The sequence below is a fragment of the Astatotilapia calliptera genome, chromosome 1, assembly GCF_964374335.1.
Source record: "Astatotilapia calliptera chromosome 1, fAstCal68.1, whole genome shotgun sequence".
Lineage (NCBI taxonomy): Eukaryota > Metazoa > Chordata > Actinopteri > Cichliformes > Cichlidae > Astatotilapia > Astatotilapia calliptera.
In genome coordinates, this window is record NC_137422.1 from 10572884 (window position 1) to 10829007 (window position 256124).

Consider the following 256124-nt stretch of genomic DNA (forward strand, 5'->3'; position numbering starts at 1 on the left):
GTTGTCTATTCACTATTAGGGCAAAGCTGAGGTACATATCAATCATAGAAAGGCAGCATATTGATTGAGTGTTGGTGTCACTCAGGTAATGATGAGTGAAAGGACTGAGTGAGCTGAAAGATATGTATATATCTGGATTTATTTTCTTTAAAAAAGCATGTGTGTTAACAGAACCAGTGTAGAAATAAGCAATATTGTTAGATTTTCTTGTACAGTTGCATTCAATACATACAGAATGGAGTTAATAGCTACCTATTGTCCAGCCACAGTGGAGCAGTTAAATAAGAGATGCTTTTTTCTGAAGCAAAATTATAGAAGAATAAAAATAATAATAATAATGACGCTAGCCTTTTTTCTAAATTTGCTGTGGTTATGCTGCAGGTAAACAGTATGTACCGATGTGCACACAGTCACTACGAGAAAGTCAAATCTGTGTTTGGACACCTGGAGGTCAGAAGATTTAAACGGTATATTATGTTGATATAGTTGTTGCTTCTGAGTAGTGCGTAGACCAAATACACAGCTCCCTTCCAGAATACCAAAATCTCAGCCTATGAATAACAACGCAGCACCCAGCCTCCCTCCCTCTCAGTCACTAGTGTGTAGAAAACAAACTGAAGTCTTTGGCTTTGACGCTTCAATTCTCTGACTCTGACTGCCAGTTGTGGAATATCTGAAAAGCACAGTTTGAATTTAACTGCTTATTGCCTACCTTATGCTGTAACAGCATGTGATTGGTGATATGGATAATGTTATTGTTCACCACGGCTTCTGAATTTTGTTGCAAAGGCCTCGATAGGCCAGCTGTGTCGTCTGCTATTTAGACGGCAGGACATCAGTGCTATTTTTTTTTCAAACATTTTGCATCAGCTGGAACCTCGTTGTGCTTTGATGTGCTTTTATGCTAATGTTTCTGTTTTGCTGGTCATTAACTGAATTCTGTTGGTGCCATTCACACAAATATGTTTAAAAGTAGGGCAAAAACTTTTGATTTTGACATTGTTCACTGACTGCAAAGCAAATTCTTCATTAGGAAAGACTGTCTTTGATTCCCTTTGGCAACACACATAAATGGCTAACAGCTCATTTTGGCTTTCTCGGTGTACTCAGATGGATTGCCTTCAGTGATTCCTAGTTAAATACAGCAAATCTGATTAACGTAATACATAATCTGACATAAGTATCATCTGTGGCTGACAAGAGACCTACATAATTCACTTTGTAATTCCCATCCACAAATGCCACTCTCAGACCATCTTATTTACAAAAATCCACACATTAGACAGTAAGCTGTCTACTGAATGCCAATAATCATAGCTGGCAAACATTTTTTGAAAGGGAGTTCATGACTTTGTAGTTTCAACGGCGTCCTGGAAGGTTGGACATTTGGATGGTGTCCCCTTGTACTCCTGGGTTGTAGTAGGCACCAAACTTCAAGTCCATAGGCTCACTGCTGTCTAATCTGAGAACTGGAAAGTAGACAATATTAAATATTTATAGCATACACCTTGTCTTTTGCAAAAAGAAAAGTACTCTAATTAACTTGTTGAGGTGGAAGATTAAAGAGTAGACCGCTGTCAGTGGTCCAATCCTATGTCTTTGACTCCTAGGTTTTCTGTTGTAATGCTTTTATTTCCAGCATAAGGTAACCAAGTACACAAAAAGGAGCAGTCTACTGATTTATTAACACACTACCATTACACAGTGGCTTTGACAGCAATAACATACCCTAAAAGTAAAGAGCAAGAGCTCTCTTCTTGAGGCTCCATTTTGAAATAACCTTAACAAAAATCAATAACACAAAGCTCTTTTCCTGAATGTGCTGCTATTGTCCCTGCTGAATAATTGTTTTCCTCTGCACCTACAAGTACCATGGAGCATTATATAGGAAATCACTACACCTAACTCCGATTAATAAATAAGATAGATCGAAGGTAAGTGGACACACCTAAGACATAAATTACACTTAACCTGAAAATAACTGCATCACAGAGATAATGTCGCAAGCCCTTAAGGATCTGCTGTGAAAATATACTCAGTGTAGCAAGAAGGACAGGTAATAAATACTAAACAATCTTATGTTGGGTTTATATTACTTGTGTTGTTTTCTGGAGTTGCTTTGCTTGTGCAAACGAAGAGTCTAAGAAGAGAAGGAGCGATTGTAAAGGCCAGGGCTAAAGTGACACTTGGGGCTATACCGCTTACTCAACTTGTGTTGTGTAAGCGATTCTAAAAGTCACCAGTTCCATTTTTTTTTAATCTCATGTACCCCCACAGACCTGTCAGACTGACTTGAAAACCCTTTCATCAATAACACATATAATGGTCAACTTTTGTTTTTTGGTGGACGGGTTGTTGCAATTTTGCTTTTGCTGGGGATTAAATGGTCTGACCTTGAGATGAGTTTGCTGGTCTGTCCACTCCTGGGTAGATTGTGGCAATGTGTTAACACATAAATTATCCACGTTTTTGTAGGTAAGACTACTTCGGTATTAAAAATGTCCCCTAGCTTTTGTTCAGTTATAGTTAGCTCTTTTAACCATTAGCTTGCTATTTTAAATCTGCTGTGTCATAAAACAGACGCTTGTTGTTATTAAAAACATTCCGATATTTGATACCTGTATGAGGCAATGTCACTGACATCAATGACAACACTGAGATCAGTTGAGCACTTGATGTTTCTATCACTGAAATAAATCCCGGGGAAGAAAAACACTGTGTTTGCAAGGTCAAAAACGCTTCTTCAGCCTGAGACTCTCTGGCTCACATGTACAATTGATGACAGTTTACCACACACAGATACAAACACTACATGCAGAAAACAACTCTTGCCCCTCGCTTCCAGCGAGGGGTAGCAGTACTAGCAAGGTTATTGGATGATAACAGCCATAGAGGAACAACCACACAGACCCACAGTGTCTGGCTACCTCTTGCCTCTCGCGAGCTCTTTTAATCATTCATTTCTGCACATGAAGCTTGTGGGCTTGTTTGCATTAAGCGCATAATTTACATACATGGGCTGCAAGTAGGCAGTCATATCACGTCACTTTACTGGTGAACTGCCAAGCAGTTTATCAAGTGCTCTACACTCTTCGAGTTATACTGCGCAATACTGAGCGACTGCATTACCAAAGAGGTTTTCTTCCTTTCCATTTTGTAACTCTGCCTTTGTTACCAGAGGAGTTTCTTTTAACAATGTTGGGTGTTGTCAAGAGTATATGTTTTTCAGTTGCCACCCTGTTTCTCTTACATTGTCGTGGGTGTATGGCTTAAGATGGAATGTGACTCATCTGGAAAGTGCAGGTACATTTTCAAGCCGGCCTTCACTAGATGCACTTTGCCAGCTAATCGCCCGTGTAGTCATGAGTCCCACGTGCATATCTGTGTGCACTTTAATGAATTTAACTGGAGATGAAGGAAGGTTATGTACGAGGGCGTGTAGGGGAACTGTGACAACAAAGTGCTGTTTCCCTCTAAGTTCATGGCAGGAAAGCAACAGATTAGAAACTATCATAGTACATGATCCTATTTTGCATGGTGAGGTTACCTTATTATGGGAGGGTTGCCTTATTAAAACAGGATTAGTTATGCACTTGTGTGTGTGTGTGTGTGTGTGTGTGTGTGTGTGTGTGTGTGTGTGTGTGTGTGTGTGTGTGTGTGTGTGTGTGTGTGTGTGTGTGTATGTGAAAGGGAGAGAGAGTAAGAGAGAGCAGCACCTCTCTCTTTTGTCACTATGTTAAACAGCCAACTTTTTTTTCTTTTTGTAAAGGGGACTGCGGCACTATCCAGCAGCCAGTTACCTTAAATACGAGGGGATAAGTGAGTTATAGTGGCTCATTATGAAGCACTGACAAAGGCATATTTAGCACAGTTTTATCTCAGCACTACATTTCTCGGCATAATTTAATAGTCTGCTGCCAGACGTTTTATTAAATATGAGAGTCTTTCGATAGCTATCAAGTCGGCAACCCTGATTAAAGCGAACGATCTGTTACTTTATAGCGCGAAGGAACACACATACCTGGCTCGGAAGGATACTCCTCAACCAGCTTCCTGTGAGAGAAGGCCTTCTGTTGTTTCTTCTTCAGGATTACGAAGGCCACCAGTCCCACAAATGTCACAGCCACAGCTGTTCCCAGCACTGCTCCCCAGGCGTTGTGTCGTTTACTGATCTGGGGATCTGTTGCGAAACCTTCGTCTGAGGAGTGAAGGGTTGTGGGGGTGGGAGAGAGTCACAGATAATTTGTCAACGAGAAATTATTTACATCGTTTGGCATCTTTGAGGGATAATTGTCGACTAATTATGGCTAAAATGTGTTTTTCAAATTGCGTTCAGAGCCGTAACGCATTGCATGGTGATACATCACAATTATTCAGAATTGTATAATTTACGCTGTGATAATTAATGCAATTAACATGCCAAATTCATGATAATTTCTGGAATACATTTGAATATTTTAAGGCAGCAGGTTGTGATCGTAATCTAAATGTGGTGAAATTTGGCTGAATACTTCATGAATAGCATTCAAGTTGTCATTAAATTATATATAACAACTGTTTAAATGGAAACTGTGAAACAATAACTAGCCTATTGACTTTTTGTTGTTGTTGTTTTTTCAAAAAAAATTGGGTTTTATTTGTATATGACATAAATGTTTGCTGCTCTTCTATTTTAATGTATGTGTCCAAGGCAACAGCAGTGGAAAATAATTGTTTTTGAAAGTGATAGAGTCGTCTTCAACATCCTTTGACAGAGAAATACTCGAGTGGTATTTTGTCAGGGCTCACACATAAATAATTCAGTGACTTTGTTCATCTAGAAACGGCTCAATTGACAGACTTGCTAGGATCAATTTACCCGTAATCCAAGGCAGGCTGAACCACAAGACTTGTTTCATTAAGTGTTTTTCTATTCTTGTCATCTTTAGCAGCAAGTTTTTTTGTTTTTTTTTACTTTAAAGTAAACATAATGAAACGTAGGTGGAAATAAAGATTTTAGCAATTGTTGCTCCTGCTGGGAAATTATTTTTAAGTTAGCTCGCAACCTTTTAAGGTTGGCAAACAAATTGAACTGCAAGTTATCAGTTTTTTCTTAAATTTTCATCTCATGATGACAAAAATGTACAAACACAGGCAAATAAAGTTAGTCTAAAATTGTGTAGAGAGTTGTTCACAGTTTTACTGAATGGACGGTATCGTAGATCAACGACTACGAACTGGACTGCTCTGAAATTTGGCACAGATACACGTCGTGTTCTCTTTAGGATGAATCTGGAAACCTTGAAAAAGCTCAGTATTTTTCTAGGATATCCTTAAAAGCTACCCATGTCATCCACCCCATTATTAGGTAATTCCCACAGGCATTTCCCACACAGAGTTACTAACAGGTCTGTATGGATTGTAGCTGAGTAAGTGAGGTGATTAGCTAATTGTCAGTTAGTGTCAGAGAAAGCTAAGGTGCCTTGTGGGATCTTACATATAGACTGTTTATCTGTACTCTGTGCTTTTCTACAGTTTCTGTGCACATGCTGTTCCTGTCATGATAACTATGGAGCTTTTTTTATCATTTTGTGCTGCCCACAATTTCACATCTGTTTTCCTGCTGCCTATTGCCATCATCTGTTAGTGTTATGTCCTACTGTCCCATCTGTCCACGAGCTGTGTCATTTTAATCCCCACTGCACCAGCTCTGCAAAGGTTTTGTTTTTTGTACTGTGGTCTTCTATTAGCTTACGCACTGATTAAGAAATATAAATTTCCTTTCCAGTCTTATCTTCCTGATCTGGTGGTCAACACCAAAGTCCAGTCTCACGCCCTTGCACAAGTATCTCTGACCTCAGTCCCTTGCTTTCTCTTTCAAGTTTTTTCCCCCCTAAAACAGGGTTTCATTGTTCGGCTGGGAAGGTGGTTGTAATAGACTCCTTTGCTCATAGCAGCCACCTCGATAGGACTTGAAACCCAATCCAACCTTTGCTTTTAAAAAAAAGGTGTATTTGTCCTCTTCCAGTGGGAAAATAGATGCTGGCAAATATGGCCCAGGAAAGGGATGTAAAAAAGCAATTTGTTAAACATATGACATGATAATATTTTCCTCATGAGCACCGAGCATAGAGGTCATCGCTAAGTAGTTTTAAATCCTCCTTTGCCGCCTCATGGATCTTATTCTGATGCCTCAACCCGCATTAATTAAGTCAAGTCAAAATCTTCTAAAACTTTCACACAGACAGCATATTCTCCGACTGTCCATCTGCCTTTTGCTTTCAGGATCAGACACACAAATGTGGACCAGATTCTGTTACGCAGACTGCACCAGTACCTGTATCGGAGCTGCCCGCTAAGCCCGCGCTTTTGTCAGTCTTGTTGACCTTCTCAGGCGTGTTTGGAGCAGCAGCAGTTGTAGTCTCCGGGACATCGGGAAGAAACACCGTTGTAGGTGAAGATGTGGTGGTTGTCGCGTTCATCCCTGGCACCGCTTTTGTGGTCAGAGTTGTTGTGCTGGTTGTTGTGTGCTCTTCTGTAGTGTTGGTCTCTGGAACTGAGGTTTGTGACTCTAAATCTGTGCGATTAGAGTAATCTGGGAAGCTGGTGGAGTTTCGCGGGGTCAGCGTTTTATTAAATTCCCCTTCAGTTTCCGTCATGTTGATCTGGCTTGTGTTTGTGGGATCTGTGGTTGTGGTCGGCGGCAGCTCGATTAGCTCGATCGTACCGTTTTGAACTTCAGGACTCAGGGTCGTGGTGGTAACATTCTGATCCTCCCATTTCTCATTTCCACTGTTTTCCTCTTCTCCTGAATATGGTACCATTGAGCCAGATGCTGTCCCACTGTAGTCATTATTTGACTCTGTAACATCAGCTCCCTCATCGTTTCCTTTAGTAACCGTAGCATTCTCACTTCCTTGTGGAATTTTGCCTCGTGCACGCAACCAACTCTTATCAATCGTTCTCCCTGGAGAGTCTGTTGTATATTGGAGTGATGCCAGGTGGAATGCTTGGACAAGCAGGAGAAGGAGCAGAAGTCTCATTTTCCCTTTTGTTGTTACTCTGAAACACATGAAAAAACATACGCATTATTTGACTTCTTTAAATACAAATTGTTAATTTAAAAACATAAATGATAAAATAATAATAATAATCGTCTGTAACGATCGTAGCATATGTATGTATATATGTCTGTACAAGAAAGCTAATCAGAGATTATTCTTAACAGGATGTTAAGGGCCTTTGGAGTTAGCCACAACTAACTATGTCAGCTTAATTGAAAGTATCCTTAGTAAGTACTCAGTAACTCAAATACCATATGATATGACAACCTGCCCGTGGCAATAAGGAGGAGGCTGAACAGAATTTGTTAGTGTCTGGAAAAAGTATTAGTCAATAAGAAATGTCATTGGATGAGCTGTATTGACAGGCTGTCTTAAGGAAAGCCCAGTCTGCTGTTGTTGTCCAAAAACAATGAAGACAACTTCAATATTTCTACATTTGGTTGAGAGTATACCTTAATACTGACACTAACTTCAGCTCACTCCATCATGTGATGTCACTGCCAAGCTCAGTGGTTTGTTTGTTTGGTTGGTTGGTTGGTTGGTTGGTTGGTTGTTTGTTTGGTTGGTTGGTTGGTTGTTTGTTTGGTTGTTTGTTTGGTTGGTTGGTTGGTTGTTTGGTTGGTTGTTTGTTTGGTTGGTTGGTTGGTTGGTTGGTTGGTTGGTTGGTTGGTTGGTTGGTTGGTTGGTTGGTTGGTTGGTTGGTTGGTTGTTTGGTTGGTTGTTTGGTTGGTTGTTTGGTTGGTTGGTTGGTTGGTTGGTTGGTTGGTTGGTTGTTTGTTTGGTTGGTTGTTTTTTGAGGGCTGCATAACTTCTTTTAGAAGACTCATTTTGTTCATCTATTTTTGGAATTTTTATTTTCATTTTGTCGCAGATTTATTCATCGAGGTCACCTTCGTGCGAGTTGCTTCTTTAAGGTCATCTTCCTCACTTCTTTGAAAGCTGCTGATTGCACCATGTGCCCGTGACCACCTCCAGCAGATAAATATCCATCGTCAAGAAACATTGAAACCCGACTTTTAAAGTTAAAGTTACTTTGCAATCTGCTTTTTACACGATCAAAACTCAGCTGCAACATTTATCCATTTTGCATTGTAAAATTTCCCAAAAGGGCATCAAAGCTAACGATAGCCGAGCAAACCTGCCCCTCTAAAAAGAGTGTGGATGTGATATTATCATTAATATACCATGGGCTATTTTTATAATTAGAAAAAGATGCATGACATTTACATTGCATTGTTCCTAACCTAACCAGTGATAATTTTAATTAATATTGTGGATTATAACAATTACAAGTCCTCGTTTTCCCAGTTCTACACTTGTACGTTACCAGAGTTTTGTTAAATTGCACATTGACAGACATGTTCCCGACGGGCTGTTTATTTTTGTTGCTTTAATGTGGTTTTTTTTTTTTCTTCAAAACATAGGGAGATTGGAGGTTGGGCACAAAATGAATTTTTGATTCAAATAAAAGCTAAAGGATGAAAAACAGCTTTTCTGTTATTTCCTTCCCCCCCTGTTTTCTTTGAGCGTCTGAAAAGTCTGTTTACCACCTGCTGAGTATAAGCACCATCAGGAAGGACCCACAGGTGCTAAATGTGTGTTCATCACAGCCTTCAAAGTCCGCCTAGCCACACTGGAAGACTCAAAAACAACAAAACATCTCCAGCCTGATTTTTTTTCTTCCCCGCATTTTCCAAAATGCAACCAAAACACTTGCTTGAGGGGTGAAGGTCAGCTTCACTGACATGAGTCATAATAAAAATCCTTGAATTCCACGCCACCACCTGACTTTCAGAGAGCTGCTCAACGGACACATTCGGGAGCTTGTTGGCAAATTTCTAAGCAGTCATCCCCTACGATGTCTGCATAGCCCCGACACAATCTCTGGTGAGATCTGTGGCTTTTTGACAGTGTGAATTGTGCGAGTGCCCTGTGAGCTATGTGTTCTCCCCTCGGCTTCACTCCAGTACACAAATGACTGCAAATCCCTACAGGGCACTCTTGCTGTGAGTCACTTTGTTGATCAGTTGCTTTGTTCTAAATTCATGCTTGTTATAATCAGCACGAGAGGCTCAGTGTACAGTGTGTAACATTGGCGCCTGGAGCAACAGAGGCTTCACTTGCAAATCTGGGAATTTCACATTTCCGGTTTTACCTGTTTTGACATGTTCAACAAAGGTGCTAAAAACATCAAGGAAGTACTTTGTTTTTAGCTCATCGGGATTGATAATCTGGCAAAAAGGAAAACCCAAGCGTGTATATTCGTTATGTTTTGAATACAGTTTGTATTTCCTTGAAACTGCTGATGTTAGCTTTAAAATAGCACTGCTCAGTTGTTTTGACTGACAACTCACAATCAGCCAGGGATTGTTCAATCGCTGGTTAGCTTTTCGACAAGCTTGTTATCATCCGACGACTTTGTTTTCGTGCTGGTCTTTTTTTGTTTTCCGAGAAACAAATGGGCGGGGGGGGACGGGGACGTGTGTGTTTTGCTTTTTCAGCCTGCCGCAGGATCAATCGGGCTCGTTCGTGTTCGCCGATCGTGCAACACACACAAAAAAATGTTTCAGTCCAGCAGCAGAATGGCGGGAACAAGTTAGAGCTCATAACACTGCAGCGGTGGAAAATAACAAAGTGGCGCTTTTAAGTCACACACTAATGCACCTCCTGCCTCTCCCGTCGCTTGATGGATTTTGGAATACTGTGTGAACTTTTCATCCTTCCTCTTTCTCCCCACATTTCCCGTCTCGCGTCTTCACAGTACACCATCAATTTTAAGACAACAGCTCTCAACTGAGCACTCTGTGGAGGATAAAAGTCTAATTACGCTGCAGGCATCTTGAGAAGCTCGTGTAAAGGAAACCAGTTAATGTGGAACCAGTTTTACAAGCAGCTCAGCAGCGTCACTGTTGTGTTTTGTTGTTTGATTGTTCAATGTTCAAATGAGCACACAATCAGCATGGAAGTAGTTTCTCTATAATGCAAAGACCAGAGTATTATTGGTAATTGTCAACTCGCTTTAAAAACACATAGAAAAACATTGTGCAGCTGACCTGTTCAGACACAGACTCTACCACCATCTTTGGATGGCACATGTGGGCCGTGCAATTTCAAACCAGCTATGCCCACTTTGATCCTGTGACACAGTGCATAGCTATGAACAACAACTACTCTGAACCATTAAGAAAAAAAGAAATTACAGCAGCGAGCTGCGCCCAGAGAATATTTTGACCCGCCAACTAGTCTTCGCGCAGCAGCAAGTTCACGGCAACGGGGAGAGAATTTTGCTTCTGACCCTTCGCACTCAGAGAAGCCATCTGTTGAAAAGAGCTCCCACTATGCCAGTCTGTCAGAGCGCAAGCTATCATCTCAACAGCTCAGTCAGCCGTGCCTTCATCAACATCACACAGACACACTCACGCAGGCTGAAAGGGACACTAATGTGATTCCTGTAAACACCTGGCGACAGCGTATCCTTCTTAATTATCTGACATTTTAGCTGTCTGAAGTTATTATCACCCCTCAATATACTGTAATTTATTTTACATTCATGTGGAACGCAACCTCTGCGTTCAGCAGAAGTTTCAAGCTGTGTTTCTACTCCTGGTTAAGAGCAGTTGAACTCTTAACCAACTCTCAGCCCTACCCAACAGTGTATGAAGAAAAGAAAATTCTCTTTGTTGACTCTGCTTATCAATGCATTTGTGTGGTTAGGCCATATTTTGATTGATTTTTTTTATCTTAAAGTGTGCGTACTCTGGATTAAAAGATCTCAATAGTTCATCCATCCCAGTTTTTAAATGTACAAAACATCGCTCTAAGGCTCTTAACTGTAAAAACTGGCAACCACTTATTCCCCTGCCTAGGTTATATAAAGTCTTAAAGTATGTATGTCACTCGTTGTGACGTTGTGGCACCTAGCAACCAACTTGTTTTCTTACTTTCATGTTGAAAACAAAAGCTCTTCAGTTTTTGAATCTTCTATTTTTACACTTTCAAAATAAGAAGCAGTGACAAAACCTGCGGGGTACGGCCAATTGTTAAGTGTAACTGTAAATGTTACAGCTACCAAATCAAATATCATCAAACACAATGCCACTGTGAAAACAAAAAGTGGAATGAAGATAGGGGGTTTGTGAATATTCATAAAAAAATAACAGTAAATATGGTCCTGAAAAGCATATTCCCGACAGCTTTTAGCCTCACACGTTTGCTGTGAATTGGAAAGACAAAAATATAAATAAATAAATAAATAAATAAAACCCTCCCTCAGTAAATCCTTACCTTATTCTTAGGCTATATCAGATGAGAACAGGTGCACAGGCAACAAAATCTCTTCACTCAGCTGCCAACATGTGAGAGTGAATCAGCAGTCGGCTTGGAGAGAGAAGGAAGAGAAGGAGGGAGGGAGGAGGGCCCGACAGAGTGGCATTCAGGGAAGAACCTGTTCAACCTGCTTCTTCACCTGCCAGCAGCAGAAACACGCCCTGAACCGCATCCAGTTGCATGCCGTGAAAAGGCCACGAAGGACGGGGATGAAAATGAATTGGTGTACGAGTAAAGAGGGTTGGGGGAATGTCAATTTGCTACCACCTCATTATTTCATGTTGCCATCTAAATAAGTTGATTATATTAATTTTTGGTTGCCAGGTTTCCAGGTTGCCAGGTTAGATCTGTGAATTCCCCCCCAGTGGGCGGAGCATTTTGCCAAAGGTCCTCGGAGCCTTTTTTTTTTCCTCCTGCTGCGGTCGTCATGGTAACAGAAAAGAGGCTGGTAAGCTCGGGTTTCATCCATGCTTTTGTCTCTGGTCTATATCAGGCTACCAGGTGACGTGTGACTTTGTGAACTCGCAGGTACCGTGCGTCAAATGAGCCAGGATTGCTTTTTTGTCTCGTTCCTCGATTAAGTGAGTCATGCAGAGGCTGAATTCATTTAGTGCGAACGAGCGAGGCTGGTGAAGTGGCACTCAAAGCTGGCGTGTTTTGGTGAGTTAAGAAGAGGGAGTGGCTGTGCTTGCTTTGCTAAAGAAATTGAAAACTACAGGTTTCCATCAAATAGTCTGAAAGCCCATCCAGTTCTCCAAAAGAGTACGCCCAATCAGCATGAGCATTATACAGAATACCTGGCAGCCATTAATAGTCCAAAATCAAGTGCTTTAAGGTGGTTATTTTTACAGCTTCAGCCACTGCAGACTCGCCTCAGTCAAGCAGCTACACAACACAACTAACCTTCAACAGGTCATGTCAAAAATCTCTTTGAAATATGAATAAAACGAGATGAAAAAAGCAGCAGAGCTGTCTGTTCAGGTCTCGGTTATTACTTCCTACCTGTTTTACATGTTATAAGCCAGTAATCAAACACATTAACTTTCGTAAAAAGTACTCATGTGTTTTGCTATCATAACCACGTGGGTTTATTTATCATCTTGCACTGAAGATGCCATTGTTTAGCTGCTGATATACTGCCATAGATGAGGTTTAACAGTGGCCCACTGTTCCGAGCACACAGAGTTCCTCACAGACAGCTTGTCGCTGCCACCTCATGTGGCCTGCCAGTGTTTGAAGCTAATGGGATCATGTAGCCTCATCAGGGATGTGAATAATAGAAATGCCTAAATCTTGAACGGAGGATAAACAGCCTTCAAACTTGAGTGCAAAACAAAAGTGTGCAAAAGTCATGAAAGGTTAAAGGAAAAGCAAGTTAGGGTGCTATGAAACCTGGAGAATGCATTATGAAGAAGGGTGCATTTGTGACTACTGACGTTTAATGCCAAGTTTCACCCACTGCCCAAAAGATCTGTAGCTTTATGGATAGATAAAAGCACTGTAGCAAAGTCTCTGTTTCTTTGATCTTAGGCAGTAGAATTTAGACAATAAGAACAGCAAACAGTCATACCAGTTTTCAGAATTACAATAAGGGAGGAATGCAAATAATCATACATGCAATTCTTCCTGTGAAAGCTCATAACTGGAGCTGCTTGGAGAGAAATGCCCTCAGTATCTAGCTCTCAGACATTTGCATCGCAAATAGATAAGCCTGTATGTGCAGGATTGGGCCATTTGACTCACGTGACTGTGCTATCGCATAGACAAACCTTGGCACAGAGAGGCAACACATAGAAAACAAAAATAATATCTAATGTGTTTTAACATCGAGTTAAAAACACAATCTGAAGAAAAAAAGAGGCATTGGCATTAACTAGATTCAAATGTAGCATAGATTCACACATTTTTTCACTCATTTCTGTGATATGTGACATACAGTCAGCCGACACTTTGTCAGTACCGGGTTGGACCCTCCTGTGCCCTCAGACCTGCCTTAATTCTTCATGGCACAGGTTCAACAGGGTGCTGGAAACATTCCTCTGAGATTTCGCTCCATGTTGGCATGATAGCATCACACAGTTGCTCCAGATTTGTCAACTGCACATCCATGATGGAAATATCCTGTTCCATCGCATCCCAAAGATGCTCTATTGGATTGAGATCAGGTGACTGTACACTGAATACACTGAACTCACTGGCACATTCAAGAAACCATGACTCGAGCTTTGTGACATGGCATGTAGCCTGCTAGAAGCAGCCATCAGAAGAAGGGTACACTGTGGGATGATAAAGGGATGGACAGAGTCCACAGCAATACTCGGGTAGGCTGTAGCATTTAAATGATGCTCAAGTGAGCCAAAGTGGGCCTCCACACCATTATGGCACATCCACAAGCCTGAAGCACTGATAGAGGGCTTAGATTTGACCCTACCATTTTAATATTCCAGCAAAAATTCGGCAGACCAAACAGCATTCATCCAATCTGCTACAGCAGTGATGTTCTGGTGCTGTAACCCATCTGTGCATTTTTCTCCTATTTTGAATATTAACAAGTGGTCATTTGGGTTACTGTTGCTTTACTATTTGCCCAAAGCAATCTGACCATTCTCCATTGACCTCTTAATTAAACCACGAAGGCATTTTCTGTAACCCTAGAAAGTCCTGGTAGATCATCAGTTTTAGAAATAGAAATGTGCATTTGGCATAAAAAAAAGTACCAATGCCACATTCAACGTCACTTAAATCACCTTTCTTCCCTATTTTGATGCTCAGTTTGAACATCAGCAGGTTGTTTTGACCATGTCTGCATGTACCTAATGAAGTGGTGAGTCTGTATCTGATGGATAATATAATTTGGAGTCACTTGCAAGTTCCAAAAATAGCATGTTAAAGTTCAAGCTGATTCTTGAAATTGAGTCTCAACTGGATGAAGAAGTAACTGTATTACTCTGGCTCGCACATGGACAAACACTAACACAATCCTGCTCGGTGTGATAATAGCAGAAGCATAAAAAACTACTCCCAGGGCTGTGCAGGAGAGCTGATCTAATTAGCATTGCTTTGTAAATATTGCTTCATGTCTGTTGGTGCTCCACACTGTCTATCAAATTATAATTGATCAGATATGTGCAAAAAACGGAGGGAAGGGCGATCGCAAGCAGCAGATGTCAGTGTGACACATTCTTTCCTCAGGTGTCAAGGGAAGTTCTTCGCTTTGGCATAAAAAAAAAATACTATCAAATGTTGTGACACCACATAAAATAGTCTTAAATGTTGAATCAATGTGATTTAGCTTGTTATTTGTTCTTTTTATTAAAATCTGATAAACTTCAACACTGCATCACAACACTCACCTCAAGGCTCTTTATATTATAAAGTAAAGAATCTACAATAATACAGAGAAAACCCCAACAATCCTTTTAGTAAGTACTTGGCGACAGCGGGAAGGAAAAACTCCCATTTAACAGGAAGAAGCCTCCAGTAGCACCAGGCTCAGGGATGGGGCAGCCATCTCCCATGACTGGTTGGGAGTGAGTAGACAGATGTCAAAGAGAGGTAGAGATGAATAATAACTAAAGATTAAATGAAGAGTGGTGTACAAGCACATATAAATACATTTATACATTGGACTGTACCATGTCTCTTATCCCAAAGGATGGAGTGCCTGCCTGGATAAGTGAAACAGAGTATAGGGGCTCCTATTTCTGGATGATTCAGCCAGCTCTTATCTCGCTGTAGATACATCTAGTTATATAAATTAAGCTAGAATTCTTCTTCATTAAAAGTCTTGTCAAATACCTCCATAGCAGAATGAGTAATGAGGGCGGCGAAAGGATTTTCAACTTTAATTCGAATAAATCTGGCACTTTCATGTATTCATTCATATGTATGGCTCATTCATGTACCAGATTCTCCTAACATAGACCACTGAATATATTCATTCAACCAGGCTTCAGTGCAGGCCCCACATGTTTCTGCATACGTTCCGGTCCGTATTGAATAGGGAAATGTGTTGCCATTTGTCATCGTAATATATGCTGCAGAGCACACATCGTTTGATGGCAAAAAAATCAAAGACTGAATGTAAATTTACAGTTATGTACAGCACACTGACAGCCCAAGTACCCAGAAATTCATAAATGTGGAAATTTAGATGATGCTCCCTGAAATATATCTCCCAGACTCAAGATAGACAAAAGCGCTGCAGACATAAAAACAGTGAAATCGCCCAACAACAGCAACATGCTCACTTTGAGAATCCAGAGATATAATTTCCCAGTGTCGGATTAATAATTTAGTTACATAAAGATGTGCTCGCAGCGGTATCGTGTGAATTATCTATCAGCAGTATTAGGACGTAGGAAAATAAGCCTTAATATGTGAACACGGACGAGCTTGTTCAGAGATCTGAGGCTGCTTTTGCTGTACTGGAGAGACTCATTCAGGGAAATGGCTGCAAGAGGGGTATAACAGCCAAACTACCATAATGGGTCTGCACTTATCTGAGTCTTTGAAGCATCCTTCGAGCTATTATTGCATTTGAGGTTAATTCGCTCTGATTAGGCAGGCAGAAAAACAGATCAAACCCTGGATGTTTGTCAGTGTCTAGTTTCAGATTAGCTTTGCTGAAAAGATGTGTTCATTTTTTTCACTTTTACGATTCATTGCTGTTTATTTTCACACGTGTGCTTCTGAGTTAAAGTTCACGCGTGTAGTTTAAACGATAGTCTTGTTTCCAGTAAGTTCTCCGAAATGGCGCTCTCAGATCCGCCTGTTAAGCATTAGATTTGATGAGTGTTTTCCCTGTGTGCTAAAGATTCTGTGGCTCAGTCTGAACAAAAACACTTTGCAACTCTTTGGAGAGGCATAATGAAAAAGCCAAACTGTGCACGCTCTCACTTATTTCCTCAGTTGATTATAAAAAGCGCATAATTTCCACCAAGTCGAATTCTGCGCGGCTTCCTCATGAGGATTTTATGGTTTTCGACTCTGTCTTCATGAAAATGAAATTTTTACAGTAAATTGCCTTCTATGTGAGCTAAACAAAGGACATGTAATCACAATATATGTTTGTGGTGTTGCAGTAACTGCTGCCTGGCACCTTCCTGCTACATCGATGAGTCCTCACATTGCTTCTGGTTTTGGTTAGCCTTTAAAACAAATGCCGGAAAGCTGTTTTTTCCAGACGGATCCGGAGTCTATGCCCAACTATTATATTGCAGTGAACTCACAAAAGGCATTAATGATACCCTCTTAAAACCCACAACCAGCAAGTGATTTGTGTTGTGCGAGTGTGAGTGCAGGGCTGCATTTGTGCAGCACTGGGGATACCTCGCTGTCAGACTTGAATTATCTCCTTCAGGTTTGTGTCTGGCAGAAAACAGTAAGACCCAGAAGGCAAGGAGGGAAAGCTGAATGGCTCTGCCTTGACATCTTTTAGGTTTACACCTAGATATACACCATGCACAGTCTAACGTTTCCTATTTTTATACCACCTCAGGAATAGCTGTATTCCACTATATTGTGAATTCAACACATGTGAGCCTCGCGGCCTTCATTAGGGAGTCGGGCCCAAAATACACTGGCTGAATAATGAACAGCCAATAAAGGCTTTATGGGCCTATTTTGGAGTTTTCTGGATCTCTTTTCTTCCTCGCAACTATCTTTAACAACAGAAAAGCAGCTCACAAGCTTTCTGTGATTGTCAGGATGTCAATAAAAAGTGCATTTTAATAGTGCCAGTGAAATGCGGTGAGGAGGCAGAAGAGTACAGCATGTGCTGTAATCCTTCATGCAAAAATCTGGTAATATAAAACAAGGTCACTGCGACATACAGACATTCTCGACTCCTCAAATATAATTTCCTTAATGTGTGCAAAATGTCTCCTAAGATAAATTACCATGTTGGATAATATAATTTTTTCTTCAAATTGCAGAGCTGGCTGCGTGTTCTTCTCCCTTGTTTTCTGTTGAAGTGCTGTGTTTGTGGGCAAGTGCACACCTCAGGTGGCACAAGAATAATCTGGTTTATTAATGGACGTTGAGAGACTCAGTTACAGGGTGTCGAAGGTACATGTAAACAGCCAAGCTGGAATGCAGCCAATTGCAAGGTTATTCTCTGCGTGGAGCCAAAGGACAGCTTTGTATAAGCATCAATTATTCAAGCTAAAAAATACAAATGAAACGATTGCTTAAACACCTCAGCCCAATCTTATTTTCAAACCGGAACTGAATCTACAGCTTCATTTACGTTTTTTTGTTACTAAACATGCTTCATACATATTATATAATGGCAATTTAAAGGTTCTGTTGTATATCAATAAGTCTTGCAAACACACGTCTTGGTTTACAGCTCAGTTGTTGATTCTGTTCTGCGTTTCTCTCTTGTCGTTTTAGATCAGTCGCTCCCACCTCCCCTTCTGCACCAGACACATCTTCTGATCTTCTCCGCCTCTCCACTCACCTGCTTCCACTTCACTAATTAGTCACCTCAATAAATAAAGCTGGCTCACAATACTTCCTCTGTCAGTTCGGATTTTTTTGCACTGTAACTTCGCAGCACTCCATCGCCTGTTTTATCGCTGCCTAGCTTTTGCTTTCTACCTGTAAACCTGAAACCCTGCCCTGACCGGCTGTCTTGTAAGTGAACCCAGTAAACTACTGGTCCAGTCTTACTTTTCTCTGTGTGTCAGGCAGTTAGGTTATTTTGTCCATAGCCAGTAGGTGTCGTCCTAAATGGCAGTTTTTAACCAAGAGTTTATTTATAATATGATAATAGTAAGAAGCTAGATATTCCTAACACTAAAAACAAATCGTGGCAAGGAAGATTCCCTTGTAAGAAAAGGAACCCTTGCGATTGCTTTGTGTATTGCTTTGAAGTCTTGATTTTATATTTATTTAGTTGTTTAGCATTTTAGCATTACCATCTTTACTTTTTGATCCCAGAAGTAACCTTGTTTGCGTGAGCACTTGGAGTGTTAAGTTATGAGCTAATGTTAGCAAAACTGGTTAGCATGCACAAACTGTATAAGTGTGATGCACAGACACAGATCTTATCTTATCGACTGATAAGTGCTGTGTAACGAACTACAACAGAGACTTCTTCAACAGGTTGTACCACACAGCAAGTTGTATTACTTGTAGCCTAACTTGATTAAAAATGTTCCCCAAAAAAGTACTGACTTGAAGTAGCTTAGCCTAGCAAACAGCTAGTGCAAGGGTAGCCATTTAATTTCCCCAAGGCGCCATATGAGAAACTGGGACTGTTATGGAGGGCTAAACCAATGAACTCTATAGTGTTCAATATTAATTCTATCTCTTTGTTGCAGCCGTCCGCAATAGTCCCAGTTTTTCATGTGGTTCCCTGGGAAAATTAAGTGCCCACCCCCAGGGGGAGGCTCAGCCTCAAATCATAATGTCATGCATACAGTGCCTTGCAATTAACATTAATGGAATATGCTTTTAAATGTAGTCAACGCTTCTCACATTTTCATACCTCATTTCTATGGGCTCAAAATGTGGTCATAAATATTTTGTACTTGTAAATCAGGATTTGTATGTGTAAAAAAGATTTGTATGTGTAAAAAAAAATTGTGTGTGCGTAAAAAAGATTTGTACTTGTTCTCTGATTGGATTGTTACATTTGTGATTGACATGACATTGACCGATCAGATGAAAGGAAGAAAAATAGGGTCAAAATTCGTACTTGTAACTTGCAGGGGGGTTTTTTTTGGCTAAGTCCACACACAAAGCTTTTTTACTCACGCACAAATCTTTTTTACACATACAAATCTTTTTTACGCACACACAAAAAAATTTTACCTTCAAAATCAAACTAATTAGTTGGATGACCTATTGTAGTGAATAATTTATACTGAATAGCCAATGATTCCAATATAAAAGACCAGTTTTAGGTGTATTAAGTTTGAGTTTAAGTTTTAGTTATCTAATCCGAAGCAAAGGCTTGGTCAAGATGACCAGAATTTAGCAAAAATAAATTAACGAACAATTTTCAGCCAAGCAGACAAAAGGACAAACATGCCCGACATTGTTTCCATTTCTTAACCACACAAAGGCAGTCCACCAACTCATCAAGCACTATTCAGTACAGATATGGAAAATCACCCTGTCACTCCACTTTACAAGACCTAAGCTGGTAAGAGTTTTTTTGGCCACCTGGTTTTTCCTGCTCTTGTATCGCTCTCCATGTTCCTCACTTCTTCTTTGCCCCAACAATCACACACAAATATAAAAATGTAATTTTATTAAAAAATATTATAACAGCAGGTTAAGGATCTACATTTAATAACAGTAGAAAACAATGCTTAGTTATGTGACGTTATCATCAGTGAATGTAGGCAAAACAAAAGCAGTCTTGACTTCATAGCTTTTTTTTGACTACGCGTCCACTCTGAGCTTTTTCTTTTTGCTCCCTCTCGATTTGCTGTCTAACAAACGAAAATAATAAAGTACATCAGCTCATTGCCAAAACACATGGTGTTTTTTTTTTATTTTATTTCAATGAAGTAACCTGCTTTGACAGGTTAACTCATTGATTTTTCAATGAGTCAGTTCAATATTTAGTTTAAAATGCAATCAGTGTCTTACCAGTTTGTCAGACATAAGTTTTTAAGTAAATCAATTTCAATTTTCCTAAATTAGTGTAGTGAAGAATTTTAAACCTTTTTATGGAACGTGTAATTTGCAAAAAATACCACCCTCACTTCCTAAGAGGTAAATTACTTGTTGTACAAGGCTACTTGCTGTAAACATATTATTTTATTTTAATATCCTTAGCCGAAAGCAGTGAGTTTTGGCTATGGAACTATAGTCTTTGGCACTTCTGCAGTTGCAACCTTTTATTTTATTTATTTATTTATTTATTTTTTGTATGTTTGTTTTTCATCAGCCTTGAAGATTTCTGCTTGAGGCAAACCCAGCTCATGGGTGCGGCACCTGTTTTTGAAACTGGCCGCTGCAGATAGAACAAAAAAAAGAGGGGTTGGGCAGAAAAAAAAGGAAAGAGGAAAGCTGACATATATATGAAGGTATATATACCTTTCAGTACTAATTATAAAACAGATTTCTCAGTATACGTTGTGCTGATCTGGTTAGTACTGCAAAGGCAACGCTAAGTGAGCACTGAGGGCTCAATAATAATTTTTGTTTAAATTACGAGTGAGCGGCAGGCGTCGTGTTTAACCCTCTCCAGGCAGACGTTGCATATTTGCAACAGTTAAGAACAAACAACCTGATTACCCCACATACATATTTTGTGAGTTTCTTTACTCAGAAGTACCACTGCAGGACTTGGTTGTGCATTAGCAACAAAAAACTTAATTTGGGCCTGAGAGGGTTAAATATATGACATCATATAAGCAGAGTAGATTAGCGTGAGGGCAATCAGTGCAGGGCAGCAACCACAAAGAAGAGCACAAACCACAGGCGAGAGTTAATAACCTACAAAGGGAATGCAATAAGCAACAGCCACATATAGTAAAAATATATGACATAATCAGTAAAAAAAAAAGCAGGTTTTAAAATAGATTTTAAGATAAAGATGTGCATTTCTCTGATCTCCAACAGGTTATTCCACACCTAATGGGCTTGCTTATAGCAAAGGCAATTTAGTTTTAAGGTTTATGACCAAGATCTGAGACCTGTTGAGAGCAACTGTTTTCTATACATTTAGAGAAAGGAAGTACTGCTATGGATGACAGCATTTATAATGAAAGAACTTACTCATTGATTGGTTATCAGGTGACTGCACCAGGTCACTGATTTGTCATTAATACACCTACACCTGCCATTTTGTGATGGACACTAATAAACCTTTTTTTTCTTGCTGTTTGATACAATTGTGTTTCATGGCAACAGTAAAATGTCACAATCTGCTCACAGTCCAGTTTTTTTTCCTCTGCTTCTTCCACCCACCAGAGTCCTTCAGCCTTTTCATCTCATTCTCATCCCAGGATGTCAAACACTGTCGGTTTGTCAGATTCCGTTGGCATCGCCTGATACGTACAAGATGTCATTTGGCGTCAGTGCCTTGACGCAGCGGACACAGCGGTGTTGGGTGCCTAGAGATAATAGTCCTGTTTAAAAGGGTAACAATGAGGCAGTATGGGTGGTGGTTGCGTTCCCCGTTTGTCTGCAGTATGCGTCACCATTTTGGAGCGCTGGATTTAGCATCTACTTCACCGACACATTCTCATCCCCGGCCATAAAATGATTCTATTTTGTCATATACCGTCTGCATCTCGTGTAGCTCACAGCGTGTTAGTTGGCACTGGTCTCTTAATGCATTCACTTTGCTCCCACTCCAAGTGACACTATATAGGGCATATTTCTGAGGAGCCAGTGGCTTGGACAAAATGACAATATTTGATGGCTCAAGAATGAAAACAGACTCATTCTGCACCCACTCAACTTTCTGCCACTCCTTATCCGGGCCATCCTGTCTGTTTGAGTCACTCTTGCGCAAGTCCTTTATATGTTATTGTCTGACAACCAGCAGGGTAAGCTAATTTGCAATAACAACAATAATAATAAGACTTCGGCACTCCTTATATTTCCCTGATCTTGTCTGCATTTGCGTCCTTTATGCTTTACTGTCACCGATTTAGAGTCCACTGATCCAAGTGTTTAGTGAGACTTTTAAAAGCAATTCTCACATGGCACTAAGGAATAGATGAATGCCTTTTAATAATTCAGGAAAGATATTATGAAAAAGGTCAAGTAAGCAACTCTAATTCTCATGTGTGTTGCCTTAAATACTGTTTTACGTACTACATGAAACGTGCACTGTTCATGTTTATTTATAGGCATGTCCTGTGACAGGTGCCGGTATTGGTTCCTTCCAGCTGATGACTTAATACAAAATGAGCTACAATGGTAAAGCTTACATCTCTTTCTTCCAGTAAAACACGTTGTTGTTGAGTCTGTAGGGATTGTTGGCTGCAGGTCTTATTCAGTGTGATTTGTTTTGTTTTGTTTGGGTTTTTTGGCATGGAAGGAAAGGTCGTGAATAGATTTAATTTAGCGCCATAACTGCATTAACCCGCCAAATCTCCGTTAGCGAGTTAGCGCCGTTAGCACGTTAACGTGTTAGCACTGTCCAGCCCCACACGCACGCGATCCACGCTAACTCACTAACGTTAATGCGGTTATGCTGTTAACATCATTTTAACGAGATTAACGCTGACAGCACTAATTTAATTATATACGCAGCTTGGATTTTGGGGTTGTTTTAAACTGGAAACATAGCAAAATTGTCTTAGTTTGTATACTGAAAGCAGACAAGTACTTGTGGAAAATGTAGTTCGGGGGGCAGTCAGACTTAACTGCAATTTTAATGGGCTGTAAAAATGCAACAATGAGGTAAGAGAGTCTAAATAGCTAGAAAAGCATGATAATTCTCAGTGGGCACGTTACAAGTAATATAATAATAATAATAATAATAATAATAATAATAATAATAATAATAATGGATACTTTATTGATCCCCATGGGGAAATTACTTGTTTTTCTCTGCATTTGACCCATTCACTCAGTGAAGCAGTGGGCAGCCCACTAAGCAGGCGCCCGGGGAGCAGTGTGTAGGGACGGTACCTTGCTCAGGGGTACCTCAGGGTAGCCGTTAAGTGGATTCAAACCGCCGACCTTCCGATCATGGGGCCACTTTACCTACTGAGCTATCCCTGCCCTACCATATCTCTATAGTAATCCAGTGCTGATGTGATGTTTGTGTTTCTTTTTGCACTTTTAGTCCACTTAAAGAACGAAATTCCAACTTAACATATGTGGCTGAGTGTGAGAGGAAGCAGGACTAATGGGAAACAAATAGCACACGATGACATGCTTTCCTTCATGCTCTTTGGGTCAGATCAGTGCATTGTAGATGAGCAGAGATACTGGATACCAAAACAATGACTAAGTAATTCCATATTTTGATATGCTAAAAAATAAAGCAACCCTCTCAGCCAAACATGACACACCTTTATGAAGTCATGATATTTATACTGAAATTCATCATAAAAGCACCCGTATTATAATCAGATGTGTTTGTTTATCATTTCTTTTTTAGGACACTGATAAATTTGAATAAGCAAACTATTGTTGAATTGTTTTTCTTAGCACTATTTTTAAAGGACACTCTTCTCAAGCATCCTTTATTGAACCATCATTCACAAGATAAGGTATCAGGAAGACATCCAAGGCAGTTAAAAGATACTTTTTTTTAAAAATCCATCCTGAAAACAATCTGATGTTCAAAAGCAAAGAACTGAAATGATTTCTGTCATGTTTATGGGCTTGATGTGACATAAGAGAGCCTGAAATATCAGATTAAAGCAGCATAACACAGAATCCAGCAGCTTCCAGATTATTTACACATGAAAAAGAGAGTGTTGAGCCAAGAATGGAAAGTCTTTAGGTACTATGATAATATTATCCAGTTATTACTTCTGTATATCCTCTACTACCTCGTGTTTTTGTTTGATCCAATGTACCTGGGCTGTTGTGCTCACAGTACAAACTTGAATCCATCTTCAAGGTTACCACTTTATTCTGGTTTGTTTTGGCATGCCACTTAATTAAATCATTAGTGCACTACACTGAAGTGCTACATTTAACCCCTGTTTGTAAGACTGTAATGAAATGACCCTAAAACTGCAAACTTAACCAAGGTTACTGAACACCCATCATAAGAGATGAGCCTCCATGAAACCTTTAGTCCTTCTATTCTTGGTTTGCAGATAATAAATAACTGCTGTAAAAAGAATGGGGGAAACAAAGAGCAGCCCAAACTTTTGTTATATCTGGTGTTTTTATGCATGTAATTAATTCCTGCTACCGTCTTCCTGCAGCAGTGATAAGATATTGATGATGTGTTGTCGACCACTAGATGTCAGCATCAACCAGCAACTTCACCTGTGATCACATGCAGTAGATCCCCGACAGTGACAGACTGACCTCTCCTCTTGCCCAGTGCTTTGCTCGGGCTGTCGTCTTGACAGTAACCTAGAACAGTTTGAAACACTGCTTGAAGCAGCACCTTGAAATATTACTAGCCTTTAGATGAGTCCAGAAAGGGATTCAATTTCCCAAGATAGGCAGGTGTAGAAAGCAGCCAAGAGAAGTAGTAAAGCCAAATACACAAAGAACACATTGCCAAAGTATCGTGAACCATTGACGAGTGTTTGTATAATGTCAGAAAGTGTTTTGCTCCCATAATGTGTGTTGGTGCAGCTGAGCTAAACAAACTTTCATCAAATGTTGAATCCTTTGACTTTTTTACTGGAGGCATTTATGAAACTGCAACAATCACATCAAACAATGGTAGCAACATTTTTCACGCAACATCAGCATGGAAAAAAATGGCGTTAATAAAAATGTTCCTTGAAAAGATAAGATTAAAATTCTTGATTTTAATCTTATCGAGTCAGACTGTCAGTGAACCCATGCAGCCGGAGTTTACGCAACCAGAGGAGCGGCTCTCCTGGAGCTTTCAGTTCACGGCCTGGTGTGAGGAGTGGCTGTGTTCACAAACCTGCAACTAGAGCACTGACCGCAAAACAAAGGGTCAGACTAACCTTTATATGCTGTTCTAGAAGGAAGGCAAGAAATGCTAACGTGTTGCATAAGTTTACTTTTATACCGATATTTTTTTGTATTGTTTTTCTGGCATTTCATTTTCTTATTTATTTTACTGTCTACTTACCATTTGTATACAGCACTTTGTGACCGCTCGTCTGTGAAAGGCGCTTCATAAATAACCATTACTTACTAACTGTCAATCAGTTCAAAGTTTAGAAATTAAGTAAACACTTCTGAAATAACATGTGTTGAACAAGTCAGATCACTTTTATACAGATTTGTTGTATTTTTTATTTGTGACCACTTCTCTGTTAAAGGTGCTTATAAATAGACGTACGTACTTACATTCGGTTTAAAGTGAAAGTTCAAAGTTTAAAATTAAGTGAACTCTCATGCCACTTATATCCACTCTTGATGAATGAATTATTCAATTTGAAAACCTTTTGAGGGCCTAATGCAGAGAGAGGCACAAAGAGAGAAATGCATTATAGCACGAAACCGAAATATCACTAGGGCTGCAATTCATGTTTAAACCTTAAATAGGCTTAAATACAACAACTGTAGCATTGTTAAAATGTTTGCTTCAAACACATTGAAATACATTTATAATCAAATATTTCTGCAGCCGCTTCATAAGTATATCAAATAACGTCTACGGTCAACAATCCCACTGCTGTGTGATAAGAAAGGCTCTGTTTGTTGGGGTTGGAGACAACAGAGCTCAGTGTAGAAATTCCATGAATGACTCCAAGAAAATTACAATGTGTTCATTTTACCCCAATGACCTGCAAAGTCCCACTTCCCCATTTAATAAAACACATTTGACATACTGTAAGGTGGGACGGGATGCCTGCAGCGTGAGGTTTTGAAATATCACTGCTTTGTGTGTTTCTGCAGCTAAAACTGATCTAAATCGGTTTTGAAGGTTCTTAAACTCTTATAATCTATTTTCAAGCTGACTGTTCTCCGGTTATTTATACCTCAAAATAGCTCTTATGGTATATCTTGTCATTTTTTTTCAAATGTTAATCATTTTAATGCTACATCTTGCATCCATCAGATCCATTTCATATGCTTTTACAATGTTTCACTGACAAATTAGGAATAAAGCATCACTGTGTTGCTTAAATGGAAGATTAACTACAACTTAAAATACATCTGGCATCTTCAGTGTTGCTGCTCAGTCCTCCTCGGACCAAAACAGAAGAATTAAGTTCTTCACCAGCAATGACATCACCATCCAGTCATGAGCTAAAACATCTGCCGCCCTAAAATCCAGACTCGCAGAGACAGTGAGACAGATAGGGGAAGCAGGCACAGAAAATGGGATAATACATCACAGGCGAGCTCCTTTTGACCTATGAGAAAATATCTTGAAAGACGCACTAAGAAAAATTCATTCGGCTGAATTCCATTGTTCCTTTGACATTTTGTGGACGTTCAGTGTGTCCAATCTGTGCTGGAAATGGTTTACTTGGATGACGTCCTTGATGTAATCCGTGAGATTTTTCACTCTTTTCACACACGTCACTGTCTGTTCTTCTCTGTGCAATAAAGCATTTAAAGTCAAGCAGAATAAACCATTTTTCTTCCCTGTAGGTGTCAAATAAGTATAAACAACCTGCAATCCATTATTGTGACTTTTTTCTTTTGCTTTTATCGTCTTAAGAACTCCTGCTTTTTCTTCTTCTTTTTTGTGGTCAGTATGTGTGCACTGTTTTCTATGAGATGAGACTGTTTGTCTTGGCTACACAACTCCTTGGAAAGCCTGACTTCTTTATTCTCACATTTGTTTGGCTCACAAAAAGGGAAAACTCTGATGCAACGTTATATTGCAACACATCAGGTATGTGATAATTGCTGTTTGTTTGTTCGCCTTCTTGTCTCTCAACAGGATTATAGGCCAAAACTCGCGCTCTGAATTTCACTACACTTGGCTTAGATGTGCGGCATACATGGGCAACACACAGGAAGCCATTAAATGTTGAGATGGTGCTGCTGGATCGCATTCGTTTAAACTACCTTGGCGCTGGCCCATGGCAGAGGAAGCGCTCTCCAAGTGCCCTTTGATTTCAGCACATGCGACGCAGAGAAAAGTGCCAAATGCGATCTCTATTAGAGTGTCTGTGTGGACCAAAGCACGTTTCCTACTAATAAGAAGAAACGAGCTTGTCACCAGTTGAAAAACACTGCACCAACTTAAAACGTAAGAGGTATAAAAGCACTTACGCAGGTGGAAACAACGAATCACAGTTGAATTCATTTGTGGTGAAACAAAGTTACATATGAAACCTAACATTATGAAAATGCTACGAGCAGTGAAATCAGTAATATCTAGCAACGTCAGGATTCGGCCAAATGCAGATGAAGCTGGCACGACCTGTTTTTAATGAAAATTTTAATCCAAAAAATATACATGCAACCCAAAGTAGACCTTGAAGGAAAATGGATAAAATACATATAGTGTGTGACAGCTAAAAAGAATCTAGTTTTAGCTCTTTTTTTAAATGTAATAATCAGTTTAATGTGTTTTTAAAATAAAATAAAAACACTTTAATATTTAACCAGACTGTTAAAGCATTCTGTGGTTCAGGATGTTTGCCCACATTAAAATTGACTTCTCTGGGTAATGGGAAAATCTTCTACTTGCCTCCCAGCAGCATTAGAGATGTTCATGATTTTTTTTTTTTAAACCTACATCAGCATGTTAATAAGTGTTATAAGCCAGAGAGGATTAACTCTTTTGCCAGTTTTTTGGAGATTTACAGTGATGTGGAACAAAAAAGGCCACTGGCTAACCTCCTTGCAGTCTTTGATCTTCTTCTACAAAACCTCAGTGTTCATGTCAAGGGATATTTGCACACTGATTAGCTCATTCTCCATAAATGTTCTTTTGACTGGCCAGGTTATAACCTAATGTGCCTAGGAAATGTCTCAGCGGCTCAGTTTCATTTGAGAATCTGGAGTCACTCTGACTTACGGTGACAAATGGAAAGAGTTGCATATGCGGCACCTCTTCATTGTGGTAGAACAGAACTGGAAAAGCTTTGTTTCATGACACCAAAACCACACGCATACTTACCTCATACGCTCCTTTTTATTCTTGCATTGGAAACTATGGTCTCTGCTGTGTGTCACCAAAATATATCAAGGTTAAAAAGGTGTTTTTCTTTTATATATTTATTTTTTCAATATCATAGAAATAACCACCTCTGGCAAAACAGACATAGGAAAAAGAACTAAATCCATGACCAAAGTCAGAAACCACAATATCAATAAAGTAAAACATACTATATAAAATGGTAACTTCCAAAGTATATAAAAGAACCGATAAAATAAAAAAAATAAGATTGCTCGAATGACCGTTCCATATAACTTGCTTCATTAAGCTGTGGGCACAGTGTGAACGTTCTGACAAAACTCTGGGGAGCTGCAACACAGATGTTAAAGTCAGAGTTTAACACTAAATGGCCAAAAGCCCAGGTGGAACTAAAATATAGGAAATAATATTAATGTATGAGGTAGGTTTTTTTTCATCCCATACCAATCTTATGTAACTAGATTAAACAATAGTCAGCACTTAGGATGTAATAACTCATGTATAAGCTGTAGCTTAGTGCTGAGAGTAATAGCCATTACCTACGATGGAACCTGATCATTTGGCTTGTTTTTTTTGTTCTAATAGACTTTCAGCTCACAGAAAAGCTTCAGTTCCAATATGTTGGTGCATTTCCTTACACGACATTTCTACTGAATTAAGCTCAGAATTTTGACTTTGCCATTAAGATCCTTATTTCTCCCACCATTCTTTTGTTGATGGACTTTTCTCTGATTGTTTTTTTTCCTCCAGAATTTGCTGGTTTAATTGAAAATTCATTGATATTTTTAGTAATAGCAAACATTCTAACCCGGATGCAGAAAAACTGCCCCAAGCCATGACATAACCACCACCGTGTTTTGCAAATAGGATCAGATTCATATGCTTAAATGCAGCTTCCTCTTTTCTCTCCACATCATGCTTCTCTTTTAACAAAGATAACATTGTTTATTTTTTTTTCATCAATCGTTTGTTCAGAAGCTTGTCCACATGATCTTTGGCAAACTGCAGCACAGTTGTTTTTGGAGAGCAGAGCAATGGGTTGCAACGATGAAAATTACATTTGCCAATGTGAACGAGCCTTTAGTTGTCCAGAGGTTTCACAGCGCCTTTGTGACCTCACAGATTATTACATTTGTTGATCTTGAAGCAATATTTATTGGGTGATCTGTCCTTGGGGAGAGAAACAATTTTCTTGAGTTTCTTCCATTTGTACACAGTTTTCCTGACTGTGGATTGGCAAAGTCCAAAGAAAAGATTGTTGTCTAAACTCTGTCAGCCTGATGAGGATCAGCAACTCTTTTGTTTTTGTCAAAGTCCTAACAGATAAAGAGAGTACATATTGTGATACACTTTCTAAATCATGGGTTGTGAAGATCATACTTGTTTTTAAATAAAAAACACATCTCATTGTTGGTGGGATAAAAACCCAAATCTGTTTTTACCTTCATACTTTTTGCTAACCCTAGAGACTTATATTTTCCCTCACTGGATCATTAACTGAGTTCTCTTTATCTACTTTTAGTCATCTTAAGGGTTTTTTTAGGGCATATTCAGGCTGGAATATGGCAGGAGAAAAAGGTTCACAAACCTTTTTCCTGCAACTGTTTTTATTGGACAAACTAGCCCTATACAATAAATAACGTCTTTATCATCAGCTAACTAATTCAGCAAAGTAATGGCTTAATTAGTTGCTCAATAGCTGATGAAATCTCCTAATGACTAGTACAGGCAGTCAGACTGGAGGCAAGGAATGCAGTTCCTGTTTTTGCCATCTGCTGAGATTAAATATGCATACTGTTGAAAAATGGATGGAAAAGAATTTTGAAGGTAAATAGATAAGTTGGTTTAACATGCATGTAAAGTAATTAAGGAGTGCGGGCTAAAGTAACTGGCCTAATATTAATAACGTCTCAAATGGCAATGGAATATCAGAAAACACCTCCTGTACTCATTTTAGGGCTGTCATTTGAAGCACGTCTTCCAAAGCTTAATTTATATTCTAAAGGGAAAAAGTACACTGTGAGCATTAATAGTGTCATTCACAGGCAGACAGTGGCGCAAATGGATTCATTCCTGTGGCCTGGCGCTCAGGCAGACAGTCAGGATACTCACAGAGCCCCAGCCACCATTCATGTAGCAGCACGATCCAAAGATTACCGCACTGGCTCAGCTGTCTTGCCAACTACCACACAAACTGCTTACAGCATGTGGAAAGCATGCACCCACACTAAAGTAGGGGTCCATGGGGCATGAGTTTCAAGGGGGACTCAACAACTCCTTTGTGCGGTGAAAGTTTTAAAAGTCTGCTCACAGCACAAGCAGCTCTAATCAGCAGCAGCGTTTTATCAGCAGCTCAGCAATGATCCCCACTCACACCTGCTGAAGTGCATCTTAAAAAGATCCGGGCCCTTTCTAAATGTCCTCTGACCTTTACAGAAGCACTTTTTTGTTAACCACAAAAGAAATCTAGAGGGGAATATGCGGAGGTAATTTATAAAGGTATCTTCTCTTAATCTTTCCAATCACGCCTAATGATTCTTTGACTGTAATTTTCAGGATTTATAACAATTAGCACCACAAACTGCAAACGCACTCCTTCGAGTTAAATAGTCAGAGGTACAAAAGCTAAGTTTAAGCTCTTCACGCAGACTCCCACCATCTGTGACCTTTTCCTGAGGCTAATAAGTCTTCTTGTGTAATTACATGCCGTGAAACCTTGCACCGTGGCAGTAAAGGCATAAGCTTCATTAAGGCGCACTCATGGTTTCTATTAGATTTTTCAACGCTAACTTCACTTTTACCTCCTTTTTTCTAAAACTGACCAAACAATAATTCCTTTGAATATATCCAGGGGTGTGCTTTTTGACACCTGTGTGGGAGACTACCCGTCATTTTTGCCATGGCTCTCTGCAAAGAAATTCTGTTTAATACATAAATGTATTATTTACTTAATTATTTTATTTTTTAAGGGGTTTATGTCATTTCTCACCAGCATGTGTATTTGTTATCATTTAGTCAGTGTGCAATCAATCTATAAGGCAGGCTTTATTTATGCAGCACCTTTCATACAGGTTGGTGCAGTTCAAAGTGCTCCAAAGATGACAGACAAGCTGATAATAAGACAGAACACAGAATAACGAAGTAATAAAAACAGCTTAAAGACAGATCCAATAAGATAAGGAGAAAAATATCATAAAATGAAATGGAACAATTTTACATCATAACTAAACTAAAGGTAAATGTATGTATTACAATAAAAGAATTTTTCAAAAAACTGAAACCATAAACTCAGGCAGAATGAATCTTTAAAAAACATCCTTTTTCCTAACATTAGTGTTATAGTTGGCGGTGGACTGGATTGTAACTAAAACCGAGTGCTGTTAAAGCTCTGGAGAGGTAATAAATAAGAAGACTGCTTTTAAATCTGTCATTGTTACCATGGTGAAGAATAACAATTCATGTCTCTGTAAGAACAATAGCAAAGTCCAGAGGCCAGGCTTACAGTTCAGCACCTGTTGGCACCTTGACCCTGCAGCATGGCTGTACAAAGCTCATAAAATCTAAACTACAGCGCTGCTTCGTGAGGTCACTGCCTGAAATCGGAAGGACACAGTCTGGTACAATCCCTGTCAGAGCAGAGCAGGATCAAGTATCAAGCAAACATGGAAAATAACCTCCCCGAGGTGAGAGGAACATGCACGGTTCAGGAGGTTGAAAAATACCAACCAGACGTTGTTCAGCTGTCCTGCAAACCCTGTCCACTCACGATGTGAACAGCTATGTTGAGACACTCCAATGCAGGTATTGATGGGAAACCCCAGCCGGCTGGGTGGAGTTTACATGTTCCCTCTGTGCCTGAGTGGTGTTCTCTCCTGACACTTCCTCCCACAGTCCAACAACATGCATATTAGGTTAAGTTGTGGTTCTAAATTAGCTGTGAGTTTGAGCATGAATAGCTGTCTGTCTTAACGTGTAAGCCGTGCAACAGACTGATGAGCTGTCGAGGGTGTAACCCGCCTCTCGCCCTCTTTGACAGCTGGGATAAACTCCAGCCACACTGATGCCAAGCAGAAGAACAGTATTAATAACCAGGTGCATTTTTATTGGACGCTTTGTCACTTTAGGATCCAAATATTCTCTTATGCCCATTCAGGAACACTTTGTCTCCGTGCCTAAAGTCATCAGCTCCATAGCTAATGCAAAGACAATAAAGTTCAACTGCACATATGGAGAAGAAATTGAAAAAAAAACTATCAAGAGGGAATTTCCCATTACCTCAAACAGTAAATGTTTATGTTGTATGTCTTATGAAACTGGATTTCTCATGGAAGGGGCCCCGTTTCCATTCCCTTTCAATGCTTGTCTCAGTAAATAAATAATAGCATGAGATAAAGCACAAACATGTTGAAGCTTTTATTTAATTTTGTATGCACATGGCAGGTCTTAAATAATGATAATTATAGCATAAAAAAGAAAAAGAAAAACTCTTTTTCTGAAAAATGAAGAATGAATGAAGAAATCTTCAGTTGGCCCACCTTTGATCTGTGTTACTAGTTAATGGGTCTTATAGCAGTAGGTCAAATGGCAAGTGAATTTCATTTTACAGAGATCAAATCTAACCTTCACAACTTCCAGTTATTTCCAAGTGACCGAGTCCATTTTGTTGGTTCAGGCATCATTAACCTATATCTACAGCAGCTGCTGTGCTAACAGCTTGAGTGTGTGCATTTTTACAGTATGTGCTTAAATAAAAAAAAAACTGTAAAAGAGCTGCAGGCTAGATGTGGAATGCAGATGCTTCCTTCTGCACTACAGAAAGCTGCTCTGTAGCAGTTTCTTATGCTACAGTTGCAGCTAGCTTCTTAATCTCAAGCCAAAGAGTGACACACCTCTTTATTGATCTAAAAAGTGGACTTTTTACTCATCTACAAACATGGTTTGTATTCAAAACCCAAGAAAATTGTCACCGGTGTATGTAATTTTTTTATATATATATATATTTTTTTTTTTTTTTGATAGCCGTACTGTAGATGTGGAGCTCTTAATGCCTTTCCCCATCACAGCCTCAGATTTACAGCCAGTCTGCTATGCAATATTGCGTGAGTCATTTCCGTTAGTGTCCGAGCAATTATATGGTTCGTATCAACTCTCCTAACACACAGCCAGGCTGATTCACTGCGGCTGAATGAATCACGTCTCATTTAAACCAATTCTTATTCGAATCTGCAAAAATTTCAAACTGTGCTTTTGTTTAGATTCTGACTCATCTCTTCATTTTCGCCTAATGCATCATGAAAAATGTCCATCTGCCCAGCAAGCTGGATTAATCCTATTGTTTGCAAAGATGGGTGACTGGTGTTCAAAATCAGTCACTTCCAATCAGTGCTTTATACTAATCTGCATGAGTGTACGGATCAAATTCAGTGTGACAATGGGACTGATTTCATTCTGAAGCATCGCTCAGTTTCTCTTTCATTTCTCGTCTTTCCTCTTACTGTAAGCACATACAGTAGAGTTTCATTTGGGTTTGGGGTTTTTTTTACAGCAAAATGGGTTTGTTTGTCATCACCGCTGTGTATTCCATAACTCATGCAAACATACATGCATGCTTGGCCATTGTTTAAAAGATGACTTTTGGTTTTTCTGCATTTCTACCCAGATTTCTCCCAAATTGGAACAGCCAGTTCCCCGAGCACTGCGGTCTTCCCTACTGCTACCTCCTACAGTGAGCCCGGTGGAAAAGTTGGTATCCCAACAGTTATATTCAGTTGGCTTACTGCAACTGTAACAGTTTGTCTTTCTTTTTAATTTTTTTTTGTTTTTTTATCAGTTGCTTGGAAATTTGGGGAGCAATACAGAGAAGAAATCGTATGAATCACTTGGCTTTTTTAAGACTGCTATGATTTAATATCAACGAGAAGGTCATTTGGTCAATGGAGTTTTGACACAAGGTCACTCTAGAAAAGATGGCCAACATTCGAGGGACTTCAACCCCCTTATAATTTTAGTGATAATCAAATTTGCAATTCATCACAAACCAGCTGACCTACCTAGCACCTTTGAGATCCCCCGGCGTCTGAATCCTGGGGGCAGTTAACCAAGTAATGTGACCTTGGCTGAGCCTGGAAAAAACACATGACTAAAAGAAATGATTTTACTTTCATTTCCTAACCTCTCAGGGCAGGTTGAAGAAATTACTCTAAGTCCTGTTACAAAGTTTGCTGCTCTGGCATGTTTACTCACTTTCTGTACAGTGAGCATAGGGTATCAGAGAAGGCAAGTCAACCCAAATAATTTCAAAGCAACTGCATTTTATACCACAAATGACTAAAAGGGAGGCAGAGTGTAGCTGCTAAGGTCTGATAGATGGTTTATAATACAATGACGCGATAAGATCAAAGAGTCTAAACTCTAAGGGATTGGAGACGGTCCTGACACTGTTTGATCACTGAATTCTAAAGTGTATTTAACAGGGTGTGTATTTCCATTCTTTAAAAAAAAGAGGTTCAAAGAACAAAGAATAGAGTGTCTATCTTGATGTTCTCCATCAGGCAGAGGCCATCACATTTTGAGTGGGAGGAAGCACTGCAGATGTTAACTGAAATGTTCTCAGGTTAAACACAGAAGACTTCTTTGGGAAATGATGATGACACACTATGCTATAAACCTAGTGCTGTTCTGCCAGCAGCTAGTGGAGAGTGCTGAAATTATAGTTTTTAAAGCACATTCACTCACGCAAAGATTCAGGCCTCAAGGATTTGTCTTTTCACTCCAGCTGACATTTTAAACTCAAGGCAGTTTGGGGACATGCTGCTGAATATGCTGCTGTCCTTCATATGTTCTTACACTCTCACAAGGAAATAAAGAACAAAGGCAGCATAAGGTTGTGTATTGTATTTGTCAGTGGAGTGTTTTTTGTTAATTGATTTGTAAGTCATTGAGTGAAATAAGTATTTGATCCCCTGTAACCATGTAACAGGCAGAATTCTGGCTCACACAGACTGTGCCCAAGTGCCACACAGATAACAAATAATCAGTCAAATACAAATATTCCTGATCTCAACTCTTTATGTTTGTAAAGCACACCTGTCCACAGATCCAACCTCCCCACCACTATAGGCAAGACCAAAGAGCTGTCAAAGGACGTCAGGGACAAGACTTAGACATGCACGAAGCTGGAATGGGTTACAAGACCATCAGCAAGAATTCTGGTGAGAAGGTAACAACTGCTGGTGCAATCGATTGGAAATGGGAAAAAATATAAAATGACCATCAGTCAGCATTTGGTCTGGAGCTCTGTGCAAGCTCTTATCTCACAGGGTGAGGATTATCATGAGAAAGGTGGAGGGTCTGCGCAAAACTACATAGAAGGAGTTGTTAATCATCTGAAGACAGCTGGGACCAGTCACCAGGAACAACACTGGTAACACAACACAACAGATTAAAGTTTTGCAGTGTTCTTAAGGTCCTACATCTCAAAAAGGCACATGCACAAGACCATCGTAAGTGTGCTAATTAACATCTAAGCAGACACCATCCCCACACTTAGGCATGGAGGTGAAAACATTACGGTTTAGGGCTGTTTTTATGCCAACAGTACAGAACAAGTTCACTGCGTTGGAAAGGTCCATGTATAGTACTATAACATCTTGGATGAGAACGTCCTTACATGAGTCAGAACACTTTAGATGAGTCAGATGGGTCTTCTGACATGTCAGTGACCTCAAATATACTGCCAAGGAAACAAAGGGAGTGGTTAAAGAAGAAGCACATTAAGGTCATGGAGTAGCCTAGCCAGTCTTTAGACCTCGATCTTATAGAAAATCTGTGGGCAGAGCCGACATTTAAGTTGCCAGGCAACAGCCAAGAAACCTAAAGGGTTTAATTTAGAATCACCAGTTAACCTAACTCTAATACCTGCATGATTTTTGATTGTGGGAGGAAACCAGAATACCCAGAACCCACTGCAAACTAGCCAGATTGTGGATTTGAACCAAGGAACAGCACTAACCACCACACCACGAGCTATCAATCCAGGCTGAACAAAAGTAGGAAAGTTATGATTACAAGGCTTGATGTAGAATTTTCTGTACGTTTTTGTCCTTGATGGGTTAAACCACAATAAATAGCTATAGCATACACGTGGTGTGTATGCAGTTGTCTGCCTCTTCTGACTCCAGTGATTTTCCTGCGGTTTGAAATCTCGTGTGATCTTGTGAATTTTGTGAGTCCAGCAACTAACCACTCTTACTAGATTGTATCAGCTCATCTCAACAAGAACAAATTAAGTTGTTGAATTTAATACAGATTCTACACGATTTAATTACGTTCACCATAGAAACATGAAATTATTTTATTTTGTTACTTAGACTTTTGTAAATGTTTCCTTTTTTTGATTGTGGCCCAAATACATATTTCCCCACTTTATATATTTAAGATGGGAAACAGTTTCAGACTTTGCTGAAAAAGTTTGCAATTCTCTTTTAAATGTGTGTTCCAGTACCTTGAAAAGATTGCCAATAATTTATAATAAAAAAAAAATAAAAAACTACAAATATGTTGTGCTCAGCTGTACAAAAAGATAAGCCAGTGTGAGCTTTTATTGTGCAGCCTCTTTCACCTGGCAGAAGGCTACACACACAAACAAATAAATAATATATAGAGCCAGTACTTTTACAACAAAAGCAGCAGTCCAGTCATCATCAATGCTGCCTAATACTTGATAAAAGCACCTGCCTGTCCACCTTTAGCGCAGAATAGTGAGTGCCATTTGTTTGCTACCATCACTGGCATAATGAATATAATGCAAGATTAATGCTATTGAATTTTCAGGGGATGTATTTCACAGCTTCTAGATATATTTGTTGTGCCTGAAAAACTGCGGTATATCCCCGTCTTCAATTCAATGAGGAGCCGCACACTGACAGTAAAATCTCTGCTGACTCCACAGATGCTAACCCGCAGTGTGGAATAAAGGCTCTATATCTGCAGAAGTCTGACACGATTATTAATAAACAATAACTTTTAACCCTCAGTGACAGGCAGAGTCATCACACACCACAAAACGACTGCAAACACTTATACAACTGACGTCAGTTTCGAGCACACACGCTTCAAAAGCGAATGAGAAACTGCCCTAGAAACTTTTGCAACATTAAACCTTTGCCAGTCCTGCCGGTGAGCATAAAACCGCTACCAGGAACTTCGGCTCTTAACACTAACTGTTTTCATCAGCGCTTCATCATAAAAATGAGCAGAAGTTACTGGCTTCCTTCTATGTTTATGTTTCCAAATTTCCTGTGCTGTGAACCAAGCAGTGCATTATTTATGCTTCCCAAGTTCATATACCACAGAGTCCCTGAAGTCATTATCCATCGAATGAGACGTGCACCAAATGACGCCACCCCTGACTGCGTATGCAAGGTATTATCGTTTTATGATCATAGTTCTCCTCGCGTTACAGCCTGCGGGCATGAAACAGAAAGACGTCACATCTCAGGTCTCACGGATATTTTGATAAAAGGTTGTCTTTATGATTATTCAACTATTTTTACTACCTTTGCATATATTCATATTGGACACACGTTTGTGTTTCGTTTGTTGATAGAGCAAATTTGTCTATATGTGAGAGATTTGTTCAAAGAAATGTGGAGAAATGTTACCTTTAGAATAATAAGAATTAATAGCTAAAGCGAGGATGATGATTATGACACTATCTCAAAGGGAATTTACCTAGAAAGGGTTTTTTTCTAATGCAAAGTCTCTGCAAAGGTCTATTCAGTCACTTTTGGATCTTTTATAGCAGTAACTGTGTGGTGAAATAGCTCAAGTCACCGCTGGAAAGAGTACAAGGAGCATTAAGCTGTGTTCACTCAGAGGAAGGCATGACGCAGGATTCCTCTGACAGCGGCCAAGATTCAAAATCTCTTAATCAAAGGGGGTTGTGGAGTTTGTGCTCTGAAATGCTCCGATATTTATTTCATGGCTCTGTTAATTCAGCAGATTTATCTTGAAATTATGGTGAAATTTACTTGTCTGATTAAATTTAGAGTACAATTTAGAGTTTGTTATGCACGGTGGAAAAAAAAATCAAAAGCATTCATTTTCCATTCATTTGGCTGCTTGGTTTCATTTTCTTTTTTTTTAGCAGGGTTTCTCTGGTATATACATCATAAGAAAAACCACCCAGCATCACCCGGCAGATAAAGCAGGCTGCTCTGCTGAAGTGTGGATTGGGATGTAATGAAAATGCAAATGAAATTAATTATTTTTGTAATAACTGTTCGTCATGTAACCGAAGATAAGGTACAAATTATGTGTTATGTCTTGTAATTGACTTTAAATTGGTTTTGTTTCTGGACTTGGAAAATTAGTAAGTGGTGCAAAACAAAACGAATAGCACAAAAAAATAAAACATGTCATCTGAAAACTGATATCTAAAAAAAAAATGTCATGGAACAATGTCTTTTATTGGAGGCTTGGGGGATGCTGACTGCCAAACCGATGTTAATACCTCAATATTTACAGATTGTTCAATTTGACATTGAAACTGACACAAGAAGAAGAATGCTGTTTCACAGCATACACTCAAAAAAGATAACTCTTTGAATGAACATAAAAAACACATGGAAAGAATTTCCACATAATTAAATTGCTTTATTTTAGCATGATGCAATTCTGTTATTACTACTTAATGTACTTGATTTGGACTAACGTGATTAATTAATGATGAATCAACTGTTTTACTACAGTAGAGTCCAACTTAATTTAATTGCGACAAAAATGCGTAATCGCAATAGAAAGCCATTTAATAATGTGGAAATCCTTTCCATGATTATTTTAAGTTCATTTAAAAAGTGTTGTTTTTTAAGAGTGTTCAACAACGTCTAGAGTCTGGTTAACATAAAATGTTAATGGATTTATATTAACTTCCACTCCATCCATCCTCTTATCTTTACCAGGGTAGCAGGGAGGCTGGGCCCTATCCCAGATGTGATAGGGTGGGAGTCAGAGTACTGGACAGGTCGGCAGTCTGTCACAGAGAGACCATATGCACTCATGTTCACAGGTATTGTAGAAGCACCAATTGACCTAACCCTAATTACTGCATGACCTTTAACTGTGGCAGGAAACCAGGGCACAGGGACCATGACATTATATATATAGATTATATGGATAGATAGATGAAATGTACTTGATTGGCATACATTTAGTTTATTCCAAAGATGTCGTCTTTAATGATTAATTATTTGGATATATATTTATATATGTTCCAGCTGCATTTTACTCAAAATCAAAGAAAATCAAATCCATCACTACAACCTTTTTGGTTGACGATCTTTCACCTTCAGAAGTGCCTTACTTACTTTTTCGTGATATAGTTTGAAACATTCCTTTGAAAATTTGTTCCATATTGGCATTATATGCTGTGGTTGTCTTGCTGCAAATCCATGATGTGAATCTCCCGTTCAAGGCCTTACAGGTCGTTTCAGTCTGATTGGTTCGTGGTCATAATAGTTTTTTGTCTTGCTGAATACACCGTGATAGGAATTTTTAAAGTTATGGTCCAAATTAGCAACAGAAAGGATAATGAAACAGTTTGTGCTTTAGACCACATGTCACAGTGACTTCTATTTTACATGTACAGTACATTGTGGAAACTCACCAAAACTCATTGGCTGACATAGAGCCTGGTTGTGTCAGCCTTCTTGGCTGGTATCTAGCAACTTCTCTGATTGCCTAGCGAGCAATCAAGAGACAGGGAATAGTAAATAATTGAATTGGTATTTTTACATTTTTATTTATCTGGATATACTATAGCAGATTTTGGTGCAATTCGAGAGAGCCATGTAAGCTGGTCCCCCTGCTTTCAAACTACATGCTAAGCTAACCAGCTGCTCAGTGGAGCTTCATCATTGTTACAAGCATGAGAACGGGATTCATTTTCTTATCTACGTCACTGCCAGAAAGCAATTTTACCCAGACTTCCAAAATGTTTTGATTTAATACTAAGCTACCTACTGCGAGTGAAAAGAAACATCTTTATTTACTTGTGTTAAAAAACAAACTGTGCTACTTTGTGCTCAGACTGAGGTCAATGATCCCAAGGAGCATGAAGTCCAGTGACTGTTTGACTGCCCGTTTTATTTGGAGTGAATCATTTTTGGCATCAAATAGTTTGCCAGTGACTGTTATATGGCACTTGGAAAAGAAATCACCACAAACAGAAACCTTCATGTTTATCTGGAAATACTGAAATCTGAAGGCATTTAATTTCTTATTAGTCTCCACAGAAATAATGACGAAACACCCAGCGTCCTAAATCCAGCTGTTTTCTGGCGTGAAAGACCAGTTCACACGAGGTTCAGTGTGGTTAAGTACTCCCTGTTTCTAAAAGATCAATCAAGCCACACATGTGCATGAACATAGTGCCAGTACAAGTCTGTGCTTTGCTGCCTATTAGTCACAACTGTCTTTGTTTTACATAGTGAGTCAAAGGATATGAGCCAGCCTGAAAAGCAACAGCTGCAGCCTGCCAATGGCTGCAGGGAAGAAGACCGTGATTTGAAACAGACAAGAGCTTGGAAACTTTTTAGGCAAAAGCACTCGTGGGCTATCATTTTTTTAAGACTTCAAATAAACATCCAAATATCTGACATCAAGAAAAATGACCGTGAAAAGCAGGAAGAAACACTTTTCATCCTGTGAATCTTAAAATGCTTCAGAAGTTCCACATTGATTTTAGGTTGGTAAGAATTTCAGTGAGTCCAGGTATCAGAATGCTAAAGACAACGTTACATTACAGAAATCAAAATACATTCAACAAATGGAAATGGCACCACATCATGCAAGAGGAACCTTCACAGATGTCAGATACATCCAATTACCAATCACAAATCGTGTTAGGACTAATTATGTTGTGCTCAAAATTAATGAACACCAAAACAAAATGACATACCGAGAAGCATCTTATTTTAATCCTGCACATACCTCAGAGACACTAATTAATGTAATCTTCCTCTGTCCGTCTGTCTGTCTGCCTGTCTGCCTGTACATTTTTTGCCCGTGGGTAGGGTTCAGCCTCATCTCTTTGCTCGTGTGGACAGAGCTTAAAAACATCACTGAGGATGGCATCAAAAGCAAATCCATGTTAGCCTTTCTCTCGCACACAAACAGCGCAATTCACAGCAAAAAGAATGCATTACATATATTATGGAATTTAGCAAAGAAAAACTGAATTACCAGCCATTTTGAGACGTCTTTTGTAATGACACAGACACTGAGTGTGCAGAGAAACAAATTTGTTCTCGGGCCATTATCTCAGACTGAGAAGAAATAACTTCATTAGGGTTGGAGACGGAAGGTGCAACGAGGCTGCTGGAGCAGGAAGTGACAAGGGGAAAAGGGAGAGGAAAGGAAAGAAAAAAGGAAGAACAAATAAATTGGAGTGAAATAAATTAGGCGAGAATAAACTTAATGCAAACAGCAGTTACAAAAACAGCAAAAGTTACCCAACAAATGAGAATTGCTGATGTATTCTCTGTCCAACTCAATAAGAGCAAAGACAGTATGCATATATATCTTTGGCTTACTACTAATTACAGAAAACCCCAAGTGTGAATGGTTGTCTCTATGTTTTAGTCCTTAGATAGACTGCTGATCTGTTCTGTCCTTTTACCCTGTGACAGCTGAGAAAGGCCCATCTTCCACACTTCTACTCCTAATATACCAAGTGGTTATGAAGATGGATGGATGGGCAAAAAGAAAACATGGGACTGATGGGCAAGTTATATACTCAACAAGTATTTAGTCGTAAACCAAAGTTGACTTAGAGATGAGGGAACGTGTTTTTGGAACCAATGAATAAAACAAATCCATAACAACCATTCAGCTTACGTCCTGCACCGATTCTAAATCTAAGATCAGTTTACAGATCTTAGACCTCAGAAAAAAGTGGTCTGTAACCAGGGATGGGCAACGTGTTACTGTAATCTGATTACTTTTTTCAAGTAACAAGTAAAGTAAGGGATTAATGTTGCAAAAAAGTAATGTTGCTTTCGCGTAAGCACGCTGTGTTACAAAACCTTTATTTTGTTTGTGAGAGTGTCTCATGACAGTGACGTATGAGCGTGCAAAGTCTGTCGCAGCAACAGACGTATGGAAAACATCAATGGATAGTATGGAGTGCGGGAGAGAGTACGACCATGCAGCGTTTAAAGCTTGGAAGTACTTGCATTACTTGTTTGATTCCGTAAAATGTGACAAAAACATTAGCGTCCGCTGTACACTCTGTGTGGGAAGAAAACTTCTTTCTACAGCAAAAAATTAAACTTCAAATCTGAGCAAGCGCCCGGCATGGGAATGTGAAATTCACAGAGAAACAACTGGATCCCCCCACTGACACGACCGCTGCGACACTGGGCAAACCTCCACCGGTCCCACTCCTGCTAAACAGCTGAAAATAGTTTTGGTTTTTTTTGCTGTGTTTTACTTGCAGTTATTTGAAAGAGTGAGTGTAAACACAAAAGATCTTTTTATTTTATATGCAATTTGTAAAAAGAGACTTGATGAAATATGCAGAAAAAAATAGAATCGGGCTGGAAGGTCTATTATTGCTTTATTACGTATACAGGTTGTATCTCTATGTTTAAAAAGTAATAAAGTTACTTTTGAAAGTTAATTTTGAAAATAAGTCATCAGTAAGGTAACTGGATAACTTTCTTGGAGAAGTAATCAGTAATTAGTAATTAATTACTATTTTCAAGTAACTTGACCAACGCTGCCTGCAACAGGTGAGTGTTCCCAGTCTTTTCAGGCCATGTCATGATACAGCAACTTGTCAGGCCAAACCTACATTATATTCTGTGTTATTGGTTTTCTGGCCTTTAATGGGGGCTTGAATGTACAAAATAAACACCATGTTGTATTTAATAAGACTTCAAACTAGTGATTCAAGCCATAATCACATCAGACAAATCAGAGGACCCCAAATAGTCATTTTCCTATATGCACCCCATATATAACTGTACTGCTTTTTTTTTTTATTACCAAAGGAATCACTCCTGCCAGCCACTAGGCACAAAGCAGTTTTACTGCAGTGGATTCACTTTTCCAATCCAGAAGATAGATCCATCAGTTACATATATAGTCTCTTGGAGACAGGAGAGCTGCAGGTTGTGTGTCTATTTTCAAATTCTGGCTTGTTAAATTTTTTACTCAATTTCTGCCAGTTGCAACTTTACCAAAAACAAAATAGTCAGGGCTTCAATCTATTAGTGAAGTTTGGGAACCTTGAATCTTTCCCCCACATTAGTGGCATTACGACCTGTTGCTGTTAAAAATTTCATAGAGATCCCAGACCAATGTGCTGGACAGAAAGATAATCCACCGAACTGTGGAGGGTTCATAAAAACAGCAGTTTGGTTGCATTTTACAGTCTCTGCATTTACAGTTGTTGCCTTTCTGAAATGTCTAACTGCTTCTGTCTGAATCTCTCTGCCAACACATCTGTTCATATGGAAATAAAGATCATGACATGTTCTGCATATTGTAAAAACATGTGTCTGGTGTGCATGTTGGACAGAGTCCAAAGAATCCATTAAACCCATATAAAAGACTGGGCTGGCAAACGTTTTACAGCTGTACGGTGACGTAACATCACACTTACCGTGTGCATTAGCTCCGTCTCACCAGAACAGAGGGAGCCCAAAAAGCGCAAAGTGATAGGACTGTCGACTTTACAGATACTCGGGACTTTTTGCTTTACAGATACTGAGTTTGAGGCTTCTTAGACAAGGCCATGCATCTTCAAGCTCAGCTGTCTCCCTGCTGTACTATCTAAATCCTCCATGGCCCACTATCTGTCAGAAAACACAATAGATTTGCTGACTAGCAGAAACAGCTGATAATGAAAAAGGATAAGAATGAATATTGGAATTACCCTTTGTGGAACGTTTTACAGAGACTGAGTTGCTGCACAAACAGACCTTTTAAAGGCCCCATAATGTATGATATGAGTGCCACCATCCTGTAGTCACTGGATATGTTGGGTCATTATTTCTCTGGCTCGTGGATATACAAGCCAAAGACAGAAGAATGCCACGGGGTTCCGTTTCTGGATATAATTTGAAACAAACTATGGCATAAGGGCTCAAAGTAAGCAAGGTTGTAACAAGTGCAGCCAAGAACAATTTCATGGGAGACTTTCAGTTGTGTCTAATTGGAGGAGACTAAGTATGGCAGAATTTCGTTGCAGCATTATACACAATTTTTAAACAAGTGAGCTACTGTGTGAAAAGGTTTAGGTCAGGAGCTGCATGAATGGTCCAAATGTGTGTTGTGCTCAGATCAAATGCTGGAAAAATGTGCCACAGTTTAAGACAAGACCTTTTGCCAGATGTTTAAATTGTTCAGATGTCTGATATCAGAATTACCACAAATTCGCCAGGCTGCATTTCCTGCATTTTACCTGCAATTTTATGTACATGTATTTTATTTGTCTTTTTACAAGATTCAAATACCTACCTAAAGATATCATAGCATCCATTTGTGGTCAAAGGAAGATCAGTCAGATGACCCACATTTGAAAGGATTTATTTTAGCATGAGAATAGAGTTAGATTTGGCTTCTAGGCTCCACATTCACCACAAACAGGTTATAAAGAGAAACTAAGAGTCTGGAGGGGCTAAAAAGCAGATAACCTCCTTAACCGTCATGTGGATCCTGGGTTAAAACGTCAGGCAAAGATGCAGGACAGAAGCAGCACTGACAGGTCAGAGAGAAAGAAGAGAAATTTTGTAGATTAAATAAACCACAAATTGCGGAGGATGCGTTTGATATATGATGTGAGGCATTTTAAGTTTATTTCTGCCTCAATTATCACATTGACTTGTCTTCATGATATAAAGCATAAGATCCATCCATCCATCCATCCATTCGCTTCCGCTTATCCTTTTCAGGGTCGCGGGGGGCGCTGGAGCCTATCCCAGCTGTCATAGGGCGAGAGGCGGGGTACACCCTGGACAGGTCGCCAGTCTGTCGCAGGGCCAACACACAGGGACAGACAACCATTTGCGCTCACATTCATACCTAGTGACAATTTGGATTATCCAGTTAATTAATTAATTAACCTGTCCCCATTAATGGTGGCACGGTGGTTAGCACTGTTGCCGCACAGCAAGATGGTCCTGAGTTCAATTCCAACATCAGGCCGGGGTCTTTCTGTGTGGAGTTTGCATGTTCTCCCCGTGTTTGCGTGGGTTCCCTCCGGGTACTCCGGCTTCCTCCCACCGTCCAAAAACATGCAGTTAGTGGGGATAGGTTAATTAAAGCATAAGATATGAAATAAAAAATGTTGAGCAAAAGTCTTGAGCCACCCTTTGTTTCAGGTTTTCTGAAGATTGTTCAAAGTCTTTCTTTGGACACTGGCTGGTTTTTCACTCATTCCTAGTCCAGACCTTGTACCTGACCTATGAATCATTCAAGCAAGTTAGCAAAGAAAAAAAGTTAATCTTTAGGCACTTTGTTACTAGAAGCCTGTAGCAAAAACACATACGTTCTTCCAATTTGTAGTTTGTTATCGTTGGCATTTTTAATAGATTTAACTCAGTTTGACAGACCTAAAATAGTACTTTTTCCAAAAAGCTGATTCCTAAATAGCCAATTTTTGACACATTGCATGCATGCTATGCAATGTGTCCCCCGAAAAATCTGAGAAGAAGCTGGCCTGAAAAAAAATATCCATAGCAGATGAACATTAACTCAAAGTCATGTCCTTAAGAGACAGGGAAAAAACTCCAAAGAAAACCTGACACAGGACCTGAGAGATGCTTCTGGCCCTTCAGTGGATCCATCTGCTTTTTACTGAAGTGTCATCAGAAGTGGTCTCAGTGGAACGGTGGCTGTCCAGAAGCCATTCTTAAGAAAGTAAAACAGGGAGAGAAAGCTAAGGTGCCATCTGGAAAGCATCTGATTGTCACTGCTTTGTTTTCAGCATGGCAAAAATCCCAAACACACTGCCAATGCACTAAAAGTATACCTGGATAGAAAAATACAGAATGGATTTCAACATTATTGAAGCATTGTGGAATCGTCTTGACAAAAAACAGAACAAAAGGCAGAAACATCCAAAGAAGAGCTTTGAATGACCTTCAAGAATCCCGGAGAACTATTCCTGAAGACTACATAAAGAAACTATTTGCCTAAGAGAGTTCTGGCTGTGTTAAAGAATAAAGTTGGTACCAAATAAAGCACCTGGAGGCAACTTTGGTTGTGAGTTGTTGCTATCTAAATAATGATTTTATAAATTGAACCAAATACTGATTTCAAAGATTTTTAGAATTCTACAAACTCTGTTTTTGCCTCATAAAATTTCCATTTATGTTTGCAAAGTTTCAACAAATTTCTAATATGATACCTCAGTGCTTTTTTCACAATATTGTAACTTAGTAAATATATACTTTTATAATAAAAAAAGGAGTGGACAAAAGATTGCCAACCAACCTGATTAGTTAGATTAGTTTAATCAATGGAGATTTGTATAGACTTTAACTGTGCAGCAAGCAAGCAAGCTGTTCCTTTTTAGCAGAGAGCTTGCAAAAAGGGAAGTTAAAACAATTCAGTCATTGTCTAACTCGTCTACCTATTTTCCCTTATCAGACATATACTTTATATTACACATACCTACCCACAAACCCGAGGTCTTTGCCAAATTGCTCAGTGTCGCTTTTGTCTTTGAGCCATCTGCTCCTGTTCTGCCTGCTGTGTCACATCTGCCATCCAGCTCCTTTTTGCACTTTTTCCTTTCTTCTGAACCATGATCAAACGCCCATAATTTAATTTGCTCTGCTCTTGATGATATTCATTTTTACCTACAGGAACTTAGGTAAGAAAGAAGTCAATCCAATAACCACCCATAACATGGTCTCCAATAACCCGGTGCCATTTTCTTTAAAATAAGCCTTATTTGCAATCATAGGAAACACTCCGAGCCTGATTGCTGAATCACCCCGAGTCAAGCTCAGTTTGGGAAGCAGCTTGCCAAGCTGGGATCTAATCCCAGTTCGGTCAATTTAACTTAAAGTTGGAGGCACTTTATCACAAACAAGGTTGTTAAATGCTGTTATGTATTGTTAAATTCAATTTTCATTCAATATCCACAATAAAGTGGAGAAAAACAGACTGCAGCAGCTCATGCTGCAGAGAACTGGGAGGACAGAAATATCTGGCTTGTGTTTTGTGTCGCAGCTGTGGTGCTGAAAGAGGGAGGTCACTAAAACCTCCTCACTGTTTTTTTCCCCACTTTTTTTTATTAGATTGTCCTATGTGAGTAGGTGGCTTTTTCACCTCTTGAAAATGATTTAATGTAGATGCATGCCACAAAAGGCTTTGAACCAAAACAGCATCACACCCTGAGCCCATAATGTGACTTCATTTTCCATTTCTTTTCTTCCTGACACCATAGAGAAAGCCCTTCTGCAGAATGATGTCACAGGATGGGCGCTGTTAAGCGTCTCAAGGCCTGTCTGGTCTTTGACAGCACATTGAGTTGACACTGCAGGTTTTCTCATAAAAGTGAAGGTTGCACTTACTGCTGTCACGACCCAGATGCAATGAGCAGCAGAGAGGATGGAAATAGCTTTGCACTAACACATTCAAACCTAAAACAAAAGCAGTAGAGGCAAATCTGTAAGTAAGCGGGCACTGTATTGTTAAAATAGGGTATTCTGAGTAGGGTGGAGGCTAAATGATGATTGCTGGAGAGTAACACAGAATGCCCAAACACCCATAAACAGCTGAGCCCACTGTTAGCTAAAAAAAAATAAAAATACAGGACGTTAGTGGGAGCATTGACAGTCAGAAGCTGTCACAGTGTCTTATTCATGCTGGTGTGGGGGGATACAATTTATAATGGAAAACCTGGAAGCAAGAACTGGGTGGGAGAAAACATCAAATTCTCTCTTTTCTCAGTTCCTCGTGTCAGCGAGGGTAGATCCAGACAGGATGAGGAGTGAGGTATTTGTCCACATCATAAATCTGACTGATTCACATTGCAGACCTTGGTTTATGTAAGGCTTATGTAACAAAGCCATTGACTTTCCTTTTTTATAAATATATTTCTCACAATGTTTTTATTCAACCAACCGAAAAAGAAATAAACATTTTAACATTGTGTTTACCGAACAAAACGTGTCATTCTCGAGCTAAATTCATGCAGGTCCCAACCCCGAATAATCACTCATGTGGCGAAGAACAAAATTCCTCTGAGGTTGGTGACGGTGTAACGTTCACTGTTTCAACAGGAAAGATATCCACATGCTGAGCGGAATTGTGGGTTTGACAAATTAGATCACTCTTGAGATGTTGCTCTTTGAGATATAGAATTACATATAAAAACAAAATTATCCTTCCCTTGGTGCGTTGCTTTTGTGACTAAAGCCGCTTACAAATCACTACATTTTCAATTTAATAGCAACTCTTGGATTTCCAGCCCTGGCAGAGTGTTTTAATACGGGAACATATTTCACAGCTGTGGTTTAATTCACAATCAGTAGTTACGAGCATGAGAATTGTAAAAATCAAAACAAATTACATGTCAAAGCTAAACAAAGTTTTCTTTCCTCATTCACTATCTCGTGCATTTTCACTCCCTTAGCTTGAACTAGACTCGGCCTGTCATTTGACACCAGTAAGTGACCCAAAGACAGGTGGCTACTGTGTTAAAGCCTGCTTAGCAAACATGTTTTTACACTCCTTGGATTCGACTTCTCTATGTCCCGCCAGCGCTACAGATCTGAGTTTTTTACATTAATGTGGACTGCATTAGCCAAATACAGTACATTTCTAGTCTTATCATCCTCTTAGAGGGCTTTAAACTACAAGCCACATTTAACCCGGTCACACAAGTCTCTTTTTATAGAGCAGCAATCCTATCACACACACTGGCTGATGGATCAGCGGCATATTGTGGGGGTTCAGTATCTTACCCGAGGCCACATTTTGGTTCAAAGAGTCAAGGATCAAACCACCCTACTATATTAAACAAATAATGCAATATTTGGCAGAAGCAAAGTGAAGGTTAAAATGGTTTTCTTTTAAAATGAAGATTCTACATTATCAGGTTGGTGGAAGAAGCACAACCCAAGTCCAAAAAAGTTCACGCCGTGCAAAATGTAAATACAAACTGATTGCAAATCTTATAAAACTGTGTTTTATTCATTGTAGAACACAGAAAACACATCAAATGTTTGAACTGAGAAAATGTGCCATTTTAAGAAAATAATGAACTAATATTTGAATTTGATGGCAGGAGCACATCTCAAAAAGGTTGGGACAGGGCAGTGCTTACCACTCGGTAGCATCCCATCTACTTTTAACAACAGTTTGGGAGGAAGTCAAAGGCCTTCATTATTGTATTTTGTGTTTTATGATGTGGCATTGTTTGTTTGTTTTTTTCAATCGGTGAAAGGTGTGGACAATAGGCAACCCATTTCAGCACCTGGACACTCCTCAGACAAAGTCATGGTGTTGTAGTAGATGTATCACTGTCTTGCTGAAATGTGCTTTCTCTGAAAAAGACATCTGGATGGGAGCATATGTAAAATTCTAAATCTAAAACTGGTCTTTCACTGATGGTGCATTTCCAGATGTGCAAGAAGAAGATATGAACACATGCAGGTTTTTGAACTGAGTGCTGATAGCAAGCTAGTTGGTCCCTCTCCTCTTTAGTTCAGGAGCTACAGTATCTGTTTTCCCAAAAACACTTTCAAATTTGTCTGACACCAGGACAATGTCAGTCCTTTTTAAATGAGCTTTGGCCCAGAGAAGACAGCAACATATTTACATTTAGCTTAATTTGCTTTAGTGGATAGTAGGACGAACAAAGACAAAGACTTATGGAAGTGTTTGACTTACATTTTACATACCATCCCAGATTTTCTGAAATGCTGTTGTTTGGGAAATGGAAATAGCATACTATAAAAAGAAAAAAAACTTAAGTCATCTATCAATTTTCTTAACTTCTAACTTTAAAATGGCATTTCCACTATTGTTTGCAAACTGCAGAACTTGAGTAAAAGTCCACAGCAGCAGACCATTATCTCACCATTAACCCTAGCAAATCAATAATGATGCCTAAACCCTTAAGGACCGTTTTAATGTAGCGTATTTATGGGGAACAAATTGCAGGAACCTTGGATAGCATTGGGTCTATAACAGTTTATGACATAATTTATGAGAATATTTAATGTTTTGCATATAAAAAAGTAACTAGTAACCATGGCTTAAAGGCAAATGTATCGATTACTGTATGTACAGTAACTTTAAAAATTAAGCTACACGAATTACTATGACTGTTCATAGGCAGCATATCAGTCTCTATTTATTCCAGTCTCACAGTCCAGAGAAATAAAACATCAGACAACACAAAAAACGAGATTAAAAACTGAAAAAAGCTATACCAGCGTCTCCACATAGACTTGAGCCAATGCACTATTCTGCCATGAAATGCAGTGACTTGGATGTAAGGTGTAAGAAAACAATCCTGCAAACTGTAATGAAATCAGATACGTTTTTCCTGTTCTACATACATACGTAATGCTGTTTGTGTCCACGTCATCTTTATATTATGCAATACTACCACAGAAATTATATGTCTGCCACACTTCACGTCAGGTATTAAAAAACAGATTTTATAAAACCAGGCCACTACCTGGTTATATTCACTATAATTATAGGGCCGATTGCATTTCATGTTTACATGTGGTCTTGTGTAGCCTATATTTCTCGGTAGGGTAATAACTTGTTGAACCTTTTCTGCCAGCTGGTCACGGTTATGTGAATTCACACAAACTTGGTCTTTCTTGGTTTCGATGGGGCTTTAACAGCTTTGGCCTTGCTGGTAGCAGCCTGGTGCAGACTGAATGCAGCCTTTTAAGTGACGGAGGGGCTGTAATTTGAGAGTAGCACAGAGGTATTATTAGCCAAAAACCGAAGCGCGGCACTTGAGACTTCCAGATGTTGCGTTTGAGGCACCAGACTAAAGCCGGGAGTACAACTGCTGAAACAAACTTTCATACATCGCCTTCGTGCTCGCCGACAGTGATGGGAGTTGGCAGGCTCCGTTAAAGGACGAGAGGTTGAAAACAACTTACGCCACTTCATCTGCTCGGACCCAGAAGAATATCAGAGAGGGTTGCGAGAAAGTTTCAACCAACTGCGCACTTTGGACTTTAAAACTAACTGAAATGTTTGTGGTTTTCTGCCGGTTTGGGATTTAATAGACAACCGGGCTCATATTTTTTCGAATACATCATTTTTAAACTTATTTATTTCCTATTTGTGAGTATATTTGGGACAAGTGGGCATCATGGCTGTTTTTCACTTGCTCCTCTTTGCCGGGTTATCACTGTCGGTGTATGGAGGCTTTTACCAGGGACCTTTACATCCGGAGATGTCTAATGGTACTTTCCATCATTATTTCGTGCCGGACGGCGACTACGAGGACAACGACGACCCGGAGAAGTGCCAGATGCTTTTTAAAATGAAAGACGAGCGAAAGTGCAGCCTCGGCGAGGACCAGGACGCCGTCATACGGGACGATTTCACTATCATCAAGAGGCAGATCGAGGACTCTGCCAGGGTGCTGGAGGGGATCGGGAAAAGCATCTCGTACGACCTGGACGGAGAGGACAGCTACGGGAAGTATTTGCGGAGGGAGACAACCCAGATAAACGAGGCGTTTACAAACTCGGAGAAATCTCTGCTGGAGCTCGAGGTGAAATTCAAACAGAGCCAGGAGAGTGAGCTGAAGGAGGAGCACCGGCTCAATGACGACTTTCTTAACATGATAGTGCACACGCGGGACGTCCTGAAGGAGACGTTGGACATTTCTCTGGGCCTGAAGGACAAGCACGAGCTCCTGTCTTTGATCATCCGCAGCCACGGCACGAGACTGAGCAGACTGAAGAACGAGTACCTCAAGTTCTGAGTGAAAATAGTCCCTAATCATCTCATGAATGCAGCACCACATTTTTCTTTTATTATTATTATTGTTGTTATTATTATTATAATAGTTGCGCTTGACCAAGAGACAGAGGCAGAGAGAAAATTACATACCAGGGGCATAAAGCCAGAGCATAAAGGATCAGTTCTCCTGAACTAACAAATATTTTCCTCACTAAAATGTTCTGTAGATGAAGATAATTTTGGGTGCGTGTGCCCCGTTTATTTGTATTTGTATTTTTAACATATCTCTAAAGATTTCAAGCCAAAAAATTAATAAATAAAAAAAATTTAAAAAGTGCAATATCATAATTGGCATTGCAAAATCTCAGGGAGGAAACAAATGTGTTTTAGGGGGGAACTTTGACTCTTTTTTTTTTTCTTTTTCTGTTTTTTTTAAAATGTTGGCTTCATATTCCAATTAAGTCGGTTCGAAACTAAAAACGCAGTATGGGGGACATTAACTTGGCACTGCATACACTGCAGTAATGGTAGAATTTCTTTTTGAAGGAATATAAAAAAAAGAACCTACCCTAACCTAAAATGTAGCTATCTCCATTTGTAAGGTACAGATAGAGTTAATCTGTTCTTCTTATTATTATTATTTTAGAAAAAGTCTTTTGGACTGTCTCTGGCATAGTAAAGCTTTTGTTAAAATAAACAAGAAATATGAGTAGGAAACAATCTTTAAATATTCTTATGAAAAAAGGAACAATCTTTTTCATCTTATGCAACATAATCCAACAATACTGTGATACCATTTCTGGGGGCGGGGGGACAGTTAAGACATTCCTAAATTTGGTCTATTTCTCTCAGAATCATCCAAATACCAAACAAATCAAAGTGTTTCATCCAACTGATGTAAAAACATGATGTAAAAAAATTCCAGTAACACAATCCAGGTTTAGTTAAAGCATCCAGATATTAATAGGATAAACAGCATGGTGACAATTCTGTGTGCACTGTTGTACTTTGATAACTTTGTATACTCTATCCTTACAATACAAAATGTTAGTAGAATATCTAAAATGATTCAATATGAAGTAATGTTTTACAGTAGATAATACATCACCTTAATGTTACTCCAATACTGTCTCTCTGCAAGTGAGTGTACCAGAAATGTCTCTTTTTGTCTTTTTATTGGTTAGTGATCTGCGTTTACCTGTCACGGCTTTCTGCATGTGTGTATGTGTGGGGTTATGCGTGTGAAACAATGGCTTTGTATAGGAGTCAGCCAATCACAAGAGTGACAAAAGGAAAAATCCTTTTTCAAAACACAGGTCTTAGTTTGAGTTTTCCAACACTCGTTCGGTTCTCTCTCAGAGTGAGTTTTGGAGCAGAATCCTTACCCTGCGCTCAATGCCATCTATTTGGTTTGACTTTGACACCAAAATTTAAATAGATTAGCAGCAACATTACAAGGTTATGTGTTTATGTCGCTCTTAGTTTGTGCTTCAGACGAGTGTTTCTGGCAAAACCAAAAATAATGTTTACATATGTATCTGATGTATGTTTTTGTTTATAGGCTAGCAGACTTTGCACAATTCTTTGCTGTCGCGATGCTAAAGGTTGTGACATGGTTAAAAATGCAAAGCCTCCTGTAGTCTTTGAAAATGTACAGTGTTTTTAGAGGTAAGTAAATACTGTGAGTGCCAATATCTTTATTACTGAACATCTATTATGTATTCATTGTTTATATAAATAGAGCAGCAAAAAAAAATCTATTCTTGTATATCTTTAAGATATGTGGCCAGATGTAATACTTTGATGGATAAGACTGCAGGCAGCACTAGTAGACTTCTGTGTCAAATACTAATCTGTAAAACAACATACTTAATGGATTGCGTCGAGTCTTCTTAAATAAAGAAGTTGTGTTTGAAGTACAGTGTTGCTGCAACAGCTGGTCCTTTGAGCACTGGGTCCCTCCCATTGTTGTTGTTTTCTTCTAGTAGTTACTGACATGAAAGTGAGCTTACACCATTCATTATGTCGCAGGGGATCCCCATGGATCCCCATCCAGGAGGTCCTGAGAGTTTGTGGTGTTTAGCACACCCCACAATGTTGCTGTAGCAGTATAACAATGGGGGAATGCACAATATATTGCCACGTGCTTCAAAACAAAGTCGCCTTCCATGTTTGCTTTACAAGGTTTTGAAGTCTGCTGTGAATTATACACACAGGCAATGCCCCCTAATTATGGATGCTTTGAAGGAAGAAGCTGCTTGCTGGCATTTACAAGAAACAGACATGTAAGGATGTTGTGTAGCTGGTGTTTTAAGCAGTGTGGTGGACCTTACAGACAACTTTGTTTGTTCCTGAGTTCTATTTCAGTAAGCTGAAAATCTTTTTTTCCCTTTGGCCCTTTAAGACCACACATAAGGTTGAATAAAGAGGGTGAGGCTTTGAGTTGGAGAAACTGAGAAATCATGAGTCAATAATATTGATTCAAAACCATATTTAAAAGTGCCAGCTTGTGCGCATTATGTAACACTGGAAAGTACAGCTTTACTTGCAGATACTTTGAGTCGACCGATTAGGATGAAGCCAACATTAAAAAGAAGACACAGTATAGGCCCAGCAGCAAACATAAAAGCTGGGAACACTATAGCTTACACTGTGTTTCCACAAGAGGGTAAAAACTTTGGGTTTTTTTAGCTAAAGTAAAATGATTATTAGCAGCATGCAGAGCAAAAAAAGACACTGACACTGAATCCTTGTTCTCTAAAGCCACTGACCCCAACCATTGACAGGCTACGTCAGGGTTTCCAGCAGGTTTTCCTGCTTTCCCCAATGTGTACATGCAAAATAGATTGAAAAAGCCAAACTTTTAAATTCCAATTATAAAAGTAAATATCTGCAGTGATTCATGAAACCTGGGAAGCAAGCTACCAGAAGTATTTGTTAGCTTAAAATTAGGTAGCTAAAAAGATAGCTCAGCTGAATGTTGTGAATTAAATCACTATCTAAAAGTACCAAATCGATAGCTAAAATTAATGGATAAATGATGGAAAATATGCTGCTGAATATCAGATAAATTGTTAGTTAGGAAAATAATAAAACATTTCTAGCCAAATTTATTTTAACCAAATAGTTAACTTTAAATATCAATGAATTAAGAATCCACATTGTTGATGCAAAATTAATAAGGACATTAAGTTATGTCTAACCAGTGTTCTGTTTCCAAATGTTATATATGAATACCAGGTTTACTCAAATGAGCCAAACACAGGCTGCTCAAATGTATGGAAAGGATTTTCTTCTTTCAGTTGCACTTTTAGGGGTTGCCACAGTGAATCATCTGCCTCCATCTCACCTTGTCGCTAGCATCTTCTTCTGTCACAGCAACCATCTGCAAGTCCTCCTGCACTACATCCATGAATCTTCTCTATTGTAGTAGTTCAATCAAATTAACACACTAAACCACGAAGAGTTTTATCAATAAACAGGGAAGTGAAGCTCATCTGACAGGCATGTGTGAGTATGCACACCAAAAAGGCTAGGAATCACTCAGTGGCCAAGTTAGTAGGTACACTTTGTTAGTACCAGATTGGACCCCTTTTGCCTTCAGAACTGTTTAAATTCTTCGTGTAACAGATTCACAAATGTGCTGTAATCGTTCCTCTGAGATTCTGGTTCTTATTCAAATGACACCCTCACACAGTTACAGCTTACATCAACAATACAAATGTCCTGTTGCACCACATCCAAAAGGTGCTTTATTAGACCAAGATCTTGTGACTGTAGAGGCCATTTGAGCACACTGAACTCACTGTCATGTTCAAGAAACCAGTTTGATCTGGGCTTTGTGACATGGTGCATTATCCTGCTGGAAGCAGCCATCAGAAGATCGATACACCGAGCCCATAAAGGAATGAACATGGTCAGCAAATGCTGTGTGCCAAGAAATATCCCCTACGCCATTACAGCAGCAGCAGCATCCTGAACCATAATACAAGTTAGAATAGATCCAGGCTTTCATGGTGTTTTACAGCAAATCCTGACCCCTCATCCAAATCACAACAGAAATCAAGCCTCATCAGACCAAGTAATGCTTTTCCAGTCGTCTAAAGGAGTGGCACGCAGTGTGGTCTTCTGGTGCTGTAACCCATTTGCTTCAGGGTTTTGTATTAAAGATGCTCTTCTGCTTCTGTTCTGTTTTTAACAAGTGGTTATTTGAGTTACTGCTCCCTCCCTATTAGCTCAAAGCAAGCTGGTCATTCTCCTCTGATCTCTGGTACTAACAAGGCATTTCTTCACCAGCAATTGGTGCATTCTGGATATTTTTTCTGTTCCAGGCCATTTTCTGTAAACCATAGAAATGGTTGCACAGCAAAATCCCAGCAGATCAGCAGTTTCTGAAATATTTAGACTAGCCAGTCTGGCACTATCAACCACATCACATTCAAAGTAATTTAAATCACCTTTCTTTCGCATGCTGAGGCTCGGTTTGAACTTTAGCATGTAGTGTTGATGCCACGTAATTGGCTGACTACATGTTCCTTTAATGAGTAAATGAACAGGTGTACCTAACAAAGTGGCTAGTGAGTGATAGCAGAGCTGCTTTAACTACCATTCTTACTGGTAAGTCATCATTTCACCTTTGGTTTTATATGAATTGCAGTGTTACATAATGAACAGTGTTCAGCTGTGGCTGGGCACTTTGTCCATTTGGTTCAATCATTTCAGAAACATTGTGAGACAGATTTAACAGCATATGTAACACAGAGAGTATACTTGAACCAGTTGCACAAAGTCCAGTGCCTTTGGGTGACTGAGTAGAAATTATCTCTTACCCTTTGAAACGCACATCTATTAAACTGTAAACTAGGTGACCATGTGTCTGACAATGTGTCTCTTCCTGGGTTAATCATTTCAAAATGATGCTTTTCAAAATAAAACTCTGGCATTAGCAGGTGCCACTTGGATTAAAACTTACACTCCTCCTCTGCTGTGTGCTGGTCATCCTCATCTGAAACCTACAAAGAAGGCATCAAAACTGAGGGGAAAAGGTATGAATGGACACAAAAGTTCTGTGCGTTATCCACTCATGTCTTTATCACTTTTACAGTTTTCAATATGCGTTTTTGTTTGTTTGTTTTTTTGATTACTTCCCCACCATTGGTCTAAAAGAAAAAAGTAGCAAGTGGACACACTTTCAAAGCTGAAAGAAACAGTTTATATTCGGACCTTCATTCCAGATAAATGTAAAAGATTTATTGATATCAGAATGATAAATATTTGATCTAGTGCCTCCACTGGCATCCTCAAAAGCACAGAGACATATAAACTTAGAATTTATGTAATTTCTATGGACATTTATAGGCTCTGGGGATTGGCTGTCATCCATTCACTTTTCTCTAGACTGAAGTATAAATACATAACAGATATTGGATGGCTTCCCATCAACTTTTGTACTCATTTTTTTACTCCTCAGGAGACTTTGGGGATTACAGGACTTTTTTCTTATGTGCTGCCATCAAGCTAACATGGTTCAGACTGAAATTTGTTGACAAGCAGTAGAAGCAGATGAGATTTCTGAAAGGAAATGTGTTGTAATTTTTCAGCAGAATTTGATTTACAGCAGTCATTTTTAGGGTCCTTCATACTGTAAAGTGCAGGCCTGGTATCTGCCTAATAGTAGCGCAATATAATCAACACTTTGTTTATAACCGTTAAGGTTCTGTATGAAGCCCACTGAATTGTGTTATTTATTTTATTTAATTTTTTTGGGAAATGAAAAAATATACCTCAGTGAGGCACCATGAAAAATGTCTGAACCTTATTGTGTTGACTGTCACGTCTATTTCAATTATAACCAATACCACATTTAAATAGCAGAAGCTGACCCACAGTGCTTTAAAGACAGGCACATTCTCATTCCAGGTCTCCAAAAAAAACCCGTTTTAAAATACATGAAAAGCTGAAAGTGAAAGGTCTAAATGCTGGTGCAGATCTGCCTCATTTACTTTAAAATGGGGGATTGTGGCACTGGCCATTTTTCTTCAAGTGCTCCTTTAAGTTTCGTTCCCAAGTTAAACAAACAACGCTGTTCCCAGCATTTGTCTCAAACCAATGAGCTTTAGGCAGAGAGGGCATATTTCGCACATATTGGCTTCCTATTAAATCCAGAATCAAATTTGAACTCTTATCACATACAAGGCCCCGTTTTATCATATCACCTCAATAGAGCACTTCGCTTCCAGAGTTCTGGTTTACTTGTGGGTACCTAGGATACATAATAGCAGAATGGGAGGCAGAGCTTGAAGTGCACTGAGTGTTTCTTCTTTACTCACCTTTTTCATTGACTGTGTGTTTATACACCACTCTACATTTAATCATCAGTTGTTATTATACCCAGGCATCTCTTCCACGGCATGTCTTTTGTCCTGTCTTTCTTCCCTCACCCTCAGTCGGTCATACCAGATGTCTTCCCCTCCCTGAGCCTGGTTCTGTGGAGGTTTCTTCCTATTAAAAGGGAGTTTTTCCTTCCCAATGTTGCCAAAGTGTTCGTTCATACGGAGTTGCCTGACTGTTGGAGTTTTTTCTGTGTTATTATAGGGTCTTTATCTTTTAATATTTGACTGCAGGGTAAACACAGATATAATTAATAACTTTTATTACGGCTCTTTGTATGTTAGCTAACTGGATTGAATGCGGTACACAAAACAAATAGGACTGTAATTCATTTTCGTAATTACACCTGCGGATAACGTGCAACGATAACCTAGTGGACCTCCAAAACGCGCACATGTTTGCCCCTAACCACCCAAAGGCGCTTATCACACTGAAACTGTGACCCACCTACTATTAGAATTAAAATAACGGTGTTAGATTAACTGGTAGCTGTGTAGCGTGTGTCTGCTGTACTTTCCCACTACTGTTTCTAAAAACACATCCACCCTGTCCTTATCAGATTGTATCGTGGCTGTATTATGGCTGGGATAAGAAAGTAGAGCAAAGTTGACGCGCGTGTAGTGATTGTGTCTTCCTGTTCAATACTGCCGCCGATCAACCTTTCACCTACTTTCTCTGGCACGCTGACACCCGGCGGTTGTGTTGTGACGTCCGCAGTGCTCGTGGGAACAACACACCGACCGTCATCTAATTGATCCAGGTAAATTCTGTTGATGGCGAAAAGGCGGACTTTTTTTTCTTCTTCCTGCCACTTTAATACACAAACTTGACACAGGAGTCCTGCTGGGTAAGCGGCTCCACTGTTTAGTCTCGCTATTAGCTTTGAAGCTGAATTCAGGATGTCGTTGTACCGGATGAACGAGTGCGTTGACAGAAACTAGCCTGCTAACAGTCGAGGGTTAGCTCGTTCTTCAAACACAGCGGCTACCGGCTAAATGCTGTCATTTTAGACCTTACGGAGTTAGACCGAGGATAAGTCACTCTGTCAGTAGCTGTTCACCAACTCATTTCTGATTCAGTCAATGTATGTTGTATGCTTGTCAAAACCAGCTGTCAGTGCCACAGCCCTGATCAACAACAGTAGAATCGGGAAGCTTGAAGTCAGCAGTATTAAAGAAATAGAAGCTAATCTCGCACTGAGTTATATATAAATAAACTGTAACAAAACAAGCACCCACAGCTGTCAAATGAGGGGGGTACGAATCAAAGGGCTAAACCTAACCCTGTTCAGCACAGACAATTACACCCCCGAAATGTTTTACAGCTATTGTTTGAATCTGTGAAAGTGGAATGATGCATTAGTTAGTTGGGTGGCAAAATTACCCAGCTGTCTTTTATTTTTTAAAGCGCATTCCGAACATTTCACACTTATAAGTTCCTAACTGTGAGTTTGCTGTCTCCAGTCGGTTTTTTGTGGTTGGTGGTCAGACATTAGAGGTGGGCGGATCAGGCCAAATATCGATTGTATCGATACCAAAGCTGGTATTGGTATCAGATTGATACTAACACAATAGGATTGATACTTTGTTTCCATCCAAGTTCAGCATGTAACCCACTGAATTGTCATTGTCTAAATCATTTTTTAAATGAAAAATGTCTAAACCATGTTGTCTGTTTTGTTTATAGCCTATAACACGTTTAAACAACAGAAGCTGACCCAGAGTGCTTTAAAGACAGTCTAAACCCAAATTTAAAATACATGAAAAGCTGAAAGCTGTGTTTTGTTGTATTAACTCATTACTGTGGAAAATACAAATAACAGTTATTTACTGGTCAATGAAATCTTAAAAGAATTTCAAAATTAATGATTGTTTATCTCATAAATCATAACGAGCTGCTCTCCCCTACATAAACTGGCTTTATAGCTTAACGGTATCTGTATTGTATCGGCACACCACCGATGAAACGGTGAAGGTTAATATGTGAATATCATCATCATATTCAATTTCAGATTGCTAATGTGTCTTGTGCATGCAAACTGTTCAGCATTTCGGTCAAAAGAAAAATTGTGTGGTTTCTAAACTGCAGCTTTGTCTTATCAACACAGTCAGCAGAGTGTAGCATAGCAACAAACCACATTTCCAAAAGCTGCATGGAAACGAGAAAAAAAAATCTTGCTTTTTAATATTGTCTAAAGTCACTAACTTTTTCTCTGCAGAGTGTTAGCCCTTTCCAATCTGGCGATAAAGCTGCCGGGGGCAAAACCCTTCAGAAATGTGGATGAGCACTGTTGCACGTTCGGCCCTGCCTGCTCTGCAGAGGAGCACCTCTCTGACCCGCCAGGCTCTGAGGGCTTGTCGTAGGCTGGGGCCAACCGCTGCTCCTCTACCTCCTTGCCTGATTTCATTACATCTTCGTGGGCGGCACACACTGGAGTCAGCCTCCCTTCCTTCCTCTCGCCACCTAGTGAGGCATGTCCGAGCTCTGGACGATGACAGGCAGATGGAGGTGGAGTGGGAGGATGGAGGCCACAGTCTGTACCCATTCACCTGGCTGAGAGACAACTGCCAGTGTCCACTGTGTACCCTGCAATCTGCTCAAGCCCGAACGCTCTTGCTGGCCGATCTCGATATTCACACAGGAGTAGATGTTGTGGAGGTCACCAATGACAACAAGGTGGGCTGCTGCCAAACTTGGCTTGTGGTTTTCAGAGTTCCACACAGACACACAAGATGGATGTTTTATGTTTAGAGAAAAGGATGAAAGTTAAAATTATGACTCAAGTTGGCTGCGAGTGGATTTCCAGAGCTACTCTCTGGTTCAACAGTAATTTCTCTCCAGTCATGTAGTTGTACTTGCACATTATTTTGAAATACCACTTCTTTTGCGCTCCTTATAACTTTCACCTGTAAGATCAACAGCAGATGAGTTGGTCCTCTTTTAAGTTAATCAGTATCCAAAATAATATCCAAAAGCTCACTTAAACTCAAGGATGAACTGATTAGATTTTGGTGGTCAAAGGTCACTGGTGTTATCTCACAATTTCTTTCTTTCTTTATTTTTTGGCCATAGCGTAAGATCTTTTCACCAAATATCAAACAGGATAAAAGGTCAACTTAACTGATATTATAATGTTCTGCACGTTCTTGCCCATTATTCAGAACATTAACTCGGAAACAGAAGGAGGAGATGTGATTAGATTTCAGGTTGGTGTGATACTTAAAATGTTAAGTTCCTTTAGCCTTTACTGCATACATCATGAGTCAGCACAGATGTGCATGAAAGCTGCACCTTGGCTAGTTTGCTGGGCGTACAGGCACTAGGCAGGGATTCTAATTTTGACTGTTCTTTAGGGGAAAAAGTGGTGTCACCTTAGGCCCTGGAAAATATATAGTGATTACTTGCTTTTATCTGATGTTTTCAGGCCAAACAAATAAGTAAACATGAATTCAGCAGAAGAACTGATATTTCAAATGTTTTACAAAGATTCAAACATGACATCTCCACAACTCTATTCTCGTTGCTCTGCTTTAAGCAGTTTGTTTGGGTGCGCTTGTGTCGTTGTCGTGTTTAAAATTTTAAATGCATCTCATTATACTTGGTTGTCATGAAACTTGTTCCAGTTCGGGAATGACATTTACACTTTGCTTATTGTTACTGAGAAACTGCCTGGTGATGAACTGAGGAGGTCGATGAGGTCAGACAGTCTAATTTTGGCGCATTCAGCCTGACCTTTAAGTCCTCCAAAGAAATCTCCCCAGTGAACTGTGTCCTTCAGAGGATCCAGGCCCTGAAGTAGGACACGGCTATAAACAGATTCCTTTGACGTGACAGCACTGCCAAGCTACCGTGTGCATCCTGTTTCCTGTGCCAAGATATACTGGATAGCCATTATGCATTATAGCAAACACGCGTCTTTAAAAATACCAAAAGGTTTGAGGACGTGGTTGGATTGGCTAAAAGCCTCCACAGGTATTTGGAAAGAAGGGAGTAAGTTTTGTTTTTTTGTTTTTTTAACCTTATGAAGCAAAAAAAAAAAAACCAACGCCTTCAAAGATCAGTGTTCAAACCCATCTTTTTTTTTATCCTAGTCATGTGTTACTAACAAGACAATACCCTCTAAATAAACATGGATTGTTCATTTGACACAAACTTTACTTCAGTTGATTAGCAATCACTACAAAATATTAGGTGAACACTTAAAAAGAAAAAGAGCACTTTGACAAACCAGTTCAATAAGCTTTCATCTCTCCACAGGTCTCCATCGTATGGCCCGACCAGCACATCAGTGTCTTTGATGCAGAGTGGCTGAAGAAACGCTGCTTCTCTCCTGCTGCCCGACAGGCAATGCAGGAAGAGCTTTTCCTCAATAGTGAGTCCAGCTTTCATAATTTTCACTCAATTTAAAGTCTGTACTTTTAGGATGTCATGTACTTGATAGGAGCAGCGGCCTCGCCCTCTATCCAGGATTTCCTGTGCCGAGCTGTGCTGTGATCTTTTGAATTGCATGCGTTTCATCATGGGCTAAGCTTTGTCACCTGAAAGAAGGTAGAAGGTATTATCAGATTGCAACAGTGTGTGCCAAAAATCTTTCCACCAAGAGAATGTTTTATGTACATTTGGGGAGTTTCATTTAATATCTCTGCTTTAGTTTGTGATGTTCTTGTAAAGTAGAATTTACTCTTATTTTTGATCTTCTACTGTATTGTATTTACTTATGTGGAGTTTAACTGAGAAGGCCACAAAATGAAACCATTAAATTGGTGACAAAAAGGGCTGCCGTTATTGGGGCTGCTGTAGTCTTAAACCAGTGATTACTTTCTAATTATTGTTGATGTAATGGTAAAATAGATTATCTTTAAAGGGGGCCATAAATCACGCCGCAGCTGTCTCAAAATTAACAGGATGAACAAACACTGTCATGAATAACTGCATTTTCAAAGCAGTATCTGAAAACGGCAATTTATCAGCTTGCCGAGCAGCAGGTGTTACCAGCTTGCACGTAAACGGTAAAGCAGCAAGTCCAACGAAGCTCGTCACGGATCACATTTTCCATACCGTGACCACAGAACCTCATATTTCACATTAGATGCGACTCACAGTCCGAACGGGAAGAATAGAAGTTAAGTGCAGCCGGTTTTATTTCAGCACACGGTGATTCATTTGACTTCTTTTTTTTCTTTTTTTTGTCCAACACAGAAAAGTTCAGTCAGCGATGAGTTCGTATCAAACTCTGAGTAATGCATTCACAGTAATTTACTGCAAAATACAAGATGATTTAATTTTCGTCTTTCAACGCAGGCACGTTGGAAGTGGGTAATTATGTATCCTCCTGTGTGGACGGTGTAAATGAAACATTTTCTGCTTTAGCGCTGTTGGACATAAACGGAGTAATTTCTGTAGGCCTATTCCACTGTGTCACAATTATATTCGGAAGCTGTTTGTGCGTATCCCTGTAGTCTGTTAATGAGACTGTCAAGGTTGCTCAGTTGAAATAAATTTCTTGCTGGGATTACTGTAGAGTTAGAACAATTGCAGACTGGTATTTCATACTTCATGTAGTTGTTGTTTTTGTTCCATCGTCGCTTTTTAGTTTAAAGTGTTTTCCAATCAGTTGTATCTGACAATAGTGTGTCTGAACTAGACGGGTTTATCTGCAGGGAAATATATGAATGAATGTGTAGTAGAAAATGTAATAGCACTTGGCATGCGACGTGAATACAGTCACTGTGAGCGCCGCTTGACTGTGTAGCTGCTAAAATGAAAATTCGTGTAAATTCCGAGCTTTTCCCAGGGAACAAAAAGATGCCCCCGATTTAAACTCGTCTTTGCAAACATTGGTTTTTTTTTTTTTCGCTTTGTAACATTACAATACTTTTTTTTTAAAGACTAGAAGAAAACTCATTTTACAGTACATTTACAATGGCCCAGGACGCTTTACAGTCTGCCAGACAAGCAGAGGAGAAAGTTCAGCTGTGGAACAAGGTAGCAGCACTTCAGTGGAGCGGGGGATGGACTGTAGTTGGTTTGTGTACACACACGTGGTCCTGAAGGATCCACAGGGCTGAGCGGCTCCTGCTCTGTTCCAGACTGATTAAGGGTCTGTACGTGTGTGTCTTGTGTTGCAGAACTCCTCTATTCATGTGGAGGTGTAAGTAGATCGCCCTCATAGCAATTTACAGACAGTCATTTTGTTGTTTAGGGTTTTGTTTTTTTTCAGAAGCGCTCAGCTCAGAGCCAGGAGCGCTCCTGGAAGGCGCTGCTAAGATCATGCATCAAAACACAATAAAAGATGACGTACACACACACACACACACACACACGCACTCACTGGGTTTAATTATTTCCTCCTGAGCGCCAGCATGAAATTCCTCGAACTGAAAAATACCGGAAAGGTCTACATTCTCAAAAGATGGATGATGCACAGCGTTCACCTCTGAGGTTTTTTCTCGTATTCTCACTCACTTACTTGTTTGTGGCTAAAGTGAAGCCCACCGTTTGAATTTCTGTGTGCTTTTTCATGCAGCGCTCCTCGATTTTACAGGCCCAAGTGGGCTTGTGAAAGCGAAAGTGTAGCACACTTGAGACGCAGTGAGGTCAATGTGATAATTTGAGCTTTGGGGTTTTTATTCATCATGTTTTAAAACTTCACTTTTTGTCTAAAGTAGGGCTTTTTTCTTGCTTTCTTTTACTATTTGTGCCTTTCAAATCACAAGTGTGTAGCTCACCAGAAAGCTATTGGTGAAATGCTATTAGACATCAATCGGGGACAGTTATTCAGTGATACAGATGAGTATCACTGATAAATGCCTTTTTTGCCTTTTGTTTTGTCTACAGCAGGGACAAAGTGCTTAACCATGTGTCGCACTGCATCCGCCATATTTCACAGGGAATGTTGTATGCATCGGATCGTGAGCCTTTCCAAGCCTCCTCCGTACTTTTCCCTTCTCCTTGTTCTGGTACAGACTGATCTGTCTCATCTGTCCAAAGAATGCTGTTCCAGAGCTGGGCTGACTTTTGGTTTTAAACAGAATTCCTTGGCTGATTTCGATAAAATTTTATCTTTACGATGGAAATGACTCTGTGATCATCTACCAGTGCTGTTTTTGTTGTGGAAGTCCAGGTGAGTCTGCACGTTAAGCCCGTATTCTTCATAACTTTACCTGGAAAAAATAAAATAACAAAGATTGTGTCAGTTCCAAAAATGTGTGGTGTTTAAGAGGAAAAAAAAAAGCTGACGTCAGTGTAACCGAGTCTCACGCAGACCCCTGTCTGTCTGTACCATATGGAAAATGAATTCAGACTGAGGGTCAAGAACACAGCAGCATGTTCTTAGCAAATACAAGCTCACCGTTGTATTTCCTTCCTTTCAGAACAAACGAATCCCTGAGCCTGCAGATAACGTGCGACCACAGATTTAAACTCACGCTGCTCGGTTTCTGCGAGTGGGGATTTCTTATAAACTCCACTGTACCTTTTTATTTTAAACTGTTGTGGTTCTTACTGCCTTATATGCTTTCATGTTTTACTGCATTTGTGCAGAAATTGTTTGATTACTTGATATTTAAAAAGAACTTATCTAAAATTGAGATCTGATATAATGACCAAGGGTCCACCGCGAGTTAAAAAAGCTTTGATGTGTGACGTGGATCTATGAACGTCAGTGCTTTCTTGTTGTTCGATCCACTGCTTTCCCAATCAGGATTATTCCTCGAGCAAAGCCTGGACAGGAAGTACCAACTGGATTTGAGATTTTATGCTTTATTGCAGCATTACAAGTTTAAATGAGTGTTGTTAGTTCAAGTCTGTTGCGTTAGAAATGCTGCTGTAAATAAACATAGCTGTGAAATCATTCCTGCTCATACATATTAGAAAATATTACAGCAGATGTGTTGGCATGCGCAGACACTGAGCTCAACGCACAGTCGGCACGGAATGACGCATTTAATAGACTTAGCTATTCTGTGTGGATCGAGTATTTACATCTCCTTTGTAGATATGTTCGGGACCTTTGGAATACACTCATGCCATTATCTTGCTGGCACTATGAACCCTTTACATCGTTTAAAGGAGAGTGACGATGTCGCAGTGCTCTCGGGAACACTAAAAGCATATGTCACTCACATCCTTATCTGCAATGAGTCTTCCTTTCATAATAAATCTGTCAGTGATTTACTTAAAGCCTGCCAGATGCTTTCAGTATTTGAGCCATGTAATCATCTCGGGCCTCCCACTTGGAGCTTGTCATGTTTATTTAGCCGGGGTTGATTTCATGACTAATTTTATGTCACTGGTATTTAAAAGGCAGAAATGAAACAGGTTAAGTGGGGTTTTTAAAAAAGTAAAAATAAGCCTGAATACGTGGCTTTGAGCTTTTTTCCTCACACTTATCCACCACTTCACATATGTAGTCTCTTCTTTTTCTAAATTGCAGTTATGAGTATTCTCTAATTTAGCCAACTGTTCATCCTCAACTGGGGCATAATGGCATGTCATTACTCTTGTAACAAGTTGAGTCTTTAAATGCGATTTCACAGAATATCAGGATCAGGTTTTATTAGTAAAAGCGCACTTTCTTCTTTGAAGCACATCCATTCACATTCAGAGTGATTTTGAATATCAAAACAGTGCTTCACTGATAGATGGCAAAGTCACAACAAAAGATTTATGCCTGTGTTTACAGTAATCGTTGGTCCCCTGGTTTATTGTTAATCATATTTCATAAAAGAGCAGGGTTTATTTTACAATCATTTTGCAATTTTTCTTCAGTTGCACAGCGTTTTCTTTCCATAGTCATAGCTCCTTCAACACATGCATCACTCAATACTCCTGCTGTTGATCAGTTTAGATAAAAATGAAACACAAAGTGTGTTTAAAATCTGAAGCAATACATGAAGTAGTATACTGGACTTTTTTTTAATTTTGAAAAAGGTTTCTTTTCGCTTTTACAGCTGTCCTTTCTCTGGCCTGCCAAAAAAACGTCCTAGTAACTTATCACAGCCAAAAAAGTATTTCTGCTGTCAAAAGTCTGACAAAAGCTGACCTAAACAGAAAAAGGGGGAAATATTTCCCTACAGTACGTACTGCACCAGACTGACTCTTTCATAGTACTTGCTAATACATTTTAAAAACATCCACAGAGATACTCCCTAACAGACTTGAAAACCTGTAATGTCGTCTTGTCAAATTGAAATCCGTTGCTGCTCGATTTTGTACCGATTCCACTAACTAGAGAATTCCAGGCTAAAATGAAACTGTCCAAAGGTATCAGGGAAATGATCATTTTCGCATCAGTGCAGCCATAAAGTCCAGAAGTTCAGGTTCAGTTTCTCTTTCTGGGAGATACATTGATAAAAATGTCTAAATATATGCAGTTTGCACACATGTGTTGGCACCCATGTCCTGTACACAGATACATGTTTTGTTTTGTTTTTTCGATCAACCTGGTTGCCTTTTTCAGTTATCCTTTTCCCTTCTAAAGAGAAAATGTGTCAGTTTTCTTTGCTCTCCGTAGCATTAAAAATGTATTTTTTGCCCTAATTTCCTGCTTTTAATACTTACATTATAAATCAATTAGCATTCCATTTGAATTGGACATATATCGTAAACGTACTGACTGACTGGTGGATTTTTCTTCATTAAGTCTGCTGATGGATTTCATAGCAGCTGATTTGTCAGTTCCCAGTTTCAATGATGTTTTTCCCCTTTGCCATCTGGTCTGAGTTTAGCCTTCTGTGTCACCAATCATCAGTCGACCGAGCGGCTTCCCTGGAAACAGCCGTGGAAGTCCAACAGCGGAAAAACACGTACGTTCTTCCAAACTGGATCATCACTTCACGCGCCGTTTACAGTTTCAGCACAACCAACTTTCCAAACACATGCGCTCTCACAGGCTGTATTACCAACCTCACATGAGAAACTGGTGTATACTTTAATTTGTCATAAATGGCTTTTATTTATTTACTGTGTACTCTGCAATAATGGAGTCTTGAGGGGTTTAGCACTTCAGACTTGTCAGAAATACGATTGGTTCACCAAGCCTTTCATATATCAGGTGTCTCTTTCAAGCGACCTCAAAATTGGCCCCCTTTCAACAGATTTCACCATTTTTCACCCACAACACAGTTTATTTCTCACGGTGTATTCCTATAATTCCTCACGGATCAGTTATATTTGGGTTAAATCCCTTTTCTTTGTCATCTCATTTGAAATTTCAACACCTTTGCATCAGACTCCACGGGAAGCTTAATGACTATAATGATTGGATTTTTCATTTCTTTGGCAAGGCGGACGTCCCGCTTGGCACTTGAAATAATGCTGAAAGAGTTGCGTATAAGTTTCCAAAAAAAGACATGATTTTGACAAACTAGCACAGTGTTCAGTTGAGTTTCGGGAAACTAAATTTGCAGATGGAGAAAGTTTGGATTAGCGTGCGGAGGGGACTGCTGCTCCTCGGTGAGAAAACACTGCTCACACTGTGTCTTCCAAAGTGGTAATGCACAAGTTGGCTGCTCCGTAATCCGCGTCTGTTTCATTAATAAAGGTGTGTTTGTTGCACTAGTGGAAAGGTGGCGTGATGGTCTTGCAGTGCCATTGATAAACGCACACTCCGGTACATATGCTAGGAAAATGCAAATGTGCTTGGTAATTGTTGAGTAGAATATGACTGCACATTTCTTTCCAGGTGTCTTCTTAGAAAAGGATTATATTGGAACATTAAATAGTTTAAAACATTGATAAAAGCCAGTAGTGACCGTTTCTGCTCTTTCTTCTTTACATGAAAAGCTTCTTTTAGTCCTTCGTAGAGAGACAAAGCAAAATCTATTGGGACAAAAAAACTAAAACAAAACTGATTTGACTGATTGTAGATCTTTAACCAATAAGAGTACAAAGGATCCCACCATAGTTTATATTGATGCACCACTAAAATCAAATAAAAAGTACAGATAGCGGGGTCATTTTTCCACTTTAAAAAAAAACAAAAACAAAGGAGATTGCATATATTCAGTAAAACTTCTAAAATCTGCTTTCAGTATAAACAGCAGTTTGAATTGAATTTCCTAAAGACTGCTCTTCCTTAAAAAAATAGATTGTGTATGCCCATCTGGCCGTGCACCCTCCACTGTGCATTCCACAGACGGACCATTGAAGTGAGCTGATCTGAGCTCTGTGATAAAACTTAACCAAGTCAAAACAAAAGCTCTGGATAACTGCAGTGATTCAAGTAGAGCTTTGAAGGCGCTCCCAGTTGCAGAGGAGAGCGACCCTGGGCCTGCGAGCTTAAATCACACAGCCCAGTGAGAGCAGAGCCAAACTGCCATGAGCTGCCTGACAACCACGGGAACCACGGCTTCAGGTTTCCTCATCTGGAAAAGCCACTGTAGCAGACCAGGACTGGGGGGGTGGGGGCACAGTGGAGGGGATTATGCACATATCTTGTCAGGCTGTCGGAGGGTGTCCCTTCAAGCACATGGCAGCACAGTCCTGTGTGTGAAACCCACAGTGATTTTACACAAATGAACACAGTGCAGACTCGAGGCTGCCTCAGTTTGACACTGCTCTGCTCTGTTTTATTATTTTTTTCTTTTGCATACTGATATTTAAAAAAACACACACATGCTAATTCTGACACCGGACCACCGGTAACCACAGCTGGAAACTATGCAAAAGAGAGTGATGGTTCTTATTGCCTGTGTGGATGCTTTTCCAAAAGAATACTCCAAAAAAAATTGGTGATTAAGAGCTTTGAGTGGTTTGTACTTACAGGACAAGAATATTGTGTACTGGACTTGATCTGCCCAGGTTTACTGCTGCAGGACACTGAGCTTGTGTTCACTTCATTAATAGAACTACAGCATTGACTTCACTAAGATTTGATTTTGGTCACCCCCACCTCCTACAAATCTGTCTCTTTAGCTACCAGCACTCCTCAGTGTTCACCAGCATCTTGGCAGCTGTGTTTTTTAACTGTTAAGTGCAGAGCAGGTAGAAAAAAACTTGGTGCTTTATTGCCAAAAACCCACTTCCAGCTGCTTGGGAAAACAAGCTACGAGAGCAGTGAAAAGGAGAGGCTCCAATAAGCTGAGGCAAGCTGACGACTGAAAATTGTCTGACATCGTTCATATTCACATGCTGCTTTTAATCCATTGTTGATGCAGAGAAGCAGCTTTAAATCAAAGAATATCTTTTGAATAGAACTCCACTGTGAGTGTAACAGCAGCTGCAGAGAAACAGGTTAGCAAAAGCTGTTCGGGTGAAAAAAAAACTTATTTTGTTTCATAATGTGTGATCAGTGTGACGGGGGAAGATCCTCCTTTATGATTCCTCCCATGCAAGATTTGTGATTAGCCTTGCCGGTTAAAAACAAGCTAATGTTAGGTGCTGATTACTTGATTAGAAAGCAGATACTCTGCAAAGTTCTCGTCTTTTGTTCAACCCAGCAGCCACGCTGTGAATTCCCCTGATAGCGGCGAACGTGATGCGTTTCCACAATGAGATCGGAGCTGAACTAGAGCCAGGACTGCTCAGCTGATGTATACGCACACTGCAGCTAACGCTGTAGCCCCTTTGTCACGAGTGACACCCTAAACTGCAGAGCTGAAACGCCGCAATGCCTGTACAAGACAGTTCCAGTTTCACAAGAGTAATTGTAACCTTTGCCCCAGTTTCTCGTTCCCCATCTCTGTTGCCCACCGCCCTCTTGACAAGTTTTAACAAGCAGCAGGTTCCTGACCCTTTGAATTGTGCAGCCAGAAACTGATTGTTTGTGACAACAGCCTGGAGGGAGGTCTGCAAGTCACGATCGCTGTGTTTCTGACTGATGCTGCATCTCTGCCTCAGCGGCTCTGAAACTCCGCATCACCAGTTAAAGTCTTTTTGTCATACCTCTAAATCTTTGTGGCCTTCAGAGCAAACAGTCGCATTTTGTTTTGCGGTTTGAAACACTTTAGATGATGATAAATTATGCATTAGGTTCAGCGCGCTCGCCCTGTGTGTCCATCTCCTGCAAGCCTTAGCCTTGTAATCTGCTTATGATGCAGCCATTTGGAAAGTTGTTTGGAAGTCGGTGGACAAAGGAAAAAAAGACACGAAAAGGAGCCACAAACATCAGACAGGTACAAAATCTCCTCAGTTTAAACCTTCCTCTTCCTCCTCCCCCCACAAATGCACTTAGCAGCTGTTTCGTTGGAAGTCACTGGAGGGAGGCTCCACGGAAAAAGAAGTCGAGCCAGTTGGGTGGAGAGCAGTGGGAGGATTTTGGGGGGGTTTTCTCCACACTTCTGTCTGTCTGATGGAGACGTGCTGATTTTTCTCAGCAAGCTATTCTTCTTCAAGCGCACACACGATGGCATGCAGTGGAGATCTGCAGCGTTTCTAGATTTAATTGGAACTAATAAGCAGGGGGCAGTAATGGACTTTAAATGAATTGTTTCCTTTTTTGCAATAAAACAAACATCACATCAGTCATACTGTTAGCTGCTACTTAATATTGTTGTTGTTTTTTAAACAAAGGAAATCCAACTACTCATTGTGTTTCATTTGATAATAAAAAGTGTTTGTGGTCATATTTCCATGTTGACTTGATTTCATTCACCTGCAGCATACCAGGATGAGAAGAGGATGGGGGGGGGGGGGGGTTGGAAGGTCAAATGTGTGCTGATGGAAAGTCTGAGAGAGCAGACGTGCCCTATATCTGATTGCAGCTGAAGTCAACAGGCTCAGATTAATTCTTTGAATTTTTACGCCTTTTATTGGAGGAGGGCGGCGGCGGAGGAGAAGAGCTCGGAGGAAAGAAGTGAGATGACTTGCAGGGACTGGTTCAACCACCTGAGGATCCACCTTGGGGGGCACGCAGCTCGGAACGTTTTGTGGTGTGGGCCCTTGCCACCCAGTTTATTGGCTTGACCTCCTTCAGAGAGTGCAAAGATCTCCAAATATCTACAGGTTATATAAAACTGTCTGTGCAACCTGCAGTCTCTCAGTCAGCTAGAAGCCAACTCGGGTTTATACCAGCACGCTGACAAAGAAGGACAAAACAAGAGTGTAACATCTGATAAAATGCTTTGCTGCAGAGCACTCCTGCCCTCGCTGTACAGCATTTGTTTGTGTAACGGAGCCGTTATGGCACAGAGGCTGTTGCTTTAGAATGCTTTGTGTTCCTGTGTCGCACAACCAGCTTTAATTCTTGACAGACAGAAACCAGAAATAAACACGTACATAAGAAGTGAACTTTCTGCCGTGTCCGCTTCCTCGTTTCAGGGCGTTATTATTGGGACTCGACACTGCGCATTCCCTCAGCAGACTTTGACGAAGTCCTCCGTGACGATAAGGCCGCGCTCACTTGGCTCCTGGCCCTGCGTCGTGTTGGCATGGTCTACCTGAAGGGGGCTCCTGCAGAGCAGGGCCAAGTGGCCAGACTGGCTGAGAGGATTGGCTATCTCAGGCTGACATTTTACGGGTAAGACTCTGTGATCTTCCTCCATTTTTGCTCCAGTGATCCTCAGCCAAGCCATTGTTTAATAATCTGACTCCCCTCTAAATCCCGAGCTGTTGAATTTTCCACCGATCATATATTAGCTGGAGCAGAGCCCCGGAGTGTTATTAGTAAGAATTTAAATACAAAAGACCCTTAAAAAAATGCATGTCTTTTTCCAGTGAATCAGAAAGAGCTCGATATTGTGCTGAAAGAAGGGCTCAGATTCTGACTTTGGTACATTAACGAAATATGTCTGGGGCCTGGATCTCCTCCATGCCTGCTTCATGCCCTGGGGGACGGGGTTATGGCTCTCTACATCCTCTTGCAGACCATTACATGTGGAAACCATTTGAATACAAGCGTGCTGATCCACACAGGTGTGCACACACGGGTGTGTTCACTGTTCGTAGACTTAAATTACACCTTTCTTTGCTGCTACTTCAAAGCACATTGTGCGCTGTCTGTCCTGCGTGCTGCACAACAACATTGAATATTTAGTATTTACTGCTGTTTACACTTAGCTAGATTAATGCGATGGTGTTGTGTTTAGTATGTTGCTTTGGTTTTTTTTTTGCTTGTTTTCTATCTTTCTCTCTCAACAGGTGATCCAGGAGATTTTTTTCCCTTTCTCACTGTCCCTCTCCCCTTCTGTTTTTCTTTTCCTTCCTCTTTCTTTCTCCCTTTCCTATCCCTCACTCATGTCTGTCCCGTCTGTAGCAACTGAAAATAAAATAAAATAAATAATAAAAACAAAGGTCGATCAAATGGACCAATACAGCAATGCCACGATGATCCATTTGGCAAAGTAAATCCATTGGGTATCCTTGTTGGTCTTCAGACAACAATTCTGACGGCTAAAGAACCAAATGGGACAGGCAAAAAAACGAAATATGTCCAATAGTGAATAATCCATAGCTTTGATTCATTTCGGTTTCATGGAGGAGCTTAGCGAACGGCCGTCGGGGCCCCTTTCACCACACCAGAGTTCATCATTTTGACTTATTGCTGTGCTGATTACTTGAGGACAGAGACGGGGAAAACAACCTAAAAGCATTCCAGCTTTTTTTTTTTTTTTTTTAAAGCCAGAGGAATTACCTGGTGCACTCAGTCAGAACAGAGGTTTGGAGCGTAAAGCTTTGCCTCTGCCAGCGGATGAGCTCATGCCACTGGAAGTAAAAGAGTCTGCAGACTAAAGCTGAAGGCCTGCCATCACAGAAACGAGACAGTTTTACGACCCCCGCATCATCCGAACGAGACATGCAAACAGAACATGGAAGATAACTTTACCTCATTAGTGCTCGACTCTTGCTGCATCTCAATGAAGTGCCTGCTTAAGAGGCCACAGGCTGAGCATTCCTGTGAAGCTGCCTGCTTTCCCCCCTCAGGGAACCCTCCGAACTTCATCTGATCTCGTCCTTTTTCCTCCACGCGGCCTAATTGTCGCCGCTGATCTTCTAAAGCTAAAGTTAAATAATTAAAGTGGAGTATATTAATGAATGTTATCTTTGTCCTCAGGCACACATGGCAGGTCCAGGACAAACCCATGGCAAACAATGTAGCCTACACTTCAGGAAAGCTCAGTCTGCATACAGACTACCCGGCGTTACACTTTGCACCTGGAGTGAGTAAAATCTTACTTGTACGCTCTGTTTGGAAGATGAAATAACAGCAGACAGATATGGTATCGCTCCTGAGTTATGGCTGCGTTCGGCTTTTACGTTGTCAGAGTTGTAAAACGAGCATTTGTGGAGCATGTGTGTGTGTCTGTGTCGGGCTGGCGTAGGTGCAGTTTCTACATTGCATCAACCAGGCTAAGGAAGGAGGGGAGAGCGAAGTGGTGGACGGCTTCCACATGGCTGAGCAGCTGCAGAGAGAAGACCCAGAGGCCTTCCAGACGCTCACCTCGCTGCGCGTGGACTTCACCGACACCGGGACAGATTACTGCGACTTCATGCTGCAGTCCAAGAACTGCATCATTGAGTAAGTGGAGATGATCAGGCAGATCATCAGTTTGTGCTTTCTTTGAGGTTTTTTCCCCGGCACACACACACATTTACTCATTTTATATAAAGCAGAGATTCAGACTTTTAAAGAAACTACACAGTGACATTTCTGTACACTTATATACGCTTAGGTGTGTATTTTTGTCATTTGAAATGGGACACTGCCATCTGCTGTTCACAGTGATTATGTTCACACATGAGCTGTGCAGATCATAAGAGCGTAGCTTCGTATTAATTGTATGCTAATTAGATGTTCAGTCACATGTGTCTGTTCAAGTGTAACTGAAAAAAGCTGGATTTATGTCAAATTAGTCAATGTGCGGTAACTACTGTCACAATGATAAGGTGGGAGTAGAGAGCAAAGATGAATGAGTAGAAAAATGATCTGCAGTGAATTTCATAATCAGTTGCTGGAGTTACATCTAAGATATTAAACTGACTAATTCAATTTAGTTGTGCTGTTAGACTCAGTGAATTGGTAGTGAGTTGCATGCTTCCTTAATACATGACTAAAATGCCTAATCATGAAATGCTTTCTAATTCATTCTTGTGGAGCATCTAATGGACTGGTTGTCTCATCTCTAAAAGTCCCGATTCACTTTAGTTTGACTTTGAGCTTTGTCCTCTCGGTGCAGCGTCGACGCAGACGGGCAAGTCGTGAAGATCAACTACAATAACGCCACCCGAGACTCGGTGCTGGACCTGCCCGTACATCAGGTCCAACCCTTCTACAGAGCACTGAAGGCCTACGTGGACATCATGAACCGACCGGAGAACGTGGTCACCTATAGGATGGAGCCAGGTCAGCGTGCACCTCTTTCCATTAAAAATGAGAAGAATAGGAAAATGTGTGTGTAAAAGGCCCCCATCCATGCTCCTGTATACCAAACAGTGTGTGTTAGTGGAAGAACGAAATGAAAATAAGTGAGAGGTGCGAGGAAAGAGAGTGCAAATAAAATGGATGCAGAGAGGGAGGTGGGCGCAGTCTGCAGGATAATGCTTGTGTTAAACAGAAAACGAACTGTGACGGCGATGGGCAACAACAGCTTTGTCCTCGTCAGGGTCGCGATGACATGTGACGTGTCAGTGCCGCTGCTGCAGAGAAAAGCAAACGACCAGAGTGTAATGCAACACCCTCTGAAAAAACAGTGTGCTAAGAGTCTGCAGCATCAGGTAGCGGAGATGAACTTATTTAAAGGACTTCAGAGTGGGGCTCGAAGGCACAGTGGTGTTAGCAGAGAGGCAGTTTTTTGACAGCATTCCTCAGGCTTCCATCCTGATGACCTGACTTTAAAGCTGCTTTTGTCTTGTGCTGAATTTTGCCCACAGCACAATGAGACTTTGGCTCATGCTGTTTGATGTGGTAGTGCCAGCTTTGGGAAGTTAGGACTGTCGTCCAGCGGTTTCCGAGACTGCGATGTCAGAGGTTTCAGATTTTATTTGAAGCATAATGACGCCTGTGAGCTATTATAAGCTGTTCTGCAGCCAACTCTGACCTCTCTGAACGAGGTGGGGCAAATAAGAAAATGAAAGTCTGTGCTGAAGTAAATCTAGGATCAATGACGTGCCCCACAGCTTCACATCTGATCTCTGGTGGTGGTTCTATTTCAGGTGACATCGTAACCTTTGATAACTGGCGTCTGCTTCACGGCCGAAAGAGCTACATCAGCAGGCTGGAGAGGCTCCGGCACCTCGAGGGTTGTTACCTGGACTGGGACGAAGTCATGTCCCGTCTCCGGATTCTCCGCAAGGCGGTCCACGAGGACTTGTGAGCTCCAGACGTACGGCCATGTTGAAATAAGTAGCTTTAGATCCTTTGGAGAAGAAGTCAAGCTGAACGTATGTTTTAAAAATGCTGAGAGGGCAGAGTGCAAACGTGTTGACCTACCAGGCAACAGGTCAAGAGCTGAATTGCTGCCTCTGTAATCAAACTGTTAAACTATAAATGTTTATGTTATACATACATATGTATGTATATATATATATATATACATATATATACATATATATATATATATATATATGTATGTATATATATATATATATATATGTATTAGTGATTTACAAAAATCTGCAAAGGTTACAGGATGACTGGAGCTGCAGATGTGTCGCACTGTGCAACGCAACAATGCAAGAATTAAGAGAAACACCTTACTCCTAAATTTAAAGGTGCTTTAAAGCTGACAAAGGTTTTTATAAATGAGTTTTTACATGCTTAACTATGAGATTTTATTTTCTGTCCTGGTACTTCTTAATTTATACATTTTCTACACTAATTTACCATTGCCCATTCTCTGGTGGAAATATTTGGCTCAGCAAGCCCCGTTTCTGAAATCTCTCACTTATTCTGTCTGAAGACGACGATTCACGAGTCTGAAATCAAACTTATTGTTCATTATATTATTGTGTACAAGGAACAGGGAGTAGTTTCAGGTGGAACCTGTTTGAATCCAAGTTTCTTTTCTTCCCCTTTTCAGTTTTTCACTACCTGCAACAGTATCTTTCTACCTCTACTGTTTGATCCTGTGCCGGTGTGAAGGATGTGCTGTCCTTCACTTTGCTTTCATTTCTGTAGAGTTGCAGTTTCTGAATTGCCTTATGCTACAGCACAGCGGCTGTGCTAGCTGTGGCCTTATGAAATACCAGCAGCAGCTCAGTTATACTTCTGCCGCTGTCCAGGGTTATTTCTACATCTGGTGACTTGAAAATTAATTTTTCTGCTTCTGATGGTAAATAAACTTTAAAACTCATCGAAAATCATGTTGCTTTTTTTTTTCTGTTGACTGTGTGAAATTTCAGCGAGACATCATTGAGATGCCCAGCATCAGTAAATGGAATGTCACTTACATTAACCAGACTTCATCAGGTACACCTATTCAGCTACTTGTTAGTGCAAATAGCTAATCAGCCAGTCACATACTCAGTGCATGTAGGTGTGCAGACATGGTCAAGATGACCTGTTGCAGTTCAAACTGAGCATGAGAATGATAGGAAAAAGGTGATTTAAGTGACTTTGAATGTGGCATGGTTGTTGTTGGTCAGAGCAGCCATTTCTAGGGTTTACAGAGGATGGTTGTAAAAACAGAAAATATCCAGTAAGCAGCAGTTCTCTGGATGAAAATGTCTTGTTGATGACAGAAGAAAAGTGTGCTTGAACAAGCACACTTTATAACCAAAGAATGCATAAAACAGCACTGAAGACCACACCAGGTACCAATTCTGTCAGCTGACAGGAAACTGGCACCACTTGAAGACTGGGAAAGAGTTGCAATATTCAACATTGATGAGAAGCTGACAAATCTGCAGCAACTGAGTGATGCCATCAGGTCAACATGAACCAGAATCTCTAATGAGCGTTTCCAGCACCTTGTTGATTCTGTGAAGAATGAAAGCAGCTCTGAAGACATAAGGGGGGGTTCAGCCCTGTAGTAGTAAGCTGTACCTAGCAAATTGTCCAGTGAGTATACTCTTGCTTTTCTCCTTTATTCACAAACACAGAGCTTTGGTTCCTGTCTTTGAGCACCTTCTATCCCACACGCTCCAGTGGATGTATCAGGAGCACTATGGGGTTCAGTGTCTTGACTAAGCACCTTTTGATACAGCCTTTAGGAGCTGAAGGTCAAACCACTAACCCTCCAAATTGGTGGACCCACTTTACCTCCTGAGCCACAGCTGTCATGGCAACCACCACTCTGATTAGGTTACTTTGAGCAGCAGCTCTTTAGTTCTTTTTGTGATGGCTATAAACCGATCGAGTCCCCATAGGCAGTTTGAGCTTTATTCAGTAGCTGCCCCGCTCACCCACTGCTGTTAGTGGAAACAGATCTGTACTGTGATGAGACATGCGTACAGGTGATGGCTCGTTCTCTGGCAGCAAAGATGGGTGCTTAAAATGTTTTGCATTCTCCTGCAGACTTCATGCTGGCATTTATGTGGCGTTTGCATCTTTGTTACTCAGCCACTGTTTGCAGCTATGGTGGACCCATCACACGCACAACGTAGAAGAAAAATCAATCATGATCAAGATATGGATGGAAACACTTCTTTTGATGAAAGCCTAAGGTCTTCATTTGCTTCCGTAAAACAGTGTGAACTTATTTTTTTAAGAAAACTTTTCAGCAACTAGCACCACCTGTTGCCACTTCCCTTGTTTGCAGGATGACGAGCACACAGAGCTTCGTTTGGGACATCTTTATTATATTGCCAAAGCTGTACATATTTTATAAATACTTTTTGAATACTGGAATACTTACACCATCCATCTCATGTCATTTTTCCTTCTCTTTACAGCTATCAGATTTCACAGCAACAGAGATGAGTTGTAATAATCCAGTTAAAAAAAAAAAAGTTAACTCAAGCAGAAAATTCTCAGATCAGTTTTGCAGATGCTTCAGATCAAGTTCTGTCATTTATTAACAGCATCTTCTCCACATTCAGATTTCCTTTTGCACAGTTAAATTCCTTAAAAATACAAGCATGTCAGGATCAAAATAACATCTTCCAGCCTTACAGCTGTACTGATATATTGCTGATCTAGAGAAAAGTGTTCACCACATTCACACACGCGAACCACAAAAAACCCCAAAAAAACCCCACGCACTCTCACTGTGAAAGTAAACGAGCCAGCGATGGGACCAGACACGACAAAGACTCAATCGTCTCCTTGGAGATCAGGTGACCACAGATGGCATCTTCAGCGCGTCTGAAGGGTCAGTCACAGGAGGAAGAACTGCTGCTGTGGGTTTGGTGGCTTATTTCTCATTTCTCCACACCCCATCAGTCGATTATGCAGCTCCTACACTGGTTTCGGCTTCTCTAGTGAATATTTGTGTTTTCAGTTGCGCAGGAATAATTCCAGCACGGATGTTACACTGTTACTAAAAATGCCTTCTTTTCCCCACTACTTTTTATTGGGGTTTCATTAAGTACCAGCGTGTAACTCCAGTGTTTGTACCACAGATATGGAAATATCTACAATTATGTCTCTAGATTATCACCCACCACTGAATGTTTTAATGACTTACATACTTGTATTTATGGTCAAGTGAAAGAAAAAAGTTTTGAAACATCCGTTGTTCAAAGTGGGCACACAAACAGCTCACATGTGTACCATCAAAGACATTTTGCACTGCCTTTAGTAGCTCATTATCCATGCAGCCTTTGCCTACAATTAAAAGCTGTAAGAAGACGGTGACATTTACCCCGGCATCCCCGCCGCCTGCTGTGACATCGCTGATTGGGGTGGGGTTTGTTAGCACCCACAGAGAGCGACACAGCAGCAGTCCTTTGCACCAATTGACCTGTGATCACCTTTTAAAACTAAATGCTCGTGTCACACTGAAGTCGTAATATTCAATCGATCGATGTGTACTATAGAAAACAAACTCGTTCTTACATTCGTCACCCTGTGAAAGCCAGTTCACTCGAGAAAACCTGGCTCTGGCAATGGCTAACTACTTTTTAAGTATTGCACATCTAGCAAATTAACAGTTGTAACATTTTGTTTTCCAGAAATGTACAGTCAATATATGTATATATTAAATAAATACTATATATAGAAATATATATATAATATTTATTTGTCATCCTTATAGTAACATGCAATTGATAACAGCAGACCACAGACGAGAAATTTTACAGTAGAACTAGAACAGTAATTGAGCCGGGTGGGCCGGGCTAGAGTACACATCTGAGAACACTCACAGTATTTTAGGGTTCAAACACCATAACGAAGCATTTACATGCGGTGCTCTGGTGCAGTATACAGTAGCATTTTCAGCATGGAACATCCCGCACTACACGACAGTCTCTGGTTGTTGGACCAACTGGGACAGACTGGACCTTTACAGTAACCACATATCACAGAATACGTCATACAGTCATATGGAGACGGGCAGGAGAGGGCAGGAAGCTACGCTGTACGTCGAGGCTGTGCGCGGGACCTGCAAGCACTCAGTGCCTCGGGGTTTGGGGGGTGATGGGGTAGTGGAGCCCTCACATCACATACGAGTAAAAACTGTTGGGTCCTGCTAGCAGGAACAAGGAGCAAAACATTCACCGGGAGCAGAGGAGCTCTGGGGGGAGCAACTTTTCCAGAGTAATGAAGCGGGCAAACATTTAGCTAGTTTGGGAAGAACATCTGGGCAACAGCGGTGAAGAGCTGGAAGTATTTACATGACATCACAGACCAAACATGTCTACACAATTGGATCTAAAAAGGGTCTCGGGTTTGTATATACACAGGAGGGGAGCGCGGGAGTTGTGTGCTTAGAGTGAAGTTGGGGATTGTCGAGTCTGGTTTTAGGAGCCGAGATGCCATTTTCAAGTAGAGAGAGGCACGCCAGGGATGAGGGAGAGAGGGAAGGGGAGGAGAGTGTGGGGTGTAGACTAGCTAGGAAGGGGTCTCGGTGACAGCATCTTGGGTTTTCCTTCCGCCTCCTTCCCCTTGACTGCCGCCACGTACGAGAAAAGGCAGAGGACCGAGTAACAGATCTGATGTGCCTGCAGAGGAGGAACAAACACGAGGAAGTGAGAGGGAACCACCTGCGTGCAGTTATTAATAATACAATGAACAAAGCTGGATAAGAGGCTCCTCTCGGTCTATATACTGTGGGGTATTTCAAGGCACTCTGTCAATCATTTGCCACTAATGATGGTATGATGCGCTTTTTACAAATGCTTCAGTTTTATTTGCGCTACGGGAGCTGGCATCATGACACACGTTCCTGCCACTGGCTGGAAACCACTAATCAGCGTAGCAACTTAATGAGCAGTTTAAAAAAAGAGAAGTACAAAATCACAAATCTTTAAATGTCCCTGCACTTCTTTAATAGGAAGCACTATTTGACCTTTAACCTGAAGGCTCATCATCCTATGGTCTTACTTGAGTTGGGAAATGTGTCACTTTTTGACACATTATTGAGAAATGTCATCGTGGGGTTTTACAACTGCTAAAATGTCCTCATTTTCTGAGCAAAAAAGAAGCTACAGCACTGCAGTGTGGTGGTTTGGCAAGAAGCAGCGTTGAGCCACAGATACATGGAAGCGGGCATCTTTAAACGTTATATAACCTCAGGTGATGTCACTCTGCTGTTTACCTCTTGAACAGTGGTTAAAATGCAATTTTCTTGTGTTAAAAGAACCTGTCTAATACTATAAAATTAAGAAAAAATCCAATCAACACAGAGGTCAGGTCAGGTCTTTCACTTGTGTCAGCATACTGTCGAAATGAAATGAAAACCAAAGGCATTTTCAGACCAGAGCTCTACAGACGCCCAGTGCCCACTGGGGAGCTCGCCCCGAGAACTACGTTTACCTTCGGGGCTTTTTCCTGTTTGCATTTGCACCACCAGAGCGCACACGGATATTCTCCAGCCCACAAAAAATCTTCTATAAACTTTGAGAGTTCCTGCTTCATGTGGTGCAGACGCACAGAAAAAAGTCAGTTCTTTGACTCCAAGAGTTCAAAGAACTATGAAATGAACTCTGGTCTGAAAGCACCTTAAGTTAAGCGCTTTTATTTAAGGAACATTTCTGCTGTGTCCATCTTGTCACTGGCATTCAGCAGTCACATAGCTGTATGTATTCATGATTTCAGACAAAGGAAGAGAGGACTCACCATCGGGGTCTTGTACTTGTGGATCACCACTTCTTTAGTTTCAGGAACTACGCCGGTGCAAGAGACAAAACAGAGAATTCAAAGGCAGCAGAAACCTCAATGAGTTCATATTTGAGAGCTTTTGGGAGGGGGCGGGGGTGTGGTTATAGGGTTGGACTTTCAACAAGGTGTAAAATGAGATGTGGGCCAAGAAAAGTTCACCATAAAGGTCAATTAAAGATCAGATTGAGGGGCAGAAGGGGCTGTCTACTTTTAGCTTAGATAAAATTCAATTGTGAAATCCTGCTCATGTTGCGTTTCCTTATTGTGACTAATGAACTGATCAAATGTTCTCTTTGTCTTCAAATAAGAAAGCAAAATGTTAAATTTCAGCTTGGATTGGTTGGTGAGACGTTCATGGCCCACATGATGAACAAATACGAGCACAAATGTCATAACAAGAGAGTTTGCGACCAAGAAGGCCGCAAAGTTAATATATGAAAAAACAAACAATAAAAAGGACGACCTCCCCAAGCCATTCCAGCCAGTGAACTCAAAGTTAAACATCACAGAAGAGTCGATACAAGAGGCCAAAATCCTTCGACCCGGGACCACGTCGCTGTCCACGGGTCAGGCTGACTTTTCATTAGTAACTGAACCCATAGCAGAGATGGAAAGGCTGAGATCTGGACAGGTGAAAGGGCTGAGAAATCCTCAACCCCCACAAACTAACTGTCCCACCTAAGATCTCCGCTTGCTGAGATACAGATGGTCAGAGAGTGATGACCACGTGAGTGATGGAGTCTGGGGTGATCTCCGAAATGAATCCGAAGCAAGTGATGGAAGAAGCAGAGGAAAAATTAGCAGTACAGAAAAGGGGAAAGAGGAAGGGGGGAAGAAAAAAAAAAAAAATCTATGAAAAGGACGGAGTGAGGAAATATTCTGCACAGGTTTAGTTTCAATAAGAAAGGAGAAAGGTGACGACACTTTACCTGCTGGAGAATGAAGGTTTTCATAGTGGCAAAGATGAGGGCAACATTACAAAAGCAGCACAGAGACACAACAGTAACCCAGCCAGGCGCTCGACGTCTGAGCAAGTTTAAGAGTTACAGCTACTGCTCACCATTCAGTCAGACATTTGCATTTTCCATGAAACTTAACAGGAACCCACTAACTGTGTGACGCATCTCAGGTCGGACAGAATCCTCATACTTGAGCTGTACTTTCAGCTGCTCCCTGAAGTAGGGGGTCGCACAGCGGATGGATCAGTGTGACTGATTTGGCACAGATTTTAGACCAGATGCCCTTCGTGACGCAACCCTCCCATTCATCTGGCACTACGAGTACCTAGCTTGTGACCCCCTGAGGCTGGGTCTGTGTCTCCTCCGTAGGCAAATGTGTTAGCCACTACACCATCCTACTAATGAGACTAAATGTCTTCCTCTTCATGTATCAGGCACGATGCAGTATCGACCGCTTTTAAAGACATTCAGACTCTGCTGCTCTCTTCCCTCAGGCTGACTCAACATGGAACAGTTTAAACCAGGCCAAAAAAATACATGGTTTAAGATCTAAAAAAGGTTACAGTCTTATTGAAAAGGTGGCAGCTCAAATTCTAGTAACTTATCTAACTCAGGGCTAGAACACATCACTGCTGTCATGGAGGACAGGCTGCCATTTAGCTACGAGGGGACTAGTGTTACTTGAGAGATTTAGATCTATTTATGGCTTTTGTCAACAAATGAAAACCATAATATGAGCAAAATGCCCTTAATGCTTACATATTTCCAAGCATTATAAGCTTTGATTATGTCGTTTCTGGAAAATCAGTTAATATGATGCTTTTATTTCTAATATTTGTATGGCACCTTTAAAGGGGACCCTGTCCTTATTTTCTGCTGAGTTTGTGTGTGTCTACATGTTAATACTACAGTGGTGGATTCTCATTTGAAAAATGTGCAATATTTTAAATATATAGAACCAAAATCAGAGCATTCAGACTAGTTTGAGAGCAAATATCTTTATACTGTGAGCAGAGCCACTCTACTGCCACGCTGTCCAAAGCTGCTGTTGGTGGGTAGCAGCGAATCACAGAAAGCTGGCTTAAAGTTAAATAGGAAGAGTGCAAAAATGAGACTAAACTGCTTGCACCATAATCTAGTATAAGATCAATGAGGATTACTAATTACTCCAACATAAAAATTGAATTGGAAACAAGCAGAACAGGTCCCCTTTAATTCACACATCTACACAAATTGGCATAGCTATTTATGATACACGTTTCAGCCTTCCTTCTCTACACTGCGCACACCATTTCTCACAAACTTTGGCTTTTTATTACCTTGCTCTAAACCTCAACACTTGCATATGACTAAGCGCAAACCACACCCTCGAAATAATGCATGACGCACTTAATCGCCTGCAGACGTCAGTGTCTCAATGCTCCAGAGGAGGGCGGCTATCCAATTTAGTGAACCCTTATTAGCTTTCATCAATACATTTGCCGTGAAGCTGAGTTACTGCCGTGCCGAGTACAGGCCTAGAATCAATAGATGGTGTAATTACCAAATTCCTCCAGGACAAAGACTCCCTTCACTGTATTGCACTTTTTAATGTGACTCAGCTCTATGAAAACCTAAAAACAAACAAAAAACAAAACAAAACAAGACAGAACATTATTAACTCAACAACACTGGATGGTGAACACGTCATATTTAAAGAATTAGCCATGTTTAAACTTGTTTTATTCAGTGTGAAAGGTCAAAATAAAAGGCTACACATGGAATGCAAGCTTTGAACGGCTAAGAAAGGAAAAGAAAAAGCACACTATGAGAAATTTTCCATGATCAAACGCATACATGGGCAATGAGGAGAAGCTCAACGCTGATTCAACGTGGCTCATCAATGAAATGAATCAGAACTGGGACAGTTTTGTCATGTTTGGTGTAAACAGCATAGATACTTTTAAAAAAAAAATCTTTTCTTTATGCTCAAAGATGCAATATGGCCCATATGATGCATACATGGAAGTTCCATATAAAATGTAGACAAGGACACAAAATTAGAGTTGCCATACAGCTACAACAGGAAAGAAAAGAGGTAGAGAAAACAAAAGGAACCGAATAAGATGTAACTGCTAATAAGCAAACACAGCAGAGGTTGTGTACCTTCCGCTCCTTGCAGGGGGAGAGAGCATGGGAGAGAAATGGTTTGGATTATTATCGGACAGAAGAGCACAAACACTCGACGACACTCTGAGAGGGCACTGTCCACAGGAGCCTCGTACAGATTCAAATCAAAAATCCAGCTAAGTGGTTACAAGAGCCAATATGATTTGAAGGAAAAAAAAAATCCATCACCAGAGGACTCAGCCCACAAAAAACTACTAGGAAATAGGAAAGAAAAAAAAGAAGACAACAAAAAAAAAGAAAAGAAAAAAAAAGAGAAGACTAGAGGTTTGACTAGGGTATTAAGAACTGGATTCACCTCTGTTTTCCTGGACTTTAAACATCTCAGTTCCCCCCCAGAGCCCTCCATGCCTCCTCCTCCAGCAACAAGGGCTGGCACCAACGCCACTTGCTCACACAGCAGAACAAATAAATGAGGGTAGTTACTGATGGACAATAAATCCCACTATGTGCAGGATGCCTCCTCTGATACATCTCACTGCAGAGGGACCCAACAAGGCGGACGCTCACTACACTGCTTAGTTTTCAGTTAGTCTTCTTGACCCCAACATGATCTATGAGGACGTTTATTGAGCTGATGCAAATACTGTGCATGGAAATTTTTAATTCATCATGTTGTATTTGGGATTAGTAATAGTGGTCTGTTGAAATATGACAGAGCTACTGGAATTATATATTACTAGTTTGATATTATTTGTCACATTAGGTGGGGAAAAAAACAAACTATGAAAGTAGACATGATTGTTAGTTTTGACAATGGACTGTATTTAAAAGATGGAAGAAGCCTTTAGGCTTTAAAATACCAAGATGGTCATTTTGATTTCCTGGCATTTCAAAAATCATGTGGCTCTGTCTAAAAACAAAAACAAAAAAAACTTCAAAACTATCATCTGATATTCCACAAGTTTTCCAAAAATGGAGTTACTCAGCATATAGGGAATTTTTTTTCCACAATGTACTGAATCATATGAGGGCAGTATATATATATTAAAAACTACCACTTATACCTAGAATCTGAGTAATTTTGAACCCCACAGCTCAATATTAGCACACCTGGCTGTGTAGCAAAACAAAGTTTACACACATTTTGATGTGAAAGCTGCTACACCATGAGCCAAAGCTAGCTAGATGTGATTGATAGATAAAAATCCTTCTAAACACATACACACTGAAGAAGATGAATAATTACTGCAGGACTGAACGGGTCGTTGATGGGATGTTGAGCAGAGGTGCTGCAAGTCAGAGCGGGGTAGTGTACGACTGTGCAGAGTGTGGAGAACAGGTTATTGAAAGGGTTTCAGGCCTGAGAAGGAGAGTTGGGGGGGTGAAGGGTGGCAGACCGATGTGGAGCAGTGTGGACGATGGAGGTGGTTAACTAGGTTCTAGTTTTAAACCTGCAGTCTTTCTAATGGCCACCAGGGGTTGTTTCCTCTGGCTGCAAAACCAACTGAATATGTAAAAGTTAAGTGGAAAACAGTCCCATTTCTCACTTGATCTATGATCTTATATATTTTCTGATTACTTTATTGTCTCAATTGTTCGTTTCAGTTCTTATTTAACACAAAATTAAAAGCATTTTGCCAATTAGTGTCCCATAAAGTATTAAAGCAGGCTATTATTTAAGGTGCCTGTCAGTTCCTTGGTTGGATCTACTTGTCATGTCTGGTTTCAAAGAAATCAAGATGACAAGGGCCAAAATGTTCAAGTCGACACTTCATAAACAGGGTCTACAATATCACCGTGGCTATATCCGTCTTTAATATACAGTCTATGATTGCTGACCAGCCAAACATTTACACACATGTATATATCTACAGTCAATAGTTTGCATACACTAGGTTGTTTCTTTATTTTTGGTTATTATCCACATTTTATCTCTACTGTGATTTGTGAATAGTTACTGTAGAGTTATTCACTGACCAACAGTAAGTTGAGCTCGTTTTGCTGTAGTACTGCGCTGTCCACCAAATATGTGTATCTTGGGTATACCTTACTTTTCTACTACATAATTGTTTAAGATAAATCAATAGTAGCTCACTGAGAGAAAAACTAAATTATAATATTTTTTCTTGTTTAGACTGAATTTTAAGACATTTACATTTTCCAAAACACTTGGGAGTTTCAAAGAGTTTAATTTTGTGTAATTTTGCATCAGATTTTTATTAAATTCAGTTCATGAGAAATATGCATGCCCTCACTATGCCCAAAATTTTGACTGGTATTGTATTGGGCACCATCATGAATTAAAACTAAATAGAACAAAGTTCCTCATTTTGAGTACTGATATCCGGTCGTTAAGTCTGACATCACTAGCCGTGTCTGGGTCTAAACTCCGCTGCAGGTCCATATATCAAACGATCACTATGGCATTACTGAGAGTTGAAAAACTGTCTAAAGTCTTTCATCTTTAATAAAATGATCAGCGTTCTGCTCTACCAGGTGTAACAATTGAGTTTAACATCCAGGCATCCATGAAAACGGAATTTATGACATTTAACGGAGTTAGAAGTTAGCAGGGAGTTAGCTCGCTAGCTTCTATCTAAATACAATATAGCATGTCCTGACTGCGGGGTTTTGGAAACAAATTAAAACGTACAGCTCTGCTATCACTTCCAGCATAAATGAAGACAGAAAACTAAACAGCAGTGACGTTTGTAGGGTTACTGAAGTTTGGCTAGCTGGTATATAATGATGTGCTACGTGACCACTAGCGACACAGCTATGTTAGCATAATATAAACAAGCTAACTTTTTTTCCACTCTATAAAAGTTAACGTGAGTGTTCTCGGTGGTCAGGAACAAATGTAATCGCATGGCAGGATGCTGTAAAAGGACCAAACTTCAGCCAGGAGAACAATCCATCCACAATACGAGGTTAGTCATTCATATACTGCTGCATGGGCTGGGCTGTAGTTACATCCTAAGGTTTTAAAAACTGAGCTTAAATAAATGATTAGCGGTAATAAAAGCCGAGGGAGGTCAACAGGGATCACTGACTGTTTTAGGAGCTTTTTGAGATCAAATAGAAGAAAATACATAACATTAAACATGTTAACAACACAAAAGCCATATTAAACGCAGACTACTTTAGACCCGGAAGTAGGATTCGTCGCGTCATCACTGAACAACCGGATACAGTACTATCCCAAAAACTTGGGTTTGGGCATTTTGCTTCTAATTAATCACAACATCCAAAATATAACAAGGTACAATTAAGTCTTTTGCATAATACTGCAGTGCATGTAATTAAAATGGGAGAAATTTATGCGGTAACAGAAAAATTATATTTCAGTTTTTGGGGGGTGGAAAGTGGGTCCAATGACACGTCTCTGCAGTGTGATGGACCGTCCAAATTACCCAGAACACCACTGCTGCAGAATTTTCTAAAAGGAAAAAACAAAAACAAAAAAACGTAGGACCTCGGGTGAACTGATGCCAGTTTAAAGATAGTGGGTATCTAACAATGAACACTTCTACCCCTAATTTGTATTATTCAGCATAGTTCAATCAGAGCTACACATTTTAAATGAACCTGTGGAAACAAAGCACCCAACTATCACTACTGCTCAGACATGAAGACAACACATGAAGATGTTCAAGGGGTCCAAACTTAAAATCAAAGGTTGCTATAAAATAGCCAATTATTAATGAAAAGTCTTTTCTCAAGGTCATCCGTCTTACCACTGTGGAACGTCACTCTTACACACACACGAACAGATTAACATCTCCTCCCACACAGTAACTCAACATGAAATCCGAGCACCACAGATGTCGAAAGAAACTTGTGTGGAAGGATGGGTTCATTTTTTGGCAAAGACATGCACACAATCTCTCTCTCTCTCTCACACACACACACACAGAAACGGGGGGGGGGGGCCAAATCCAAAAAAAGCAAAAGCACAAACAGGAATTCTTCCTCTATGGGAAAAACAGGTATGAGTAGATGCCAATCAAATGTGTTGTAAGGATTTTCTTAGTGATAGAGGAAGACGTCACACGATGAAAGGAAATGATTCAGAGGCAAACACGAGAGACGAGCGGAGAGGGTGGACAGAAGGACGATGAAGTCTGAACCATCATGAGTGATTCTACATTGTCATGCCCTTCTGTGAGATGAGACGCAGTTTCTTTGCAGTAGAACTGGTCTCTTACCTGGCTGTGCATGAATTTAAGGTTGATTCCCTCCAGTGTGACCTGCAGTAGTCCACCTTCACCAGTCTTCATGTCCTGGACGGGGAACTCGCCGCCCAGTTCGGGACCTGAAGGATGGACACAGGAACAGGAATGTCTGAAAGCTTGTCACATGTTCTTCTTACCTTAAACAACCTGGAAGTACTTGGAAATTTCAAAACTGCAGCAGTGCTTTATTAAACTTTAGGTCTGTCCATGTTTTGTGTTATTATCAACATATCTATATCTATGCAATACTGACTGCTCTAAAATATTTAATTAATCAAAATAAAATACTATTTTGTACTACTCAACAATCAAACTGTCAAAAGAAACAATGTCCATGTTAAAGAGAATAATGAATGAAATAAGATGCAAAAAGGAGCCTGTGGTTGCTCTAACTCACTCCATACCTGGTTTAATGCTTTGCTGTCTTGCTGCAGCCCTTTCCATACTGTCTTTAACACAGTAGTAGAGTTCACGACACTGGAAAGCAATCAGAAAGTTATTCGATTTTAGAATCTTCTTAAGAGATGCAGACACATCTCTTAAGAAGATGATGTGTCTGCATCATTTAACACAAGAGATGCAGACACAAGAAGCCTCTGACCTTTTTGGTATAGAACTTATTCAGCTGCGTCTCTTGGCCGTTGCGTCTCCAGAGACACAGCACCTTGGTCTTGGGGCAGTAGGTCATGTTGATGAGTTTCTCGTACCACCAGCGTTCATAAACGGTACCGATGTTGCTGCGCAGGACTATGCAATCATCGCAAACCTGGAACAATAAAGCACAAGTAAAATAAGCACACTATTTCTATGTTCAGGAAAGTTTCAGACACTCTGAGACCATTTGATATTTTAGAAAAATATCCTTTGCTACAACCTTTGCGTTATGCTACAGGCACACTGGTGAAAACAGTGGTTTAAGACCACAACATGACCTAAAATTACTGCGACTGTGTAATGAGCTTCCAATCTCCATCCATCCATCCTCATCCGCTTTGTCCGGGGCCGGGTCGCAGGGGCAGCAGCCTAAGCAAAGAGGCCCAGACCTCCCTCTCCCCAGCCACCTCCTCCAGCTTATCCGGGGGAATACCAAGGCGTTCACAGGCCAGCCGAGAGATATAATCTCTCGAGCGTGTCCTGGGTCTGCCCCGGGGCCTCCTCCCGGTGGGACATGCCTGGAACACCTCACCCAGGAGGCGCCCAGGGGGCATCCTTGTCAGATGCCCGAACCACCTCAGCTGGCTCCTTTCGATGTGGAGCAGCAACTGCTCTACTCTGAGCCCCTCCCGGATGGCCGAACTTCTCACCCTATCTCTAAGGGAGAGGCCAGCCACCCTTCGGAGGAAGCTCATTTCTGCCGCTTGTATCCGCGATCTCGTTCTTTCGGTCACTACCCACAGCTCGTGGCCATAGGTGAGGGTAGGGACGTAGATCGACCGGTAAATTGAGAGCTTCGCTTTTACACTCAGCTCCCTCTTCACCACAACGGACCGGTGCAGCGTCCGCATTACTGCGGAGCTTCCAATCACATCTATGAAATGGTTACGTCAAAGACAGGGACTAAGTCTGCAACCAACAATGGTTGCAACTTTAGTGCGCCAATTTGGCAGTGAAATGGTCTCAATCTGCTATTGGTTGGAGGTCAAGTCGGCAGTTAAACAAACTCCATTTATGATAATGTGAAATTTACAAATCTGTTGCCATTTGCATACACAGAAATGCACATCATCTACTTACATTTAGAGTCTAGCCAGAACCTCAACCATCTGAAATTACTTCACAAATAGTGACACAGTTGCTGCATTACACCAATTTAACTGCAAAATAATATAAGCACTCTGCAAACTTGCTTTTATCTAGGACCAGTAACAGTTGAGTCCCCTGCTGCAACGAGATACACAATCTGTTTGAGTTTGTTACAATCAGACCAAGTCAGAAAATGATTGTTTGGAGATCGGTTGTTCCCAACAGGCAACCTGTGCAATTATCCGGAGGTTGACGGCGGTTACGTGCTCAACCTGTGAGCAAAAAGTTGTAACTAGTAATCAATCTGACAAACCACAAATTCTTCCTAGTCACAAGCAGAATGCCCTCTTATTTTTACTCTAATGTGACCAAGTCATTAGGGAGACAGTACACATAAAATGCAGACTTTGCATACCTCCATGAAAAAGATGTCTCCTGTAGTATCAGTGCCAGCATGAACAACAAATGTTTGTTTCTTGATGTGACGGCTTCCGCTGGGCCTGATGGACAGCTCTCGGCCGTTCTGCAAATGTAGTTCAGCACATATTTCATCAAAACAATGAACTGAAGTTTAACTGGGTGAAATAAAACGAATACAAATTTTTACCATTTGAGCCAGTTTGTCAAGTATCTCGTTGATCTCTTGGCTATACGTGAGGCCGATGTGGGACTTGCCCATCAGGCGCCTCACTTTCTTCCTGATGTCATTTTTGCTCACCTACATGAAAACAAACAAACACAAACCTCAAAGGCTGACATATTCACAGGGAAACAAAAATTTGTGTATATTAACAAACAGTTTTACTGTGCTTTGAATGAACTGACAAAAAGCACTCCATACTTTCATCATTAGCATGTATGCAATCATGTTGTGCAGCAGGGTGGCCAAAAGTCTGTCTTCATCATCCTCCAGGCGCTTGCGGTCATGTTCTCCCAGTGACAGGTATCTGTGTCGACATGCAACACAGAAGAACTTATTCACAGTCCACAATGAGTTCCATGGAGTAGATATGAAAACGGTGATGCAACATAGTGAAAAAACCAAGACCAAGAGAAAAAAAAAAAAGCATATGAAAATTAACATAAATCACACTGGCTGAACTAAAACAATGGCCAAGTGGAACCTTTCAATCATCTCCTGAGGTCCTTGGTCCATGCCCATGCCCTCACGCTCCAACATAACAGCATCTAAGAAGGCATCCTCCCAGAACTGCACCTGGTCCCAAAGTGTGGAGCGCTCCTTACCTAGAAACATCAAGAAGACAGATGAAGCTCCCCAAAATTTGAAAAGCTTCTGTCTGCACCTTGGCTGGTAACATATTAACACAAACTACACCACATGCAGCCACCAAGCTCTTTCAAAGATTTGCATACATTTCTATAACAGGAGAAAATATGCGTGTATCGGGGTCTGATACATGCTGGTCGTTAACACATCTTACACACAATAAGGTTTACTGGAACATTTGGATGAGCATAATTAAGCGCACATCAAAACAGGTCAAATGAAAACTAAACCAAAATGGTTTGGCACGCACACACGCGCGCACACACACACACACACACACACACACACACACACACACACACACACACACACACACACACGCACACACACACGCGCACGCACACACACACGCGCACACACACACACACGCGCACACACACGCGCACACACACACACACGCGCACACACACACACACGCGCACACACACACACACACACACACACACACACACACACACACACACACACACAGCAGGTACAGTGTTGTCTGCTGCAGCTTTTGAGTGCGGTTTTTGTAACCTTTCCAAAATAACAAGTTAGTGGAGCTTTTTTCCCCCTTTAGCCTCAAATTAGTTGCTTTCACTTTCCATTACATCATTTTTTCTCACCCCAATTACAATGTGGTAATTGGTCACTAGGAATCTTGACATTTAACAGTATCACTCATCAGCTGGTTGCTTGAGTGTGTTCAGCTGGTAATTACATCTCTACCAGCACTTAAAGGTAACACTCATTCAGTGTGCAAACCCATGAAATGTTAGGCTGTTAGGTTAAAATAAAAGTTAGAGGGAAAATGTTTGTGAACAGAAAAATCAAAGAAACATTAACTAAAAGCTCCTAGTTTAACTGTGATCTTCCTGTGAGACATCTTCCTATTGCTTACATGCTCTACCCCTCTGTATGTTTAACACAGATGTGCAAGGAAAAAAGAAAACCCCACAGAGATTAAACACAGAGCTAGCTGGGGTGAACCGTGGATACGCTCCACAAACACAAAGGAATTAAAGGGCAAAGGCAAGAGATCAGCCCTACTTAGTGAAAAGGTTTCCATGGCAGCATCCTCTAGTTGATCCCAAACGGAGCTCTTATCACGGCCTGGAAGAATTCCCCATGAGGAGCAGCAGGAGGGAAAAAAAGCAGCAAAAGCAGGAGGGGGTTAGGCGAAGAGGTGAGTAGGTTTAATGGCAACAACAAAAGCGGAGCGGGTCGAAACCCACACGAGACGAACAAAAACAAGGAGAAATGGACAAAGCAAGCCCAGATATTCACAGATCTAGAACTTGGCTGGCTTGTTATTTTATAACAGCACTCAAGGAGATGAGCCACTATCTTACGTTCTTACTTTAGTTTGACATTCTGTTTTGTTACACAGAGTCACAGTTAGATACCATTTTTTCTGGTGTTCTAAATTACAGTCATTCAGAAAAAGTCACAGACAAGTGCCACCTTCAGCAAAGAAAATTAGTCATTTGCACAGGTTAGGAAGGAGTGACAAATTAAAGGAAAAACCTGGCAGAGAATAAAGCATTTCTATCTTAATAATGGGAGTGATCAAAGATGACAATTGTTCCAGCTATAAGGCCTTGTGGGAGGGGCTTCACAATTAGAAATATCTGTATACGCTTTTATATAAAGTCACCAAAAATTTTAACCAAATGTATATCTATGGAGATGTTGGACTCCATTGAGTCCAAAGTCAACAGCACTCTGAACCACCATGATGAAAGCATCAAATGAGGGAATGTTTTTTGGAGGAGTGATGTCTGAGCCTTCAGTGGCGTTCCAGACACTTGAAGAATCAATGGAGAACACTGAAACTGTTATACTGGCATGTAGTGGGCTACTACTATTATTACAATTATCTTTACAGTTTATTTTATTTTTTAGACAAAACAAAACAGCTTTTAACCTTTAGCTGTAGTTTACTGGTTTGTAGCATTTAACATTACATAATCCTAAATCATCACATGTCTGACTTCTGCTTTGCTCTATTATAAGCAACTCCCAAATTAGTGAAAGTTCACTGTGATTACATTAACTGGCAAACCAAATTAGGAAGTTGCGTAAGTTAAAGTAAGTAAGGGGTAACTGAAAGTGCTTCAGTCTTTACTTTAGTGGAAGGACCAATTTTAAGTTGTTAGTACAGCAACAAAGAACAGAAAGCAAGTTTTTACCAAGCATCAGCTGTTGGAGCAAACTGTAAGAGAAAGCCTTAGAACAAGAGAGCAGGAGCCTACCCAGCAGGCCTTCGAAAAGGTAAATCCTCATACTGGTGTCCTCGATGGGCTGTGCAGGCAGCCCCTTTGCCAAGGCAGGTAAATGATCTTTTACACCAGGTTTCAGAGTATGGGTCTTCCCCTTTGGAAAAAAGACAAAGTGAATCAGAAGTTATTACAATAACCCCAAATATGTTCGCAAATGTGCAAATATAGAAAACTAGCTTAAATTCATTTAAATACGTTGACACCACTTGGGTTTTAACGCAACACGAACACTGAATTGCTGGAAGATGTAGGTTTCCTTAGTTTAATCTTAGTTAAAGAAACAAAAACTATTTTCCACTTCAACTTTTTCAAGTTTTAACCTCTACTGGTTGTGACTGAACTTCAACTGAACCTTGAAATCCCACCAAGGCCCAGTACCTTTTGTGAAGCTTTCACTTATTTTAACTTGTGAAGTCATAAACAAAGCAGTGAGTCCTTTACTTACAAACACTGAGCTGGTGGCTGGGTTGGTTTCAATCTCGCTGTCAGAAAGAGTCCCCCTGGACTGAGTTAAATGAGGGGCGGTTCTCCCGCCAAGGCCATCGCCTGCTGTGCTGCTCAGATCACTGTCAGCTCCGAGAGTTTCTCCAGAGCTATTGCTTATCTACAAAGTAAGAACCAAGGTGTAAGAACAATACAGAAGTGGGGAAGGTTTATTCTTGGGAGTATTTAGTTACTAAAAAACATTAAAAAAAGAAAAAAAAGAAAAAAGCACAATCACGCAAAATAACTTAAACAGTTATGCAACATATTCCTCATCTTAACCCAGCACTACACCAGTTTTAAAAAACCACCTTAATCAGATATACCTTGAAATTATGTTTTTTTTTCCTGTGTACTTTTATCAACCTCTCACATTGTGGAAGAAGTTTGGCCACAACACACTTCTTTACTCTGATACTGCTGTTTCTGTTCATTGAGGTTTATGTGCATTTCTTCTATGCACAGCTCTGATAAAGACCAACCACATCATTTCAATCATAGTGAGGTCTGGGCTTCAACTGGTCCATTGCAACATCTTAATTCTTTTCTTTTTCAGCTGCTCTGCTGTAGATTCACTGCTGTGCTTGGGATCATTGTCCTACTGCCCTACAAGCTTTAGCTGGAGAACCAATAGCCTCAGATTTGACTCCATGATATTCAGTGACTGTGAGGTGCCCATTTTCATTCTTCTTAACATCACTGTATGATGACTACATGTTTTTAAATGGTTGCACTCTTTGAGAATGACATCTGCATCATTTTTATATAATTACTTTTGTTCATGGAGAGGCTGAAAACTCATCATCTAAGGACATTTGGCATTTTCAGTCTTCACTAAATCTATAACCTAGCAACAGCAACGTCATAGCTCTCAGAGGACTGGTTTGTTTTATTACAGCTAACAATATGCTAACACATACCACCCACATTTCTTGCTTCTTTTTTTTTTTTTTAATTACTTTGTAGGTGGAATAAACCGAAATTTAGTGACTAATATCTGAGTTGGCCATGCCCTACCACTGTGCTGGCCTCTGAGTCCTGGCTGGTGCTCCTTGTCAGGATTGGTGGCTCTGAGCTTGCTACAGATTCAGTGTCACTCTTCTGTAACCCAAAAGAAAAAAAAACAAAAAACAATACATTGGTATTTTTATATGTAATGGTATTTTCAAGGGAAACAACATCAAAACTTGAATACTACAAGAATTACAGGCTCTGGCAAAAACATATACAAAGACTGGGGAATTAGATTGAACTATTAAGCTTTTATATTTTAAACCTAGTTTAATCTTCTCTATGCTTCACACATGTTTTCGCACAGTGCTGCATATACAAACCTGAGATCCAGATGTTACACTCAGGCCACTATCAGCACTGATTTGGGACTTCTTCTCCTCTGCATCTGTCACCTGGGGGCGCTGCTGCTTTGCTCCTTCTGACCCTGCAAAATAGGCATGATTATAAGCACATTTTCATGAAGACAACTACGCTGCCTTCTTACCTTATTCAGAGCCGCCTCACTCAAAACCAGCACAGCACAGCGACACTGACGCTACATCCATCTGAAGTGCCAAAGCCTCAATTTAAACATTGCATTGCACTTGTGCACAGCAAAGCATACAGTATAACACTAGCTTATCAAAGTTTGGTATCAAAGACTTGGTGCCTTAACCTCATTCTAGCTGAAAAATACTGTAAGAAGAAAAATTAATAATTCCTGCATCTTTAAAAAAAAAAAAAAAGTTCTAATTATTTTATTTTTATCTTTCCATATAAAATACTGGTGTTATAATGAAAAAAAAAAAACAAAAAAACAGCTTAAGTTGTTCAAGACCAGACAGAGAAAAGACAGAAGGGGCAAGCAGAGTGCAGTAAAATTGGGAAAAAGTTACAAATGAAAACAAAACTGCCAGAGCGTGTGACATTAAGTCTCAGTCAATGCTGCAAATGTGGCCCAAGTTACACCAAAAACAGACACAGGCAGTTAGGCATGCAGACAAACTGATGGACGGTAAAGGAGACATTTTCTGTTTCAAGTGTGATTTGCAATTTGTTCCATCACCTCCGCAGGTGCAGATGGTGACGAGTACATCCTGACCCTTCCTTGTTCCTTTTTCATTCCCCCCCCCCCGTGATTTTGTGACGTTTAACTTTTCTAACATTTCATAAGGCTTTTAAGTGTACCTGTGAAATATTGGCTGCAAACACACAGTTTACAGCAAGCCACTTGAAACTGGAAAGAATACAGTTAAAAGAGGAGGACAGGGCAGCAGGTATTCATCTCTGTTCATCATAATGCATGTTTGCAAGGAAAAAGAAACACACTGGTAAAACAAAATGACATATTGAAATTCCCCCTTTTTTTTAAAAAAAAATGTCAATTAAGTTCCACAAGATTTTGTGGACAGTCTCTATTAAACACAGCATGGCATTTTTGAAAATAAAATGCTTTCTTTTCCCTAAAAGTATTGTATTTGTGTAAAATGCTTTAGCCTTAATTATTTTATAGAAAAAACAGCCTGATACACATTTTATTTGTAAGAGTAAAATCAAGACCTGTGTAACTATATTTCTTGGGTTATTCTCCTTCATTTCTTTTTTATTTATTCATGTATAAAAGATCCTGGTAAGTTTGAAAAGGTAGACAGAAGGCAGCAGGAAAAAAAGGTCAGCAGCTGAACACCCTAATCCTTTTTTGTTGGGTTTTTTTGGGTGTGTGAAAAGTCTCTTACTCTGTTGTTTTTCCATAGCTTTTTGCTTATCCTGGTGCTTGCTCCACAATTCTACCCAAGATGCATTGCAAGCAAGGAGAGAAAGACAGAGAGAGAGTCAGAGAGCTGGTTGAAAAGGCATGTATGGTGGATGAGCATCAAAATCAAAAGCAAAACAAAGTAAGCATTGAGAATCTGTCAATATTGACGGAAGGTATTTTGTAATGTTTGCATGTAGCTCTGCTTTAATCTGGAACATTTTAAAAAATAGAAAAAGAACTTTTTTTTTTTTTTACATTGAATCCATCATGTGTAACAGCTACTAAGGGAACATTACAACACACCCGTAGTTCCTGGCACAAAGTCCTGGAGAGCCACACAGTGACGTCAGAATGAGCTTTTGCTCTAATTACAGGCCACTGATTTGCATTTATTGCATTTGTCTGGCTCTCCAGAGCACAAGTAAGACAGCAAGAGAGAGAGATCAGGAGATAGAAAGAGAGCGAGAGAGGGAGAGAGATGGATGATTTGGAAAAGAGCATGGGATGAGGTTGAGAGGCCGATTAGCCAGCATGTGAAATGGAGCAGTTGCAGAAGCCAGGATGCAAGTCTCACAGCTTTCTGTAGAATTGAAGGTGCAGCTTCTAACAAGAAAAGAAGGGGGTATGGGTAGGAGAGGCGTCAGGGTGGTTTAGCTGAGAAAGTCCCCTGTATACAGACCCAGAATAACTTTTGGAAATTGAAATCCTGAAGAGATTATTAAAGATTTTTCCACTTACTTCCATCTGGACCAATAGAAAAGCTTCTTAGGTGACATTTGCATTCTTACTGGGACTGTTTACTGGGGAGTGATTCTTCCACCCACCATGCTGAGAGCAAAGGGAGCTGCTATTTTCTACAGCACGCCTTGCAGAAAACCTGCAGTGAGGGTAGTCTCGACTACTGATGCGCATACCTCTGGTTTCCCTCATCCACTACTGCAGATTTACGTATTGGAAGACCAAAACAATGACATGCATTCAAGGTGCCGAGAGGCTAACGACAGAACTCTGGGAAGGAGGCAAACAGGGGCACAGATGTTTAAGGGAAGGGAGACAAGCACACGCAGTCCAGGCTGAAAGACAGGGATATATTCCAGACACTTTGCAAGGCTTTCATCATGTCTGCAACCAAGGCCTCATTCTGAATTTGAATTTCGAAAATCATCTAAGCAGAACATTATTGTTATTATTGTTGTTTTGGTTTTTTAGTTTGGCTGCCCACTCTTGCGATTATTTTTAGTCAAAATGTGTGGAATATTATTACCCTGCAAGAATCTGAGTCTGGAACAAGTGAGGGGATCTTTCTTTGAGACGGCTGGAGGAGGGGAGGGAGACTGGTATTAAGGGTGATGAGCTTGTAGGGGGAGGGGATTTTTACAGTGCACATGCAACCGGGCTGGAGTGGTGTACACACCAATCGAGGCAATAAAGTTCTCCTCATTCAGACTCCGGGTATCAAAATGGCGGGCTCCTTTGCCCGTTGTGTGGTGTGGCAGCTGCAGGTGGGGAATATTCAGAAGGCCCTGAGGTCTGGCAGTCTCCATACGACCAGAAGGACTCTCTTTACTCCCTGGGCTGCCAGCACTGTCTGTGGGGCTTCGCTTGCGCTTTTCTGGGTCTACCGAGTTACGGAAATTAAGGGGCCAAAAACAGAGGTCATCAAAAATACACAAAAACAAAAGAGGCGGTGGGTTAAACTGGGAATCAATTAAAAGTAAGAAAAATCACACTTTTAGTGCTTCGAAGTCTAACATGCAACACAAAGCTTAATATAAACAGTGCAAAGACGGACAAGTGTTAGTAGCACAGGCTCGCTGCCGTTACACTCCTCAGCACAAAGAATCTTAAACAAGCTGAGAAAAGTAAAAGTAAATAAATAAATCCTCTAACTCACTCATTTCCACTCCTCCGTGTTAAAAGCATGAGGCATACCTTTGGTTTGATAATGTGTACGTGCTATTTCCAGCAGGCTGAATACACTGGCCATTCCCCCGAGGCCTGCATTAGTGTAGGAGTGCTCCAGACTGGAAACGGTGCACTTCAAGATGTCCAACATGCCTTTGTACACCTTCCTGTTCACCTCCTGGAAACAAAACACAGTAACATGGTTTCTACTGAAAAACTGAATAGAAAAATACAAATAACACTACAAGCTTCCATCGTCAAAGACTATCATTTCAAAACCTTAAACAAGTCTCAGTTATTAAAGGCAAACAATACTTTGAACAAGTCCCAGATTGAAACACTTCATATATAATATATAATCTCATGGAATTATTATTCCAATAGTTATATTCTGAAAATTAAAAAAATCCTCGAAGTTCACTGTTCTTCTAAGTGTTTATACACCATAAAAACATGCAGGATAAGTTGCTCTCGAAAATCTTGTGTGATGGAAGCAGCTGCAGGAAGCCAACGGTGGGACCATCACTCAAACTCAAAGAGTACCAACCAGGGATGGGTGGAGAGGGCAGAAAGGATACCATAATGTTATACATTAATGTATGTATACATTATGGGGGGCTAGGACTCTTATTGAAAAGCTGTTCTTTTGTCACTTTTTGCAGTGATTATGTTTCAAACAAAATAACGACCGCTAGTGAAAAAGGAGAAGAAAACCTACAGCCAAGCACTTTTAACAGATAAGTGCTTTAACATGCTGCAGAGTGGTGGAACTGTGGTTAGCTTTATTTTGTTGCATCTGTATATGCAAAAGCCTGGCAGGTTGATATCAAACACAGCAGAGCCTTAGAATACTGTTTCAGAACTTCCTTCTATATTGTTCTGGCTCAATACTGGACCAATTCCAAATGTTTTTGTCCAGATTAATCATTTAGACTAAACAAAATGAGAAAATATAGCCCAGGTTAAAAATACTCCTGGTACAGGCAAGCGCTGTCATGGAATAATGAATAAGAACAAAGATCTCACCACATCCCGAATGATCTCCTGCCTGGCGTCTTCCTCCGACTGGACGGCTCTGTTCAGCTTACTCAGCACAAACACACGAAGCTGCTCGTTCTCCAACAGGCGGCGCACCTTTTTCATATTGAGCCAGCCCACTCCCTGACCATCCAGAACACTCTGCACTACTTCCTTAAGGAACTGCTGGTTCTCACTGAATGGACATAACACAGGTTCAGTCACACTAAACAGCAATTACACAACAATTAAAATGCATCCAATCTAAAGCCTTTAGCTTAACAAATACAAAAGAATTAAGAAATACTTTTAATCTAAAATCGTTTACTACCTTGTGTTGTTTACCCGGCCCTGAGGAGAGGGCGATTCTCTTTTCACAGTCGGACTGTGTTTGATCACTGAAGACTTCTGGTCAACAAGTGCTCGAGGTGCGCGTGCGCCTGGAAGAACAACCACGATAATTATGTTTCTAATACATCACAAAATAATAACACACATAAACTACAAACTACTAGCTCGCTACACAGAGGAGCACTGGATTAGACTCACACAGAGGCACTTGCTAACCAGGAATTGTAATCCGGGGGGGGCTTTCAAATCAGATTTTTATAAGATTCAACATCAGATAGGAAAGAAAGCAGTTTACATCACTTTGTGAAGAGGACAAACACTGAAGGTTATCTACTGCTGAACACACAAATTACTGGCGTTGCTAGAGTCTATTATTACAACAGGAGAAGTGAAGGACAAATCAAACAGGGACATGGTGCAGACACTCTTCTTCTCTTGCTCTCTACACACAAACACACACAGGAGTCCTAATGGTGCTCTTGGTGGTGGCATCACACATTAGCAGAATAGTGATTTGAGGTCAGTGGGAGGACAGTGTGTAGCAAAACTACATCAGTGATAACATGCATGAAGGAAAATAAAGACGTGAGTGGATGGATACCACAATGCAGTAGATGTTAGGACTGTGGAAATCATTTCATCATTGTAGTATAAAATGATCAAAAAATGATTCAAGTCCAAGTATTGCAATTTCCATCCATTTTAAACCTTTACCTAACTGTGTGTAAGAAACCTAAACGCTGTTACACATTCAGCCATTTCAGACAAAATAACTTCCACTGATCTGATATTTTATTATTGTTTTTCTATTCCAGCTACACCGTGTTGACTCAAACTACACATTTCAAAGAGCCTTTCCTAATAGAACCCGCTCCTTCTACGACTCACCCTGTATGTGGCGGCGTTCATGCTAAATACTAATGTGCGGCACACCTGTTCGGTTATGTCAGTTAACAATTCCAGTAAAAATTTTCCAGTAAAAATTATTCAAACACAACACTGACCAAAAAAAAAAAAAAAAAAAAAGCATTAAATGGAGCTTTTTCACTATAAATGTAACATAGAAATAACAAGAAATAGGCATAAGTGGAGGAAGCCTGACATTGTGTTCAGTCTGGTGGCCCAGTTCTAAAATTGGTCAAAGGTTCCTTTCATTTGCTGACAGAGCATGCTGGTTCCGACACAGAAACTCTGCTTTGACTCATCTGCAACTAAAATGGCCAGTCATGCTGTAGCAGCAATAACCAACAATATGAAAGGATGCTGTCCATTATAACCACACATACAAACATAACACGCGGGAGCGCATCAAGCTTCAGCAGTTTTTAAGACTGGGCTGGGTGAGGAGCATCCCCCAAAAAGAAGGGGATGGAAATCTTTCTTTTTCCTTTCATCACAAGCTTGTTTACTTCCACTTTTATATGGCAGTGGAGATCTATTGTTTATTTCTGTTGTCGAAGTTTTATTGGAGATCAATGCTGCGACTGCACAAGAAGAATTTTTCAGCATGCTTTAGTCTGAAAACCAATAACTCATAGCTGTTCTTTCGGTTTTCCTTATGATTTATTGTGGAAGGGATGGCAACTGAAGCAGCACTTGAAACACGGGGAATTTTCAAGTATGATGAATGTTGCAGCAGGAAGAGGGTGGAGACTGTATGGACTCTGTCCACTATGAATATGAACAGATAAGTCTGAGGCCAAATGAAAAGAAGCTTGTTGGAAACTCAGCTTCTCTATCCGGAGACTCAACTTTCATAATTTTTTGTTTGTGGCTTCTTAAAGAAGCTAGAAAACAGGGGTAAAATGCTCGGAAGACCTGAGTTGAAAAATAAACTGGAAGTGAGATCAATCTGCATACCAGTCTGAAGCCTGGAAATAATATACAACTGTAAAAGCAGGTCAGGGTACAATGATTGGTCAGATTTTTGCACTGACTGAGCCAGGTGGAATAACAAATTCTGTCAATAAATCAGAAACACTGATTCATCATGATACAAATGAAATAAATCTGTAAAAATATAACAGGCATAATTTTAAGATATGATTTATAGTTAAGATATTATTTGTGGATCAGGTGACAGAGTTGGTTGCCCCACCATTATCAAAGGAATCAGTGGGTTCTCATTCCTAGCATTAGTTTCAATGTCTCCCCCTGCGATGCACCTCCCTGTCTATTCCTGGGAAGCTTTTCTCATTACACATATTCTGATTGGCTGGTGACTGCAAAGTACAGCCTGCATATAGCTCTACTGCACAGTCATTATTCAAACACCTCTTCTTGTTTCGATATGTTTTATAGGGTAGCCAGCTCATCCATCCATAGGCAGGTGTGCTTAGCCAACTTCTCCATCACCAGGCACTAACTGCCTTTTTGCTTCACCTCACCCTGAACATGAGTCTTCACCATAGGCTGGGACATCCCACCATTTAGCTATGCAGTAAGGTAGTTTCTTTGTACAGTTTAGTATGCCAGCTAACACATGCTGTCCTTTTTGTCAGTACTGTACTTTGATTTGTTCTGTTGTTGGTCTGTCTGACAGAGTGGCCACAGACCATTTGTACCATATGCTCTGCACTTTGCCTGCACTCATCAGAGGGAGGCAAAAGTGGCCTCCCTCTGATGAGATCTCTGTAGGCAGACGGGCCATCCTTTGAGAGCCAGCAGACTGCAAACATGCTAACCCTGCTGGACAATAAATTCCACTTTACCTGCCCACAGCCAGCATGCCAACAGATGATGGAGTTCCATCCGGGCCGACTATACCTTGGCCCAATGTAGTAACAGAAACCACCAGATCAATTTTAAAAAATTAAGAAATTGTCCCAGGCCACCAGCATGGCAAAAACAATGTTTCCTCCAGGCCGCTGCTTTCAAAGCAGAGCTATTTGAGAACGTGGCCCCTAAAACTGACCCAAATATGAGGTAGGAGACTAATGTGACTATGGACATTTGCATGCAACAGTCTCAAGTCCTGTAATGTGCTCTTGTATAATACTACTGGTGTTCCCAGAGCTATGGTCAAAGTTCCAGTAGCTCTATTCAGGAAGCGTGCTGCAGCTGAGGTGTAAAACAACCTACACATGTGATGTATTTCTTACATCCTTTTATCCGTCTTGTGTTTCATTTGCTTCTCTGGGCTTAATAGTTTTATAACATATTGCTCTCATTTCCCTGCGATTGCTGAAAATATCCTCATTTGTTTTAACATTTTGTGATATTGCTAGTGAAATAGATGAGGTTAAACATACTGTGGCATGAACAGTTAGTCTGAGAAAGAACAGTCACTATGAATGGCAGTGCGATAAGACAACACTGGACCTTTAATGACAAACACAGTGACTGAAATGGAGAGAGACACGAGGAATGCTGGGAGATGTAATTGACTGGCTTGGAGAAGCATGCAGCTCACGCGATAAAAGGGCAGAACCCACCTTCTCCGCTCCCCGGGCCGGCCTCTGTAATTATCTCCATTAGAGAATTTAGCCCAAATACTGCACACAAAACCCAGAATTAGTGCCGCGAAAAGGTGGACAGAGAGAGGGACACCGGCCCAGACACAACCAGTCTGAACATCAACCCATACTACAACACACATGCACACTCAACATGGCGTCAAACAATAGAAAAAAAAATATTGAAGGAAAAAAAAAAAAAAGGGTAGACAGAAAAGAGAAATACACAGTATGTACTGATGATGGTGTTGACCCTGAAAATGTTGGATAAAATGAACAATGCCAGCAAGATGTTCAACATTTACAACCCAAGTAAGAGCAGAGTATAGCTCATACTTTGTTGTGCACACATCAGTAGCCTGAACCACATGAATAATGCTGAACAGTTCAACATAGACAGTGTAAATCTAGTGCAATGGACTGAGTCCCTTCTTTTTGAACATGTGCATGAAGGAATTTATCACTAAGTGATTATCTTGTTTCAAGAATTAAAAACAAACCAAAATAGAAAGCAGTAAAATACTCAAATCTAAAATCATATTTGTTAAATAGTTCATTAAATCAAAAAGAAAACGCCACCAAACAAGCAAACAACACAAAAGTTTAAGAGACAAGCGGCCAGTGGGAGATAAACAGATCATTCAAAGACTTAAATGTTACTCCATTATATATATATAAGGACTTGACATTTTTCCTCTAGCGGTAATGATGAGCAGATGCCACACCAATTACAGATTATAGTCAAAAATCTTTTGACTGTAAATGTGTGCGTCACAGTGCATCAAGAAGACTCCCAACAGGCACACAAAGAGGGATGGCAAAGAAACAAAGGGGAAGGTAGGGGTTTAGATCTGTGGTGTTATAAGTGTGTCTTAGTCTAAGAAAAAGAGGTATAAAGATAAGCAGAGGTCACTTCAAGGTTAAAGAAATGCCTATTCAAGAGGTTACAAACTATCACACCAGACATAACATACCCGGGCTTTCAGGGGAATCTGGACAAAGACAAAACACATCAAAATCAAAGGAACAGAACATTTTCTATGGCAGCTATTCCACATGGTGTGGAGCTATTGAGTTAGTTTATCATGCTTTACCTTTTTTGGGTTTTTTTTATATTATTTTGTTTTTCTCTCAGCTAAAGTGAAAATCCAGCCTAAACAGAATTCATTATAGAATTTCAATTTGCTCATCTCTGCAAAAACAACCTGCACAAGACCATGAAAATAATGTGAACTCTTTTTCTGAGTGGATTTTCTGACTCGAGAGAAATTTATTTATTTCATACATCCTCAATATTCTCCTTTAAATAGTGCCATATATGTTTGCCAATCCAAAAGGAGGAAAGTCAGGCTACAAAAAAAAAGCAAATTCTACAAACCTGCTTGCTCCACTTCCTCCTCAATATCAAAATTAAAATATTCTTTTTACCCCAAAACGAATTAGAAAAAGAAAAGAAAGGCAGAGAAGGAAAGTAAATTAATCAGTCAATAACATAAAAAATAAAAATAAAAAAATAAAAAAAATAAAAAACTTAAATTGAATTAGAATAGCATGTAATTTAAAGCATCCAAAATTGTATAATTGAGTAAATGAAGCCAGTGATGAACAAAAAATGTATCAAAATCATTTTTTTCCCCCCACGATTCCTATTTTTAGGTCTTTTCATATCCCCACAAAATATATTACAATTTTTTTTAATCACCGCTGAAACCACGCTGAACAGATAAGTATACTGAACAACTAAGTGTTCACATAAGCCACCTACCCTTTAGACTGGGGAACGGTGTTGATTTCTCCCTTGCTGCCTTATTAGGAAGGGCAAGATTGGACAAGCTGAAACTTGTGCCGTGGTTCTTGTAGAGATTGCCTGTAAAAGGAGTGATGAGAAAAATCAAATACTGCTTTGTGTTTGAATTCCTCCTCCAACATGTTTATTAGGGGTGCAACGATACACAAAATTCACGGTTCGGTTCGATACTTTGGTGTCACGGTTCGATATTTTTTCGATACAAAAAAAATGTTCATGCCTTTTTAATTTGTCATTTATTAAAATTATAAATATATATTTTAACTCAAAAGTACAGTTTTTAAATTTAATGTTGCTGAAACAACAAAGTAATAAAAATAAATAAATCTGATTGAGAAATCACTCATCTTTGGAAAAGAGTTTATTACAGAGGAATGGCTCTTTCCAAAATAAAAGCTATACTATACGCTTCTTCTGGGCTATACTCTCGGCAGCATATTAAACAGCACATGATCCTCCTTATGGGGACCTGATATAACGGCTGTCTAAATGACTCGGGTAAAGTTTGTAGCATGCGTGCTTGTTGTTTTTGTCTACTTCCACTTGCACTAGGATGATGTCGGAGTAAATGTGCAGTCATATTCGTTGTGTTCCCACTAGTGCTGTCAGCGTTAATCTCGTTGAAATGACATTAAAGCCACAACACGGCAAATCTCCGTTAACGAGCTACCGCGGATCGCCCCGTGCATAGGGCTGGACGGCCAACACGTTAACGAGCTAACTGCGCTAGCACACTAGTTCCCACCAATGTAATTGAGCATTGCATGGCACATCCAACATACTGTTTTACTTTAGTCCACGACGCGCTTACCTTCAGGGTCATACGTCACATGAAAACCAAAATAGTTCCAAACGCCAGATCTAAATGAGGGTGGGGGAGGTTCAATTTGCCATGTTGCAAGGAGAGCTTAACTTCTGTCTCGCTAGCTTGCCCTGCGCTCAGTGAATCTGCGTTCGACTACTCCGCCTAGGCTGCACTGTTGAGCGCAGATCCACTGAGTGCTCAACACAGACAGCATCATCAGAAGGAAAGTTGATAAAATAAATTAAAAATTTTGAATTGTTCGATACATATGCGTACCGAACCGAAAGCACTGTACGAGTATCGTTGCACCCCTAATGTTTATATCTGTGTTTATGCAGACCCATATCATATGCATATACAGTACACACATTAAATATACTGTCTTTGCTGTTTTTAAGCCTCCATAGCATTTCATCACCAAAGGCTGTGACATACCCTGCCTTCTTCAAAATGTTGGTATAACTTTTTATGACATATATAAATGCCATATCTCAATATCAATACTATAGCGACACCATATGTTTACATTCCCTACTGAGCACAACAACAACACAAGCAGTGTGTTGGTTGTGATGGACAAGCGGTTTTATTTTTCGGTCCAGGGAAAATGGTGCAAACGCTACTTTTGTGCTTACATTTGACTTCTGCTGTATATAATGCTGTCACTATTATTGCACTATAATGCTGCTGCTAATAGAAGGTTTTTTCCCGTTTATTGACATAAACATCAAAAATGTCCTTGAAATGTAATGATTTAATTTTGAGACTATATTGCAAAAACTCTGTTTAACATCGCTGACTCTTATCATTAAGTTTGGTAAAACATGTTTACTCTCAAAACAAGCCTTTGGTAAAACGAGGAAACTTGAACTTAAAAAGTAAAACCAAAAGCAAATATGTAAATAAAGTATGTCACATAATAACAGATTTCATATAGAAACAAAATCTCCTAATTTAACTCATCTCATCAACCTTATCTGGTCTTTCTGGCACTGCTGGCAACATGTTCTTCATCTTAGCATACAGTTGCTTTTTCTCCATATTCAGATCAATCACATTATATTGCCTCAGGTTAGCCGACAATACAATAATATTTAAATGTTCTTACTGGCGAAGGACATGAGTCCTCCAAATCCATCGTTGCTGTTGTTGGAAATGGTGGAGTTTGGTGAACTGTTACGTGAGTCTCCCTCCCCATCGGACTCTCCTGGGAGCCTAAGGCTACTGGGGCGTAAAGGACGCTGTGCCCTACGGAAATAAAATGGTGAAAAGACATTACAGTGCATCGTCGACACGGGAAAATATACATACACCACTGGTAACCCTCCAGCATTCACACTGTATAACATAACACCACCAAAGATTCAAGACCATGAATGAAGAGAGTATTCTGACATGCTAGGTTTGGAAAGAGATCATTGCATGGTCAGAGAGCCCATTTGAATGAAGATAATGCATTCATTCAAGCGATGAACAAGCTTAACACACTTGTTGCCATTGAGGTTCTGGTTGAATCGAGGGGTGTATGATTCCACTTGCTCTTCTGCATCAGGGTCATCCTCTGAGGGGAAGCCATACTGAGGCTCAAAGTATGGGTTGTCATACTCTTGCTTTTTGTTGGCTTGCTCCACCAGACCAGCATCAGCTGCAGGTCTGAGGAACGGCTGATTGGCCAATCCCGGCACGGGGTTCTGTAAAGCAGCGCTTGCTGATGCCTCAATTTCAGGTACTTCCCCTTGCTCCTAAAAAACACATGAAAACACATAAGAAGGGAATTTTGTAAATGTTCCTCAATGTGCACAACTATCATGCTGAAAAAGATGCACACTCAACAGATAAAGACAGTTTGTACACACTTATCATAAACAAAAGGAGATTTAGTTCATCAAAAAATAAAGAAAAGAAGAGAAGGTTAAAGAGGACCAATCTACACAAGTCTATTTAATCTTGAAATGAATTAGAAAGATCACATACATGGTTGACCCCCTGGATGATTGTGCTGGGGCTTGAGCTTGCAGTTGTGCTAGAGCTTGAGCGAAGAGGCTGTCCATCAGAAGGCTCAGCAGGTCCGTCCCCACTGGGTGGGCCTTCAGGGCCATGCCCTTCCCTGAAGTCATGGTAGTCTTGAAACTCAACCTCACTAGCATCTCCCAGTGCTGCATGGGTAGGCGGGTCCAAGCCTGAGACAATAAAGTTAAATTTTACAACAGAGGAAATGCTATGAATGTGGTCAAAGTGGATCATTGGGCAAAATAACCACATACTTGGTGTGTCTCCCTGGATGTCACCTTGAATCATCTCACTCACTAGGTCTCCAAGTGAGGAATAGGATGAGCTGGAGTCGTCGTAAGCCTCACTGTCACTGCCGCTGCAACATATTGAATTTATCACAACCGACAGCAATCAAAGTGAAAATATGCTAGTATATGGCAGAATTAAACAAAAACCCAGATAGTAGACTGAACTGGATTAAACAGAAAGACCTTGGTTTAATCCTACCTGTCTGTGGGGTCAGACTCATTGCCTTCATCCTCCAGCGGGCCAGCCATAGCCTCAACCAGTTGGGAGCTTCCATCATATACTCTGTAGACCACTGGCTGCAGCTGATGTGCATACCACTTGGGCTTGTCTCCAATTAAGGAGGGGTCAAACACATCTAAAGAGAGATATTCAAACGAGTTCAACACAAATTCTGTAATGCATACTCACATAAAAGACAACCTATTATGATCTTTAATGAGTCTTACTGTTATGGATTCTCTGAAAGGCAAGGTTTGTGGGATTGAGAGCCCACTCTCCATAGAACTCTACGGCCTGGGTGTGAGAAAGCTTGTCTGCAAAGGTAGAGCGTCTTGGCCGAGATGCAAGAAAAGACGTCGACTGAAAAGCAACCACTGGCCGCGGGAAGAGGCGCAGAGTGCGAGTGTGCATCTGGAACCCCTGAAGAACATTTGGAGAGTTGAAAAACCGTACCATGGCCACCCTGCAAGACAAAGAAGTTTTAATTAATTTTTTTTATTTAATTTTATTTATTAAGATCAGTGTGACTTCCGTGTTAACGGAAGCTCAGACAGATGCTGATAAACCCTGACAGTTCAATTCTTGCCTGGTAGCTACATCCACAGAATCGACATCATTGCCATAAATTAGAGGGTTGAATTCGGTGGATGACGGCGAAGCTTTATCTCGTCCAGGTGGGAGCAGGGGCATCTCCTGACCTTCCTGAAACTTCTCCAGGTTGAGAATTGGTTGGGTGTTCAAACTCATGCTGGTCAAAGCCTAGAACAGGTACCGGTGACATTAATTACAAACACAGCAGTGGCTCTGAATACAAAAACACTGCATTGTGATAGACCACACCCACATTTGGCATCAACATTTAGTTGGAATATAAATTTCTTTACTTAAATTGGACAGACTGGCAGGCAGAATTGAAATAAAAGGGGATTTGATTGTTGAGCCAATGGCTCTTATAGGTAGCAATTCTGCTGCTTAGCATTGTGCTAATATTAGATTATTTACCAGAGTCCCACGCCATTACATTACTTCAAGTAGCTAAAGGATGAGGTTTCCATATGTTGATGCCTGCAGTGGGTGTGTCACTTTGGAGTAGGAGGAGCAGAGGAGGGAGTAAGTTTGCTTTGAGGGGACTGCTGCAGACTCAAGAGTCAATGTTTAGCTTAGCATAATGGAACATTTAGTTGCTGCGTCTGGATGAATGTTAACTTTGTCAAAGTGATCAGCTTCATCATACAGGATCGTGTTTTCATTACGAGAATACTCACTGATGCCAAGATTAGATGCACGCACATTCAGTCATGCTCAAGCCAGAGCTAAGCAGTGTATCAAAACACTGGTTTGCAACATTCTGTGACGCTGTTATGCATTTTTGGTCTTGAAAATAGGAAACAAGTAGAAGTGACAAGCAAAATAATGTGAGACAGAGAAGATATCCGTGCAGGGGGCATGGCACATTCCACAGGAGGAGAAATAAGTAACCTTATTCTCAGAGGAGAAGATCTGCTTTTGGGTGATCACGGTCAACCTAACCAGACACTAGGAAGGGGATAAGAGAGATGCGAGGAGAATCACATGAAGGCCTGGGATGACAACTTTGTGACTGACACTGGAACAGCACATGACGGAAGGGTCACCACCGTAGCCCTTTTCTTTTCTTTGTCTCCTTTCAACAGCAGTTCCCTATTTATTAGATTTTTTTTGCTGACAGGAAATAAAAATATTTGTAATTTAAACAGATCTAAAAATCACGAGGGAAAAGGTTCCTCTTGATTTTTTTTGTGCAACATCAGACAGGCTTTGCTTTTTTATCATTTCCATTTTCAATTCTACTTTTTACTGAAGAAAGGAGATAAGAAAATATACATTTGTGCACGCTTTGAAAAAGTGATGAACAGCCTGGAGAGTAAGACTGAGTGACAGTGACATGTGACAAAGTCAGAGCAAGAGAGACAGAGAAAGATGAAAAATGGAAATGCTTTTATGTTTGATGTGAAAGACAAACAGAAAAACAAAAACAGAGGAAAAACAATAACATGACCAAATAATAGAGTTCACCTACAAAATCCAGCCACTACAAGATACATGAAGGACATCCATGGTGACCAGCTGGGACAAACCAGTGGTTACAATGGAGTGGTAATGACACACAGAAAACTGCAGATCTTTTCACAAATAAATAAAATACTTGCACAATAAAGCACCTGTAGCAAAATGTAAGCAGTATATAAACTTCTAGTCCTTAAGAAAAGTCAGGTAAGTTGTAATAATACAACCAGCCTTGCAAAAGTACACAAAAAATTATTGGCTGTTATAACCAGTTTATCTCAGTAACTCAACGGTCAAGTGCAAGTATTTTCAGAGACTGTAGCATCAGTAGCACTCTGCTATGGCATCAAAGTCTTCAGATAATCACTCCAACCATATTCAGTGACATTTTCTCCACTGCTCATATTAACACTGTGAACTTGTTTCCGGATATACAACAGCTATACTGAGCCTTGCACACTCCTACAAGTACACACAAGCAGCTCGGTCACACGCCCGCACACAGGGAAAGGGATGCTAACCACACACAGCTAACAGACTGGCTCTGATTCAAGGTAGAATGAACTAAATGAATGTGCAAAGACTTTAACTGGATCTTTGAAAAAGCTGTGGTCTGTGTTTGCTTCATGAATGCAAGGGTGGCACAACAGTTCTGATGAACACCATCATATTTAAAATGAAATATCAACATCAGATTACAGACTGCAGATTGCCTACAGACTCAAATTTATTAATTTAAATTTTAAAAAAGGTTATTTTTGCAAAAATATTATGATTATTATCATTATTATGATTAGTTTTGGTTACATTTTCAATGACTTTACTGATTATGATCTGATATTTCCTACAAAACAACTATTGCTGTTCATACCTCATATTAAACATATGATTACAAAGTGAATAATAGGTAGTCAGTATCTTTTGTAAATAAATATCTTTTGGAATATTAATAGTGTAGCTGTTCAACTAGGAGAGATAAAAAAGTAAAGTCAAAATGTAATAACATAAATTAGAAAATAAGGATGCATGGTATTCTGAATATCAGCAGCTAATGCCATCTAAGAATTAGCCATAGCAAACATTTCCTGGCTAATGAGCACACTAAGTAAACACATATTGGTAGCTTAAATATTTTTAATTATTTTAAATAAATATATTTAATTACATTAAAGACGTGAGCGGATTTTGTGACATGTGCTGTATTTCCATGAATCAGAACCAGATTCTGATGTTAGATAATCAGGTTAGAGGCCAAGTTAGTTGCTACCAGTAATACTAAGTATTTATTTTGGGTAGCAGCGACCTAGCATCTGATTTTACCTCCAAAAGCTAGAGCATGCACAGAAAACAGAGGGAAAAAGAAAAATTTGTTTATGTTAGTGCACTACAAAACCAGTTTCAAATGCCCCCACATTCATCTACAGTACATACAACTTTGATGAAGAAGGAAGCCCCTACTCTTCACATTGCTGAAAGACAAGTTTTACATTCAATGGGATTAACTAGCAATCATGGGATTAAACTTTAACGGTCCAGAGAAATACCCGGGTTCCAGAAATTTCTCTGTGAAATGCTCATGTGTATGCTAGTCTCACTGTATTTGGGGCAAATATATGGCTGCCACAGTTGAGCAGAATCAGACAAATTTATAGTCATAACAATTTAAGAGGAATCAAAACAAATCGCATACATTACCTGTTTTAGATGTTTCTTAAGCTCGCCTGCTTCAGGCTCTGGAAGAGGTGGTAGAAGCTCTGCATTGGTAGGTGCTATAACCTGAAGGCAAACATAGCAGTCTTAATTTTTGCAATGTATTTGAGCTTTTTAAAAACAAATTTTTTGTGCAAGTCAATAAACATTAGGTAAATGAACCACAATATAATAAAATAGAAAATCCAAGATGAGAAGGAGCTCTTGTTATACAGACCTTGCTGCTGTCAAGGTCAACAAGCCAAATATCGTCTGGCATTTTGAAGTCTGATTTGTAGAGGAAGAAGCTGGCTGGTACACCTATAATGTAGGGAGTAGGAGCAAGAAGGAGCTGCCAAAGGAAGAAAAATGTTCATTTAAGCAAAGCTGTTATTAAATGAAAAGACACCTTTTTTTTTTTTTTAATGTACACATACACAGAGAAATGACTTATTTATTTAACGTGTATCTGTTACAAACACTAAGTTTCACCTGTTCAGCAGAGGCCATACATGTTGGCAGTAAGGGAATGACTGGGAACATGTACTCCAGTGGGTAAATCATGGCCACAAAGGCCATGACGCTCATAGACAAAGCATTATAATCTCGGGACTGAAGAATGACCTGGGAAAAACACAAAAACAAAACAAAAACATACAACATGCAGAAGATTAATAAAGTGAGCGTTACAATGCAACAAATTTTGTATTTAGTTGGTTCTCACCACCCTGATACGTTTCCACCACTTGACGGTTTTTGATGTATGATTTGACTCTGATTTTGAAGCCATGTTCCATTCTTTGTTCATAATTTAAAGCCATAAAAAATCATTTTCGTTATATACATATGGATATTTAACAGCAATAAAATCTCAGCAAGAGCGGCAAGAAATCTCTGAGTGGCAGAATACATATCAAAATAGAATACCTTAAGAACCCCATATCTGCTAGACACAGGGTGACAGAAAAGTAGAGAAAAAAGTCCAACATAATGGTCTTTAAACAGTATGACTCAATCTGAGAAGCGTAGGTTTGATTTGGTTGCAAATGAGCCCATGTATCAGTGTCAACGTATGCACAGAGTAACACTACATCAAAATCAATTAAACAAAGAATCCTATTACATCTACACTAATGACTCTAGTGTTAAAAATACAAGATGACAGAGTCTTTCCTCTCTATCATAAACTATTAACACTCTTCTTTTTACCCACTGTGCTCTGTCCACACGGCTTCAGTGAGCTAACAGCAGAAAATGTGGACATTTCAGGACATTTCTAACAATGTCCTGAAATGTCATTGGGAAAGAAAAAACAAAAAAGACAAAACTCGTAGACATGCAGCTGCACTCCAGAGGAAACCACTGAACAATCAGACTAAATATAGCCTTGCTTGTACCTTTCACTTCTAAAATCGGCATGATCTTTAATAAAATCCCAAGGGTAATTTGACCGCAGCTTAAAAAGAAAAAAAAAAAAAAAGAAAGAAAAAAGAAAAGAAAAATACGGAAAAGAAAAATCCACATCCTTCTTCTTGTCTTTTAGTATATATGCACAAAACACAAAAGAATATAAAGAGACTGGACCAAGAGGAAGAACACCTGTGCCTGTCCTTACTTTGTGCTCCAGCAGGACACAGCTGAGGACCTGAAGACAGGCATCCACACCCAACAGCTCTAGGGGCAGGTGCAGCGGGAAATCGACCATGGAGAAGCGAGAGCTATCAGGTAGGGCAAAGGTGAGTGGCCTTTTGAGCTCATGGGGCAGCACTTCCACATCCACACGTCTCTGACCCGCCACTGGCACTGGTGAACGCAGCAACCGGTACACCCAGGATTCGATCTCCCGCAGGTCGGCCAGCAGCTGGCTGCCTTTCTCTTCCACCGACAACGCACCGGTAAACACACGCCACATGGTGTCCCTGGGAAGGACATTAATGTACATTTAAAGGTTTTTAGATTTTTCAATGAAGTGTGCGTTGTGACACAACATTCAAGAAAAAGACTGAGACAAACATTAAAATGCATGAACTGATGGTATTTCACTTTTCAGGGGAGGAAAAACAATCTGTTTGGGCAGTAAGGAAAAATAATAATATAGTTTTGTTCAAAACGACATATTACGTGACAGTGTGTATACTTACTGAAAAGCTTAACAAATTTCTGTGACAAGCAGATAACGCTAATACTAGGGGTGCAACGTTACTCGTATCGATATTGAACCGTTCGATGCAGTGCTTTCGGTTCGGTACGCATACGTATCGAACAATACAAAATTTGTAATTTATTTTATCAACTTTCCTTCTGACGATGCTGTCGGTGTTGAGCGCTCAGTGAATCTGCGTTCGACTACTCCGACTAGGCTGCACTGATCCACTGAGCGTTCAACACAGACAGCATCATCAGAAGGAAGAGCGCAGGGCAAGCTAGCAAGATAGAAGTTAAGCTCTCCTTGCAACATGGCAAATTGAACCTCCCCCACCCTCATTCAGATCTGGCATTTGGAACTATTTTGGTTTTCATGTGACGTATGACCCTGAAGGTAAGCGGGTCATGGACTAAAGTAAAACAGTATGTTGGATGTGCCACGCAATGCTCAATTACATGGGTAGGAACTAGTGTGTTAGCGCAGTTAGCTCGTTAACGGAGATTTGCCGTGTTGTGGCGTTAACGTCATTTCAACGAGATTAACGCTGACAGCACTAGTGGGAACACAACGAATATGACTGCACATTTACGCCGACATCATCCTAGTGCAAAGACAAGTGGAAGCAGACAAAAACAACAAGCATGCATGCTACAAACTTTACCCGAGTCATTTAGACAGCCGTTAGCACATGATTCTCCTTATGGGGACCTGATATGTTTAATATTGTGGCGAGCTCAGACAAGGAGGAGACGGAGGTGTCGTTTGGTCTTGCTTCCCGTGAGCTAGCCAGGGAGCACAGCCGTTTATTGACATCTGCAGAAGAACACTGCAGCTAGCTAACTGCTCAGCGCGGCAACCGCACAGCAACAACAACAACAACACACAGAGCGCCCTCTGACCCCGGAAGGACACACCGTCGCAGCGAGAGGGCGTCACCCGTCACTATGGCAACATAAACAAAACAGAACTGTACAAACAGAACTCCGAACAGCCCTGACCCGCTACATAGCCCCCTACTTAAGGGGTCAGTCGTCCCCGACGACCCCATTGCCCCACACAAAGTCCTGCAAATGTCTAGGTGCCTTCTTTTGGCGCACCGGCCGGTCAAGTCCGGCGGGGGAAAAGTCACTCGGGTCAGAACATGGGGTGCCACCATCATCCCACTTCTGACACCAATGTGGCGACCTCAGACAACGAGGAGACGGAGGTGTCGTTTGGTCTTGCTTCCCGTGAGCTAGCCAGGGAGCACAGCCGTTTATTGACATCTGCAGAAGAACACTGCCGCTAGCTAACTGCTCAGCGTGGCAACCGCACAGCAACAACAACAACAACACACAGGGCGCCCTCTGACCCCGGAAGGACACACCGTCGCAGCGAGAGGGTGTCACCCGTCACTATGGCAACATAAACAAAACATAACTGTACAACCAGAACCCCGAACAGCCCTGACCCGCTACAATATGCTGTTGAGAATATAGCCCAGAAGAAGCGTATAGTATAGCTTTTATTTTGGAAAGAGCCATTTCTCTGTAATAAACTCTTTTCCAAAGATGAGTGATTCCTCAATCAGATACAGGTGTTACCGCGCCAGATCCGCAGCCCCGAACCGTAGTAAGGAAACCTCTGGCAGTTATTTGAAGGTTCCGTAACTGACTCGTAGCCGGCAACAGCTTACTATACAGGTCAACTCCGCTAGCAAAAAGATCGAAGGAGGCGTAGGAAACTGCTTCACCGAACTTTATTTCTTCTCTAAGGCACGAACACCGCGTACAGTGGGCTGAAACAGTTTACTCACAGCGAGCATCGCCGACACAACTCTGGCTGTCGAGGGAGTTATTATATTCCTTTTATTTTATTTTCGTCTCTTCTGTAGCTAACCGTTACTTTTTCCCCTTCTCCGCTCTCTCTCTTCACACACACACACACACACACACACACACACACACACACACACACACACACACACACACACACACACACACACACACACACACACACACACACACAGAATACATTTCCCATCAGGCTTCATCCTTAAAGGGCCATGCCTGTAACACAGGGCTTGCAAAATCGCTAGCCCGACGTCCCGGGGCTAGCGGTCGGGCTACCAAAATCTATCTCTGCCCTGCCCATCGGGCTATTGTAGGAAGGAAAAATATATGTCAATGCTTTTGCATTCTTTCGGAAATGTCGCTGGGTAATTATGTCATTGGCATCGGTGAGCCACTGTCAATATGTGACATATTGAAATCGCGTTTGAATTTGCGCTTGTTTTTTGCTTTCACTTTGCAATCGCGCGAACTGTGTATAGAGAGCGACAGTACTGATTGGTGAGTGATGATAATTTGTGCACCAATTCCCCTGACATCGACTTATCAATCGTTAGCTTACTATGCAAATATGACAAGTGAAATCTCCCGCAGCAAGCTTAAACATATGAGAGGTTGATCGCGCAGAGAATCGCTGACCGTTGTGTGTGTGTGTGTGTGTGTAAAAGCAGCAGGATATATATTTTAGTTCTGCTGAGCCAAATAAGACAGGTCAGGGTGAAGATGTGACAGCCAAAGAAAAGCTTACCACAAAACGGAAAAGTTAGGACAAATCAGACTATAAGACAAAAAGAAAGTGCAGCTTTATGGTTTCATGGACCGGGGCTGCACATAAGTGGTCCGCATTCGCTGTCAAAAAAAAAAAAAAAAAAAAAAAAAAAAACGCGCACAAGATATGAAGTTGCAACGCGTGTTTGCAAACATAAGATTTTCTGGAGGAGGACAGACATTTGTTTAAAACTCTTAAAGATGTCGAAGAAGCTCCTTTAAGCAATTACTTTGGTGTTGCTCTACCTCCAAAGAAATGTCAGGTGAGCTGGCTTCAAACAAATGATGAACGCACAGAGATGTGGTGCGGAATGTGCCGTGAAAATCCCACTCTAGCGGACAAAAACAGTGCTTTTTATACACAGTTCTTACAAGTTCATAGAAATTTCTGCTCAATTAGAACCAAGTATTTGAGTTGATGATTGTAATTTTTATACAATGTTGTAATTTGTTTTTCAACAATTTTTTGATTAATGTTTTGTTTCCTTTACAATATTATACTTTAATGTATGATATTGTAAAGGAAACAAAACAGGAAACAAAACATCAATCAAAAAATTGCTCTCTTTTTTATTCGGGCTACTTACATTTATTTTGGGCTACCAAAAACTGAAGAGTCCCTGCCCGAAGGGCTACCAGGGATTTTGAAATTTTGAGAGCCCTGAGATATATTTATTTTTTTAATTACTTTTGTTTCAGCAACATTAAATTTAAAAACTGTACTTTTGAGTTAAAATATATATATTTATAATTTTAATAAATGACAAATTAAAAAGGCATGAACATTTTTTTTTGTATCGAAAAAATTTCGAACCGTGACACCAAAGTACCGAACCGAACCGTGAATTTTGTGTATCGTTGCACCCCTAGCTAATACATATATTGATAGATGTCCAGGGCAATTTTAAAGTTAAAAACAGAGTTGATGGGTTTTTTATTTTTGTTGTTCATTTATTTTATTATTTACTTTGTATCTGTAATTTTCTTTTCTTTTATCTCTTCTTCCCTCTGGCTGGGTTTTAGTTACACTGTTCTGGATGGGTGGGTGGGGCACGACTGTTTGTTAATATTGCCGTAATTGTTGTTGGAAGCAATTCTTTGTTCAATAAAAAGACCTTGATCCAAAAATAAATAAATAAATAAAAAAAAATAAAAATAAAAAAACAGTTGATGAAATCATCAGGTCATTTTATTACTGCAGACAGCCACAAAGAAACCTGAACAAATAACCAGTGAAATCCCTAATGTGATGAGCAAATGAGACAAATGCACAAGAGGCTCTTAAGTAGTTGGCGCTATAGTAATGTGAAAACCCACTACTCTATGCACGCAGTGCTACTACCCTTTCTAAAGTGCATACTTATATGTGTGTGTGTGTGTGGTAAAGAGTGAGGGAGGTAAATCATTAGCCGTTTGGATCTCTCCCACCAACTGCAGCTGTTACCCACGGGCAGGCAGAGACCTCAATCTGTCAGAGCCGCCATAGCAGAAAATGCTCGCAGTCATTATGTGATGACTCTACTTCTTTGTCACTGCAACACCACATTTCAATCAACCATGTCAAAGGGGGAAAAGAGAGATTCTCAGGTCTGTTCAGCCTTCGGCTTTTTAAGCTTGTCAGAGAAGCCATAGTTCTATATTACTGATAAGTGGAGTCAGAGCGACATTTTATCAAAGAAAAAAAGGCCAAGGTATGAGCTTAACTGGGTGCTAGACGTTCCAACAGTGCCTTTTAAAGAAGACGGGAAAAGCTGCGCTAGTTTAACAGCTATAAATAACAATCATTCGATGAATAAGCTCTTGTGAAGTGACAGCCTAATTAGCACTTTGTCAATCAAAATTTGCAATCTATTAACTCACCCATGGCAACAGAAAAACCCAAAGAGCACCGAAAAATACTGCCACATCACGCCACCGCATCAAATACAGGGTACAGCTGTGAGTACTCTGCAGCTTAAATTAAAAATGAATTAATTAGCCTTCAAGCTTAATTAAGAAAATCGAAACATGATCAGCAATTTGTGTTAAGTCTAATAGGCAGAACAGAACGATAAATCCCCTTTTATCATATTATTGGATATATTGGGGGTATCCAATTGAGACCTTTTTTTCTTTTCACTCTCTGGGTTATATTTTCACCTTGGCATGGATGATTGTGGCCAAAATGATTCCCATAATTATTTTGATCATTATTGAGATGACAATTACATTACACTCCTTCCACATCTATGTGCAACATTCATGCTATTCTACTAAAGTCTGCATCAAAATGAAACTGGTCTTCCATATCTGCCTAAATTCAGCGCCTCTGAAGAAAAATCAACAAATATAAATAAAAAACCTGTACCAAAACTTAACACAAATTAAATGAATAAAGTACTGTTTTCCCTTTTACTCTGTGCTGTATTATTAATAATTAAAATATCTTGTGAGCTGTGAGATCCCTCTACATTCCCCTGATATCACTACTTTGGAAGAATAATTGTGTTTCCACTATGTTCACCCTTCTGCTGGAGTTTTTGTTACTCACTTGTGTTTTTTTGGCCACATGGAATGTGATTGCTGAGTTGATCATGGACAGTTCATGTTAACAACCACTGCATTGTTTTTCTTGCCGTCATTAATTATACTGCATTTAGAGGTGTGTTTTCAGGCAGCTGAATGAGTTAGTTGTTTCTTTGCTATCTAGACTAGAACAGGATTTAGGACAGAACAGGTACCAATAACAATATTTGGTGTAAAATTCCAATACATGAGTCAATACCTCTTGTCCTTCAGGCACAGGAAATGAACAGATTTCCCTAGCATTTCTTATGTATAGAGTCCTTACTAACATAACTTGATAATGCAGGAAAAAAACATAAGCTACATTTTGAAATTTTCATTTATTGGCTTAACAATGGCCAATAATACTGGCCGGCCAATATACTGATCAAGGTGTAGTGCAGACCCAACTATAGAGCACTCTTTGCATATGTATTTTTGGTTGACATGTATTTCCAAACAACAGCTGATGATCTGCCTAAAGGGAAAAAGGTCTTCACCTTCTTGTTCTTGATTTTTATTGCATATCTGTCTTAATATGCAGTGTTACTTGTCCTGACTAGTCCAGGAAACTTCAAGCTACACAGTGTAGGGAAGAGCTGTGGTTGGCACATGCAGCCAGGGGGTCAAGAGCTGATTAAGGGGTCACTTCATTTGCTTTCACTTGGTGTTTAATATTGCCTGATTATGTTCATTTAACTGTGGGAAGCAAAAGACCATGAAGTCTGTACAGCCCTATTTTCTCCTTTTATACAACAGATAGACTTTGTGAAATATTTGCTGCTCTGAAAACTTTTTTATACAGTTTATTATAGTAATTTAGCCAAGTGGGCAGTGTCATATTATTTGTTCAGTATAGTGCACTCAAACTCAATTGTTTACCTTCCTCTCAGCATTGTCTGCAGGACATGAGGAAGAGTGCATGTCACACTGGAGCAGATGGTGATGAAGTGGTGTCCTAACAATAAATTGCTTAGTAGTTTGTGAAAACAGCGACCCTTCATTTTCCCAAAAACCCACTATCTGTCAAGCTTGGGTGTACACACAAAATGATTCATTAGAATTATGTAACAATTGTTATTCTTCCTGAAATAATATTTAATGTAAAACAAACCACTCAAAACAAAGTTGATTTAAATGCACTGTGGACATTTTGTTTGGCATTATTTGTCATTGAGGTGGAGCTTGAAAGCATAAAGCATACTGTGAGAACAAGACACACGCCACAGATGGCCTGCAAAACTGTGCGGCATCACAGACAAAGGCTCCTGTATAATTGTGAAACACAAACATACAGCTAACAGGTGGACAACGGAAGAAGCAGACGGGAGTAGAAACAAAGGAGTGGGCACTGCAGAAAACATCAGCAGGAACACTGACAAAACAAGTTTTCTCCAACTTTTCTAGCCTTTAGAATTGAATGTGAAATAATAAGCTGTGTGAATGGTTATTAATGTGCATCAAATGCACAGACATTATTTAAAAGCTTGCACAAGAAATTCAAGTGAGTTGAATTCAACTGAAACTGTGCTTTAAAAGAGCGCTAATTGCTCTTTTTACATAAACTACAGGTGGGTATGAACAGATGTATCATCTGCCAACTGCTGTCTCTGGAGACTGAAGTATGTTACAGTCAACAAAAGAAAACTTTGAAGGGAATAAACAATGTACTGATTAATATGGATGCTAAAATCCTTTAAAATGAATCCACTCTGGTCTCTGCTTATGAGATCTTGTCATCTAACTTGGTATTTGCCCCTAAGGCTGGCACAACGAGAATGCTCATACAAAAATAAGTGTTTAGTGGGTGTTTAATGGTTTCATGTGCTTAGCAATTACACAGCAATCAACAAGTGGATTCTGGTGTTTCTATACTACACAACTTATTTTGACAGGATGGGTTCTTGGCAAAGACCTACTTCAAAATAATCTGTGTGTTATTTATTTGGCTAACAAAGCTTTTAAAGAAAGATTAAGACTATAAAACCTGTTTGTGAGTGAAGAAGCATTAGTGCATGAAATCTGAAACCTCACCTCTGGGTGGCACGAGGAAGCCCCGCCCGTTGTGTTAGCCTTTGACTGCAGCAGTCCACTAACCTCTTGAGAATATATAGGCATTCCCTAAAGGTGGAGAAGAAGGGGTAATGGCTGAGTATGCACAGAGAGGTCAGTGTGCTGTTGCGGTTCCTGGCCGCCACCTTAGCAGCACTCCGTTTGTGCTGTGGGGACTTGCCGGCATTTTGCTCAGCACCTTGCTGTCCACCCTCTTCTCCAGAAGCAGGCGGAGGTACTGACTCTGCATTCTTGGGTGGAGAAACCACACGGTGTGGAACTCCACCTCCACCACTATCAGACCCTTCGCTTGTGGTCTCTGTTGCCCGTTCTGCTGTCTCAGCGTGACTGCTCTTCTCTCCTCGAGTACGATGATGTCCTCGCTGAAAGGAGCGGTAGAAGTTGACACAGATTCCGTAGCGAGTAATTCCTGAGTCCTTGTCAGTCAGGGTGAAAACAAAAGAGGAGTCATCGCGAAGGCTGACCCTGCGCTGGCGTATACTCAGGCAGCCCTCCGGTTGGCAGAAGAAAACCACGTCTGGTGGGAGTGGAAAGTCTTGGTGGTCCTCTAGTGGGTAGCGTCGGAGAAGCTGAGGGGTCTGGGCCACACTGTCACTAGTAGGTTGCCTGGAGGTTAAATGGCAAACATTTGTCAGCAGTGCCCAGAATTATTGCTTAATGTGTTCTTTGAGCACATTACAACTAATTCCTGATGCAACTGCAACTGAGTTCCTATCACATGTTAAGAGGGGAGCTTCAAATCCCTTACATGAAACATCAAAATATCAAATCAAGACATTAGTGTATTTATGTGTCAAATGTGAGCGACAGCAAATATGAGAAAAGAATGTAAAAGACAGACTTCTGTGCTCTCACTGTTACCTGCTTTCTGTTCAGACCCTGTTTCTTTTCTTTTTTCTTTTTTTCTTTTTTTAAACGACAGCCAATTTGAATAAAGCTGGCTTAAGGGGAAGAGGGAAATATGCTAAAACAGCTTGTTTCAGACAGTGGAGGAACTGAGGGGCTGCACCAACGCCCACTACAAGATACATTAAGATTATTTTTAAATTGTGAAATAACCAAAGCTAATCTAGCAGAGTATCTGAGGTGTAACAGGTTCCCTTTAATATGAAAGACATAAAAGGAAAGACAAATTTCATAAAGGAAGAAATGGAAACCACAGAGTTCAAACAAAAACATTGAACAAAGCCTCGATAGTATTTCTGTGGTTACAGAAGCAAATGTGTAACCAATTTAGCATTTCAAACTGAAGTGTTTGAACTGTTTGGAAATCTGTGCAGAGGAAGTATGAGGCAACAACCATTCCATCCAATAACAAATCTGAAATTGTTCTTAAACACTTAAATCACCAACCGCTCAAATAAACAGACACAGTGACTGAGAGTCCCCTCTGATTTCACTGTATTATGTCAATACTTTTTTTTTTGGCTCAGTCACTATGTTTGAAACAATATACTACTTTTCTTCATTTTTCATAAGGGTTGAGCTGTTGTATAAACACCAAAGCAAAAACATAAGCTGTGAAATCATCAGATTTCAAGGTTGCAGTTTTCCAAAAACCTTCAAACACTTGCAAGGATGCATTCAAAAGTGCTGAGAATTTTCAACAGAGTAAAAATAGAAGATGATATAAAAACCAAGAGGTCTACTTTGTATGCCTATTATATGTCAAGACACTAAAGAAAAAAGTATTAAGGTTAAAGGGTAGTGGGTGCCATGTCTGCCTAAGGGCTTACCTTGCTCCAACCACTACCAAGTAGTCGAGAAGGCGGGGGCACATTTTCTTTTTCTCCATGTTGGACTGACCATGTCCTGTATGTCACAGCATCCAGGATATACGTCGCCTCTTGAGTTAAGGGTACCTCTCCATCACAAGTGAGAAAGCTCAGGTGTATACTTGAAATGCAGCTCCTTTACTATCATTATGATGATTCCAAAAAAAAAAAAAAAAAAAAACCCATAAAAGAAGAAGAAGACTGGGTCCAATCTGTAACACACAAAGAAGAAGAAAATATATATTATTGTATGTTTTTATGACCACAATATAATAAGCTTGTGTCTGCACAATGAAAGCACCTGGTGCACACACTGGATATCACCAAACAGCAGCGTAATTTTTCAGAGTAACAAAATGGGGTCAGATTGGGTTTTATGATGTATAGTTGTGACTTTTCAGTAAATGTCAAACTATAATAAAGTATAAATCCACTCAGCTCTGCAGCATTCTCCACTTTTCCTCTATGTACAATATATATACTACCTTTGTCCACAACACCAACTCTTCACAAGGCTTTTAACCCCACACAACAGCAGAAGTTTCACATGGAGGTGGTTTTAAGATGGAATAAAGCATTTGGAGCCTTTTCAGCTAAAGAGCAGACAAAGAACTGTATTGTTCTGTCCTTGTGGTATTCGAACAAATAACAAATTATAATTTGTTATAAAATTAAACTTATAGTATCAGAAATGCTTTCTGATATTACCAAATTTCACAAGACATCATACTACTATAAACAAAGAAACAAAATGCAAAAAAAGGTGTGTGGATGTGTTTATAGGGTATATGTTGGACATTAAGACGACATAGGAAGAAGAACCACAAAAACCTATAAACAGAATTGTTGGAGATTAAAACTTATAATTTTGGGTTACATTTACATAGACATAACTAAAGAATCACTCTAAACATATTACAAAATATTACTTGCTGCACTTTAGAGTTGACAATAATGCGTTGCCTGGTTGTTTTTGTTGGAGGGTAAGGAGAGGTAAGTAAGCAGCTTAGGGGCCTTGGTGGAATGAGCACACTTCACAGCTTGGACTTTGTCCAGCAAACTAAACCAGCACCTCTACAGATGGCTATTAAACACCAGGAAGCCACTTGTAGCTCCAGTCTAGTTCCCTTATCGTAACAACAGACAACTTAACATTCATATTAAGGCAACATACAGTGCATGACTACAGTTTAGCGGGCATTCCCTGACACAATAACAACACCATCTCAAAATATTAGTTGAGTTGCTTTTGTGAGAATAAATTTAACATGAGCAGCTTTACAAACAGGTGCACAAGCTCTGGATCTCCTCTTGTAAAGTAATGACAAAGCACTTGCCACTAAATACAAAAAAAAAACAAGTCTGGGCCAGGATTATGTTAAGCTCAACTCTTAAGACTTTTCTGAAAAACAATTTAACATCCCCACAGCCATGGCATTTCATGCTATTTTCAGCAATAATTTATGCAGCTATATGATCTGCTTTTTAGAGGAACTCACTCATGTTCTATAACTTACAAAATCTGTGTATTTATTTCTTTGTCTCACAAATCCTCCTACATTAGGATCAGGAGTTCAGCAACCAGCCTTGGCACACAGCTACATCTCAGGCCCCTGACAGCTCTTATCAATAGTTATCATGATGATGTCATCACATCGCCTTGCAATCACCTAACGACAAGCTCAGATAACCTTTTTTAAAATGCCTTGCAAAAGCACTGAATCATTTGTGTTTCACAACAGTAACATTAATTTATATTCACTTCGCTTATGCATCATACAGTATAACGCCATCATGTTGCCTTGCAACCACCAAGCAATGAACACATATTTGTCTAACTTGTTATAACCATCATTTTACAATCATTTGAATTTTACAACCAACACCACAAACTGGTCAAACTATACTGTAGCATGGGCATGTACTAGTTAAACAAATAACAGCACTGCCAAACATGTTAGTAGTTATGACACAATCAGGACAACCCTCATGGGAAGCACTTGCAGGTGTAACCAATGAACTGGAAGCCCACAAGAAAGAAAAGAACAGCAGTGAGATCCCCTTAAAACCACAAGACACAAATTGACAATTTCAGTCCCATGCTCAACTTTTCGACTTGTAACTTTTCAGTGTGAATATAATCAGAGCAAAACCAACATGCTGACATTCAATTCAAAGACTATAATGTGGCTGCAGTAAAACTACAGTCTGAAGTATCTCTCTTTCCTCCCAAAACCATCAAACATTACAGAATTACTGCTCTGCTTTTTGTTTTTCTGGAATAAGCAGCAAAATCTGAAGCTTAAAACACCTCAGAGGAAAACACCATAACTGCTAATGTTCACATCAGCTAATTGCACAAAACAAAACCACAGTAACGTGATCTACTTGAGCTATCATGCGATGCCAAACAGCGTTTACTCTAAAACTAACAAATACTACAGGAGGCCATGCTACTGAAACCCCACCCTGAAACACAAACACTCAGGACCCAGAGCAGTTTCTCACTGTCACTTAAAGGCTGTTATCCAGCTGAAGGAGCTTTAATTTAGTCAGTGGTTCATACTGCATCATTGATGCATTCCCACTGAAAAGCTAAGACCAGGATTCTTTTCTAAAAGCTTAAGATAATCTTACAATGACCACACCTCTATCAGTGCAATTACTGCAAAAAAGATTCAAACTTCACATTAATAAAAAAAAAAAAAAGACCTGATTCATAAGGACTGAAGGATGAATTACTGAAGTCTAACAAACAGCAAAACTTGTGCACATCTATGAAAATATGCCAATTTCATTGCAGTTCCAGGAGTTGCTTTTGAATTAAACAACATGACCGCATCTACTCCATCACACAGACATATGAGAAGCAGTATATCCTATGTCTGACAGAACCCGTGTTGCTTTGTTCTTTTCCCATGTCGTTTGGACTAGTTACATGTTATAGTAGGGCTGCTCAATTAATCGAATTTTAATCACGATTACGATCTGGGCTTTCAACGATCATTAAAAATGACTGAGCCGATTATTAGCCCCTCCCTAATTTATCCGCGACACCTTAAAGGCCGGTCCGTGAAAATATTGTCGGGCATAAACCGGTCCGTGGCGCAAAAAAGGTTGGAGACCGCTGATTAAGAGGACCCGAGGGAAGCTCGGAAAGCTAAGCAGAAGTTATTTGGAGAGTGACTGCCGTTGGTTGAAAAGAGAGTTTTAAAAAAAAAAACTTCAGTGGTGTTGCACACTATTTTATATTATTTTTTAAAGTCATTGTTAACCCTTTAAAGCCGGTCAGAGCAGCACGCTCCGTTTTGCGTAACTATTTTTCAATCCCTGTAGAACCTGAACCGTGTAAGCTAGCGCAATAATTTGTTTTGCATATGAAACCGGAGGAGTTGTACTTACATCTGATGCCATCAGCTTGTCCTCAGTCACGGTTTCGTTCCACATATAGCTTTGCAAAAATTGCATAAAAAGCGCTTGCAGGAACAAAAACATAATATTCCAGAAACACGCTTTGCCGTTCCTATCAGCTGTTCGTAACACTTCCCACAGTGAAATGATGCACATGCTGTTTTCTTTGCAAATTTGCATCATAGGATTGTTTTTTGTTTTTCCTGCAATATATAAAAATTGCTGTATCTCCAAAATAAAACTATGAAGACACTCAAAATAAATTTCCTGTGGTGGGAAACTATTTTTTTGCAACTTTATTGTATTTAAAGTTTTGAGGGATAAACCTCTTAAATTTCTCCAAGTAGAAATATATGTAAACAAAACAAAAGCGATTTTCAATTTTTTTTTGTAGTTTATTGCACTTTTTTGCAATTTATGTAATTACTATGGACTTAATGCATACATATTATTAAAATATGGGCTATAACAGTTGTATTGATGTATAGCAACTTGAAATGCTCCCACAAATGGCACTACAGCATGTAAAAAAATAATATAAGCTCTGGTGGACTTGGTTCTATAGTAGGTCTTAAAGGGTTAAATAAATATCGTCAAATAATCGTGATCTCAATTTCAGTGAAAATAATCGTGATTATCATTTTTGCCATAATCGAGCAGCCCTATGTTATAGACTCAGTAGCTTTAACTGTAGAAAACACTTCTGACCTAATTTGACTCTTTCTTCAAACAGGAAGCCCGCAGTCCCCCTAAAGACTCATTTACACTTCCAGTTCTGTTTTCATGCTCAACACAATATTAGAAAGAGCTGTCAGAAACTACATCTATTACACTAGAAAAAAAGGTTTCGCTCTATGAACATTAAAATTGCAGCGACCTTCAGTGAAGTGACACCACACAGAATGCTTAAAATGAATCTGCACCAAATATAAATAAATCCTGATATGAATATCGTGTTTCGATATGTGCGCTTGTGTGGTAGAAACAGAACAGACACACAACGATAACAGGGCAGACAAATGGACTGCATGTAAATCATGAGTGGGACACGATAGTCACACATTCTGACAAAGGTGGTCATTAACCCCCTCAGCCACAGAACTACCAGTGCGTGACACAGCTGTGTCCAGCGGACATTATTACAGAAGGCTTCAAACACATTATAGGTGTAATTATGTCTAATAGCTCCACTTCTGAGCAGAGAAGCTGCTCACAGAGGGACATGAACCATTAGAATTAAAGTATTCTTGATGCATGCTAAAATGTTCTAATGTTTTTATTTTTATATTTTTATTTTACGTCAATTTGGAATTGAGTGAATGTTTAACACATTTCACTGAAACTGCAGTATTAAAACACTGATTCTTAAGCTACCACAGATACATAATACCTTCTTATGGTTTTGGGAAGCTTGACAGTGTTTAATGTGAACTTTCACCACACTGTTAAATCCAAGAGTATCTGATGTGAGGAGCCACACAAAGATGCAGTTCAAACAGGCCTGCCAAGTGGGATGACACATCTTAGGAAGTCAGCTTAATGTTCACACTCATCACACTTGGTAAAGTTATTCAAATACCCTAAAAGCCTGGCAGCTTTTTACTGACTTTTGCACACTGATGTACAAGAAGGAAAAGTAAACTGTCACTTAACATTAATGGGTAAATGAGCTCTGAAACGGCGGTTTAAAATAAAAAAAAATAATCTTTTCAGCTCAAGCTTTAAAAGATAAATAAAATACATGGAACAACTTCTACAAGGTTGGATAGCGGCAACAGCATAAACCTTGTCACAGCAAAGAAAAACTACAAAATGGACAATTCAACAGGCCTATAGAGAATACAATGTAACAATTATCTCATGAAACCATCAGGAAAATGAACCTATACACAGGTCTGGCAGCCTGAAAGCTTCCTGGTACCAAGCCAAAATGGCTGTTTTATGAAGCAGTAGCGCTGCAGGCAGACTCATCCAGCACAGAGATACTGGCTCACAACATTATTTTTAGATAAGGATGGCAGGACTGTGCCACTTCACTGATTGTCTTTAATTACCGAGTGTGGTACTGATCCCCTTTTCCTATCTCTAAAAACCGGGAATAAAGAATTGTCACAACATTACAACAATCTTCAAAGGCTAAATAATGATGTACATTAACACAACAGATGAATCTCTTCAGAGTGGTCTGCAGGCAAGCAGTCACTTGTTATGTAAGCATGGAGAGGAGACAGATATGATTCATGGGCCTCCAACATGGTTAACATTTACTGCCAGTCACAGTAAACAGCAGTAAGTACAAACAGAGAATGCTACTGAAATCGATCAGGTCAGCAAGGCCGCATAAACAAGTAAGGGATAATGTGTAGATTAAGAAAGTATTATTCTTAGGAGGCGCATCTGTAACCGGAAGGTCGCCGGTTCGATCCCTGGGCTCTCTGTCCTGGTCGTTGTGTCCTTGGGCAAGGCACTTTACCCTACCGCCTACTGGTGTTGGCCAGAGGGGCCGATGGCGCGATATGGCAGCCTCGCTTCTGTCAGTCTGCCCCAGGGCAGCTGTGGCTACAACCATAGCTGCTTCCACCAGTGTGTGAATGCGAGAGTACAATAGTGGCATTGTAAAGCGCTTTGGGTGCCTTGAAAAACGCTATATAAATCCAATCCATTATTATTATTATTCAATGAGTTATCACTTTTAAATTATCATTTTATTGAACCAATGGTACAGTGTTTAACAACTGGACCAGTATTGATATATTTTGGTCCCCTGCCGCTCATAACCTACAAGGAACGAGTGCTGCAACTTTAAAATGATTTATAGAAGTTCGTAATATATGCTTGGTGACTGGCCATGTTTCTACATCTTGAAATTGTGGTCACAAAATGAAATAACCAACACGTTTATGGTGTTCAGTTATCTGTTTGACTGTAGAAAACTAACTATGTGCTAATAATTTGCATTGCAAGGTGTGACGAAGACTGGCTTCATTTGAATCAGGTTCCAGGTACCTTTTTTTTTTTGATAAAATGGCAAAGCTGAGTTCAATGTGCATGGTTTAAAATGGAGCACTGTAACAAAAAATAATTTCCCCCAGGGATCAATAAAGTATTCTGATTCTGATTCTGATTAAATCAAAAAAAAAACAAAAAAACAAGGACACTCATGCCTTGTTTTGATTTAACAACAAGTTACATACCAATATGTTTGTTTCACAATATCTTATAAAGCTTAATTTCGTTATCACCCAGATAACCCCCCAGCCTAAAAGCTCCAGTGTATAATAAATTATATTTGTCCTCAGAAACCATTTGTGATTGGCCTATTTTTACATTTCTCCCCAGAGGCTTTGAGATTCAAATCAAATTTTACCCCATCATCAATCAAGAGGATATAGTCAAAGATCTGTAGCTAGTCTGTAATGCATTGGGTGAATTACATGTGACTGGGACACACTCCTTTCTCTGATAAAGTTCTGGTAAATGGAAAAGACAACCACTTATTGATTGGATCTAGTGTATGGACATTGATTGCACTGTTTAACTCACACTTTAACACAATTTCACATGCAAATAATCTAGTCATTATTAAGAATGAAGGCTAGCTATTCAGTTATGTTAAAAGTTTATTCCTGAAGGTTTAGAAATCCACCCAAAACAAATATGCCCAATGCTGACAGGAGACTTCGGGGATCTTTTTGCTGTTCACCTCAGCACCTCAAAGACAGACGGAAGGTGCCTGATTCCCTGAGCCAATCCATACCTGTCACCAGCAAGAAATACTGGCCTGCCTGTGGGACCACAATCAATCAATCAATCAATGTCCTTCATTTGCAATGCCTTTTACCACAGTCATTCGCCCAAACGCTGAAATGTTGACATAACCAGAAACATCATATTAACACACGTTCACTGACTGTATTGCAAAAGCACAAAATAATCACGTGTCCTTAAAATTTTGGTTTAATATGATAGCTATTTTAACGGTGAAATCTACATAAAGCCTGGGTTTATTATCTCATTCACCTAAATGTCGTCATATCAATAAAGACATGCATGACAGCAAATAAAAAAGACCGTGTATAGTTATCCATTGAACATTATGTTCCAGTCACCCTCAAATCATCTTTATTAAAATATGTTGACGTATATCTTAAATTTCTGTACATATTAACATACTAAGTATCCACATGAAAAAAAAAATACTTTCTCTTTCTTCGATGACGAAACCGTGCTAATGTTTTCACACGTTAACGTTAGTGCCCAACGTTTATGTCGCAAGCTAATGTGAACATTGTGTCAAATTATCCAACTGTTAAGCAATGCTTCTGGCGTGATGACGGACTTCACAATGGCACACTATTTCAACAGAAAACCGTCACGGGTTGCGATTGCAGAGCACAAATCCCGCATGACTAGCCTGTCTGGGTGTGTAGTCTAAATTTTACTGGAACAAGTTGAGATTAGCCATGGTGAGGACGTATGCCAAGAGGAAGGTAACATTAACAAACAGCACTTAGAAGAAATGTGATAAGGCAATGTCAGCGCCTCCCAGCTCAGATACAACCGTCCTTGGTGCACGGTGGTAGTGCTGTCATTTTTTTATATTATATATATGGATAAATATTTCAAACAGGCTGTCTGGCTTTGATTCGTCCTAAACATTAACGCCAAGGAAGCATCTTCTCACCCCTCCTCTGCTAGCCGTATGCTTTCCTACGTCACGAGTGGATTAGCTAGCAAGCTAGCTAGCGAGCTGCCTAGCTACCACCAGTACGTTAGTCTCATACACATTACACCTGTCAAACGTAACAAACGCAATGACACAGTTGAGAACACACGACACATATGCGCTGAATGCGTTCACAGAGGACAGGCGTTAATGGGAATAACCTTACCTACGTTAGCCGGTTAGCCGCTAATGCTCGCTGCCAAGCCAGCCAGCTGCCGATGACGGCCTGGATGGTGGGCGCTCTCCTCGGTCACGGCGGAGAGGCAGCGATGTTTGTCAGAATTCAGTCCTTCTTTTATCATTGAAAACATCGAGCGCGGACAACCGCTGAAAAGGTTAGCCACTCCGTTTGAGTGTCCCGGAACATAATAAATTATGCGAAATATGTGTCCGCCTGCCTGCTCAGTGAAACGTGTGGCTCGGTCAGTTACAACCTGCCTTCACAACATCCTCCTCCTCCTCCCCATCATCATCAGCAGCAGCACTAGAAGCCTGCAGGGAGTTCCGCATACTGAGAGGCCGACCTAACGGAAGCGACAAAACCCACCTAATGCTCCCAACTGGGGATCGTCACCATTGGTTCACTCTAAAAATCTATTTGTACCATTTTCCTGCGTTTTATCGCGCAGCAGGAACGCCGGGAGCCATTTGGGTCCCCGTATTTATTTTTGATAAGCCTACCACCCTTACATTATTTATAATTAACTAAAGTTAAAAGGACCAAAAAGCTAACAAAAAGTGACTAAAAATAATCCAAATAAATTTTAACTGTATGAATTTTAGTAGGCTACTTGGTTTAACGCAATGATAAAGAAATTTAGTTTTTTTAAGTGAAATATGTGCCACATATCCCCAAAAGTTTCTTCAATCAGCCAACCTGATGACAGAGTACTTCATGCTGACTCTAGAGCAGTAGTGTTGAATAATCTGTCAGTAACCCGGGGCAATTAAAATGTCTCCAGATCATTCAAAAAGTGGAATTTGCATTTCAAAGCTCTCGCTTTGAACACTCAGCATGTGTTGCTGAGAATGAAAATGAAACGGTACATGTTGAACATCTCTATCAAAGATAGCATTAACCAAATTAATGGCTGGGTACATTCAGAGAGAAAAAAGCTATGAGGTCAGCAACATAAAAAGGCTTGAAGATCTGCTGAAGACAAACCAGAACTGCACTGAACGAGTCTCATCAACCTCTCAATCCATTACAATTTATTCCTTGTAAAACAGCAAATGTGTGGATGAGCTAAGAACCTGAGATATCGGCAGCATTACCACAATATACATATACACAAAAATAACTATTGCTCTTTGATTACAGTACGCACACTAGAAAATAATAATAAAGGTAATCATATTCCCTCTGTGAACCGAAATGGTATACAACCAAGGGATATTAATAGTAATATTACAGAAGCTATTTTTAGGTCCTGCAAGCATCAAACCAAAACCCAAAATACAAAAATTCACATTTTGTTAAAAAGGGACCTAAAGGAAAGTTTTGCATAAGCATTTCACCGGTTTGGTTACACGCTCCTGCATCCGTTCTTGTCTTAACCTGCCCATTATTTTTTTAATAAATAAAACACTATATCAGAGATTGATTATATGGATATCAACAAAATCCAAATCTATAACTAAATTTTAAGGATTGACATAGTACATGGTCAAAAATGCCAGGACACCACCATCTTTTCTGTGCCTACAGAATGAAAAAAAAATTGTCATAGCTAAAGTTTGTTTCCTGATGTTAGCTGCTGTTCCATTCTTCTTCTGGCAGGAACAAACCCTTATGGATGGTCTTTTGTTAGACGTTTCCCACAAGCAACTACTAAGTAAGAAAATCCGGTCACTAGGTTTTCCACAGCTATTCTAACATCTTAAGAGCACCCCACTGTAAGGAATGTGGCTGGACAAGCATTTGCATTTATTCAGCCAACCATTAAGTAACGTTTACTGTTTTTATCATTTTACACATTTTCTTAATGTTAGGCTGTGTGAGACATTTTAAAATCAGTTTTCATCCAGCTTGGTCAAAGATGCATGAACCAGGCTAAAGGATTGTATCATTAGATCATTTAATCCGCATGGTGAAACATAAAAGTCAAGTTGTCATAGAGGACACGTCATAGACGATGTCAAAGGCAAATACAAACTAGGGAGTTAATTCACCAATTAATTATTGTCATCACTAATTTTTTTTTAAACCACTAGAGTTGTCATTAATTTAGTATATCAATATATCATTTTCACACAAGACATCCTTACATGTCACAGGCAGGAAAGCAAAAAAAATTAAATTAAAAATAAAGTGGAAAATAATATTGTCAGTTTCGGGGTTCCCGATGCTGTGCATGGTGGTTCACAGGAACACTTTAATAAACAAAGCCAATTTTATTAAAAGCATGAGCTGAACATGGGAGAGATAATCAGTTTAAGCTAATATTATACAATACAGACATGTTGGTCAATATGGCGATAAAGTTTAAAAAAAAAAAAAAAAAAAGGGGTCAGTTTGGTTACACAATCCAAGCTTAACAACCAAAAATTCAAATAATTAAACATCAAGTCCACCAGCAAGTGCTTTTGGACAAAAATCTAATGTGCAATAAAGTGAATTTTGAACAGTCTACTTGTGCCTGTGTGACATTTGTGTAGCAGGTGTAGATAATGTCCCATTTAACCAGCACGTTAGCCGTCTGATGGAATTTATTAGCTAAAAGGTCCCCAAAAACATGATTCTGGACGACCTCCCGGCTGAAATAATAGAAGTTGTTTGTTAGGACAGAGCAAACTGCATTTTACATCTACAGTTATTGAGAAATCCAACCTTGACATCTTGTAATGGCTACAGAGGTAATTAAATTACTGTAAAACAGACTGCAAAGCCATTAAACTGTCCCAATTTTCAGCCGTCTTCACTCAACATAGGAAGAGAAAACAGACTTCACAATTATTGGCAGTCCTTTATCATCCATTATGCAGCATTTCAGTGTTACACCGCACAGGACAAGGCATGGAAAACACAGCAATAAGAAAAACATATATATATCTCTAGTAAAGTAGTTCTTTCCTGTTGATTCCTGCTCCCTGTTAATAAAGATTTTGGTACATGTTTTTAGTGAGGTTTCCCAAAATCTGACCGGTTAAAGCTGTTGATGTTGAGTACCCATTCAAGGAAGATACTCACACTATTACAGACCTTTAGATCAAGTTAGCTTTCTAACTAGAAATTCAGCTTGACATTTATTGTCCTCCGTATTAGTTACATAGTAGATTATCAAAAATAAAATGTCACAAAACGTCTCCTTTTCTGCTCAAACATTTGACACACTTTTAAATGCTAGAGCGAAATCACAAAAGTACATTTCACTTACACAGTTACAAAGATGGTGTTAATCAAGCCAATACTTTTCATTTATTTGTGAATGCAACTTTGACAGAAAAGGGGCTTTCTCACTGGGGAAAACAAAAAAAGGCTCAGAGACATGGTAGATTGACTTTGCCAAACTGAAATTTCATCTTTCCTTACATCTTAAAGACAATACCGCCTGTATTTCAGGGTACCATTGCACTGAGTGATAAAACAAAACAAAACACACCATTTCCTGTGAAGGGCCCAGCCTACTACTCACCTGCAGAGTTGTACTTTCTTGTGCGTTAGCATGTGATTGTACAATCTTGAGGATAAGCTTTGCATTTTTTATTTTTAATGTAAACAAATATACAATTTACACTAACTGTAATGGGCTTCTACAAACGACCAAAAAGGTCCCTTATTCATCTGGAAAAACTAAAGTAAATCTATTAAACTAATAGATATTAAAGAAGCCTCCAGTTCTCAGAGGTCTACTTCACATTACCTGAGCAACTACACCAGCCTTTAACTTTTGTACTTACTCCAAAGGGAACAAAAATCTATTTGCTGCCATATTAAAATGCATATTACGTATCAACCAAATGGCCTATATTTTAACCTAATGTCAATAAAGTGAAAAGCTGTCGTGGGTCTGATTATGCCCATCTTTTCCCCGTTCTATTGCACAAATGCAAATATCACCATTTTAACTGAATGTGTGACTGTAATCCTGACGTTTGAAAGAGCCACAGCCAAGACCTGCTCAGTTCCTGTTGATTATTATTGTTAGAGGAAAAGGATAAAAACTGCACTAGAGATTGACAAAACGTTCAACAAATATTAAATCAGAGATAACTGGCTAAAGAGCCGAATGCTGGTATTTAACCACAATCACGTCAGTATCTACATGGAAGAAAAGAAAAAAAAAAAAAAAAAGCAAGGTTCAAAGAAAAGTAGGCGTTCATGTTCCTCTTAGGAACACAAAGCCATATAGCAGTCTGAGAGCAAAGGGCAGCGTTGCTCTCCCTTCCCCATGAAAAAGAAAACAACCAGTCCTTGACAAGATCGTCAGAAAGGAGTCAGTGATCTTGCTGGATGCAATGTCTGTCTCAGGCTTAACAAAGCCACGGAGTGTGACATCAGGTTTGCAGTCACTCATTGACGTCCCAGATTTCAGATAGTAGTGGGGGAAGCTTCTTGTCCTGGAGGCGAAGGGCAAAAACCTGCTCCGAGTGGACGCTGCTTAGTGTACGAAGGCTCACCAGCTTCATCAGCATGCGGGGGAACATCAAGTGATCCTAAGGAAGTTCATTTAAAAATAAATGAATAGTTTCCAAAGCGCCTTTCAAACACAATCACTTCACAATATGTGTGTGAAAACACACAAATACCTATTATCAACTCAGCTGATAATGTATAATTGTTGCTGTTTTTAGATAACAATATGTGGTCTACATTTGATTCCTTTCACCACTCAGCTTTATCTAGCACACAACTGCTCTTCTAACAGTTCAAACCCCCTACAAGTCTCAACAATACAATATGACCTTAGTCATGACCTAATGTGCTTGTTGTGATGATGACAGCCTGATTATACTGATGTTCAGTCTGTAACAAAAGAAAAAGCTACAGATATATCTGGTGCTTACATTTGGTCTCTTAATCATGATATAAGAGCGCAGTGCATCCACATAGGGCTGTTGCAGCCGCTCCACCAGATCATGATCTTGCACATTTGGCCGATCTGAAAGCAAATATACACACACACACACACACACACACACACACACACACACACACACACACACACATTAATCTCTCCTGTTTGTTTATGGAGGAAAAAAAAGAAGATCTATTTTGGTAAAATGCAAAGAAAGCCTTCTGAGGGGAAAAATGCTCAATCTGCAAATGCAACCAGTTCATTTCTCCCAAAGAACTAAAAAGGGAAGGATTAGTTCTCAAAGCATTTTCACTATGAGAAGGGTGTGTAGCTTATAAATTCTGACCCGCAGAAAAGATGTTGATAGCAATGAGCAGAGCATATTCGGCCTCGTCCAGGTGCAGGTCATTCATTCCTTTTGAAAACTCAAAGATGGGGTTGATGAACTCAAACTGAAGCCCTGAGGAGGTAAGAGTGGAGAGAGGAGGGAGGAAATGAAATGTCATGTTACAAATAGAAACGCACTGCAGCTGCACGCTGTGGATTTGAGCATTTTCACAGTAAGGGAACATATGAAAACATATTTTCTATACATCTCTGTAATCTTTGACTTTCTGCTAGAAGGCACACGATACAACCATTAAAGCATTAGATGCAATTAAAGCAGAGTTTTTAATCATTACTGATGGGACTGGTGCAATAAGGTGAATGCAGGGACTGGCGTACATGTGCTGAATTTTGTATATATTATTTCTCCTTTTTAACACTATAAGTACTGCACTTAAATTTTTGTCATCATAAAAACATTTTCATTCTGACAGATGAAATGCACACACTGTGGTTAAGTAATAAAAACAATTATTTGGTAGGTAGAAATGAACAAATGAACCTGCTTTGGCGAAATCCTCCTTATTGTAACTGAAGTCCTTCAGAAATGTAATGCTGTCAATGGCAGGATTGTATCGCCGAGACGTCTCAAGCAGCATAATCTGAGAAAGACAAAAACACCCATATTTTTTTGTCTTTCAACTACACCAGCCTTTAACTTTTGTACTTACTCAAAAGGGAACACAAACTATTTGTTACAATGAAAATGTAATAGTCAGTTTGTACACTACAGATTCACAGTTATTAATCAAAAGCAGAAGCAAATTTGCTCAGAATATGTATCTTATGAGTCATTATTTGCTCTTCTTTTTAAACTAAATTTCCTTTGTTAAGTATTTTGGGTTATCTCATCATAAGCAATGTTAAAGTATACTGTAGTCATCCTTGGATACTATTAATTGTTTTCACTACAGAGCTTTCCTTTCAGAAATATACTGATCATATTACTATTTCCGAGCACTGGGCTCTGTTGAGGGTTTGTTACTGCCACAGAAAAACAAATACTAGATCAGAAGGCTTATAAGACCGTCGGCTGCAACAATTTCTAATAACACTGAAAACAGCTGAACCGAAAGATCAGCAGAATTTTTTTTCTGACGTGTTTGATTCTCACTGGAGTAACTTGGAGTTTGCTTGCTTGATACTTAACAGTTAAGATTTGAGACTTGCACTTGTGTTTACTCCCACCTCTGAATCACAGAGTACTTGCCAAAATGAAATGAAAATGCTAAAGTATTTTTAGTATGTTTAGAGTTTGGTTGTGGATTATTCACAGAGGCAAGACAACAAGGTAGCTATTCTTAGAGGGGCCGAGTTAAAAATCAAGCAATGGACAGCCAATCCAAAGAAAATGGGCTCATAATGAGGCATCTTAAATCTTTTCATAAAAGGGCCAGTAAAAGATAGAAACCATTCCCCCCCCTCTAGTTAGTGTAATGGGTACAATTTAACAAAAGTCACATTTCTAGCAACAGACCTCAATAGTAGATGTCTTCAGTAGAGCAATCTGGTCTTCTCTTGTGAGCTCAAGGAAACCAGGAAGCTGCTTAGCAAAATCCACAATCTCTTGGACTGACATGATTGCCAGCTCAGTGAAGTGAGCGAACCGCTGCTGCCGCACTTCTCGATTCTGCAAATCCTGACTCTGTGGCCAAGGCTGGAATACATTAACAGTAAATATACAGTAGTGAGATAAATCTGACTCTGAGACAAACCCGCCTCAGCATTTGAGACACTGTCTCTATAGCTGCTGCCATTTCAGCTCCAACTCCCCTCTGAAGCACTTACCGTCACTTTTGGTCGGTCAAGGAAAGACCTCTTGTTGCATTGCTTCTGCATAGCCACCAGCTTCTGAATCATCTCCTGCTGCTGTGGATCCAGTGTGGCTGCTTCCTGAGGAGGGGTGGGTGTGACCACCGTGGACGTGCGGGCCGTTTCCTCCTCCTGCTGCTTCTTCAGCTTTTTCAGTCTAATTTGCTCCTCAGAAAGCACACCTACAGGTCAAAAGAGGATGCACATCCTAAAGCTCAAGCTAATTAAAGAGTTTCTTTTCATTGTCACGACTTGCACTCTGGCTAGAAACCCACATGCCAACATTGCATGTGGGTTTGCAAGTTTTCTTCATCTCTGATTCATTTGGCGTACAGACACTCACACTGCTCCAGCATCCCCGCCTCCCGACACTTGCGCAGGCGGCACTGCTGGCACTTGCGGCGCATGTACATGTCCATTTCGCAACGACCATTGTTTTTGCAGGAGTACTGGGCACTTTTAATGACGCTGCGCCGAAAGAAGCCCTTGCAGCCCTCACAGCTCAACACGTTGTAGTGGAAACCAGAGGCCTTGTCGCCACAGACACTGCACACCTCGTTGCCCAGCATCTTTGGAGCAGGCCCCTTCTTTCTTTTCACTGGCTGACCATCTACACACAAATGAAAGAGATATGACACCAATGTGAACTCAAGAAAATGATCTGGGTTTAGTTAAGATAGTTTCTCAGAAGCAGTCTGTTATATATGCTCCTTTCAAGAAACAATGGTTACTTCTAGGTCTTGTATCTAAACCAAAATAGAACAGAATAAACACACTCAACGTTACTGACTCATCATAAAGGTCAAACTATAGAATAAGCATGTCTAACATCAAGAGATCAGAAGGAAATAATACTGGTTATACTGGTCTGTGGAAGTTGTCACTCCACTTGCAATACAAACAGCCATAACTGAGATGGGCAAGTTTAGTCATGCCTTTTTCTAATTTTTGTATTTAACAACTAGGTCCTGTTTTCCACTCAACTATTTACAATAGTGACAAATACAAAGACACTGTTTTCCTACCCTCCAATTCTTAATAACCAACTCACAGAAGAGCATTGTTTTCATTTAAAAACAATGTATTTAATGCAGGTTTGCTGAAACAAACTTTTAAAACATGCACCTGTGCTTGCAGATGTGTCACCTGCAGCTGGATCCAGCTTAATATCATTTGGTTCTACTGGCAGAGGGCTGCTCATCTCAGCCAGCGAGGGGCCATTATGAGGGGGGACGGGGAAATCGTCTGGGTGGGAGAGGTCAGTCAGTGACAGCAGGCCATCATGCTTCATTGTGGTACTTCCACTGCTTTCCTCAACCATGCAGTCCAGCTGCAGCTCAGAGGCCCCATCAAACACCTTACTCTCATCTGAGAGAGACGAGACAAACACAGCGAAAACAATAATCATCGTCCAAGGCCGTTCCACTCGTCTTTATCTTTATTTTGACAGTTGTCTGACATAAACAGCCATGTTCACAAAAACATATACAACATGATGCAGCAATCACAGATTCAACGGTAAATTATGAGCTGGTGAGAAAGGGCCAATGTATTCTGTGCTGGGTTTAAAAGGGCATGTTGGACCATTTGCTACGGGAGAGGATAAAGGAAGCTAACAGCACTTCCTAAGCCAAAAGCTTTTCACTTGAACTGCAAACTCTGGGTGTGTCTGAGATGTCACAACTAAAAAGTTCTGAAATCAATGTGTCTCTGCCCCTTTCTCGCTGTCACTCGAGTTATTTTTGATCTAACACTAGCTTGGACGTTTTTATTGCAATTAAAATAACTTAATTACACATCACCTGTCTTTTGGCAGCTCATCTCCATATGTGACACACATGTGTATGAGGTGAGAGCAGGGAAAGGAGAGACTATTACAACTGTAAATGGTTGAGGTATGCAGCAAAAACTTCCATAGTAAGCTTAAATAAGACTACCGGTAGTTAAAATAAAAGATAAGCCACATAAATAGATAAATTACTTATTATTTCACTAAATTATTTTAGTATTATTTGTTGAGAAATGCACAAACTGCATTTATTATAAAGTAGGATATTTCTTTTAGGGCTCTCTCCCCACTAAAATAAAAAGATAATACAATATAAAAAACATCTTTTATACCCACTCTTGGAATGTAGAGCAAGTACTTCATATACTTCATGGCATAATCTAACAATGACACGTATTGGAAGAATTGGCTCCTGCTCAGGTAAACCTCTCACTTTGGACTGACAGAGATCGTTCCTCTTACCATGACCAACATCTGGGATATCAGTCACAGACAGCGTGGACATCTTCTGCACAGCAGCTTGTCATTACGAAATCAACACGTACCTGCGAAATGAAAACAACAGGACATTATGCTAAAAGTTACTATCACTACAAAATCCTCTGAAGCAAAGTTTTTCCTTGGATCCTACCCGTAAATATGGGTAAGATCCCCCTTGGACTGACAAAGACAGCTTAAGGGTCTCAATGCAGGTTAAAAGCAAAAAAAAGACAGTTTAGTCTGTTCTGATGACAGACTTTAATTTCAGGAAATGTATTGTCTTCTTTAAATATACAGTCTGCACAACCCATGTAGTCAGCTGTTGTGGCTACAAAGCATTTCTAAAAAGAGAGTTTCACAGACAACATGTTAGCCACCACCTGAGACATACTCAAGTGTGGGTGACTCTGGTAGAGCTATGCCACAGAGTTACAAAACAGTCAAGTGTGAGAAACACACTTAGTTCTCTTGAAACCTCTTGGTTGGGTGTGTAATTAAGAAAATAAGGATGTGGTTTGAAGATATCGATGACAAGTGGATTATTATGCTGTTACGCAGCATAACACAGTTCTTAGAAAGAATTAAAATAGATCAAGGCTTGTAGTTCTGGCCACTCGGAGCCTGGCTATAAAGATGTGCATACAGCAAAGCCAACTGGATGTAAAAGCAGAAATGAAAGCATGTCATGTGCCACATATGGATACATTTCAGGAAACTGAATCAGCAGGAGGCTATTTGGCTGTTCTTAACCAGCCTACAAGAAACAAGCAAGTTTGGAAATGAGGGCCGAGTTATTTTTGTGACAAATAAAAACGATAATGTTCAAACTTTCTGACATCTTTGTCACACGGCATGATAGAGAACTGTATTCTGTCTGCACATCTAATGCAGTTCATTATTCAAACCTACAATTAAAAAAATTATTATAATCCTTTTTTGGAAATGTTTTTAAAGCAACTACGGTCACTCTTGGTTCACTTCAGAGGCTGTAGCTGATGACAATTTGAACTTTACTGCCTTACATTTAGGGATGCTTCTGATATTTAGTCTACCCCCCCAACACAAATGTAGTGCATAAACTAACCAATTAGTAAACAATGAATTACTCGACAACTTAAACTACTTTATTTGATGTAATATGCTCAGTGACTGGAATAAAGACTGTAAAGGTCTACTATAGCCAGAAAGTGATGAGCATAAAAGACATAGGCATCAAATTTATGGAAACTCATGGTATGCCAATTGGTGCAGGTCCTTTCTGTGGCATTGCAACCTCAAAAACTGGTTACTCTGCAAAGCACCTGCTTCATAAATGGTGATAAGGACTCGGCAACCACTCCTGCAAGATTTCATAACATAAAAAAAACCCACATACAGGTAGGTGTTCTAGTTGGTATAACTATGTAGTAACATCCGTACTTATCAGTGTAACAGTAGTACTTTTCCATACAAGTATCATAAAGCCTTTCTGTGCATTTTAAAGTTCCCCATGTTTCCAACAAGATAAAGAAAGACAGAGAAAAGAGAATGAAACTGTGAATATATGTGACTGAAATTACATAACTCTGCTGGGGTTATGCCAGTTCAAAAATTAAAGGGAAAGCCGGTAATAAAATGAAACAAAGAACACAGCTACTATGGCAGTAATGTTCCTAGTCTCACTGATAAGCTTTTACATACCCAATGAAACCAGTAAAATCTTATTGTTCCTAACAGTTAAGCTAAACGATAATGAACACAAAACTTCTGTTGGCATAAAGAGGCTTTGGTAACATTTCCATGATAGCATTTGTGATTGTTACACCATGTTGGCTAATGGCACTAAACTGAGGCTATATATGAATAATATCAAGTTTGCCTTTCAAAGCATGCTGGCAATTTCTAACATTTACTTTTTGGAACTTAACAGTTTCCTCACTGAAAATGCAGCTTTGGTTTGATGATAAAGAAAAACAAGGTCAACGACACTTTGACTCAAAGCTCTTATCAGCTAGAATTGAACTGCGAGACCGACTGTGACAGCCACAGCGGTGGAATGACCTTACCTCAGAATCTGGTGTCTTATTTATCGCCTATCCATCTTTCCCATTAGAGTCCACAACCTCAGCCTGCTGATATCTCTGCGGTGATGCTAAGGACTAGCTCGCCTGATGATCCTTAAAAGGATGCCAAAACCCCTGTGACTTGTTGGGCAGAAGTTTAATGACTTGATATCTCGAAGAGGGCAAGTACGAAAGAAGACAAGTCCCTTTCTACAATGCCCTATGGGAGACAGGAGGGAAAACACACAGAGAGACGGGGAGGAGGGAGGGAGGTGAAAGAGGGAACACCATAGGTTACTATTGGTCATTTGCACAGCTCTTAAATCCACACAGGGTTGTGGTGTTCGATTCTTTTTCTCCAAGTATTAGAGCCACCCATTTTCAATCTTTACAAGGTTCTTACTCCATTTTTCTCCAGTTCTGTCAAAACATAGCATCTACTTGTCCTCTCTGTCACCACTCTAAACCTTCCTCACAAAAATGCCACACAGCTTATTAGAAAAAAATATTTTCTAACATATAACAGTGAATTATCACTCATCCATATATTTTCTTCCACTTATCCAATTCAGGATCATTTCATTAAGGACAAAAAAGCCTAACCTGGGGGTTTGAGGTTTGAAACGAATGATATTCAGAATATGTTGATTATGATGTATTATTCTGGTCATACAAGTCTAAGCTTAGTTGATTTACTAGTTAAAATGTACGATGATCGAGGGCATCGTGGTCTCCTGCATGAATTAACAGTCTTTTGCTGTAACAATTCCTATCTGCATGTGACCTTAAGTCATCCCTGCTCTCGTCTCGCAGATAAAGTCCAATGTCCCCTGCAACTTATCAGTCAGTCACCTTTGACCATGTTTTCACAGACTGTTGGAAATTAAATGAGAGCACCAACAAACAAACACAAAAGAAAGAAAGAATTGATGCAAATCTAAAATCGCCCATCAATAATAACTTAAATGCAGTTCTTATAATGATTTGTACCTGGTTTGGTCATCATAATCTTTTATAGTTGATGATCAATCTAGAGTCAGTATTATAAAATACAGAGGAAAAAAAAGAGAAAGGACCTGTTCTACATTTACACTCCAGCAAGTCAAACATCAGTCTGCTCTTTAATAAACAATTTGAGGCCAAATAAAATCGATGGGCGTCAAAATTAGGCTTTTATAAAAAACTTGTGAGATTATTTAGCAACTAGTATTTTTGCATGTGCCAGTCAGATAACTAAATAGTAGAAATTTAGAAAATAAATTGTTCATTTGGTCATATTTAAGTTTAAAACCCCTAATAAAAATGTCCGTGTTCATTATGGGCTTTCTGAGTCTTCAGTGATTGTGAACTGGTAAGTAATATGCAAACAAAGCTGCTGAGAAAGATTCAAATTACTGCGCGTGTCAGCAGCCAGAGTGGCGGGGAAGACTGAATGTGAGAAAACACGGCGTGAGAAGGTGCGAATCCAGTGTCCGAAGACAGCATGACTACAACTGGGAAACATCGCTTTCTCAGAGTAACAACGGATGCAACTCTCTACGGTGAAGCAGAAATGGATTACTGCACTCAGCAACATCTTGGTGTGAAAGGAAAGAGTCAGTGCTTTCAGGGATCACAGATTCCACAACCAATCAATGTTCCCAGACAAACACACGCACACAATGTGGTGGAAGGAGAATAGAAGAAGTGTATTCACTTGCAGATCCACCCAGATGTTTTCACTTCTTTAGCCTCCATACTTCTCTTCTGAGTAATCTTTGGTGGAGCCGTGTTGGGAATTAAGTCAGGTCACCGAACTAAAAGATATGATAAAGATATGATAAAGATATGATAAAGATATGATCCACCCCGCTGAGATAGCAGGTGCAACAGATGTCACCTCTGCACACAGCACTTGTCAGGAAAAACAAGTGAAACCACCTCTACGGGTGGGGCAGGTGCATCAAAGGGTTTTCACACTGAAAACAAGCACATATGAGGGAGTAAACAGCCTGCCTGGCTTGTCAAGCTAAAGTAGCTTTAGTAGTAGTGCCATTAGTTTTTTGTTTTTTCGCCCTTTGCAACCATAGTAGGAGCACTTGAAAGCGCAAGTGAAAACTCTTAACACGTATGACAAGTATTGTTTTGACAGTACCGGTATACTGTGATGTGGCCGTTTTGACCGCAGATTTGCTGCTAACATTAGCTTAGTTAGTTAGTTAGTTAACTAAGCTTAATGCCACTTAAGTAGTAACAAACAAACGCACACAGCTAGCCTCAAGTTTGGCTTGTAAACATCAGCCAGCTTACATCGACATACGTTAAACGGTAAACATGCCATCAACACTGCTATTCAAGCAAAACAACCAGGTGTTTAGGTGAGATTAGCTTCTTGGTCGAGCCGCACAAGGCCAGTATCGTTAACGTTAGCCGAGAAGCCCCGCACACCAAACGAACTTCCTATAAACAAGTTTAACTTAGCTAGCTTGGCTAAGTTAACGTCTCTGGGTCAATAAAAACGTTCAGAAATGACACAGAGCTGCGTTTTTAGACTCACCGAGGACTTAAGGACTTTGGGGCTGCTTGTTAGTTGGGCTACTGCGTCCGTGTGCGATTCCTGGCAAGGGCTTTAACAACATACGCTAACATGTTAGCTCGCTAGCCAGCGTCGTTCTATCATGTGATCCAGCGGCCCCGGGGAGCTCCGGCTGCGGCTGTCGCAGCAGGAAGCAGGTTTCATCAGGCAGAGGGGGCCGGGGCCGGGGGCTTCTCTATTCCGGATTTGGTCTTGCAGGAGCGGAAAGCCGCAGCACATTTATCGGCCACAGGGCCCACTTGTTTAGAATTATAGCCTTTTAGAACACAGACTTTTAAAAATATATATACATTTAATTGAGGCCCTATTTATTTATTTACATACAGAAAAAAAAGTCGTTTAAATTATACTTAAATAATATTCAGTCTCCCCTTTTTCCTTTTTCATTTTTTTTTGTGCTTTAGGAATTTATTCATGATTTCATAATCAACTAAAATGAAATGAAATTGTTGAATTTGGACCCTCTATATGACACCGATAAATTATTGTAATAATGTAAGATGCGCCTTGGTTGATGATGCTGCAAACTGTGAGAAATTTACAGGGAACCTAATAACAGAAGGACTGCAGCAAGTGTGAACGGGGAGGTTTATAACATGGTAATAAGCTCTGATATGACGTATGGTTTGGAGATGGTAGTGCTCACAAAAAGACAGGAGGCCGAGCTGAAGGTGTTCAGATTTTCACTGGGAGTGACCAGAATGGATGAGATTAGAAATGAGAGGGACAGCTCAGGTTGAGCAGTTTGGAGAGAAAGTTAGAGAGGCAAGGCTGAGATGGTTTTGATATATCAGAGGAGGTATGGTGGAAATGTTGGACAAAGGATGCTGAATATGAAGCTACCGGGCAGAATTGAAAGAAGAAACCACAATGAAGATTCATGGATTTAGTGAAAGAGGACATCAGAAAGTTGGTGTGACAGAGGAGGATAGATAGAGGGTGAGATGGAGGCAGATGACCTCTAAAGGGAGCAGCTGAAGGGTAGAGAAGAAGATGAATTTGTAGAGGGAACCTGGTGTTTGTATTGGTTGCTGCTGTAATTTATAGTCCATCTTTATACCGTATGTACCTGCTTATACATGTGTAAGACTCTGAGAAAATATGGGGTCTATTCCTGTACATTTTACAGAAATTGAATGGATCACAGACTTTATACATACTTCTATTTTCCCTTTCTTATTACACTTTCTTTTCCATAATCCAACACAAAGTCTCATGACCCTCCATTTTTCCCATAATAAATCTGTAATAGGACACAAGGCTGAACACGAGCGTGAAAGCCATGCCCGATGTTTTCTATACCAGTTTTCTATACTCATTTTATTTGTGATTGCCTATGGGCCCCACCTGCTGGGACTGTGAAGGTCATATCACACCAGTAAAATAACCCACAAGTCCCCTAGCTGAAGTGATCAAGTATTCAGCATCCATCTCAGTACACCAGGCTTTATTTCTGGTCCACTGAACTTTTAAATGAGCACCCATCTTTGGGGGATTTTTGCTTTGTAACCCTACTTAAATAGCCCTGTATTCTAGTTTCCCTTTATTGTCGCCCTTCTGTATGCACAGTGTATACAGCGTATGTAGACAGTGTTCAGAGTTACAACATGCCCAATAAAGTCACTGCGCCTGCTCAGCTCAATTCCACTGTTATACTTTGACTTATAAGTAACACTTATTTGTTCAATTTGGTAATCAAAAACACCCATATCACTCGTAAGTCATTGCAGGGCAAAGTCATTTCAATTTTTTGGTTAACATGGTAACCAACATGGCTGAGGAGGACACATAGTGGATGGGTCAGACTTTTGGAATAAGAGGTCATTCATCAGCTTGTTCCGCTAGTCTGTAAGCACGGCTGTTATTAAAAATTGCAAAACAAATGGAAATGTGTTGTTAAGGATATTCTGCACTCGCTGTCAACAGTTCTAGTGTGTGTGGTGAATTCATTGATTCACTTCTGCACCTACAGAAAATGTTTTTGATGTTTGTCCCGTTAGTCTCCTGCGTTGTGTCTGCAATCTAAGACAGATAATTTTGCACTTTTCAAGCTGTGACTATATTTTTCTGAGTGATATATGCATGTGTGTTTTCTATTTTTATTGTATTTTATTTTATTTAGAATATCAACGTAACTTGAGCCGAATGACTGCCTGTCAAAGTTTGTTTCCCATTTCATTCATATTGTGCATAAATCAATAATGTTCATGACTGTTTTCCAGTGTTTTACATGTATGTGAATATCACGAACCGCCGCCAGAGGGCAGACTCTTCCAATGGGAAACAGGAAGCTTAAGCAGAAATACAGTAGTTTGGCCGAAGAAGACGGCGAAAGGAAGTTTGTAAACTGCTGTTGTTTTGTTTTTTCATTCGTATTGTCATATAGTTTAGACAAAAAGAAGAAAAAAGAGAGTCACTATGCCCGTTATATGTGCGGCAACAGGATGCAACAATAAGTTTGTCAAAGGGTCGGAAATAAGATTTTACAGGTAAGCTTTCTGTGCAGCGGAGGAGCTAAAGTTTCTCTTTAGCTTGCAACGGTATTGTTGCACAGCGTTGGTGTGTGTTTTCAGTCGCTTTAAGATGGCCTCAAGATTGAATGCAACATTAAAAGGTTTGGACATTAGCTTCAAGAAAAGCTGCCGTGATTTAGCTTAGCATTAGCTCCACAGAGCTAGCTAACGTTAAACGTGAGGGTGCTGACATTATACACCGCACCACGACGCCACACAGGTACAACGTAATGGCTTTTTCTGGGCAAGTTACTTCACCGCTTTCCTGATTTTTCAAGCTTCGTTTTCTTGAAGGAAGAGTATCTACTTAAAGCTAGTTGCTTATGGTTACGGCTTATGTACATGTACACGGTGTTGATATGTTAATGAAGCCCACCAATAAACCTATTTAACAAATTCCGGTTGCACATAAGGCTTTCAGAAGTGAATAGAAGGTAAGTTGACAATAATTTGGTAGCTTGATAAAATGTTACTGTAATAAATGTAGTCACTCGTTGATGCCTCGGTCAGTATCTGCTTTTAAGCAAAGATATAGTTTACAGATTTGTAAAACATAATCTGGAATTTCCTTGCATGTAAAACAAGTCCATGTAGACCAGAGTTTTGAGGTTTTGGCCGTTCACCAAAGGAAAGTTATCTTATCATTTAATTTATTCAGTTGGCAAAAGATGAGAGGAAACTGTAGGAGGTTCTGTTAAGTAGGACTGGTACATGCTTAAGTGTAATTCATGGTCCTGCAAATGCGTCCCTCTGCGTGCACGTTTCTTGCAGTCCTCCTAGATTGTAACTGCACGTAGCTGGAAATGAACGATTGGTTGACAGGCGGGCTGGAAAGATTAGCAAAAGTACCCCCACAAAACTTGAAAGATCCAAAATATACAGCATGAAAAGCTCAGCCAGTGACTGCAGTGGAGACTTAGGGCTCATTGTTTCTAACATTCGTTTTCAGTTCAGCTCTTTGTATGTTAGAACTTCCACTCCTCTCCGTGGCTGACAGACCAACAACGGCACAAACAAGAGTTTGTTTGTGCTGTTGGGTGGCTGTAACTCAGGTGGTAGAGCAGGTTACCTACTGATCGGAAGGTTGGTGGTTCGATTCCTGGCTTCCCATAGTCTGCATACCAAATATCCTTGGGCAAGATACTAACCCCAAATTGCTCTCCGATGCATCCATCGGAGTATGAATGTGTGTGAATGTTAGTTAAAAAAAGCACTTAGACAAATGTGCTTGTCTGGCATCCCCAGACTACCAAATTACCTTTGCTGAACCATAATTTCTTTACATCTTTGGTTAATCACCAAATATTCATTTTAAGCCAAAATGTGTTGGATTAACATTCACACTTTGAGAGCAACTCAGGGTTCAGTATCTTGCTTAGGAATACTAGGGCATGCAGACTGGAGCATCCAGGGTTTGGAGCATCTCTTCTCTTTCTTGTGTGTCAGGTTTCCTCTTAGCAAGCCTCAACTCGCCAGCAAATGGGTGCACAGCCTTGGGATGAAGAACTTCATCCCAACTGCCAACACTTGCCTCTGTTCGGAGCACTTTAGGCCAGACTGCTTCAGAGACTACAATGGCAAACAGTTTCTCCGAGAGGATGCGGTGCCCACCATATTCACCCAAGGACAGGATTCCTCAAAGGTGCGGTCTCACAACAGGATCATGCTTATTCTAAACAGGTGACTCTGCTTTCTTTGTTTGAGGTGATAACGCTGTAAATTCCACAGATTGAACTGCGTAAAAGAGGAGTAATCCTGAAGGAGACAAATGTCGCAAATCAGATGACGACACAAGCGGACAGAGACAGAGCAAAAGAAGCTGCTCTTCGCAGAGACAAAAGAGGAGGAATGAGGGTGAGTGTCTCTTTTACTATTGTGTATACTGTGGGAGGGTAATGTGTGCTCACTTTTTTACCCCTCAAGAATTATTTTTAAAAGTCTAAAATGCAAAAATAATAATAAAGTGTCATGACTGTTGCATAAATGCAACAAAGCCATGATGTTTTGATATAACATCAGAGGTATTAGAATATTAACCAGAAGCCATTGACTGGATCATTTGAAATAAAGCAGTTTCTTTGTTGTCATTAAACCACGAATCTCTTTCCCCAGTTGTCTCTATGTGTAATATAAAGTGTATTATTTATTTTAGGCCTAATTTATCTCTGCATGAGCTATATTTCTTTGTTATTGTTATTGTTGCAGGGTGGACGAGGTGGCCGTGGAGCGAAACAGCTGTCAGACAGGTGAGAGATGCTTGCTGTACATCCACAAAAATGCATTCTAAAGCATGAAACCTTTATTGTGCTTACACCTACCACTACCACACACGTTTTGGAAATGCTTGCTGATCCAGTTTGGTGTTGCTGCTAATGCTCTTGTGTGTTTGCATGTTTGCAAGGCGAAACATCACAGCTAGGCTCACATCCTGTTTTCTTTGTTTGTTTTTTGTCATGGTTCTTCTTCCCATTGTTGTGGCTTCTCTTGGTGAATAATATTATTAAAATTGGGCTAAAAGTCAAGCCTGGACAGGGATCAGTTTTAGTTTTAAAATAAAAATGTTCCCTGTGTGGATGCAGGCATACAGTATCTCCACTGACTTTGTTGGTAGAAGCATTTGTTTGTGCTTAACACTAAGTTCTTTTTGTCATGAATCCTTTTTTTACTGTCTTGCACTTAGTTTGCTAATTAGATGTGAACATAAATTATGCCTGCGTGGATAACATTCTCCTTTTCTGGCTTAAGTGATTGTGCCCTTATGCAGACTGTTGGAGAAGAAACACATTAACAAAAAAAACCCCAACAAAAACTTAAATTAAGACCATCTGCTGGTGACATTCCTCAGATTTCTGTTCTCATTTGCCAGAGTGTGTATTGATGAGCCACTACAGTGACCATCAGAACGATGAAAAAATATTGCCATAAACAGTTTATTTTGCGACAGCACAAAACAAACGATAGCGTAAAATGAAACGATAGACGTTTTTATATCGTCATCTGATATATATCGTTATATCGAACAGCCCTATTTTTAAGTATTATTAACATTGTCAGACATAAGCATTAAATTGGGTTCATAAAGAGGTGGTTTACATTCAGTTATGACCTTCTTACGTGACAGTTTCAGAATGAAATTTAAAAAAAATGATCAAAACTATCAGAAGAGAAAAGCTTTAAAGAAAACCAGATGCAACTGTTCTATAAGACATTGTCTGTTTGAATCACGCAGGCAGAATGTTGGAGCCAAAAACAAAGTGTACGACAACAAAGGGCGACTGCTCTCCAATGGCAAGGACTTGTGTGACTGTTTGGATGTGGACTGCATGGGCTGCTTCTACCCGTGCCCTGAATGTGGATCTCGCAGGTGTGGCATTGAGTGCCGCTGTGACAGGAAGTGGCTTTACGAGCAGATGGAAGTGGAAGGTGGCGAAATCATCCGGAACAAGTTCGCCATTTAGTTTTCAGATATGCTTTTCTTTCTCTCTGATTTCATATCCAAATCAGGCTGATGGACCATTCAAGACTATGATGCACTCTTTAAGAAATAATCCACAATATTTATCAAGTTTTACAAACCTAACAGGAGAAGAAAACTCTTTTTTTTTTTCTCTCTTCTTTAAATAAAGATTTTTTTTCTCAATATTTAATGTCTGTGCTGTTGATATAGTGTAGCATGTTATTTTTAAAAAGGACTTTTCTGTAGTATTATCAGCAGTTTGGTTTGTAAATGGGGAAAACATATGGAGTGTAATGTATACATTGTATAGTTTGTATAGATGATTGGAGCATGAAGTCAGTAACATATTCATCAGGGAATGGGATGGTGACATAGTATCATCCAAACACTAACAGGGTTTTAAAGTTAATCATAAAGTTAAGGTGACCAATTTATTATATATTAAAACACTGCCTAAATAATAATAATAATAAAAAAAAAAAAAAGGGAACACCCAGTCATCGCCCAGGGCGTCTTGTCTTAATACCTGTCGGGCACACAACATTTCATTTAAACATTTCACTGTCACCAAAGCAGGGGAAATGAAAACTGGTTTATGATTCTTAAGTGGACGAATCGATGTCCCTGAATTTTAATTGACTTTGAGTTATACTGTTCCCTATAATTGTTCCCTTAATTCTTTTTTTTAATTTAGTGGTGTGGATTTATTTTATTTGTGCGGGATGAGTACAGAAAAACATTAAAAATGTCAGCCTCTGGAAGTGTGCAGTGTAGAGGATTACATAGTGACCTAACAAATAAATGGTCGCTGGTTCAATTCCAGAACACAACTCTCCTTTTGGGTTGTGTCAGGGAGGGCTACTGGTATTAAAAACTGCTGAACTACCCTTATCACAAGAGGTCTGCTGAATGTAGCTCTGTGGGTGTATATATACGATCACATTGCAGCAACTTAATGCATTATTAAAGACTGCAAAAATGACCTGCTGAGGTTCAACGCAGTGCTTATGCAATACAATACTACAAATTTGGGTATAAATCCAATATCAAGTGAATACACAGCCAGTATTGCTGATACAGATACTGATATTTTTAACCTATAAAAGCAGCGTATGTAGGGGAGAGCAGCGGGTCGTGATTAATGAGATGAATCATTACGTCCCACAATATTTAGTTAAAATGAAAGAATACACATTTCAGCTTTTCGTGTATTTTGAAACTGTTTTTTGGAGACCTGGAATGTAAATGTGCCTGTCTCTAAGTCACTGTCTGTTGTTTAAATGTGCTATAGGTAGGCTACAAATAAAATAGATGTGACAGTCAACACAAAAAGGTTCAGCCATTTTTCATAGCATATGTCTGAGGTATATTTAAATAAAACATTTCCAACACAATTCAGTGGGCTTCATACTCGACAGTATCACTTCTATCATCCTTTCATCGTTTTGATACCAGACTGCTTTATGTTTGACAAGCTGTTAAGACATTTATCGACAGAAACATGAAAATAGATGAAAAGCATTAATAACAAAGTAAATAAAGCCAGTGACCTGTTTTAAAATCACAGAATAGTGTGATGACAAATGAAATTCATGAGCGGAGCTCCTCATCCCCGTGAGTTAGACTGACAGATAATTTCTCAGAGGTTTGAATGTCAGGACTTTGCTCTCATTGTATATCTGATCCGCGCTCATTCAAAGGCGGCGCTGAAATGGGAACTAATCCTTCCTACATGTATTCCCACCTTTTTGACACAGAGTCTTAATTATTTATATTACAGAGAGCACTTTTGCATTAGCTTAAAGGCTGTTTAACGACAAATCGTTCGTTTTTAAGTACACGTTTTATCAGTTATCCAGCTAGTAAATGATTACCCTTGAAAATGTGATTCATGCTAAGTTCCACAATGATCTTTTTGCCTGATTATCACAGACTGGACACACTTCAGCAGCAGTCTTTTCACTCCCTTCTTCGTACTGACCTAAGGCCATAGACAACAGCATGACACAGCAGTTCATCGTGCCGGCTGGCAAGAGAATTGCAGAACTCCTCAGACAGTAATGTCTCATTTGTACACATCCCGCTGTCCTTGAGCTCAGCTGTAGGTCAAGAGTCATGCAGCCCAGGGTAGCTTCGCCTCCATACCCTCTTCTTATTACCACAGATTGAGCAATGGCAGCAAAGGCTGAAAACTATGAACTTTAAAGAACTGCAACGGTGGATATTTTACTTTTTAAAGGGCATGCTAATAAAATGCAAGTCCTTTTTTTTACTGTACATATTTTTTGGAGAGGAGGGTGCAGTCATCTCACTGCAGGCTGTGTTATGAAATGGAGGCATGCTGCCCTTCTTTATTTACCAGCACCACTGTCTTTATTTATAATGCTGTTAAAGGTGTACGTGTGAATGAATCTTATTAATATTTATAAAAACATGAGAATAGACAGTTGATGCAAACATCGTTCATCACAGCCCGTGAAGCTTTGTTGTCTGATTTAAATTCAAGTTGAACTATTTTCCCCATGCAGTACAGTTTGTTATGCAGCGACTCAGAACACTGAGGACGCTCCAGATACAGGTATGGGTCTTCAAAGGACACCTGTATGCTCTCTCGTCATCGCTGCCGGTGTCGTTATGTTTGATGTTGGAATCGATATCAGAGCACTTTGTTAAAGAAGCAGTTTCCTTTTCATTTAGAACAAGTTTCCTGTTTAATGAGCTCTTGAGAATGAATATTTTCCGCTCGTAATATATGCTGTCAAGTCATGTTTTGCTGCTGTTGTTTTTGCCTTACAGCAGTGTGGATCTAGTGATGGCAATGTCTGTTGGTTGGTTCATTACATGGATTCAGACTTGAATCTTGTCAAGTGTGTGGTAGATTGGCACAGTATTTGTTAGAAACACAAACACACCCATGTATGCACTGCAGTTGTAATCAGTAATCCCGACCCCCTTTCATCTGGTGCTGTGATCAGTTCCAACCACTTCAACTCAATTTAGTTGTACTTATATAACACCAAATTACAACAACAGTCGCCTCAAGGTGCTTTATTTTATAAGGTAATGATGCTACAATGGTACAGAGAAATTTCTACAGTCAGATTACCTCTATGAGCAAGCACTTGGCAACAGTGGGAAGGAAAAACACAATTTTAACAGGAAAAAACCTTCAGCAGAACCAGGCTCAGGGAGGTGCGGCAATCTGCTGCACGTGGTTGGGGGGGAGGGGAGGTAGACAGCACCAAAGATGCTCTTTTAGAGAGCCAGGTTTAATTATAATTAATGATTAAATCCAGATTGGTGAAGAAGAAACACTCTATTGCAATCTAACTCATTAGTCAGGTCACTTTACTTTTAATATTAATTAAAAGTGATTACAATTTTACACACTACAGCCAGGTTAGCACTGTCAAAATGAGCATTTTTCAAAAGGTCTTTTAGTACTAGTGCAAGTACCACTAGCCTGGCTAAGTTTTATCTGTCACATCAGCGCTCTTAGCAGATTAAATCATATCAGTTCAACTCAAGCTGGATGCTACACAAAAACCTGACACAATTACTGGAAAGCACAATAAAACAGTTTACTGGAGAAACTTCCTAAAGTACTCTAAAGTCCAGAAAATAGAGTAATCTGCAGAGTCCGACCTCAGCGTCTTTAACAGCTGTTAGCATTAACACACACAAACATAAACTTCTAAAAATGGTTTGCCCTGTTTTCTTACAAAATTCTTCATCCAAATAAATAAATAAATTCATCATAGCCCGGGACGTAGCCATCCACTACATCACTGCGTCCATTTCCTCCCTCGAGCAAAGAAAGCCATATGACACCTCATCCGTAAACTTGATAAAATGTCTATTGCAATATTGGCTGCGGCGGTCATCAGTGAGGACGGAGCACAAACCTCCAGGGGGCTACTGGATAAAAACAAGCCACCGTTAAAGGACACCGGTGACCAGAACGGACGGAAATCTGTCAGCAGATATGCAGCCTGCAGTGTTCACAGCGAACTGGAGATGTGAGCCAAGTGAGTTGGAGGCTGGAAGTAAATCCATGAACATTGCTGTGAGACGACCAAAGGTCTGTTGGGACGTTGACAGAGAAAATGGAGTAACGGGGCTGTCACATCTTTCGCTCCTGTAAACTAACAGCTTCTTTTATTTTTCAGTAGAAAGAAAATTCATTGACAATTAATCCATGCTTTGAGCTCAGTAGCATTCTAAGATTTTCAAATAATGTTTCTAGCTACTTGTATTACCAGCTGATGACAGAATTACATACAAAGGGAAGCATAACTAAAATTAAGCTTCCAGCTTAAAACTTAAGAGCATGCACCTATGTCAAACACCCAAATGATCTCTTTTGGCTCTGTTCAATGCAGAGGCGTGGCATGTCTACCCTGAGCACCTTCCAAGTGATCGAGCTCCTCATTATAGCTTTTAGGCAGCACGCAGGCATCTTTCAGTAGAAGCTCATTTATGCAGTTTGTATCTAGGATCTAATTCTTTGTTTAATACCCCACACCTCTGTCCATTAGCGAAGTTAGAAATTGCTGTTGATATCCGTAGAGGTCAAACCAACATGTCTTTTGCAGGAATTGTCTTATTAATCCCCCCACCCTCAACCAGTTATGGCACATGGCTGCCCCTCCCTGAGGTTTCTTCCTGCTAAAAGGGAGTTTTTCCTTCCCACTGTCATTGAAGTGTTTGCTCATTGGGGGTCGTCTGATTGTTGGGGTTTCTCTGTATTATTGTAGGGTCTTTACCTTACAATAATAAGCATCTTGAGGCGATTTTATATAAATAAAATAGAATTGAACTGAATTAAGCAAAACATCAAACAGTAGCTTTAACCTTTTGAAGTGGAGAAATGTTGTTTTCCTATATTTGCCCAATGCTTTCTCCTAATTGGAAGGCATCTATTTATTTAATCATAAGTTCAGAAGCCAGATAAGATGAGCTGTCCAGCCAGCTCTTCCGGTTCTCCTCTCAGTTGGCATGCCTCTGAGACCTCCAAGTTTGCCTGAATCATCTCAGCTGACACCTTTCAGTGCAAAGAAGCCTCTTCAAGGATGAGACCAGCTACTTTATGGAGTGAACTATAAGTGACTTCGTTCTTTTGGTCTAGATCTAGATGCAAAGGTGAAATGTAACTTAGACCTGATCTTGGGTCCACTGTCCTTTCGGTTGTTAACATGCAACATGTTTGGTTATCAAGCTAAGAACCATGGCTTCAAACCTGGTCCAGGTGGTTTCATACTCAGGTAGAGACCGCACCAGTTTGTGGTGAAGGTCATGGTCAGATGAAATGAAGACTCTTGTCCATCCACTGAAAACATAGTGGACTGTGCTGAGGATGTGGATATAGCTCTTGCATTGTATGGTTTGTTTAAAAATCCTCCTTCAGGCTGCTTGTATGGGAACAGAAAAGGTCCGTTTGTTGTGATGTGGTCAGCACTAAAAAGGCTGCCGCCTCACACCTGTGGGCCATGCTCCATCTCTCTACATGCCAGCGTGGACTCTACTGCCTGCAGCTTAGGTCAGTTTTGCCTGTAGGCTTGATTATTACTCCATCTTAGCTCCTCTTAGTCTCTGACTCAAAACAACAAACTGAAAATTTGTTGGTCCAAACAAGATCCTGAACTTCAGCAAGCTGCTGTTGTACAAGTGCAACAATACTTTATGTAATCATTGCCCATGGATTTCTGTTCTGACCTCTTTTGCTATCATTGATTTTCTCGCTTGTGAAGGCACTTTAGCTTTGACTTTTGAGCTACAAGCCGTGGAAATATTGATATCCACTGAATACAAGTTTCTTGAGCAGCACACTTTTAGAATCACTCACAAACTTTATGGCAAGCGTCTTTTCATCACCCACTCCACAGCACCCACAGTTGTGATATACATTAAATAAAAATTGAATTAAAATGTGCAGTATTATCATGCAATTGTAACACAACTTACCTACATCTTTTTCTCCCTAACAAGACCGACAAATGCTTTACTTCCTTTCAGGATTCCAGTGGAATGGGATCCATCACGGATGGGATCCATCCATCCATCCATCCATCCATCCATCTGTTCTCTTCTGCTTTTCCTTGTCAGGGTCACAGGGGTGCGGGCTGGAGCCTATCCCAGGTACCATAGGGCAGGAGGTGGGGTACACCCTGGAGAAGTTGCCAGCTGGATGCAGGGCTAACACAGAGAGACAGACAACAGTTTGCACCACATTCACACCTATGGGCAGTTTGGAATCACCAACTGACCTAACCCTTTGGACCTTTGGGAGGAAGCCGGAGTACCCATGGTTATTAAAGTTAACAAGTAAAATTAAAAACTAAAACTATACTGGACGTCTACAAGACTGAGTGCACTGCTTTCAATGCATCACACTGCTCTGCATCGCTTCCTGCTGTTTCAACCCCTCCATCAACTCAACATCCATCAGTAAGACTCCAGGGAGATATCTACTTATCACTGCCCAAATCACAACAGCAGTCGCCCCAGGGCACTTTATACTGTAGAATAAAGACCCCACAATAATACAGAGAAAACCCCAACAATCAAATGACTCCCTATGAGTGAGCACTTGGTGACAGTGGGAAGGAAAAACTCCCTTTTGAAGGGAGGAAACCTTCAGCAGAACCAGGCTCAAGGAAGTGCAGGCATCTGACTGGATAGGGGTGATGGGAGGGACAAACATGAGTTATGTGACTGAATTGTGGCCTTTTGTTATGCTGTAGCTACCTAAGATGTGCCATACCTCAAAAATATTAAACATAGATATATCTCTGTGTTGAGAGACCCATTCCTGGGCACTGGAGGAAGATTTTCACAGACTGAAAGGCTAACTTTCACACATGCTGATGTGTAATGAACAAAATCTCATTAGGAACCTGATCCAGACTGGAGATTCAGAGTGTCAGGATAACTTGTCCTTTGTTGCTTTGAATGTAACAACTTTTAATTTAATCTATCTCTTCTGAACCTTGAGACCTAATTAAAGGAATACTTTACATTTATGGAGTACCCAATTAATTAGAAATATCGTGTTAGATACGGTTGGAACAAATTATTGATAGACTGATAGAGCAATGCATTAAACAACAAATGATCTCAGCAGTTAAGCTTACCATAATCACTACTTGATCAATCCTCACTGTGGTAGTTATCAAAAGAATAGGGGCAAAGTGGAAAAAAAATCACAGAGAGGAAATGGTGGGCAGGAAATGACACATTATTAGAAAATAATAATATTGTTAATGCACACGCACACACACAGTAACACCACAACCTGCAGTGACGCAGATAAGACATAGCAGTGCCTCAGCAGGTAGAGTGGGTCGTCTTCTAGGGCTAACAGAAAGGTCGGTGGTTTGGTCACTGCAGTCTCCTCCAGTCCAGACGCTGATGATACTGAACCTTAAAATGTAAGAGCGTGAATGTATGTGTGTGCATGATCATTTACTTAACAGATGTATGTAAGGCCTGTAGTAGAAAAGCATTTTGATTTCTCAGTCAGAGTAGAATAATGCAACATAAGTGCTGGTCTATTTACTTAATTCCTGATCTTTGCCTTAGTGGCATTTTTTTTTATTGGTCTTGTCAGTGTCGCAGATTGTCATGATCCATTATACGTGATTGTCTCACAAAACACTGAGACTGCAGAATCACTGTATCATGATCACATCATTTTTTGTGCAAAAAGCATCACTATAGTGTTGCGTTGCCTCTTATTGCATTCCAGCCCCTGAAAAGGAAAAAAAATATACACTTTAGTTCAACAATTAAACCGTGTTTTGTTGTTTTTTTTCACCAACAAACCCACATGCTAAAGCTGTTAATGAATGAGTTGCTGTCCACAATGCAGGAGGATAAAGCCGGTGTGTTGCCAGGTAACAGCACTGTAGGTAGTTAACAGCTTGTCATATTAATGAGTGAGTTGTTGCTAGCAGCAGCCTCAGGTTTGTCTCTGGCCTTATAATAAGATTTTATGCTAACAGTCTGTAGAGTCAGAAGATGCACCTGCATTGGGCTAAAAATAAGTCTGTTCCAAACTTTATCGTAACAGACTTTTTCAGACTTCAGGGCGCGAAGGGCTCATTTATTCTTCTTCTCATTTCTCTGCAAAGGTGTCCATTAATTTTGCCTTTTTCTTTTGTCCCAAATTTTGAAAAGTCCTTAGTTTGGATCAGAGGAGAAAAAACAAAGCTTGCAGGTGCATACTCTGTTTTATATTCATTTTTTAATCTATATATGTTTTGAGGCCTCCTCACACCCAAGCATACAATATTAGATCTGTATCTTTAGCTGGCTTATAGTTTCCACCACTTTAACAGCTCTGAGGAGGTTTTCTGCTCACTAGGCTGTGTTGAGTTGAGTAGAGAGACACCGATTTGCAGGCACTTTGCAGGGGGAGGGGGGGGGGGAGTTCAATATGCTGCAAACTCTATATTTTCATTTCCACCTGTCAAAAGAGGAGGAGAAGTGTTCTGTTGTCTTTGCAAGATTATATCCTGTTCTCAGCAGGGAAACCTGACTCGCAGGATTATTGACTTTCAGGGGTCAGTCACCCCGCTCAAAACAAAAAGGGAAACTGTTGGGTGGTTGCTTTTCTAGCTGACTCTACAGGTCTGCTGCATCTACACAGTTTCTTCTGCTGTGACTTATGACACTATAAGACTGAAGCGCGCCACTAATAATGCAAGCGGTCTAATAACGACTATTGATACCTGTGTTCTGGTGTGACCACAATTACCTACACGTATAAAGAGAATAACTTTTAAGGGAGGGGTTGCATTTATAAAAAATTGTAATAAAACAGATTGAAACAGAAAGGCTTGTATCACTGGTTTATTTCAGAGGGAAGAGGTGCAAAGAAGATAACTGTTAAGCGCAGGATGAATACTGGGGTTCTTTAAAAGGGCTAACAGCTGGGTATGTATCCAGACAAGGTCCCGCAGTCTGTGTTTGCATTGCATGCAGTGCACTCACACTTCCTGGCCACAGGGTAGATGAAACCCCGTGGACATTGCTCTGTGTATTTCACCTCGTAGGACCACTCTCCGTTGCAGGTTTTCTGTTTGGGCCCGTCGTCAGTATGAACATAGTTGGGATCCTACCAGCAGAGCAGAGGGATCAGACACATGGATATAAACACAGTCAGTTCCATTTCTTTAAAGGGATTTCATTCCAACTTCATGAATCTGACAGCTTTTGACTTTTGCTGCCACTATTTAAGATTATTTAGCTTGTGAGACATTAAAAAACTCAAAAGTACAAGATTTTAATCGGCTTTGCAAACATTTTAATAAATAAACTAATACCGGACTACAACCCTTTCAAAAGGGTCACTTGTGGTATCTTTTGATGTTAGAGGTCAATTTTAAATTTTCATTTTCTATATACTTGTACAAAGTTTGTATAATTTTGATGGTCATTGAATGTGTGCTTTAACCCTAAAGCTTGTATTATGTAATGATCTCTCATTATAGTATTTTTCTTTCTTTTCCGTTTTTATGGAGCAGTAGTATGTAGAGAGGGAAAACAGGTGGAGGGCCAGGGAATGACACAAGAGATGGCTTGGTGAGGATCAAATGTGTGCCCCTGCAGTAGCCTTTAAGAGGTCTGCTATAAAGTTGTAAATGTGATTTATCTTTAAAGAAAACTTATAGCAATACATAATCTTACTGAACACTATAAAATTTTCAGATTGCAACTATTATTGTCACCCCCAGCCACTCAGACTGGATGACTGCGAGGCTGGTTCTCGGTTCTGGAGGTTCCTTGTTGTTAAAAGGGAGTTTTTCCTTCCCACTGTCACCTAGCGCTTGCTCATGGGAGGTTATGTGATTGGGCTTTTCTCCGTAGTGCCTTCACCTTACAATAAAACACATTTAAGTGACAGCTGTGGTGATTTGTATAAATCAAATCGAAATGAATGATTTCCTCAGGAGCACTGAGCTCAGCTTAACACATCACGTCTAAGCAGAATAAACGCACATGTCTCACCGGGAAAAACAGTGCACAAGTAGCACAAGTTAGAGGAGAGCGAGTCACTCTTCACCTTTTGGAAACACTGTCCTTCACAAATGGTGGTGTCGACGAACTCGGTGGTGCCGCAGGTGTCCACAGGGAGGCTGATGTTCTTTGGGCGACAGCCGGAGCTGCAGTCTTGCTCCGCCCCCGCCAGCGCCAGCACTGCTGCCATGACAACCAGCTGCATCCTCTGCCGGATGCACTACACGCTGCTGCCACAAGAGGGATCGGGTATCAAATGAGGCGCTTTGAGACAATGTCAGAAGTTTAGTGTTGATTAAAACGCGGCTGTGTCATTATACATGATTATATTATGGAGATGTGGATTAATGGCGTTAAACAAAATGTATTCTGAAATGAAAAGCGGGAAATAATAGTCGAGATTATTTTTTATTTTATTTTTCAGAGTTGGATCTTATTTAACTGCACATTTTTATTCATCTTGTAGACTAGATCCTAAAAGAGTGGTTAACTTAAATTAAAGCATCCAGCCATGTAAATATAGTCATAGCTTCTGTCTTTTCAGATTAAAAGACATCCATCTCTGAAATGTCTGTCTTCATCTCAAGGTAAAACGATAAATATTGTAAAACACGATTAAAACATGCATTCTTAATGGTATTAAAAAGATTACATTTCCAAAGCTCAGCACATTACTCAAGAACAATAGCATGTCTTTCTGCAGAGGAGCATTCCTGACTGCAAACAGATGACCTTTAATCTAATAAAATACAGATAAAGCATGATTAGCTCAAGGCTCAGTGAGTTTTTCCACATCTCACACTGATATGTCATTTAAAGTATGCGGAAAAAGGGAAAGAAATATAAAATATATTTTGAAAAGCTTCCAAAGTTTCCAAAGCTAATAATAAATTTCCACTTTGAAAAACGTTTTTTAAATGCTAAGGCAATTATGGTTCGAGAAAGCTCAGAAGCAGTGCTTTAAATTAAATTATCAAATTAAATTTGGAAAATTTGACCTAAAACTACTATAGATACAAATGAATAACTGCAATAAAATAAAATAAAACAAAAAACAAAGGAAAATTGTGGTTTAGCATGAAAACAATGAAAAGATGACAACCTATATCTTTTATTAAAGCCAGATAGAAAATGAATTCTATTATTAAACAGCCTAACAAAGATGATAAACGGATGATGCACAGAATTTAATAAACCTCTTCTAATGAACCCCTTTCATGCACACGGCTGTTTCTTCAAACTAAACCCTTAAATGACATCATTTAAACTCTTTGATATGTAATATCACAAATTTTTTTTTCTGTTAAACCTCTTTCTAGAGGAAGAACTCAATCTGCCACGTCCCCACAACTATGCTATAACCTCATTCTGTCTTTAACAGCAGATCCCTGACAACGTCTTCAGCAGCTTTCTTGTCATCTACATGAACAGGAAACATACCTGTAGAGCTCTGCTGATGCTTTGAACCTCTGCTGAGAGTCCTGTCCCTTCGTTCGCTCTCTAAACACCTGTAACAGCTTTCAACCTGCAGCTGTCTTTATTGCTTAAATAGCACCGCTCACAAATCTGTTTAATCCTATCAGCCTTGGCCAGGGCGATAGTTTTCCTACCTGTTTATACATAACAAGCAAATCCTCGTGTCTTTCCTTAAACACTGCAGGGACGTCCCATGGCTCGAGGCCTTTCCTCCTACAAACGAGGAGGAGTGGGGCGGTATCTTCAGAAATCTTGTTTAGGTTATGTGAGTGAAAGGCGCAGATGGACACCAGAATTATAAAAATAAAACTGCCCCCACAGTGAGATGGCAAACATAGATATGAGATGCACTAATTAATTTGTGTGCTCCATCTCCATTACTCCATTGTGTCATTTCTTCTTTTTCCACTGTGTCAACAGCGCTGGCACATATTGTTGTATTTATAGATTTATTAGACCACCTGCCATGAAAACAAGAAAACACAAACAATTTAGAGATCTGTCAAAAACTTGTTTAAAACGATAAATTATATTTGTTATTTGTGAGCCAAATAACAAACTGAATTCATGTTTTTATACCCAAATTTGAGGCGGCACGCCGGACTTCTCTGAGGAGTCAGGAATTAATCGAGCGTTACATTCAACCAGGAAAACTATATTTTCTGTTTACGAGTGTAAATAAATAACTTATTTGACATCTTAATCCAAAAATAAAATAATCTTGTTTATTTATTTATTTTATTAAACAGTAAATTTGAAAATTCTTGGGGAAAAAAATTAGCATTAAAAATATAAAGTGCTTGAGCACACGGGTGGATTAACCATTACAGAAACTTACAGAAACCAGTACTTACCAGCAATGTTAACTTAGGGCAGCATACGCTTTACACTCGATGATGGTCTCTTAAATTTATTAAGCACTGTGTGTACAGGCCAGCTATTATCCAATATGTAACATACAAGTAAAAGTAAGTAAAGTATTTTTCTTGTCATGATCTGAACAACGATATGTCACTGTCTGTGAATACAGGAAGTCTAATCAGCAAAAAATATTTGCTCTAAATGAATTGCTATTTTAGGACTGTTCCTTTTCCTTCACATCATTTTATCTCAATGAGGTAAAATTTCATTTTCTCTTGGACCCAGTGATAGAAGGCACATTAAAGAAACAGCACTTCCACAATGAGCTGATTTCTTTCAGGTAAAAAGGTTTATTGTCTGTCTGGTGTAGCAGACATTCTGACTCACAGCAGACACTCATTAGTGTATTAAAGAAGGCTGCATTATCTCAGGGGAAAGCCATTGCTGTTGGTAAGTGTCCTGTATGTGTTAGCTCAAGGCAGATACTTAAAAAAGTAAACTCCTAAAAACAAATGAATTTGTTTCGTTGATTTGCATAAAAACATGGAGGAGGACTATATTGTGGTGCTCAGTGCCTAGAATTACTGTTAATGTGAGATGTTTTATTATAAAAGGATAATTTGAATGCATATGGCATAGCTGAGCAACTGCTACAGAAACACTCTTGCATCCCTCGCCTCTGTGATCATCTTCATCCAGATGTACATCTTCAGAGCCCTGTGTTGTCCTTGGTTACATTATGCTTGTTAAAATTTAAAAGATTTGATTTTTTGGTTGTTTTTTTGTGCATTATTAGGATCCACATTAGCATCAGTGTTAGTTACTCTTGATGATGTCCTCCATTCATACGTACGCATAGAATCAACATTCACAAACACATGAACATAAGTAAAAAAAGCAAATCTTTACAGATATTATTTTGATTCATAAATAAATCTTATTTCCTCTATAATGTCATCTCATCCATTTTCTTAAATGCTTCTATACTATTCAAGGTTTCAGGGGTAACTGGAGCCTATCTCAGCTTAATAAATCTTGAAACTGCTCCTACTTTAAATGAATCTTATAATTTTATGTTGACCATTTCGTGACAGCATTCTATATAGTACATTATACATTTATTCCAAGTCACGTTTATAATATATTCCTTATTAAAATAGAATATTCTGACTGATGTTTAGCGGTTCGCCAGTCCAGGTTACATTGCATTGCAGCGTGCAACATGCAGTTTTATTCTGTACTACTTGTGCACCTATGTGAAAAATAGTTTCCACGGGACTACCTACAGTAAGCACACAACGTCAGCAGCTTGTAGATCCACATTCAAGTAATCTTAAGTGATCATTTTCTGTATGACTTTATCTGTCTTTCACATTGTTAGGAAGGAATTTTGGCCAACTGTTCTTTACAGCACTGCTTCAGTTCATTGATATTTGTGGGCATTCGTTTAAGCTCAGCTCTATCCAGTCTCATCTGTCCAAAGGATATTGTTTCTGAACTCTTTAGTTTGTTCAGATGCAGCTTTGCAAACCAAACTGTGCTGCCACGCCCTTATCAGAGAGAAGAGGTGTTCCCCTGGTAACCATTTCAAACAAGCCATACTTGTTCAGTCTTTTTCTAAATGTGCGGCCATGACCTTTAACAGTTAACATGCTAACTGAGACCTGTAGAGTCTGATATGTAGCTCATAGGTTTTAGCATTTTCTCTGAGCATTGTACTTTCTGACCAGGGGGTGAATTTTCTTGGATATTATGTTAACACATCTGTAAATCCGATCAGTAAAGAGCAAAAACTTCACTGCTCACCTATGTATTACAATAAAGTTTAACTTTGAGGCATGTATGAAAAAAAGTGGATTTCAATGGAGAAGTAGGCAGGAAGTCAGCTTGCTAGTTTCTTTCTAAAGATGATATGCCATACACCATGATCTGACCCAGGGAGGAAGTGTGGTTTCACATAAATATAGACAGATAACTAGACAGCAGTGATGTCTGTGAGGTTAGTGAAGTTGGGGTAGCTTGCATAAAATGGCGTGCTACCTGGTGGCTAGCTGCAGAGCTGTGGTTGGGATAATATAAACATGTGTCCTTTTTTTAATGTGAGGTTCCCTGATGGGAAGAGCCAGATGCAATCCTTTTGCAGGAATGTGATTGAAATAGAATATCTGAGAGGATCCATTCACATTCACACAAGGTTAGTTATTAACATGCCGCTGTGTGTTTGGATGACTCGCTATGAAAGATTCCTGATCCTAAGCCTCATTTACCGATTTAAATCTTAGAGTGACTCTTCCCTGAAGCATTCAAAAATTTGCGATTTGGCACCGTGAGCCCGTGGGCTGTAGGTACATCGTAAGGTTTTAAAAACTGAGTTTAAAACCGAGCTGCAAATTTTATTTTAATAATAAAAAGCCATAGAGGCAGATTATGACCACTGATTGTTTTAGGGGTTGTTTATATTAAATAAAATATTTAAAAAATGTTGTTAAAAACAACATTCTTAATAAACGTAGCAGGATCTATGACTTAGAAGCAGTATTGTAATGTAATCACCTAACAAGTGGATCCAACTCTTTGAGTAAGTATAAGTATTTTTGCACTCGGGTACAGCTTTAGATTTTATAGAGCACATACAGATTCCAAGATTCTGTGAATCTTCGAGAAATTCAGTGTTCTGCTGCTGCACTCGGTAAAAGTTAGCACTGCACCACAATCTGGACAAGCTGCAGTGACAGTAGAATTTAACTACCTGGGCAGCAGCCATCACAATTCATCCAACTGCTGCTCCGTCTGCCCTTGCAGCCACTAGGGAATCAGGTTTCCCGGGCATCCTGCTAAAGTGCCGTACCTGCTTAATAAGGCTGCAAGGACTTTTATTGAGTCAACCCCATCCTCTGCGGTGCTACTTCTTTTTAGGAAATTTTGGCAGAAATGCATCATGTTTTTTGTGCATTTTGCCCTGAATGAACACTAGGCAGATTTGATTAATCTTATATTTAGAGCAAAACGGATCATTAGTCATTTTCTGAGAAAAAAATGGTATAACAGATGGTAGTTCCTCTTAAAAAAAAGCACATCTGCTCTGAAAATTGATTAATTAATTGCGGTGCTGAAATTATATCATCCATTCATGCATTCTGTCGATATGCTGGCTATCTGGATAGAGAAGGTAAGACTTTGAAATTCATGTCTGCATCACAGTCTGAAAATCAGCCCATATGCTCTGCAGCAAGCTAAAAGAAAACACCAGCAAAGAATTGCTGAAATTAGCAGGATGTTTCCAAGAGAAAACACCTTCCCACAGCCATGAGAAGAAGTCCTGCCCTGTCACATCAGGGTCCACTGGGAATCAATTGGGCAATGATGAACTGTTCCCGGGCCCGTGATGATATTCTGCTTCATAACTCGAAGCACTGCTATATAAAATGGGCTCCTTTGGGTGTAAAAGCTCATAGCTCTAGATGAAGCCACATATAAAACAGCTCCAAGTCATACATCTTGCTGACATCACAGATTTCATCCATGGGTCATTGGTTTTAAGCTTAGGAACAGAGTCCCATTGCTTTCTCTCTTTTCTTTTTATCAGTGCAGCATAAACACTGCCATAACCGCATCAACACCCTGCACAAACATGCTCAGTCACACCTCGCCCCGGACCTCTGCTGCTCCGTCTGCTAATGCATGAAACACAAGCAGACTTCTTTAAACTCGTTTTGTCGCATGCAAACCCCCCTAAAAAAAACAACAACAACAAAAAAGACTCAGCAGTGCCTTGAACGCACTGCATCACCCCACACTCACGCTCTCTCCCGCCTTCCACCTGGTCTAAACAAACGCCTCCACAGCACTGCCAAGGACAAGACTTTTGTTTGGTGACTGCGCTGGATATTTCTGCGTGCAGGTCGAGTGTGGAAGTAGGTGGTAGGTGTGCTTATGTGTATCGACCGCTGATGATTCTTTGCTGACTTCTGTTGTCTACCTTTTCTCCTTTACATTTTAATATTCAGTCTCATTTCATTATTTGACTTATTTTAAGCAAATATAAATGTGTTCTTTTATTGGTTATAAAGTCCTTAAAAACAGCTAAAGATGTAAAATACTGCTCAACAAAAAATTAAAGGAACACTCGGAAAGCAAATCAGATACAAATGGGGAAAAAATCATGCTGATATCCCTGCTGTGATGGACTGAGTAATGTGTTAAGAAGAAAAGAATGGCACACGATTTGATGGAAATTACAATCATCCAGCTATAGTGGGCTGAATTCAAAGACACCCACAAAGTCAATATTAAAAATGATGCAGCAGGTTAGTCCAGTTTGCCAAAATATTACAACTCAGAATGGTGCTTTATTTTATTTATTTTATCAACTTTCCTTCTGACGATGCTATCTGTGTTGAGAGCTCAGTGGATCTGCGCTGGACAGTGCAGATCCACTGAGCGCAGCGCAAGCTAGCAAGACAGAAGCTAAGCTCCTTGCAACATGGCAAATTGAACCTCCCCCACCCTCATTCAGATCTGGCGTTTGGAACTATTTTGGTCTTCATGTGAAGTATGACCCTGAAGGTAAGCGCGTCATGGACAAAAGTAAAACAGTATGTCGGATGTGCCACGCAATGCTCAATTACATTGGTGGGAACTAGTGTGTTAGCGCAGTTTGCTCGTTAACGTGTTGACACCGTCCAGCCCCATGCACGGGGTGATCCGTGGTAGCTCGTTAACGGAGATTGGCCGTGTTGTGGCGTTAAAGTCATTTCAGATTAACGCTGACAGCACTAGTGGGAACACAACGAATATGACTGCACATTTACGCCGACATCATCCTAGTGCAAAGACAAGTGGAAGCAGACAAAAACAACAAGCACGCATGCTACAAAAACTTTACCCGAGTCATTTAGACAGCCGTTAGCACATGATTCTCCTTATGGGGACCTGATATGTTTAATATGCTGCTGAGAATATAGCTCAGAAGAAGCGTATAGTATAGCTTTTATTTTGGAAAGAGCCATTTCTCTGTAATAAACTCTCTTTTCCAAAGATGAGTGATTCCTCGATCATCCATCCATCCATCCTTCTTCATCTGCTTTATCCGAGGCCGGGCCGCAGGGGCAGCAGCCTAAGCAAAGAGGCCCAGACCTCCCTCTCCCCAGCCACCTCCTCCAGCTTATCCGGGGGAATACCAAGGCGTTCCCAGACCAGCCGAGAGATATAATCTCTCCAGCGGGTCTGCCCCGGGGCCTCCTCCCGGTGGGACATGCCCGGAACACCTCACCAAGGAGGCGCCCAGGAGGCATCCTTGTCAGATGCCCGAACCACCTCAGCTGGCTCCTTTCGATGTGGAGCAGCAGCGGCTCTACTTTGAGCCCCTCCCGGATGGCCGAACTTCTCACCCTATCTCTAAGGGAGAGGCCAGCCACCCTTCGGAGGAAGCTCATTTCTGCCGCTTGTATCCGCGATCTCGTTCTTTCGGTCACTACCCACAGCTCGTGGCCATAGGTGAGGGTAGGGACGTAGATCGACCGGTAAATTGAGAGCTTCGCTTTTACACTCAGCTCCCTCTTCACCATGACGGACCGGTGCAGCGTCTGCATTACTGCAGCTGCAGCCCCAATCCGTCTGTCGATCTCCGGCTCCCTTCTCCCATCACTCGCGAACAAGACCCCGAGATACTTGAACTCCTCCACTTGGGGCAGGAACTCATCCCCGACCCGGAGTGGGCACTCCACCCTAAGACTCTTATGAAAAGGATACCGAGGGAACAGTTTACCCCGCCCTGGAGCCAGACCCGGGGAGGGTGCCCGAGGGCGAGCGTCTGGTGGCCGGGCCTTAGCCCATGGGGCCCGGCCGGGCACAGCCCGAAGAGGAGACATGGGCCCATCCTCCCGCAGGCCCACCACCCGCAGGAGGCGCCATAGGGGTCGGGCGCATTGTGTGTCGGGTGGCGGCCAGGAGCGGAGGCCCTGGCGGACTGACCCCCGGCTGCCAAGACTGGCAATAGGGATTTCTCGATCAGATAGATTTATTTTTTTATTACTTTGTTGTTTCAGCAACAATAAATTTAAAAACTGTACTTTTGAGTTAATATATATTTATAATTTTAATAAATGACAAATTAAAAAAGCATGAACATTTTTTGTATCGAAAAAATATTGAACCGTGACACCAAAGTGTCGAACCGAACCGAACCGTGAATTTTGTGTATCGTTGCACCCCTAATAGATAGATAGATTGTCAATTAAGCAGATATAAGGCCTGGAGTTGATTCGAGGTGTGGTGCTTGCATTTGGAAGATCTTGCTGTGAGCAGACAACATGCGGTGAAAGGAGCTCTCCATGCAGGTGAAACAAGCCATCCTTAAACTGCAAAAACTGGAAAAATCCATCAGAGAAATTGCTGCAATATTAGGAGTGACAAAATCTACAGGTAAACTGGTGAACTCAGCAATGCAAAAAGACCTGGACGTCCACGGAAGACAACAGTGGTGGATGATCGCAGCGTCATTTCCCCCTTCACAACAGACAACACTCTCCGGGAGGTAGACGCATCAATATCCAAGTGTACCATAAAGAGAAGACTGCATGAAAGTAAAGAGGGTTCACTGCAAGGTGCAAACTAGTCATAACCCTCAAGAATAGAAAGGCTAGACTAGACTATGCTAAAAAAAGCCGACACAGTTCTAGAAAAAACATTCTTTGAACAGATGAAACCAAGATCAACCTCTACCAGAATGATGGCAAGAAAAAAGTATGATGACGGTGTGAAACTGCCCAACACATACCACATCATCTGTAAAACACAGTGGAGGCAGTGTGATGACTTGGGCGTGCATGGTTGGCTGTGGCACTGGGACACTAGTGTTTGTTGATGATATGACACAGGACCAAAGCAGCCGAATTAATTCTGAGGTGTTCAGAGACAGTGTCCGCGCAAATCCAGCTAAATGCAGTCAAGTTGATTAGGCGGCATTTAATAATATAGATGGACAATGACCGCAAACATACAGCCAAAGCAACCCAGCTGTTTATTAAAACAAAGAAGTGGAATATTCTTTATTCTGATCTGATCTTAACCCAACTGAGCATGAATTTCACTTGTTGAAGACTAAACTTTCGACAGAAAGGGTCACGGCTAAGGGGATGAGCTGTGTGGAGAAAATAAATGAGGATCCAAGCACAGGCACTCACTGAGATGTGAAGGTGGTTTATTGTAAAATAAAGCACAAGGTGAAAAATGGCAAAACGGAACAAAAACTAATCATAGTGGGTCAAACTAAACTACTAAATAGCAAACATGAACACGAACATGTAGGAGGATGAACGGTGGCATAAGAAGGTGGACGGCAGGGAAAAACACACGGAGATTCGCAGTAGATTCACAGACAAACCAGCAACTAGTACACACAGAAGAACACAAGGAGATTACACACAGGTGGGGAACACAGCTGGAAGTAATTGACAAGACGAGGCAGAGGAAGCAAAACTGAATACACTCACATGAGACACGGACCTTCACAATAAAACAGGAAACAAGAAACAATTCACAAGGACGCTGACTTGACGCTGAACTAAACCTGCACTAAACACAAGACACAAAACCTAGGAACTAAACCCTTAAGCAGAATAAACTGAAGCAGACTAAATAATAATAATAATAATCATCAAAGCCCAACAAGAGATCAAGAATATAACCCATCCATCCATCCGCTTCCGCTTATCCTTTTCAGGGTCGTGGGGGCGCTGGAGCCTATCCCAGCTGTCATAGGGCGAGAGGCGGGGTACACCCTGGACAGGTCGCCAGTCTGTCATAGGGCCAACACATACGGACAGACAACCATTCACACCTAGTGGCAATTTGGAAGAATATAACCCAAAATACAAAATCAAACTAAAGCACAAGCAACTCAAAATGCTGGGTCAAAATGACCCAGAACCATGACAGAAAGGACCACAAACAAACAACAACTAAAAACCCTGCAGAAAAGGGGCTGGCCGAGTATTAAAATAGAGGAAACCCCAGCATCTGGTGATGTCCATGAGTTCAAGGCTTCAGGCTGTCATTACCAGCAAACGAACCTTTTATTTTCAGTTCTTTGATTTGTCCAATTATTTTTGAGCCCCTGACATCAAAAGATTGTCTTAAAAATTGCTGCATTTTTCTGCAACGTTTTTGTTCAAGCCACTGAATTAAAGCTGAAAGTCTGCACATCAACTGCATCTGAGTTGTTTCATTTAAAATTCACTGCGTTAATGAACCAAAACCCAAAGAACCAAAATTAGAAAAAAAGTTGTCTGTCCAAATATTTACGGACCTAACTGTATGTTAAACCTCTTAAATTAAAGCTGAAAATCTGGGCTTGAATAATGTGTTGTTTGTTTGATTTAAAGCGCACAGTGCTGGTGTACAGAAGCAAAATTACAAAATATGCATCACTGTCCAAAAACATACCGAGATATCTATGATACAGCGCTGAGTTTTATTACATACGGACAAGCTGTAAAGGTTATCATTGCTTCCTGTACTGCATTTTAAAGTTAAGTAAGTAAAGTTGTAATTCTGCATGATGGCTTTGAAAAAAACAGAAACAAATATTGATTGTGTCTCATGCATAGAGAGTTTGACATTTCCCTCGTCTTTTTATGAATTTGGAGTGCTGGATGTTTTTCAGCGGGTATGCTTTGTGAGAGGCAGAAGGGTTTTTGATGAGCTCTGGCACTGGTTCAAAGTGCAACTAAACTTGTGTTTAATAAGGCACCTTGCATCCCCACTCTATCACCTCTTATTATTACTGACCTCACAACTCCCTCTGGTGCTGACTGAGGTGGATACTCGGTGAGTAAGAGCAGGGGTTGAGGGGAGCATGATGTCTCCGTGTGCGGTGGGTGGAAAGAGCTTACATGTGGTACAGACTAGAAAAGACCTCCACTTAAGTCTTAGTTAAGTATCTGAGAAGTACAGAGAAGGAGAGAAGACTGTGAAGATGAGGCTCTTTAGAGAAGCAGTGAGTGAGATTTGCACTGTCAGCAGCATTGATTACTTCACAAGCACAAGCATACACATTGGGTTTTACATTTCGTTTCATATTCTCTGGTATCAAAATGTAGCACAATGGCCGTATGAAAGAGTTAAGAAGGAGACTGCACAAGCAACCAAAAATATCCCAACAGGAATATTAGAAGTAGAGATTTGGTAAATACCTTAGAGGATTATTAGGATTCCTCAGAGGAATATTGTATCTGGAATAACAGGCTGTCCGTGTCCTAATTAGTGCTTTTGTTTCAGATGTATACTTTGAATCAAATGGACTGAACTCAATGGGCTATAGCTACTGATTGCTTTGTAGCCCAGCAGTATGCCTGCAGCAGTACCTGCAGAAAAACTAATTATGTGTGCAATCAAACCTGGGAGGTTTCAAAGGTGCAGTGAGTAAGACCTGAGTGCAAAATGATCCACATAAATCTGCGGCAGCAATAGGGTGAATAATCGATAACACTGACTCAACAGTTACCTCACCAGGTGCTGTGATGTCTGGTATTTAAAGTTACGGAGGTTGTTATCCCAAAAGACGTGTCTATGGACACCTTTGACCCGTTAACAGACGGCTGACAGCACAAACAAGCTGAAAGTATTGCCAAGCAATGATGAAATTACAGAATATGATATGTTTGTGAACTGCATTTGTCCTCTACTTGTTTTGGTCAGTTGCATCCTTGAGCACACTAATCATCACATTGCCTATTGTGTGTTTCATGCACCAAATCTGTCTTCTTTTGCTTGGAGTATCATCATTTTCACAAAGTCTTACAGCCGTATGCAAATAAGAGCTAATGTGGCCACATTAATGAAAAATCCTTGTGGTATTCATTATACCCACTTGTCTGTGGTTTTCAGTACTCATTACTCAAAAAAGTAATGCATTCCTAATCGCCTAGTCAATAGTAATGCATTGTTTGACTAATTAATACCCTAACACAGTAATTTGTTAGCCTGCTTGTTGTATTGCACTCTCCATTCTTTCTCCTGCAGGCTAGTTTCGGCTGAGAAGATGACCTCTAATTACACAGTATATGAATTGTTGTGCAGTCGCTTTAAAGAATATATAACAAATTAGACAAGAAAGGTCCTGAAATATTTTGTCTTTCTGTCTTTCTTGGCAGGGTTACTGTTTACACTGTTGACACTATGTCAACACTGCTAGTGCTAGTTTCAATCAGGTTTGTGTCTGGACTTTGAGCAGCTCATTGCATCACCTTGTTTTTTTATTTTTCAGCCATTCTGTTGCAGATTTGCTGTTGAGATTGGGATCATTGTCCTGCTTTGGGCTGATATTGGTCAAGCTTTGGCTGTCGGATGGCTTCACATTAGACTCTAGAATGCTTTAACAAACAAAGTTCATAGTTGACTAGGTGACCAAATCTACTGTTGTGAACTTTAACGTTTAATAATGCACAAATTTAAATGATTCAGACCAACAAAGAGCCAAAACCTGCTGTTTGTACAGAGGTGCTCACACTTGCTCATGACTGGTTAATCCAGTGCATTTGATGAGCAGCATATTGCTACTATTGACCACCTTAATTCCTATGGAAGCATTAAGGGTGTGTGTAGTTTTTCACTGGACTGCATAGACTCCTGTGAATGCGTTCTCATGACTGTATATTGACCAGACTCTGGTGATTAATGAGATACATCCCAGTTACATGCAAACAATTTTATCCCTTGAACTATGTTTTAAATTTTTTTTTATCACTTATGACAAGCCTTACTGATGTAAACAAACTTTGAAAAAGCAATAAGAAAGTGTTTTCTGCGTAAACCTCAAAGACTCCAGCTCTATAAATCAATTTAAGAGTGAGCATGTTTGAAATTTTCTTTCTTTTAGTTTAGAAGTTAGCACTTGTTTGGCTGCACATGTAGATTTGATTCATGTCTTACTTGATGTTTCTGTACACTGCAGTGTTTTATACTGCCCAGGATTAATTACAACTATGGCAGACAAGAACATTGGATTATGTCACGCTGTTGAAGCTCAGTAACAAAATAACTTATTGAGACCAAGAAAAAAGTTGACCCCAAGTTGCTTTCTGATGCATCTGTTCGAAGGTGAAGGGAAGTCATGCTCGGTGCTGTCAGGAGATGAGGTAGAGGAGGGACAGACATTATGGTTTTTAAGTTGCAGGACTTGATTTCCCTACAACAAACTGCAGTAACGGATCATCTGGTACTCTAGAGTTACATGTGAATTATCTACTCATCTACACAGGCCTTCCACGATCTCGGCAGAATGAGGCCAACAGAGCACATGGTTTTTTTTTTAATGACATCTTTATGGCCACATAGGAAGGTTGACTGAAAGGTTTTGTTTGGGGTTTTTTTTGGCAGATATTATGTTTCTGTTGCTAAAAATCAAATTGTTTTCTAAATTTGAGAGTGTTAACTGGGTTGAAATTGGCTCTTTTTTTTTAGCATGGAATATGAAACAGGTCAATGTGGCCATAAACGCCAAGACAGGTGGTTCCCTGTTTACATCAAACAGAAAATAGGCACTACCAAAACATCAGAGCCACGCCAGCCAGAGAAAGGTGGAGCATTAACATCAAAAACATTCTTCTGCATATCCATGTTGATGGCATGACTCAGATAACATAGGATGGAAATGTACTTCCCTAGTTATAGTGAATTCAATAAGTCAAGACAGATTCATCAAAAGTAGGCAGTCCATCAAAGCGACAAATGATATATTAATACATAAATTATTTTGAAAACAACAATTTGTTGTAATGTGTTTCTTTCAACCACAGTGGTTAAAAATCTCAGTATCAAAACAATTTCTTGTTTGGGCCTCAGGAGGAAGAAAAACATCAAGATCATTTCTTACTTTGAACGACTGCCTAATCTTAGCCTCCTAAGACCCAAACTCTTCCACTGCATGCATTTTTAACTTCTCTTAGATATTTGGGCATATTGGGGCCCGATAAATGTATAAACAAAGAAAAAAATGTTTTTTTTTACCTTATTTTTGTTTTAATGAAAAATCAGAGCCACATATGAGGATATTCGTTTAAAATTTTGATAGAACAGTAGCAGTATAATGTCCTCGTAAGTGGATATCAGGCCGTTGAAAAACAAAATTTAGTGTTTTGGTCTAAATCACCCAAAATGTGATGTCCACATATGTGGACGCCAGGTCCTAGGGGGTTAAAGAATCTGTCTTGACTTATTTAACTGGCTATAAATGGGACCCAGTATATCTGAGTCCTGAAGGTATCATGCCATGAATGAACACCTATTTACTGTTCAAAGTAGGGTTCAAACTGGATTCTCAATGGCATGTCCTCCACTGAGCATTCACCTTCCTGCTCTGTCTGGTCCTCCTCCACCTCATCACCGGACAGCACAAAGTCTGACTCCCCTTCTACAATTCTGAGTAAAGTCCTTTCTGCCTCAATCTTTCCTTTGCTTCTTGAAGTGTGGATATAGGTTGAAAACAGGAATGAGTAAGTCCTCCTGTCCACTACACAGAACACTGTCTGTGTAATGGACAGTATTCACAGTTCTTTGCATTTTCCACAGTTTGTCATGTTACAGCCTTATTCCCAAATTCATTTCTCACCTCAAAACTCTACATGCGATACCCCATAATGACCAAATGAAAAAAAGTTTGCTTGAAATTCTTGCAAATTTAGTAAAATAATTATATGAGCAAGGGCCATCATTTTGAAAAGAAAGCCCATGTGGAAACTTGAAACCCTGAGATGTCTCCTTGACAGTACAGTAAGACTCAAATAGATTGCATGAATTGTGCTCGTGGAGGTCTCAGACTCGTGTCCCCCCAACAGAGGACAAGAATGAATCGCTGGGTCATAGGAGGTTAATGAACACTTTGCATTCTGTTTCGAGTGCTCTCCTAATCAAATATCAGAGGGAGGGCAGGCACAGCGAACATGAATTATTGGTTTTTGTGGCCTCTGTGAACATTTTTTGTTGTTGCATGAGCTAACCTTTTTTCCTGTGATAATATTAACAAAAACAATGTTAAACGATTGTTAGGTGAAGTGAAATTGTATGAAAAGTATTTCCAGTGCTTTAAATTCACACTTTTTAAAGTTACAATATATGGACGTATGTAAATAAGTGATGTATGCATTTTCTGATTTAATATGAGAAAATAAACAACAACAACAACAGCAAAAACACCGATTAATTTTTTTAGGAAAGTGGTTGGTGACTGCAAAATGCATAGTTAAAATATTATGTTAATGCATTACTTTTTTTAATGGTGGGGAGACACAAACACACCGGTTGCTACCCAGCAGTGACAATGAAGGGCAGATGAAGCTCGGGTGAGAGACTGCAGCACGGTGCGCAGTGACCGGCTGCAGCCACTGGGGGAGGACCGAGCACCGCCTGCACGAGCTGCGGTACACGAGCGACTTTCTCACTGAGACTCTCCATCATCACACAGAGACACACACACACACGCACACACACACACACACACAATGGGAGGGATCCAGGAGTATAGGTAGGGATACGGCGGCAGACAGACAGATGTGCGATGCTCAGACTTAAACCATGAAGCCATTCCCCCTCGCCCGTGCGAAGGTAAACTTTTACCCACCCTCGTATCTTATCTTCGTGTGGAGCTGTCATTGATGCCAACTCGCTACGCGCACACCTGCTACTTCCTCCTCTTCTTCTCATTCTTTTTTTCTCCTCTGGAGGGGGTAACATTATTGCTCTCGGCATACCAGAAGCGATGCAGCAGAAACGGAGGCTGAAGTGGCGATAGATCCTGTTGAATTGAGACAAGACGTCGAGACGCAGCCAAAAAAAGTGTCCTCTCCAGAGTGCGTCAGAGCACGGATGTGTGTACTGGATGTGGATATGGTCGCTGCGTGGATACAGCGAGGGATTTTGCGGCGTTACCCTCCAAAATCATAACGGGGATTTGAGCGAGAGTGAACAACTGCATCCTCACCTAGCCTCCTTCCCCTGCTTCCTCCATCAGATTGGTTTGTGAAGAGGGGGGGCGGGGGAGGGGGGGGGGGGACTGAGGCGATGTCGTTTTGGCCCCCTTTCAGATGTAAGTATGGATGTTAGAATAAAGGGAGGATACTTTAATGCGTAAATTGTATTGTAACCATAAATGTCTTCCATATTCCTTTGTGTTCACTCCATAGTAATAATGATGGTGATGATAATAACAATGATGTATTTTGATTGTGTATTCGATAAAACAACACACATCGATATGAAGGTTTTGGTTTTATTTGCCTAAACCAACTGCTGTTTCCTCCTCTCTTCTTGTTCTCGCAGCTCCTGAGAGCGTCAGATGAATAAAGTCATTCAAATTCACCGGAGCTGTATAAAATAACGGAGATCTCTCTTCCTCTCTCTCTCTTTTTTAAACTCGTCCTAAAATGGCAACCATGAGTGACCAGGGAGGATCAAAAGACGCATTCGGGCGCAAGCCCGCCTCGCGGAGAAATTAACCACCTGATGGGCACCGGAGGAACCGAGGAGAGACTGTTTAGGTGTCGCTTGTTGACTTGGTGATTTACAATGCTGAGCAAATAAGGGGCGCTGCAAGTTTGACCGAGCGTCTGCGTAACAGGCTATGCCACCGGCCTTTACATCTGATCTTTTTCCTTCTTTCTTCTTCTTCTTCTTTTTTTTTGGATATGGTAATGATGTCATGAAATACCGGAGGAGGGGGGGCTGTACCTAAACTGGAAGAGATGGCAATCAGTATCATGTAAGTAGGATACATGGGATTCGCTCAGCATGGACCCATCTGAGGTGTGTTTGCTATTCTGACTTTCTCGCATTCACGACTGATTGGTCGAGAGGCTTCATGCCTCATTTTGTCTCCCTGCGCGCGCTGAGCTGCAACTTTTGTCCTCTGGTCTGCGTCCACATCACAGCGCGCGAGCGCTTACTGTAAGCGTCCGCGGACCGAAGCGCTCACTGACTTAAAATGGAGTTTGCCATGGTGGGCGCGGACGGTGGGTGCAACAGCCACCTGCCTTACGGATATGCCCAGGCTCGCGCGCGGGAGAGGGAGCGCGAGAGGGAGCGCCAGGCTGCCCACACCAGAGCGGCGGCCGCAGCGGCTGCTGCCGAAGGTGGAACGTGCACGGAGGGAGGTGGAGGAGGAGGTAGCTGCGGTGGCGTCGGAGGGTCCACCTCCAACACCTCCTCGAGCGCTCATCTCCTTAACAACCGCCAGCATCAGTCTCGCGCCGCCTCCTCCGCGAACGCCAACATCAGCAGCGGCGGTACCGCCTCGCGCCCCTCCCCCTCCTCCTTCACCTCCACCACCACCACCTCCACCTCCTCCTCGCAGCAGAACCAGCAGGAGCCCGAGCAGCAGCAGAGATTTGTCCGAGAGCGGAAAAAGCAGCGCGGCGTCGGACGCTGGAGACGGAACCGGGGCACTCTCGGTGGGGACCTGCGCCACTCCGAGCTGGCTCTGCTCGGATCCGAGGAGGACATCATGATAGAGGAGGAAGAGGCCGAAGGAGCCGAGGAAGAGGAGGAGGAGGGGGAGGGGGGCGGGGGCGACCGGGGGAGCAAAAGGTCGAGTTTTTTGTGCAACATGGATGATGAGGAGGAGACCGTGTCGATCACCGACAGGCGGCCCCAGTCCGGATACGAAAACGTTTACAGCGAGTGCGGCTGCTGCGAGAGAGTTGTCATCAACGTGTCGGGTCTGAAGTTTGAAACTCAGCTCAAGACGCTCACTCAGTTCCCGGACACGCTCCTGGGAGATCCGGACAAGAGGATCAGGTACTTCGACCCGCTGAGGAACGAATACTTCTTCGACCGGAACCGACCGAGTTTTGACGCCATTCTTTACTACTACCAGTCAGGCGGGCGCTTAAAAAGACCAGTCAACGTCCCATTTGACATATTTTCCGAGGAGGTCAAGTTTTATGAACTCGGGGAGGAGGCGATACTAAAGTTTCGGGAGGATGAGGGCTTCGTCAAAGAGGAGGAGAAACCTCTGCCGGAGGATGAGTTCAAGCGCCAGATTTGGCTGCTCTTTGAGTATCCGGAGAGCTCGAGCCCTGCCAGGGGGATCGCGGTCGTGTCCGTCCTTGTTATTGTCATTTCTATTGTGATTTTCTGCCTGGAGACGCTGCCGGAGTTCAGGGATGACAAAGAGTATCTACAGCCACGAAACAACTCCTCTCAAGCCGATCACGGATTTACTCCTTTTAACGACCCTTTTTTCGTCGTGGAAACGGTCTGCATCATCTGGTTCTCGTTTGAGATTATAGTTCGCTTCTTTGCCAGTCCGAGCAAAACTCTCTTCTTTAAAAACATTATGAACTCCATAGACATTGTTTCCATTTTGCCTTATTTCATTACTCTCGGCACGGACCTGGCGCAGCATCAGGGCAACGGACAGCACGCGATGAGTTTCGCCATCCTGAGAATAATCCGCCTTGTCAGGGTGTTTCGCATCTTCAAGCTGTCCAGGCACTCTAAGGGGCTGCAGATCCTGGGTCACACCCTGCGTGCCAGCATGAGGGAGCTGGCCCTCCTCATTTTCTTCCTGGTCATAGGTGTCATCCTGTTCTCCAGCGCGGTGTACTTCGCTGAGGCGGACGAACCCACCTCGCAGTTTACGAGCATCCCGGACGCGTTTTGGTGGGCTGTAGTGACCATGACCACAGTGGGTTACGGAGACATGAAGCCCATCACTGTGGGTGGGAAGATAGTGGGCTCCCTCTGCGCGATCGCGGGCGTGTTAACCATTGCGCTCCCGGTCCCGGTCATAGTGTCCAACTTCAACTACTTTTATCACAGGGAGACCGATAACGAGGACCAGTCGCCGGTGGTGGAGAGCATGCCCCCGGGCTGCCCGTACTTCCCTGACTTTCTAAGAAAATTCAAAGGCTCGCCCTCTGGCTCCTCGCTCGGTGACAAAGCGGAGTATATGGAAATGGAGGAGGGGGTGACGGAGTCGCTTTGCGGGCTGGACAAGAGCCCCAGTAAAGGAAACGGCACAGACATAAGCAGAAAAAACAGTACTAACTCAAAATCCATTCAGACTGACGTGTGATTACAATTAGAGTTTATTATTATTAATTATTTTTCCTGAAGAAGAAGAACACGCCCTATAAAGATAATTTTGAGCATCATTTCTGCCCAACAGCAGGTGACCCCCTCCCGCCCTCACATCCCCAACACAAGTTTGAAACACGCCTCAGACACACACACACACACACACACACACACACACACACACACACACACACACACACACACACACACACACACGCACATTCATGCCACTGATTGGCAGGTTGTGATGCTTCTCTCTCTTTCTCCTGTTTTTAACCATCGCGCACTTCTCTAACAGCAGCCTTTCCCCCAAACCATCTTCACCACACACCAGTCTATTTGTTCATCTAAGCTGTGCGGGCTTCCAAATCTGACATCAAATTGAAATTCTAGTAAAGACAGGCTATGCATTCGCACTTTATGAGTTTCATCTGTCAATAACAGATATAGGGATGATCGTTTTTGCTGTTATGCAATAAAGTTCAAAATCTGTTTGCACTAATGTAGATTTTTTTTTTTTTTGCGCTGGGTTTTGACAGATTTGTATTCAGAGACAGAAGCTGTAGGCCATGAAAGTGGCGCGTATTTAGTAATCCTCTGACCACTTCGCTAAAGAATGTTTGAACAACTTCCTCACAGAGAGCAGACTAAGGATATTAATAATCCCCTTTATATGCTGCCAGTAAAACTAAAGAAAAAAGAAAAAATTGGAAACGAAAATACGGATAAGTCTTTTGTAACTGTTCCAGTATTTAACATTAAAGAAAAGCTAACTGATAAGACAGCATTTAGTAAACCAGGGCTACAGTTATTTCTATGACACCTACACAACTATGTTTTTCCACAACAGGCCAAAAGAAAAAAAAAAGCCTTCTATTGCTGACCCACTGCGAGAGCTAAGCACAGGAATCACCAGTTTATAAAATGGCTGGAGAAATGACTCGCCCCAGGTTTTGTATGGACATGCTTGTTGGAAACTCGGCGACAGCAGTTTTCCCCAGTTTCATTTAAACCACCTCAAAATGACAATATCCCTTTACAAGGAGGCAGATGGAAAGTTAAAGCAAAAATGACTCATCGTGGAAACTCATTGGAAGGGAGCTTGCGAGCAATTTTCTCTCCTGTCTGCTGGACTTCGTGCACAATTCCTTCCCCCCCCCCCCCCCCACCCCGCCTCACCCCCCAAGAGGACTGCGATTATCTGCGAGCTCGGAGGATCGTCATGATGTGGATGTCTTCCAAGGTATGTGGCCCACAGCTTGTGTGTGAAAATTATTATTTGTTTTAAAAAAAACAACCTTGTAATGATCAAAACAGCGCCAGTCACATGTTTTTAATGGAAAATATATGCCACTAAACAAGGTCCCATCTCGAGAAAAACACTTTCATTCCGAGCACGACACCCTCACTTTTATTTTCAAACACTCCCGTGTTACTTTGACAACAGAACCACGCGTGAATGCGCGTGCGTAAAGCCCTGTAGACGCTGGAGGAATGTGGCGCACATTTTTCCAGTCTTCATGTGGCCAGTTGATGTTTCTGCTGTACAACATTTAAGCTGTGTTCAAGTGTCATATGCAAAACCAATAACTGCAAAACTAATAAGGTGACATAAGTCAGATTGCTGTGATTTTGTGCCAAATATTTGGAAAGATCTAACACCAGGAATTGTGTTTCTGCAAAACTAAATTCTAAGTATGATGGCAAAGTGCTGCAGAATTTACTCCCTGCTTTGCTGCACATCAAAAGATCATTTTACTTGTTTACTTGTTCTGTTTTGTTATATACTGAACTGCTGCTTTTATAATTCCAAATGCTTTAGTTAAAGATTTTTAAATCGCAGTTTTTGCTTTTCAGATGAGGAAAAAAACAAGAAACAAGTTCCTCACTTGAATGTGCGGGTGCTTGTGTGTGTGCGTGCTTGTGTGTGTGTGTCTGGCACTAGACGGATGTTTTTACAACCATCTGCTGAAGGAGGAAAGTTTCTCTGAGTGCTTACACTAAATCTTAGTTTAGGACATGGATGCACAAGCAGGACTGTGTGACATCAAATAGTCTGAGAGCCAGTCAAAGTTAAATATGCCATTTACACAAGTGGGATGTGGAAACTAAAAGCTTCCAATGCACAAGAAATAAGTCAAACTTAGAGAAGTAAGAGGCATCCTGTGCCAAGCAGTTGAACTTTTCAAATAAGCAATCAAAGCAGAGTACTACAAGTTTTAAAGCACATCTTTGTGTTTAAAATTTGAAGTGATTTAACGCATATTTATACATTAGGCACATTAGGCCTTTATTTCCAATAGAGAAGTAGTGCAGTAAGAACAACAAACAAAAAAACTGTTTAAACTCTAAAAACTGTGTTGCATGCTGGGAAAAGTCAAGAAAACAAAAGTTGATTGTCTCAAGACTTTTCAGTCTTCTGAATACTTACAGAATGCATCAAAAGGTGCTATGACATCAACGCTCAGTTCCCATCTTAAGTCAAATCTAAATGCGTCTGTATTCATAAAATCGAACCAGACACCTCGCCACTCACTGTCATTGCTTCTCAGCGTTTCTCTGCACGCTAACACTGCATCAGCATGTGATAATTTATCTCACGGAGCGCTTTCTATCCTCAGAGGAACTCTTCACGCGAGATATTCTCAACACCTGCACCCACAGCATCACAGCACACTCTTGGCACAGGGCCATCGCCTCTTGATACCTCACACTTTGCACTTACATAATGTGGCTTATGGCAAGAGGCAAAATCCAAAACATTTTTTATGCAAATTGTGTGGGTCAGGCATATTTTAAGGCTTGTAGCTGCTGAGTTGACTGCAACAGCGTGTGTCATCCTGAGCCATGGAAGCTCAGCGACTCGTACTGTTCATAGAGTGCTTTTGCCACGTACTGGGGGAGTCTTTGTAGTGCAGATTTAAACCATATGGCTGGGCCATGTGACCAAGTGAGAGTTATTTATGGTTGTTTTTCAAAAGGTATTGCTTTATTTACCACTTTTTATTGTACCAAAGAACATAAAAGGGAGGAGCACATAATGTCAGATTTGGTTATGTAAGAACAGGAAGTACAGATGAGGTGAGGTTATCAACTCAAAGTTTTCCATTTTTGGCAATCAGAGACTAGTTTGAGTAATCTCATCTGCATCAGATTTTTCCAGTGTCAAGATTTTGTTATTGCTTCTGTTATACAGGGGTGAGTTTTGCTTTTCTTATCCATTATATGAATAGATGGATTTTAAAGTAAATTATTTGACTGAATCCAACAGCTTTACTGATGATAGAACTAATAATAGCCCAACACGTGTAAGAGGTGCTAATACAGCCATACTACTATACCACTGCCTTTTGCTTGTTGATAAATGTTGTCTACATTGCTCCTGTGTACTACACTGTACAAACAACAGTGAACCGCAGCGTTTCAGTCTAGTGGTCACATTTTTGCTATACAGAGCCAAAGCCGGGCAAACGCACATGGCTGCCAAGTAGGATCTCTGAATCTTGCTCACTTTTTGAAGTTCATTACAAATGTGCTTGTTGATGTGCAGCTCTAAAACACAAAGGATGAGGTGGTTTATGCAACCTTAATGTTGCATAACCTAATGTAATAGTTTGGACTCAAACGATTACTTTATTGGAGATTATGTATCTGAATTTCAGGAGCAGGACCACGCCTCCAATCACGCTCCTTCCGCCTGCCATCTATATGGGCTCCCCTAGTTCTGCAATCTGTTCATTCTCGTGTAGGTGCCCCACCCTCCCTCCCTCCTTCTTCTCCATTCTTCAACTTCTTCACTCCTATTTAGTACATGAGGATCTGCCAGGCTGCCAAACCGCAGCTCAATTCATGTCAAAGTTCTGTCTATGGCTTTCACGGTCATTACGCCATCTCGTGAGCATTAGTGGTTGTCTGTCTCTCTGTGATAGTATGGTGACCTGTCCAGTGTGCTTCTTAAACCTTTCTGCTCACACATACAGGAGAACTGAGCGAGGGCTATGTTCCTATTTAGAAATAGTCTGGTTTTTAAGATGGAATTCTCTTATATGTTTTATGCGTTAGAAAATTATTGTTTTTTTGGTGCTGCTAGAGCTGACGTGGTTAAGCTAGCAACCCACGTACCAAATGAGCTGCAGGGGCCGGGGTTCGAGTCTTCTCCGATCGTTTCCTGCGTGTCATTGCCCCTGCTTTCTCCGCTCTTCCTTGTCTACTGCCCCTCCTCTCCATCCACAAATGTTTGCACCCAATAGTTTTCAGAAACAATGAAAACATTGCAAATGCATTTAGGTATGGTGTGTGGCCTTTCTTCTGTGGGAAATCTAACCCAGTGGTTAGCTCGTCCATGAGGTCTGTGTAGGTTTTCAGTCATCCAGCCCATGGTTAAGAATAATCGATTGGTACTCAGTCTTTTGTTTTTTTTTTGGAATAGCTGTCACACGGGTTTCTGTTTTAAATGATCTGTTGATTTTAGCTCCTCACACCTTTGAGTCCATTGTCTACATTTTATGTGAGAGTTGACTCCTCTGTGCTGAAACAACCTGCTCTGCATAACAGAAGCCAAATTGTGCTGACAACCATAGGTCAAAGTCACGGCTGACCCCTGTGACAAATGGCTCATTTAGCTGTTTGGAAAATGACTTCTACCTGCAGCCAAGACATCCATCCATCTTCTACATCAGCTTATACCCACTCAGGGTCACAGAGGGCTGGAGTCTATCCCAGAATACACTGGGCAAGAGGCAGGGAACATATCAAAGATAGTCAATGACAGACCGATAAAACATATTCAGACTGAGCGCTTGACAGTCTACTTACAATGAAGACCAAACTATGTTCAGTGACAAAGCAAATATTACATATATTTATATTTAAATTATGTTTATTTATTTAAATATATTTAATTGTTCCTCTTTTAATCGTATAATAAATAGGCATAAACGTTCAAAAAATATTTACTGACCATAAATGTGATTTATCTTTTCCATCTCCATTTTCTATTCTTGGACTCTACTAGAGAAGTTTGAATTTCAGGATGTTAAGTTTCAGGACCTAATCTGCAGTGACTCAGTCTTTTACTTTGAAAACTTATCAGATACTCTATATTAGCAGTAAAGCATGTCAAGTGGAATAAAAACCATTGAGTAGTGGGTAGTATCAAGCCCTTCAGATCACCTGCGTATGAAACAAAATATTTTAGTGTGAATAGCAGGTGGGCGGGGTATCTTTCTGTGACATCACGAAGTTCTAGGAGTAGAAAAAAAACAGTGTTTAGAGCAGCCTGAAACCTGAGCTTTCAGCTTATATGATGCTATTTTAATACCTTAACGACCTTATAACACCTAATATGTTACTAAGCAATGATGTTATTATGACTTATAATTGGCATATAACCTACAAACTAATGTTTATTCTGGGAACAGTAGCTTGATTACACGGCCATTCAAACTACGTGTCCTGAATTTATGTAATGCCTTTGGCACAGAAGAAGACCGTGAAACAGATGCAGCCAAGTTTCTCTGATTGTGAGTATGACATCAGAAATTATGGAAATGAATAAAGTAGGAACTGATGGTGAAATTTAATATCTGCTTAATATTTGGTTGTACTGTAATAGCTCAGTACAGAGGCTTTTGTTTTTGCATTTATAAAAGAAAGTTTGTTTTTAGTAGTTGATTCGACCTCGGCTTAGCCTGAAGGTGGGTGGAACTATGCTGGGGGCTACATGAAACTGCAATACTTAGCGTGGCATGCAATGATTTTACTAGTCGGCACTAGTCTCAGACCTCATTTCACTTCAGTTTTATATTTGTGCATTGCTGGCATCCAAGCTTTAATTTGTCTTCATTCGTTTCCCCTTGTTGCCAGTGCAAAGCTGCCTTTTCTCACCAGTTCACTCCACTTGCCGATCAAGGGAATGGACCTGCCATGATTTTGTTATGTGTCGCTAACACGTTTGAGTGCTCGTATTTTCATGCTTCGTGGCCACAGTGGTCAAAAAGTCATCTTTTCCTGTAATGTGATTACCAACAAGCGACCTAAACAAGTCCTTTTTATGTTTTCTATTTGCCACTTATGTGAGAATGGTGACTTCTGTGTGAAGAAGTGCATTCCCTTAGCATCACCGTGTAAAGTGGGATGCCCTGGTAGAGATGGGAAGCTGTCAAAAAAATAATATCTACTTGCCCACACAATCACTTGAGGACATGTCTTATCAGCCAAAATAAGTGAAACAAACCGTGATGTGTACAATTTTCAGTGTATGTCATTTCCTTTAAAAAAGGTAACCAAATATTTGGAATTTGAAGAGTAAAAGCTCTTATTCTTCTCACAGTTTCCACATTATCCACATGCACATTTCTTTTTTAAAATAAATGCAATGACTTTGTGAAAAAAAATCATTAATGTGTCAAAATATCGTAGACCGGAACAACACAATAGTGACCTCTTGTTTGAGAAAGGAATCCTTAATTTGCTGTTTTAAGTAATTATGGGAAATAATCTTCTCATAGACCAGCCATCATGCCTCAATGATAAAATCTTTTCCGTTGAAGTATCCAGAGCAACAAGAAGAGAAAACAAGCAAACAACAGAGTGGAATTTCATGAGGCTGGAATGCTTCTCCATTCATCTGTCTTGCCAATACATTAATCAGGCCTGATAAAACTCTGTCAGCCGGCTGTGTTGCCAACGTGCACAATAGACGATCCCAGCTGTTGTCACTGTGCGAGTATTTGTGATAATTGTTGTTCTGTTGTTGAAAAAAGAATTCAATCTATGTTCCTGTAAAATCATTAGTAAATAGTTCAAAAAATGCAGGAGTGATTAATCACTTTAAACTCAGGAAGGCTGTTAACAAGGTATTGCTGAGCTGCCGTCCAAATCAATTGGTCAGAGAAAATTGAGAGACAGACAGCTGACAGAGAAAGGATTAGAAAAGAAGTGCTCTGTTAATCAAGCAAAGAAGCCTGATTAGCATTTCTGGGTTAGTTTACCTGCTGTTAAGAACACCTCCCCCAAACAAACCTTATCCAGTCATAGCCTAACAACCAGGGATGACAGTAATGCGCTACTGTAATCTGATTACTTTTTTCAAGTAACGAGTAAAGTAAGGGATTACTATTGCAAAAAAGTAATTAGATTACTGTTACTTTCTGGTAAGCATGCTGCGTAACTGCGTTACTAAACCGCGATTTTGTTTGTGATAGTGTCTCGTGACAATGAAGTACGAGCGTGCGACGCCTGTGGCAGCAGACGTGTGCAGATCAACAATGGATAATATGGAGTGCGGGAGAGAGTACGACCATGCAGCGTTTAAAGGATGAACGTACTTAATTACTTTAAGTTTGATTCCGTAAAAAGTGACAAAAACATTAGCGTCTGCTGTACACTCTGCGTGGGAGGAAAACTTCTTTCTACATTGAAAAATGAAACTTCAACTTTGAGCAAGCACCTAGCAAGCCGCCACGGGAATGTAAAATTCACAGAGAAAACCCCGGATCCCCCCATTGACATGATCACTGTGGCATCGGCCCACCACTCCTGCTAAACATGTGAAAATAGATTTAAGAGTGACAGGACTCAGTGCAGCTGAGTCTTTGATTTTATTTATTTTTTGCTGTGTTTTACTTGCATCTATTTGAAAGTGAATGTAAACACAAAAATATTTTATTTTATATGCTGGAGTATACAGAAAATAGGTTTAAATGTTAAACAAATTTCTTCAAGTCAAAGACCGTTATATATAATTTAATTTTTGCTTGATGCAATGTGCATAAAATTAAAACATTAAAACTAATAAAACAAGTTTTAAAAACAGACCTTTTCATTTGATTCAATTTTATATGATGGATTATGCAGAAAAAGTAGAATAGGGCTGAAAGGTCTATTGCTTTATTATATTTTCAGAGTGATGATGTCTATGGTGATGGTATCCCAGAGAGTAAAAACAAAACAAAACAAATCTTAATTATTGAAACAGTTTTTATATGAATAACAAGTTAGTTTGCCCAACTAACTTTAACCCAGTGGTGTCAACCATACATCACATGATCTGGCAAACGGTCAAATTGAGCCCAGTGGACAGCTTTACAAATGGTGGGTATGTTCTGGCATGATTTCTGAATGATCCTTACAGGTTCGTGTTGAGTCATTATGAATGGATCAAAATTATACCCTTCTTAGTGAAAAAGATTACATGCGGTGTTCCGTATCACACCAAGGCCGGAGTCACGGTAGGTGGAAAACGGTGTTGGGAGACCAGGATAAAGTTACTGTGCATATGTGCAATAATAATAAGCACTCACAGTTATTTTCTGGCTTCAAAGTGACTTTGGTGTATCAACATGGTGATAAAATGCCAATAACACGAAATCAGTCTGCTATCAGTTTTTGATTTAATGGGGTCAAGTTGGCAATTCCATGCAGTCTGTTTGTGATACTGTGGCTATGAACTGGGATAAATTGCTGAAAAGCACAAACCTGCTGCTGTTTGTTGTTAATCTGCTGCAGTCTATATAAAGAGTAATTCAAATAAATTACTTACATTCATAGTGTAGCCAGAACCTCATAGATTTAATAAAGAAATTCATAGTATAGTGATGCAGTCGCTGCAGGTTGGGGTTTTTACTGAAAATGACACAGGCACCCAGAAACTCTGCTTTTATATATAGGAATATAACCAGAATACAACCAGGCTGAGTCACAGTAGTGGTTGCACAGGGGTTGAGGTTGTTGTGCTCTCAACCTCTGGGAAACCAGATGGTTGCTGCAACTCCTTGCACTCTGCCTCCAACTGGAGGGAGGTTGCTGTATATTTTTATTGTACTGTGTGTACTTGTGAGCTATTCAGCATCATTTGTAATCAAAGTACAGTTTTGGATAACATCTCCGATTATTCATTATCTTTTATTGCAAATGGACGGTTCAATAAAGAATGCACTTGATTTTAATTGTTAGACCGACTTGAGATGAAGCTTATGAAATACTTTTACAGCCCAGCAAGCTGTAAAAGCAACTTTTGCAATAACAACAGTATTTGTGCTGCGGTTTTGCTTTTAGTCAGAAAAATCCAGAGTATTGCTAATCTTTACTTATCAGAGCATATTGTTTAAAAGATTAAACAATTAATGGTTAATATGGCATCGCTATCACTGTAAACTACCTTTATTTTTATTTAACGTGATAAACAACCATTTGAACAGGTTTGACTCGCTAATTGATCCATGTCAACATCCTAATTGCTCCAGCCCATCATGCATTTGACAAAGACAGTTGGGTTCCTCCAGTTTTCCATGTATCCGCTGTATTCACAGCCCCATTGGACAGGAGCAGTTAATAAAACACACCTGGGATTACATCTCTATTGTAAGTTTAAACCAGCTTGTGGTTTCCGTGTAGCAGTTACATAATGTCCTTCTATTGAAGAATAGCAACCTGATTCTCTGCACCCTCCACTGTATACCCTCTTTCCAACTGGCTGCATTAATCTGACAGCATCTCTGGCTTTATTGTGTTACTTCACTCTAGACGTGAAGATTGTATTGCTAATTACTCATATGCTTCCGTATTGGATTTCGCCGCCCACAGTTTATGTTATTGCCTTACAGTTATTAAAAATGGTGCTTGTTGCATGTTCAGCATTTAAAAGAAAAAAAAAAGCTGGTTTGTTTTTATTTTTGCTTTTGTTTTGTCCTATGAAGAGGACATTCAGTCCTCTTCATAGTACCTTATTATCCTAACAGAGCACTTTGTGCTCAGACTACAGGCTTACTTTTGATTCCAGTTTTCAGTAGTTTTCAGTCCCCTCTGTTATGGAACCAGCTAACAGTTTTGATTCAGGTGGCAGATATTAAGTGCCGATATTGATTTTTGATTAAGCTTATATTTAGAGCTGGACCAGATGACCCCGAAACCTCCGTTAGTTATGGTATAATACAACCTTTTTTGCACCACGGACTGCTTTAATGTCAGACAATATTTTCACTGACCGACCTTTAAGGTGTTGCGGATAAATACAACCTCCTGGAGGACACGGCGGGTCTGGGCCCGCACTGGGCAGGATGGCTGCTGTGTTTGCTTCGGATTACTTCTCACCCCCCACCCAACCCTGTGCCTTGTCACGTGCTCCATAATGTTGTGCTGTGGACATTTATGTGTTTTTTGTGCAGAGGAGTTTTTTTGTTTCCTGTTCTCATGCTGTCCTCCCAGCAGCCCAGCATGAGTAGAGGTCTCTTTTTATCCTCTTGTACTTTCCCATTGTAGTGTATATTTCAGTGTTTTTCTGTAACGCTACCGATCTCCGACCTGTATCCCCATGTGATGTCTGTGTTGTGTGTGCAAGGTCGGGGGGGGTGGGGGTGGGGGTCCCAATTCACTGCAGGGCAACCTGCATGTGGCGAATAAAGCCTTGATTGATTGATTGATTGATTGATTGATTGATTGATTGATTGATTGATTGATAAATTATTAAGCTCTGGCTCTTTCTCCCATGTCTCGCTTTTGTCTTGTCTTCCTCCGCTCACCCCCAGATGGTCGCGGCACCTGACTGTCCCTCCCTGAGTCTGATTCCGCTGGAGGTTTCTTCCTGTTAAAAGGGAGTTTTTCCTTCCCACTGTCGCCAATTCCTCATAGGGTGCAATCTGATTGTTGGGGTTTCTTTCTATATTGTAGGGTCTTTACTTTGCAATATAAAATTCTAACTTCATTTTGTTCGAATGCAGAGTTTATTTAGTTTCTAAAAAAATGGATTAATATTTCAGTATTTAAATGGCCAGTTTACCTGTAGTGTACACAGAGGTATGAGGGGTCAAAGTGTTGATGAAGTTTGCTGTCACACACAGTCAATCTGGGGCAACAGAGGATTACAGATTTGTTATGGCATTGGGAAAGGTAAGCATTTCAAAGATTTGTCATATCAAGTTGAGGCTTTTTTCACCCCTCATTTTCCAGAGTGGTACCTAAAACCCCACAGCGCTGCAGCTTTTTGTGAACAAGCTTCAGATTTGATTAAATAGAGCAGCTGCTCAACCATAAAAAAAAAAAGTTTTCTCTCCTGCTCCCTGTGAAGATGAGCTGGCGAACAGAGGATGGGTGCCCTGCTGGTCCTGTAAACGTTTGAGAGGCTGCAGATGCTGTTTATCAACTGTGGAAATCTAGAAACACACATCAGCATGTGCCAGAAAATCACTGAAGGGCAAGCCTGACAAATAGTCAAATATGCACTTTTAGATTGTATTGTAAACCGTACGTGGGTAATTTAAGTTTCATTTATATTTGGAAACAGAAATAGTGTTTGGATGGTCGCAATCTGAGAACTCTTAGGCTATAATCTAATAACTTAGCCTTTAGAGGAAGCAGTAATTCTTCGTGTTCTTTGTGTCATCACTGTTTAAAAATACTAATAAATCAAAAAGTGCTAATAAAAAGCCTACTCTGCCGTCAGATGACTTCGAGATTGGATTTCTGTACTTCTTAGGCTCTCAACTTTTGAAACTAAAAATGTGGCCACTGCTACACAAACTACAACTGTCAAGCAGAACGCTTGTTAAAAATGTTCCTTTAGATCAGATAATAGAGACTCTGGTTTTTATGTCTAGCTGTTTATTAGTTTCCATGAATTACAATTAGTTTTATCATTAATATTCAAAGATAAAGAATTTTAAGCTGTACATTGAAAATCTATTTAGGTACAAATGCACAAATGCAACCCCCTAGGGCTAATTATTGGACCAAAAGATAACTACATGTACCTCTCTGAAGTCCAAAAAAGGTAGATTTATTTTCCCAAACAGTTAAGAAAAATTACCAATATCAGAAGACAGTATGCTTGGACGCATTGGAAATGAAATGGGGTAAAATATACATTTTACACTTCTATTTCAAGGTTTTTGTTTTTTTTTTATTTAATGTAGCTATTTGAAAAGCATTTAATTCCCCCTTTCATTCTGTATGTTTTTCTGCATATCAGTGCCACAAATGTCAGGTAGTTAAAGATACATTTTCACCCTTTTTAATCAGTCACTTTTTGTACAGTTGCATTAAAGTACCGAAATTGTCAGCAGAGTTACGACGCTGATGAAGATCAAGACTGGAAATGACAAGAGTACAAATACGTACTGCCTGCCAAGTGCGCGCAGCAGTGCTTGTGTAATGCCACAGTGACAAGCCATTATACCCTAAAGGTGCAATAAGGCTCTTTATTTTCTGAGGCTACAACTGTGAGATCAGCCACAAAAGGTGATACACAATGTAGAGAACAGCAGATAATGTTCATATCATTTTTATCACCATATAAAGTCAGTATTATCTACAGAAAGGCTGTCCAAGAGTAAAACATAATTAACTTTTTCAAATGCTCTTTGAAGTTGCAATTTTTTTTGTTCATATTTATAAGATAAGGGACTTGGTTGAAGTCCTGACCATATACAGAGCTGCGGCTGTCTTTGAAATCAGTTACAAGAAACAAACCCAGGGAAACCCGAGCATCTCATTAGGCCAGATGTCTCTGTGTTCTCTGTTACTAAAGAGGTACAAGTACTGCCAAAGTGGACTTATCTCACTGTTATTTGCTCCAAGCATGTCAGCACTGAAATGGACAAACATATATGCCAAATACTGGTTTTAGGCTTGAAATCGTACATACATGTCATTATAATTAGACTAGATTAGACTAAAATCATTGCTGCAATTACTAAACATAAGACTCTGTCTGTCTTATGCCAGTGCATTTGCTTGTCAGGAAGAAAGTATTGATTCATTGGACTTTTCTCTGTGTTTCATACATTTAGCGGCGGTCAGAAGTGCAATTAAAGTGTGCTGTCGAAACTGTTTGGTCTAAATGCTACAAGCTACTCGCGATTAGATAACAGACAAATTCTCCTTGAGTGGACTTGAGTGGATAGGACAAACAAAACCTGATGACAAGGTGGTGTTAGGGTCAGGCAGTGCATCATGTTAATACAATGTCAGTGTCTACATTTCATTAGATTAGAGTGGAAATGAGATGACACTTGTAGTTACTACATATATATATATACACACACACATATATATTGCAGGGCGCATTTAAATTTCGCTACCCTTTTAACGCAGTGAAGACACTGCAGTTGTAGCCCACAGCATAAACTGATCCTGAAGCTTTGTATTAAGTGTTTCTGAAGCGTCACGCAGCCCCAACATTAGCAACATAACATGTTAAAACAAATATCATAGTAGCTTTTCATGCAGACCTAATCGTGTTAAAGCAGCAGTGTGGAGGAGTGTTTCTTAATATTTCTGGAGACTAAGCCTGCTGGACCTTATGTATTTAATTTAATGATAGGCAATATTATATGAAAACCGAAAGAGCTACATGCTCTCCATTATTGATTCAAATTACTGTGTGCAATGTGCGTGCTGGATTGATGTGCAACTTTCTAGCCTCTTTTAGATAATTGATTTATCCACAAAAGCTGCAAATTGTCTACATGGCTCTATTGCTCTCATCAATCACTTATACTGCAATCAAGCAACAGATAGCAGCAAGGCAAAGTTAAAAACAGACCGAGGAAGAAAGTCAAAGACTCAAAGAGGGCAAAGGATAGGAAATAGCAGGCTTGAATTTATCAACTGGGCAGACACATGACTCCAGTGAGGGGATAGACGTGAAAGAAGGGGCAACTGCATGCCAGCCTTATCAGAGCTAATATTGTTGCAAATCACATATTTGTCAGCTTGTTTAATATACTTAAAGCATTTCCCAATAATCTGTTAATGCAGCTTTAAGTTAGTGTACCTAAAAAAGTGCTTGGATTGAAGGGGCTAGAAAAGACACAGACATTCAGACATGGACATAGCACAACTCTCTTCATGCCGATCAATCAGATGAAGAGCCAACTTTAAGTAGTTATCAAAAGAGCGCTTCATTACCGTAACAAAACTAGGGGCAAGCAAGGTACAACCAAACACATTTTGCTTTTGATAAATGAAGAAATGTTTTTGCTAGATTATATATATTTTGAACAATCAACACAGACATCCCCTACTACTACCAAAAAAAAAAGGAACACATTTTGATGATTTAAAGGGAATTCGTTTGAACAGTTCTAGCTGTATTTAAAAATATGTGACTGTGTGTGTGTGGCTTAGTCTAAGCCATATATATGCATCCATCCACATTTTCCAAGGCTCTTTAGACTAAGTCACATCTTTAACAATACTTTAATATGCATTTTATTTTTTACTCTTGAAGCGCTTTACCTCACATTGGTAGTCATTTACCAATTAACCTGACATGTATGTCTTTGGGACTGTGGCAGGAAGCCAGAATACCCACAGGAAACCCACACATCCACACAGCCAGAGTATCACTCCACCCTAACCATTAAGCTATTTTCAGTAGTTTTGCACCTGGGGGTGCCTTAATTGTAGCACTATGTTACAGTTGACATAATGCTACAAAAAAATGTACATGCATGAATTTTAATTTGTATCAGTTGTCCAGCGTTTATTCCTCGTAATAGCACTGCATGTGTCTGATTGGATATCTGGTTTCACAGGGGAAAAAAATAACAATGACGATATAGAGGTCTTCAAAACTCATGTAATATTTTACACTTTGCATTGCAGGGTTGAAAGCAGAACATCTTCCAGTCGGGTGGTAAACTGACCAGAAGCACACCCTAAAAAAAAAGTGCCTCGTGCACTCCTAGCGAGAGTCGTTTTACGTATACTGTACATTAATTGGAAAGCTGTGTGCTTTGTGGTTTGCTACAGCTTAGTGACTTGTCCTACAAAACATGCATCTGCAGTTAGAAATCTCACTGCACCGAGCAGTAAATGTATTCATCACCCACAATATAACGGCGCACAGTCTAGAATACTAATAATCTCTCTACTGCTTTCCCCCGAAACCTGTTTGCATTTCTGCATTTTTCCTGCTCAGTCAGATACCAGCAGCTTTACAAAATGTCTCAGTGATTACATCTTACACTGTTTGATAGCACTGTCAATAAGTAGTTCATCACCATTATCTAACAGGCATTTCAAATTCAGAGAGTATCACCCACTTGCGGTGCTATTGAACAAAGACAGCTGAACTCAGGGCTCGAATTCAAACCGAAAGAGAGTTGTGCAGAACTGAATGCACACCTTTGATTCACATAGCTTTCTGACTAGTCCTGGATGGTGTAGCGACCACAAATGTTAAAAGGCAATAAGTAATATACAGTTATGTAAGTGTGCCACGTGTGCAGTCAACATCAATTACAGTCAGATGACCTCAAGTTTCACCCTGTGGTCAGTTTGTTCAGTGTGGACAATGAAAACACAAATCCCACATGAGCCTGGATCAGGGGGCGTCTCCTGTTCTATCGATCGCTATTATGTAAACTTGAGCCCGACTCTGTAACATTAAAGCGTTCTCGGCTTTTGTCCTGCCCGAGCAGCATTTGGATGTGTTGGAAAATGGCTGCCGTGACCGGACCTCTACAGACCTCGTCTCCCACTCGTTCTCTCTGCTCTCCTGCTTTGGAGTGACTAGATGCTTTTATGTGGAGTGACTAATGCTCGCTCTAAAGGGCCTGGGGTATATCTCATCGGGTGTGCATGCGTGCATTTGTGTGTATGTGCATGTGTGTGCGCTGTACGCGACCAATCCGCATGCCAGGACTTGACTTGCTTACATGAGGATGAGTCACTTTCATGGTCTGCAAAGACCAAGACCCCCCCACACACACACACACACATCATCTTGATCCATGCAAATGATTTGATTTTTAAATGTTTATTGTATAGTATCAATTGGATTCGAGTTACAGTAAGTGAAGGAGGTTTGAGGTGCAGATTGGCACAAACAGTAATTTTCACTGTGTGAATATAAATGATTTCTGTGCCCAGTTATGCCAGATCAGATTCAAACAGACATTCAGTCGTCGTTAAACGCGGAAGATGTGTCCTTAACTTTTTAAAACTTCTACAGGTGTTCGGTACACAGATTCTGAAGAAAAATCCAGAAGCCAGAAATAAAACAGAACATTTACTAGTTTTTTTGGGGGGGGGTTTTGTCTCTTTATGTTAAACTTTTAGTGGTGCACAGTAAAATCATGTGCCAGCTTTAATGGCTGCTTTACACATACAAGTACATGTGGCATTCACATACTTTTATTTAAATAAAAGATCTGGGTACTTGTGGACTGCAGAGAACAATAGCTGGAGTTCATTTTGCTGTCTTTGGCTCTCTTCAGGACAAAGCCAATTTTTTTCACCCATCAGTGTCAGAATGAACATCTGTCAGCACCTAGATGAGCTCCTCACTCCTTTCCCCTCGTACAGTCCCTCTTTGCATGTGATTCAACATAATGTATTTAAATTATGTAGGTGGGATAGCGCAGCGGCTCAGTGCTCGCCACTATCATCCCACAGCAAGAAGGTCCTTGGTTTGGTTAGAGATAATGAACGCATGAATGGCTGATGTGGGTGTTTTACTTCAGCAGCAGAGCACAGTTGGTGATTGTATTCATGTTGGTTTTCAGGCCATGTGTTTTACCTGCAGCTGCCTTAAATCTTTGTAAAACGGGAAATTTTAAAACGCTTAAGACGTTTCACACTGATTTCATCATGTCCCGTGAGATTTCTCGGACTTCGTTTGCTTAAAACCTGAATTACAGTCCGCTGCATAGCTGAGGTTAAAGTAGAGTTTGAACAGAAACATCACGGTGCACTGTGTCCATCAGCTCTCTCTGCAGGCTTCAGTCAGTGTAAACAGAAAGAGAGCTGAAAGGATTTTATACAAAAGTTAATTCAAAGCAGCAGCCGGCCAACAAATGAATCACTGTAAGTGAAGTATCCAGCAGTCCATTTCTCTTCAAGAAATCATGTCTGCGTCCTGCTAATTAGTTTTCTCGGTAATGTGACAGGGATATAATTACAACGTGGATTATATTCATAGATTTTAGTTTTTTGTTTGCTTGCTTTTGTTTTGTTTTTCTTTGTTTTTCTTTCTTCTTTTTTTAGCCATTGCATGGTCACAGTTCCAATCCAAGTTGCATTTGAGCGATTCAAGTCCTAAGACCCTTACAGGATCGGCTGAAAAAACAAAAAAAGATTCAGGGCCTTTTGTTAAAGTTAGGAAAAGCTGTGGTTTCGTTTAGACATTGAAGCAAACTCTTAGACTTTTTCTGCTGTAAACCAAGCTCTTAAAATCCCTTTCTCCTAACTCGAGTGAAGGGAATGAAGATTGAGATTTGGGGAATTAAACGTACATTTCTTTTTTCTTGTTACATTGAGATTCAGGGCACTTTCACACCTACATGATAAAAAACCTACCAGTCCACAGCGAATTGGTCTGGGCTAGGAAATAGTCTCACACATAACATCAAATAAAACTGTTGTTTTTACATTTTAGTTTTAGTGTGAAATAAAACAAACTAGAAATAGTTTCGGGTTCATGCTAAGCTAAACTACTAGCTTCTTATTTACATCACAGGAATGACGGCACGATCATCACCATCAGTCATCGACCCTTCACAAGAACCGATGTTGTGTTGCAAAAGGAAACAGGGTAGAAAAAGAAAAGGAATTCTTTGTCAGGTAACATTTTACTGATCTGTTGTCAACTTGTTTGATATTTTAATTCCCAACATTTTCCCCATCGTCGACCACATCAGCTGAAAGCTTTAGAGAATTGGAAAACAAATAATCTAATAATTAAAGTGAGAAAAAAACCCTCTAGTGTGAGAATTCACTGGCTTTTAAACTGCAGTGAGTATTTCAGGGCTTTTGCGATGCTAGTTGGCAACGCGAGAAATGCAACGGCATTGCCATATTTTATTGTTTCACTGTTTTCTTGTGCTTTACGGTCTAAATGGTTTGTTAAGTGTTTATTAAAACTATTTACAGGCGAGCCATCCTATTTAGAAAATGGTTTATTGTGAAACTTTATGTTTAAGATGATGACTGGTTGGGCAGCAGTTTAATTGACTGGTGCTTTCGGTTCTGCTTCCCTTTGGCTGCCATGTTGGCACAAACACACACACTCATTCTATCTTGTGCAGATATCTGTTGCATGCAATCTTGAGAGCTGCGTGATTAACCAAACTGCTTGACTGCTTCCCTCAGTGGCACATCGCAGCCTCCCTCCCTTGCTTCCCGTTCGCCTCTTTGATCACACACATTCTTACATACAACACACACCCTCCCACCGGCTTCCACAGTTTCTGTTTTCCTTTTGATTTCATTTACTGCAGCAGGTCGGTTTTAATTTATTTATGCTCCCTTACCTCTCATTCAGATAATTTGTTATCATGCCTTCCTGCTCCGTGTCGCTCTCTGCTGATCCTATCCAATTCGGCTTTAATTAGTGTGTTCTTGATGACTTCTTTTGAGGTGCCAACTCAGATTTTTTCCCCTTTTTTAAAAAAACTATTCTCTGCTGATTCGTGTAAATGAATAACCTCAAGATCGGGTTTAGCGTGGGCCAGGGAATGATGCTTTATCGAGAATTCCCATTGAGTTTTAGGGAAATAGTTGTGGCCTTTTTGATTTGAAAGGAACAGGAAGCGTATAAAGCAGCTGTGATGAAACGTTTTTTTCAGTGGTTCTCATTACATTTATTTGGGTTTTCTCTCACGGATCTGATATCAGTTAATGATATGTCAAGATGCCAAAGCTGCTAGAGCCATATTTTCTTTAATAAATGGAAGCTGATTTTGCCAGGGCTATGGCATGTTGTTATTAGCATGACATGGAAATAATAATAATAATAAAATTTCTCCCAGCGGACAACTGTTTCCAGTTCTGGCTTCGCTCATACCACTGAGGGTGAAAACCGTCTTTATGTTCAAGGGACTTTGCAGTTTCATTTTCCTTGGGCCGCGTCCACGCAGCTATTTTGGAAGGCTTTAACTGACGTCTGTTGGATTATGCAGAGAAACCACAGCGTCCTCTTTTAGGATTTTTTGTTTTACTTCGCAGGCCACTAACAGTAAATCCTTTTTCCCTCCAGCCAACTCCTGGTTTTATGCAGTCATGGTTTTCTGCCTCTTCGTTAGATGCGAGACTCAGCAGTTGGCAGATTTAAAAGGCTACCATTGAACTGATGGAAAATTCCTTTTAATTTTTACTGTTAACAAACAGTTGATTTGTTGATTTTTTCTTCTTTCCCCCTGCAGCCACAGAATCTATTTGTGTGGGCCTCTGTGCATGCTATCTGGTGCACAGAAAATACTGAAAATGTCTCCAAATTATTCAGAGTGAGTGAAGGTAGACTGCCAAGTATGAGAACAGGCAGCAGGTAACCACACAGAATAAGTTAAGAAGATGTTATATTCGTCCTGTCATTTTAGTATTATTCAAATGTCTCCGCAGGTCTATGTTTTTTATCTCAGCGCTGTCCCTGTAGATGTTATGCTGAGTTTTATAGCCTTTAACTGCCTAATTAAGTAAATCTGTGCAAATGATACTGCTTTTCCTTTCAGACCAGTTTTATGAAAAATCATATCTGTTACACGGCAGTATTTTCCATTTGCACTAAAATTCACCTCATTTTAATGTAACAGGATAAGTATTTTACACGTTAGTTGATAAGTAGCTTTTGTGCCACATTCAAATAAATGCAAAGCTTAAATTTAAATGAAATGAAAATTTGAAAATGAAAAAAATGCTCATTTCAACGACTGTGAGTGAAAAAAACTGGATTGAAAGCTCCGTGGTTTTAAAAGAAATGTAGTGACATCAATTCATCAAGAACAGATCAGCTGACCCCCAAACTAATAAATGCCGAAAAATTATCCATGAACAAATTAATTATTTGAGTGACCCACTGTATATACTTACATAAGAGTGCAAATCCAGCAGAAAATCCATTAGTGAAAGAATGACTAAATATGTGAACGCATGAATAAAGAATTAGTAAATGAGCAGAGTCGGCGCATGAAAGGAGGAAGGTGAATAATGGATGAATGAATGAATTAGTCAAGAAACACCCAGTGAATGGGTGATTGATTGAACGAGCAGTAAGTAGATAAAAAATTGATGGATTACTTTGTGTGTGTGTGTGTGTGTGTGTGTGTGTGTGTGTGTGTGTGTGTGTGTGTGTGTGTGTGTGTGTGTGTGTGTGTGTGTGTGTGTGTGTGTGTGTGTGTGTGTGTGAAAGAAAAGAGAGATAAAGTATGAATGAGTTATCAAAAGAATCAATCAGTGTGTAAGAATGGAGGAATATGTGGGTCAGGCAGGATATGAGTTTATGAATGAAAGAAGAGTGAATGAACACATGGATGGGAATGAAAGTCAAGAGGAGTGGCAAAGACAGTAGCAGTGAATGAGTTAAATAGTGAGGGAGAGACTCGGTGTGTTTATTCATCAGATACTGTTCAAATCAATCGTTTCACAAGCACCATGAAAGTGTGAAAGTAACTAACAGGCTGTATTGCCGTTCAAATACTTAAATTGTAAAGTGTCAGACACACAGCGTACTTATAACTCATTGTACTTTACTCTGGTGTTGTGCATAAAGCTAGATTTAATGTTGATTTTCATTACATAAATATTTTATAGTCAAATTCTTCCTCCCAAACCCAGATCTTTCTAGACATGTTTCCTTTTTTCCCTCTTCTGGTACAGTGTGTCGGCATGGGGGGGAAGACATATTATTAGTTATCTCAGTGTTTGCCTCTGTGGGTTTCCTGTGAGCTAATTGGAGCCCTCCCATGTGTCCCAGTTGAAAAACTGCATGTTTTGCTGTTAAAAATAGGTACAGCATTTCCTGCTGTGCCAGGGATGGTATTTGTCTCACAAAAAAAAAGAAAAAAAACACATCGGTAGAGCTTGTTAATTTTAGTGGTAGCTGCAGCATCGGAAACTCATGCACACGCACAGGCAGAATACGCAAATGGCCAAAGAGCCTCATTCGAGTTGATGCAACAGTGGGGAAAATTAAGCTTGTTATCTTTTAAATGGGAAAAATAAAGTCTATGCCTGAATTTCTAAGTGAAGAACTGCATCAATGGTGGATTTATTGTGACGGAACCAGATGCTCGTTGTAGAGCTTTACAATCTCCCAGTGCAACGTTTTCCACCACAGAGCGGTTGATTTTGGTTCCCTTTGCTTTTTCTTTCATTCTCTGCAAGCTACGTGTTAGTCAAGGAAAGCTCAATTGTGCAAAACATTTGTGCCAAATTTTCCACCAGCAGCACAGTTGTTATTGATCCTAACACTATTCTTGTGTAAGAAATTAGACATTTTTAAAGAAAAACATTACACTGTAGACATGGCAGTAAAAGTCTGAACACACAAGCTGTGCCTTTTATTTTAATGAATCAAATTAGTTGTAGACTTCAAGTAAAAGTTGATATTGCTGTGGGATATTTGCATGGTGGCAACGATTTTATTCGCAATCTAAATAATCCCACATTATTGCAACCATTACACCGGTTTCATTACAAAGCAATCTGCCAGGAATGTACACATACACATATTTCCTTAGCGAATGCAGAACGTAGCTAGATTATGTCAAATTACATCAAGTCAGTTAATTGTTTTTTTCCTGGAGTTTGTGTGTGTAAGCAGACTTCCTCTAAAACGTCTGTGTAGACAGACTCTCCCGTCCTTTTTGCCAAAATAATTCAATATTTGTGGAGATCTGGATCATTGATGTGTGCAGTTATAGTCACATTACACCTCACTAAGCACGAGACAGATATCCCATTTATAAGCTGGATTGTAATAGATGCGGGACCCAGAAAGCTTCAGACGTAAGTGGCAGGTACGATATCTCCAGATGAGACTGCCAGAAATTATTCAGTGTTGGCAGACATTTGTGCTTTTTTGTTTCTCCTTTGGTTTATTTGTTTATTTATTATGAAACGCTCTCCCCGAGCACACCGGGCTCTTCCCGTCAGACTTGATCAATTGGCTCCATGTAATGTTGTTCCAGGGCTGCATTGCCATACATTTGTTGAAAACGCTCTCTCGGAGGATGGGGTGGAGGGCACCATAAGTCATAAGCAAGAAACTTGTGTTTTGGATAAATGTAATCATTGTCATAGCAACAGGGGCTGGAATCTCTGATAGTAGCTATTTTTCTGTGGAAAACATTGTCCTTGTGTGTGTGTGTGTGTTTGTGTGTGTGTGTGCGCGTGCATGCCATGTGTTTGGGGTTTGGTTAAGTGCAACTGTTAAAAAGGAGAAAAAGACATTTGCACTTTCTTTTCTTTCTTCTTCTTCTTTTTTTTTCCAAGTCTCACCCACGGTTTGGAAAATGTGTGTTTTGGAGAAAAGAGTTTTCCAAACAGTTCACTGGCTGAGAAAACGACTCTAAAAATATATAATATGTGCATGTCTTTCTTATTTGACTCAATCTGCTGCATATTCTGGAGTGAAATTCAAGTGCTAAACAGCAAAGAGGAGCCTCATGATATCAGTAACAGTTCAGGGTCCTGGCTGTCGTGCTACATGCTGTTTTTAAGTGGCTCTCTGCAACAGCTGGGGAGCAGGGTTTAATCCACAGTGCGAGGCTGAATTATGCATTATACTGTGAATGCTACACCATGTCTATTTAAATGCAGTGCCTGTCCTGTCTTTTGGGTCTCCACTGCTTGTGCAGCTACTCGGCTATAGATGTCACATAAAGAGGAAGAGTGTGCTGGAGAAAACCAAAAATTATATGCAGATTTCTCTTTGTGCTTCAATTATGATTTTTAGTGGATATTTAAATTAATGTGCTGGAAGGCTAAAGGTTCTTGCTTTGTAAATCCAGATACACTGATATTGTTAGCTTTAAATAAAAACTTAAAAAAAAATACTTTTAAATAGAGATGCTTGTGAAAACTCTTTGCTTGTTTAGCATTAATAAATAGGCCGGTGTTTACCTAAGTGAAAATATAAGCTCTTAAATAGCTTTGTGCCTAGAGATAAAGGTAATAAACTGAGGCAAATGAAACATAATGCATTTTTTGGAGTAATAAGTCATAATTATTGGGGAAAAAAAGTTGTTCCCAATGGGAAAAAATTCACCTCCATAATAAGGTTGATTAGTGGACGCTAATTAGGAGCATCATAAACACATATGGAACCTGTCTGATTTAAACCTGTAATGTTCTCTGTGTTATTGAAGTGCGCAGCAAGAAAAATCATTTTCAGGTGATTTTTAAGCACTTGCTGGGATATTCAGCCCACTAGCAGATTATTGAAAAAAAATGTCTCCACAGTCCCCAAAATTTCCTCCTAAGATCTGTAGGTAACTTTCGCAAGTTTTTCAAACTGCTAACACAAATGTGAACTACATGGGAGGCACTGCAGGACAGGTTTTTGCTGTCCAAAATGTATCTGAACGAGATTACAATTCACTAGCAACCGTATCTATGTACAGCTTATAATAAAAGATGTTAGGCTATAGTACTGTAATAGTAGACATGTTTGCTAACGACCTGACATGTGCCCTAGCAAATCCACGCTATTACTCATAAACAAACAATGTTGGCTTATAAAATGGAATAATCAAGGGGGGATAAAATCATGTGGTGATTTGAAACAGGTAGGATATGTCTGTAAACCCTCAAGCAGCATTTTGCAATAAAAATAAGCAGACAAACGTGCAAAATGCCTAAGGAAGGTGAAACCACAGCTGCACTGCCTTCAGTGCTACAGTACAGTTGTGGTTTGCTGGTCAAATGGTTAAAAAGCAAAAGTTCCTCTTGGTGCTGTTTAACTGTATATCTTCAGATGTTCGCAACCAATTTACTAAAGCCGGAAAGATATTCTATTGTAACTGTTTGAAAACTAAACTGCATAGTTTTAGACTTTGATATTTCAATTCTTTGTTCCTGTATAGCCTTCAATTATTTATTATAGCATGTATTTGCCATGTACTTCTGAGTTTAATGCACATAATTACATAGATGTTGGCTACAGCAGAGAGTTTTCACTGCTTTTATTAATCTTTGCATTATAACTTTCCTGTCTCTGCAACTGGCTGAAGGACCAATAACAGCAAGAGTGACAGACCAATTGGCTGTTGCACTGCCCCCTGGTGATAGTAAACAGCTACTGCATGTAGATGATAGTCAGCAAAGCTGTTTGTAGGCTGTGTGGAACCACTATTTCCCTCACTGCATGTCATCAAATTAAAACCCAAGTGGTTCAACCACCAACAATGGTCATTGAAAACATGCATTAATGTGGATAGTGTGTCAACTTTTTTTTTTTTAAATCACTCAGATCTTTACACTTGTGTACTCAAACAATAACTAGCCAAGCCACAGCTATAATAATAACATACAGGCTTCATTTATAGCTTATTTATATATCAAGATTTACAAGATTCACTTTCATCTCCCCCCTTTCAGCATCAAATGTCAGGGTCTAAGTTGAAGTAAGTTGTACTGTAACTTCGGTCTAATAAAAGGTAAAGGATCAGTAGAGTGCCCAGTGCTATAACTGGTACAGCAGCACCAGAGAGAGCACTGCCACTCTGGAGAAAAAGCTGTTATTCTGCCAATGTTAAAATTGCAAACCCCCATTATAGTCATGGCACAGTGGCCAGATAGTGCCCATTCAGGGCCAATGTGCTAAAATTGCTGCTTTTGAGAGCTCGACGACATCAGATGATACAACAATAGTGACTGGTGACTTGTGAACATGTGTTCATTCTTATATAAGAAACAATGGCTGACAAAGAGCCCAAGCACGCTGGCTTTAAGGGCCTCTAAAGAAAATCTATGTAGATAAATAACAAAAGAAAAGGAAGATTGTTGGACACACCGCTCCCCTTCCTTTCTAAAGGGTAAAGATTCTGCTGTAACAGAATTACTACACTAAAGGATTCACTTTAGAGTCCAGGATTTAGTTTAATTACAGTCTGACGAGCTGGACCATAATCAATCCAGTCATCACACTTACCTTTATACCACTGCAATCATCCTCAGGTGTCTAATCAAGCAATATTCTAGTGCAGTGAAAAATGCCTTTTTTCAGCTGTCCTCATCAGCCGAGCCAGTCTTTTATTCTTGCCTGTTTCACCTTTTTTTCCTCCTGTTATTGAAGTCCAGATGTTTGAATCAGCTGCTTTGAGCAAGCGCCAGGCGATTCTTCCCTTTCTGCTTCCTTTGCAGAAGAAAATTATCACATTAATTTTTCCACTTTTCAGGATGTAAATCCAGGGAATGGTGCATTATGCACGCAGAGAAACAGAAGCATGAACCAAATAAAAGAGCGAGCTCCTGTGAATGCATACATGATGCTGTTGCCTTTTAAATAAAATCCCACACCATTCTGACACAACCACATATTTGAAAATATGCTTAAAGGGTAAATGCTTTCGTGTGAGGATAGAGGCATCTACAGTGTGCGCCACATAGTTTGTAATGGTGATACTGGAACCTTGTCTTTGTGCCTGTCCACTATAATTGTTAAAAACAGACTAACATCACTGTGAAACATGCAGATTACAGAATGCCATAAAGTTGTGCTGTGTATGAGGAGGGAAGGTGCAAATCGTTTTGAAATTGGTGGTCTACAACCCCAGAAAACTGCGATAAAAGGATGTGTTAGTCCCCATTGCACCAAAGGGAAACAAGAATGCTCAGTGATCTAGCCCTTTCAAGGCTGATCCCTTCAGGCCGCTGCTGCTGGATAGGCTTGACCTTGCCTTTGTGTGGAGGCAAGACTGCAACAACAAACAAGAAGTCTGCTGTTTGACGTACAGTCTTGATTCTGAGTTTCACAGGTGAAGAAGCAGGTCTTAGTAAAGGCAACGAGACACGAGGTATACTTATATACAGGAGTGACGTACTTTAAGACATCACTCCTGCTGGATGTAGTGATCACGAGCAGTACATGCTTAATCTCACGTAATTCTATGGGCAGTGCGCATTTGTTGTATAGATAATTTGCACAAAACAGAAGAGCAGCTGGTATATCTGTTCACAAACAAGCCAGCCAGTAATTTCAAATCTGATGTCCATAAAGTAGTTTTGTAGATGCATTTTTTATGAACAGCCTGAACTAACCTCTGTTTCCACTGATGACTTCACAATAAAAGCTACTCAGTGTAGTACTGAGTACTACAGTACTAAAGCAAGTGTACTTTAAATTAGAATGAGCAACAGCAACATGTGACATGGCTGGCTTGATTGAAATATATGCAAGGGCAAAATGTTTATAGGTATTAGGAATGGGGAAAAAACGACATATGGCATAGTATCTCATTTTTCTTCACAGTGGCGTTGTATCCAGGGACTAAAAGCATACTAAATACTAAAAGCCAGAGGACTCATTTTGCCTAATAGGAGGCAAGCTTTCTGCAAACAGTTGCAGTCTGACTTGAACTGACTGCAGTCACTCTCAGAGAGACTGTCAAAGGTTTGCAAATAACTGCTGTGCAATTTATAAATGGAGACATGCCAACATGTTGCCCTCAGTCTGAATGAGTCTGTCAATTTGCACAACTCAAGGGAACTCGACTCAACTGGCTGCCCGCTGGTTGTATTCTGGTTATATTCCTATAGAACAGGAAGGCTGCTGAACACAAATGAAATGTGAATTTCTGTCTATGCAGACAGCAACAGATGTGTGATTTTCAATGATTGACTATAGTTAATTGCTGTATTATCAGAAACCGATTGCATGTAATTGCCAGTTTGACCCCATCCATTCAGAGGCTGATAGCAGGCTGACTCTGTATTATGGCAACATTTATGGGAGGTTTTAGTGACAGTGTTATTTTCATTTTACAGCTAAAAGAAAAAAAACAAAACAGAAGTGAGATACCTTTTATCTTATTGGATAAAACTATTATTGACAACATTTAACTCATCTGCAGTTGCTAAAAGATGATAAAGCACAATAAATGTTACAAAACGTTAAAACTTGCAAATCGTAGCGTGGGGTTCCTGGTGAATCCCACAATTTTATAATGTTCTTTATAAAACTAGCTTCTGAATACAACAAGCAGATGAACACATGCCTTTAGGTTCTTTTGGATATACGTTGATGCAGGTATTGTCTGAGAGTCTGTGAAGGAGTGGCGGCAAGTACAGCGGCTACAGAAAGAAGTACAGGTGTTAAAATAAGTCATAAGGTTGTGGAAAAAAACCAGTGAAGTCCAATCAGAATGGCTTGTTTGAAATGAGAGCAGGGGGAGATCAACAAAAGAAGAGCTCAAAGAGACTGAGGTGTTTTGTGAGGAGCTCAATTTCATGAAAGAAGCACAGTGTCTCAAGTGCAAATACAGTAGTTATGTGTGCAGAAAAATCCTTTTTTTTAAACCATGAAAGAGATTATAGGAAGAAAGAAACTATAAAACAGACAGCGGCTTGACTCGAATGTGATGGAGAAACTGCAGGATAATTGACTGTCCTCAGCTCACACAATGCAGGACCTGTTCCCAGCTGACACCATGGAGAGAAAAATTTAGCCCGTCAATCGATTCACACAGCACAGCAGAACTTCCAGACATTTTTTTTTCTTTCAACACTGAATGGCTCATTTATGTATAATTATGGTGATAAGTGTCTGCTGTTATGATCAGAAACAGAGACTGTTGCCAAGAATGAGCCAAATGAGTGGAAAAATGGCATTCAGGGCAGTGAACGGCATTGTTATTATTAGTGCATCATTATTGACAGGAAGTACATAAATCACTGTTGAAAAAAAACGGACAATATAATAGTGCGCTTGTATTAAGGATGAATGTGAAGGTCACAGCATGATTATTCAGAAAAAATGAGAAAAAATTAGGGATTACACAGTCCAACAGTCGGGGTTATTACCGATTTATAATCCCCTTTCCCTAGATTAAAATACGGAAAACTCTGAGAGAATTATGTGTAAGTTAACATAATTTCTACTTAAAGAGGGGGATTTTTTGAAACAGAAGCTACCTTATATGGATGAAATGGTGGTGTGCTAGTTTACCCGCTAATGGAAGCTAGCTTGGTTAGAAAGCAGTGTGATTGCATGCAGACACGCATAATTTGTATTAAGTAATAGACTGAAAAAACAAGAACCAAAACTGAAGCACAAACTTGTGATATGGTTTGTGATATTTTCTGATATTTTAACATGTGGGAATTCACCTCCTTTTAGAGCCAGCCCCAAGTTGTCCCTAACTACAGTGTCACTTCCACGTTAGCTTTGGAGGATGCCACTTAAGTCTGAGGCTTGTTCTTTCCAAATCCCTAGACTAACCTGTGAAAAGTAAAAAATGTTAGAACCTTTGTTGGGTCAAATTATTGTATTATATGTACACATTTCTTAAAAGTAATGCTATTTGTTACTTAAAGTAATATGTTACACTACTCATTATATTCCTTTCTTGTTATGTAAAATGACCTTAAAGCATTGACACATAATAACAAGTTAACAATAAAAATCTGAGGCAACAGTTGCAGACACCAACACATATTTGTATTCTAATAAGGAAACACATACTTGCACATACATGCTTTCTTTTATCGCTATCAACACAAAGTAACCAGCCTAAAGAGACTTCAAAGCTGTCACCATGGTGATTCTACATTAGAGCCATTAACAAGTAGAAAGGGATGCTACATGCTGACAGCTCATCACTCCTTTGTTACCTGTTGAAGTTCAGGGTCTGGCTGCTGGGCTGGGGTCAGCATTCACTGAGCTTTAACATTTTTCTGGCTTTTTTGCTAGCTTTGTGTTAGCATGCTGCCAGTCTGGCAACTTGGGTAACCTCAAACAAACATACTAAACTTATAGATATATTACAGTTGTTTATATCAAAGTATAAAGGTCATATTATGGGAAGAAATGGTTTAAAAGTTCAGGTCCATCCATCCATCCATTCGCTTCCGCTTATCCTTTTCAGGGTCGCGGGGGGTGCTGGAGCCTATCCTAGCTGTCATAGGGCGAGAGGCGGGGTACACCCTGGACAGGTCGCCAGTCTGTCGCAGGGCCAACACACAGGGACAGACAACCATTCGCACTCACATTCATTCACACCTAGTGACAATTTGGATTATCCAATCAACCTATCCCCACAAGCTGCATGTCTTTGGACAGTGGGAGGAAGCCGGAGTACCCGGAGGGAACCCACGCAAACACGGAGAGAACATGCAAACTCCACACAGAAAGACCCCGGCCTGATGTTGGAATTGAACTCAGGACCTTCTTGCTGTGCGGCAACGGTGCTAACCACCGTGCCACCGTGCTGCCTTAAAAGTTCAGGTGAAACAGCAAAAATTACCTACCAATACATTTTTGTGTTGATGTAAACGGCCTGTATTTGTATAGCAATTTACTAGTCTCTAAGGACCCCAAAGCGCTTTACACATTCAGTCATCCACCCATTCACACACTGGTGATGGCAAGCTACATTGTAGCCACAGCCACCCTGGGGCGCACTGACAGAGCTGCCGGACACTGGCGCCACCGGGCCCTCTGACCACCACCAGTAGGCAACGGGTGAAGTGTCTTGCCCAAGGACACAACGACCGAGACTATCCAAACCGGGGCTCGAACCGGCAATCTTCTGATTACAAGGCGAACTCCCAACTTTTGAGCCACGATCGCCCCAGATGTACCCTACTTTGAGTTGAGACTGTATATTATTGCTATATGTTGTTATTTTTAATCCAAACCACAATTACAAAACTTTTTGGGGAGTTTATGAGACTCTAAATCATCAGTTTGACCCCCCCCCAAAGAAACAATAATACATTTTTAAGCAACAAAAATTGCAGAAAAACGTTGTATTTAGCAAAAATGATATGAATTAAATGTGTTAGTTTCAAATAATTATACATTTTTGGTATTTCAAGTTTCAGGCTTTACATGGATAAAAAATAAAAAATACATAACAATACACTCAATCATGAAAAAACTATTTAGATGTCGAAAGTTGCAGTGATAAAGACACACAGACAGGTGACAAATTAATACCTAAGAGCTACCATTTGGCACCAGCTTCAGTGCACTCTGACAGTGATTCAGTCTTCAGATATAATTGGACAGATGAAACACCATTTTTCTAAAACATAGCAATAAACATCCTCGTAAAGCCAATAGATCCTCAAGCGCCTTAGGTTTTTCCTTTTATTTGTCACAGGTCTTTGACTTACAGGAGACAAGGCTGATATGTGAAAACTGTGTCACCCTAGAACAGATTGACTGTTCCTGAACTGTGGCCTGCTGTGGATTACTGCTTCATTATTCATCCTTACAAATTGCCAAGTGGACTGTTGAATTAAGCTTAGTCAACCCAAACAGGTGAACGGGGCCAATGTGTGAATCACTGCACTCATAACGCTGAGCAGTTTCACAGATTCGTAATAACTATAATGTGTCTGATTATAACTACGAACCGACATACACAAGCGGGTCATCTTTGTTTGCATTTTCAGACTGGAGCGACTGGAGTGAACTGTAGGACTGTACAGCATACTCTAATGTGCAATGTAATCAACATTCACATCAAGGATGAGATTTCAACAGCAAAAAGATGGCCAATAAACATAAACCATGATCACAGAAGTAGAACAAGCCAGTGAACACAAAGTGCTCATGAAACAAAATCAACTACACACGCTCTGTCTTTGATTTTTGTCTTACCACCTGCACTGGACAACTTCGGTGCCGTTAAAGAAAGGGTCATTAACCTCAAGACTATAAGCACTTAAATCTCATCCAGAACAAAAATAAGGGGTTCTTTAGTATGGATGAGTAAAGATCAAATGGAAAATATACCCTCCTTTCTGCACCAGAATACTGCTAGGAATGGATAAATCTGTCTGATGCATAAAAAAGTAGTAAAGTAGTCAACTGAAAAGGAAACAGTAAGAAGTGGTCCTTCTAGGACACAGCCACTTCTTGAGGGAAAGACTTGTAAAGGGGCTTTGATTTTTGTCTTGTTTCCTCTGAAGATTTTTATTTTAGGAAAAAGTCAGACTTTGTGTTTCATTTTACGTTTTACATTCCCAGCAAATGAAGTAGGAGAAAAAGCAACTCACTATTAACTTAATTTCAGGCTTCAGACTGACATCGCTCATTAATTTTCTTCTTCTAAAAAAGCAAAAGCAAATAAAGACTTCTGAGGAAGACGTCACTTAGGGCAGACGGGGGATGCTGTGGGAGACGTGACGGACAAATCAATTCAGCAGAATGACAGGGTGCAGTATTGTGGTCCAGCCATGGGAAGACTCAGTAAAAGAACAAAGAGAGCAAAACCACAATGGCAAAGGCATGGTAACCGTGTAAAATCTTTGTTGCAATCTATTTGCAGTGTCTTCTGGTTTCCACTGATTTTACACCAGTAAGCATAGTTTTCCTCTACCATGGTCTTGGGACAGCACAGGAGGTTCCTACTACTGACCACGTGCCCACCAAACCAGTGGGAAACACTGTACTGTGGATCCATTGTAGTTTCTATATTATTCAGTTTATACCTGTAAAAACAGTTATTAATTGTCAGTAAATATCCCTGACTACAACATCCCACATAGCAGACAGGTCTGGCCTGGATCTGGTGTCAAGCCGGCACTGCTGGCTGACTTTTGGCATGGTAAGTGGTATGTCATCGAGATGTAGGCCAGGCCTGGCGTAGATGGGACTATTTATGTGATGGCATGCCATATCAGGCCCGATTATGGTTTGGTTTATGTGGCCCAGGCTCATAGAAAACAGTTCTGTCCCAGATCCGGCATCAAGCTGGCACTTCTGACTGACAGGTGTCATGGCAGAGTGTATGTCAACCAGATGTGGGCCCGGTCTGGCAATGATGACACTATTTATGTTCCTATTTTAGTTAGAAGATCCAAATACCACGTTGCAATACTGTACTGCTATGGTAGCCAACGTTTCAAATGCAGGTTTGACCGGGTTGTGATTGTACACTTTATCCAAAGCCTAGTGAGGGTTTACCACTGTAAAGGCTGTAGCTCTGGAGGTAGAGCCAGTCATCTACTGATTGGAAGATTAGTGGTTCGATCCCTGGCTCCTTCAGTCACATCAAGTCACGTGTGAATGTGCATCCATGTAGTCAGGAAGCACTTTGAGTAATCCAGGAGAGTAGAACAGCGCTATATAAGAGTCAGTCCATTCACTGTCTCAACTGAGTTTCTTCATGTTACTTTTGCACTATTATGTTCTGGCACATGTTGTTATTACATGGCTTGATTAAGGTACACATTAGGCAGACATCTGGGGCCATAGCTGAAACTGTTCTGGGCCAGGACAGGGCCAGCAGTGTGTCCTCAAATGGCCTTGAGCGGGCCCATGTGTGGGCCACCTCTGGCAAACCAAATCTGGGCCACCAAAGGGCCGTCATTCTTTGCGGTATGTGGGCCAGATCCGGGCCATACCAGTTTTGCTTGTGGGATGTACAGTAGTCAGGTTTCACAAACCCACTCCTGTCCTCATGTGCAGAAAGCTGGGGGGTTGGGGGCAACAAGGACAAAATTATGAAATCACATCAAAGGGAAGCTCAGAATTTACTCTTGGTTTGTTGCTAACTAATGATCATTAATTAAGGCCAGGTTGGTACAACTACAGTTATTAGTTAGCATTGCAAAGAACCTGAGCCACAGGTTCACAATTAAACTGTGCATATACAGAAACAGAACTGTGCTTCTTTGATTTCTACAGCATGCATTTACCATGAATCGAGTGTGGGCGAACATGATTTCCACTCCCACAGTAAACCATACATGGATACATACAGTACTTTGATTACTCTTTGGCAGTGTCAGTAGGTAGGAAGAAGGCTGGGGTTGCATCTTTGTTGCTGATTTGGCAGTCCATGCAGGTAGGCGACTGGCACCTCCATGTGTAAGGAAGAAAGCACATGATAGTCTACTAGCTAGCCTTGCCAGACCAACAGAGGAGTTGGCATCAACAATGATGATGAATATTGCAGCAACCTAATTGAGAGAAAAATGGGACTCATTTTTGCTGGGTGAAAATTGTATTCAAGCTCGAGTCGAGAAGTGGTGAATTTAAGGTGATTGTAGAGATTCCTGTAGAGATTCCTGGCAGCTTTTACAACCGGAAATGTAACATCTTCGTTGAAATCTATTCACATGGCTGGAAATAAATAGAAAAAGATTCTTTTTTTTATGTTACAGATTATTTATTTTCTTTAAAGTAAAACAGATTTTCCTCTCCCCCTGTAGCAGAATTCAGGCTGTTGGCCTTGCTTGATAAATCTCACCTATGTGATAGTGGGGAGATAAACACGCTGTTCAGCAGAAGTTTTCAAACTAATTGCATGTTACTGGTGTATTGACTAACCTCTGAGAAAATACAATTAAGTTTCCATTCAAAGTTCCTGATCAATTTTTATCCAGCAGGGTTTAATTTAGCAAACTGTGTAGCCTGTGGGACTCTGTCTAGTCAGAGTAAGAAAATACATTCAGCGCCAATCAGATTGTGACCAGAAAGAATTAACTATTGAGCCTCGTAGAAAAAAAATCATGGGTAAAGTTAATTGAAAAAGTTGTCTAAGACAAGCTCAAAACATTTAAATCTATCAAAAGGACATTTTTTTGGTCACTTTGGGTAAGCATACAGCAACACAATAATGTTATGGCAAACTTGTTAGAAGACATCTGTTCATGTAACAACAGAGCAACATTTTGCACTTTTAGACTTATTTCTGGGAGCCTCAGAAATAATTCAAATACAGTCTTTTAGCTCCATTTTTAGTCTCATCGAACTCCTGAGCAAGAGTTATTTTACTATTTTAGAGGTCTAAATATAAAAAGAGTTAGAAAGACTTGACAATATTAAAACATAATATAACTTCTCTGTGGTTCTTAATACAACTGACCACCAAATGAGCAATACTATTTGGCACATCCCTAAAAAGAACATTGGGCTCAATTTAAGGACATTTTATTCAAACGTCATTTCAGTACTCAGTTTGTTTGTTTTTTTGTTTTTTTTAAACATTATGTTTATTGACTTTTATATTACAGAACAAGCAAAGAATAGTAGTACAGTTAACCTGAGATTTATATTAAAGAACATAGTCCCCAAAATAAACAAATATAAATTAAAAGAAACAACAATAATAATAATAAAAATAAATAAATAATAAAATAAAACAAAACCGATGCACAGCATGGTAAAACAAACAAAGCAAGACGCGAACGAAAAATAAAAACAACAAAAACAAAGAAACAGATAACAAAGAAAACAACAACAAAAAAAAACAAAAAAACAAACAAAAAGAAAACCACACACACACAAAGAAACCCAAAACTCAGCACCAAGTATCACTTTCTAAATTAATTCCCTTCATAATGTCTCAGAAACTCAGTTAAAGGTAACCATATTTCTTCAAAATCTACTCCCTTTCCTCTGATAATATAAGTAAGTCGTTCCAATACAATACATGATGCCATCTCCTTCACCCACATATGACTTGAGGGTGCATCCACTTTCTTCCAATACAAAGATATTAAGCGCCTAGCTTGCAGGAGGCCAAAGTCAATTATTTTAGCTGTCTGGTGCTAAAGTCACAGTTCTTTGGATATACTGTATACCCAACACACACATTTTTGCTTCAACAGGTATATTTACTCCAACAATCTTAGATAAAGTTTGCGTGATTAATTTCCAGTACTGTTGTAATTTTGGACAGCTCCATACACAGTGGAGCAGAGTGCCCTTCTCGTCTAAACATTTACTGCAGCTATCTGGGATGACAGGCGACCAGCGATTCAGTTTGACTGGGGTTATATAAGTTCTCATCAACCACTTATATTGGAGGAGTTTCATCCTTGTATTAATTGATTGTCTTTGGGCTTTTAAACATGCAGTTTCCCAGTCCACCTCGTGTATCTCCTCTTGGATGTCAGCCCTCCATGCGTCCAACTTGTCAGTGGCAGATTCCCCATCATGTGTTAACAGAGCTGTATAAACTGAAGAGATATGACTTCTGCCCACTGGCTTTTTAAGTATGACATTCTCCAATTGTGATAATAGTGGCTCAGATACAATCTGTTTATATTTTGACATAATGAAATGTTTAACTTGTACATATTTAAAAAAATGTTTTTTGGGGATGCTGTATATTTGGCATAGCTGATCAAATGTAAGAAGGTTGCCATGCTTATAAAGATCTGCCACCTTCTGTACACCTTTATCTGCCCAGATTTTGAAACCCCAGTACTCAGTTTTTAAGTTTTGTTTAATTTTAATAGGACTCCGTCATTGTCCACTGTACCCAAGAAGGTGAAATTTTGATGTGCTCCATGATTCATCTTCTTTCCTGTCCTGTTTGTGTTTCTGGGATCTATGGATTTGACTGGACCCTTGAAAATATCAGAAAATGTTTTTTGATGGGGTTTTTTGGAATCAAGAGAAATTTTAATATATGACTAATGCTAACCTAGTCATAATATAATACCAAACCACTTTTGGGTTTCTAATCAAACATTCAGAACAGAATTGTAGTGGGTCAATTTTTCCGAAACGAGTTCTAGTTTGTAATTTAGTTGTGAATTGGGGGATATATTGCCAGCAGTTTCTATCATCAAGGGAAACAACATGGTATTTTTTATGCTTGGCAAGACAACTGACAGGCATCTACATCTGCTGTTGATAAGCGATTGTAGGCGTTTCATTAAGTCACTGTTGAAGTGCACATGTGAGAAATGACTGCGGGGGCACTAGATAGAGGAGGCTGGTTTGGAGGTGGTACGATGTGACTGACGGGGATGAGACGATAATGACAGTTTTCATTTTGGGTAAACGGCTCTGTGCTTTTGTTCACACAAATTATGAAATTGTGCTTAATGTACCATGAGCACAGTTAAAATCTATACATGAAATTAAAAAAGTAATGAACAAAACAAAAAACAAAAACCCGGGCAACGCATAATAGGTTAAAGTCACGCATTTGTGTCGTAGAAGATTTAGTAGTCGTTCAAGCTCTAAAACAGTAGAGGAAATTTGAAATAAGGGACCACATAGTCTGGAGCTTCTTTAAAAGCTGCACAGAAAGCCTGGATTTAGAGAAAAAAAATACAAGTTTAGTATATTTAACTGTTATGTCCACTTTAACTCTTGCACACTGTGTGCTGTGTTGTGATATTGTTGGAAACTACTGAACAGAGTGACGGACAAATGACTGAAGCATTCAACTTCTCTCAATTTACGTGGCAGTTAACAACCACAAAAACAAAAAACATTACCAAGCTGACTTCAGGATTGCCAGGAACATTAATGCAACATCCACTTTTATATAATTAACAAGTGTTGCATAACATCAAGCTCAATCATTATTGAGTTTATCTGACAGGGAAGTGGGGGCATGTCTAATAAATTAAAAAGCTTGGGAGCCACCGTGTATAGCATTACACTGTTAACAAGACATGGCATCTAAAGCCATGCTAGCGGCTCTGTGAGGTTGTACCTTGCCATATCAGAGCTTTGAGCTATAAATGCAAACATCATGCAGCGTGTTGACGGGGATGCTGTTTAACAGGATCTTCACCGTCTTTACTTAGCATGCTTAGATGCAAAAATGTGCTCGCAAGTGCGAAAACACAAACTGCAAGCAAGACTGATTAAGCGTTGGGCATGGAACATAAAAGTGATCAGAATTTTTCCTTAAGGAAATCAAGAATGGATGTAGAAAATTTTTATGTATTTGTATGTAAATATTGACATTTCTGCCTGGATCAATGTAGCAGAAAGGCCAACACTGCCATCCCCTAAAGACATGCGGCATACCTAAAAATACATTACAAATAAATCCTTTAAACACTCCCATACAGTACAGCACTGATTGGAACTGATCTACACAGTTACTGAGACACTTTATCATATTAACATATAAACTTGTTATCATATTAAAGATAGGGCCCTATGCAGACAATCTATTTCAAATGTATTTGTGTCAAATTGTGTTTCTAAGAAAGGAAGATGGCTCTAATTTTGACATTTTGGACTGTAAACCCTTCGTTCTGTCAGTAAGTCGTGGGGCTAAAAAATTAGATAAGAGGGTCTGTCACTATACGTCAGTGTCACAGAAGACAGAACCATCTAAACTTATAGATTGTTTGGCTGCTGGCTTGGAAGTAATTGAAGCTAACCCAGATTTCAGCTGCTTTTTCCATCTTCATGCTTTTTGTACTGTACATTGGTTATGTCATTCAAACACAGGTCAGTACTTTTGGACAATTAGTGACTGCTCATTCAGAAATAAAAACCCAAAACAGGGACGATTTTGTTCAGCTGCATTCAGTGAAAGTATTCTTGTTTAGAGTGAAGCAGAGTGTTGTGACATTAATGATATTTCCTGACCACTGCCTCCGTTTCTGTTCTAGCTTTAATTCACCGTGACAGTCTGTCATGGTGTAATGCGACTCGTTGTGTTACACATGTGCTTTCCAAACAGCACCTCACACTCTCAGACCAAGACACAAATAAACACAAAACACCTGAAGCTCAGCAGCCGACACATCTAATGAGAACCACAGAAAACGTTGATGGGACCGCTGGAGTTTGGGCTTCACAGAGCACATTCATAGACAAGTCTGCCTAAATGAACAGCATCAGATAAGCAGATGTGCAAGTTATGTTGGGTTTTTTTTTCTAGCGGAAAGTGCTGACAGAGAGCTCAGTGACAGGGTTGAAATGAGCACAGTGTGTATTATGTCCCCGGCGTACATTGTGTTGCACGTACCGTCGATCCTGGCCTGAATATTTATAGTCTATCTGTGTTCATTTGTGTATGTTTATGTGTGTGTGTGTGCGCGTGAATCTGAAAGCCAGTGTGGATGTAAGAGCCCTGCAGGGGTGTGAGGCAAGAAGCAGCAAGAGGCAGAAAAAATCCCCGCTGCCTTTGGATTAGTGTCAGCAAACAGGAAGCCAGGCACCGTGCTCCATGTGCCTGTGCACTCTCTTAAAGCCAGTCCCTGTGGCATTATTTAGCTTTTTTTTTCTCAAAGTGTCATATTTTTATGTCTAGGGTTTGGATCAAAACCCAGCTAAAGTTTTCTGATATTACCTTTAATGTCTTTTACAATCTTTCTTCACAGACTGTGTATAAAAGATAGATGTCGCCAATGTGATTTCACGTCGCCACTTGGCGGATCTATGAGATTAGTTAGCTGCCTGAATCTTTGGCTGATGTGGAAAGTAGAAATCAAATAATTGACATGTATTTTTGATGTTATGAACTGGAAAGCTAGTCACTTCTGATCATCAAAAGTAGGCATTTGACATTTTCACAGCTGAAAAGCGTCAAACTTGGCTACTCACAGCCTACTTCAGGACTTCTACATGACCTTTTTTCTCAGCTCTGTAGGTCACTACTTGTCTTTGATAGTTAAAGGATAACCAACAAGAATTGCTGTGCATCAGTCTGTTGATGTGGATCATTTGATCAGAGTGGCTTTAAAACTGCCCTTTGCGGCTTTGTACAGTTCTGATTCTGATTATTTAATGTTAAAAAAACAAACAAAACAAGTGTAACTAGGAATTTTAAATCTTGGGACTTTGTGAGATGTCTGGAAATATCACCACTCCATTTTTTCCCACTAAAAAGCAGTGCATACACCGTTTGTGGGTCACATCTGGTCTGTTGGTCTTTGTGAAAACATACAAATGCGCCCGTGACATCAGATAACCTGTGAAATCCTTTGCAAAGGACAAAGTGGTGTCTGTTTCCACCTTATAAACAACTCTGTTTCCTGGACAGCTTCCTTTGAAAAAATGAAACAAGTGACTTGCCTGCGAAGTTCCTGCTGCCGCTTTGATGATAATAGTTGCTCGTGACACCTAGACCGGAATATTTAGATGAAAGTTATAACAAAAACACTTTGGTGTCATAGAGAATATTCTCAAGGGAGCCAGAGCTCAAGCTCAATCTGTCATAATCACACATATATAGTTAAAAAGAAATTAAAAGGTGACGGTTGAGTTGACATTTTTGCACCTGTGGCAGATCCAGAGGAATTTTTTACCTTTATGTCAAAAAAAGAGAGAACTCTTTAATATTTAATCCCTGCCTCTTGATTTTTGCTACATTAATAAGACCAACTAGACCCATGATGCATGAGAACAGATTTATTCGCACAGATTTAACTGCCTGTGTAAAAAAAACCCCGAAAACAAGAGTTATGAATGCATTTGTAGCAGGAGGCTGCACGGTTGATGTGCAATCTAGGTAGCAAGTAATGAGAAGGTGTTACGTCTCATTTCCCAACTTGATTCAACAGTAATAGTTCTTGCTGCTGATGTCCTCACCTATTTGCCCTCTTGAGGAATTTATTCCACTCCAAGATAAAGATGATGTTGTTCTGCCCGTGTGAAAAACCTTGCTGCTTTGCACATGCTGGCAGGAAGTCTCAAGCTAAAATAAATGAAACGGCTTCTTGATTCACAGCTGTGCATTAGTTAGTTGTTGCTATCAAAATGTAAGGGCAATAATAGAAGCTTTTCCCCCCCCAGACACTAGTATCTGTAGTCCTTCTCTGGCTGGTAGATCTCTGCAGTCACACCTTTGTCTCTCACGCTCATGTTTTTTTTAAACAACTAGCACTCAGTGCATCGTCTGTGACTGTAGGCGTCAAGACTGCAACCTCTCTCATCATGATAATAAGCGCTCCGTTTTAAGAATAACGAGGTCACGGGACACCGGTCTTGCACGTAAAGGATCGTTGGACAGCAGTAGAGAATCTCACTGCGTGTCGGATATCGTGGTCATAGGTGTCATCATTTTTTTCAGTCAGTTTTATCAATCCAGAATCATTGATACTTGGTATTTTTATACTTGTCCTTTCTGTAAATACCTGAAAGAAATACACCGATTGTCAGCCGTGAGTTACTGTCCCTGATTATACTGTAGTAAGAAGGTGCTGGTCAGCTAAAGCTTAAAAGGCAAAAGGAGAGTGTATTAATTGATTTTTTTAAACAAACAACGTATTTTTTGTTCCAAAACAGTAAAATGACTCTTCAAAAACAGGTGAACTAACTGTTGAGTCATTTGGATTATTAGCTCTATCAGTCCCTCCCCTACAGTTTTATTAATATCCTTTCGAGCTTCAGGGCTGTAAAATTGTCTCCCACATAATGCTGTACCTGAGGGCTCTGTTTCTGGCAGTCTCTACTGGGCGCTCTCTACAAACACCATAATGATTTTAAATCCATTCCCAACAGAAAAGCTGCTGCTGGGCTCTTGCATCGTGAATAGGGATGGCTTCTGGGTACGCAGGTGGATTGTCGGATGTGAGCAGGTTTGCGGTGGTGCTCTTGGCTTAGCCTTGAGCAACAGTGTCTCAATGTGGCACTAAAAATGGTCCTGCCTCCTATTGGCGAGCTCACAGCTGTGAGGCCAGTTACATGACAATATTCTCCCTAGATCTGTTTTAGTTTAGCAAATAAATAAATGGAATCTCTTGTTCTCATTTATAAAGTGTGGGTATTTTTTTTAACCATTATTTCCCACCACTGAGGTATTTAGTGTTTTCCAGGTATCTCCCCTTTAACATCGGTGGTTTATGTGTAATTCACAAACTGCAGACTGTCTCCTGGGCTGATGATTGTATTACTGAGAACTGTGTAGAATCACCCAGTAAAAGAAAGGTAGTATTATAGGGAATGATGAGACGCAATCAGTTCAGTTTCAATAGCATTTTCAAGCTTAAAAGCAAAGTTACACTCATGTTTGAATGATTTGAATGCATCTTTTATACTTAATGCTGGTATGTAAATAAATCTGAATGTAAATGATTGAGAACAGACGTTTCTATGACTGATTTTTTTTATTGTACTTGTGATACTGTTACACTTTGGGTATAATATAGGTGAGTACTGATGTTTGTTATAAATGCATATATTATACAAATTAATGCAAATGTTTGCACAAACAACACCTAATAACATTAATAATAACCACTCTGCACCTGCTGAGAAGTTGCTTTCCTTCATACATGATACGCTCCAAAGTTCCTTGCACAACAAATGGCTCATTCTAATATTGCACCAACCCATTAAGGGTGAAATGAAACTTAATTTATTGCTATGATATGTGCTCATAAAATATTATTTTTTTTAAACTGTCTTCACACAGTATATCATAATAACGCTTATAAACCTCGGCAGATCACAGCATGGGTCGCCTTGCCTAGTGTGGCAGTGCCGTGGACATCTCTGCTGACATATTCAGTGTGTGTTTCAGTGTTGTAGTAAGTTAGTCATGGTTCTCTTCAGCTTTAGGTTGCTCTACTCGTGCACAAACACACACACAGCCGCTTTTATTTCAAGAATTGTGACACAGTGGCTTTTTAGTGCCAGAACGCAATACTGTAAATCGCAGACAGTGAATAATATTAATGACATTCACTGATCTCTTCTGAGTTCCCCTCTCAGGACAGTCTGACGCTCAGTATATTGAGTGCTCATGCTGACATTATTGAATCCTATATTTGCCCTCCTACCGTTACAGGTGCAGTGTACTGGAGCGCAAATATACCACAGGAGCCCCCCCAACAAACAAAACCTGGAATGTAAACAAGCACAGGTTTAGCTCCAAAGTCCTAATAAGGGATTAGATTAGATTAAAAACAGTCAGTATGTTTGTTGTAATTGCCTTGTGCCTGCTGCAGCTATGATTGCATACAGAATGCCTTCAACTCCTGGGAGACTTTGTGGAAATCCTCAAATTATTGAGGTGGAGAATTATACAACAGCTGCTCCGTTTAAAGAGGACGCTTGTCTCTAATAGTGTGCATCTTAATAAGCACAAATAGCTGTGGCACAAAACAGTTCTGTGAAATGTTTCACCCTACAGGGGGTAGCCAAAATAACAAACACTTCATGAGGAAGGAATTAAAATTTGAGTTTAATCAACATTAAAAACAGCTACAGAGGAGCTTTTGGTTTTTTTAATGCGGCGTATGTCCGTCATCACGCCGCTATAGGTTTCTGTCGGGCATGTGATCACAGTTTCTCTTTCGTAATTGGAGTTTACCTGTTTTTGGCATACACCTCTGTTATTTGTCTGATTTTAGACTAATTAAATACAATTTTTTTTCCTGTTTTTTTTTTTTTTACTAAACGTACAATTTTGACAACCAAGCTGCTGCTTTGCGTTTATAACCTGGTATGACACTGACATCAGCTCTACTTTGGAGCAGCTGTTGTTATACTTGAGCAGAAACCAAAGATGACTGTTGATTGATGAAAAAACAGGAGCTGTCGCTGCCCTATCCCTACTGGAAACCCCCACACTAGTGATGCGCGAATGTTTACTGCTGTACATCAAATGGTCCAAGGAAGAAACTGAAGCAACTTACACCAGATTCTGATATTAAAATAAAAATGTTATATTTCATTTTACTTGTTTTTTCTCAATAAGAGATGCTTTCCCTTTATTTCAGAATATCTAATACAGTGCACTACATTGAACTACATGGAGCTGAGTGTAATGGGCAACAACAACAAAATAAAACTAGCATTAGTGGCATAATGTAAAAAAAACTTAGTAAAACACTACATTTTGGGTAATTATTCATTGCAATAAAAAGCATAAAATTAAATTAATGAGATGTAAGTGTTATTAATATTATTTATATATATGTATTATTGAAATTATTATTATTTTAGTGGTTGTGTAACACTCACACTATATGTATTTTTATCAATGAGTATGTCTACATTTTTATTTAAAAAATCAACATATCAGGTGTGGTCTTATTTAAGCTTTCCTGTATAAAATTCTGCATTTAAGAAAAATAATATAACACACACATATGTATATATATATATATATATATATATATACACACACACACACGCACGCACACACACACATATAATATATATATATATATATATATACACACACACACACACAGACAAGAAGAGAAGCGAGAGTAATATAATAAAAGGAAATCAGTTTTATCTGTTGGATGAAGACAGACCTTTTTGTTGAGACAACCAAGAATATCCATCCATCCATCAGGGGTCGGGTCGCGGGGGCATCAGCCTAAGCAGAGAAGCCCAAACCTCTCTCTCCTTACCCTAGCAAGGCGTTCTCAGGCCAGCCGAGAGATATAATCTCTCCGGCGTGTCCTGGATCTTCCCCGGGGCCTCCTCCCGGCGAGACATTTCCATACCTCACCCAGGAGGCACCCAGGAGCAATAACACTATCTACAGCTTTCACAAGTTGCATACTTTTAAAATGCTTAGCCTAAACCTTGACATTTGGACATACACGCAGACATGCACAAGTGTTATGATTGGCCACAGTTTTGCTGATGAAAGGCTTGATTTTTCATCTTCTCAGCGTACATAACCTTTGCCCTGTTTGAGCGAGCCCTGCCTGTTTTGCTAGCAGCAGGAATTGACGAGGTAACGTTTACAGTATGTAACTGAAAGTCAGAGGCGAGTCATGCGCTTGTGTGGATGGGACTTATCTGTGCGTCTCCTTCTCCAGCAGGATGATGTTATCAAAAGTTGTACACCCAAACAACAATGGGTGTGTCTAGTGCTGTGACATTAGGGCTTCCCCGGTTTGATGGGACGGTGCAGCATTAAAAAAACAAAAAACAAAACCACTGGTTATTTCACTCAGTGTAAATAAACTGTATCAGTTCAATAAATCAGAACCCCCTGTCATTGGATGAATATGATACTGGCAGACAGAGTAAACTGTTTTAAGTGCTTAAGCTACTGAAGGATAAATGAACGTAAGCATGTTAAGGGGTGTATAACAAATGGTTTATTTATGTAACTAAACCCCCATGTGGTCTTATACAAAGCTCAGACGTATCCCCTGCCAAAGTGCTTCAGAAGGAGCTGCTGCTTAATGACCCTGATGTTTATCTGTAGTGAGTGCATCTTGCCCAACTTTTGGGTGGGAAAGGAAAATATGCACAATATCAGCTTGGTGTTTGGGCAAATTGCTCCATCTTGAGGGTGCCGTTTCGTCAAGCATGATTATAGATTTCCTGTTTCTCTCTTTGTTGCAGCGCTGCCAGTTACAGGGAGAGGGAGTATCCCTGCACCCCGCCCGCATCTCTGGAAATCACAGAGAACAAGCAAAACGTTGTGACAGGTCATCTTGAGCACAAGCGGACACTGAAAAGCAACAACCGGATGACACTTGGCGTTTGGACAATTGGAGGAGAGAGCTGCTGTATGGTATCAGTAAACAAACCCTCGAAGGCTGAGACTGGAGTTAGCGTGTGAGTGAGTCGCGGCCCAAAATGATTGCCTTAATTACTACACATGTAAAGATGTATGAAGTGAAGATAACTAAGAAGACTTGTTCAAAAATACAGATGTTTTATTTACATGTGAAAAAAGTGTCTTGTAAGGAACAGATGTGAATATTTTAATATGATAGAGATAATGTTTGGTCGTAATGTCGACATGTTTTAGTTGGGTCGGCTTCGTAGGTGTCATAGGTTACTAAATGGTGAGTTTGCTCTGCTTCTGTGCGGCCAGCAGTATGACTTTTTAAAAAAAAAAAAGAAATCTCGTTTCATATTGTCAACCACACAAGGCTGGCCTGAGTTGCTCGCTTATCTGTTGGCAAAAAAAAAATTAAATAACGATCTACGACACATTGTGTCATAACACATGGAAATCCTCGTCCGGAAAGTGTATAGGGTTGGGAGAGAAATACGAGACATATATTGACTGGCTCAATGCAACACACTGAAATACATCAGAAGATTATCCTCTTACATTAAGATCCACTTACACTAAAGCAAAGATGTCAGGCACATAAACACCCATCATAAATATCAGCCACACTCACTTTCTATCACAGCAGACGAAACTCGCCGGGCTCTCACTGCTCGAGAATCATTGACGTAAAGACGAAATACCTTACGTTTCTTTTCTCCGATGCAAATTTAGAGCTGACCAGCTGCTTTGTTGATATGTTTTCACTTTGAATTTACCTGTATGCAAAAGTAACATGGACGTGTGTTCTATATTTTTTTAAACCTAGCCTTGATAATTACATTAACCAAAGGTGAAACCCTGAATTTACTGTATGTTGTGGACTTCTGGAAAATGTTGTGACATAGATGCACACTGAATAGGAAAAAAAATGTAAATACCAGACGTTTCTACTTGTGTGTCCTAAGATGTGTTTCGCAGATAGAGTAATTTGAGACTTTTCACTTTCTTTGACTGTTATGACCATCCACCATAATCCTCTGTGTTCAGTTTGTCCGTTTCACTTTCTTCATATTGTTGCGAATGCTGCTCCAACATTCTTCAGTGTACTTCTTTATTTCATTTGTTCCTTTTTCTTCTTTTGTCTTTTTAACAAAACTCCCATTGAAAATCCACTTACCTATTTATTTGGCATATTGAGACATGAGGTTACTGATGTCATTTGTGCAGCTTTGTGAGAGGGGCGCTGGCATTTGTTACCGCTCTTAGATCTGCAAAGTTGCCTGTGAATACAAGGATTAGAAATGTCCACTGACATGCCAGTAGTAGTAAATCATATCACATACATACATATATAAACATATTTTAATGAAGACATTGTTTTCCTTTAAAAAGCACCCTTTACATACACTATTTGCTTTAATGGCACATGAAAGCTTGTGTCCTTCATCTTATCTTCCAAGTTCTCATGTGTGCTCTTTTTCTGAAAATTCATATCTGTAATTACCTCAATATAGTGACCCTTACGAAAGATGTTTACTGAATGTTAAAAAATTTCCTTGGTGTCAAATTCTTTTCTTCTTCTTTTTTTTTTTTTAAATCACCCTATAGCCACAATATTTTAAAAACAGATGTCAGTGGTTTATTTGGGGTACTCTTTATAGAAAAGATGTGGGGTTTTTTTCGTCAGTTTACTTTATCATTGTGAGGAGGGATACCAGCAGTTTAACCAAGAACACCAGTGCACAGTAGCAGAGGTTAGGGACTGTCACTTTAAAAAGTTGCATAACAACAAATGTGTGAAAGAAAGGAGGGGAAAAAGGTGATCCAAAAGGAGCAATCACACATCCAATTGTAGCTAAGGATGCACACACACACATATGTGATGCAGCATGTGACAGCAAACTGGTTTCATTTATCTACCTTTTATGATGAGATTGTAATTTGAAGATGTCAGACTGTGCGTTGGAGTTATTGCAATATAGTAAGAATGAAAATTAATAGTCAGTTGTAGCACATTTGTTAACTTCTGATCAAATCTGTGCTAGCATCATGCGAAACCATTGATCACTGTAGGCTAACGATGTGAAAGTCACACCCTTGGGCGTTGTGTCTGCGCTGAGCAGGGGGTTTCGCGTCATGGCTAAAACGTTGGCTGGACGAGGTGTTTATTTGCAGTTTATGCATCACAAACTGTTAAACTGTATTTTGGGGGCATAGCTTTAAGAAGCATTTGCAAGCAGTGACGCTACAATAAATATTTGAAATATTCGTGAAGTCCAGTTGTTCTTGATTGCGTCGTTGCTGGGATTCATGGTCCGTATCTTTGACCGGCTTTTTGCATGCTGCATCACATATACTTCCAATGTTAGTGTGTGCCGATTGTTATTGTCGACTCATATTGACAGAAACATGATTTTCTGTGATGTAAATTGGTTATTTTTTGCTGGATAAATGTTCAGCAGTAGTGTCATGAAGGGTGGAAATTCTTTAAAACAATATTCTTCTTGACTTTTGCACAGCAGAGGACTAAATGACAAAAATCATATCAGCACCTCCTATCATCTATCAGCTAAAGTTGTTGTTTTAAACACTGCTGTTAGCCCAGATTTTACAGTTGGCGCATTGTTTCTTTTAGCTACAATTTGCATGTTTCTTTAAAAATCACGTTAACGTAAAACTGGAAAAAAAATGTTGACAAATGTAGAAATTATTAAGGGAAATTAAATGAATGAAATTAAAATGTTTATGAAACAATATAACAAATGATTTGGCTATTTAGCACACAGGCACAAAGCTTTGGAGCTATCACATTTTTCTTTGATAATTAAAACAACAATTCATTATACGCAGAGTTTAAGCTAAAACCGGCTCCTAGGTACTTATCAACTGTACAGACAGTCTGTCTTTCCCCAGCTAGAAGGACGGAAAACTTATTACCCAAAAATGTTGAGCTATTTCTTTCACAGGTAGATTAAATCAAAATTGTGACTGATGTCCAAAAATATATTTTCAGAAGTAATCTCATTACACTGATCTTGTCAGATTATGTGCCTGAAGCACAAGATGTTCCAAACCCGGAGAGGCCCAGGGAGCGTCAGGAGAGGCCAGCACAAGCATTTGAAGCTGAACATTAGCTCACGGGGTGTTCAGATATCTGAGACGCAGCTATCCCAGATACTATCGCACCAACTGCCAGTGATGACCAGAAGCTGTGTGACACTGATATATTTATGAGGGACAAATTAATTAGCTACAGCTTGGTGTTACCACAAAAGCCAAAGAGTAATATTCCCACAGGTTAGTAGACAGAAAAAGAACATGATCAGCCTGCCAATTGATCCCGCAGGCCACCGCATTCAATCAAGCAGAGCAAATAAGCACCAAAGGAGGCTGGAGGAAATCTGGGCACTCTGTAACCCATTTCCTCAATCTATGAATTAAAATAATTTATTTGGTTAGACTTGACAATTGTGTCGAGCTGCACTGATGCACAGCACTGAGTTATATATGCTCTAAACTAAATACTCAGAAGGAAACCAAGAAAAATGTCACATACAAAGACAGAAGATTACCAAGGCGGAATTTCAGCCTTTGAAGCAGAAAATCATGGACGTGTACACTAAACAGAAAGGTCCTCAGATTATCCAGCCTCATCATCCAGGTCCTGTCGTGAGCAAACTTTGCACTGCTAGGCATTCCTAAGGACGCTAAAGTGACCTGCGGTAATAACTGCAGTGATAATTTGTTGTGATTCAGCGCGGCAAATGAGCAGATTTTACAAAGCTGCTGGGGAGGTTACCAACAGTTTGTGTGGGGACATTAGATAACACACAGGACAAGGTGAGAGGAGAACATTTTAATTACAATTGCCTTGGAGCTAGAAAACTCACCAACGCTACATGTAAAACATTTCTGAATGCCAGAGAGAGTAGCTCACACAACTGCTGACCAGAGTCGCTCAGATCAGTTTTGAACTCAACACATCAAAGAAAAGAACTAGACTCAAACAAAAGAAAACAATTGTTGGGACTGAGTTTTAGATTAATAACACCTCTTACGTAAGCGCCCACATTGTGAGAAAGTGCTTTTCTGTCGAAGCTCACGTATTTCTGAGGCCTAAACACCTGCGAGACTCTTCCGTCTCTGTGCAACCGAGCAAGATTAAGTTTTAAGATGAATGCCTCCTTTAGTCAATAACAAAGGATTTACTCACTGAAAGAAATCACCGATTGGTTTCTAAAGCCAAGACAAACAAAACGGTTCAGATTTAGCTGAGAAAAAAGTTTCTTATGGTTTTTCAGCGTTGATCCAAAACCATTGAAATTACATCCTCATGTTCAGCCAGCCTTTGAATTTATTCCAGGTTTCAGTTTCAGTCTACATTTGGGCTCCACAATGACAGAGCATTTCACAGAGCATCACAGTTATTAAAAACCAACCCGAAAACCAAGACCCTGCTCAGTGAAACAAAAATGTCAGTTTTGCCTTTAAGACTGAATTTACTCTTCATACACTGAATTTGATTCAAATTTAAAACCCTCTTTTTGTCTCCAGATATCTTGAAAGGACAAACCGACTGAGCCTGATATCTTCACATTGCACCCGGAAAGCACTGCAGATGCTTCCATGTGGCTCGGTTTGGATATTACATCCCGCCGACACATACTGTACATAAATAAAAGCGCTGCATTATTATGAGGATAAAAGCCCGAGTGTTTATTGTAATATCCACAGCATTAGATAACAGCAGAAACTCGTTTTATGTCTTAATCTCCTTATAAACAAGGTGCCCTGTGAGGAGCGCTGCAGAACTGTTGAGCGGTGACGCAGTTTGCTTTTGCTGTGAAGTGTTTTCGTGCTGCAAATTCAATGAACGCAGTGTTTACCTGTCCGCATCCATATATTTAGAAACCGGTCTGAGATATGAGACAAATAAAACAAAAGAAGCTTTGCATAATTTGTTTGTGTCTGTTGGAAATACAGCTAATGTAAGCACAAAGGTCAGATTACTGGGTTTACAGCGAGGATGACCACATGACCACGAGTATTACGTTGGAATTGGAAGCACTTTTAGTAGTTAATACAGAAGCAACTATAACTGGTCATACATGTAACTCTACCACAAACCAGTGATATCCTTGCTGCGTTTCTCTAGACAGAGATTACAGGGCTCAACCATCTTTCATCAAAGTACGAGACATATGACTTTTTTTTATTAAGTGTGGACTTATCTCTTCGGTTGTTGATGGAAAACAGGTTCTAGCTTATCCAAATTCAGGCCATGATGCTTTTATCATATCCCAAAATGTCAGACTGAGAATCTGAGTTCTTCTGGATTCTGAGGGAAATTGCACCAGTTAACAAATGACGAATGACTAAATAGTTGCAGCCCTAATGGAAAACAAGACAATTTTTTTGGAACATTGTGTAATTCCACCCCTCGCTCTGTGATAAATGCTCTGTGTGTCATGTCTCAGTAAAACGCATTCGAACGCGTGAAATTAGACAAAACACAAGCAAACAAACTAAACGTTTCCACCAATTCCGCAACACGTTTGCAACATTTAGACAAAACCAAAAATGGGAAAATTGCCGTCATCGACAGGTCCGGCAGTAAATGTGCTGCAAATGCAGAAAACGCACTCTGATGCAAAGCGCCCGCTTCTTTATTCGGCCGTTGTCTATATTCCCAGCACGTTCTGTCCAGTTGCACGTGCGCACTGAATGTGGTGAAGATGATTGCTTCGTTTAATTGTGTTTCGTCTATTTGCATGTTTTGGTTAATTACGGAGCGTTAGCTTCTCTGGGCCTGCCGTAATCCTCGCATCCAAAGTATGATTTAAAAGCCCGCAGATGGTCATAAAGATGAAACGTGCTGTTTTTCGGGACGCGCCCAGCACAGAAAGATAATTAGTATGTGTCCTTTTACCTACAGTATGCAGACCAATTACTGTAGCCAATAATTTTGTCATGAACAGACTGCATGTGGGGCACTGCACAATTCCCCCCCAAAGCAAACCTTCACATTTACAGGCCAAGAAACAGTGAGCATGTGGGAGTATCGCTTTCAAGCAAACGGGCATTCTTTATGCACAACATTTCTAATTTAGCACTTTGCAATTAGGTCAGAAACTCTTAACCTGTGAAACCGACGTGACAGTTGTTTCTGATCATTACTCCAGGAGAGAATTTGACAGGACAGAGACGGGGTTCAAAACCAGGATAATCAGGCGTCTATGCAAGCTGGTGCAGATTGGTCAGCTACAAGTAACGGCGGTCACAATCCAGCATATCTACTATTAGTCTCGATGATTCTCACGATCGCCTCACTCGCAGTGGAAACGCCGTCTACGTGCAGCCACGAGAGGTGTTTCTACATGCTTGCTGCTCTGCTGCTGCAGTGTGATGATGACAATGATGGCGATTCTGTTTTTTGTTTAGGGGGTTGAGTTTACAAAGGAGGGATAATCATCATTGATCAGTGCAGAGAAACTGGCAGTAGTTATTCATGAATATGTAAAATATTTCTACAGTTCAGGTGTTGAGAAATATCCATGTGAGTTTTGGCCAGCCTTGCTTTTATTCTGCATGATGCTTTGTTTTGAGAAATATGCATCCTAATCCAAGGTATGTTTGTATTCCTTTCCTGAGGGTGCGCCTCTCTTTCTCCTTCACTCTCTCTCTCTGTATCTTTGGAGCTTGTCACTTTCTGACCTTAATTGTCCTGTTTTGTTTTCTTCTTTGTTTTATTTATGATTTTTTTTTTTTTGATTAGTTTTTTTGGGGGTAAGCCTTCCAAATTCTGGATTTTCTACATTCATAACATTTTGTAGACAGCAATATGAGATGTGATTGAAATGGAATATGTGCAATGTTGATTAAAGAAAAATATAATATATTCAATAAAAATCCAGAAAACAGAAGTATGCTGCTCATCATTTTGCTGTCATAGACAAACCTCATCTGAAGGCGGGTCTACAGTAATCTTAGAAATCCTGCATGTTTGCTTGCAGGCTGACGCGTTTTCTTGCCTCTATAAATACTCAGTATGAATAGCTACTCTAGTCTAATCTTTAATCTTCATTACTTACAAATATAACAAGGCGTATTTCAGTCTTCTATCCTATACATTTTGGTGCACCCATAGAGCAGATGTACAAGCCTGTAACTGATGGCATGGATGGTGATGGACTTGATCTTCCTCAAAAGTACTTTAACCAGGACAGTGTGAAGAGAGTCAGATTGGGGCCTTGTGAGTGTTTGCCCTTTCTCACACAGCAGGAGATGGTCTGTGAGTGCAAGTAATACTTTTTCTTTCTTTTTCTTTTGATTCAGCTTGGATGCAGGAGGCAGCACCTAATGCCCAGACAATTACCCGCTCTATGGGCTCAATCAGACATTATAGGACTTTGTACCAGGGAGCTGGCAGGTTAAGGACCATTTAATGTCCGTTCCAACTGACTCAGGCATTTGCGTCCTCGCAAGCAGCTGAGTGAATTTGAGGACTGCGGTGGATGTGCGATACAGCTACAGTTTTCTTATGCTGTGTGATTATGGAGAGAAATATGCCTCAAAAGCAAATGCGTACGATATAATCCAGAAGTGCTAAGATTTGCACAAAACTGGGCCATCTGGGCGTCAGTGCACAGGTGACAGAACAGCATAATTGTGTATCACTGTCGATCCTCTGGAGGGAATATATGCTAACTAATCTCTGTATATTTTGGGAAAAGAAGTATAATATTATAACAATATTACCATTCTCTGATAATAGCAGGCTAATGTTAATGTTAAGCCTAATGACAAATGGGTGTAATAACAGTTTATTTAACCTATATATTAACCTTCAGGCTACAGTTTAATGCTTTTAATTATTAAATCTGTATTTCCTAGTGGAGGGGTGTTGAGCTGTTCTATCTATTATATGACGAAATGCCTGCTTTTAAAGCCCAGGTGTTCCACTTTTACAGGTGAACGCAGCTCACATTTGTGGATCTGGAAGCTGGCAGCATGAAATTTGTCTTAAAACTCCACGTGGGCATGCAATGGGATCTGTGCGTATCAGGTAATCGGTACACATGCATTTAAGACTTTGTACGTGAGCAACAGGGATGGTGTGGGTACTTTTTCGAGCTTTGTAGATGTCATTGTCTTCCCATATGTGATTCTAAGTGAGCCAGATGGACTGAAGTGAAGTGGGCTCATTTTTTTGTGGTTAGGTAGCATTTCTTCAGCACCGCAGCAAAAAGCAGCGAGATTACAACACTGCAAGACATGAATATTAAACACTTAGAAACAGAAACCATTTACGTCAAACTTTAAACTATCCTGTCATTATGGGGGTTCTTTTGTTGTTGTTTTTTTAACTACACATTGTCATGCAATCGCCTACTTTGGCTAATCTGCTAACATCAGCACATCTCCCTCCCTGCCTGTTTTCTCACAGTGTTTTGTTTGCTGTTGGCTGAACTGCTGGGACATCACTCGTGCGGCTCAGTCAGAATCAGCTCTGTCAGCAGGGGCCGGGTATCACAGTGACAGAACATTTTCACCCACAGTGGCCGTTTACGGTGGTTGCTTTTGAAACTGGATGCCCGAGCCATTCGTGTTCAACGCTGCTTAAATATTTCAAATGGCTCCGTTGTGGTGCAATTACTAGACTCTTGGACAAACACCAGTTCATCCATCAAGCTGCTGATGGACGTGCTGCGGGCGGGTACGTGCTCGGCCTCCTCGCAGTGGTTGCGCTGGGATGGAAACTATTCGTTTCCAGTGCCTGTCAGGGGAAAATTTAACAAATGCTTGACATTATTTTGAATTTTTTTAATGCCCTACAAATGTTTGAGGAGCTAAGAGAGTTTGTCATTTGTTGTGGATGACAGCGACCCTGAAAGGTGGATGTATGACTGTGGGTTCAGCTCAAAGAGAGGAAAATTAGACCAGTGTCGAGGATATATATAGTAGCTCACCCTTTACAGCTGTTCCCGAAAAAACGAGACAAGGTCTACAGGAGGGTGCCTGCACACACACACACACACACACACACACACACACACACACACACACACACACACACACACACACACAATGCAACTAACAAACATCCAGACCAACTCGTTCAGATGGCTGCCTCCTTGCTGTGAGTGAACCTGAAGAAGCGGTGATGCAGAATGTTTTATCCACTGTGTTTGCTCACTTTTTCTTTCTTGAACAAAGAGCTTGCAAAGGAAGCTCACTGCTGCACAGTTATACAGTTGGTTCCATTCATTTTATTTGCGTAGCACTCATAGCACAATAGAAGTTATCTCAAGGTGTAAGGTAAAGACAGAAAACAATCAATCCACTTTGTGCAAGTACTTGGCAGCAGTCGGGAGAAAAGGAAAAAAAAAACTCCCTTGAACTGGGAGAAAACCTCCAGCAGAACGAGGCTCAGTGAGGGGCAGCCATCTGCCACAGCCAGCTGAGGAATGAGGGGGGAAAGAGATGAGAGAAAAGAAGAGCAAAGAGAGCCCACAAACAGGACGAAGTACAAACTGTGGGGGAGAGAAGACTCAAAGTTACGACTGTATGTCGTAACTTTGAGTCATTTATAGCAGCATATAAATGCACGGGAGGTGAAACCCATGAGAGCGGAGGAGAAATACTCTGTGCATCATGGGAGATACCCCTACCTCCACCTGCCCGAGCAGGATAAATAAAGGGATGGTTCAGGGTCACCAGCTTCAGTGGTAACTTTAAGCTCGATAGGAAAATCAATGCTTAAAGCCTCATTTTGAACTCAATGAGGGTGTCTATCACCAGAGTCAAAACTGGGAGCTGGATCCACATGAAAAAGGCTCCCATTCTACCTTCTAAAACTTTGGCAACAACAAGTTAGCTTTTGGATAATGTGGTGCTGTGAGGTCTTTAAGGTATGCCTAAGTTTATAAAGAGTAACAAACAGGACTTTGAATTCAGTCCTAGATGTAGCATGATAGATCCCAGATGAGGCTATCACAGTCACATTTATATAAAAGGTGTATCCAAAAGAATTACCCGATTTAAAAAGGCAATTTTTAAAGCAATGTGCACAGAAGCTTGTAGTAAATTCTAAAATACATTGCATGTCCTTATATATATATATATATATATATATATATATATATATATATATATATATATACAGTATCTATCTATATATCTATATATATATATCTATATCTATATATATATCTATATGTATCTATATCTATATATATATATCTATATCTATATATATATATATATATATATTTATATATATATATATATATATATATATATATATATATATATATATATATATATATATATATATACTGACAGTCCAGTTCAAAACTTAATAGGAACATTTTTTCATACAGCCTTATCATCTCATCTAATCGACTGCGAGAAAGGAAAAAAACATATTTATCAACGTGTCAGAGCACTCCTTACGTTGTGGTACATCTTATCTCCTATATATATATATATAGCACTCGGAGCACTAGGTGCGGTGACTCCCAAGCTAGGCGAGTGGCTCCAGCAGATCCCGGGAATAACATCGGAGATCTCTGTCCAGAAGAGCGCAGTCCTGGGAACAGCTAAGATACTGCGCAGGACCCTCAAGCTCCCAGGCCTCTGGTAGAGGACCCGAGCTTGAAGGATAAACCCCCCGCAGGGGCATGCTGGGTGGTTTATATATATATATATATATATATATATATATATATATATATATTAGGGGTGCAACGATACACAAAATTCACGGTTCGGTTCGGTTCGATACTTTGGTGTCACGGTTCGATATTTTTTCGATACAAAAAAATGTTCATGCATTTTTAATTTGTCATTTATTAAAATTATAAATATATATTTTAACTCAAAAGTACAGTTTTTAAATTTAACCCTAACCCTTGTGCGTGTTTTTTATTTTGACAGCGAATGCGCACCTGCGGACCACTTATGTGCAGCCCTGGTTATTTAGCTCGTCATATTGCAGCCACAGAAATTCTTTTGTCCATGAAACCATAAAGCTGCACTTTCTTTTTGCCTTATAGTCTGATTTGTCATAACTTCTCCGTTTTGTGGTAAGCTTTTCTTTGGCTGTCACTTCTTCACCCTGACCTGTCTTATTTGGCTCAGCAGAACTGAAATGCTTTTACACGCTCACTCACATAAGCTCAGCGATTCTCTGCGCGATCAACCTCTCACATGTTTAAGCTTGCTGCGGGAGATTTCACTTATCATGTTTGCATAGTAAGCTAACGATTAATAAGACGATGTCAGAGGAATTGGTGCACAAATTATCATCACTCACAGATCAGTGCTGTCGCTCTCTATACACAGTTCACACGATTGCAAAGTGAAAGCAAAAAAACAAGCGCAAATTCAAACGCGATTTCAATATGTCACATATTGACAGTGGCTCACCGATGCCAATGACATAATTACCCAGCTACATTTCTGAAAGAATGCAAAAGCATTGACATATATTTTTCCTACAATAGCCCGACGGGCAGGGCAGAGATAGATTTTGGTAGCCCGACTGAAAAAAATCGCTAGCTCCGGGACGTCGGGCTAGCGATATTGCAAGCCCTGTATCTGATTGAGGAATCACTCATCTTTGGAAAAGAGAGTTTATTACAGAGAAATGGCTCTTTCCAAAATAAAAGCTATACTATCCGCTTCTTCTGGGCTATATTCTCAGCAGCATAAGGAGAATCATGTGCTAACAGCTGTCTAAATGACTCGGCTAAAGTTAGTAGCATGCTTGCTTTTTTTTGTCTGCTTCCACTTGTCTTTGCACTAGGATGATGTCGGCGTAAATGTGCAGTCATATTCGTTGTGTTCCCACTAGTGCTTTCAGGTTGATCTCGTTGAAATGACCTTAACGCCACAACATGGCAAATCTCCGTTAACGAGCTACCGCAGATCGCCCCGTGCATGGGGCTAGACGGCCAACACGTTAACGAGCTAACTGCGCTAACACACTAGTTCCCACCAATGTAATTGAGCATTGCATGGCACATCCAACATACTGTTTTACTTTAGTCCATGACTCGCTTACCTTCAGGGCCATACGTCACATGAAAACCAAAATAATTCCAAACGCCAGATCTGAATGAGGGTGGGGGAGGTGCCCTGCGCTCTTCCTTCTGACTATGCTGTCTGTGTTGAGCGCTCAGTGGATCTGCGCTGGACAGTGCAGCCTAGGCGGAGTAGTCGAACACAGATTCACTGAGCGCTCAACACAGACAGCATCGTCAGAAGCAAAATTGATAAAATAAATTACAAATGTTGTATTGTTCGATACATATGCGTACCGAACCGAAAGCACTGTATCGAACGGTTCAATATCGATACGAATATCGTTGCACCCCTAATATATATATATATATATATATATATATATATATATATATATATTAGTGCTGTCAAAATTATCGCGTTAATTGTTAAGATCAACGCGAAATGTTTAATGCATTAAGAAAATTTAACGCTGATTTTGTTTTTTTATTAATTTCCTGTAATCTAAGACCTTTAAATTCATGAGCACCTCTGGAGGAGGGGGCAACAGTGTGCTATGCTGGCATTTGGCCTGACAGAAATGATTAGAAGAAGAAGAAGAAGTGACACCATGCTACTATCTAGCTAACACTAGCTAACACACGCAAGCATGGACGAGGGCGGACTTTTGGGTGGAAAGTTTCTCTTTAAAAAGTTGCCTGATGGCTTGTTGGACAAAACGAGAGTAAGATGCACAATTTGCAACGCTGAATTCAAGTACCACAGAAGCAGTTCATCACTGGCGTATCACCTGAGAGCAAAACACCCAACTGAATCCACCTCTACGGGACCTCACCAGTCTACGCTTCAGGATCTAGATATATAGATATATAGATATATAGATATAGATATCTATATATCTATATCTATATATCTATATATCTATATATCTATATATCTATATCTATATATATCTATATATCTATATCTATATATATATATAGATATCTATATCTATATATATAGATAGATATCTATATCTATATATATAGATAGATATCTATATCTATATATATATATATATATATATGTATACCACACACACACACATCAGTATATTTGTGTTACACAGCAGAAGCCTCCTGAACACAACTTGCAGAGTCAGAGTGGTGGCACAGCACTGTTTGGGCTTCACGCTCGACACGTCTCTCTTCCAGGAGAACCCATCTCTCAGAGCCGTAAGACGACACCTGACAGGGAACAATATATCAGCACATGGCAGAAGGTTGCTCTCATATGATCATGCCAGCGAATTTGGCGTTCACAATTTCCCCTCAGCACAGAAACCCAATACCACCTGCCTGCCTCATGCTTGTGGCCCCTGAAACCCAATCACCCAAATGGTACCTGCTTGCTCCTTTACAAACGCCGCTGCCGTCACCGTAGCTGAGGACGGAAAAGTTGTCAGCAACAATTGTTCTTGCTGCTATGGACAAACTGTTCTTTTACATCCAGAAAATGCCAGTCGGCCTTCTGCCAGACAAATACAGCGTGACTCAGGCCAGTGACCTCCCCAGGGGAACATTTACCAGCTTCTGCACTTAGATCCAGTGGCATTGACCTTGCACTTACTCCCCTGGCATAGTCCTTTCACTCTCAATTTATTAAATTTGGCATTCAATGACAATGTTCAATGTTGTCAGGGATAAATGTTGCATTTTACAGCGTTTCTGTATTTAGTTGTGCGTGACAGAGGTACATTTTTTGAGGCAAATAGTCTAAGAACAAGAAATAGATACAGAAAGATCTAGACAGATGTATGTGTCCGTGAGCCTATAGATCAATATAAAGTCCACAAATGCAGACATCCTGACTAACTACGGTGTAACCAATTTTCAGGGAGTTTGGGAGGAAAAACAGAGGTGGAAGACAGGCGAGCGGTGCAACCCCACTCAACCAACACACATCAAACCATCAGCGATTTCCATTGGATTTATCTCACAGCCCAACAGCTGCTTTGAAGTCGAGATGCTTAAGCAGCTTGTTAGGTTTCACGTCATTCGGCATACAAAGTGAGAGGAAAACACAGTTCAGGTTGTCAGGAGCAGTGTGGTTAATCTGCTTTACGTGTAAAGTCAATCCAAACGTGTTTCACAGCTCAAGGCGCTAAAATAAAGGGGACACTGTCTGGTTTCTCTTTATCCAGCATTTTAAAATGTAAAAGTTTATGAAAGTCAAAGGTCAAAGGCCCAGTGCTGCTCTGGGATCTGTGCTCAGTAGGACTGTCCTCTCACAGCATGTTAGAGTATCCTCTCTGCTGTCTCCAAGCCCGAGGAGAGTCTATTTCTATGTGGAGACAACAACAACAAAATGTTTTCTCTACTCATGTGGTGGAAGAGGTCAAAACAGGTGACTGGGACTGTATTTTTCACTGGAGGCCAGGCGGATCTCCTGAGTGGGCCTGACCCGGTCGCACAGCCGGGTCGACACTAAGCGCCTCGTCGCTTCACCGTGTTTGTTAGCTCAATTCATTCTGCTTCAGGTTGCACAGGCTCCGCTGTAGTTTGCGCCCAAAACGATCGTGCCTGAAAAGCGAGAAGAAACGAGGCAGTGATGTCGCTGACATCTGAATTAGTCACGTGACCGGTCTCGCTCCGCTCGTCTGCAGGAGATCAATTGAAGTGTATTCCCCAAACTCTGGAGATGCTGGGAGCAGAGAAGTGGGTAGCAACTCCGGGGGAGAGAGAGGAAGAGAGGGGAGGATGGTTGCAGTGTTGAAAAGCACTCGGGTTAAATGTGTGTGTGAGAGAAGAGAAATTTCTGTTTGTTGTCATGGTAACAGGCAGTGTGGTCTGTAGCGAAAACATATCCCTAGCATAGAGGCTTGATCAGGATCCAGCGGCTCCTCGCTAAACAGCTCCCCTCCACCATTTTGAACGTGGGAACGCTGATCGTGTTGCAAATGCTTAATGATCCGTGATGCTCTGAATCATATGAAATGCACAGATCAGCCGAGCCGAAGGGAAACGGGGACAGTTTCATATGTGAAACTCAGCTGTAGTACTATCAGCGTCGATGCAGGCTTCATAAACGGGAGGTGAGTCACTGAATTGTTGAGGGGAGCGTGAGGAAGGCGTTTCCTTTTGTGCTGTGTGGGATTTCAATGCAACCATGCACGAAGGTGAGAGGACAAAAAATGTCAACAACAGTAACATTTACTGAAGGGTTGGTATTGAACTGTGACAAATCCCAAGTGCCTTGAAGAGTTAAGTATGATTATGGTGTTTGGTGGTAACATTTATAAATATTTGTACAAAAATGCCATCACTGGCACTGTAACCTAAAAATATAACATTAAAACTACATACTTTGATTTCAACTCTAGAAATCTTTCTTAGGCCATTCAACAACTGACAGTGAATTTTAAAATATTCTTTAGGACTTTGGCAGTTCTAAGGACTGGCTGCTTGAGACCTGTTGGATCTGGATTCCTTAGAATTCAGACTTCCCCATGATGGATGGCAAACCTCTCCAGGGTGTATCCCACATTGCACCCTGTGACAGCTGCGACAGGCTCCAGCACCCCTGTGAATTCATTGAGCGTCTAAGAAAATGGATTATTATGGAGTATTAAAAATTTGTTAGTGTGTCAAAGCTGTAGACTATGTGCATAAAGGTATTGGGTGTTTTCAGTCTCATTACAACAGGTATATAAAATCCAGCATCCCAGCCATGCAGGCTGCCTTTACAACCTTCTGTGAAAGAATGGGTCAGTCTAAAGAGCTCACTGAATTTGAGCATGGTGCTGTAATTGGACGCCATCATTGCAACCAGTCGTATTCTACCATCAGCTCTAAGTGGTGTTATTGTTTAGGAAGCACAGCTACTCAGCCATGAAGTGGCAGATCATGTAAACATTAAGAACAATGCCACTGAGTGCTGAGGTGCATAGTCTATAAAGGTTGTCAATGCTCTCCTGCCTGCAGGGGTCCAGAACTTCCTGTGACATTAACATCAGCACAAAAACTTCACGCCGGGAGCTTCGTGGAATTGGTTCCATCATACTATTACACACCCATCACTTTTTTTAAGTTTTTCTTTTGCTTTTTAATTCATTTTCAGTCCAATTGTTATACCTGGACTGAATCATTCAATCATAAAAAGGCGACTAACTCAAGGCATAAATCTGTCCTGTGTCTAAGAAAACTTAAAGAAACAAGTTTAAATCTCCAATCTTTTGTTAAACTTTGCTACTAGCAATCTGATATAAACATATCCGTCTTCATTCATTTGAGACAAGATTAGTCCATATAATTTGTACCCAGTTTTAAGTTAGAAGAATGCCAGATATAACAGCCTTTGATTATATTTTTACAGTGTCAAGATGATTTCCATGAGCTATCTGCTGAACTCTTAGAGTATCTCAGCATGGTCTACTGTGTGCCCTCAAAAAAAGAAAGAAAACCAGACAAGTGGAGGATAAAAGAAGTGGTGGGCCTAAAAAAACTATATACAGTGGATGAACAGCATCTGAAACTGGAAATTAAATCCAGGAAAACCTAATACAATAGAAAAACACACAGTGGAAAACTGGGATCACGGATTGGCCTCCCCAGAGCCCAGTCCTTGAAGCAGTGTGGGATCATGTTGACAGAAATTGTAACAAAAGGCAGCCAACATCAAAAGAAGAGCATTGATTGTCCTTCAAGAAGCCCAGAGAACTATTCCTGAACTATTCTATTCTATGAACCATTCCTACTACTTAAAGAAAAGATATGAAAGCTTGTCTAACAGAGTTCAAGCTGTGTTGAAGAATAAAGGTGGTCATACTGAAGCTTGTTAGAACTGTATGAATGTAATCTATGTATACAGGTTTCAGTGAGTAATAGAGCACTGCATGTTATCTAGAAATACTGACAGAATAAAGACTATTTTATTCTGTTTTATCATTCCGTCCTTGATAAACTTTACTGAAGTCAAACCCTTCTGTAAAAGGTCATTTTATGTTATTAATGCCAGAGATAAAACTATTTGTCCTTTCATCGTGCTTCAATGGTTTAGATTTATTCTTTGCTGTGAGATTTCAAAATCAAATTGCACAAGATGCACTAATACTTCTTGATCAAGGTATATGAATGCATTTATTTTCCTTGCATGTCTGTTACCCTTAATGTTTTATTTGAGGTTTTTAATAAAACATATATAAATGAATATATAAAATAACATTTTAAAATAAGTGAAGAAAATGATAGGACAGTGGCTGAGTAGAAGCATCATATGAAGGTTCCAGTTTTGAGTACTGGCGTTGCTGACAGTGTAAGATGCAGTGATGATGTTTGTAGATTGAAGAGGTTGAAGAGACCCCAGAGCATTTGATGCTTTTCATACATAAACTTTAGTTGGTCCAGAACTCTGATTCCACACCTGACCTTCACCAGCTCCACTGGCTTCTAGCTAAATACCTTTGTGAACTGCTGCATGTCAACGCACCCACTCGTACTCTCAGGTCTCCATCTTCTCTCCATGTCACCCCCCCCCCCCCCCCCCGTTTCACTACCATGGGGTCTAGAGCCAAACATTCATGCTACTGAGTCTCTCTCCATTTCCAAAACATTTTCATTTCCTGACCGTGTTCCACCGTCACATAAATCCTCTGACTTTACATATTGGAAATTTGTTTTATTGACTTGATGGGCATTTTTGTTTATTCTTATTGTTTTTAACTTTTCTGTAAAAGGGGACGGTGAGTGTTTTGACATGAAAATGAAGTGTTAGTACTTAGTACTTATCGGGGGATCGTGGCAGTTCGTCTTGTAATTGGAAGGTTGCCGGTTCGAGCCCCAGCTCCGACAGTCTCGGTCGTTGTGTCCTTGGGCAAGACACTTCACCCGTTGCCTACTGGTGGTGGTCAGAGGGCCCGGTGGCGCCAGTGTCCGGCAGCCTCGCCTCTGTCAGTGCGCCCCAGGGCAGCTGTGGCTACAATGTAGCTCGCCAGTGTGTGAATGTGTGGATGACTGAATGTAGTGTAAAGTGCTTCAGGGTCCATAGGGACTAAGTAAAGCGCTATACACATACAGGCCATTTACCATTTACTGTGTTATTAAAAGAGTTTAAAGATGTCACAGATCAAAATGCCAGTGGCTTCACTGCCATCACAAGTTGAGCTCCACTTTACTCCTGTGAAAGACTTCCTGTGTGCAGTGTATTGAGCATGATAAGTGGATTTAAATGATGGAAGACTTACGAACATAAAAAAAAAGGTTTGAAGCAGTGGGGAGAAAAAAGGAAAATAACCTGCCAACTGGCAGAAATAGGATTAAATTTAGGTCAGGATGAGGATTAAAGTGCAGGGGTTAAGCATACAGCTTAATGAGTTAATGCTTCCAGTGGAGGTCGTCAGAAGCGTGTACGAAGGAGGCAGACAGAGTTTCAAAAAGCACGAAAGCTGCCTTGTTCAAGTACAAAGATCCTGCGTGAGATCTGGAAATCACCACTTCAGTTTTAGACTTCACTGTGAATGAAACAGACACTGAGAGACTCCTGCACACTCTTTCCACTGAGGTACACCCCGGAAAAACACACTGTCAGTCCTCCTCTCCGTCTCTTTCTCACACACTGAAGAGGAGCGAGAGTGACAGAAGAAAGCAGCATATGGAGAAGTAGCATGTGCCTGCCATTCACCCGAGACTGTAATCTTCTGCGCTGTAACCTCAGCTGTAATCTGACTGAAGTCTGCTTTGATTGTCTCTTGCGTTTGAACGAAAAAGAAAAGCATCTCCCTTCTCCTTCACGAAAACACGGCTAAAATTAGCATGACCTTTTTAAAATCTTGTTTTTCAGACACGGAAATAGAAATCAGATGGCTTGCAGGGGAAACAAACGCCTTTCTCCCATTCTGAACATCACACAGTCTGCGCCTGGGAGCTCAGGCTTTGCATAAAATGAGCATTGATAAATTTAGCAGCGCTTACGTAACTCACGCTCAGTTTGAATCTTACCGATGAGGCAGGAAAAAAAGGCGCCTGTTTCGTCTCGGCTCCGCTTTGTTAATGAATTTTTGCGATAGAGCCGCAAACGTGCAGCACGGTGCGACGGCGGCTGCGCTTGACGGGGAGCGTGCACGGCGGGGCCACTATGCCACGCCGTGAAGGTGATGTTTGAAATGTTTGTTACTCCTCCCCATCCACCCCTCCACCCTGCAGCCCCCTCACCGCATGAATATCCGCATCCATAAACCCCAGAGAAGCTGTCAGTCTATTTTGGTGTTACCTGCGTTTGATTTTTCACAGAGTAAAAGCTTCTGGCAGAGATTTCCAGCTTCGAAAAAAAGAAAAAAGTAAGGAACTAGAACCTCACTTTTTAATATTTAAAGAATTGCCACCAAAGAATAGTTGTTTTACAAATAGCTCTGACAGTAAAAAGAATAAACCCTGTCAGTTCTGGAGGATGTGTTCTTTTCTCTTCGCTGCGTCTGGAGGCAAGGAATGCTCGGATGCGCTCAAGCACGATGGTAAGAGATACCCATCAAAGTGTGTGTGAGGAGAAGCCACTCTCCTTCACTCTGGATGGACAATCCCGTCTCAATTTGACTTCCATTTAAAACACATGCTGATATTTATTCGAGAAATAGCCGAGGCATTTCAGCTTCAACGCTGGCCCGATTTGGCTTCTGCGTTCGTCGGAGGGCGCAGACGGGGAAATAAAAACAGCACTGTGGCCAAATGAATGTCAATTCGTCTCATCACCAGGAACCAATTACCTCTCTCATAGACTGTTGCCTAGCTGCTTCCCTGCTCCGCTGAAATATCCAGAGGCTCGGAGGGAGAGCATACTGAAGGGGCTGCACACAATCTCTTCCAATTCTCCTCTGGCAAAATGACCATCCAGCCATGCCAAATGTGGATCAGGAGCAAGAGAGATGAGCATAACATAGGCAAAAGGAATTCTGGGTAATACAATGCAAGTGATAAGCCTTTAGATACTCCTGTGTCCATTTTGCTCAACATGATGAGACACTGTGCTGGTTGTAGGCCCAGTGTGCACTAGGTGGAGAGAACAGTGTCTCCGCTGATGAAGCAACACTAACGGAGGAGAGACGCAGCAAAGCGAAGCGAGAAGAGCCTGTTCTTCACGCTGCAAAGGAAACTTTAACAGGAGAATCGCTTAAAGTACACTGAGATAGAAGTTCCATTTTTAGACAGAATAAGAGTTTTGCTTTCTTTAATTCATCCTTAAGACACAGTTCTCAACACAGCTGGTGTTTGTATCCTGACATTGACTCATATTCTGCTTTCTCTTTGAATTGCAGGGATCGACTGACACGCTGGGTAAGTAGCCAACATATACCCTCCATTCTTTAACAGGAATTGTAACGTTTGTTTATGCATTTCAGTGATGGTTTATAGGTGGGATTTGCAATAGGAACATAGCACTTTCAGCACCTGAGACAGATGACCAATGTCGAACTAGCCAGTTACTTTGGAACAGCGGTCCCCAACCTTTTTTGCGCCACGGACCGGTTTATGTCCAACAATATTTCAAGGGCTGGCCTTTAAGGTGTTGCGGATAAATTCAACAAAATAAAACCTGTACCGGTACCAAAAAAAAATAAGATGTATTCATAACACATGGTAAAAAGACCCAGGGAAACTGATAAAAGCAATCAAAACAAAAATACAGATGAAAACCATAAATTTAACACCTGAGCCTCAATTCTCACGACCCGGAGGTTGGGGACCGCTGCTTTAGAATACATCCACTGAAAAGACCCAATGGTCATTTATGCATTTAAAAAACAACGCTAATACCAGCAAAGAAGCTGGTTCTAGCCTCCTGCCTTCAGCAATCATTTGCCTTATGTCCTTATAGAAGTATAGGTTTGAGTGTGGACTGATGTTTGAGCAAAAACAACAATTTCAAGAAAGTAAACTTGGGTTCTGTAAGCAGGAGAGTGATTTTCCGCACTGTGTTTGCTTAATAGCACTTACTGTAATAGGTGGAATTGGAGGATTGCTTTTTTGATGATGATGATGGCCATTTAGTGATGTCACCCACCGAGCTTATAGTGGGTGTTTCAGCCTTTTATCACAGGATCCCCACACTCATATGTATGTGTGTTTGCTTGTGTGATCTAAAAAATCCTTATACCCTCCATTATCTTCTTCCCAAATTGTAGAGGAGTTTGGGAGGAAAGCTCTTCTACATTAGTTAGTATTTAATATTCATAATAAATGTAGTTAATATTAATAATTTTGTGTTCCTTGGAGCTTTTTGCTGCATGTATTTGATTTTTTTTTCCATTTATATCTTATTTTTCATGCCTTGTACTTTTATATCTGGGAATCAATCTGGTGTAAAACCAGTTTTTCTGAAGGGAGTAAATGAAGAAACTGGTGGAGAAAGAAAAGTTTTGTCTTTGATTTAAACAGGAAAATAAAATGTCCCGTTTAATTAACTTTTAATAAAAAGAACATGATGCTTCCTTCTCACGATTTAAACTCTGACGTCAGCTGAAGTGATTAGGAGGATAAATGGTAAAAGACAGCTGGTGCACCTGTGGCTAACCATACAGCAACCTGGGGCAGATGTTCTGTCGTTAACACAAATTGCATTATTAATACACTTGCAGTCCTGCGCTGATGTGGGAGCCATTCCTACTTTCATCTTCTCAACGAAATGTGAAGGACAAGGTATGTGAGAGACAGCCAGATGGGAAGCAAGGTCCCTGAAGCCCACTTTACTAATTAACGTTTAATGATATGTGATGTAAAAACCTTCTCCCTGAGATATCTTTCACCACATGGTTGGGTACACGAGACTCATGACCTCTGACTTCCACAGATGCACTTTCGGACACAATGTTGCCTTTTGATTTATTTACTCATGTAGACACTAGAATGAATGAAAATGTGAAAATGAAAACCATCAGTTTCACATTGTGAATCCACAGTTAGTGTCCTATCTTCACTAGCTGAAATCCAGTCCAACTATCTTGAAGTGGTAACAATGATCTTACTACAGTAAAATATTTACAGGCCTTTACTCTAAATGCATTGCAACTACCAGGATAACTCATAAACATCAGCTATCCGGTTTTTAATTGATGACGTATGAACTCTGTTTCCGGGTCCAACTTCTCTGCGTTTATTAAAGCTGTTGCTTTTTTGACATGTTTTAATGCTTTGTATTTTGTTCTGTTTAATCTGAACAAGCCCCTAAAACAAGGTGGTGATCACTACCTTTTTGATGTGTTTTTTTATCACCACTAATCATTTTAAAGCTCAGTTTTTAAAACCTTACGATGTAACTACAGCCCAGCCCATGCAGCAGTATATTAATGACTAGCCTCTATTGCGAATCGATTATCTCAGTTGTTTTCCCGACTGAAGTTTGGTCCTTTTACAGCATCCTGCCATGTGACTGTATTTGTCCCTAACAATCGGGAAACCACACGTTAGCTTTCATCAAGTCGAAAAAAGTTAACGTTCATCCTCCAGCTTCACTGTGCTAATGTGTTTATATTATGCTAGCTGTGTAGCTAGCCACTACGTAGCACATCATTATATACCAGCTAGCCCAACTTTAGTAACCCCACAAACGTCACTGCTGCTTAGTTTCCTGTCTAAAATCTCTCAGTCAGAACATGGTATATTAAGTTTAGGTGGAAACTAGCGAGCTAACCTCCTGCTAACTTTAACTCAGTTAAATTTCATAAATTCTGTTTTCATGGATGCCTGGATGTTCAACTTATTAAAGATGAAAGAATTTAGACCGTTTTTAACTCTCAGTGATGCCACTGTGTTCGTTTGACTTTGGGAGCTGAAGCAGAGTTTGGAACCAGAAACAGCTAATGACATCAGACTTAAAGACCGGATAGTATTTAGCATCATGCAAAGTGCTTAACTATTAACATTCATCTATTAATTGTAAAGAAAACTCTGTTTCATAAAGGAACAATACAGCTCACTCAAAAAATCTTAGCAAAGACACAAAGACAAACAGAAGTTATGGCTAAGTGACTCGATAAAGTACCTAACAGAAGTATGTGATTACACCCCTTTATGGACATCACGTTTTTCAGACGATTTAATATTGTATTACCTTTAATAAGTTCACAAATAGAGGTTTTCCTTTTATGAACAAGAAAAAACCCTAACTATTTTAGGAAGACCCCAAAAAAGAAAATACACCTGTGATCGATGTCCCAATTTTGAAAACCTTTGATTACTGAAATATAACTGCGTGCATCTGTGGATATAAAACGGCCTGAATGCAGCAAAACTGCTATAAAATGAATTTTAAACTTTGAATAAAAGAACTGCGTATAATCTGGCTGCAAATAGGAGAAAATATCAAAAGAATTGTGGGAAAAAAGCAGGTTTTAAGAGTTCATAAAGATGGAATTGGATACGGGAAGATCACGGAACTGCTAAAAGTCTGCGAAAACAGAGTTGCAGCAGTGATCAGGAGGTATAGAGCATGCCATAGCGCCTATTAATCAGAGCTGCAGTGTCTGTCCTCAAATGGACAAGGGCTTCAGACTTGGCACAGGGGTTATCGTGATGATCTGAGTTTCTGTGACAGTTCAGACACTGTGAAGGGCGTTGTATAAAATTAAACCGTTAATTGCTCTTCGGGACAAAAATGCAGGAATAAACTTTGCTGGAGATGAAAAGAAGCCTGATAAATATGGAGAGAAAATTGTATGGAGAGATGAGACTGAGATAAACGGTTTTGGACAATGACACATTTCTTGTAGTTTTCCCTCTTTACACCACCACGGTGGCTTTAAATCAAACAATCCAGATGTGATTGAAGTGAAAACCTTTCAAATTTAATTCAAGAGATTTTCCAAAAATGTTACATGAACTCTTTAAAAATCACATTTTTATGCATCTGAGAAGTTAAAACAAAATGAGATAACTGACTGATAGACAGTTTCATGTTCAGGTGAGGCCTGTTCTGTTATTCCATCTTTAGTTAAGACAATAAAAGAATTGCAGTTTCTTTTTAACATTGCAAACTCACTGGAGCTGTCCAGAGGTCCAAAGAGATGTTAATGAAGGAAGCCATCAATAGGTTTAAAACCAAAATAAAACTATCATTGCAAAGGTAAATACTTCAAGAGTGGCCAAAACAATAATGTGGTTCATTCTTAAGAAGAATTAATTTACTGGACAGCAAAGCAACGTCAAAAGGACTGAAAGAGCAGTGAAGACAACTAAAGCTGATGATCACAGAGTTCTTTTCTGGATTAATAAAACCATTTCACTACATCTAACCAAGCCAAGAGCAGTCTCAAAGAGGTAGGCCATCATTGTTCAGGTCAACAATCATGTGGTGCCTTCCTGAAAGGAAATACAGAGGTTTGAAAATAAGGTAGAAACCACTGGCTACACTCAAGAAGACAACGGTGAACATGCCTAGTACTGGAATACAAACAAAAAACATGTTTGGGTGGATAAAACAAGAATAAATGTACCAGACTGATTGGTAGAGAAAGAGAGAAACGGTGTACCACATTGTCTGTCAAACAGTGGAGGTAATGTTATGGCACAGACATATATAGAAGCAGCAGGATGAATTTTGAAGTATACAGGGCTATACTCTCTGCTCAGATTCAGCCAAACACTGAAGAAACTGATTGGACAGAGAAAATTAACCAAAGCAAACAGCAAAAGCAAACCAAGAGTTTCTCAAGGAAAAAAGAAATGGGATACTTTTCAACCTGACAGAGGATGCTTTTCAAGTACTGAAAGCAGGGAGACGAGCAAGTAAGTAACAACTGACCTAACAAAGCATCTCAAGGGAGGAAACGCAGCATCTGGTGATGTCCATGGCTTCTAGACTTCAGGAAATCACTGTCTGCGAAGGATCTAAATATTATAAACAAACCTTATATTTAAATTTGTGCTAGTTTGTCCAATTACATCTGAAAACAGGTTTCTGTAAATAAAGTTTTATAATCAATATCATAATTGATGATTCAGGCCTGTATATGGGTGCTTGTGGATACGCCAACATATCAACTGCCAAACCCCAAGTCTCCTGGTTTGGCAGAGGAGGAACATTTCTAAATCATAACATTTTCAAGCAGGCTGCTAAATCGACCAAGAATTTCTAAGGAAAAAAAAAAAACCATGACATGGCCAGAGGCAAACTTGACTTGAAACCAGCAGAACACTTATGGGGTGTTTTGAAGAGAAAGGAACAAAAACACAATATCTCCTGCCAAGTAAATTATCTCAGAAGATTGAGAAAAACTTGAGTAACAGTGCTATCCTCTGCCCTGAGGAGGAACTGTAACTGAAAATAAAGGCAGACAAACAAAAAATTAACAAAATAAAAGATTGTGTTGCATTGTGTTTGTTTTGTGAAGCAGTTACAGGGACAATGAGGGCACAAGGTTGCAAAGGACTCAGTAGTGCAGCAAATGATCTCTTCTGTATAGGAAGTGGTAGAGCTGGGGGATAAAGGGAAAATAGCCAAGCCCTTGATAACAAGTCAAATGTACAAATCCTCATATATCAAAAGCTAAAGACAAAGAATTTTAAAATGACTTGTAAGGTCACGTATACATTCGAGGGAGTTTTGCCATCTTCCGCAGTAACCTCTACGGTGGCCCTGAGAGGCCAAACGGACTGAAAACACTAGCAATAAGAAAAACGCTGCAAAAGCACACAAAACACAACGGAAATAGGAAAAAACAGAAGGGAAGTGTTTTTGAGGAGACAATAACCCGACGGACCAGTTGCAGGAACCAAAATATGCTAAGAATTGCGCTGGGAGACACTTAAAAGAAGTGGAGGATCTATCGGTTTTGTGAGGAAACAAAAGATGAGAGGTAAGTGTGTTAGCCTAACTATTAGCCTAAAAATCCGTCATCAGTATTATATGAATCATGATAAAACACGCCTACAGTGTTTTGGGTTCCTGCAACTGGTCCGTCAGGTTATTGTCTCCCCAGAAACACTTCCCTAGTGCTTTTGGAAATCTGTTTTTTTTTTCTGTTTTCGTATTTCCGTTGTGTTTTGTGTGCTTCTCCAGCGTTTTTCTTATTGCTGGTGTTTTCTTAAGTTGCAGTCCATTTGGCCTCTTAGGGCCACCGTAATCCCCACTGATCCAAACCCCAGTAAATTTGTAGGAATATACTTATTGGGGTGAATAATTCATTATGTATTTACCCATTTATTAATCTAAAAATGCAAATACTGACTTCACGAGTTCTTTCTAGAAACCCTGTGTGAGTATGGACACCCTCAATGCTGTCAAACACACATCGATAGTAATTATTTTTTGTACCTGTGTGTACTTTTTTATTCTTTGCTTTACGATGACTTTCAATAACATCCTGGTCCAAAGTTAGAGGTAGTGAAATTTTAATGTTTATAAATGATCGACTGTGTTGTGAATTATTAAAGCAGAAGGTGCTGCTCGGGGGAGATGAGAGGGTGACGGGGAAACGTATGAATGCTGAGTGGTTTCCCTGCAAGATAAGAAGGAAAAAAAATGAGAATATTTGGATATAATATCCCCCTTAACTGAACGCTCAACCACAATGACATTGTTAAAGAACAAGTAATACAAAGCATCTTTCAGCTTAGCCCCAGAAAAAAATTAAACTCTAACCTGTGACCCTAGATGTGATTAATACAAATTATTAATACTAGCATTAGCCTCAACAATCCTTCATCAGTCACACTTTAATCCCAAAGTGTATTAAACATGTGAACAACAGGTTCTCCTTAAAAGCCCTGCCAGAAATGCACAATTCTCCACTGGTCACATGTTAGTCTGACCACCAGAGAATAAATCTGGCTGAAACAAACTCTTTTCTTGTGATGCTTTCTTCCCCATGGTGTCCAAGTCTACCAGCTCAGGAGCTGTGAAGGGCCAGACAGCAACTCCTGGAAACTCCAGCCCATGTGTAAGTGATAAAAATAAACCCCCGTGGTCGATGATGGCTCGGTTCTTCAGGAACACTAGGTCACACAAGTTATTGTGGCTATATTTACTAAACTGAACCCCTCTTTCAAGTGTACTGGTGGTCATTTTAGAAATAAGTTCTCCCTTAATAAGATCTGAAGGCTTACAGAAGTCTTTGATGTGTGTCATGAGGCCACTGATTGACAGCTGTGATTGGCAGCTGGCGCGTCTGCTGCTCTCTCCGGCTCTTGAACTCGCCCTGTCTCCGACTTCTGCAGCTTCTGTTCCCCCTCATTTAGACAGTACGCGGTTAAACACAGAGAAAGAAAGAGACAGAGGGGGAGAGGTTCTGAAACAAAGAAAGCAGGAGACAGGCAAAAAGCAGAGAGCGGTAGCTGGAGCATGCTGTACGCCTACAGCGATCGTGTCCCTCCCCGTCTAGACTTAACTAAACACCGATACATAGGTCCCTGCTGGCTGGAAGCTTTAAATGATGCACGTAAACAAATGCAGGCATTCACAGGTTCTTTGGCAATGCTCTTGTTGCACAGTCAAAGTCTTATCATCTCTTTCTTTCATTTTCTATCAGTTCTCTCTAAATCTAAAACTATGTTTCTCCCATGAGTCCATCAAAATTATTGAACATGTTTTTTAACTCTGCAGTAGTTTAGCATGTCTTTTTACATGCATATTTTTTTATTTGCTCTTGTATTGTTTCCTTTTCCCCTGCTGAAGCCCATTTTGTTGCGGCTGCAGTGACAGAATTTCCCTACTGGGATCAATAAAGCTGCATTTCATCTCATCTTTTATGAATCTGAGCACAGGGGAAAAACCATCAGCAACACAGACGACACAGTGATAGCAAAGTGGAGAACAGGGAGGTGGCCAGGAGAACCACTGCTACCTCATTTCCTGGACTCATCTGTGACTAATTTGCATTTCCAAATATTTTTTCTGTAAAAGCTGCGATGCTCAGCGGTTTGAGGTACTTCAGGGTATCGGACAAAACATGCAGAGGAAAACTGTCTGGCTAAAGTATCAAAAAAGGACAAAGTAAAGCAGAATCAACATTACACACTTTAAAGGGTTAAATGACTTTGCAGCCTAATAATTTTTTTTTTTTCTTCAGGTGTTATGAAAAGCATTTTAATTAACAGTTTAATTGTCCAGCACGCACTCAGCCAACTAACTGGTAGTGAGCAAACCCGCAGTGTGTTCTTGTTAGCGAAACAAACTTGCTGTATTTTAACATCCAACTCTAACCAACCATAAACAATGTGCCCCTAAGCGTATAATATGCAGCCTTCTAATAGACAATGCCCAAAACGGGGTTTGTTATAGCAGCTGCTCTAAATGTAGTGAGTTCTTCTTTAATTTAACATTAAATAGTATCCAAAATGTTTTAATTTATGTCGCTCAGTCTTGTGATTTTTGTCAGCTGACAGTTTATTTCATCAAGGATAAGCAGAATTTAGCAAAGGCCAGTGAGATTAAACACTAATCAAGGATTGCCAACCAAAATAAGTTGGCACACTACAAAAGTCTTTAGAAGCGAGCTTCCAGCTGCCTTCTGTTCACCGCTATTGATCATCAGAGGAGACAGACTGGCAGGATGTAGCAGTGGTGTGCTGGTCCAGATCCCAAGACTGGCTCTGCAGAAGAATTAATGTCTGTACTGCTCTATGCAGGGACCATCTAATGAGTTCTGGACCCATGTACTGTATAATGCTTTGCTTTGTTGTTTTCTCACATGGAGGGGTGACTGCTGACAATTAAGTTCCTGGCATTTCATCAGAGAGTTGTATAAAAATCACTGTGAGCATTATACATGGTGTGTTTAAAAGGAATGGAATAATTCAATCCATTACAAGACTTTCTTAGAAAAACTAAAAATTGTATTATTACAAGACAGTGAGTAATCTTAATGATAGTAAATGAATATATGAATAGTAAATAGGCCAAGTATAATATAATAGAGGGTAATGCATTGTCAGCACTGTTTACATTCTACCCAAAGTAGACTGAAGTAGACGAAGTAGACTAAACTACAGTGTGTACAATGTCACCTCTAGATCTCAGTAGTTTGTAGATTGAGTAAACTAAATTCTATTTTTTTTATCCTCCCAATTCAAGGCAAGAAAGATCAAAGACATACATTCAGACTGTAATCTAGTCGTGGTCGGCTATTGTGTTTCTGCAAAAAGAGATTTTGAACACACTATATTTTAACATATCTGAATTATATCAACACTTAGCGATAAATCAAGACTAAAAAACGGATGTGTCAACCAAATATTTTGCAATGTTTTACGTTCTTACTCCGATTCACCTCAAAAACCTTGCTGTTCATC

The 256124-nt window shown here is 40.2% G+C and overlaps 8 protein-coding genes across 47 annotated transcripts; 4 read left to right on the forward strand and 4 right to left on the reverse strand.

Moving 5' to 3' along the window:
• Positions 1–121: 121 nt before the first annotated feature.
• LOC113018543 (uncharacterized) lies at positions 122–11458 on the reverse strand. Its single transcript, XM_026161627.2, has 4 exons — positions 11328–11458; positions 6317–7041; positions 4022–4198; positions 122–1469 (listed from the first exon to the last, which is right to left on the reverse strand). The coding sequence occupies exons 2-4, from the start codon at positions 7020–7022 to the stop codon at positions 1360–1362; spliced, it is 993 nt and encodes a 330-aa protein (XP_026017412.1). The 5' UTR covers positions 7023–7041; positions 11328–11458; the 3' UTR covers positions 122–1359.
• Positions 11459–51045: 39587 nt separating this feature from the next.
• fibinb (fin bud initiation factor b) lies at positions 51046–52680 on the forward strand. Its single transcript, XM_026161639.2, has one exon. The coding sequence runs from the start codon at positions 51431–51433 to the stop codon at positions 52049–52051; it is 621 nt and encodes a 206-aa protein (XP_026017424.1). The 5' UTR covers positions 51046–51430; the 3' UTR covers positions 52052–52680.
• A 4308-nt stretch (positions 52681–56988) lies between these two features.
• On the forward strand, positions 56989–77655 carry bbox1 (butyrobetaine (gamma), 2-oxoglutarate dioxygenase (gamma-butyrobetaine hydroxylase) 1). Of its 3 annotated transcripts, none has more exons than XM_080305803.1 (8): positions 56989–57074; positions 60638–61095; positions 62677–62791; positions 72679–72877; positions 74411–74516; positions 74679–74875; positions 75534–75700; positions 76510–77655. In XM_080305803.1, exons 2-8 carry the CDS (start codon positions 60694–60696, stop codon positions 76668–76670), a joined length of 1347 nt encoding a protein of 448 aa, XP_080161929.1. In that variant the 5' UTR covers positions 56989–57074; positions 60638–60693; the 3' UTR covers positions 76671–77655. The 3 variants fall into 3 exon arrangements, with proteins under 3 accessions (XP_080161929.1, XP_026017434.1, XP_026017443.1); XM_026161649.2 differs by lacking the exon at positions 56989–57074 and adding an exon at positions 59039–59179; XM_026161658.2 differs by lacking the exon at positions 56989–57074 and adding an exon at positions 59128–59266.
• A 2804-nt stretch (positions 77656–80459) lies between these two features.
• Positions 80460–133761, reverse strand: madd (MAP-kinase activating death domain). 31 transcript variants are annotated; one of them, XM_080302011.1, is made up of 38 exons: positions 133422–133761; positions 125080–125330; positions 123305–123949; positions 115599–115902; positions 114476–114607; positions 114222–114335; positions 113990–114070; positions 111728–111784; positions 110835–111007; positions 110476–110711; positions 110228–110384; positions 109993–110096; positions 109703–109908; positions 109334–109470; positions 108837–108976; positions 106882–106983; positions 106495–106536; positions 105096–105155; positions 101642–101750; positions 101320–101506; positions 100321–100471; positions 99803–100006; positions 98369–98419; positions 96974–97077; positions 96657–96740; positions 95602–95760; positions 95130–95250; positions 93925–93987; positions 92729–92849; positions 92446–92551; positions 92212–92322; positions 92020–92127; positions 90463–90627; positions 90266–90338; positions 89835–89941; positions 85061–85130; positions 82517–82563; positions 80460–81399 (listed from the first exon to the last, which is right to left on the reverse strand). In XM_080302011.1, exons 2-38 carry the CDS (start codon positions 125136–125138, stop codon positions 81286–81288), a joined length of 5004 nt encoding a protein of 1667 aa, XP_080158137.1. In that variant the 5' UTR covers positions 125139–125330; positions 133422–133761; the 3' UTR covers positions 80460–81285. The 31 variants fall into 31 exon arrangements, with proteins under 31 accessions (XP_080158137.1, XP_080158079.1, XP_026017484.2 ...); XM_080301953.1 differs by having other exon boundaries at positions 96660–96740; positions 109217–109470; XM_026161699.2 differs by having other exon boundaries at positions 109217–109470.
• Positions 133762–136208: 2447 nt separating this feature from the next.
• On the reverse strand, positions 136209–147493 carry nr1h3 (nuclear receptor subfamily 1, group H, member 3). 4 transcript variants are annotated; one of them, XM_026161952.2, is made up of 12 exons: positions 147320–147461; positions 146480–146579; positions 144787–145003; positions 142724–142806; positions 141598–141840; positions 140816–141082; positions 140449–140654; positions 140138–140317; positions 139163–139262; positions 138620–138733; positions 138263–138357; positions 136209–137911 (listed from the first exon to the last, which is right to left on the reverse strand). In XM_026161952.2, the coding sequence occupies exons 4-12, from the start codon at positions 142764–142766 to the stop codon at positions 137765–137767; spliced, it is 1395 nt and encodes a 464-aa protein (XP_026017737.1). In that variant the 5' UTR covers positions 142767–142806; positions 144787–145003; positions 146480–146579; positions 147320–147461; the 3' UTR covers positions 136209–137764. The 4 variants fall into 4 exon arrangements, with proteins under 4 accessions (XP_026017737.1, XP_026017753.1, XP_026017762.1 ...); XM_026161968.2 differs by lacking the exon at positions 146480–146579 and having other exon boundaries at positions 147320–147481; XM_026161977.2 differs by lacking the exon at positions 144787–145003.
• A 2123-nt stretch (positions 147494–149616) lies between these two features.
• arl14ep (ADP-ribosylation factor-like 14 effector protein) lies at positions 149617–153513 on the forward strand. Of its 2 annotated transcripts, none has more exons than XM_026161999.2 (5): positions 149617–149847; positions 151318–151513; positions 151600–151725; positions 152077–152117; positions 153101–153513. In XM_026161999.2, exons 1-5 carry the CDS (start codon positions 149777–149779, stop codon positions 153327–153329), a joined length of 663 nt encoding a protein of 220 aa, XP_026017784.1. In that variant the 5' UTR covers positions 149617–149776; the 3' UTR covers positions 153330–153513. The 2 variants fall into 2 exon arrangements, with proteins under 2 accessions (XP_026017784.1, XP_080158249.1); XM_080302123.1 differs by lacking the exon at positions 149617–149847 and adding an exon at positions 149931–150305.
• An 8653-nt stretch (positions 153514–162166) lies between these two features.
• Positions 162167–179650, reverse strand: LOC113018740 (gonadotropin subunit beta-1-like). Of its 4 annotated transcripts, none has more exons than XM_026162094.2 (3): positions 179304–179650; positions 163395–163575; positions 162167–162446 (listed from the first exon to the last, which is right to left on the reverse strand). In XM_026162094.2, exons 2-3 carry the CDS (start codon positions 163551–163553, stop codon positions 162255–162257), a joined length of 351 nt encoding a protein of 116 aa, XP_026017879.1. In that variant the 5' UTR covers positions 163554–163575; positions 179304–179650; the 3' UTR covers positions 162167–162254. The 4 variants fall into 4 exon arrangements, with proteins under 4 accessions (XP_026017879.1, XP_026017870.1, XP_026017860.1 ...); XM_026162085.2 differs by lacking the exon at positions 179304–179650 and adding an exon at positions 164789–164993; XM_026162075.2 differs by lacking the exon at positions 179304–179650 and adding an exon at positions 164789–164993 and having other exon boundaries at positions 163395–163578.
• Positions 179651–179771: 121 nt separating this feature from the next.
• kcna4 (potassium voltage-gated channel, shaker-related subfamily, member 4) lies at positions 179772–233765 on the forward strand. The gene is made up of 2 exons (XM_080305813.1): positions 179772–184001; positions 226680–233765. The coding sequence occupies exon 1, from the start codon at positions 180663–180665 to the stop codon at positions 182754–182756; it is 2094 nt and encodes a 697-aa protein (XP_080161939.1). The 5' UTR covers positions 179772–180662; the 3' UTR covers positions 182757–184001; positions 226680–233765.
• Positions 233766–256124: the final 22359 nt, after the last annotated feature.

Bases quoted from the DNA above. Each gene is read 5' to 3' on its own strand.
- LOC113018543 (XM_026161627.2), bottom strand. From the start codon at position 7,022: ATGAGACTTCTGCTCCTTCTCCTGCTTGTCCAAGCATTCCACCTGGCA. The intron at 4,199-6,316 runs GTACTGGTGCAG...TTCACTCCTCAG, and splicing joins AGCGGGCAGCTCCGATACAG to ACGAAGGTTTCGCAACAGAT. The intron at 1,470-4,021 runs GTATGTGTGTTC...TCTACTTTCCAG, and splicing joins GGAGTATCCTTCCGAGCCAG to TTCTCAGATTAGACAGCAGT.
- fibinb (XM_026161639.2), top strand. From the start codon at position 51,431: ATGGCTGTTTTTCACTTGCTCCTCTTTGCCGGGTTATCACTGTCGGTG.
- bbox1 (XM_080305803.1), top strand. From the start codon at position 60,694: ATGTGGATGAGCACTGTTGCACGTTCGGCCCTGCCTGCTCTGCAGAGG. The intron at 74,517-74,678 runs GTGAGTAAAATC...GGGCTGGCGTAG, and splicing joins CGTTACACTTTGCACCTGGA to GTGCAGTTTCTACATTGCAT. The intron at 74,876-75,533 runs GTAAGTGGAGAT...CTCTCGGTGCAG, and splicing joins TCCAAGAACTGCATCATTGA to CGTCGACGCAGACGGGCAAG.
- madd (XM_026161699.2), bottom strand. From the start codon at position 125,138: ATGGAGAAAAAGAAAATGTGCCCCCGCCTTCTCGACTACTTGGTAGTG. The intron at 114,336-114,475 runs GTGAAACTTAGT...TTCCTTTGGCAG, and splicing joins GTATGGCCTCTGCTGAACAG to CTCCTTCTTGCTCCTACTCC. The intron at 111,785-113,989 runs GTAATGTATGCG...TCCCCTTCCTAG, and splicing joins TTAAGAAACATCTAAAACAG to TGTCTGGTTAGGTTGACCGT.
- nr1h3 (XM_026161985.2), bottom strand. From the start codon at position 142,766: ATGTCCACGCTGTCTGTGACTGATATCCCAGATGTTGGTCATG. The intron at 140,318-140,448 runs GTAAGTGCTTCA...AATGTATTCCAG, and splicing joins TTGACCGACCAAAAGTGACG to CCTTGGCCACAGAGTCAGGA. The intron at 139,263-140,137 runs GTCTGTTGCTAG...TGTCTTTCTCAG, and splicing joins TGAAGACATCTACTATTGAG to ATTATGCTGCTTGAGACGTC.
- arl14ep (XM_026161999.2), top strand. From the start codon at position 149,777: ATGCCCGTTATATGTGCGGCAACAGGATGCAACAATAAGTTTGTCAAA. The intron at 149,848-151,317 runs GTAAGCTTTCTG...CTTGTGTGTCAG, and splicing joins TCGGAAATAAGATTTTACAG to GTTTCCTCTTAGCAAGCCTC. The intron at 151,726-152,076 runs GTGAGTGTCTCT...TTATTGTTGCAG, and splicing joins ACAAAAGAGGAGGAATGAGG to GGTGGACGAGGTGGCCGTGG.
- LOC113018740 (XM_026162094.2), bottom strand. From the start codon at position 163,553: ATGCAGCTGGTTGTCATGGCAGCAGTGCTGGCGCTGGCGGGGGCGGAG. The intron at 162,447-163,394 runs GTGAAGAGTGAC...CTCTGCTGGTAG, and splicing joins AAGGACAGTGTTTCCAAAAG to GATCCCAACTATGTTCATAC.
- kcna4 (XM_080305813.1), top strand. From the start codon at position 180,663: ATGGAGTTTGCCATGGTGGGCGCGGACGGTGGGTGCAACAGCCACCTG.